This window comes from Schistocerca gregaria, chromosome 2, assembly GCF_023897955.1.
Source record: "Schistocerca gregaria isolate iqSchGreg1 chromosome 2, iqSchGreg1.2, whole genome shotgun sequence".
Classification (NCBI taxonomy): Eukaryota; Metazoa; Arthropoda; class Insecta; order Orthoptera; family Acrididae; genus Schistocerca; species Schistocerca gregaria.
Genome location: NC_064921.1, coordinates 1,019,617,187 through 1,019,883,003, shown reverse-complemented (window position 1 = coordinate 1,019,883,003; position 265,817 = coordinate 1,019,617,187). Strand labels below are relative to the sequence as shown.

General features: G+C 43.2%; 1 protein-coding gene across 1 annotated transcript; it reads right to left on the bottom strand.

Moving 5' to 3' along the window:
• Positions 1-24,549: 24,549 nt before the first annotated feature.
• LOC126335513 (protein yellow-like) lies at positions 24,550-141,193 on the bottom strand. The gene is made up of 5 exons (XM_049998868.1): positions 141,104-141,193; positions 59,348-59,631; positions 40,753-41,166; positions 36,700-37,067; positions 24,550-27,266 (listed from the first exon to the last, which is right to left on the bottom strand). The coding sequence occupies exons 2-5, from the start codon at positions 59,621-59,623 to the stop codon at positions 27,050-27,052; spliced, it is 1,275 nt and encodes a 424-aa protein (XP_049854825.1). The 5' UTR covers positions 59,624-59,631; positions 141,104-141,193; the 3' UTR covers positions 24,550-27,049.
• Positions 141,194-265,817: the final 124,624 nt, after the last annotated feature.

Here is a 265,817-nt window from a genome sequence, read left to right as displayed (position 1 = left end):
GTTCACCGCAGTCCACATGTCTCTAAGAGAGACAGAGGCACCTGAGGTGAGTTGTCCACTGACAAGGTTTCGTAAGAGTGCATTTGCCTTGAAGGCCTACGGTTGCACGCGTAAATTCAAACAGGAGGGCATAATTTCCATCAATTTTTGTAACTGTTTGCATATAAAGGTTGAGAAATCTCAATCCCACCTCTCTTTTGCCTTGATGTCACAAAGAAATTGCAAGCGTTGCCGTACAGATATGCTACCATGTCGACACGGATGACGGGCTGTATGTCTACCTTCCTGCTGGCCCGCGATGCTGTTAACTGACTCATAACGCCGGAAACTAGCAATGCGGACGTAAGTCGATATGTGAAAGTTTCTTGTTATTACCCACTCTACCAGCCTTCTCATTATTTACGTTCATTTTAGAAACAGCCTGTATAAGAATTTCTTATTGTACGAGTTCTTTGTTTAGCGAAACACAATTTCCATTTTTTGGCTCTATTTATGTTAGTTGCTTTGTCCTGAGCACTCGAATGGTTTATTTCTCCAAAGTATTTAAATTCGGTGATTTTATTTATTTTTACGTAGCATGATTCACACGTTTTGGTGCAGCTCTAACAGTGATAATGTATAAGGTTGTTTCAAACGAAATTTGTAATCCAGCATTTCTTCTGCTACCTCTTGGAGAATATTTATCTCCTGTGTTGTAACTTGTAGGTTCTCTGCTAATACTGCTAAATCACCAGCAAAAGCTAAGCACTCATTTCAAGGTTCTCTCTCTTTCATACAAGTTTTATTTTATTTATTATTTCTTCTTCTGTTCTTTTTCACGTCTCGTAATATTTTCTCCAAAAGTTATTTGAATAAGAAGGAGTATTAATACCGAAAATATTCATAATCCTAAACGAGCCTACCCCCTCCCTCCCGAGGCTCGAGCTCTGCCTCGGGCATGGGTGTGTATGTTGTCCTTAGCATACGTTAGTTTAAGTAATGTCTAAGTCTAGCGACCGACGACCTGAGCAGTTTGTCTCTTAGGAATTCACACACGTTTGAACAAGCCTACCCGTGTTAGCGTTAATGATCTCCGTTTTCGTCTTCATTGATCCTACCCCACTTGAACATTACGTGTACTTCGTAATTTACATTGATAGCTGAAAGCTCTTCACGCAGAAAATAGAACTAAAGAAATTTATTTGTTTCTTGGATTGAGCGCTGTATCACACCTAGCGGCATAGAGCTATTCACAGAAACAAATTACTCAGGCCGACGCCTACTTTTTATTCACCCTTTCAACGCCCGTGAGAGAGCTGGGGCATAGTTGTAGGACTATGTCTCTTACAGAGCCATTTATGATGTATTTCGAACTTGCTCTTTAGTTATAAACTTCCAAATTATAGTGTAAAGAAAGGACCCTTAGTACAGAGAACTTTTTGAGAGGGAAGCCCTATTATATTATCTAACACAGAGGTGTAACAAGTAGCAGATGATACTGAATTAACTTTATCCGCTTCAGGTTTTAACCTACACGGAAATCTTCAAGTACAGAAAGTTGATATTCATGTATGTCTGTCAGTGATATACTACAGTCACAGGCTGTTTACAATCAGTAAGCGTCCATATACGCAGCACTAATGTTACTGATTGTGCTGCACAAATCCAGTAGTATTGTATATGTGGGCAGTACAGTTAGTAATATTATTGTTAAATACGTGGAAGTTATTTATAACTTAAACCAGCAAGTAGCAATAATATACTACTGATAAATGAATATGATTTTTGCATGCAAGGATGGCCAAGTAGACGGAAACCAGCAATGAATAAAACTGTTCAATTAAAGAGCTGCACACGTTAGAAAGTCATTCTAGAAACAATCGGGGCTAGTGCACCTAACACACCTTTCTTCGAAGTGGTGACTGGAATAGCAGTTGAAGGTAAAACTGTGAGACGATGTAAAATTTCTGTGTTCTGAAGGAGAGCCAGTTGGTTTCTAAAATTTACTTTTTTAATTTTTCATTCATTAGTTTATTTTAACACTCTCTCTTCGGGGAACATCTCATTTTAAGGGGCGAGCATATGTAGATCTATGCGCAAGTTAATTGCCAATATTATACAAATCAAAACCAGTCAAAATTTGATACGTGATAATCTTTTCAAACAACGTGGACAGTTGACTATAAGAGCAGTGGTTACCTTTCTAAATTCCTACAATTGTAGGTTATAATGACTAGAAGAGACTTAATCGCTAGGCACAAATTACAACATTTTACTGAAAACTGGTCTTGAAGCATTGATCGACGAAAGAATCTCAGGCTCAGGCTTAGATTATGTATCAAGGAGACCGTCGATGACGTAGAATACAGAAATTATGCTTAAAATTATAGCCGTCAAGAGACACAAACGCTGATGACGACCGAAACAGTAACTTGTATCATACATGCTTTAAGTAGATAGATAGTTACAGGATCTACATACTTTAGATATTCCTCTATGTAAGTGTGAGCCATCGAGGAATTCCTGACACATTCCCAGACAAAAAGAGTCACAGATGGCATATGTTGCTGAAGATCAGTCGCATAGTTATCCTTCTCTTTATGCAGATGTCTGAAACCAAAAGATGCAACATGATGGATTAAGGCACACTCATTCATTCATTCATTCATTCATTCATCCATTTATTTATTGAAGCTATCAGTTAACATAACCTGTTCTCTAGCTGTCTGCAACAGGTCTTATAAATACTTGTTACAAGGTATTGTGCACGGTGTTCGAAACTCAATGTCAAAACAGTAACCGGCCGCTGTGGGGGAACGGTTCTAGGCGCTTCAGTCCGAAACCGCGCTGCTGCTACGGTCGCAGGTTCGAATCCTGCCTCGGGCATGGATGTAAGCGATGTCCTTAGGTTAGTTAGGTTTAAGTAGTCCTAAGTCTAGGGGCTGATGACATCAGATATTAAGTCGCATAGTGCTTAGAGCCATTTGAACCATTTTTGTCAAAACAGTAAACATGAAAACTAAATTGGATGCCGTATGAGCTATGAGCACCTGTTCATATTCGATACTGCAAAACGTATCTCTTCTACTGCAACCTCTTTGGTTTCCATATTTTGAGAGGAGATGGATCAAATCAAGAAAAAATGTCCAGTAAACATACGCTCTCAGATTCACATCTCGAAAGCCATGGGCTCTTATTCAATATAAGAGGTGTGTTTCACAGTTTCTAAGGCCAACAAATGCTAATAGGTCTTAACGTCTCCTATTTTTACTGGATATATTTTCCTTCTTTTGATCGATGCTACCTCCTCCAAAAATACGAAAAAAAGAGCTTGCAGTACAAGACATTCGTTTCACAGTATCGAAGATGAAGAGGTGCTCACAGTTCATAAGGTAGGCATTTTAGAACCCATATTTATCAGACTTTCTTTCTTCTCGTTATATGACGAATCCACTCCTGAAGTTTTGTTGAGACGATACGTGCAATTAAATATGGTATCCTGCTTACTACCTGGGATCCTTGCCGGTGTCGGTAAAACTCGAGTTGCAGCACACTTTGCACTGCTTGTTAATAGCTGCAGTTGCCCAGACAAAGCCCTATGTTTTTGTGGGGCCCGGTAGACCTCGAGTGACTGTGTTTCACGTGGGTTGCCAGATTTTGAGTTAATTGTCCCATAGTATGAACGAAAAATATGAAATACAAGGGATAAGATTAAATTGAATAGCAAAAGAAGAATAACACTTATCCTTATGTAAAAAGTAAAGCACTGAAATACCAGGTGTGAAAGAATATCTGAAAATACTAACAATTTCTTTTATTTATTATTTTTTTAACTACTCTACTCTTAGAAAACCAAACTGGTCATTTATTATGGAACTTTCGTTGTCTGAAGGCTACCTACAAGACAAGCCACATGTAGAAAAACATTAAAATAATTATATCACTGATAATAATAATAATAATGGCTATTCTTCTTCGCGTGCCTCCACCACCTTATTCCATTTTAATCCATCTCGTCTTTCTGTCTCATTGTCAACAGTCTCTCCCTCAGGTTCCTTCATTAACAGTTCTCAGCAAATCTGAAATTCTGAATAAAATTTCAGCAAAGATTACCCTGTGGTAGCAGAAAATGAATTAATTTCATTTCAACACACATTCACTTACAAGTTCCGTGTTGTGAGACGTCACAACCTTAGATACTTTAAGAAATAATTTCTGTATGCCTGAAACATGCCGAAATATTAATGAAATAAAAATGTGCTGATCACTCAAAGAAGCCCAAAACTTCGAAGCTACGAGGTGAAGGCTGTTCTCTGCCGCTCTCATATTTTCTACGTTATATTTAGAATTACAGGAAAGAAGAAATTGTTTAGTCCAGTGATATAATACGGATACGCGGTTTCCGCACTTCTAAATAGAAAGTGAATGTGTTTCATAGTGTACACACGAAGAGAGGTGTTTGCTGTTTAACGTACATCGACATCGAGGTCATTAGACACGGAGCACAAGCTCTGATTAGGGAAAGTTGGCGAAGGATAGCGGCCATGCCCTTCCGAAGGAAGCATCCCGGCCTTTGCCATAAGCGATTTAGGGAAATCACGGGAAACCTATATCAGGTTGGCCGGACGCGGGTTTGAACTGCCGTACTGCCGTATGCGAGTGCAGCGTGTTAATCACTGCACTTTCCCGCTCTGTACGAGGATGTCGACGCAACAGGACGTAATTAAAAGTCCCCAGGCCTTAGAAAGACGTCTGGATAATTTAATTTTCCAGCCATGCCGTATCCGCATTGGTTTTGTAATATATTACTAGCTGCTGGTTTAGAAGAATCAACAGATTCAAAGAGGTATATGTAATGTAAGTAACACATACCCAGTCTACCGTCGTATCGTTCTCTCTTTGGTAGAATGGAGTATGATAAATCATATTTGACTGTTTACATATCATACCATCTTCCTTCTCACTCAAAGAAAAAGATTGCAGATTGGTACACTTGTTGCGATTAGCAACAATGACTCATTTATTAGAGCAGGAAGAAAATGAGTACGTTATGTCAATGAAATTTTACTTTTCTGCGTAAGTACAAATTAAGGAGTCACATCGAGAGTCAACTTGAGGTGCAGGATAGTTTTATTTACGCTTGTTAAAGTGGTCGTCGTGTGTATGTTTAGCATAAATGGATAAATTATTATTTTGAACTGTCATATAATTTTCTGCATTGGAGAGATTAAGGCCAATCGAAATTTCTCCTAAGTGATGGTAGTTTCTAATGCAGTTTGGAAATGTGATGCTGAATGCAAACGTAGCCATGTACCTCTTGAATCTCTTGAAGAGAGTTGACGCAATAGTCTTCGCAAAGCTGCAACCACAGACGACAACCGATTAATGATTTACAAAGTAACTAATGTTGCGGAAGCAACAAAAGAAACGCAACAGTGTATTTTTAATGAAGAATTCCCTATGAGAAAGATTTGAGCGAAATGCTTACACAGCCTGTTAAATGTTGACTTAGATTAAAGATAAAATAATTCCTCTTATATTTCCCACACTTTTAAAATGTATCCAACTGATTACGTCCGTATTTATGGGCGAGACATCACTTTACAACCAAATTGATACGGCAGTCTAAGCAGTGGGTGGAAGCAGGTAGGCTTTACCCTAAAGACAAACGGTAATTGTCATTATTTTCTAAATTATTACTTTGAAAATTGTAAGAAAATAACTGACAAATATTACAAAAGACTTCTGAACCAACTGAACAAAAAGGATGAGATCACGACATGAATATTGAACTGAAGAAAGTTAATGAAGGGTGAAAAGTAAAGGAAGAAACAAACATAAACTGTCGCCAGAACAATGTTCCTGGTCACAAAGATGCTTAGGAAAGAGAAATATAAGGCTTAAATTTTGAATATAAATCATCAGTAATGGCAACCCCAATGGCACTTTCTTGCCTTTGCGGTCGGAAACTGCCCTTAAAAGTGGAAGAATAAGCAATGGTCAACGGCGTGAGGGTGCAGAAGGCAGTGGAAAGCACTACATTGAAGAGACATAATGTGTTCCACAGGACATATGGCTCGTAATTGAAAAAAAGCAAAAATGTCATGATGATCTGTCCGTTGGCAAAAGATGTCGGACTACTCCTCCATTCGGATCTCCAGGAGGGGACCGCAAAGGGAGAGGTGATTATGAGAAAAACATTGAATATCCAACGAAAGGATAACACTTTAAGAGTCAGAGCACGATACGTCAGAAGTTTAAACATAGTACGGAACCTAGATAATTTGAGAAGGGAAATGCCGAGACTCAATATACACTCCTGGAAATTGAAATAAGAACACCGTGAATTCATTGTCCCAGGAAGGGGAAACTTTATTGACACATTCCTGGGGTCAGATACATCACATGATCACACTGACAGAACCACAGGCACATAGACACAGGCAACAGAGCATGCACAATGTCGGTACTAGTACAGTGTATATCCACCTTTCGCAGCAATGCAGGCTGCTATTCTCCCATGGAGACGATCGTAGAGATGCTGGATGTAGTCCTGTGGAACCGCTTGCTATGCCATTTCCACCTGGCGCCTCAGTTGGAAAAGCGTTCGTGCTGGACGTGCAGACCGCGTGAGACGACGCTTCATCCAGTCCCAAACATGCTCAATGGGGGACAGATCCGGAGATCTTGCTGGCCAGGGTAGTTGACTTACACCTTCTAGAGCACATTGGGTGGCACGGGATACATACGGACGTGCATTGTCCTGTTGGAACAGCAAGATCCCTCGCCGGTCTAGGAATGGTAGAACGATGGGTTCGATGACGGTTTGGATGTACCGTGCACTATTCAGTGTCCTCTCGACGATCACCAGAGGTGTACGGCCAGTGTAGGAGATCTCTCCCCACACCATGATGCCGGGTGTTGACCCTGTGTGCCTCGGTCGTATGCAGTCGTGATTGTGGCGCTCACCTGCATGGCGCCAAACACGCATACGACCATCATTGGCACCAAGGCAGAAGCGACTCTCATCGCTGAAGACGACACGTCTCCATTCGTCCCTCCATTCACGCCTGTCGCGACACCACTGGAGGCGGGCTGCACGATGTTGGGGCGTGAGCGGAAGACGGCCTAACGGTGTGCGGGACCGTAGCCCAGCTTCATGGAGACGGTTTCGAATGGTCCTCGCCGATACCCCAGGAGCAACAGTGTCCCTAATTTGCTGGGAAGTGGCGGTGCGGTCCACTACGGCACTGCGTAGGATCCTACGGTCTTGGCGTGCATCCGTGCGTTGCTGCGGTCCGGTGCCAAGTCGACGGGCACGTGCACCTTCCGCCGACCACTGGCGACAACATCGATGTACTGTGGAGACCTCACGCCCCACGTGTTGAGCAATTCGGCGGTACGTCCACGCGGCCTCCCGCATGCCCACTATACGCCCTCCTTCAAAGTCCGTCAACTGCACATACGGTTCACGTCCACGCTGTCGCGGCATGCTACCATTGTTAAAGGCTGCGATGGAGCTCCGTATGCCACGGCAAACTGGCTGACACTGACGGCGGCGGTGCACAAATGCTGCGCAGCTAGCGCCATTCGACGGCCAACACCGCGGTTCCTGTTGTGTCCGCTGTGCCGTGCGTGTGATCATTGCTTGTACAGCCCTCTCGCAGTGTCCGGAGCAAGTATGGTGGGTCTGACACACCGGTGTCAATGTGTTCTTTTTTCCATTTCCAGGAGTGTAGATGTAACTGAAAGTCACTGAAGTGAAATGGAAGGAGACAAGTATTTTTGCCGAGACAGCAGCAGCAGAAAATGGTATAACTGGATTACGATTCGCTTTGAATAAGAAGGTAGGGAAGAGAGTGAGTTACTGTGAACGGTTCAGTGATAGAGCTGTTCTCGTCAGAATAAATAGCGAAGCAACATCGACAACAATGGCATACATACCGACGTTGCTAGCAGGGGATGAAAGAGAAAGTATAAGAAGAGGCCGAGCACTTAGTTTCAATACGTAAAGTGGGCTGAAAATCTAATAGCCGTGGGGGGACTGGAGTTTACTCATAGGATAAGGACTCAAAGAAAGGGTTACGGGAGAATATGGGATTGGTCTCACGAATCAGAGACACAAAATACTAATTGAGTTCTGCTTTAAATATCAGTTAGTAACAGTGAATTCTCTGTTCAAATATCATAAGAGGAGCAGGTGTACTTGCAAAAGGCCGGGAGATACGGGAAATTCCAGGTCGATTCCAGCTTGGCCAGTCAGATATTTCGAAATCAGATATTGGATTGTAAGGTTCAAATGGTTCAAATGGTTCTGAGCACTATGGGCCCGTAACATCTGTGGTCATCAGTCCCCTAGAACTTAGAACTACTTAAACCTAACTAAACTAAGGACATCACACACATCCATGCCCGAGGCAGGATTCGAACCTGCGACCGTAGCGATTGTAAGGCATACCGAGCAGCAGATATAGACTCAGATCACATTTCAGTAATAATGAAGAGCCGGCTGAAGGTGAAGGAAAGGGATGAGGACATACAGAGGAAAGGAGAGATACGCTTGAAGTTTTCTGAGGCTATAGATACTGCTATAATAAATATATAATTAGGCAGTTCAGTTGAAGAGGAATGGACATCTCTTAAAAGGTAAAGCACAGAATTTGGAGAGAAAAACGTAAGTACAACAAGGTTAACTGCAAAGAAACCACGAGTAATAGCTGGAAGTAAAAAACGTCCTGGGAATACAGAAATACAAGTCACTTAAAAATGAAAATTGGAAGCACGGGGAAGCTAAGGCGAAATGGGAAAGATGAAGAAATAAAAAAAGGTGGTCGAAGAGACTGACTCAGAATATAGAAAAGTCGAAACAATCTTGGGTGAAATTAGAAGCAAGAGCGGCAACATTATGAATGCAATAGGATTCCCACTCTTAAATGCAGAAGACAGAGCGGATAGGTGAAGAGAATATACACTGAACTCCTCTGTGAGGGGGGGGGGGGGGGGGGGGGGAATTGTCTGATAACAGAGGATTTAGTATTAGAGTAATAAATTAAAATATCTCTAAATGACGTAAGATAAAATAGGGCAGAAGGGGTTGGTAAGGATTACTAATGTCTGAAAGGTGGCTACACTGAGTCACAGCGCCAGAGATTGCGCCAGAGTTTTATTCCGCCGCTTCCACTGGCAGTTGCAGCTGTGAAGTTGCTGAGGGCAGTAGTAGTTCTGAGGTACCCGTAGTTAGAGTACTAATTGTGACCATGTCGTGTGCAGTTCTTCTGCTGGGCAAGACACCAGATGTTGTTGGATTGGGGATGTTGTAATGATCAGAGTGTATTTTTCGTCACTATATATGAAGGTAAAGAAAATTTTTTGATCGTGAAAAATTTTGAACTGGTTCCGGACTGCTTTCCCGACTTGTTAAATTGTTTTCTGCTTCATTATTCATCATACTGTTCTCCTGTATTGGCGAGTTCGCCATGTTAACAATTTCGTCATTCTCACTATCCATCATTTTTGCCTTTTTCATCGATCGCGTAATCATTTACAAAACATACCAAACTCGTCACAATACGAAAATTACACAGAATATAACACTATCACCAACAATACCATTCACACGAAATGCTTCCCGACAAACGCGCCTAACGAACAATTAAAATCTTCATAGTTGCACAAAATTGTGAACCCGTATACAAGACATCAAAAATTAAATTCTGCAAAAATACCATTAGAAGAAAGACAAGACAAATACAAATTTTCAATACCAAATATACACTTGCAATAATGACTACAGTTACTAAACTACAAATTAACACAACAATACTACTGTTTGCTATTTTTACTATCGAAAGAATTCCAAGGGACGATCCGAAGCAGCGGTCGCCACGTGCATGGGGGTTTAATTAAATAGAATGCAAATAATTTTAATTTTTGTCGCTGTTTGTCCGGTGAGGCAGTCTCGTAACCGGTTGGCCCTGACTAGTGTTAGTACGCAATCTGACTGCATAGAATAACAACAAAGAATGAAAGGAAATTTGCGTTAACACAATTAATTAATTATGTCCCCAGCAACTATAAGAGCTACGAAACAACAAAGCACAAATGTAACTGTTCTGTGTGTGGAAGTGTGATTCAACGTAGACATCTGGCACGGTTTTTCCTCAATAAGACAAGATATTTTAAACGCCATTTACAATGAAGTAATTAAGAAAAATACTATAACTGCATATAGATACCAGAATTACAGTCTAATACAAGAACACGAGCCAGATGCTTTGTTGACTGAACCTGTGACCAAGAGGCATAAGACATTTGAAATAAAAAAAATTTCTTTACCTTCAAATATATTTACGAAAAATACACTCTGATCATTACAACATCCCCAATCCAACAACATCTGGTGTCTTGCCCAACAGAACAACTGCACACGACATGGTCACAACTAGTACTCTAACTACGGCTACCTCAGAACTACTACTGCCCTCAGCAACTTCACAGCTCCAACTGCCAGTGGAAGCGGCGGAATAAAACTCTTTGGCGCAATCTCTGGCGCTGTGACTCAGTGTAGCCACCTTTCAAGTCATTGAAGAAAGAGGCAACGAAAGGATTAATCACTTGGCTGTGTAGAGTGTATGAGTCTGGCGATACACCATCACACTTTCGGAAAAATATCATCTACGTAATTCCCAAGATTGCAAAAGCCGTCAAGTGCGAGAATAATCCCAGAATCAGTTTAATAGCGCATGCAACCAAGTTGCTGACGAGAGTAATATACAAAGTAATGAAAAAGAAAATTGAAGATTTGTTAGATAACGATCAGTTTGGCTTTAGGAAAGGTAAAGCAACCAAAGAGGCAGGTCTGATGTTGGGCTGGTAAAGGAAGCAAGACTGAAGAAAAGTTAACACACGTTCATAGGATCTCCCGACTTGGAAAAATCCTTCGACAGCGTAAAATGATGCAAGATATTGGGAATTCTCAGAAAAATAGGAATAAGTCACAGGGACAGAGGGGTAATATACCATGTCTACAAGACGCAAGCGGGAATAATAAGACTAGACGACGAAGAACCTAGAGTTCGTATAAAAAAGGGTGTCGGACTGGGATGTCGTCTTTCGCCGCTACAGTTCAATCTGTACATCAAAGTATCAATGATGTAAATGAAAGAAAGGTTCAAGGTTGGTTTTAAAATTAAGAGTGAAAGGATAAGATTCGCTAACGACAGCGCTATACGCAGTGAAAGCGAAGAAGAATTACAGGCACTGTTGAATGTAATGAACGGCCTAATGAATATGGAATATGCTCTGAAAGCTAATCGAGGAAAGAAGAAAGTAATGAGAAGTAGCAGAAATGAGAACAGCGAGAAACTTAATATCAAAATTGGTGATCACGGAGCAGACGAAGTTAAAGGGTTCATCTATTTAGGCACCAAAACAACCCATAATGGACGGAGCAGGCAGGCCATAAATCGGAGAGCAGCACTGGCTAAAAGGGCCTTTCTGGCCAAGAGGAGTCTACTAATATCAAACATAGCCTTAACTTGAGGAAGACATTTATAATAATATACGTCTGCAGAACAGTGTTGTGTGGTAGTGAAACATTGTGGGAAACCGGAACAGTAGAGAATCCAAGTATTTGAAATATGTTGCTACAGAAGAATGTTGAAAACATGGGGGCCTATACGGTAAAGAATGAGGAGTTTGTCCGCAGAATCGGCAAGAAAGTAACGTATGGAAAACATTGACAAGACGAAGGGACAGGATGATAGGACATCTGTTAAGACATCATGGCACTAGAGGGAGCTGTAGAGGGTAAGAACTGTACCGAAAGACAGCGATACGAATAGATCCAGCAATTAATTGAGGATGTAGGCTGTAGTTGCTGCTCTCAGATAAAGAGGTTGGCGCAGGAGAGGAATTCGTGGTGGGCTACATCAAACAAGTCCTAAGACCCATGACTAAAAAGCATCGGAAACACAATTCGTAGATGATCTAAACAATTCATTAGATGAACTTTGGCCTATTCATGCATGAAAAGAAATTTCTGCTAGTAAAACGTTTAGAGTGCAGTGAGGATGTTATTGGAGCCATAGATGTGTTGTTAAGACCCGTACTTACAGACGGGATGTACTTATTATAAAAGATAATATCTGAAAGGAAACCAGTGATAGAGTGACGTAACATGTAGAACATAAATCGCCTCTTCATTATTACCAGCAGTAGGAGCAGTATTGAACATAATTTGTTTCTTCCTGAGGAAAACATGGGAAACAAGGAGCGGAATGTTTTCTCTAACAGCTACGCTTTCCTACAAACGCATATATGGGAGGGTGCATGGCCAGTACCCCCGTTTTCATGTAGGGTGGCAGATTCACAAGCGTTGGCAACAACGTGCTACACGTTTCTCAAAGTGTCTCTAGCTGTGATAGATTCACAAGTAAACACCGGTTTTGGCATCTAATTCCTGAGTACTTGCAAGTGTGGTCATAGCGCAAAATATAGTCTGTCTGATAAAAGAAATCAACCACGCAGAAAGGGAGGAAAAAACGTAATGAAACTGGGTCGAGAGACAATGTGATGTTGTTTCAATGATTGCAAAATCGAGTCAAGTTTACGAAGAACTTGACAGTGCGAGCCCTCATATGAGTTTGTTATTACACTCCATTTGGTTTGGATGGATGCACTCTACGGTTGGGGAAGGTGTCATCAAGCAGCAGGATACCCTAGGCAAGCTGGTTCACAACTGTTGGAACTCGTCCTTGATATCGCGGGTACTGACACGGAGGCGTGCTGTTCCACAATATGTTCTGTTGGAGACTGTCCTTGCCAGCTACGAAAGTACCTCAGCATCTCGCAGACAGTTCATAGGGTCACGTACCATGGGTACAAGAGCATTGTCCTGCTGATACCATGATACTTCCGCATGAGAGGTAACATGTGAGGACGCAGGATGTCCCTTAGCGTACCGTTAGGCCGTCAGAGTTCCCTCAATCACTATCAGCCATGATCCTTAGTCATACATGTTGTGGGTAGTCCTAGCGCCTACAGTATCAGCAACCACCAATACATCCAAGGTAGGAGGTCGCATAACTCGTAGGCGCCAGCCTTCCTACTGATAGACGCAACTCGGGTGTGATGCGCCCAGCCATTTGAGCACAGCGTCAAGAAGGAGGCAGTCGACCTTTAGTAACGACCGAACGTGTCGTCCGAGCAATCGTCAGAGAAGGACTGAGAGCCATGGATTCATGATTATCATCAATCTGACGTGCAGCTGATGCTCAGTTGTAAGGTGTCAGGCAAATCCAACACCCTACATGAAAACCCTGACATGATAAGCAAATCCAGTAATATGTCACATAGCTCCGAATAAATCGTGACAATAAATTAACCAAAGTAATACGTGTAACGAGTGAGCAAATGGAATACCACAGACTAACACAAGAATGCCTAAATGCATGTCAACCCTTCCCACCGTGAGACAGACGCACTTCCGATGGGAGAAACGAGAACAGAAGCCGAGAGCAGAACCGTATTAAGCTAGAAGGTCCTACTATAAGGGACGGACTGGACACCCACGTCGCCAGCTAACCACTAGGACAACGGCAGCTGCAAGTTTTAGCGTGTGACTTTTTCGCGTCTCTGTTACGTTAGGACCACCCCCCCAGCCCATGTTAAAAGATAGAGCCCTCCACAAGAATAGTATAGATCTTACGATAACGCTAAAAGGACCACACCAGCGTCTCTGTTACGTTGCAAACTTTAAAAACATTGCCCCACCACGAAAAGTATAACGTTTCTCATTGGATAGACAGAATTTTTGTAGGTGGAGCTTAAGATCAACATTGAGACCCTGATTGGTCGGATGAAAACACAGCCAGATAGTTTTTTTTTTAAACCAACTTCGGTAAATGGTAGTAAGGATAAGTTAGGAGAAGAGTCAGTTCCGAGACGGCGAGTTGGATGGCTGCTGCGACGGCCGCTGCCCCCTGACGAACACCAAAAAGGTAATGAACGCACGCGATGCCGCATAACAGCGCATAAAGCTTTACTCAGAACTGCAGAAGTCTCATCTGTTTTACCCTCTTTTTGTGTAATACTAGTGTCGATCGTCAATTAAAGCACATGGTGTTCACATTTGCTACTTGAAGTAAAAATCCGAAACGCGATGAATTTTCTGTTATATAGTTATTGAGAAGCCACATCAGCCACTGTAATTTACAAGTTAGATAAGTAATTAAAGATAATTGAGGGTCACTGTAGACCATTTTGATAGTTTTCTCTTTTGTGAAACTTATTTTTACCTAGATTATAGATGTGATATGGCATAGGTCATCCTTAGATCCATTGTAGAACTTGGAAACCCATTCAGGGAATATTCGTTCATATTTTTGTTGAACGCAGTTGGTTTTTACCATCCTATATTAAAACATTTCCTTTTATCAATCATCATCATCATCATCATTTAATACTGATTATGCCTTTCAGCGTTCAGTCTGGAGCATAGCACCCTTATAAAATTCCCCCATGATCCCCTATTCAGTGCTAACATTGGTGCCTCCTCTGATGTTAAACCTATTACTTCAAAATCATTCTTAACCCAATCCAGGTACCTTCTCCTTGGTCTGCCCCGACTCCTCCTACCCTCTACTGCTGAACCCATGAGTCTCTTGGCTAACCTTGCTTCTCCCATGCTTGTAACATGACCCCACCATCTAAGCCTGTTCATCCTGACTGCTACATCTATAGAGTTCATTCCCAGTTTTTCTTTGATTTCCTCATTGTGGACACCCTCCTGCCATTGTTCCCATCTACTAGTACCTGCAATCATCCTAGCTACTTTCATATCCATAACCTCAACCTTGTTGATAAGGTAACCTGAATACACCCAGCTTTCGCTCCCATACAACAAAGTTGGTCGAAAGACTGAACGGTGCACAGATAACTTAGTCTTGGTATTGACTTCCTTCTTGCAGAAGAGAGTAGATCGTAGCTGAGCGCTCACTGCATTAGCTTTGCTACACCTCGCTTCCAGTTCTTTCACTATGTTGCCATCCTGTGAGAATATGTATCCTAAGTACTTGAAACTCTCCACCTGTTCTAACTTTGTTCCTCCTATTTGCCACTCAATCCGTTTATATTTCTTTCCCACTGACATTACTTTCGTTTTGGAGATGCTAATCTTCATACCATAGTCCTTACATTTCTAATCTAGCTCTGAAATATTACTTTGCAAACTTTCAATCGAATCTGCCATCACAACTAAGTCATCCGCATATGCAAGACTGCTTATTTTGTGTTCACATATCTTGATCTCACCCAGCCAGTTAAATAATATGAACAACAGTGGAGACAGGTTGCAGCCTTGTCTTACTCCTGAAACTACTCTGAACCATGAACTCAATTTACAGTCAACTCTAACTGTTGCCTGACTATCCATGTAAAGACCTTTAATTGCTTGCAAAAGTTTGCCTCCTGTTCCATAATCTCGTAGAACAGACAATAACTTTCTCCTAGGAACCCGGTAATATGCCTTTTCTAGATCTATAAAGCATTGATACAGTTCCCTGTTCCACTCATAACACTTCTCCGTTATTTGCAGTAAGCTAAAGATCTGGTCCTGACAACCTCTCAGAGGCCTAAACCCACACTGATTTTCATCCAATTGGTCCTCAACTAATACTCGGACTTTCCTTTCAACAATACCTGAGAAGATTTTACCCACAATGCTGATTAAAGAGATACCTCTGTAGTTGTTACAATCTTTTCTGTTTCCATGTTTAAAGATTGGTGTGATTACTGCTTTTGTCCAGTCTGATGGAATCTGTCCCGACTCCCAGGCCATTTCAATTATCCTGTGTAGCCATTTAAGACCCGACATTCCACTGTATTTGATGAGTTCCGACTTAATTTCATCCACCCCAGCTGCTTTATTGCACTGCAATCTATTGACCATTTTCTCCACTTCCTCAAATGTGATTTTATTTCCATCCTCATTCCTATCCCATTCTACCTCGAAATCTGAAACATTGCTGATCGTATTTTCACCTACATTGAGCAACTCTTCAAAATATTCCCTCCATCTGCCCAAGGCATCCACAGGATTCACCAGCAGTTTTCCTGACCTGTCCAAAATACTTGTCATTTCCTTCTTACCTCCCTTTCGAAGACTGCTAATTACACTCGAGAATGGTTTTCCAGCAGTTTGACCCACAGTTTCCAACCTGTTTCCAAACTCTTCCCAAGATTTCTTCTTGGATGCTGCAATTATCTGTTTGGCTTTGTTTCTTTCTTCAACATAACTTTCTCTGTCTACCTGAGTTCTAGTATGAGCCATTTTTGATACGCCTTCTTTTTCCTTTTACAGGCTGCCTTGACTGTGTCATTCCACCAAGCTGTTTGCTTCATCCTACTTTTACACACTACTGTTCCAAGACATTCTTTAGCCACTTCTAGTACTGTGTCCCTGTACCTTGTCCATTCCTTTTCCAATGACTGTAATTGACTACATTCAACTAACTGGTACCTTTCTGAGATCGCTGTTATGTACTTGAGCCTGATTTCCTTATCCAGAAGTTTCTCGACTCTTATCCTCCTACATATGGACCTGACCACCTGCACTTTCGGCCTCCCAATCCCAATTTCACTGCAGATTAAATAATGATCAATGTCATCAAAGAATCCCCTGAATACACGTGTGTCCCTCACATCCTTCCTGAATTCCTGATCTGTTATTATATAGTCAATGACAGATCTGGTTCCCCTGCCTTCCCAAGTATACCGGTGAATGTTCTTATGTTTAAAAAAGGAATTTGTGATTATTAAGCCCATACTGGCACAGAAATCCAAGAGTTATTTCCCGTTCCTGTTGGCCTCCATATCCTCTCCAAATTTACCCATAACCTTTTCATACCCTTCTGTTCGATTTCCAATCCTGGCATTAAAATCACCCATGAGCAGAACACTGTCCTTGTCCTTTACTCTAACAACTACATCACTGAGTGCCTCATAAAAACTATCCATCTTATCTGATCTGTCCCTTCACAATGCGAATATACTGACACAATCCTAATTTTCTTGTTAGACACTGTCAAATCTGTCCACATCAGTCGTTCGTTTACATACCTTACTGCAACTACGCTGGGTTCCATTTCTTTCCTGATGTAAATCCCTACACCCCATTGTGCTATTCCTACTTTGACTCCTGACAGGTAGACCTTGTATTCTCCCACTTCCTCTTCTTTCTCACCCATTACCCGAATGTCACTAACAGCTAAAACGTCCAGCACCATCTTACTTGCAGCCTCTGCCAGCTCTACCTTTTTCCCAGGGTAGCCCCCATTGATATTAATAGCTCCCCACCCCATTACCATTTGTTTGCCAAGTCGTATCTTAGGAGTCCCTGGTTTGCCAGTTAGAGGTGGGACTCCGTCACCTCCAAAGGTCCGAGGCATTTTGATCTGATTGTTGCCAGCATCATATTTAAAGTTTTGGGGAAGCAGGTTGCTAGCCTTACTTGCCCCTAGTCCCGTTGGGTTTTACTCCTAACGGTTGAGGGACTAACCGGTGGATTTGGTAGTCTTTGCCGTATGAGCACGAAGGTGACCACGACTGAGAATATGTCCGAGATGCCCAGCCTTATTCCAAAGTAACTGGTATCCCGACTGTCGGGACCACTTACTTGGCCACTCATACGTTGCCCGTGATTCATGAACTAGGACATGACTACAGTAACCCACACCATGAACCACTTTTATCAATAGTGCAATTTATAAACAATGCTTTGTGAGTATAATAAAATGTACAATGGTAAACGTAACTGCTTTTTCGATGTTATTTTACCAGCTAACTAAAAATAGGAAAGCCTTGAACCCCTTCCACTAAATTTAGTTAGTATTAAGATTCTTTTACAGGGAGTGCAGTGGAGCTGACGCTGAAATCATTAAGTATTTGGTTATATCATCGCTAGTCTCACTGAACTCTTCTGAATTCTACATGTCATGTGTGGTCTGGCGTCTTCTTACCAGCAAGAGGTCCCGGGTTCAAACTAGTCAATTCCCTAAAAAAACACGCTCAGAGCGTCGTTGTGCGAAAGTGGTAGGGAGACACGATATAGAACAAACAGACACCACCCAGAATGTTAGAGAGTAACCACAAAGATCATTAATAGGCGGCTCACGGAGAGGGATCTGAACTCTTTGCGCCGACTGCGACTGACCTCTGTTGATCAGCAAGCCCGTTTGCAGTGATGTCATACACATTCGGCCTGGAATCTTACTCACTGGAGTAGAATTTTCATCAGTGCTGAGTCTCGCTTCGAACTTACGAGCGAAGACGCCCTGGATAGCTGGGAGATACCAACCTACCTACCACCCGCCGTGCCGTCGGACAACCGGGTGTCATGGTCTGGACTGCCATTTCTTTTCATAGCAGGAGCCCTTTGGTTGTCATCCGCTGAACCCTAATAGCACAACGGTACATCGAGGATATTCCGCTCCCCGTTTTGTTGCCCTTCATAGCAAGCCATCCTGGGATTACATTTCAGCGACAGTTTTTAATGTTTCGTGCTGGCGAAAATCTACCTTGGCTAGTAAGGTCGTTGGATCTCTTGCCAATTGACAACATTTGAGGCAGATCGTAAACTTCTAACACTCCAGTGGGGTGGAATTGGGACTATATGCTTCATTAGGACATCGATTAACTTTATCAATCAATGACAATCCGAATAACTGCTTGCATAAGGACCTGAGGTGGATCAACCAACGCTTTACTGATTTGCTCTCTTTGTAAAGTTCTTTCTCTTGAACAAATTATCTAGTTTTTTTCTGAAATTGTAATGATTTGCTTGTCTGTACATGTAGATCTACCTTTTTCCGTCCCATTCGCATCATTCCTTCATCATGCGTTGGGATCTTTTTTTCCGGATATAATCTATTTAGTCAGCTCCTGATACATGACACGCTACAAATTATAGTGGATACGACTCATTTTAGTAAAGAAAAGAGGTATTCAATCGCACACACACGCACACTCACCCACCCACCCACCGAACCACACACACACCCACCCACACACACACACACACACACACACACACACACACACACACACACACACACACACACATGACTTGCATTCCAAGTATTTCCATACAATTCAAGAAATGGATGTACGTATGTTTCACATCTCTTCCAAAACCATAGAACCGAATTCGACCATACTTGGTGAATATATCACTTAATGTCTGGGAAACATCACTGTGGATAGTAACCATCTACCTGTCAAAGGGGTAAGGCAGTGAATGAAAAACCAGTGTAGCAGACAACGCTCGATGGCCATAGTCACCCAGTACTTGAGAATGAGAGCTCTTAATGACTTGGAATAAATTTTACACATTATTTCAAATCCTTCGGAAACTTTTTCTTGCTGACAATATCCACAGAACGGTGGAGGGAAAAAAGTTTAAGCTTACTACATTTTCGCTGTTGACGCCGCAAAACTGCCGCATGAATCAAGGCATTTTAATTTATTATTTTCTCACTACTAAATGAATTCACGACACATTTTGCAGAAAGTACTCACATACACCACTGAACGCACCAGCAAAATGGTATGACTAGGCGCCACACAGTTCATGAGACGCGCCGTCGTAAACATTGAGAGATGTGACAAACTGCCGTCATCATGCAGCTTGTTTCAATTGATGACTTACTCGCTACTAACTCTAATATCAACACGTTTGGGACACGGACTCGGTATATGCTGCTGAATGTACCTACAATAATATATTACTGTATGCCACCTAGTCACAAGCTATGACATCACAAACACTGAAATGTGTGAAAACTACTGCATAATGCATTATTCTTTAAGTTATTACGTTTTTACTATTATCTCTACACACTACGCATTTCGCAGACGGTTGCCACATATACCACTGGATGTACTTCCAAAATTATATCATTGTCTGACATACAGGTCAGAAGACACATTGTCATAAGCTGAGCTGCTGGAAAGCTAAACGCAGGCGAAATTCGCTAGGGATACAAGTGAAAAATGTGAACAAATATGTTTTAAATATGTTAAATATATGTAAAATATATTTGAGATGCGCATATACAGGCAATTAACATGTAAAAAATTCATCCTGAACCCGTGGAACTACTTCAACCAAATTTGGTATACATATTAGCTACAATCTGAAAAGAAATACTTTGGGGTAAGGACCACTAGCCACCTATTGGCGTCAGAATGATAAGTGGGTGAGGGGAGGAGGGAATGGACAGAGAGAGGGCATAGATGAGATCGACATAGATAGGTCATATGAGGGTTTGAACAGGGAGGGGGCAATGAAGGTGGACATAAGGGAGAGAAGGAGAGAGAAAAGAGAAACGAGGAGGAGGAAAAGCACAAAGAAAGTATAGAGGAGGAAATGGGCAAAGAGAGGGGAGAATAGGTGATAGACAGAGAAAGGAAAGAGAAGCAGGTGAGCAGCGAGATGGGGAGGAAGGAAGCTTGATAGTATATGCGAACCCAGGTAATTGCAACATGCGGACTTTGTTCCCATTCAAGCGTGCGGGACACTAATAGACGGTTGAAGGGAATTGGCACTCCGTTCCTTATGTTACGCATAGATCTGTGGAGTTTTCTGAGAAGCAGTCAGCCTGCTACAGAGCTCCAAATAGCGTGGAATACCGTGTAACAACTCAACCATACAGTACTGGTACCTAAATATGAGGACACTAATTAAGACACCGGTTATCCACGACTTCGTAACTGCATGGCAGAACGAACTCACAAGGACCGCATTTTGAAGAGGGTGAAAGCGTTTCAGCTGGTCAAAATCGGCTGGTGGGACTGATTTACACCTTTTCCATTCTCAAGGAGAGATAATGGCACCAGTTTCCTGGTCACCAGACCTTGCACCAATGTTCTGGGTTAAATTCCAAACCTCGCACAGATTACCACATACTGGGGAAACGCGACACTCTTGAAAGTGATTTGCTGGTCGGATGAGAACCTCAAACATGACGTCCCTCTTCATGCTGTTAGTAGATTTCTTGGGACCTCGGTTTGACGTCTCTATTCTCTCTCTCATCGTCAACAACATAAACTCGAATTACACTAAGGACGAACTCATCCCGAGCGACTGCTACGGTAGCAGGTTCGAATCCTGCCTCGGGCATGGATGTGTGTGATGTCCTTAGGTTAGTTAGGTTTAATTAGTTCTAAGCGCCTGATGGCCTCAGAAGTTAAGTCGCATAGTGCTCAGAGCCATTTGAACCATTTTGAACGAACTCATCACTCAGCTAAACAGTCACGTTTCACGAAGGACAGTTGCCTAGTGGCTAGAATAAAAAGAAAGGTCATTGCATTTGAGTTGGTTGAAGCCTTCGCAGAGATCACAGCCAACAACGCCGTGCGGTATTTATGTTTGTAAATATCATTATAAGAGGATGGTTCACATGCAAACTATCAACATTTATTCGTATATACGAGACGTAATACTAAAATTACAGATACAGAATTTTTTAATATTGTCTTTATCTTATAATACAACCACTTCATTGCTTCGGAGCTCCACAGGTACCTCGTGAAAATAGTCCTTTTGGTTGTAACCGCAGACACTCTTGCGCTGTGGTTTCCACTTCTTCATCATCTCTGAAACACTTGGCTCCCAACGCTGCCTTGAGTCGTCCGAACAGTGAATGCGGTGTTATGTGAGTAAAGTAGGAGTTCAAGACACTCAAATTCTATATCCTGTATTGTTGCTACGGTGGGACGGTTGCAGCAAAACATCTGCAGGCAGAAGCCCTCGTCGTTTTCTCTGATTGTAGGGAGAATGTGATTTAGTAGCAGATTTGTAAATGAGTTATGGTCACTCATAATCCCTTTTCCATGTAATCCTTCAGAATAACCAATTTTGCACCCTAAAAGAAAGTAGGTATGAGTTTTCCTACCGACAGATAAAAGCGAATTTCGTTTTCTTTTTTTGTTCAAAGAGTTATGGCTCCATACTTGCTCGATCTTTTTGTTCTATTCAGATATCCATTACCTTCGACCTGAAAGCGACACAGATTTTCCTCACAGGCATCCAATCGTCTATACCTCAAATCTATGGTCAGCTAGCCTGACAAACATCATGCGGACGATTTATTGAATCGAAGCATTTCACGGACAATACTGTGTGCTGAAGTAACTCTAATATCGAATAACGTCGGTATTTCGTTTAAAATTCTACTCCTGTTTTTCTCTTTCACTGCAGCAACGTTTTCGTTCGTCACCAGGCAGTGTGCATGACACATGCACGGAGCGTCTTCCACAGAAGGTACACCTCTTTTAATTGAGATGACAAAACACACGCACAGGTGGTAGCAGTATCGCATACGCAAGGTATAAAAGGGAAGTGTTTTGCCGGGTCAGTTGTCAAGAATGCAATGTCAAGAATGCGCCGTGCAAGCTGAAGATGGCTCCATAATGGTGTTGGCTGTCTTCGCATGGAATGGACTACGTCCTTTGGTCACCGATCATTGACTGGAAAGGATTATGTTCGGCTGCTTGGAGACCATCTGCAGCCATCTATAGACTTCATGTTTCCAAACAGCGATGGAATTTTGGTGAACGATAACGCGCCTCGCCAGCGGGCCACAGTTGTTCGTGATTGGTTCGAAGAACATTCTAGACAGTTGGAGCGAAGGCTTTGGCCACCCATGTCGCCGGACGTGAACCCATCCAATATTTATGCAACTTAATCGAGAGGTGTTTGCGCGCACAAATTCCTGTACTGGTAACATTTTCGCAGTTATGGATGGTTATAGCGTCAGCATTGCTCGATATTTCTGCAGGGGACTTCCAAAGACTAGAGTCCATGCCACGTCGAGTTGCTGTTCTAATCCGAGCAAATGAGGTCCAAAAAAACACGATATCAGGAGGTGTTCAAATGGCTCTGAGCACTACAGGACTTAATTTCTATGGTCATCAGTCCCTTAGAACTTAGAACTACTTAAACCTAACGAACCTAAGGACATCACACAACACCCAGCCATCACGAGGCAGAGAAAATCCCTGACCCCGCCGGGAATCTAACCCGGGAACCCGGGCGTGGGAAGCGAAAACGCTACCGCACGACCACGAGATGCGGACCTCAGGAGGTGTCCCATGGCTTTCGTCACGTCAGTGTAAATTATTCGCACCATTCGGGCACCTACTCCAGGAACACACACGAATCACTGTACTGTACTTTAATCCTACGGTGAATTTTCACAGGTTTAACAGCTTCACTACCCCAAAAAGTGATCACAAATCTGGGCTGAAACGCGGTGCAGGTCGACTGTACACAAAAATAGCTGCCTTTTGCGTGATGCAACAACAGCACTCGAACTGTTTGTCGTTTGTCGGAACCACTGCTTAAATAGGTAAGTCACGTCAGTGTAAATTTGACGTATTGCAGACGTCAACCATTTTCTCAAAGGATCATCGTCAGGTGACTAGGTGACTAAATATTTAATAAAATGCCACTGTTGGTGTTTGCAACACTTCCTTCCCGAAGTATACACTGACTGCCAGGCATGTTATTCAGTAAGACTTGATTTGTTGCCTCTCCTATTTGGCTATATGATGACACTTTCACCAGCATAATCTTTCAAGCTTCCACAAGACTGACCTTTTAATGCAAAATTTCTGCAAATACAGTCTGTTTGAAGGAGAACGTAAACTGAACTGTCTGATATGTGGATAATGCGGTCACACTGTTCTAGAAGAAAATATTTACTGGTTTAAGAACACAAACCGGTGTAAGTGACATGTGAACAGCACTCCAATGGAAGCAGGGCGTGGCCAACAGTTCATCCTTGCAAACCGTCGAGCACCTGAGCATTAAAATAGCAGCACTGGTGAGCTCCCCATTTTTCAACATTGAGACATCTACCCAAGAGCGTGAATTCTGGTTCGAAGTGTGTGCGTAGTCTTCTCAGTCGACTTTTAATCGAATGTGACTCCTTGCTGCAGATTTGGTATCAAGTGTGAATCTTTATTTTAATACTGAGTTTAGATAACACTGAATGACTGATGTGATAAAACAGCGAAAAATATTTAGTGCAGTTTTCGATATCTTCCTCAGCTCTTTGAGGTTTATGTACGTTTATTTCAAGAATAATTTCATGATAGTTACTTTGTAAAAGTATAACTCGTAAGATTTTCGCTTGATTTGCGTCTAGAAATTTATACTTTAGACTTGAAATGACAAAGGCACTAATTCTGGTACTAACTTTTAACAATCACAATTCGTCACTGCGTGTATAATTCGCATATTTTTGTATTTATTCTTATGTATTGTAATTGAGGGCTAACACAGTTTTGACTAGAGACACGAGTTTCGTGATATTAATTACAATTTCTATTAAAGAAAGTAAATTTATTAAAATTTTTATTTTACAGTTTATTGTTTGAAATATAACTGGATTTTGCGTTAATTTATCACGACTTTTCATTACGAATAAAGCCACAAAACTGTAAAGTTATATCGTTATGGAAGACAAAGGAACAAAGGAACATTGCGTTTACAGTTTAACAACGATACTTCGAAAATAAAATTTATTTTAAAAACAATTTCGTGTAACCGCAGAAACAAGAACATGAGAGTGCAAAAAGTTACAAAAAGATGGTAATTATAAAATTCTGTTGAGTATGTACAAAAATAAATAACAAACATATTAACAACATCATAAAGTCCTTTTCGTGGACGGTGGTCTGTTTTTATGTAAACTCAGGAGAGATTTTCCATTTGTGTATTAGTTATTACTCTAGTACGTATCTAACGTACTACTGTACATTCCAAGTTAAATGTGTTGGCGCATGGCAGCAAAACAGGTCACTGACGTAAGTTTATTTAAAATATAATAGTTTTTCACTTTTAACAACAACCCTTTACGAATGTACATTCTATTCTTTTGACGTGTGCTAAAGTCTATATGGTAAGCCTACCATAAAAATACACGGATCTCTTTGGCACAGGAAATAAAAGTGGAATATGAAAAGATCGAACGAAGTCTTTAATATGCTTTTCTGCCACTTACGAAAGATGGTGCCAACATTACGGGTTGAATCGTCGCTAGTATCATGACTGTTAATGATGATTAATTCACAAGTTACACTCAGAATCGGTCAGCAGTGTTCTGAAAAAAATTGACGGTATAAAAATGGATTGGTGTCACTGCAGAAATGACCAGTGAAATGCAGTAGACATCGAGGAACAAATGCTACATGCTGTTAATGAGACTTTTCAATTATTATTTTTATTTCGCGTTCTTGAATATAATTTTCTATAGATGACTAAGTATAGGAAATACTAACATTTTAGACACTGCAATGAAGTGTCAAGTAATTAATATCTAAATTTGAACTTCTGGAAGAAAGAGATGCCGTGAGAAATTCGTTGGTTTAGCTTAAACAGACAGTTGCATGTTTCATTTAATGTGAGTACAGGGATTATTAACTGTTTATACAAGTAAGAAGCACTTGTTGATTTGTGCATATAAAAAAAAATTCGAACAAATATGGTCTGATTCCGTTAACCATTACGGCTAGTTTTAGAACGCTAATTCAAGCGATTTTACTATCAAATCCGTAGCTACAGAATCCGATTTTGCTGTACAAGATTGTATACTGTACATAAACGTTATTATACATTAGCAAACCGTAGACGGTCAGGTAAAGGTATATGATAGGTATTGTCGTTTAAACTTGATATTGACTTGTGTGTCTTCAGTGTCTGAGAAGGGAGGGAAGAAAAAAGTAACAAACTGTGGCCATAGCTTGAATTACGTAAAAGTTTGTCTAGAAATAGAATCTGCAATACAGATTTCTTTTAGCCGAAATATCTAATAATTTCACAATAATTCTGAATGTGAACCTCAGCTACTGTTCCTATGGTGTGAGAAAACTTATTGGTCTGTGTGTATTATTCAGTAAGATTTAAGTTTAATGTGATAAAAAATATTGTGTACATAAGCTTTTCGGACCAGTTATCACCTATGTGAAAATGCAATGAATCCAAGTAATGTCAGGAAGCAGCTCAGAGATTAATACAACATCAGTTTAATAAGGGACTTTCCTTTTGCTGGTCGACAGACAACTGAAAAGTGCATTTGTAGCTGACTGACGCTCGTGGGAACATGATTATACGAGGGCTGTCCAGAAAGTAAGTTACGATTGATCGCGAAATGAAAATCACAGTGAAATTCAGAAATGTTTCATTTGTAACAGTTAGCTACACCTTTCAGCTACTTCTCTACGTAGTCGCCGTTCTGACTCAGACATTCGTCGTAGCGTTGTACCAACTTTACAATACCGTCATCATAGAAGGCAGCCGCCAGTGATTTCCGCCAATTCTCTACGCTGGCCTAAAGCTCGTGGTCTGTGCCAAAATGTTGTCTTCGTAGCCAGCGGTTCTTTTGAGCAGAGATGAAGCTGAGTGGGAGACAATTACGGGCTGTATTGTGGGTAACCAAACATTTCTAATTGAACACGATGCAGGAACACCTTCATTGCCCCTGCAGAATGAGGCTGAAAATTGTCTTGAAGAAGAAACCGCACGGCAGTTATGTAATGTTGGTTGCATAGCTTCAGGGGAAAATTCTCACCAGGCCCTCGTACTTGGCGGGAGACACTATTTTCTATAACATCTTTACGCGCTCACTGAGAGCTCAGGATTGAAAAGAGCGACATAATTCTACCTACAGTCATACTAGGGACACTGCCCAACACATCTTTGCAAAGCTTTATCGGATTTTCGTAGTCGTTTCTATTTCGCGACCGATCGTAACTTACTTTCTGGACAGCCCTCGTATGGTAGTTTTGCTGCAGTACAGATATTACGTTACAGCTGAATTGAGTAAATGAGTAAATAAGAACAAAGGTAATTTTCCAGTTTGTTCGTGATACTTCTCAGACTAATTTTGCGGGAGGAGAGATGAAAAGGCAAAAGTTTTGGAAAGTAGTAACGAGACGAGGCTGGATTGGAGAACGACGCAACGGTCCGGGCAACAGGTGACCTCTGCGAGGTCCGGTGGCGCGCGCTCTAGAAGCCGTCGAAGACGAGGGTGTTGTTGAGCAGTCCGGGGCCGAAGTAGGGCCCGACGGCGGGCGCGAGGCGTATCCGGAGGATGCGCATGTTGATCTCGTGCGGGTTGTAGGTGCGCCGGAAGAACTTCTGGAAGCGCGAAGACAGCATCCACACGCTGTAGTCGTCGCGCGGTGCCAGGATCAGCTCCGACGAGAACTGGATCAGGTCAGGGCTGCAACAGCGAGACCAGTGCGCCCTCAGCACTCCACCCGTGTGCACCACTGTATACAAAGAGGTCTACACAAAGTTGCCTCCAAAAAAAGTAAACATACCAGGCACGAAACTAGTCACGGCCAGAGCGTGGAAAACAGACCCGGCCTTTGGTAATCGCTTCGTTTCTACAGGAAAAGACTCCATACATAGCCGAAGCTAGTTTTAGATAATTACACTACTGGCCATTAAAATTGCTACTCCAAGAACAAATGAAGATGATAAACGGGTATTCACTAGACAGAGATATTATACAAGAGTTGACATGTGATTTCATTTTCACGCAATTTGGGTGCAAAGATCCTGAGAAATCAGTACCCAGAACAACCACCTCTGGCCGTAAAAACAGCCATGATACACCTGGGCATTGAGTCAAACAGAGCTTGGATGGCGTGTACGGGTACAGCTGCCGATGCAGCTTCAACACGATAGCACAGTTCACCAAGAATAGTGACTGGCGTATTGTGACGAGCCAGTTGCTCGGCCAGACGTTTTCAGTTGGTGAGAGATCTGGAGAATGGGCTGGCCAGGGGAGCAACCAAACAATTTCTGTATCCAGAAAGGCCCTGACAGGACCTGCAACACGCGGTCGTGCATTATCCCTGTTGAAATGTACGGTTTCGCAGTGATCGAATGAAGGGCACAGCCACAGGTCGTAACATATCTGAAATGTAACGTCCACTGTTCAAAGTGTCGTCAATGCGAAGAAGAGGTGACCGAGACGTGTAACCAATGGCACCCTATACCATCACGCCGGGTGATACACCAGTATGGCGATGACGAATACACGCTTCCAATGTGCGCTCGCCACGATGTCGTCGAACACATCATGATGCTGTAAACAGAACCTGGATTCATCCGTAAAACTGACGTTTTGCCATTCGTACACCCAGGTTCGTCGCTGAGTACGCCATTGCAGCCGCTCCTGTCTGTGATGTAGCGTCAAGGGTAACCGCAGCCATGGTCTCCCAGCTGATAGTCCATGCTGCTGCAAACGTCGTCGAACTGTTCGTGCAGATGATTGTTGTCTTGGAATCGTCCCCATCTGCTGACTCAGAGATCGAGACGTGGCTGCACGATCCGTTACAGCCATGCGGATAAGATGCTTGTCATCTCGACTGCTAGTGATACGAGGCCGTTGGGACCCAGCACGGCGTTCCGTATTACCCTCCTGAAACCTCCAATTCCATATTCTGCTAACAGTCATTGAATCTCGACCGACGCGAGCAGCAGTGTCGCGATACGATAAACCGCAATCGCGATAAGCTACAATCCGACCTTTATCAAAGTCGGAAACCTGATGGTACGCATTTCTCCTCCTTACACGAGGCATCACAACAACGTTTCACCAGGCAACGTCGGTCAACTGCTGTTTATCTATGAGAAATCGGTTGGAAACTTTCCTTATGCCAGCAAGTTGTGTCGCCACCGGCGCCAACCTTGTGTGAACGCTCTGAAAATTTGCATATCACTGCATGTTCTTCCTGTCGGTTAAATTTCGCGTCTGCAGCACGTCATCCTCGTGGTGTAGCAATTTTAATGGCCAGTAGTGTCTATCTTGTAGAGCTAACATATTTCAAGAATGTTGATTCCTATGTTACACCGTTGTTATTCACCTTCAGTATTATTGAGTGTACGAAGAGGGGATCTCACATTGATTCTACATTTCTAGATTTCCGGATGGCTTTTGATACCGAAAAGATGTAATGCAATCTAATTAATGAGAAGTGTAAGGTGATCCACAGGAGTACTAAAGGAATCCGCTACTTTTCGGTTGCGGGATAGATCACCACAAATCTAAAGACTTTTATTTCAACTAGAGACATATGGATTGCAGTTTCGATTAACTTCATTTGCAACAGTCACACGTTGTGCGGAAAGCGATTCAAAGAGTGCGTTTTATCGGGAGGACACCTACAAGATGCAACAGATGTACTGAAGAGGCTGCCAACATTACGCTCGTTCGTCATCTACTGGAGTACTGCAGTGCGATGTGGCATCCTCGTCTGATAGTATTAACGCAGGATATCGAAAAAGTTCAAAGAAGGGCAGCTCGTTTCGTACTAGCGTGAAATAGGGGGGGGAGAGTGTCACGGATATGAGACGCAAGTTGTATTGGTAATCATTAAAACAAACGCGTATTTTATTAAAAGATTCTTCCGTTGGTTCTTGGTAGAACAACATTATAATAAATGAGAAGCACCTGTTTGCTTTTCTTCTACAATATTACTTTTATTGTTAACCGGTTTTCTGCTTACAAAGCCATCTTCAGACATTTACTGAGTATTATCACCAAAGAAGTTAAATGTTAGCAGACAACATTGGAAGAGAAGTAACACATCTAGACTGAAGTAGAAACATACAGTAACTAACATCTTTGCAATGAAAAAGTAAAAAACTGAACAGTACATAAATAACAATGGAGTAGACAGGGAAACCCTTAGCACAAAATAGGAATAGCATGCCTACGTAACAGTTTCTATTAATTAACAAAAGTATTCTTATTTTGTGCTAAAGGTTTTCCTGTCTACTCCATTGTTATTTATGTTGTGTTCAGTTTTTACTTTTTCATTGCAAAGATGTTACTTACTGTATGTTGCTACTTCAGTCTAGATGTATTACTTCTGTTCCAATGTTGTCTCCTAACATTTAACTTCTTTGGTGATGGGGGCCGCGGTGGTCTCGTGGTTCTAGGCGCGCAGTCCGGAACCGTGCGACTGCTACGGTCGCAGGTTCGAATCCTGCCTCGGGCATGGATGTGTGTGATGTCCTTAGGTTAGTTAGGTTTAAGTAGTTCTAAGTTCTAGGGGACTGATGACCACAGCAGTTGAGTCCCATAGTGCTCAGAGCCATTTGAACCATCTTTGGTGATAACACTCAGTAAATGTCTGAAGATGGCCTTGTAAGCCGAAAACAACTTAACAATAAAGGTAATATTGTAGAATAAAAGCAAACTGATGCTTTTCATTTATTAAACGCGTATTTGGTTGCGGTTAGATCTATCACACAATTTCAGTCACAAACTGTCTGAATGCGAAAATATTATGTTGGCTCCTCTGTCAGGCACTTAATAGTCAATTGCGAAGTATTGGTGTAGATGTACGTAGTGCCAGACATTTTCAATGGAGTTAAAGTCGTGTAATTCAGAGGAACAGTCCTTGTGCGATACCGTGTCTGAATGTTCATCAAACCAGGAACGTATGAGTTCAGCCTCCTGAAAGGCTCGGGCTAGTATCCTGCAACATACACCACTGACATTCTAACTCACCATACTTTTAGTTCATTAATATCAACAGGCATAGTTACATGCAAGTGTAAGTTTGAGCAAAAAACACATTTTGTAAGTGTTTTACAATCCGTAGATATGCTAATGGTACGAGCCCCTGACTACCAATTCATTCTGTGAAAACTGCACATCAGTGGCGCTTTCCATTTCCGCTATATTTGCGGTGCAAGTTTTAGGCGATTGTATGCCGCGTATTTATAATAAAATGGTTAGAGAACTGCAGTGCGCGCTGTGTGAGTCGCAGGATGCTGTGACATCGCAGCGACGTTCTTTAAGTAGTGCTCTCGAGGAGTATGCTGCCAAAAATAGTTACACTTTCTGTCACGAGGTGAAAATATGGCACTGCAAGCAGTCAGAACGTAAAATGTTTCCTCTTTTGACGCTCGGCAATGTGTGTTATTTCCTTTGTGAAGTGACTGTTGGTGTAAAGAGTTAAGAGGGTTAAAGTGTTTCGTAGAAAACACAACGGTTGCTGAGAAGAAAGACCGTACACTGCTGGTAAAGTTTTTTTATCAGGACGGCAGTGATATTAGCTCTGCATTGCAGGAATATCGATAACACAAACAGTTGGGAAGAGCGGCCATATCAGTAAAATGGGCTAAAGAATGTGATCAAGATATCTGAAGAAAGTGCTGAAATAGGTTGTGCGAAAAGGGGGGGGGGGGGGCGGTGCATTCCCAAGGAAGTTGTTGGTGATGTTGTAGCTATAGCAGATCGCGAAGCACTTGCCTCAAATCCTGAAGCCAATGCTCTAGCTGGGTCACGGAAATCGATATTGCAAAAGATTATGTGGCGCATTTTACACTGATATCTGTACAAGATTCAGAATTTGCACCAAATGAAGTCCCAAGATGGGCTTCAGAGCCGTGACTTTGCCGTTCATTATCTGTTACTCATAGAAAAGGATGCCATGTGGCCGGAGAATATTCTTTGCATGGACGAGGCACATTTTACTGTGCACACTGTAGTGAATGCACAGAACTGCCGCATACGGGGATCTTCTATGCAGCATATTGTGCAGGAACAACCACTGCACTCAGCTTATTTGTCCGTGTGGTGTGGTTTCACTCCTTCATTCTCGGTACGTTTTCCTTCTAGGCGATGACACCTCAGGAACGTCTTAGTTGTACACTGATATCTGCATGTTACAAGGACAGCCTAGTGTAACGTGTGATTCAAGCTTTGCAAGACCGCAGCCACTATTATGTAGGAGATGGAACGAAACGACATGTCGCTTGCCAGATGAAATATTTGCTTTCGGATACCTTTGTTAACGATCTCATCATCACTAGGCAATTTAAAGGCGTGTGGCCATCCAGATCGACCGAACTAAATCCATGTGACTTCTGGTTGTGGGGATATCTGAAGGATAGCGTACGTCGACGTATGGCTCTGATTGCACTGGCTGTATTGCGGGCAAGTGTCGACCATGCAATGCTACAGATGCAGCACGTTGCCGAGTACGGAGACCCGTACAGACCATATGTTGTAACTTATGACCGTGTCAGCTAATAAACCTGCCAGAACCGCTCTTATCACATGTTTGATCGTTTTTCCTCTCGTCCTGCGCCCACTTCACACTCTTACTTCTTACAGCACCATATTTTCACCTGGTGGCAGAAATTGGAAGTACTATTTTGTCAGCATAAACCGCAAGCGCAGAAATGAAGTAACATACATACGGTGTTTCACCGTACTGCGATGTATACAGTCCGTACAGAACCACGAATACCCCTAGCTGCATACAGGCGTTGATATAGAGGGTGTTTCAAAAATGACCGGTATATTTGAAACGGCAATACAAACTAAACGAGCAGCGATAGAAATACACCGTTTGTTGCAATATGTTTGGGACAACAGTATATTTTCAGGCAGACAAACTTTCGAAATTACAGTAGTTACAATTGTCAACAACAGATGGCGCTGCGGTCTGGGAAACTCATAGTACGATATTTTCCACATATCCACCATGCGTAGCACTAATATGGCGTAGTCTCTGAATGAAATTACCCGAAACCTTTGACAACGTGTCTGGCGGAATGGCTTCACATGCAGATGAGATGTACTGCTTCAGCTGTTCAATTGTTTCTGGATTCTGGCGGTACACCTGGTCTTTCAAGTGTCCCCACAGAAAGAAGTCACAGGGGTTCATGTCTGGCGAATAGGGAGGCCAATCCACGCCGCCTCCTCTATGTTTCGGATAGCCCAAAGCAATCACACGAGCATCGAAATATTCATTCAGGAAATTAAAGACGTCGGCCGTGCGATGTGGCCGGGCACCATCTTGCATAAACCACGAGGTGTTCGCAGTGTCGTCTAAGGCAGTTAGTACCGCCACAAATTCATGAAGAATGTCCAGATAGCGTGATGCAGTAATCGTTTCGGATCTGAAAAGTGGTCCAATGATTCCTTTGGAAGAGATGGCGGCCCAGGCCAGTACTTTTTGAGGATTCAGGGACGATGGGACTGCAACATGGGGCTTTTCGGTTCCCCATATGCGCCAGTTCTGTTTATTGACGAAGCCGTCCAGGTAAAAATAAGCTTCGCCAGTAAACCAAATGCTGTCCACATGCATATCGCTGTCATCAATCCTGTGCACTATATCGTTAGCGAATGTCTCTCATGCAGCAATGGTAGCGGCGCTGAGGGTTTGCCGCATTTGAATTTTGTATGGATAGAGGTGTAAACTCTGGCGCATGAGACGATACGTGGACGTACGCGTCATTTGGACCGCAGCTGCAACACGGCGAACGGAAACCCGAGGCCGCTGTTGGATCACCTGCTGCACTAGCTGCGCGTTGCCCTCTGTGGTTGCCGTACGCGGTCGCCCTACCTTTCCAGCACGTTCATCCGTCACGTTCCCAGTCCGTTGAAATTTTTCAAACAGATCCTTTATTGTGTCGCTTTTCGGTGCTTTGGTTACATTAAACCTCCGTTGAAAACTTCGTCTTGTTGCAACAACACTGTGTTCTAGGCGGTGTAATTCCAACACCAGAAAAATCCTCTGTTCTAAGAAATAAACCATGTTGTCCACAGCACACTTGCACGTTGTGAACAGCACACGCTTACGGCAGAAAGACGACGTACAGAATGGCGCACCCACAGACTGCGTTGTCTTCTATATCTTTCACATCACTCGCAGCGCCATCTGTTGTTGAAAATTGTAACTACTGTAATTTCGAAAGTTTGTCCGCCTTAAAATGTACTGTTGTCCCAAGCATATTGCAACAAACGGTGTATTTCTATCGCTGCTCGTTTAGTTTTTATTGCCGTTTCAAATATACCGGTTATTTTTGAAACACCCTGTACGTCAACGGGGAAAGATGAAAATATGTGGACCGACGGACACGAACCCGGGATCTCCTGCTTGGACATGTCCTAAGGAACAGATACCATCTTCATAGTTAAGGTTCACCGGCCATTTGACCATCTTCTTCTGTGCGGATGCACGAACAGTGCTCCAACCCTTACGGGAATCGGCAAAAAGTTTAATCGGCAGGGGCACTATGAATATAGAGCGGGACAATAAGTTGGGAATGTGGGTCTCCACGGGAGGCGGGCGTGCCAGACGTACGTCCCTGCAGTCGCACTATCCTCTGTGTCCTTTGTGGCTCAGATGGGTAAAGCGTCTGCCATGTTAGCAGGAGATCCCGGGCTCGAGTCCCGGTCGGAGCACGTAATTTCAGCTGTCCCCGTTGACGTATATCAACGCCTGTATGGAGATAGGGGTATTAATTTCACGGTAAGTTTAATTATAATCACCCTGCACTTCTCTCATGCATGTCATGCCCACAACGCAATTAGGTGGCACTTAGTTTAGTAGTAAGCAGTGGTCATAACATGTATTTATCTCATTGCGCCTCCCCCCCCCCCCCCCACCTCCCCAATCTGTCATGCTATTGATCATGTTTTAGTTTAACCATTTTGAGGCGCTAGTGGTGATCTGTAATAACAGTTCATGGAAGATAAACTTCTTAGGTAATATAATAACCTTAATCTCAATAATAGGTTTCGGTAATCAATTTTCTTATCTTGAGATCTCGAGAGTCAGGTTTTGTATATTTCTCGAAACATCCGCACGTGAACTGTTCCTCGTAAACTGGCATATATGTAGCAAGTTATAAGACTCGTGCATCGGCATGTCAGAATTGTTGTTGTTGGTGTGGTCTTTAGTCCAGAGACTGGTTTGATGCACCTCCCCATGTTACTCTATCCTGTGCAAGCTTCTTCATCTCCGAGTAACTACTGCAACTTACATCCTCCTGAATCTGCTTACTGTATTCGGCTCTTGGCCTACGATTTTTACCCTCCACGCTTCCCACCATCACTAAATTGGTGATCCATTGATGCGTCAGAATATGCCCTACCAACGGATCTCTTCTTCTAGTGAAGTTGTGCCACAAATTACTGTTCTCCCCGATTCTATTCAGTAGCTCCTCACTAGTTACGTGAACTACCCATCTAATCTTCAGCATTCTTCTGTAGCACCACAGTTCGAAAGCTTCTATTCTCTTCTTGTCTAAACTATTTATCGTCCATGTTTCACATCCATACATGGCTACACTCCATACAAATACTTTCAGAAACGACTTCCTGACACTTAAATCTATACTCGATGTTAACAAATTTTTCGTCTTCAGAAACGCTTTCCTTGCCATTGCCAGTCTATATTCCTCTCTTCTTCGACCATCATCAGTTATTTTGCTCTCAAAATAGCAAAGCTCATCTCATTTCCTAATCTAATTCCCTTTGCATAACCTGATTTAATTAGACTACATTCCATTATCTTCGTTTTGCTTTTGTTGATGTTCTTCTTATATCTGCATTTCAAGACACTGCCCATTCTGTTAAACTGGTATTCCAAGTCCTTTACTGTCTCTGACAGAGTTACAATGTGTTGTGTACATAGTTCCACGTAGTCAGTGCGTTCAGAACTTTCCCACTAGAGCGCGCCCCGCGAAGCACAACAGCGCAGGTGCAGACGTCGTCCGTCTCCGCACTATGAGATGGCGCTGCCATAGAGACAGACCAATTCTGCTTCTGCCTATCCATGTATTAATATGTAACGCAGCCAAAGAGATTGCTGCTAACGTAGAACATTTTCTCCTCCAGGATAACACTCGCGCAGTGATACATGAACGCGAGAGATATTATAACGAGTGTACAGACCTCTGATTAGTCAGTCTGCATTTGTCTGAACCAGTCTGTACCAGTCTGCATTAGTGTGTACAAGTCTGTACGAGTTCTACATTTGTCTGTACCAGTCTATAGTCAAGTTTCAGTCTGAGCCCAATAAGATTACCATATTTCCGTACATAGCCATAGCGTGCAAGTGGCATTTCTAGACACTTTTGTCAGATATCTGAGATAAATGTGAGAATAAGATTAACGTACCAATACCCAAAGGAACTTCAGATTGTCAATTGTAAATAGCATCCAGGACCAAGTTAAGTAATTTTTATGCTTGTTATTATTTTAAGAAATGTGTGTGAAAATTTATCAAGTTCTGTTCAAAATTGGTCACCGTCAATCTGCTAATCTAAGCGTGCAAGTGGCATTTGTATCGTGTGACCCAACGGCAGAAGATAAACACGCCACGATAAGACCACGAGACATCTTGCTGACACTCACCTACTTCGTTAGAGCGACGAGTCAAATAATCTGATGGTGTGTGTACTGAAGGTCTTACAGTACGCACACCACTCAATGTCATCGGCAAATTTCAAAGTTGTTATTTCTTCTTCATGGATTTTAATCCCTAGTGAATTAAAACAACTATACGTACAGTTATTCAACTCTTACATCAAGCTTATGCCAGTTGTGAATGGCATAAGACAGGTGTTTGTTCTGATTAGCTGTGTAAATATTTGTTTTAATTCTGACATGCCGATGCATCAGCCTTCAGATTGTTATGTACCTGCGAATTTACGAGGAAGAGTGCTAGACATCTATTTTAAGAGATACGCAATAACTTGAAGTCGATATCTGAGGATGGTGGCACTGATTACCGAAACCGAGAAAAAAGGTTATTAATATCGATCTTGCCACAGCCGTATACGTTCTGTAATCGGTGGTAGGTGTTGGACGCGAGAGGGGAGGCGGTGCTGACCTGTAGGCGACGACGGTGGCGGTGTCGGTGGCGGGCTGCCAGGAGGCGACGGCGGCCTCTGTGACGGGGCTGATCCAGACGGCGCCGTCGCGCTGGTCCACGTGCAGCACGGCCGACTGCGACGACTTGTGGCCCACGACGGACACGGGCAGCTCCTCCAGCTCGCGCAGCGGGCCGCCGCGCAGAGCCGACGTCGGCACCGAGAAGAGCCGCGTCTCGGCCATGGGCTGGAAGTAGAGGAGGCGCGAGCCCGAGGCGGGCTGCCCGTGGCCGGCCAGGGGGTGCAGCTGCGGCTGCGGCTGCGGCTGCGGCGGGGACAGAGCCAGGCCCAGCACGCCGTCCATCAGCGTGAACGACTCGCCAGCCACCTGCCGCACAAACGCCGGCTCTCAGCTCCCAACTACAGTTGCGCTCTACCAAAACTACCGTACTTTTGGTGAAGTATATAAATGACGCAGCAAATAACAGGATTACCGGTGGCATTGGTGGCTTTGGTAGGGAAAGAGACATAAATGAATGCGTGGAAGGGAAACTGGGAGCCGACGATTCCCTTTGGGATCTGTCTGTTTTGCAAATAACACTAGTCAGCAATGAAAATTTTTCGGGCTCTAAAATTGTTAATTCTCACGCATTTTCATCTGCTGAATCAAAAAAATCACCATAAAAGTGACATATTAGCTCTTGCTTTGAAGCCAAAGTGACGTTTCACTTTTCCAGTTAACATTTTCAGTTTTGGTGGGAAATTTTGTTTTCAGAGTTGGCACACCTGGCCGATAACAAAACACAAATGTTCTTAATCTCTCTTTAAGTCATGAAAATAGACACTGTTGCTATGACGGCGAGTTTCATATAGTTTTTGCTCTAATTACAGTAGAACTTCTGGTTAGAGAGTGCTTTTGCAGTGTAGAATTCGTAAAAATGGTGTAAATAAGATGAATAATTTTTCTAACATTTGCGGTGAAATAACATTTTCCTCACACAAGCCGGCCGCGGTGGTCTCGCGGTTCTAGGCGCGCAGTCCGGAACCATGCGACTGCTACGGTCGCAGGTTCGAATCCTGCCTCGGGCATGGATGTGTGTGATGTCCGTAGGTTAGTTAGGTTTAAGTAGTTCTAAGTTCTAGGGGACTGATGACCACAGCAGTTGAGTCCCATAGTGATCAGAGCCATTTGAACCATTTGAACCTCACACAAACACAGTCAGAAGACTGTTGTGAAAACTGCCTACCAACATTATTGCGGTATGAAAGGAGGGAACTAGGATAAATCTTGGGTTCCACGTATATGTTGTAAAGCGTATTTTTTTGCACTACGAGAATGGCTGAAAAATAATAAACGATCTATGGCTTTTGCTGTGTCTGTCGTTGGGCAGGAGACTACAGACCATACAAATGACTGCTATTTCTGCTTGACTAGATATATAAGGGCAGGAATGCCTATGAAGAAAAGAAGAATAGGTCAGTACCCAAATCTTGGACCTGCTAATCGACCCCTTCCACATTCCTTCAGTTTACCACTTTCTATCCCACCAGAAAATTTTGTCTTTGAATTAGAAAATGAAAGGGTGAAACAAGAAGAAGAACCAAACAAGCCTTCCACATCCTGCGACCCTGATTTTGAGGGGCAAGATGATAAACAGCACAGACTGAGTCAAGCGGATTTGTGTGATCTGATTAAAAACCTTGAAGTGTCGAAGTAGAAGGCAGAAATTCTTGGGTCTCGACAACAGCAATGGAATCTTCTCCAATGAGATGTCACTACCTGACAGTACAGAAAAAGTCTCCCTTATTGGAGAAGAAAAACAATTTTGCAGTGACATTAATTGCTTGATGAAATCTCTGAGTTTTAACGATGATCCAACTGAATGGAGGCTACTCATAGACTCCTCCAAGCCTAGTCTGAAATCTGTGTTGTTTCACAATGGCATCCGTATTCCTTCTATTCCTGTTGGTCATACACTTCATATGAAGGAGACATATGCAATTATGAGAGCCATCTTGGCCTCAATGAAATACCATGAACGCAAACGTAAAATCCGTGGTGATCTAAGTGTCATTGGCATACTCTTAAGAATGCAATGTTGAAGATGCCCTTCTTTCAGCCCTGCGTATCACGCTGGGTTTTGTGAAAAATATTGTCAAACGTATGAACTAAGAAAGACGAGCGTTTAAGTATATAAGAGAGAAATTACCAAAATTAAGTGGTGCAAAAGTTAAGGAAGGTATTTTTATCGGGCCATAAATTCGAGAACTCGTCCAATGAACTGTGGATGAAGCCCGACTAAAATGGAATCACATGCATTCAGCGAAAATAATAGTGCAGTGAGAATGGCCAGCTTCTAGCCGAAATCTAGATCTGCACAATAAACTGTAAAAAGGACAACTGATCGCTGCAATCTATAATTTACAAGTCAATATAACAGTCGCTGATTGCAACAGCTTTCTGAATGGAAGGTAACCTGAAAAAGTAAATTAGTTACTTCAGGGAAAATTTTTGTCCGAATTTTCATAGCGAAATGAAGAGTGAGAAAACGATAAGTGTCGTATCAAATTGTTCAGTATTAATGCTATGTTATCCATGTTGCATCTTGTTAACTCCGTGGCTGTTACTGATCGTTAGTGAATGACGCCACAAATATTTTTAAATGTTTAATTTTAGTGCCATAACCGTTTTCGAACTACCATGCCCATCTTCAGGTGGCCAACATTTTTCGTTACATAGGTGCTGTGATCAACAGCATGTCGTCTGCTACGTACTGCACAACAATATTCGGGTATTTAGTGCCACTTTATCAGTTGTTTGATTAATAAAAATAGGGCAAAGTGCCCTTTTCATTGTGTGCCATTTTATTTGTAACATATGGATGTTCCCCGCCACTTTTTATTACAATTTGACGCAACATCACTATGTGACTTCCAGTGTTGTGAAAAGCACGTACATCTAATAATTTTACAGGATACGAAGATGGCAGAGCAGGTGTGTCGAAACCGGTAATAGTAATACCAACAATTACTAGCGACCGTGGCAAACTTGATTTATTTATTTATTTATTGTTCCGCAGAACCAAATTAAGGAGAAGTCTCCATGGTCATGGAACGAGTCAATACATGAAATTATAACACGATATTAGAAATAGATAAAATGAAGTATAAAAAAAACATATTCAGGTGACAAGCCGTAAGTTTAAATAAAGAAAATCAACAATGTAACACTGGAATTTGCTTAATTTTTTTAGCTCTTCCAGCAGCTCCTCGACAGAATAGAAGGAGTGAGCGATGAGGTAACCCTTCAGTTTAGACTTAAACGAGTTTGGGCTACTGCTAAGATTTTTGAGTTGTTGTGGTAGCTCATTGAAAATGGATGCAGCAGAATACTGCACTCCCTTCTGCACAAGAGTCAAGGAAGTGCATTCCACATGCTGATTTGATTTCTGCCTGAGTGAAAGCTGCTAACTCTTGGGAATAGGCTAATATTGCTATCAACAAACGACATTAAAAAAATATATACTGTGCGGGCAATGTCAGTATTCCCAGACTATTGAATAGGGGTCGACAAGAGGTTCTCGAACGTACACCACATATAGCCCGAACAGCCAGTTTTTGAACCAAAAATACCCTTTTTGAATCAGAAGAATTACCCCAAAAAATAATACCATTCGACATAAGCGTATGAAATTATGCGAAGTAGACTACTTTTCGTGTTGAAGTGTCACTTATTTCCGATACTGTTCTAATGGTAAAAAAAGCAGCATTTATTTTCTGAACAAGATCCTGGACATGGGCTTTCCACAACAGCTTACTATCTGTCCGAACGGCTAGGAACTTGAACTGTTCCGTCTCGCTTATAATATGCCCATTCTGTCTGATTCTTCAAGAGTAACATTCAGTCGCCCCCAACGATTGACACAGTGTCAAACACATACTCCAAGACTTTGCCTCATTCTTGTCATTATGAAGTGAGTGTGCAAGTGGTCTGGTTATTGGAATGAGAGTAGGTGAAGGAGGGAGGGGAGGGCGCACGGAGCACAGGTGTTGTGGGCGGGCGGGTGACACACCTGGAAGGCGCTGCGGTCAGGGTGCGGCCACATGTAGGACTGGCTGACCCTCCAGGCGGAATCGCGTCCCGCGTCGTAGACGACGAGCCCGGGCGCGGCGCTGTCGCTCATGTAGACGAAGACGTCGTCGCACGAGCGCGAGCCCTCGTCGTCGATGACGAGGTTGGTGAGCAGCGAGCTGGGGCGCAGCACGTCCTGCGGGAAGGTGACGGAGCGCACGGGCGCGTCGGTGCGCAGGTCGAACACGACGAGCTTGGGCGGGCAGGCGCGCGTGAAGGTGCCCAGCGAGTCCATGAGGCCGCTGTCCAGCACCCACAGCCGGTCGCAGCGGTCGGCGCGCGCCCGGTACACCGACACCAGCGTCGAGCAGTTGGGCCGCGACGCCGTCGAGTGCCACGCCCAGCTGGGGTACGCCTGCAACCCACCACACCCACACTCGCGACACTTCGCGTCAGCACACCACCACGTACCGAGGTTGTGCAGGGAAACAGGACAGCAGTTCCCATATTTTTCCTGAAGTAGAAGCCGTTTTACAAATAAAACGGTTTACTGTGTCAACATTTATTTATTCCTTTACTACACGTTTCTATGGCTCAAACCATAATCTTCAGGTGGAGATTTGGTACTTATAAGGTGAAAAAAAAAATTCGTAACAGTAAACAGTAATGAATTACCTCGAAGGAAACGATCAATTTACACACAGTCAACACGGATCCAGCAAACATAGTTCTTGTGGAACACAACTAGATCTTTAATCGCACGAACTGTTGAGTGCTATTGATAAGGGATTTCAAATTGATTCTGTATTTCTGGATTTCCGGAAGGCTTTTGACACTGTACCACACAAGCGGCTTGTACTGAAATTTCGTGCTTACGGAATGTCGTCTCAGTTATGTGACTTTTTACGGCGTAAAGTTAGCGCTGCCATTCCAGTCGGGAATCTCCAGAGAAGAGACGGCTGTGAGAACAGGTCAGCCAATCGCACGCTGACCGACCTCCCTCCATGAAAAGATAATTAACTCAAGACCCTAAGCTGTCGACAGGCGTCGATATACATCAACGGGGACAGTTGAAAATGTGTGCCCCGACCGGGACTCGAACCCGGGATCTCCTGCTTACATGGCAGACTCTCTATCCGTCCGAGCCACGGAGGGCACAGAGGATAGCGCGGCTGCAGGGATTTATCCCTTGCACGCTCCTTGTGGCACCCACATTCCCAACTTAATGTCCACACACTACATTCGTGGTGTCCCTGCCCGTTGTCTGTTGTTGTGGTCTTCAGTCCTGAGACTGGTTTGTTGCAGCTCTCCATGCTACTCTATCCTGTGCAAGCTGCTTCGTCTCCCAGTACCTAGTGCAACCTACATCCTTCTGAATCTGCTTAGTGTATTCATCTCTTGGTCTCCCTCTACGATTTATACCCTCCACGCTGCCCTCCAATGCTAAATTTGTGATCCCTTGATGCCTCAGAACATGTCCTACCAACCGATCCCTTCTTCTACTGAAGTAGTGCCACAAACGTCTCTTCTCCCCAATCCTAATCAATACCTCCTCATTAGTTATGTGATATACCCATCTAATCTTCGGCATTCTTCTGTAGCACCACATTTCAAAAGCTCCTATTCTCTTGTCTAAACTATTTATCGTCCACGTTTCACTTCCATGCATGGCTACACTCCATACAAATATATTCAGAAACGACTTCCTGACACTTATATCTATACTCGATCTTAACAAATTTCACTTCTTCAGAAACGTTTTCCTTGCCATTGCCAGTCTACATTTTATATTTCTCTACTTCGACCATCATCATTTATTTTGCTCCCCAAATAGCAAAACTCCTTTACTACTTTAACCGTCTCATTACCTAATCTAATTCCCTCAGCATCGCCAGACTTAATTCGACTACATTCCATGAACCTCGTTTTGCTTTTGTTGATGTTCATCTTATATCCTCTTTTCAAGACACTGTCCATTCCGTTCAACTGCTCTTCCAAGTCCTTTGCTGTCTCTCACAGAATTACAATGTCATCGGCTTGCTCAATATACAGATTGAATGAAATTGGGGAAAGGCTACAACCTTGTCTCACTCCCTGCCCAACCACTGTTTCCCTTTCATGCCCCTCGACTCTTATAACTGCCATCTGGTTTCTGTACAAATTGTAAATAGCCTTTCGCTCCCTGTATTTTACCCTTGCCACCTTTAGAATTTGAAAGAGAGTATTCCAGTCAACATTGTCAAAAGCTTTCTCTAAGTCTACAAATGCTAGAAACTTAGGTTTGCCTTTCCTTAATCTTTCTTCTAAGATAAGTCGTAAAGTCAGTATTGCCTCATGTTTTCCAATATTTCTACGAAATCCAAACTGATCTTCCCCGAGGTCGGCTTCTACCAGTTTTTCCATTCGTCTGTAAAGCATTCGCGTTATATTTTGCAGCTGTGACTTATTAAACTGATAGTTCGGTAATTTTCACATCTGCCAACACCTGCTTTCTTTGGGATTGGAATTATTATATTCTTCTTGAAGTCTGAGGGTATTTCGCCTGTCTCATACATCTTGCTGAGCAGATGGTTGAGTTTTCTCAGGACTGGCTTTTCCAAGGCCGTCAGTAGTCCAATGGAATGTTGTCTACTCCCGGGACCTTGTTTCGACTCAGGTCTTTCAGTGCTCTGTCAAACTCTTCACGCAGTATCTTATCTCCCACTTCATCTTCATCTACATTCTCTTCCATTTCCATAATATTGTCCTCAAGTACATCGCCCTTGTGTAGATCCTCTATATACTCATTCCACCTTTCTGCTTTCCCTTCTTTGCTTAGAACTGGGTTTCCATCTGAGCTCTTGATATTCATACAAGTGGTTCTCTTTTCTCCAAAGGTCTCTTTAATTTTCCTGTAGGCAGTATCTATCTTACCCCTAGTGAGATAAGCCTCTACATCCTTACATTTGTCCTCTAGCCATCCCTGCTTAGCCGTTTTGCAGTTCCTGTCAATGTCATTTTTGAGACGTTTGTATTCCTTTTTGCCGGCTTCATTTACTGCATTTTTGTCTTTTCTCCTTTCATCAATTAAATTCAATGTTTCTTCTGTTACCCAAGGAGTTCTACTAGCACTCGTCTTCTTACCTACTTGATCCTCTGCTGCCTTCACTACTTCATCCCTCAGAGCTACCCATTCTTCTTCTACTGTACTTCTTCTCCGATCCGTAGAACGCCCGTTTTCTTTCTCCTGATAACGACATCCTCTTGAATAGTCCCCGCCCGGAGATCCGAATGGGGGACTATTTTACCTCCGGAATATTTTACCCAAGATGTCGCCATCATCATTTAACCATACAGTAAAGCTGCATGCCCTGCATTACGGGTTTAGTTTCCCCTTGCTTTCAGCCGTTCGCAGTACCAGCACAGCAAGACCGTTTTGATTATTGTTTCAGGGCCAGATCAGTCAATCATCCAGACTGTTGCCCCTGCAACTACTGAAAAGGATGCTGCCCCTCTTTAGGAACCACACGTTTGTCAGGCCTATCAACAGATAGCCCTCCGTTGTGGTTGCACCCACGGTACGGCCATCAGTATCGTTGAGGCACTCATTACTCGCGGCAGACAACCTTACCGTGTCCCGTAAGAGTTCGGGCAATGCGTGTGCATCCAGCACAAGAGTAGAAGGTTAATGGCCGGTTAGCCTTAGCTATTCGAAGATTGTATTCATTAAAATAAAGGCCTTTTTCGTTGCGGGGGAATCAACAACTTTCTCTTCCGAATGCGTAAATATGTTGTTGACACTGACCTACGTAGGGTGAAACGATCAGCATAATAAAATAAGGGAAATCACTGCTCGCATGGAAAGATAGAGGTCTTTGTTTCTACGCACGCTATACGAGATTGGAATAATAGAGAATTGTGAAGGTGTTTCGATGAACCCTCTGCCAGACACGTAAGTATTATTTGCAGAGTATTCTTGCAGATATAGGTGTAGATGTACGTACAAGGCAAGTAGAATCGAGAAAACGCTCCATATTGCTGCTTATTGCAAGTGCTCCTTACTGTGCATTTGCTTACACTGTCTCAGCAAAGACGTTGTCAAGTCTGTGGTAGATTTGCTTACTTTGAGTACTAAGATAATTCTAAAGTGCAATTGCTCCAGTTTAGATATTTGTTACTATTCGTCAAAATGGCATTACTATATTTATTAAATGGATGTACGTATGTAATTAACATATAAGAAAAATTTTGTTACCACAACAATGTATTCAAAATCTGGGACCTGCACGGTTAAACTGCTAGTTCTTTACCTATTTATTCTTTAAATTTAAAATAGATTCACAATTAGCAAGAAGTCTAAATTCAGTAACAACTCACAAAACTACACTAATTTATGTGTCCATCTGTCTGATTGAAGGCTCGTGCGATTCGGCCGTCCACTTATGTAGTAGAATGAAATAGCTGCAGCCGTCCTTTCAATGTTATTTATTATATAGATACCTGTTTCCGTGACTCACTACACAATCTTCATGCGGTAACTGACGCTGAGGGGGTGGACTCAAAGCGTACACACAGTCCCGTCGCACTAGTCATGGCCTGCACCCAGTGATGGTTGCAGACACAACACTGCTATTACTGTAGTCTAAGAAAGCCATCTCATAGACGTCGGCCACTGCTGGTGTCGTGTATACGATTGGAAACTACCCCTCAGAGTCAGTTAAGGCCTGAAGATGGTTCAGTGAGGCACCGAATCTGGTTGCTATATACTAAATAACATTCATTTTGTTACATAAATTAATTTTGCTTCTACCATTCATGACTTTTATTTTTTTTTGCAGACGTCCATATTCTGTTACATCCCAGCCATATGTTTTTTTTTTCAATAAAAGAAAAATGAACGCATGGCCATTTGATAAAAACAATAATTGAATTTTGATGTGCAAAAGGGAATAGCTAAATTCCACTAATTGTACCTTACTGTTATCTTTGTATTCAAGGAGCGCAAACATATTTCTGAATCTGTAACATCTTTCAAGTAACAGTGCAAACAAACGCACAGTGAAGGCCAAATGCATAAGTAATAGTACGGAGCATTTCTTCGACTATACTTAGCTGATAGGTACACTGTACTCCTTTACATTCATATTAACAGTGCGTTTTCTGAAAAACCAACTGTACTACCACCAAAAGACGCAACATAACCTGCCTTTGGTCTGCTGCTGTGGAAACGCGTCTATGGTTTCCACTAACCCCATCAAAGTAACTATGCAATTCTCCACCTGAAATCGACGGTGTGAACCATCAAAACGCGTAGTTAAGAATTAATAGGTGACTGACGTAGTGAATTCTTTTATTTACTTTATCAGCAGTCGCACCCCACATGATACCATCCCTTATGGACGAAAGATTCAGAAGTCGTTTTGTACCGTGACCTATGATCTCTTGTATTTTACGTTTTGCGCACGTATATCCTTGATTAATTTACTGAATCAAACCGTTTTTCTTGTAAGACTGTTTTTATCCGAGGGGTTAATTTTTTATACTTGAGATCAGTTTCGACTTGTTTGTTCTATAAAGTGACCAAAACAGTCACAAAATCAAAGGACCTGGCGTACCTGTTGCGGCAATATGAGGACCTCCCTCTAAGAAGGCTGTATATCACTATGTAATAATTTTCAGGAAGTTCCTCTAGAACTATTATGTATGATCAAGGGGTACAGTATTTATTATACAACAGTGACTTGTATTTAGCATATTTTACAAAATTTAGAAAGTTATCTTTATTTTTATGTACCTTTTCGTGAAAGGACATTGCGTGTGGTGTAAAAGTACATTGTGGAATACTATCGTATACAAACAAAAAAATAATGTTCTCCTACAGTGGCAAAAGTTATGTGAAATATTAACAGATTACATTATCTGATATACCTAATTAATATTTCGCATTTATTTAAACTTACCGAAGAAAGACTGATTCTACAGAGGATACGAAACAGTAACTAAGAAAAAGTCAAACAGAGGAAAAATAAGCTGAATTGTTCACTCAGACGGCAAGTTCACAGAAAATTTCCTGTATTCTATATCAAATTATCTATACATTCCACAAGAAACTCATTTTCTATGCCGAATGAGGAATAAACTCATTATACAACAAAGACATTTAGGACTGACAGAAGACATCAAAAAAGTTGAAAGAATTTTGTATTCTTGCGAAATAGTGGACAGAGTTTGACGAATGCGATACTGATCTTTAGTAACAATAATTAAAACTAAGGCGTTTTAGATTGCAACGTTATCCTCCGACTGCGAAAATATTTCGTTCGAAGCCATGTGCGTACGGAGAAATGATCATTGTAATAAAATAAGAGAAATTAGAGCTCGTGCGGAAAGATTTAAGTGTTCGTTTTTGCCGCACGCTGTTAGAGAGCGGAAACGGCTGAGAAATAATGTGAAAGTGGTTCGATAAACCCTCTACTAGGTAGTTAACTGTTAATTGCAGAGTAGTCATGTAGATGTAGATATGGAAAACCTCATAACAGGAATACGGATGTTAACTTAGAGCTTACTTTCTCTTTTGTCTTTAGCAGACAGTGACGTACCCAAAGGTGAATGACATTATGACTAAAAGGTAGATACACTGAATGTGGGTCATCTGCATTGATATTTAACCATGTAATTAGTAATTTTGAAGTTTGAGTCACACGTCACAATACTTTCAGGAATACTGACAGCAACAAAGTCAGTCTGGCTCATTTGCATTATAATGATAGATGTGCTTAAGAAAGCAAATATTAAGGACTTCGATTCATAGGTAATCATGTCGTCCATTGCTCTTCTTTTTTCCGGTTAATGCAAGATTACCGTACCAGGGCAGAAATCTATGTCCCGAAACAATTAATGTTTGCTATACTATTGTAACATGTTTTGTCAAAGCAAGAAGTTGTGCAAAAGTGTCATTGTCGTATTGTTGTTTTGCCCAAACCAAAGGCCAGACCAAATATAATATTCTGGTGTACAAATTTTACGTTATAATGATATACAAGGCTCTTGCACGTACCACATTTATTGTAGTTTTTTCAGGCACGTTGTTACCAGATGCGGAACTTGCATCGTTCCTCGTAGTTTTCTTGACTTCTGCTTCCAATCTGATCGATAGATTTTCCTTTCTCTGCATTTACTTAACGATACAGTATCCTATCTTTTTCACTGCTACACAACGGTCTTCCAGGATGGTCAACTTTAGAACTGCAAATAGCTCAACTTTTAAACATAAAAAAGACATCCATTGTTATGGTAGCATGTCCAAGGTGATGCACTAATTTATTGCATCGAAAACTCCATATTGCGAGAACTGTGGTAAGCAACATTCTTTGAGGGAGGCTTTCAAATGTAATAGTAAATGTTGTATGGCAGCTGACTGGGATATCCTACGGGGTGGGTTCTGCCACCTTGTCCGAAAAGTGTTCACCCTTCGCGCAGGTTATCCTTTTTCCTTGTGGACATGTGGAAGTTCGGTGGTATGTGAGTGTTGTGGAGTGTGTGAAGTGTGTATTGTATAGTGTTGTGTTTGTGCTGGATGGATGGTGATGAGAGAAGGGACAGGGTGAACCCGGTTCTGGCATATTGCCTACTCCTTTCGAATAATATCGAAGGCGCCACTGGGCTTAATGTCCCCATCTGACGGACGGCTCAAAATCAACAGCGCTACATGCCCTCACTCCAGGACTCAATGCGGAGAGGTCTGGAATTTAACCCAGGACATTGGCGCAGAGATTGGTGATGGTGATCAGCAGCTTTACGCCAGCACGTCTCCTCCTCTTACTAGGTAAATACTAGCTGCGAAAATGTCATCCACCTTGAGGATGCGAACCTGCTTACCAATGAGTACAATGCCACAGCTGAGACGTACGTTAGCGGTCACCACTACGGAAGTGTTTAGTTTATTGATGTTTTAACTTTAGTTTCGACTGCAATATCAAAGCACTTTTCCGCTGTCAGAGAATATTTTTTATTTACTTAAACTGATACACTGAAGATCTTATTTTGAAAGCCACTGAAATCAAGAAGATTGATTTTTTTTGTGTTTTTATGCTACTTTATTTACTGTACTGTACATTCATGCACTTAAACAGAAGAGTGTTATTCGCCAATCTGTCTCATCTCTTCAGTTATAGAGGATCTGAAAACTTTTTTTTTATATTCAAGGCGTCTTATGGTGCTGTTGTATTTCTTTTTACTGTACCTTATATTCGCGTGGCCACTACATGAAACCAAAGAATGGATCTGACTCACCGTAGCTGCTCCCACGTAAGTACATAGCATACTGGTTTCGTACTATTTATTTCTCTGTAAACGAAAAATTATTAGTTTTGAATGTGAGTTGTTGGTTAGGAGAGATTTCTGACATCTACAGAATGAGGAAGAAAATATCAAGGTTCGTAAGTGTGCCAGTGATGGTTCTCAAAGGGAACAGCTTGTTGTGTGGATACTATAACGGACGTTATCAGCTTTCTTTCCTTACTTCTACGACTAAAATCATTTTCATATGATGTTTCTGTCAATATTGAGTAAAATGTTTATTGAATGAATTTTATGTAAAATTAAACGTAAATAATTCCTTGTCTCCAAAACATCTTCAAGCAACATAACGTGCTTTTCTTCTTAACATTTACGAAGGTTACGTTATAATTATGTAGAGCAAAAACTGGCCATGTGCTTTCTAAACATCACAACACTGTAAGTTCCAACTGTATATTATTTCTGGGCTTCAGCACTTCACTAGATTTAAGACTCATTTTAGATAAACTCCTCAATTCTGTTTTCTCATTATGCCGTCTTGGTGTCTGTAGCGTGTCAGTTTCTGAGTCGTTCTGTGAAATTTAGGTAAAATTGTGCGAATTTATAGTGAATATTCTCTCCCACCCTTTATGATCGCTAGAACAAAAGTCAATGTTTTGGATAAGAGTCCGAGTGCAGTTATACAATTTTAATTTGCCAGAAAGTTTCAGGTGGTGAGTATATTGAATGTGAGAGTTACTGTAGGCTCCCACGAGCAACTTTATTGAAAGTACCAAAAACATGCACAGAAAACGTAGGGAATTAGGTAATGTCTCCTTGTCTCACTTTTTAATGTAAATATAGTTTAGTGAATAATTTATGAAAATCCTGGAGACCACGAAAGTATGACTCATGGCCATGACTTAAATGATCCACTGCATTATATCACGATGTTGCTAATTTAGTATGATAATGAGATGAATTTTCGTCAAAATCGAGACAAAAAAAGGTAACGCCAGAATATTCTACATGATCATGAAAGAGATACAAAGCATTCCCTTTGTATCTTTCTTATTACGATTTCTCTTGTGAATGACATATATCGTACAGCATTACTTCACAAAACCTAATGTAGTGTCATTCGCGGCCTCGTATATTAATTTGCAAACTGTTTTGCCGCTACTTAAACTGAGGTTTCGAAAGTGGAAACTAGTAATCTGTGACTTGTTATGTCGACCTTGTTCAGGAATGAAATTGCAGCGCACGAGAGCAAAATTGTATACAATCTGAACAACGTAATTACATTCCGAGAGCCAAGAACTCGATCTTTTATGGCTTTGATATCCTATTCCGTGGAAATAATACACTGCCTACATATTCATGGAGAGTCAAACGCTGGAATAAATTACTAAATCGATTTACGGTATTCTGCAGGTAGCTTAAAAGCAGAATGATTTGATTCTTATCGGACGCATGGAAAAGTAAAACTTTTTAATTTAGTTTTTAAAGCTTATATCTGTGAGCGTAATGGTGATACTTCGTGGTTTTTAACTGACTGAAGTCAAAATTTATCCTCGCGTCACTAAAACTGAGTAAAACACATTGAATAATGACAAAGTCCTGCTTTTTGAGACACATAAAGTATTATTTTTGTTCTCTGCTTAGATACGTGTATGACACACTTGCCTTCATGTCCAGACCCGGAAAACTGGCGTAATAGAAGAGACACCGCAGCCATATTCGGGTATTAACGATTTCAAACCCTTTATTCAGCTGTCCCCAACTAAGCTTTTCGAGTTGTGCCTAAATCGTTTAAGGTTAATATCGAGAAAGTTCGTTAGAAGAGATGTCCTTCCGCAAATGGCTCTGAGCACTATGGGACTTAACATCTATGGTCATCAGTCCCCTAGAACTTAGAACCAATTAAACCTAACTAACCTAAGGACGTCACACAACACCCAGTCATCACGAGGCAGAGAAAATCCCTGACTCCGTCGCCCAGGAACCCGGGCGTCGGAAGCGAGAACGCTACCGCACGACCACGAGCTGCGCACCTGTCCTTCCTCATCCCATCTCAAACAAATTTCTGCGTCCTCCTCCCTGAGATGTTAGAGAGAAGATTTTAGCCTGTGGCAGAGAGATTCTGCCGCGCAGAGTGACCGCACGGTTTGCGGCGCCATGTCACGGATTCTGCGGCCTCTCCCGCCGGAGGTTCGAGTCCTCGCTCGGGCTGGGTGTGTGTGTGTGTGTTGTTCTTAGCATAAATTATTTTAAGTAGTGTTTCAGTTTAGGGACCGATGACCCAATTTGGTCCCTTGGGAATTAAAAACATATTAAAATTTGAGAGTGACTGTCTCAGCTTATATTTCCCCCGATAATCTGTTAATGATAACCAGTCTCTGTTTTACTATTTAAAAAAACCATTTAAACACTGCTTTAAAACCTGCTAATTGGTAATGTAGTTATTTCTAATACCTTTTTATATACTCTATTCTTCGTTATGTATATGACATTCTCACATTTAGGTCAAGACTCAGTGCGTTTATCTGTGCTCCTTTCTCCACTAACCCTAGCTCTAATCATTGTAGTACAGTGTACCTTAAGTAAGGAATTACACACCATTCCGTTTTCATTCATACTGAATCATATATCAATATTTAAGAACGACAATAGTAAGAATATCAAATCTGACCTCAGAGGTAGTTTGTGAATGTAAGTGAAGATTATAACTTAAGTGTATTTTCCGATATAAACAAACACATAGAAGGAAGGACTAAGTGCAACTAATCGTAAATTAAACTTGAATATACAAGTCGGGAAACGAGCTAGCTAACACAATTTTTATATTGCACGGGACAGCTACATCGTTCGAAGTGCACTCTACAGAAATGTGGCATAGGTGAAAGTATAAATACATTACGTCAATTGAAGATGGATGAAAAACTTAACACATATTAGCATAAATAAAGTTTTACATAAAGTAGCTTGTTGCTGTGTTTCTTCAAGTATCGGATGTATTTAGTTGTAGACTTTTGTTTTGTTTGGAATTTCCTGAGAAAGAAAGGAATCAGATGGTGTGTAAGGCGTTGTCGGTGTCGATGTCGTAACAAAAATCACTCGGATTCGGAATGGAGAAGTGAGTTAGTTGTCTGTACGCCTTTCAAAGGGAAGATCTGAGAACTTGCATTAGGTGACTAAAGGAAATATTGGAAAACATAAATCTGAATTACTCGTGGTGAATTCAACTACACTCAGGTGTATCGCTCGGTTTGAAATGTATTGTATTTAGAATGTGTTTGAAATATGAAGAAATGTGAGTACAAGTGACCGTAAGTTTGTGCAATTCTGTGGGTGTGTTTCTTAGTAGTAAGATATTAAGTACACTACTGGCCATTAAAATTGCTACACCACAAAGATGACGTGCTACAGACGCGAGATATAACCGAGAGGAAGAAGATGCTGTGATATGCAGCCGGCCGGAGTGGCCGTGCGGTTCTAGACGCTACAGTCTGGAGCCGAGAGACCGCTACGGTCGCAGGTTCGAATCCTGCTTCGGGCATGGATGTGTGTGATGTCCTTCGGTTAGTTAGGTTTAATTAGTTCTAAGTTCTGGGCCACTGAGGACCTGAGAAGTTAAGTCGCATAGTGCTCAGAGCCATTTGAACCAAATATTTACTTTTTGTACTGAAATAATGAGTGGCCAGATGTCTCGTCCAACGTTGTACTTCCGACCAGCCGCTAGCGCTCATGCCTCATTAGTGCAGAAGGAATGAGTGTAAACAGTTAAAATAGGTACCTATACGAGCGTCACTAGAGCGTGCTGGGCAGGAATTTGACGAGAAGACCACCGACCTTTACAGGCATGTCTTGGTCTTCACTTATTTTCTGTTTTGTAGAGAATACAACGAACAAACGGAACTAGTCGCAATGGGCACCCCTCTCTGGCATATTGTCGCGAATTTGTCTATGGAGTACTTCGAGGAGGAGGCCAGGTGTCGTCCAAACGGAAACCCTCGTGTTTTTTCCGTTATGTGGTCGACACGCTCGTCATGTGGCCCCATGGAACGAACAAACTCCTTGACTTCCTTGGACATTTGAACTCTATACTTCCCAACATCAGATTCATTACAGAGATCGACGTCATGGTCGAGAGAGGAACTGATGGCATCCTTGAGCACGGTGGACCGGGATAAAACGCACACTGACCTGTAATTGCCCGTATAGAACTTCCACCACCCTCCGCAGAGGAATGGGGTACTAAAAACACTTGTATACAGGGTGAGTCACCTAATGTCAACGCTGGACATATTTCGTAAACCACGTCAAATCCACAGACTGTAGCGCCTAGAACCGCTCAGCCACCCCGGCCGGCAGTAAATAATTCAGAATATTTTAGGAGACGGTAGTACAGTCTTAAAACATTTCCTACTTGTATCCACTTTCCATTGGTTACATAGATACATGTTGTTGTGGACATGTTTTCATTTCACCTGTTGGTACTTCAGATGCTATGGCTTTATTTAACGAGTGTCATTTTTTATTTGAAGGTCAAGCTGTGAAGCTGTGCTTGAATGTACATACTGGAAGTCTTCAACTGTGATTGTTAACTGTCGACAAATTCTAAAGTAGCGATTAAGGATGCCCCACGTATTTATAGCTGTGGAGTATGCCGATATAGTGTTTCTATCAGAGTCTTGTGATGGGGACGCTGATGCTGCTTGCAGAGAATGCCATAAATGATTTTCTAACGGCACAGTGAGAGTTTCAAGACTATTTACTCGTGTTTTCACTGAACTGCGTGTGACTGGCGCAATGCGCAGTGGCCATATCTGTTCTGTAGACGCAAATGAAGAGGGAAGTGGAAGTCATCATTCAGTTGCTAGAAAGTAGTCCTCTGGCAAACTTGCGCAGGATTTATACATGCTTCGGTGTTGCATATTTAAGAACGTTGCGGACACTACGTATGCACGACCGCTATCGTTATGTTTACTGTAAATCTCCGAGAAGGAGGCAAAGGTAGACATTAAATGAAGCAGCCGCTTTCTCTCGTGACGGTATTAATAACATTTGTAACTCCCATCGGCTGTAAACTCAACCTACGAAATGATCGTTTGGATTTTGAATAGTGCTGCCCTCATAAAAGAATGCCAGAACGACTTCAGAGGAGTTGCACGTGGACGTTGTCTTGAGAATTTGAAAGTACATTGTGAGCCGTAGCGTGGTCGACCTTGCTCCAGCTCTGAACGGGGTTCGATATCTCGCGTTAAATCGCAGCTCGGATATCAGAGAAACTCTAGTGCAGCTACTCTTAAAACGGCGCGGACGTTGGCGCTGGAGAGAAGGCAGGCAGTCGAAGGAAGAAGACAGGGACAGACAAAGTGTGTGTGTGTGTGTGTGTGTGTGTGTGTGTGTGTGTGTGTGTGTGTGTGTATGTGGGTGGGTGGATGGGTGGGTGTGGGTGTATTTGAGAGAAAGAGAGAGAGAGAGAGAGAGAGAGCGACCGCAGAGTGACTGCTTGCTTCCTCGCGTAGATATAAAGTTGAGCCATGGTCCAACTTGCTGTGTGCTGCAGAGCCGCTGTAGGTGGTGTCGTGTGTGGATCGGCCGTTGTATGTGCCAGTCGGCTCCTGGCAAGCTGATTAGATTTCGTAGTCTTGCAACGTCTGAAAGTGGCGACTAAAAGGCACGTTCAGTAAAGCAGTTGCTCTCTGCTTCCCATTAAAGGCGTCGTTCTGGAGATAGCTCACACGACCTATCGGTCGCTGTGTGTGCAACACGCTCAGCGTTACGTGGGTCTTACAGTATGGCTAACTTACACTGAAAAGCCAAAGAAACTGGTGCACCTGCATAATATCGTGTAGGGCCCCAGCGAGAGCACGCAGAAGTGTCACAACACGACGTGGTATGGACTCGACTAATGTCTGAAGTAGTGCCCGAGGGCACTGGCACCATGAGTCCTGCAGGAGTGTCCATAAATTCGTAAGAGTACGAGGGGGTGGAGGTCTCTTCTGAACAGCACGTTGCAAGGCATCCCAGATATACTCAATAATGTTCATGTCTGGGAAGTTTGGTGGCCAACGGAAGTGTTTAAGCTCAGAAGAGTGTTGATGGAGCCACTCTGTACCAATCCTGGACGTGTGAGGTGTCGCATTGTCCTCCTGAAATTTCCCAAGTCCGTCGGAATGGAGAATGGACATGGATGGGTGTAGGCGGTCATACAGAATGCTTGCGTACGTGTCACGTGTCAAGAGTTGTACCCAGACCTACCAGGGGCCCCGTATCTCTTCAGCTGCACACTCCACACCCCTTTTACAGAGCCTCCACCAGCTTGGTTGGTTGGTTGGGTGTGGGATTGAAGGGACCAGACTGCTAAGGTCATCGGTCCCTTGTTCCACGATAAAATCGCACGAAATAAAAACTGTCAGTCGTTAAAAACGGAGAACTGAGACAAGGGACGACACAATACAAGAAAGACAGACAAAGACCAGACAAACGGAACTAAAATCACACCGAGTGTGAAGGTGGTTGGCCGACCATGAAAATAAGGAAAAGCCAACCACCAAACGACATTAAAACCCACAGTTTAAAACCACAGGCCAAAGGCCCAAGTCAATACAGGAAATAAAAGGACAGACACTCAAATCATACGATAAAAACCCCCTTCCCGAATAAAACTCAACACGAGGTCCGCCATAGCAACGTCATCACATAAAAGGGCAGGGAGGGTATCAGGCAGCGCAAACGTCTGCCTGAGTCCTGTTAAAAGCGGGCAGTCCACCAAAATGTGGACCACCGTCAGAGCTGCCCCGCAGCGACATAGCGGTGGGTCCTCCCGGCGCAACAAATGGCCGTGCGTCAGCCACGTGTGGCCAACGCGCAGCCGGCAGAGGACGACAGAGTCCTTCCGAGAGGCCCGCATGGGGGAGCGCCACACACCGGTCGCCTCCTTCACCGCCCGAAGTTTGTTGGGCGTGGGCAGGGTGCGCCACTCGTCACCCCAGGCACCAAGCACTTTCTGGCGCAAAAGCGACAGGAGATCACACTCCATAAGGCCGAGTCCACCAGCTTGAACAGCCCCCTGTTGACATGCAGCGACCAAGGATTAGTGAGGTTTCCTTCATACCTGTACACGTCCATCCGCATGATACAACTTAAAATGAGACTCGTTCGACCACGCAACGAGTTTCCAGTCATCAACATTCCAGTGTCAGTGTTGACGGACCCAGGCGTGGCGTAAAGTTTTGTGTAGTGCAGCATCTTTTTCCGGTCGCAGTGATGTTGGAGATCTGATGTTTTACCAGATTCTTGATATCGACGGTACTCTCGTAAAATGATCGCATTGGAAAAACGCCCACTTCATCGCCATCTCGGAGATGCTGTGTCCTATTGTTCGTGCGCCGGCATCACGTCCAAACTCACTTACATCTTGATAACCTGTATTATAGCAGCAGTAACCGAGCTAACAACTGCGCTGTACATTTGTTGTCTTATATAGGTGTTGCAGACCACAGCGCCGTATTCTGCCTGTGTACATAATTCTGTATTTAAATACGGATGCGTATACCGGTTTCTTTGGTACATGAAAATTGTGTTCCAGCATTAGCGATGAAGTATACAGCGTAAGTTTTACATGTGGTAAGTACTTACGCTGCTCTAAACACGTACTGAAGGCAACCAGTGCTAAGTTCGGCATACTGGTCAGCAGACGTCGATTTAGTTCCAGTGCCCGCATAGTAATAATCCATAAATTTAAAGAGTGTAGCGCATTCAGGAAGTGACGAGCTGTTTATTGATATTTAAATTTGTCATTTAAGTCTTCCTAGCTTCTTTTCTTGTTAAGTAATATTTGGGTAATTTAAATTCCTTGCATCTGGTAATTATGTGCTGTGTTTGTTTCGGCCTACCCTTCAGTTTACAGGAGGAGGCCAATTGTCCGCCTTCCAGGCGGGATACAAATGTAACAAAACTGATTTGACACCTTGTGGAAATGACGTTTGACTTCACAAGGCTAGAGTGAATGTACGCTGGAGGTCCTAACCGATAATTGCGTAATCTCTTTAAAGGCTGATCATCGAATTGCTGAATTCGGAGTGAAACACGATAAGACGAACGTCAAAATGGTCAAAGATCGCGCTGCGTTAAAAAAAAAAAAAAAACAAAAGCTGCCTTATAATTGACTCAGCGTCTAAAAACGTAACTCGTTATCAAACGTCGTCCTAAATTCCAGTTTCCATTAAAAGAAGAGTGTATTTAGCATACACAACGCCCCCGTCAGGTGATCTACATGAACTATGATTTTTTCCACCTGATGGAGACCTCATACCTGTTGACTGCGCTCTTCTTTTATGGGGATTGCATTTTGGGAGCACGTTTAATAACGATTCAACTTTTTACACCCTGAGAGTAATATAAAACAGCCTCGGGTTTTTTTAACGCAGAATCAGTTTTGACGCTTTTGACGTCCACCTTAAGGGGTACGATCCCGAATTTAGCCGTTATATGATCGACCTATTAAGAGGTAAAACAATATTCGGTTTGCAACTTCAACGTTGGGACACCGTACATTTTGTCTAGCGTTACGATGCGAAAAGTTATTTTTACATGAATGTGGATTATAATGGCATGTAAATGGTTATGTCGTCCAATAAAAGATTGCCTTTACAGCTAATGGGCAAGGGGTACTTGGTATAGGACAGTGGCTGTCAGCAGGTGACTGCACGCAGTCAAAAAAAAAAAAAAAAAAAAAAAAAGAGCAATGGTCTGAGTATTTTCCTAGTTAGCGAGAGACATTGGTTCGCATTACGATCCATTTTCAACTTTCCATTGACCTATATCTCTAGCGTCGATCAGTTGTAGAATTTTGTAACACGTATTATGTTCGAGTGTAATGTCTTTTCTGGAGACTAGAAATCTACTCTGTAGGAATCAGCATGGGTTTCGAAAAAGACGGTCGTGTGAAACCCAGCTCGCGCTATTCGTCCACGAGACTCAGAGAGCCTTAGACACGGGTTCACAGGTAGATGCCGTGTTTCTTGACTTCCGCAAGGCGTTTGACACAGTTCCCCACAGTCGTTTAATGAACAAAGTAAGAGCATACCGACTATCAGATCAATTGTGTGATTGGATTGAGGAGTTCCTAGATAACAGAACGCAGCATGTCATTCTCAATGGAGAGAAGTCTTCCGAAGTAAGAGTGATTTCAGGTGTGCCGCAGGGGAGTGTCATAGGACTGTTGCTATTCACAGTATACATAAATGACCTGGTGGATGACATCGGAAGTTCACTGAGGCTTTTTGCAGATGATGCTGTGGTGTATCGAGAGGTTGCAACAATGGAAAATTGTACTGAAATGCAGGAGGATCTGCAGCGAATTGACGCATGGTGCACGGAATGGCAATTGAATCTCAATGTAGACTAGTGTAATGTTCTGCGAATACATAGAAAGATAGGTCCCTTATCATTTAGCTACAAAATAGCAGGTCAGCAACTGGAAGCAGTCAATTCCATAAATTATCTGGGAGTACTCATTAGGAGTGATTTAAAATGGAATGATCATATAAAGTTGATCGTCGGTAAAGCAGATGCCAGACTGAGATTCATTGGAAGAATCCTAAGGAAATGCAATCCGACAACAAAGGAAGTAGGTTAAAGTACGCTTGTTCACCCAATGCTTGAATACTGCTCAGCAGTGTGGGATCCGCACCAGGTAGGGTTGATAGAAGAGATAGAGAAGATCCAACGGAGAGCAGCGCGCTTCGTTACAGGATCATTTAGTAATTGCGAAAGCGTTACGGAGATGATAGATAAACTCCAGTGGAAGACTCTGCAGGAGAGACGCTCAGTAGCTCGGTACGGGCTTTTGTTAAAGTTCCTAGAACATACCTTCACCGAAGAGTCAAGCAGTATATTGCTCCCTCCTACGTATATCTCGCGAAGAGACCATGAGGATAAAATCAGAGAGATTAGAGCCCACACAGAAGCATATCGACAATCCTTCTTTCCACGTACAATACGAGACTGGAATAGAAGCGAGAACCGATAGAGGTACTCAGGGTACCCTCCGCCACTAACCGTTATGTGGCTTGCGGAGTATGGATGTAGATATAGATGTAGATGTAGACTTCAGTCAACGCCCGTTGGCAGCCAGTGTCTGTAATTTCTTTGTGTCTTGAAATTTTAAAAAGTATTTTTAAGGTGATTTTGGAGAATTTTTGCAAATGTATCAGTAGTAAAAATGTATGATGCGAGTTTTGGTTGCCCACCCCCAAAGCAGCAGCGTTGTGGCAGCGCGCGGCTGCGGCTCAGGCCGGCGGCGCAGGGCGTGCTCATGGCGTACTCACGTCGAGGGGTGGCGCGGCGGGCCCGTGGGCGGGGTGCGTCACCTTGGGCAGGACCGCCAGCGTTGCGGCGACGCCGTTGCGCAGGCGCGGGATGGCGACGAAGACGCGGTTCCAGCCCACCTCGAGCCCGGTGAAGACGTTGTTCTCCGGCACGTAGGCGTCGCGCGGGAAGCCGTGCGGCAGCCGGAACGGCAGGAAGTTCCACTCGTACAGCTGCTCCAGGTCGGCGGCGTGCGTGGCCGCCAGCACGCCGAGCAACAGGCACGCCCACCTCATCGTGTCTCCTGCGCAGCCACCACCGGCAAACACTGACGCGCCACTTCCAAACAGGGCGACTAATCTACAAACAAACACCGCACACTCAGACTTAATGCTCATACACTGACACGACAAACGTCATGCGGTATCGTGTCGGAACTCCTGCCTAGCGTAGTGCCGCAAACCGACGTGGAATAAACTCAAAAAGTCCTCGGAAGTCTATATAAGAATATACAGCCTACAGTTGCAGGTTAACTTTGTCGTTTACCTACGTTTCAACGTTAGTAATAACGTCTTCTTCAGAACCTGCAACAAGTTAATATTATAATGCGCTAGTAAATTATACTAGTTATGGTCATCCTATAGGAAGCAACGTATAGTACTTACATAAATTATTATTTAAATGTTTGCCTAAAACAGGCCATGTCCTAAGACAACTTCATAAAACCTGATGCATAACCATAAGGTTTTGTCACTTCTATTAAACCAACTGTAGAAATTCACTTTAAGCCCGTTGTATGGGCCTCGTCGTGTGACTAGAGACTTCGGACCGCGAGGGCTTCGCGGTCTGCCTCACAGAGGGCGGCGCGCATGCGCGAGACGTAGAGAGTCAAACTCTTATAACGCACGCGTCAGATAACCTTTTTGCTATGAATTAATTTTTTATATTTTACAATTGTAAGTTAGTTACAGTATCCAGCATGACTACGTTTTACATTCCACTACAGAGCTTACTAAACTGAGCAACAAATCTCGTATGAACATCTGTAGGAAAGGATCTATTATTACAGAAACTGTGAGGTCACATGCATTATGAACTATTGTAAACCTCATATAGGTTAGAAGCCTTAGAAATATGCCCTCTTTTTTAGATACAGTTGATCGTTCAGTAAATTGCCTCTATCTGTAATTAGGTGTGCATAAATTTGTAGTTCCTCAAGCGTGTCGAGTCTATATCCCTTAACTTCATGTTGTAGTAGCTCTGTGTCACGTAAAGGTTTAGGTGTATGAGCCATTTGCACCAAATGTTCCGCAAATTATCCTTGGAAGTTTCCTGTTGAAATATTGAGCCGTGCTGACGCTTTAGCTGTCCACACTTGCGGAAGTTTTATCGGTGCAGGGTGTTGTGCACGAACTGATCTCTCGGTTATCTCTTCTGAGTTTAAACAGTTTCGCTGGCTGCCAAAGTCCCCAGACATGAGCGATACTTAGTAGGGGAAGGCGGGGCAAGATGGGGAAGTCAACTTTAAACCCTTACAGAAGGGACAAAAACAAACAAATTCAAATAGGTTTGATTGTCATTTGTTTATTTAACCATACAATTACAATAGCATGCAAAGAAACCTGCAAACTTCTTGCATTTAGTTAGAAGTCTCTCGATTTGAAACATAAACTACCAATTCCTCAACTTGTCCCATATGCGGGGTAAGATGGGGAACTAGCATGAATTCATCTCTAAAGCTTAAGGAAGGACTGAAATAACGAAATATTGTGACGATAACGTTTCGAAACATGGTTCTGCGAATTGTAGAATCAAGTATTACGTTTTATTTAGGCCTCTTACATCCACATAGTACACAAGTGTGGACAGCCTCTGTCCCTGCACAACTATCGTGGGCACCCCGACGCTGAAACACATATTTCTGTGGCACTTTGAACTGTCCAGCTGCCCTGAAAGAACCCATATGACCTTCCATAACAGCATCTACAGCGCCTTCCATTGACTCCAATGACCAATCTTGCCTAGACGTTTGTCGCCGATACTTGCGAACCATCTGAAATAAAACACGTGGGACGTACTATTGAGTCAGATCATTCCTGGTAATCTATATTATACAGTAAATACAATATTACCACTAGTCAGTCGTTAAAGCATGGCAAGGATACTCTCGTGGCACGTTTTGTGTGTTTTTATTCACCATATAGCCTAAGGCATACTTTGTAATTAATTAGGAAAATGTTTGAATAACGAATACCATTCTATTTACAATTGTATTCAACGTATAATGTACGTGTTCAAAACCCGCAGCGAGGTAAAAGCAGGAGATGATAAGAACGTAGTGGTTGGACAAATAGTATGGACAAGACGGGGAAGCTCCCCATCTTGCCTCACCCCGTCTTACCCCCTACCATTCTGTCAGGTTATATTACGCCTACATGAACACTATGCATTGAACATTGACTACTGACACAGCAGTTTACTGTTAATAAGACGTACTCTTCAGTGCTATATATACTGTCTGGACAAATGTTCACGAAACACTTGTTTTACGACCTCGAAAGGTGTAAAACATTGCAGATCAGTATAATAATTGTACGTACCTTGAAAAGCTCACAGAAACCGCCCCGAAACTAAGATTCAGCAATGTCACCACACTGGGACCTGTGTATTGATGATGTTGACGTAGCTATCCACAGATGGCAATACTCTAACTGTAGCTTATAGCCCTCCCCCGTCTTACCCCACCTCCCCACCTTGCCCCGCCTTCCCCTATATCTGGGATGCATCGCAACGTGAAGTTCAGACGAGAATTCCACCCCCAGTACTCCTACGGATGTATGGAGCGCCCTGCAGGATTCAAGGTATCGGTTCCCTCCAGCACAACTTCAGACATCAGTCGAGTCCATGCCACCGTGGTGTTGCGGTACTTCTGCGTGCCCGCGGGGGCTTTACACGATATTAGGCAGGTGCATCAGTTTCTTTGGCTCTTCAGTGTAGTTGGCAGGACGTCAATGTATCTGGCCAGGTACGGAGACTCAAATCGAACAGATGAGTCTTCAGTGTACAACTTGGGCGAGGCATCAAACTGCTCCACTTCAACGTTATTTGCCCATGGCAGAGATTGCTTTTACAGTTTTCTGGTCTTTTCTGGAACCCTAGATAGCTCCTAGTCGTGAATGCTTTCAAGAGATTTCCGTTTGTAGTGAACTGAATATCAGCAAGTCAGTTTCCGCCCTTCCTACTACATTCTGCATTGAAAGGTTTCCTAAAGTGACCGTTTCCGGCAACGAGCCACACTTAACCTCTCAGCAGTTTCGACAGTTTCGCAGTGACAGCGGTGTTCCGGCCGGCCAGGGTGGCCGAGCGGTTCTAGGCGCTACAGTCTGGAACCGCGCGACCGCTTCGGTCGCAGGTTCGAATCTTGCCTCGGGCATGGGTTTGTGTGGTGTCCTTACGTTATTTAGGTTTAAGTAGTTCTACGTTCTAGGGCACTGATCACCTCAGAAGTTAAGTCCCATAGTGCTCAGAGCCATTTGATTCATTTTTTTCCGTTATTCAATGTCTGTGCTCATTAGTCATGTCAGACCTATTGGCGGAAATCATAATAACCCCTACTCATCCCTCCAGACTCTTACGAATATTATCAGGCGTTAACAGTGCTTAGGCGTGCTATTTATCTTTCATAAACGTTCGATGCGATACATTTCGGGCGATCCGGGTGGCTAAGCCATTCGCACGAAGTGTCCAGTAAGTTCCTCAAACCAGTCACGAGCACTTGCGGCCCGGTGTCATGGCGCATTGTCATCCATAAAAGTTCCATCGTTGTCCGCGTACATGTAGTCTATGAATGGCTGAAAATGATCTCCAAATAACCGAACATAACCATTTACACCAGAGGACCCAATTCATTCAACGTAACAGACAGGTTAAACTATGCCATTGTCAGGCCTCTTTACAAAAAAGGGGAAAACCCGAGGTCAATAATTATCGGCTATTGTCCTTGCTTACAGAATTTTCAAAAATCTTCGGGAAAGAGTGGTTAGCCATCTCAACAGTAATGGGATACTTAGTAAATCACAGTTCGGATTTCAAAAATGCTGTTCTAGTGAGACAGCAATGTACAATTTCACTGTCCACAAAATAGAGTCTTTAAATAGTAAAATGTCACCAATAGGAATTTTCTTGTACAAAGCATTTGATTGTGTGAACCATGACATTACATTACAGAAACTACAATTCTATGGTATAAATGGAATAGCATATCAGCGGTTTAAGTCATACCGACAGAACAGGAAGCAAAAAGTTTCCTTATATGGGTCAAGTGATTTAAATACGTTTGCCCCTTCATCTAACTGGGGTGAAATTACATGAACTGTTCCACAGGGTTCAATCATGGGTCCCTTTCTGTTCTTGATATATGTGAACGACCTCCCTTCCTACCTGAAAGAGGAAGCTGAACTGACACTGTTTGCTGATGATACACGCATCATTATTAATCAGGTAAAAGAAACTCCAATTGAAAATGATTCAAATAAAGTCTTTGGAAAAGTCATTAATTGGTTTTCTGCTAATGGGCTTGCTCTACACTTTGAAAAAACACAGTATATCCAATTTTCTGCTGCAAAAAGTACATTCCATTCAATAAATATAACACATCAACAGAAGTCATTAGACAGGGTAGAGCATACCAAGTTTTTAGGTGTACACATAGATGAGAATCTTAATTGGAAAATTCATATTTGCGATCTTCTGCAGAGACTAGTTTCAGAAAGTTTTGCAATCAGAATAATTGCCGAATTTGAGGATACAGAAATTAGAAAGCTAACATACTTTGCATACTTTCACTCTCTGATGTCATACGGAATAATATTTTGGAGTATCTCAACATTTAGACGAAAAGTATCCACTGCTCAAAAGAAAGTGGTTAAGATAATGTGTGGTTCATAGTCGCACATCTTGTAGGCATCTTTTTAAAAGATTGGGAATTCTTACAACAGCCGCACAGTACATTTACTCACTAATGAAATTTGTTCTCAACAACATGGACCAGTTTAAAAACAACAGTGACATTCATGATTATAATACAAATAAAAGAAAGACTTTCACTAATATTTACGCAAACTATCTTTAGCACAGAAAAGGGTAAAATATGCTGCTATAAAAATTGTTGACAAATTACCAAATGAAATAAAATGTCTTACAGACAGCAATAATAGCTTCAAAAATTATTTGAAATCATATCTCCTTGACAATTCCTTCTATGCCATAGATGAATTCTTGAATAGGAACAAATGTATATATGTATATATAACGGCTACTGTACCATGCGACTGATCAATGGAACATGAAATAATAATAAAAAAAGATATACACCCCCATATATTTTTCCAAATACAAAACTTAATGTCGTCCCACAGTCAAACACGTTCTCTGCCTCAAGCAAACAACTTACTTTGTTGTTTCCTAGCAGTCATTGACCTCACGCGGTTAGTAACTACAGCGATTCTAATGGCAGCCTCTGTCACCAGATACTACAGCTTCCGTGTTGGCAAGCTGAGACCAGTTCCATTCGACGTTTTCCCTTCTGGCAGGTGTCTGGACGCTCTAGCCTAGATCTCTAGTCCTACGGACTGCTGGGCGGCTTGGCGTGTTACCAGGGAACACAACACACGTTACAACAACCGGCAGCGAAAGTTGTTTCACTGGGCAGCTAAGCTGTCACCCACACTGTACGGAAAAGCCTTTTACATGCGCCCGCGTACCGTTCACTTTTCTGTGCGACCCACTCACCAGCGAACATATTTCACTAAGCAGTTTCACGTTAACACAGATCACGTCACATTTTAGGATTGCCAGACTTATTCTTTCAAATGCGGCGCTAAAGAAGAATGCTGAACGTTAGATTGGTAGAACACTGAAAGACCTAAGTCGAAACAAGGCTCCGGGAGTAGACGACATTCCGACAGAGCTGCTGATTGCCTCAGGAGAGCCATTGATGTCAAAACTTTTCCACTTGGTGCGCAACATGTATGAGAGAGGGGAAACACCCTCAAATAATTCCAAAGAAATTAGTTACTGACAGATGTCAATATTACCGAACTATCAGTCTGATAAGTCATGGTTCGACTATGATAAAACGAACTCTGTAAGGAAGAATGGAAAAACTGGTAGAAACCGCTATAGGGAAAATCAGTTTGGGCTACGTAGAAATGTAGTAACACATGAAACAACACTGACCCTACGACTTAGAAGATACGTCTCTCTTTGAAATTCTGAAGATAGGACGGGTAAAATGTGCAGGGAGCAAAAGGCTATTCACAACTTGTACAATAACTAGACGACAGTTACAAGAGTCGATGGTATGAAATTGAAGCAGTCGTTGGGAAGGGAGTGAGACAGGGTTGTATCCTATCGCCAGTGTTTATAGTTTAGACAAGAAGGGAAAACAAGGTTTTGAAAATGTGATGCTACAGAAGAATGCTGATGATTAGGTCAGTATATCACGCAGCTAATGAAGAAGTAGTGAATAGAATTGGGGAGTAGATAAATTTATGGTACAATATGACTAGAAGAAAGGAACGGTTGATAGGGCACTTCGAGCCAGCAAGGGATCACCAGTTTAGTATTTGAGGGGAGTGTGGAGGATAAAATTCGTAGAGGGGGATCGAGAGATGAATACACTAAGCTGATTCAGAAGGATGTAAGTTGCAGTAGCTATTCGTAGGCCAAGAAGCTTGCACAGGATGTTGTAGTGTAGAGAGCTGGAACAAACCAGTCTTCGGACTGAAGACCACAAGAACAACAGATCCTTACATCCTAGATGCTGAAGCCCCACTCCAGAAAACATGGTACTGTGGCTGCCGAGCTGACCGTCCTGCCGGAAGGGGTTTTACATTTGTAACGAAGTGGTTTGTGTCTGTTCCTTCATGTCTCTGGAACGCCTCCTAATATCTACATCTACATACATAATCCGCAATCCACCATACGAACCACAACCAGCATCTTCTCTCCCTGTTCCACTCTCAAACAGAACGAGGGAAAAATGACTGCCTATATGCCTCTGTACGAGCCATAATCTCTCTTATCTTTGTGGTCTTTCCGCGAAATGTAAGTTGGTGGCAGTAAAATTGTACTGCAGTAAGCCTCAAATGCTGGTTCTCTAAATTTCCTCAGTAGCGATTCACGAAAGAACGCCTCCTTTCCTCTAGAGACTCCCACCCGAGTTCCTGAAGCTGTTCCGTAACACTCGCGTCATAATCAAACCTACCAGTAACAAATCTAGCAGCCCGCCTCTGAATTGCTTCTAGGTCCCCCCCCCCCCCCCCCCCCCACCCCCCGACCTGATAGGGATCCCAAACGCTCGAGCAGTACTCAAGAATAGGTCGTATTAGTGTTTTATAAGCGGTCTCCTTTACAGATGAACTACATCATCCCAAAATTTGTACCAATGAACCGAAGACGACTATCCGCCTTCCCCACAACTGCCATTACATGCTTGTCGCACTTCATATGGCTCTGAAACGTTACGCCCAAATATTTAATCGACGTGAATGTGTCAAGCGCTACACTACTAATGGAGTGTTCAAACATTACAGGATTCTTTTTCCTATTCATCTGCATTAATTTCCATTTATCTACATTTAGAGTTAGCTGCCATTCTTTACAGCAATCACAATTCCTTTCCAAGACATCTTGTATCCTCCTACAGTCACTCAACGACGACACCTTCCCGTACACCACAGCATCATCAGCAAACAGCAGCACACTGCTATCCACCCTATCCAAAAGGTCATTTATGTAGGTAGAAAACAACATATGTGTCCATACACCAAATATCATAAGGGGATTTGTCTACCCGACGGGAGGTCCTAGCCACACGACATTTCATTTCATTATGCTGTGCTTGCTAAACATATTTATGGCAGCGTTGGATTGTTTATTGATAACAGTCTTATTTACTTTTTTACCTCATGAAGTTGTTCAGTCTTTTTTCATACATAGAAATAAAAACATTGGAATGCCAAGTATAGCCTGGTTATAAATGTTTTGACATTTCAGATTGAGTTAATATAATAATGCCATAATGTGTGCTCGACGTTCTCTGGATTATAAATAAATAAATCGCTGGAATATCCTAACATAAGGCGGAATTAAATAAGATTACTTTCGCAATAGTGATGCGTGAGTGAGAATTTCTGCGTAATAGTCATCAACATGGAAAAAAATGTACATCGATGACAATGCACAAGGAAATTGAATAAATATGTTTCTGGAACTCAGTAGTCCATTTCCGGCGATATGCGTTCAATGCTCACGTATAATCGTATTTACAACCGGTAAGTACAAGATCTGAATACAGGATAATAGTAAATACACCTTGGATGAGTAGCTAGAGCCAACTGCAGAGCAAAATTCATACAAAAGTAGGTAAAGCGCTTTTTCAGCGATTAAAGCTGTTCTGCTGAAACGACTATTAGCGAACGTTGCCTTTCATTCCTGCTTTCAATCGCCTTATCCCATAATAGCTTCTGCCATTATCCCTGACACAAAGGAGCTCAGCTGATCGCCAAAGTACGTTGTACGATAGTACACCAGCTCTACAATCTCCTTGTTAAGAAAGGTTTTTACGGGCTCCGAAGCGAAGAAAGTTCACACGTAATTAGTGGCTGTGAGGTTGAGAAGGACAGCTAAGTTTCGCCAAGCAAAAGGACTTTCCCGCTCTCAACAATGGTGCCTTAGTAACACTATGCTTGATATTACCCTTGCATGAAAAATAATTTTATAGTAGTGTGGTTCATTCAAGGTTAACGTCCTGTACACAGGGAATTCGTGTAATATAACTCATTCACATCACCAGCGTGGCTGCACTGATACCTTGGATCAAGTCCTCTCAAATTTGTGTCCAGCATCTGAATTACTGAACACCCTCTCTGAACCTTCCCGCTTTCACGTTCTTATTATAGGCATCGTTTTTCGTCATACATGGCAACAAAGACTCTACTGAATTTCCTGGGAAGGGCAGGCAATGACAGATCTGTTCCTTCTGTATCGGAATTTCTTTTATACTAACGCATAATAGCTTAGTAGTAAGTACATAATATTACAAGAGACAAGTAGAATATTTCCAGATACGAGTGAAACGTGCCCAGGAGCATAACAGAACAAGAATAATAATGACGCTAAGTAGGAGAAGTGGCAAAACCATCTCTCCTACTGAAAATTTGGCTGCTTGCACAGTGTGGGGAATTGCGATGCGAAACCTAGAACTGAACAGTTCGTCAGATGCAGGCTGTGGTATGGCAGATGTTATAATTTTCCGCTGATCATCAGAAATGGTTTAAATGGCTGTGAGCACTATGGGACTTAAAATCTGAGGTCATCAGTCCCCTAGACTTAGAACTACTTAAACCTAACTAACCTAACGACATCACACACATCCATGCCCGAGGCAGGATTCGAACCTGCGACCGTAGCGGTCGATCGGTTCCAGACTGAAGCGCCTAGAACTGCTCGCCCATAGCGGCCGGCCGCTGATCCTCAGAAGTGTGTCCTAGTGTTGTGTCACAATCAGGAGTCTAATGACAAGGATGCGACTGACGGTGGAATAGCGCGATACAGTTCTTACCACCAGGCCTGGGTTGGATACAAAATGTCTCTGTAGTGACTGTTGGGGACAGTGGTAGGGTGGTTGGCATGGTTGTGGTGATTCATTGGTAGGATGAGGACGTTAAAAATAAGCTTGTGTTTTTGTCGCTAACCGGGTAAGCTATGGGCCAACGTAGAGTTCGCTGGATATTCCTTTCTTTCACTTCGTCTCAAGTTTATGTTTAGCAAGAGAAATACACATTTCAAGGCACCAACATATCACATGCATCCTTACATTTCGAAAAGGTGATTACCTTTCATAATGTGTAGACAAAAAACATTAACAAACTATTCCCACAAAAATCTTGTCAAGAACAGTATACTCAACGCACAGAGAAGGAAAACCTGTGAAGTAGTCCACGGTACCTGCAGAGAGGCAGCCCCTTGAGACTCCTCCGAGACCAGGTGCCTGCCTGCAGAAGCCTGGGAGTAATTCGCAGGTTTTCTCTCTAAACGCACATTTTTAAAACACTCAATAATTGTAGGTGGGTGCCACAGAGGTATCTGCTGAACTGGGTTGCCGTAGAGGGAGACCAAGAGATGAATAAAGCAGATTCAGAAGGATGTAGGTTGCAGTAGGTACTGGGAGATTAAGAAACTTGCACAGGATAGAGTAGCGTGGAGAGCTGCATCAAACCAGTCTCAGGACTGAAGACCACAAGAACAACAACAACAGAGGAACGTTTTTAAGCCTAATTTCAATCTTATGCGTTGGAGCCGGCCAGGGTGGCCGAGCAGTTCTAGGAGCTACAGTCTGGAACCGCGCGACCGCTACGGTTGCAGGTTCGAATCCTGCCTCTGTCATAGATGTGTGTGATGTCCTTAGGTTAGTTAGGTTTAAGTAGGTCTCAGTTCTAGGGAACTGATGACCTCAGATGTTAAGTCCCATAGTGGCCAGAGCCATCTGAACCATTTTTTATACGTTGGAATGAAAGACAAGTACGTATTTTCGCAAATGTAATCCTTTAATTCTGTTGCGCTGTGTGGTTTTAGAGTTAAGAGTAACGCTGGAAAATATATAATGAAAACGTGAAAAAGTGAAGCACTGTTTTTTACGCGTGAATATTTTGAAATAATGATGAATGAAGTATATTGTCCTAAGATAAAGATGTGCCTTGCAGGGTTGTTGACAGTTAGCTTTATCATCTAGCTATACGTCAAAAATGTTGTAGAACGCAAAGTAAGCAATCCATGTAAGTGGTGGTGTGGACTGCTCGTGCGCCTCGCGGACCAGGATCTTGACGGGCGCCGCCTTCACGTCAGTCTCTGCTTGTGATCTACTCGCCAAGGACTCAACTTCCGTGAGAATAAATCCCACTGCTTTGTGTGTAGCGCCCGCACGTGTATCTCGATACTCCACGGCCTTGTCGGGACTGCCCCACGCGATGAGTATATCGTACTGTAGAGATAATCTTAGCCACGCATAAGCGTTCTGTTACTGAATACGCGCGACAGCAAAAATGTCATGTTTTAGGAGATTTAATTAAAGCTTATTTGAGCAGTTAGTGCGTCTTTGTTGAAGCAACGGAACTTCATATGGGTCAAATGGATCTGAACACTATGGGACTTAACTTCTGAGGTCATCAGTCCCCTAGAACTTAGAGCTACTTAAACCTAACCAACCTAAGGACAGCACACACATCCATGCCCCAGGCAGGATTCGAACCTGCGACCGTAGCAGTCGGGCGGTTCCAGACTGAAGCGCCTAGAGCCGCTCGACCTAAGCGTCCGGCGAGACGAAACTACAATGTCTATTTCCACATCTACATACGACTATGTCTTTCCTTCCAATGGTCGCTGAAAAACTGGACTTAGACAGAAGTATGCACAGCATTAACATGGTCCACGTACTATCAAGGAATGCATCATTGTTTCTGAATGGGTTCTGATACTCGAAAGCGGTCACAAATTAAATAAAAAGAACTGAATTTCGCAACATTAAAAAAGTGTTGTACGTACTTATATATATCATTTTCTGGTATGACCGAAATTGGAGATTGATAGAAATTCAATACAGCACCAGTATAAGGAGGAAAGGTGCTTTTGATTGTTTATTAGAACCTGTGAGCATGGAGAATTTAGATATATATGATGTATGTAATGGTATATATGTAATGTCAAATTAAAACGTATACATCTGGTGAAAGTCTGCCTGTTAGAACAGCAAGTGAAGAATAAAACACAATTAGAAGCATATAAAATTAGTAATCTTTAATGAATATACGCCTATGAATGGTGAAGGCCATTTGGATAACCTGCCAAAGCAACACAAGAGGCTCTTCTTACCCGCGTCCGGCCATTCTGATTTAGGTTTTCTATGATTTCCCTAAATCGCTTTCGGCAAATGCCCGGATGGTTCCTTTGAAAGGGTACGGCTGACCTCCTTCCCCACCCTTCCTTAATCCGATGGGAGCGATAATATCGCTGTTTGGTCCCCTCTCCCAAAATCAACCAACCTACACAAGAGTTATCAGTGTACGCCTACAAAACACTTCATTGGCCGGAATATATGCAAACACATTCTAAGGATAATAAATGGGATTAAGTGCACAGTAAATGATCGCACATGTTGTCCAAAAATGACTTAACAGGAATGAAGATTAACGGTCGTGACTGATCTGTTAATGTGATGTCTCGTAGCTGTATATAGGTCTAAGTAACCTTTTACTCATTAGAGAGTAGTTAAACATGGCATTGATAGGTTTTGGACTACTTTAATGAGCAAGTGTTCGCCTCCTAGCATTCATTACATGTCAGGTTTACTTGCAAAAACAGGTAAGAGTGGACGCTTATGTCTTTTGGCCGGCCGCTGTGGCCGAATGGTTCTAGGTCGCAGGTTCGAATACTGTGTGGGGCATAGATGTTTGTGATGTCCTTAGGTTAGTTAGATTTAGGTAGTTCTAAGTTCTACGGGACTGATTACGATGTTAAATCCCATAGTGCTCAAAGCCATTTGAACCATTTCTTTCATGGAAGAACTACAGCTTGGGGGCCAGATGGCACGTCACACTGCATATGTGCGCAGATATAAAATATCACCTAATCGTCGAATTTTGCCGTTTGGTCTAGACAGTAAAGTCACTTAATTTGGCTTTTGCAATAATGGTGCTAGAAAACGTGCCATTGGTATTGGCAGTGAGAGCGGTGTGACTGTGTTGTCGTTGGCCGATGGCTTTGCTGATATTAGCACTGCATGACTAAACACGTACTTTCAATCGGCATTCCTCGAGCTTACTACGCTCACTTTCCGTTCTCTGACCATAATAGTGGGAAAGTCCGCATACACCGTGATCACAGCCGTGAGACTGCTGATAAAAATTAATCCAGAGTCACGAAAATGTGGCACGACATGCGAAACGCAGGGAGCCGTGACGTACGCTTTACTCGTTTGTAGTGGTTACATGCCATGACCGTTCCATAAACACAGCCGGATTTGGAACAGGCGTTATATATTCGTAGAGGCAGCTTAGAAATAGTATATTAACAATATCTACAGTGGCGTCATAAACACAATTTCGCTTCTGACCAGAGAATAAGTAATTCATTTCAGGTAACTCACATCCGAAACGGGATGTACCAAACACATAACCACAATGGTGTGCAATCGATGATTGAAGATAAACGAGTCTAAAGATCAGAGAACTACGACTTACTGAAAAAATATCTGGTAAAACACAATTATACAATTACGACGAGCAAAAAAACCTGGTAAAAGACAATTATGACGAGCACATTCACGAGAGTCTAAATGAGGTATTATTTAATATAAAAGCAAAATAGTTGCTAGAAACCATTTGCACACTGATGCGCGGAAGAAACTGGTATAGGCGTGCTTATTCAATCATAGAGTTAAGTAAACGGGTCGAACACGGCACTGCGGTCGGCAACGACTACATAAGACGCCAAATGTCTGGCGCAGTTGTTAGATCGGTTATTCCAGCTGCAATGGCATGTTATCAAGATGTGAGCGAGTCTGAACGCGATGCTATAGTCGGCGCACGATTCATGGGACACAGCATCTCTGAGGTAGCGATAAAGTGGGGGTTCTTCCGTACGACCATTTCACGAATATACCGTGAATATCAGGCATCCACTGAAACATAAGATTGTGGTGTCACCGCCAGACACTACACTTGCTAGATGGTAGCCTTTTAAATCGGCCGCGGTCCGGTAGTATACGTCGGACCCGCGTGTCGCCACTATCAGTGATTGCAGACCGAGCGCCGCCACACGGCAGGTCTAGAGAGACTTCCTAGCACTCGCCCCAGCTGTACTGTGGACTTTGCTAGCGATGGTTCACTGACTTCTCCGCTCTCATTTGCCGAGACGATAGTTAGCATAGCCTTCAGCTACGTTATTTGCTACGACCTAGCAAGGCGCCATTATCAGTTATTATAGATATTGTGAATCATGTAACGGCAAGAGCGACGTTCGTCATTAATGGATTAAAGTTAAGTATTCCACCAGCTACGTCCGTTTTTCTCAATTCTAATTCCCTTGTCATGTTCCAGACCTCACGCCAGCCTGCGTGAGCTAAAACGCCTGCATTTCGGCCTCCTGTAGTAAAACGGTGTTGGCTCTCCTGCCAACCACAACAAAGATCTCCGACATCGCTGAGACCGCAAAGAGATCCTGCAAGAACGGGACCGATGACGACTGAAGAGAATGGTTCAACGCGACAGAAGTGCAACGCTTCCGCAAATTGCTAAAGATTTCAGTGCTGCGCCGTCAACAAGTGTCAGAGTGCGAAACATTCAACGAAACATCATCGATATGGGCTTTCGAAGCCAAGGGCCCACTCGTGTACCTTTGATGACTGCATGACACAAAGGTTTACGTCTCGCCTGGACCCGTCAACACCGACATTAGACTGTAGATGACTGGAAACATGTTGCCTGATCGAGCGGATGGACGGGTAGAGATACGGAGACAACCTCATGAACCCATGGACCCTGCTTGTGAGCAGGGGACCGTTCAAGCTGTTGGGGGCTCTGTAATGGTGTAGGGCGTGTGCGGTTGGACTAATATGGGATCCCTGATAGGTCTAGATGCGACTCTGACAGGTGACACGTACGTAAGCATCCTGTCTATAACGTGCATCGTGTCCTTTATGCACTCCGACGAACTTGGGCAATTCCAGCAGGACAATGGGACACCACACATGTTCAAAATTGCTATAGAGTGGCTTCAGGAACACTCTTCAGAGTTTAAACACATCTACTGGCCACCAAACTCCACAGACATAAACTTTATTGAGCATATATGGGATGCCTTGCAAGGTGCTGTTCAGAAGAGATCTCCAGCCCCTCGTACTCTTATGGTTTTATAGAGAGGCCTGCAGGATTCATGGCGTCAGTTCCATCCAGCAGTATTTCAGACATTAGTGCAGTCCATTCGGCGTCGTGTTGCGGAACTTCTGCGTGCTCGCGGTGTCCGTAGACGATATTAGGCAGGTACACAGGATTCTTTTGCTCTTCAGTGTATTAACACATGGAGTACTTAAATTCGTATTTCCCAAAAAAGATGGTCCTATACTGTAGTAACTTCTTCCGTTACTTGTTTTTCGTTTTTTTCCCTTATGGGACGTAACTCCTAAGGTCATCAGTCCCTAAGCTTACGCACTACTTAACCTAAATTATCCTAAGTACAAACACACACACCCATGCCCGAGGCAGGACTCGAACCTCCGCCGGGATCAGCCGCACAGTGTATGATGTTACTTGTTACCGAAGTGCCAATGACGAGTGTGGATGAAGTAATTAAAACATTGTGGAAAGCAACAATGTGCACGGTTGACAGGGGCAATACGTGGATGTGCTACATCATTTTCGGTGTTACTAGTACAAAAATCCACAGCGATCATTTTTCCAAAACGTTGCCATGAACTGTTCCATTCGTTGTGTATTACCTCTTGAGTGAAGCAACAAACCTGCAATTCGACACCAAACAAATAAAGCACATACAACATTTGGACTTTAATTTTAGTAAATGTGAGGATTATTTTTTCAATATCCGATAGGTTGTAAAATGAGAACCATAGCGAAAATTTAAAACGTTTAAATTACGACATGTAACAACCCCTTCCAGCTACTTCTCGCCGCTCCGACTTAGTCATTTATCGTAGCCTGGTACCAACTTTCAAATACCCTCGTCACAGGAGGCAGCTGTGGTTTTCATCGTTCTCTGCGTTGGTGTGCCATAATGCTGTCCTCATAAAGCGGTTCGCGTGAGGGAGCGAAGTCCGAGTTGTATAGTGGACGATCGAACACGTGCCCTCCACGCTGCAGCAGCGTCTTTGTTGAAAATACAATCTGCATGCGAACATTGTCATGAAGATGAACAATATCTGATGACAATATACCTCTTCGCTTATTATGAATTTCCCTTCATAGGCGGTTTTACTGTATCGCCTGAGCGGTTCTGGGCGCTACAGTCTGGAGCAGGGCGACCGCTACGGTCGCAGGTTCGAATCCTGCCTCGGGCATAGATGTGTGTGATGTCCTTAGGTTAGTTAGGTTTTAGTAGTTCTAAGTTATAGGGGACTGATGACCCCAGGAGTTAAGTCCCATAGTGCTCAGAGCCATTTGAACCATTTTTGAATCGCCTGATCTATTCAGTGAACAAGACCATCGGTTGACACTCGCAAATCAGGCATAATCCCTCAGCGTGAAATGGAAATGTTGTGTGGCTAGGACCTCCCATCTGGTAGACCGTTAGCCTGGTGCAAGTCTTTCCAGCTGACGCCACTTCGGCGACTTGCGTGTCGATGGGGATGAAATGGTGATGATAAGGGCACGCAACACTCAGTCCCTGAGCGGAGAAAATCTCTGACGCACCCGGGAATCGAACCCGGGCCACTGGGTACGACATTCCGTCCCGCTGACCACTCAGCTATCAGGGGCGAGCCTCAGCATGAAGATATGGAATGACAGCACGTAGGTTGTTTTCCAAAAATGAACAGTATAGAGACAGACGTGATGACACTTTCTGCAGGACCTGACCATCATTTTGCAGGACAATGCTCAAGCACGTACAGTGTTACTGACCTGTTTGACTGATGGGGCTGCTAAGTGCTATACCACGTACTACACTCCCCTGACTTAAGCCCACGAGAGTTCAACTCGATTTCTAAACTCACGGAAACACTTCACGGCATTCGCTTCAGCACTGCTAAAAATTCGTCGGGCAATAGACCGCGCCGCTTGAACTGTCAACACAACTGGCACAGCTAAGAGTATCCTACGACTTCCACACCTCTGGCAACGGGTTATACGCAATGCTAGTGACTACTTTGAAGGTCAGTAAAACTTTGAAACACCTATCTATTTTGTACGAGCTGTAAATAAATAGTTGCCACTATTAATGTTCCAACCCTCGTATTATTTCGAGCATACTGTGTGTCACGAGGGCGAACGTACTCGTCTTGAGTCAGCTGCCTGCCGTTTGACAATTGAAGCACGAACTATCATGACTATGAATCAAATTGGTTTGGCCAGACCAACGAACAGGTGCAGCTCACACTGAAAGCTGTCGGGATTTCAGGGCTCCGGTAGGGAAGTTCCCCACGTTCTGATCACCAGAATGCTAGACCGCGTAGTTTGCAAATTTTCGTGGACGTGTCAGAACATCAACAGCTGCTGCAGGCGTCGCAACTCGCCGACAGCTCGGCGTTCTCTGCTGCCGCCTCAATCAAGGTAAATGCGTAAAATACTGCTGCACTGGCGTAAGGTTGTTAAATGATATTCACAGCTCCCTGTTCACAGGTGAACCATAGTTTGTGGTATACTTGGCCGTAGTTGATTCCATTTGAATAGAGTTGGGTCTCACAGTGGATTCCTGTAACCAAAGTCAGATTGCGTTGTAAAATGGATAACTTCATGCGAGAATTTGTATAGCTTCTACTCCACTGTATGCGTTGCCAATCAAACACCATCCCTTCTCTTACTTTTGTTTGATATTTTTTGCCTAAGATTCATCAGCCCATTGTAGTTAAAAATGAATCAATAAAACTTGCATTATTTTTTAAACTTAAATACGGCATTTTTTTCATTCACATTCCCTCAACTACTGAATGTTTTTATTTTATTGTGTGGTACATGGGTAGATCAGCAATTTAAGGTTCAATCTTATTAAATTAATTAATTTGATTATTAATTTGAATTCTGGATGTGTCCGCAGGCAAAGGCAACAAAAATTTCACGGGTTAATTCTTTAATTTTATATACAAAAATTAACGGTGAAGCTCACGACTTGAACGTTATTGAGAAGAAAATACTTTTCTTTATGTAAGGATGATAACATTTAGCATAACTCAGACATATATTTACGATTAATGCAAGCGGCGACTTGCAAGTTCATATATATGACCATAGTTACGGGCCGTCGAAAGTTATGAATACTAATATCGCAATTTGATAAAGGATATTTGGAGAGCTATTGGCGAAGGAGTCTGAACTGTGCGTAATTTTGATGTCAGCTTTATCACTTTTGTTTCCGTGTGCTGGTGAACAAAAGGAGAGTGTAAATAAAAATTGTATTCTTATTTCAAACTTAATGAAATACTTTGATCCTTCTCTCAAAACATTGTGTACTTCTGGAACCAAGAGGTTGATTCCTTGTGTGGTGTGAAAACGGTAGCGCCGCACTCCACACTTGCTGACATTCGTCCATTTTGTGGCAATAGCGTGGCTCCTAGTAGTGACTTCTAGCCCGGAAATATATTGCTGTAAACACTGGCGAGTAAGTAGCGCCCAGTAATGTTGTGGTGTAGTGGCTGAAATTCGTGTGGCTGCCGGACAGCATTGTCGAGTTATATTGTCGGCAATACGAAATATTATCACCACTTTACAAAACGCCATAGCAAATTTCTTGTCCCTTCCTTGTCTAATCTCACCTAGCGTTTCGTCTGTTATGACCTTGTTGTCGATGGAACGTTGAACCCTAGTCTTCATTTTCGTTCCTTACTCGTTTACGGTCGCACACTCACCACTTTGCTATCTACGGAGTAAGCAAGATTCCCAGTGTTTTTAGTTCCAGTTGAATTTTATGTAAATTTATGTAGTGGTTCAGAAATGGCTCTAAGCACAATGGGACTTAACATCTGAGGTCATCAGTCCCCTAGACGTACAACTACTTAAACCTAATTAACCTAAGGACATTACACACATCCATAGCCGAGTCAGGATTCGAACCTGCGACAGTAGCAGCAGCGCGGTTCCGAACTGAAGCGCCTAGAACCGGCTATGTTGTGGTATTACGTCGATTGAATCTGGAATCCTATGCTTTTTTTTTTTTTTTTTAAAGATAGGCATTTCCAAGGCTGTCTATGTTGGCAGAGTTTAATTGCAAGCAAGTATTCGCCCAGTATCCTCAAAAATGAAACCGCTTTCATCTACACGAACGTCTTCGTGCGATGGCTTCGAATAGCTTCCCGCACAGGGCTTCTGCATTCTTCATGAGCGACAATTATGGTGGTTGTAAACTTGAGCATCACGGCTTGTCTGCTATTATCCTTCTATAGTTGGGTTAATTGGCGGTTGCAAGGACTGTCGTATCATGACATTAAATCGGAACACAGTACCTCGACTCAAAGCACGAACAACATTGCCTTTGTAGTTTAGCAGCAAGTCACTTTGTGCACGTATCGGCAACTGGATCTCGGACACGTCGCCCAAGGTCAGCGTAAGACAGTATTCGGTGTCGGCGTGACGCGGGGCACAGCGCAGAAACACCCGAGTCGCCGCTAATCCGCCATTGACGGACGCAGCCACTCGTGCTGCCTTTGTTCTCGGTCATTCTACGCTCCCACAGTTACGCTGTAATGTTACTAAACTTGCCCATATTGTAAGCTACTGGGAACAACCATCTCAATGTAGTGCAGAAAAGGAGGATTATGTTCCTGCGAAACGTAGAAGCTCCACATCTTTGAACTAATACTGGTTTCCCGAGTAAGGCTTGCCACTTTGTGCCCTAATAACATTTTAATGAATCGACTTAGGAGTCTGGATATGTTTTCACTGTTTACGTACACTATAAAAGCTCAAACAAATGTTCAAATGTGTTTAAAATCTCATTGGACTTAACTGCTAAGGTCATCAGTCCCTAAGCTTACACCCTACTTAACCTAAATTATCCTAAGGACAAACACACACACCCATGCCCGAGGCAGGACTCGAACCACCGCCTGGACAAGCCGCACAGTCCATGACTGCAGCGCCTCAGACCGCTCGGCTAATCCTGCGCGGCAAAAGATTAGTTTGCTGCGCTAGTTGGTTACCCATGCAGAATTGTGACTGGAAATCGGCCAATGCGAAATCAGTGTGATATTTGTGGAAGGAAATGCGCAGTCTGTCATACGATCTGTTAAATATCAGCTGAATATTCGCTTTTGTGCATATTTAGAAAGGCATTTGATAAAGCAGGACCAATGAAACTTTTGGAAAACACACAATTTGGTAAGTTTAGTGAACTCTATATAAGCTGGAAGAGTAAATCTGTCGGTACAACACTTACCAAATCAGATTTAAAAAAATGGTTCAAATGGCTCTGAGCACTATGGGACTTAACAGCTGTGGTCATCAGTCCCCTAGAAAGTAGAACTACTTAAACCTAACTAACCTACGGACATCACACACATCCATGCCCAAGGCAGGATTCGAAACTGCGACCGTAGCAGGCGCACAGTTCCAGACTGCGCGCCTAGAACCACGAGACCACCGCGGCCGGCAGCAAATCAGATAATATTGAGTGTTTGCGGCAGTTTGCATTCGAGACTAAAATACATCTGTCAAACGTAATAGTTTTCAGCCTGGTATTACGAAATAAACTGCCGAAAATGTTGCTTGCAAGAAACAAGTTGAGATTGTACGCAAACATTCAAGTACGTCACCAAATCAGACAAATCGATCGTCCGAAATAAAATACAGGGTGGTCCGTTGATAGTGACCGGGCCAGATATCTCACGAAATCAAACGAAAAAACTACAAAGAACGAAACTTGTCTAGCTTGAAGGGGGAAACCAGATGGCGCTATGGTTGGCCCGCTAGATGGCGCTGCCATAGGTCAAACGGATATCAACTGAATTTTTTTTTTTAAAAATAGGAGCCCCGATTCTTTATTACTTATTCGTGTAGTACGTAAAGAAATATGAATGTTTTAGTTGGACCACTTTTTTCGCTTTGTGATAGATGGTGCTGTAATAGTCAGAAACGTATATGTACGTAGTATCACGTAACGTTCCTCCAGTGCGGACGGTATTTGCTTCTTGATACATTACCCGTGTTAAAACGGACCGTTTACCAATTGCTGAAAAGGTCGATATCGTGTTGATGTATGGCTGTTGTGATCAAAATGCCGAACGGGCGTGTGCTATGTATGCTGCTCAGTATCCTGGACGACATCATCCAACTGTCCGGACCGTTCGCTGCATAGTTACGTTAATTAAGGAAACAGGAAGTGTTATGCCACAAGTGAAACGTCAACCACGACCAACAACAAATGATGATGTCCAAGTAGGTGTTTTAGCTGCTGTAGCAGCTAATCCGCACATCAGTACATCAGCAACAACTTTGTAGTTTTTTCGTTTGACACTTATTTCGTGAGATATTTGGCCCGGTCACGATCAATGGACCACCCTTTATATAGGCTAGAAGAGTAAATCAGTCAGTACAACACGTAACAAAGCAGATAATATCGAGTGTATTCAGCAGTTTGCATTCGTGACTAAATTACATCTGTCAAACGCCATAGTTTGCAGCCTGGTATTAGGAAATGAACTGCCGAAAATGTTGCGAGAAAGAAGTTGAGATTATACGCAAAAACATTCAACTACGTCACGAAATCAAAGAAATCGATCGACCCAAACGAAACATAATGTATGGGAGATGGATGGCGACGAAGTCTTCGTAATAAGTACGATTTTCACTGGTGATAAACATTTTTCACGTCGCTGAATGCATAATTCGGTAAAACTGCCGCAACTGAGGTTTGGATCACCAAAGAAAGTAGGTGAAGTTTTCACATGATTTGCCAACAGCGCCTGTGTACCGTGTACTATTCACAAATATTATACGTACCTTATTCTTCACAGGAAAAGAGGGTTAATACTTGATGCAATGAATATACTGCTAGGTTGCAGGCGCATCAGATCAGTTACGCTTGGAAGACCGAAATGAATTCAGCGGACAGTTTCGGTAACGATGTGTTGCTAGAATTAAAAGTGCAGCTACCTCAATGCTTTTCTGAAAGCTAGAGAGACTGTTAATATTTGTAAATTTTAAATTGAAGACGCTTACACGACAGGGTAGTGGGATCTGTTTAACAAATACTAAACAGTTTTTATGTAAAGTAATTTATTGTGACATTGACAGATGTTCTTTAGAAACTCTGTCATACAATCACCTTCTTGCCGTCTCCTAAAATATATACATAATAAGTAAAGCACTTCAGGTTATAAAATAGGCCAACAGGTGGCACAATAAGCTTGTATTTGTTAGAAAATTCGAACTTTTAACATTATAACAATATGATGGATATCGCTCTTATTGTGTCTTACGAGGTTTGGAAAGGCACGTTCGGAGAAAAACTACTTGGCTCACTCGTATTTTTTTCTATTAAGAAGGAATCGGCGCCACCAAACAGCCACCCATCACATCTACACATAACATTCAGCATGTTATCACACAGTGTTTAATTAATTATTTACCTTAGTTGTACAAGAATGGGAAAGAAATCTGCGATGTCCTTTTCGAAGAAACTTTGTCAACATTCAGTTTGAGTGATTTAGGAAAAGGATGAAAACCTAACTATTGATGTTGACACGGATATTTCGAACGCTATCTCACATTTGATAAAAATTAGTAGAGTTATAAATGAAGTCTCCTACAGAATTAAACTAATTCTTCCTCGCAACAAAGATGTGGATGATGGCCTTCCATGTAATGTAGTTTTTAATATATGGTTGTCTAAACATTTGATAAGCAAGCGTTTTTGTCAGATACACTCCTCTCGGTTTGGCACTTCTTTCCGTAGACTACATTTCTTTTAACCCTGGTACATAGTAATCTGTATGTCTACCTCTATCTAGTTTCCTTAGAACTGGACTAGTGGCGTACTTGAAACTGAAAAGGCTGGTGATGAGGCGAGCTGGAAAAACGGTTAATCAAGATCAATCAAGTAAGTCGTGCCCATTTTGTCCCTTTCGTTTACTTTATCAAAAGATTATCGTTATACACAATTTGCGAAAAAAAAATCATTTGAAAGTAAAAATACGCTCCTGGAAATTGAAATAAGAACACCGTGAATTCATTGTCCCAGGAACGGGAAACTTTATTGACACATTCCTGGGGTTAGATACATCACATGATCACACTGACAGAACCACAGGCACATAGACACAGGCAACAGAGCATGCACAATGTCGGCACTAGTACAGTGTATATCCACCTTTCGCAGCAATGCAGGCTGCAATTCTCCCATGGAGACGATCGTAGAGATGCTGGATGTAGTCCTGTGGAACGGCTTGCCATGCCATTTCCACCTGGCGCCTCAGTTGGACCAGCGTTCGTACTGGACGTGCAGACCGCGTGAGACGACGCTTCATCCAGTCCCAAACATGCTCAATGGGCGACAGATCCGGAGATCTTGCTGGCCAGGGTAGTTGACTTACACCTTCTAGAGCACGTTGGGTGGCACGGGATACATGCGGACGTGCATTGTCCTGTTGGAACAGCAAGTTCCCTTGCCGGTCTAGGAATGGTAGAACGATGGGTTCGATGACGGTTTGGATGTACCGTGCACTATTCAGTGTCTCCTCGACGATCACCAGAGGTGTACGGCCAGTGTAGGACATCGCTCCCCACACCATGATGCCGGGTGTTGACCCTGTGTGCCTCGGTCGTATGCAGTCCTGATTGTGGCGCTCACCTGCACGGCGCCAAACACACATACGACCATCATTGGCACCAAGGCAGAAGCGACTCTCATCGCTGAAGACGACACGTCTCCATTCGCCCCTCCATTCACGCCTGTCGCGACACCACTGGAGGCGGGCTGCACGATGTTGGGGCGTGAGCGGAAAACGGCCTAACGGTGTGCGGGACCGTAGCCCAGCTTCATGGAGACGGCTGCGAATGGTCCTCGCCGATACCCCAGGAGCAACAGTGTCCCTAATTTGCTGGGAAGTGGCGGTGCGGTCCTCTACGGCACTGCGTAGGATCCTACGATCTTGGCGTGCATCTGTGCGTCGCTGCGGTCCGGTCCCAGGTCGACGGGCACATGCACCTTCCGCTTCCGCCGACCACTGGCGACAACATCGATGTACTGTGGAGACCTCACGCCCCACGTGTTGAGCAATTCGGCGGTACGTCCACCCGGCCTCCCGCATGCCCACTATACGCCCTCGCTCAAAGTCCGTCAACTGCACATACGGTTCACGTCCACGCTGTCGCGGCATGCTACCAGTGTTAAAGACTGCGATGGAGCTCCGTATGCCACGGCAAACTGGCTGACACTGACGGCGGCGGTGCACAAATGCTGCGCAGCTAGCGCCATTCGACGGCCAACACCGCGGTTCCTGGTGTGTCCGCTGTGCCGTGCGTGTGATCATTGCTTGTACAGCCCTCTCGCAGTGTCCGGAGCAAGTATGGTGGGTCTGACACACCGATGTCAATGTGTACTTTTTTCCATTTCCAGGAGTGTAGTTTGCACATTTTCTTCGTTTCTCTGCCTTTTTTTTATTAGAAATGACCCATACAGTCTACCCAGACAAGGAGATGTATAAAAAATCTTATAGATTTGATGTTGTCAAACATATTTTGTTTTATAACCGTCATATAGGCGGGTACCCTTTTAGTTCCGAGAGGGATTCGTTCAAATTTTTCAAATGGCTTTAAGCACTATGGGACTTAACATCTGAGGTCATCAGTCCCCTAGAACTTAGAACTACTTAACTAACATAAGGACATCACATACATCCACGCCCGAGGCAGGTTTCGAACCTACGACAGTAGCTTCAGCGCGGTTCCGGACTGAAGCGCCTAGAACCGATCGCCCATAGCGGCCGATTTGGGATTCGTATACATGAAATTTATTGTCTAAGATTACTTGTTTATCGGGGAAGTTTTCTGCGCAATTTGGTGAGAAGAATGTATGGTAGGGACCAGATCCGGCACACTGTTTTAGTCCACCAGGAAAAATCTGTGATGTCCATTTTTTAGGTGAGGTACTGGGCACTTTCGGCCGCCACAAGTGTAACAAGCTGTTCATAAACTGTCTTGCCACCTTTCCCCTTACCCTGCATGGAGAACACAGACAAATCGATTAGTGTGCTACGATTCGTCTGCTTTCTTGCCCTTCTCTCTAGTACTCTGTGTTTAAGTTGCAGCTTGGATCACTAGTTACTGTCCTCCACATTTTTTCACATACTTTCGTTATCTTCCACAGGAAATCTGTGCATGCAAGATGATTCTCTGAAAGACCCTACAAAGCCAAACTGAAATTATAAATTCTTTTCTAGAACTGAATAATGGCTACCGGCTGATATTTCTCAGCTGTACATCTGAACAGTCACGAAGCTAGCAAAGCGTATTGATTGACATGTTGAGCGACAGCTGGCTGGCCATGCCAATATGCTGTTTTAGATTCGGTCCGGTTGTTTCAACGTCAGCAGGCATCTGAGAGGTATAGCTTCTGAAAGCTGGACTGGAAAAGAGAATGAATTCTTTGCTGTGCCACGAGGCCAGATAGGGCCACTGCTGCTCTTCTCAGACATTTATGATGTAACGAATTATGCTGCTATTACATACTTTCGTGTATAAGTTACCAAAGAGAGCTGTACGTTTACTTCTTGATAAAATAACGTCCTTGTGCAATGAATGGGAACGAAATGTAAATACCAAAAATATTGAGATATGCATTTCGTGCAAAACAAATCGGCATTTGAGTACACGATTAATGTCATGTCCGGGCTCATCTGCATCGTAGAAATGCATAAGGTAAATGAGAAGTTGAGCTACCTGTACATTAAAAACTATACAGACTATACTGGAATCTTAGTCAGACTCAAGGGATCAACATGAGGACGGACTAATAGGAGAGAAAAGCAGATAAGGAGAAGGGTGGCACGAGTACTTACAGACTGATTTGACTCACGCTGGGCTGCAACGTAAATACTGTAAAATCATAAATGGGAGCAGCATGAAGGAACGCGTCTCAGGAAAGACCAAATACATGTTTTTTAGGAACGAATATTCGTTATATAGACCTATATTCGTAAAATATATTTGGACATGTCCAAAAGAACAGATACCATCTTGGTATACAGGGTGTTACAAAAAGGTACGGCCAAACTGTCAGGAAACATTCCTCACACACAAAGAAAGAAAATATGTTATGTGGACATATGTCCGGAAACACTTACTTTCCATATTAGAGCTCATTTTATAACATCTCTTCAAATCACATTAATCGTGGAATGGAAACACGCAGAAACAGAACGTACCAGCGTGACTTCAAACCCTTTGTTACAGGTAATGTTCAAAATGTCCTCAGTTAGCGAGGATGCATGCATCCACCTTCCGTCGCATGGAATTGGCTCTGAGCACTATGGGACTCAACCGCTGTGGTCATCAGTCCCCTAGAACTTAGAACTACTTAAACCTAACTAACCTAAGGACATCACACACATCCACGCCCGAGGCAGGATTCGAACCTGCGACCGTAGCGGTCGCGCGGTTCCGCACTGTAGCGCCTAGAACCGCTGAGCCACTCCGGCCGGCCGCATGGAATTCCTGATGCGCTGATGCAGCCCTGGAGAATGGCGTATTGTATCACAGCCGTCCACAATACGAGCACGAGAAGTCTCTACATTTAGTACCTGGGTTGTGTAGACAAGAGCTTTCAAATGCCCCATAAATGAAAGTCAAGGGGGTTGAGGTCAGGAGAGCATGGAGCACATGGAATTGGTCCGTCTCTACGAATCCATCGGTCACCGAATCTATTTTTGAGAAGCGTACGAACACTTCGACTGAAATGTGCAGGAGCTCCATCGTGCATGAACCACACGTTGTGTCGTACTTGTAAAGGAACATGTTCTAGCAGCACAGGTAGAGTATCCCGAATGAAATCATGATAACGTGCTCCATTGAGCGTAGGTGAAAGAACATGGGGCCCAATCAAGACATCACCAACATTGCCTGCCCAAACGTTCACAGAAAATCTGTGTTGATGACGTGATTGCACAATTGCGTGCGGATTTTTGTCAGCCGACACATGTTAATTGTGAAAATTTACAATTTGATCACGTTGGAATGAAGCCTCATCCGTAAATAGAATGTTTGCACCTAAATGAGGATTGACACATTGCTGGATGAACCATTCGCAGAAGTGTACCCGTGGAGGCCAATGAGCTGCTGACAGTGATTACACACGCTGTACATGGTACGGAAACAACTGGTTCTCCCGATGCACTCTCCATACAGTGAGGTGGTCAATGTTAATTTGTACAGCAGCAACTTCTCTGACGCTGATATTAGGGTTATCGTCAACTACACGAAGAACTGCCTCGTCCATTGCAGGTGTCCTCGTTGTTCTAGGTCTTCCCCAGTCGCGAGTCATAGGCTGGAATGTTCCGTGCTCCCTAAGACGCCGATCAATTGCTATGAACGTCTTCCTGTCGGGACACCTTCGTTCTGGAAATCTGTCTCGATACAAACGCACCGCGCCACGGCTATTGCCCCGTGCTAATCCATACATGAAATGGGCATCTGCCAACTCCGCATTTGTAGACATTGCACTGACTGCAAAACCACGTTCGTGATGAACACTAACCTGTTGATGCTACGTACTGATGTGCTTGATGTTAGTACTGTAGAGCAATGAGTCGCATGTCAACACAAGCACCGAAGTCAACATTACCTTCCTTCAATTGGGCCAACTGGCGGTGAATCGAGGAAGTACAGTACATACTGACAAAACTAAAATGAGCCTAACATGGAAATTAAGCGTTTCCGGACACATGTCCACATAACATCTTTTCTTTATTTGTGTGTGAGGAATGTTTCCTGAAAGTTTGGCCGTACCTTTTTGTAACACCCTGAATATATAGCCTAGGTAAGGCTCACCGGCCATTTGGCCATCTTCTTCTGTGCAGATGCACGAACAGTGCCTGAACTCTTACGGGAACGGGAAAAAAGCCGCGAGTAATGAGTATAATGGGCAGGGGCGCTATGAATATAGTGCAGGACAATAAGTCGGGAATGTGGGTGTCACGGGGAGCGTGCAAGGGATAAATCATTGCAGTCGCGCTATCCTCTGTGTTCTCGATGGCTCGGATGGAGCCGGCACGGGTAGCTCAACGTGTTAGGTCAGAGGGCTGCTGGCCCTCTGTAATAAAAAAGCTGGGTAAAGGAATCAATGATCAACTTGAACGGATGTCTTGTGACGTTCCCCCAGACCAAACGCAACGAACAATACCGAACAAAATGGAAAGAGGGGGAAAAAAATAAAGTTGGATAGAGCGTCTGCCATGTAAGCAGGAGATCCCGGGTTCAAGTCCCGGTTAGGGGACACGTTTTCAACTCCCCCGTTGACTTATATCAACGTCTGTATTTAGCTAGGTGTATTCATTTCATTGGAATATTCGCTAGTCGCTACACATTTTTTCTATACAGAAGATGGTGATAAAACTGCACTTACCTTTGGCACATTTCGTCTTTGTATTTTAGACACAAAGGTCTCTCCCTTATATACTTCACAGTAATTTTTCAAGATCTGTTACAGAGTATGGGCAGCCTGCTTCATCATCTCGACCGTGTTGTTGTTGTTGTCTTCAGTCCTGAGACTGGTTTGATGCAGCTCTCCATGCTACTCTATCCTGTGCAAGCTGCTTCATCTCCCAGTACCTACTGCAACCTACATCCTTCTGAATCTGCTTAGTGTACTCATCTCTCGGTCTCCCTCTACGATTTTTACCCTCCACGCTGCCCTCCAATGCTAAATTTGTGATCCCTTGATGCCTCAAAACATGTCCTACCAACCGATCCCTTCTTCTAGTCAAGTTGTGCCACAAACTTCTCTTTTCCCCAATCCTATTCAATACCTCCTCATTAGTTACGTGATCTATCCACCTTATCTTCAGTATTCTTCTGTAGCACCACATTTCGAAAGCTTCTATTCTCTTCTTGTCCAAACTAGTTATCGTCCATGTTTCACTTCCATACATGGCTACACTCCAAACAAATACTTTCAGAAACGACTTCCTGATACATAAATCTATATTCGATTTTAACAAATTTCTCTTCTTCAGAAACGCCTTCCTTGCCATTGCCAGTCTACATTTTACATCCTCTCTACTTCGACCATCATCAGTTATTTTACTTCCTAAATAGCAAAACTCCTTTACTACTTTAAGTGTCTCATTTCCTAATCTAATTCCCTCAGCATCACCCGATTTAATTTGACTACATTCCATTATCCTCGTTTTGCTTTTGTTAATGTTCATCTTATACCCTCCTTTCAAGACACTGTCCATTCCGTTCAACTGCTCTTCCAAGTCCTTTGCCGTCTCTGACAGAATTACAATGTCATCGGCGAACCTCAAAGTTTTTACTTCGTCTCCATGAATTTTAATACCTACTCCAAATTTTTCTTTTGTTTCCTTTACTGCTTGCTCAATATACTGATTGAATAACATCGGAGAGAGGCTACAACCCTGTCTAACTCCTTTCCCAACCACTGCTTCCCTTTCATGCCCCTCGACTCTTATTACTGCCATCTGGTTTCTGTACAAATTATAAATAGCCTTTCGCTCCCTGTATTTTACCCCTGCCACCTTTAGAATTTGAAAAAGAGTATTCCAGTCAACATTGTCAAAAGCTTTCTCTAAGTCTACAAATGCTAGAAACGTAGGTTTGCCTTTTCTTAATCTTTCTTCTAAGATAAGTCGTAAGGTCAGTATTGCCTCACGTGTTCCAACATTTCGACGGAATCCAAACTGATCCTCCCCGAGGTCTGCATCTACCAGTTTTTCCATTCGTCTGTAAAGAATTCGCGTTAGTATTTTGCAGCCGTGGCTTATTAAACTGATAGTTCGGTAATTTTCACATCTGTCAGCACCTGCTTTCTTTGGGATTGGAATTATTATATTCTTCTTGAAGTCTGAGGGTACTTCGCCTGTCTCATACATCTTGGTCACCAGCTGGTAGAGTTTTGTCATGACTGGCTCTCCCAAGGCCGTCAGTAGTTCTAATGGAATGTTGTCTACTCCGGGGGCCTTGTTTCGACTCAGGTCTTTCAGTGCTCTGTCAAACTCTTCACGCAGTATCGTATCTCCCATTTCGTCTTCATCTACATCCTCTTCTATTTCCATAATATTGTCCTCAAGTACATCGCCCTTGTATAAACCTTCTATATACTCCTTCCACCTTTCTGCCTTCCCTTCTTTGCTTAGAACTGGGCTGCCATCTGAGCTCTTGATATTCATACATGTGGTTCTCTTCTCTCCAAAGGTCTCTTTAATTTTCCTGTAGGCAGTATCTATCTTACCCCTAGTGAGATAAGCTTCTACATCCTTACATTTGTCCTCTAGCCATCCCTGTTTAGCCATTTTGCACTTCCTGTCGATCTCATTTTTGAGACGTTTGTATTCCTTTTTGCCTGCTTCATTTACTGCATTTTTATATTTTCTCCTTTCATCAATTAAATTCAATATTTCTTCTGTTACCCAAGGATTTCTAGCAGCCCTCGTCTTTGTACCTACTTTATCCTCTGCTGCCTTCACTACTACATCCCTCAGAGCTACCCATTCTTCTTCTACTGTATTTCTTTCCCCTATTCCTGTCAATTGTTCCCTTATGCTCTCTCTGAAACTCTGTACAACCTCTGGTTCTTTCAGTTTATCCAGGTCCCATCTCCTTAATTTCCCACATTTTTGCAGTTTCTTCAGTTTTAATCTACAGGTCATAACCAATAGATTGTGGTCAGAGTCCACATCTGCCCCTGGAAATGTCTTACAACTTAAAACCTGGTTCCTAAATCTCTGTCTTACCATTATATAATCTATCTGATACCTTTTAGTATCTCCAGGGTTCTTCCACGTATACAACCTTCTTTCATGATTCTTAAACCAAGTGTTAGCTATGATTAAGTTGTGCTCTGTGCAAAATTCTACTAGGCGGCTTCCTCTTTCATTTCTTAGCCCCAATCCATATTCACCTACTATGTTTCCCTCTCTCCCTTTTCCTACACTCGAATTCCAGTCACCCATTACTATTAAATTTTCGTCTCCCTTCACTATCTGAATAATTTCTTTTATTTCATCGTACATTTCTTCAATTTCTTCATCATCTGCAGAGCTAGTTGGCATATAAACTTGTACTACTGTAGTAGGTGTGGGCTTTGTATCTATCTTGGCCACAATAATGCATTCACTATGCTGTTTGTAGTAGCTTACCCGCATTCCTATTTTCCTATTCATTATTAAACCTACTCCTGCATTACCCCTATTTGATTTTGTGTTTATAACCCTGTAGTCACCTGACCAGAAGTCTTGTTCCTCCTGCCACCTAACTTCACTAATTCCCACTATATCTAACTTTAACCTATCCATTTCCCTTTTTAAATTTTCTAACCTACCTGCCCGATTAAGGGATCTGACATTCCACGCTCCGATCCGTAGAACGCCAGTTTTCTTTCTCCTGATAACGACATCCTCCTGAGTAGTCCCCGCCCGGAGATCCGAATGGGAGACTATTTTACCTCCGGAATATTTTACCCAAGAGGATGCCATTTGCGTGTGTAAGACAATCGTCGCTGCGCTCTCTGCCCCGTGCTTAGATGTGTGCCATTCCTTTCTTCTGCAAAGGCGGACCGTGGAGCGGTAAATAAACGCTGACAGAAAGCTAAAAATGGCGGAAGCGCAAGAGCCAGTTACGGAGAATGACAAGGGGACGAGACAGATAAGCCGTAATTGCGAGGCAGCCGGTGTAAGTGCCGCGGCAGGCGGCGGTTCACGCTGTGACCGGCGGTGAGCAGGCGGCCGGTGTCGGCTCGCCTCTGGCACCGGTGAAAGGCCCCCCGGCCTTCACCTGGCTCCGCGCGGACACCACTACCATTAGCTCGTTACGACACCTGGCCAGCGCCGCGGCGTTATCTGGGTGGCGCCCAATTCCTTCCATCGACATTTCAGCCTCATTTGTCTTTCACACTTATTGTCCTGTCCGCTATGTCCTCCTACAGTAGACAAGAAATTAATAGCTCTGCAGTCAACAACAGCTCTACAACAGGAGCACAGTCCTTTGTCGGGAGGGATGCGGAGAGGAGGAGGGGGGGTGGGTGCTTGGCTGCCTCATTATGAAGCACTAAAATAACTATACAGATGAAACTTCCTGGAAGATTAAAACTGTGTGCCGGACCGAGACTCGAACTCGGCACCTTTGACTTTCGCGGGCAAGTGCTCTACCAACTGAGCTACCCAAACACGACTCACGCCCCGTCCTCACAGCTTTACTTCTGCCAGTACCTCGTCTCCTACCTTCCAAACTTTACAGAAGCTCTCCTGCGAACATTGCAGAACTAGCACTCCTGAAAGAAAGAATATTGCGGAGACATGGCTTAGCCACAGCCTGGGGGATGTTTCTAGAATGAAGTTTGGAAGGCAGGAGACGAGGTACTGGCAGAAGTAAAGCTGTGAGGACGGGGCGTGAGTCGTGCTCGGGTAGCTCAGTTGGCAGAGCACTTGCCCGCGAAGGGCAAAGGTCCCGAGTTCGAGTCTCGGTCCGGCACACAGTTTTAATCTGCCAGGAGCTTTCATATCAGCGCACACTCCGCTGCAGAGTGAAAATTTCATTCTAGAAACTATACACATGGTGTTCCGAACATCGTTGTAGCCGTTCTCTTCATTGCGGCTAAACTGCTGGGTTCTATAGGAGGAAGAGGAGTAGGAGATTAGTGTTGAACGTCCCAGCGACAACGAGGTCATTAGAGACGGAGCACAAGCTTGGATTAGAGAACGACGGGAAAGGAAATCGGCTGTGCCCTTTGAGAGGAACCATCCCGGCATTTGCCTGAAGCGATTTGGGGAAATCACGGAAAATCTGGATGGCCGGACGCCGGTTTGAACCGTCCTCCTCCCGAATCCGAGCCTGCTGGGTTCTGGGGATGGTCTTCCTCCTATATAAGGTGAACATTAATAAAACTGACAAACAGCACGGAAGGATTCCTGACTGGAGAAACTCGAGGAAATGGAGGAAAAAAGATCCTATGAACTTGTGAAATCGTTGCCACAGTCGATGGCACTGACGAATGAAAGTTCCTCGACCACTTGCCGTGTGTTCCTTGTGTGTTTCAGGCCATGTAATTGATGCAGCGTGCTGTAAGCTGGAGAATGGTCGGGTATTCATGGCGAGATCATGCAGATACGAAGTTTGTGTACGGCCGAGCAGATGGAAATGGGTGAGAGGTAGCACAGCTAGACCAAAACAAGTACTCTCATAGACACCGACCACATCACGCAAAATTTCAAGTCCTTTTTTGGCGTTTGCGTGAGCGTGGGTCCATTCAGACAGATTCATGTCGTGTAGGGAGGCGGCGGACTGTCCGCGCAACAGATTTGGAGGACCGAGGTCTACAGCATATTCTACATCTACATCTACATATTCCACAATCCACCATACGGTGCGTTTCGGAGGGTACCTCGTATCACAACTAGCATCTTCTCTCCCTGTTCTACGCCCAAACAGAACGAGGGAAAAATGACTGCCTATATGCCTCTGTACGAGCCCTAATCTCTCTTATCTTCTCTTTGTGGTCTTTCCACGAAATATAAGTTGGCTGCAGTAAAATTGTACTGCAGTCAGCCTCAAATGCTGGTTCTCTAAATTCCCTCAGTAGCGATTCACGAAAAGACCGCCTGCTTTCCACTAGAGACTCCCACCCGAGTGCCTGAAGCATTTCCGTAACACTCTCGTGATGCTCAAACCTACCAGTAACAAATCTAGCAGCCCGCTTCTGAATTGCTTCTATGTCCTCCCTCAATCTGACCTGATAGGGATCCCAAAAACTCGAGCAGTACTCAAGAATACGTCTTATTAGTGTTTTATAAGCGGTCTCTTCCTAAAATTGCACCAATGAACCGAAGACGACTATCAGCCTTCCCCACAACTGCCATTACATGCTTGTCCCACTTCATATTGAAACGTCGCCTTTGAAAAATTATACACAACTGTGTTTAAACTGACACACAAAATTTTTTATTAGCGCAACGCAATCTGACTTTCAGTAATCTCTACAAGAGAATGGCCCTCACTAACATTAACCTATACGCTTCATAAATCACTTACCTCACAAAAATCTTCGTTACTCGAACTACTGCAATACAGCGAGCGCCACTACTGCCAGCTAAATAAAAGATTCAAACTACGGAAGGTGCTAACTACTGATAGGGATAGTTAGCAACTGAAAGATTTTAATACAGAACAAACAATGTGTTTACATTAATAGTCATAATATATTTGGCAGTTCATGACATCCAGTCTTACCAGTTTCAAAACTCCGCCATTTCTCTCCCCACATCCACCACTGTTGGCGGCTCACCTCCAACTGCACAACGCTACCCGCTGTTAGCATCCAGCTGCCGCTGCCCAACACTACAATGGCAGACAACAATGCAAACCAGCCACAGACTGCACAGGGCACAGCCAGTGATTTTTCATACAGAGCGCTACGTGGTGTTGGCGTTACCAATAAAAATACTTAAACAGCCTACTTACAATATCGCTCTGCAATGTTAGGCCCAAATATTTAATCTACGTGACTGTGTCAAGCGCTACACTACTAATGGAGTAGTGGGACGAACCTTAGTACAACCTCCAGGCAAGTGGCCCACCAACATGGAGCAAGCCAAACTACGATTGTGTGTCTCCTACATGACAACCGCTACTATCCGTATCACCCGAAACGAGTCCTAGGATTATCAAGAGCCGATTTTCCTCTACGAGAAGGATTTCGTCGATGGTTTTTGCACCAGAAGGTCACAAATGTGGGATCTGTCATCAGTCCTCTTCACCGACGAAGCAACCATCATCGATCTGCATAATAGTCATCTATGGAGTACAGACAATCCTCGGGGAATGGGTTGAGGCTTGTCAGCGGCATCGGCTGAGCATCAGTACGTGGGCTGCGATTTTTGGCGACCACGTGGTACGACCGGTTACTGTTCCACGACACCTCGACGTAGAGACGTACGTGAACTTCCTGCGGAATACTCTGCTTGAGAAAGTGGTTCTGCCAACACGACAGTTACGTGGTTTCTGCATCAGGGAGCATCACCCCACTTCCGCATTACAGTTTGCCGACATCTCAACAACATCTTCCCGGGACGTTGGACAGGAAGCAGAGGCCCTGTAGCACGGGCTGCAAGGTCACCGGACTTAAAAACCTCTGGATGTTTATCACTGCGGGCACCTGAAAAGCGCTGCGTATGCTGAACCAGTTCCCGGTGTGCAGACCCTTGAACAGCGTGTTCACGACGTATGTGACGCTATTCGGAGAAAGGCGGCAACGTGCCAAAGAGTGTGGCAATCCATCATGTGACGTGTGAAAGCCTACATTGCATCCCATTGAGATCACTATCTGTTGTGATGTGGGTACACTGCAGCTCTGTACTGTGTCCCGGACGCAAGTTCGTAGGACCATTTCTCCTTCGTTTCCAGTCACGAGTCCATCCCTGCAATTTGTCGGTTTTATTAGCGTTTGTCCTGTATAATGTACTATTTTGGTCATCAGGTTGAAACCTGCCACTACATTCTAACTTATAACCTGTGAGCGTATAGTAAAAGCGTTAATGACCTGAAAATATTCCCCTTTGCATGCAAGTTAACACATGAATAACAACGCAATCCGACTACTTTTAGCAAAATTGGAGGAACTATACCAATTTTTATACCGCAACGGAGCAATAAAGGCCCCTTTGATATAAATCAAATCAATACAAATTGCCAGCAAGATCTTCTGTTCTAGTTCACTCTGTCAGTGTAGGTGTTAACTTCTTTGTAACAGAGATAAGTGCAGCGCAGATGTTAGTTCCACGCGGTGCATTCTAATGCCTAGCGACTGCAAAATAAGGTACTCGAAAGCAAACCGGTCGCAAGTTCGAATCCTGCCTCGGTCATGGATGTGCGTGATGTCCTTAGGTTAGTTAGGTTTAAGTAGTTCTAGGGGACTGATGACTTCAAATGTTAAGTCCCATAGAGCTCAAAGCCATCTGAACCATTTGAACTCTAAAGTAAAGCCTCGAAGAGTTCTCCGTTGCAGCACCGCTCTCGAGGATCACTGCGTACTGCACTTACCTTAGCTGAAAATAACAGGAGAAATACGTTACAAGTATATTGTACGTAAACATCTTTCCTTCATGAAGAAAGCTAAAATGAGCACATGTGCAAGTAATCTATAAAGTTTGAAGGACTGAAAAATAATTTCGCGTGGAAAAATTTGACGAGAGATTCCAATTAAACTCAATTATTATTCAGAGAACATACTCAAAAATCCATTGTTAACACAAGTGTCAACTTATGGACCACGTGGCTGTACCGAAAGACATATTTAAAAAAGACAGAAAAATAATCACATATCCACGATAAGCCTGAAGTGTTATTTAAAGAGTGAGAAAGTAATGTGTAAAGCAAACGACGTGCTCCGTTGACTCAATATGAAATAGAAATCGATCCTCGGGTATTACAACAAAAATGTGAATCGAACAAAGCACTATTATCGCGCACGCGAACACGCTATTGCGATTTACGTCCCGTAAATGAAGGTAAAAAATGTCGCAACCTAAAATCACGCCAGTTCAGCGCGAGCAAGCAACATTCTCACCAATAATACCAAATGGCGTAGCTTCAGAAAGCCCATCTAAAAGTCACAAGACAAATGTGCACACTTTACAAGTCGACAGCGGGTAGAACGATGTTCACAGTGTCATGCAGAAATTCAAAGTAGCGAAGGGAGTCGTATGGATGTCCGGGCGCCGACAACGCTCAGACGAACTCAGAGCCACGGCGCAAAGCAATATGATTGGCCAGCTGGACTCCACTTTCAAAATAATGACTAAAGACATGTCCTACGCTACCAAAGATAAGGTTACTCTAGCAGACGCAAAACATTGAGTCTAGAGTATTCGGGTCATAGAAGGGTTTGCAACTCCCGTGCCCATACTTAGCAACAAAGTTGTTTTTTAACAGACAGTTTTCAAGGTGACAACCGACGACACATTCTTGTATGTCAATAGATAGTCACGATGCCTGTGTAAGGGTGGCTGTCCGGTAGGCCATTGCCAGTGCTACTCTAGAAGGTGACAGGCGGGCGAAATGACTTTTCCTGGAGCGAGACATCGATGCCGCACTCCGGTTCTCTTGTTGCCGCTTGTTCAAGTTCATGAACCAGAGCCTAGTGGAGCTGGTGGCGGGCGAACACAAACGGCCAATTGGACTAGAATCGCTGGGAGCCAAGCCGCCGGCAAAATCCTCCCTGCACATACTGTTGGGCCGTTTAATTAGTGCTATAACTTTCCTTGTTTGCCATTGCTGTATCAATTGCCGCATACTTTGGTTAAGAACAATGACCGTTGGTATATCATCCATATATCCATACTGGAGGAACATCCATATATCCATACTGAATTAACAGTTTCAACCTAATACCTAACTCACACAGAGTACTATGTGACTCCTGAGTCATAACTCCAAAAACTGTTTCTTCTCACTATTTCCCCCTCTATCCTGCCTTATCTAGTGTCAGATTAACTAGTGACAGATTAATTAGTTCTAGATACTTCAGCAGATATCCAATCACGCCATTCATTTTGTTTCTGGTAATCCACAGATGTCTACCTCTTCGGCATACACGCTATATAAAGGGTGGTCAGAAACAGTGTAAAGCCTATACGGGTGTTGCAGGGTTGTGCTGGCAAATAACTGTTAAGAAGAAAATGGGATTCGTTGCGCCGTTTCCGAGTAATTAGCACTGAAGAGACAATCAGGCTTTTGCTCGCCAAATTCAAACGGTCCGACGGATACATTTACTGTCAGTTATTCTCATAGGTAGATGATAGCGCACGAAACTGGTTAGCCTTCAGCTCAGGTTAGATTCTTACTACGGTCATATGTCCAGTTTTTCTATTGCTCTCGTGTTTGGTTTTAGTAACCAAAAAAAGTACATGTCTGGCGACACCATCTCTATAGGGCTCTGAATTAGCGCGCGCAACGACCTTATGAGCTAACGTCAGTTCAAATGGCTCTAAGCACTATGGGAGTCAACTTCTGAAGTCATCAGTTCCTAGATCTTACAACTACTTAAACCTAACTAACTTAAGGACATCACGCACATCCATGCCCGAGGCAGGATTCGAGCCTGCGAACGTAGCGACAGTTCCTGTTGTATTAGAAGTTGTTAATCAAATCAGTGCTCTATGTGTCACATATTGCTAAACTATATTGTACCAGCCCGTATGACCTTTTCGTACAGCTTAACGCGCAGCATGATAGCTTGCGAAATGGGGAGGTGAGACATACTTTAGATTTGTTGGTAGTTTCTCCATATCCGGATGGTACTTTGGATACCACAAGTGTTCTTCAATTAATGAAACTCCGCTCCAGTTGATTTTTAGAACTTACGTTCACACGACTGGTTTTGGCCTTTATATTAGGCCATTATACGGAAGTTACTCTGCAGAGAAGCAACGTCAAATGATCTTGGATCTAATACTATTAGTGACAACCATTGGTCCGGTGCACCGGACAGCTGAATATGCTTTGAGACAGTTCCTCAAAATCAGTTAGGCAAATGAAGGGGTGGTCCCCAGTCTACACCTGAGAAAATACAGTACACAAACAGTTACAATAACATAACGCACAGAGCAAAGTTTACGTGATTCACTGGCAAGTGGGTTATACAATTTCCTTTCCTTCCGTTGCTTAATGGCAGCGGTGGGGGAAGGGCTGCCGGCCAGTGTGTTATAATAAATAACACTGCCTCGAATCCGGTCTCTGCGGCATCGTCGGGGAGGAGAAGGACAGACCGTAACAGGCTACTTTCGGTGCTGCTGCTCGCAGTGAGTAAGCAACCTGCTCCCTTCCTTTGTGCCGGCAGCGGGTGGTGGGGCCGCCTCTGGCCCTGTAATTTTGGCCTCAGCCGCGCTGGGAAACAGGGCACCGCTCTTTATGTAGCAGTCAGACTTGAGTGCTGGCCAGTTTTCGTGCAAGAGAGCCGTCGTATGAAATTACAGCTAATGCTACTCCACTGGTCTCAATATTTAAACAGAGGTTATGAAACAATTGCCAGCGGCCTTGTCGCGGTGGTAACACCGGTACCCGTAAGATCAGCAAATTTAGACGCTGTCGGGCTTGGCTAGAACTTGGGTGGGTGACAAGTGCTGTTGGGAAGTGTACTCAGCCCTTGAGAGGCCGTTGAGGAGATACTTGACTGGGAAGTAGCGGCTCAGGTCACGGAAGCTGACAATGGGCGGGAGATGTGGTGTCGAATATATTGCTTCCCCCCTACTTATACCTCCCGAGGAGATCACGAATGCAAAATTAGAGGGATTAGAGCGCGCACGGAGGCTTTTCGGCATTCGTTCTTCCCGCGAACCATATGCGACTGGAACAGGAAAGGGAGGTAATGACAGTGGCACGCAAGGTGCCCTCCGCCACACACCGCTGGGTGGCTTGCGGAGTATAAATGTATATGTAGATGTAGATGTAGATGTAGAGCGGCGTGCTGACCACATGCCTCTCCATGCACGCATCCAGTAACGCCTGTCGGCTAAGGGTGACACGGCGACCGCTCAGCTCCGTTGATCCTGTTCAGACGGAGTTTATAAAGAAATTACTAACTCCCTTTCGGGTAGGTAATTTATAACAGTTTCATTGCAACTGACTCTGGCGTTTTTCTCGTTTCTGCCACTACTTTTAAACCGCCTTAACATTAGCTCCACGTATAACTACCCGATCGACACAAAGCTCTCCGTAATCGGTAATCCAATCCCGTGGGTGAAGACTATACAATATTTGGGAGTAACATACGATGAAGCCCGAAAGTACGTCTGTACGAGGCCACGGTTCACGGGCAATCCTCTATGGCAGCTTCCTATTGGGGCCTCGCCCGTGACAAGATACTGACTGTCCGACATAGAGTTCAACGTGAAACCTCCCCTTAGAAAACTTTATGAGTGATTGTGCTGGTAAACCCCTTACGTTATTTCGTTTTCAAACAGCTGAGTAAAACTGAACGTACTCAGATATTTCTCTCTTTACTTATTCTGATCATCACTAAACTGACACACAATATTTTTAGCGCAACGCAACCTGACTTTCAATAATCCCTACAAAAGAATGGCCCTGACTAACAATAACCTATACCTTTCATGAATCACTTACCTCACAAAAATCTTCGCTACTCGAACTACTGCAATACAGCGAGCGCCAATACTGCCAGCTAAATAAAAGATTCTAACTACTGAAGTCACTAACTACTGATAGGCATAGTTAGCAAATGAAAGATTTTGATAGAGAACAAACAATGTATTTATCTTAATAGTGTTCAAAAGTCTTAATATATATATCAGTTCATAACATCCACTCTTACAAATTTACTGTCTCTGATGGACACATGTCCAGATCAACCGCTCTCAAAACTCTGTCGTCTCTCTCCCAGTATCCATCACTGCTGGAGGCTCACCTCCAACTGCGCAACGCTACGCGCTGTCCACATCCAATTGCCCAACACTACAATAGCGAATATTTCAACAATGCCAACCATCCACAGACTGCACACAGCACAGCCAGTGATTTTCATACAGAGCGCTACGTGGCGTTATCAATATAAAAACCTAAACAGCCTACTCACAAACGATTGTCTGTCGACGCACCCACGCACAAAAAATTCTTAAACAACAGAACACTGGCACTTTAGATGACCTTACCAGAGAACGGTCACGGAAATTACGTGACAAAATACACAACATAAATTACATCGTAAGACAGTTCAGAGATGTAGGTAAAACATTCCCCCAAGCGACAAAGCGCCCGTTAATCGGAATACAAAGCACTCAAGGCCACACCGAGAAAAAGTTATATAAGCAGCTGACAACAACTTACCGCTGTTCTCAGCTCAAAAGCATTAACACTCACACACATTTAGACTATACGTTTTATGGAAGTAGTAGAACTATATAAGAGATACGAGTGGACAAAATATTGGGAATACATGTTGAGAGTAGAAACTACAATGCGTTACGTTTTTGGCTTTTAGAACGAATTAAAAAAATAACAACTACCAAGAAAGTGCACCTTGGAAGAGTATTGTATAACGCTAGTTCACATTAACCAAGTAAATGTTTAAACTGAGAGAAAGTCACTCAGCCTTTGAGGACACAATTACGTACCAAAGCAGCAAACTATGCGCTTTCGGAATCCTATCTCTTTACATAAAGTTCATTATAAAATTTAGTATGTAGTTGTAGAACGCCGGTTGTAAGAACAATAAAATTTTAATGGTGTGTCCAGCAATGGGCTGTGCGCGTGTGATCGACTCATTGCTCACAGCCGCCCACTGTGGCCGAGCGGTTCTAGGCGCTTCAGTCCGGAACCGCGCTGCTGCTACGGTTGCAGATTCGAATCCTGCCTCCGGCATGGATGTGTGTCATGTCATAGGTTAGTTAGGTTTAAGTAGTTCTAAGTCTAGAGGACTAATGACCTCAGATGTTAAATTGTCACAGTAACAATGCAGATCCCTTACAATTTTCATTGTTCTCGATAAGTTACCAGTTGAGTCACCCGTACACAATGCCAACGACAAAGCACACAGTAACTCAAACTCAGCACAATAAGAGGTATCGCAGTTTGATATACGCAATCACTATCCGCGCAGTTCGTGTCATTCAACAGTCTCTTCAAAGCCATGGGACTACGCTTCCGAATTGTAGAGACTCTAGCCGAGTCAACCGTAAACTTCGTACAGCCGTCTCTCTCTCCGTCCTTACTAAAATGGCCTATGTTTGCTCAGCACATGTTATCGAATAGGCTCTTTTGGTAGTTTCTTTGTAAATATTTTGCTTAATTCCCACATAGTAGCTAACGTTATTTATTGTTACAAAGTTGTATGAGATAGCTCTATTCAGTACACTTGAATGCAGAATATGATAAAAGGCAAAACAGAGAACACTGTGGCCTGTATACTACACACTGTACGGTGGCAGATAATGTTTATAAAACAGTTGTACGAGCAGAACTACAATACTGCTAGTGTCAACGAAACCGGCAGCTGAAGGGAAATGGACTGTATCAACGAAGAGCCGCGTTGAATGATGACAAGCTTGTTCGACACCCCGCGCAGTGCAGTTGTAATCCTGAATAATGTCAGGTACTAGACGCTTGAAGAAAGGCACCTAACGCCTCGTGAAAATACAGCAAGAGTAACAGCAGCTAGAAAATAGACACTCTAACCCACGTCTGGTTCCTGGCGCCAAAGGAATGAGACTGGAATAACGTATTGGAACAGCGTATTCGACAGCTTTTTCCGTCAGTAGGTGAAACTAGAATCTTTCATCTTCCCATTATATAGTTTTGCTATGTATTTTGTTCATAGAAGGTTTTCCTTTGTAAGAGGCTCGGTTACGTAAGGCTACCAGCACGGTTAAGAAATGCCACAGTGAAAACTGACAATGTGTTAGCCTGGCTGAATGCAGATCTTACGTGCCGTGCATGAGAAACATTGTCGCTACGTTATCTCAAGACGGCGAGAAGTGGGCCACTGGCTAATGAGAATCAGCCGCACACACGAAACTGAGGAAGAAGTGCCGTAATAGCGCCAGGATCTAGGCAGACCGGTCTGGTTTCGCGAAACAGCGGAGAGCCGTGTGCCTGTTGCTGACTTTTTTTTCTGTGCATCATTACCGATCCTGTTACGCACTCAATAACGGCGAACGAAGTATAGGACTACCGTTGTAATTGGGAACACTTCTTAACTTATAGAACTCAGGAAGTCACAAATAATTCTTAATGTGAAAACACACTATTGGCCATTAAAATAGCTACACCACGAAGACGACGCGAAATTTAACCAACAGGAAGAAGATGCTGTGATATGCTAATGATTCTCTTTTCAGAGCATTCACACAAGGTTGGCGCCGGTGGCGACACCTGCAAAGTGCAGACATGAGGAAAGTTTACAACCGATTTCTCATACACAAACAGCAGTTGACCGGCGTTGCCTGGTGAAACGTTGCTATGATGCCTCGTGTAAGGAGGAGAAATGCGTACCATCACGTTTCCGATTTTGATAAAGGTCGGATTGTAGCCTATCGCGATTGCGGTTTATCGTATCGCGACATTGCTGCTCGCGTTTGTCGAGAGCCAATGACTGTTAGCAAAATATGGAATCGGTGGGTTCAGGAGGGTAATACGGAACGCCGTGCTGGATCAGAAAGGCCTCGTAACACTAGCAGACGAGGTGACAGGCATCTTATCCGCACGGCTATAACGGATCGTGCAGCCACGTCTCGATCCCTGAGTCAACAGATGGGGACGTTTGCAAGACAACAACCATCTGCACGACCCGTGGCTCTACTCTTCATCCTATCCCTGCGAAACCCTACATTTCAGCAGGATAAAACACGACCCCATGTTGTAGGTCCTGTACGGGTCTTTCTGGATACAGAAAATGTTCGACTGCTGCCATGGCCAGCACATTCTCCAGATCTCTCACCAACTGAAAACGTCTGGTCAATGGTGGCCGAGCAAACTGGCTCGTCACAATATGTCAGTCACTACTCTTGATGAACTGTGGTATCGCGTTGAAGCTGCATGGGCAGCTGTACATGTACACGCCATCCAAGCTCTGTAGGACTCAATGCCCAGGCGTATCAAGGCCGTTATTGCGGCCAGAGGTGGTTGTTCTGGGTACTGACTTCTCAGTGCACCCAGTTGCGTGAAAATGTAATCACATGTCATTTCTAGTATAATACATTTGTCCAATGAATACGCGTTTATCATCTGCATTTCTTCTTGGTGTAGCAATTTTAATGGTCAGTAGTGTAGCTTCGTGCGGATCAAAAGGGTGTGTCGTAGCGTTTTGATGACATGATGCTGAACAACTATATTGCTGTTGTGTACAGAGATGTCGCAACTCCAAAAACTGATGGCAAACTACCGTGAAAACTACAAAGGAACAACGCTTGGTGCAGTGTCTGACTAACAGACGTAAGTTATTGCTGACAGGAGGATCCGTTATTATTCAGTCAGACGATTGATAGTTAATCACCGTAAACAGTCAAGACCTTTAAATAAATAAGATCATGAGTACGGAACAATCTAACTTCGAAGAGAGAGCAAATGCTATGACGTAAGATCAGGGGAATTCGATCTTATGTGAAATGAAGTCATTAGTCGTTCTTCCCGCGCAACGTGCTCGAACGGAACAGGAAGCAGCGAACTGTGGTAGCCGTGTTATTCGCTAGCCACTGTTACACGGGCTGAGGAGTGCAGACGTATACGTATGGGAACTACTCCCATCTGAAGGGCATAATTTGCCATCAGCGTGAAAGATGCATCTTTGCGAGTTCTAAGCATTAAACTTGCTATTGTAAAATGGAAAATCGGCGAGATGCCGTGTAGCCGTGTATGGAAGTGAAACATGGGCGACAAATAGTTTAGACAATAAGGGAATAGAGGCTTTCGAAATGAGATGTAACATAAGAATGCTGAAGATTAGATGGATAGGTCATGTAACTAATGAGGAGGTACTGAACGGAACTGGGGAGAAGAGGAATTTGTGGCACAATTTGACTAGAAGAAGGGCTCGGTTGGTTGGGCATGTTCTGAGCCATCAAGATATCACCAATTTATAACTGGAGGGCAGCAGTAGTAGAGGGAGACGAAGAGATGAATACACTAAGCAGTTTCAGAAGGATGTAGGTTGCGTTAAGACTGGAAGATGAAGAAGCTTGCACAGGATAGAGTAGCATGGAGAGCTGCATCAAACCAGTCTCTGGACTGAAGACCACAACAACAACAACAACAACAACAACAACAACTCCTCAGATGGCTCTGAGCACCTTGAGACTTAACTTCTGAGGTCATCAGTCCCCTAGAACTTAGAACTAATTAAACCTAACTAACCTAAGGACATCACACACATCCATGCCCGAGGCAGGATTCGAACCTGCCACCGTAGCGGTCGCTCGGTTCCAGACTGTAGCGCCTAGAACCGCAACTCCTCACGTATCCATTTTAGAACCCATGTTTACTGGACATCCTTTTCCTTTTTTTTTAGTGCATACTACCACCTCTGAAAGTTGCGTATGCTACAGTTTTAGCAACAACAATATCAGTGCAAGTATTCCGCCGTCAGAGGTAAGAGAACAGTTTTTGCATATTACATTCGACCCGTTAATTTTTGGTACTAGGACCCTCATCCCGAACTGATTATTTTATATTTCTTAATAATCCTACAAACTTTGTAGGATTATGAAGAAAGATAATATATATATTGACTCCGTGATGACGTGAACTTTGTAGGATTGTGAAGAAAAATAAGATGATCAGTTCGAGATAAGGGTCCTAGAATCAAAAATTTACGAGTCGAATGTAATATGCAAAAACTGTTCTCTTACCTCTGATGGCGGAATACTTGCACTGATACTGTTGTTGCTAAGACTGTAGCATACGCAACTTTCAGAGGTGGTAGTACGCACAAAAAAAAAAAAAAAGAAAAAGGATGTCCAGTAAACATGGGTTCTAAAATGGATACGTGAGGAGTGTGTGCCGGCCGCGGTGGTCTCGCGGTTCTAGGTGCGCAGTCGGGAACAGTGCGACTGCTACGGTCGCAGGTTCGAATCCTGCCTCGGGTATGGATGTGTGTGATGATAGTAGGTTAGTTAGGTTTAAGTAGTTCTAAGTTCCGGGGGACTGATGACCACAGCAGTTGAGTCCCATAGTGCTCAGAGCCATTTGAACATTTTTGTGTGTGTGTGTGTGTGCTGGGGGCGCCTATAACTTAGGGACACTTTGTAGCGTTGTTGGATAACGTTCCCGCACGTGGCCTCCAACGTGAAACTTGAACTACTAATATTTTTGAATGTGCAGTGTCTGTTCCTTCGAAAGAACAGACGTCACGCAGATCCAGCAGCTGCGAAACATTGTAGGTAAATTGATGGGCGATCAATGCTATCAGCTGCAGCGGGACATTTTATGGAATCAGCGGCGACGAGCGAAAATGTGTGCCGGACCGGGATTGGAACCCGGGATCTCCTGCTTTACTAGGCACGCCATCCGGGACCAGTGTTACCGAAACTGCACAGATTATCCCGGTACGAATCACGACGGATCCACTCTACCATCGAGCGCCACCTATCTGCGTGATCTCTGTTCAAATGGTTCAAATGGCTCTGAGCACTATGGGACTCAACTGCTGTGGTCATCAGTCCCCTGGAACTTAGAACTACTTAAACCTTACTAACCTAAGGACATCACACACATCCATCCCGAGGCAGGATTCCAACCTGCGACCGTAGCGGTGGCGCGATTCCAGACTGTAGCGCCTAGAGCCGCTCGGCTACAGAGGCCGGCGTGATATCTGTTCTTTCGAAGGATCAGACACTGCGCATTCAAATAACTGAGAGGCGTGACTGGGCAACTGATTGACTTTCTTCAGTGAGAATGCACAGATACGTCCAAGCTGCTGTGGGAATCTGTAACAAGGAGACGGCACGAGCGTGGGGTCGGGGATTTGTCCGAAATTTTGTGTGGTGAAAGAGGACCCCTAACACCTCACATGGTTAAAATATTAGCACGCACTACCCGGTAAATACCGAGAAAAATCGATCCAATGTTTCTTATGTGCCTCATGAGTAAAAAATGTTAATTCATTGCCGAGCGGCCGTCTGACCTAAAGTCTGCTACTGCTAAAAACTCATTTTTTGAATGCTGTAATTTATGACTGCAATTATCTGTCACCTTATTTATGTCATTTCATTGTAGCCATTTTTGTTACTGTTTTTGGTAAATAAAAAAAACATGGTTAGCGGTCGGACCCATACGCCAGAGGTATCGGGTTCGATTCCTCGTCCGGTTTTTTTTTCTTCTGTTGTTTGCAAAATTGCAGCGCATTGTTACAGGAGAATCGTGAAATTAATTCCCGGGAAGACTGTATAAAAATTCATTTTATAATTCAACATCAGTTATTGTCACCAATATTCCGAGACATGATTCAACATGTCCGGTTTGCCACAAAATTATCATAAAATCAAAAGATTTTCGTAAATGTTAATGGGGCCTATTTTTGTACAGATTTATTACAAACGCCCTGTGATCGTAAAAAATCCGCTTTTATATGTTGCGCAAAATGTCGCAAAAATTATTGCTTTTTTTTGTACGATAGTTACCACTGCGGTTCTTGTTTATAAGTAATATATGTATAAAAATTGAATGTTTCCAAATCGAATTTGTTATTCTGATTAAAAAGCCAATGATTCTCCTTATATACGTTACAATGACATCTGGCAAACCTACCGCCATTCATTGTGTTGTTGGACAAAAAGAAAATAATTTTTATTCAGTAATGTAACTAATTTGTTAAAGATAATGTAGATTTGGGAAACTCTCTGAATAATTGGTGGTATAACAAAATAAGATGAAACAGAAGAAAAGAAAGTGTCTGAGAAGGAATAGAACCCGAGATCTCTGGCGTAAAAGTCCGAGCACGAAGCATCTAGGACAGAGGCCGGTTCATCAATGGACTAACATTTTATACTCATTACGCACCTAAGAAACTTTCGATCGATTTTTCCCGGGATTTTCCGGGTAGTGCGTCCTAATACTTTAACCACGTGAGGTGTTGGGGGTCCTCTTTCAACACACAAAATTTCGGACAAATCCCCGACGCCACGCTCGTGCCGTCTCCTTGTAAGTAGCGAACAGGAGAGTGATGGACAGGGACTGAGGATGTATGGCGCTCGATGTGAGTGTGGGTCGGCGGTGAGGCAAACCGGAATAGTCCGTGCTGTTGCGATAACGCTGTGTGTCCCGGATGGCGCAGTGGTTACCGCATCTGCGTAGTAAAGCAGCAGATCCCGGGGTGTAATTCGGGTCCGGCACACATTTTCGCTCGTCGCAGGTGATTCCGCAAAAATGTCCCGCTTGCAGCTGATAGCAGTGATTCCCCTTCAATTTGCATATTGATTACTAAGTCTACATCTACATCCATACTCCGCAAGCCACCTAACGGTGTGTGGCGGAGGGTACCTTGAGTTCCTCTATCGGTTCTACCTTCTGTTCCAGTCTCGTATTGTTCGTGGAAAGAAGGATTGTCGGTATGCCTCTGTGTGGGCTCTAATCTCTCTGATTTTATCCTCATGGTCTCTTCACGAGATATACATAGGAGGGAGCAATATACTGCTTGACTCTTCGGTGAAGGTATGTTCTCGAACCTTCAACAAAAGCCAGTACCGAGCAACTGGGCGTCTCTCCTGCAAAGTCTCCCACTGGAGTTTATCTATCATCTCCGTGACACTATCGTGATTACTAAATGATTCTGTAACGAAGCGCGTTGCTCTCCGTTGGATCTTCTTTATCTCTTCTATCAACCCTATCTGGTACGGATCCCACACTGCTGAGCAGTATTCAAGTAGCTGGCGAACTAGCGTACTGCAACCTACTTCCTTTGTTTTCAAATTGCATTTCCTTAGCATTCTTCCAATGAATCTCAGTCTGGCATCTACTTTACCCACGATCAACTTTATATGATCATTCCTTTTTAAATCACTCCTAATGCCTACTCCCAGGTAATTTATGGAATTAACTGCTTCCAGTTGCTGACCTGCTATATTGTAGCTATATTGTATATGATAAGGGATCCACCTTTCTGTGTATTCGCAGCACATTACACTTGTCTACATTGAGATTAAATTGCCATTCCCTGCACCATGCGTCAATTCGCTGCAGATCTTCCTGCATTTCAGTACAATTTTCCATTGTTACAACCTCTCGACATACTACAGCATCATCAGCAAAAAGCCTCAGTGAACTTCAGATGTCATCCACAAGGTCATTTTTGTATATTGCGAACAGCAACGGTCCTACGACACTCCCCTGCGGCACACCTGAAATCACTCTTACTTCGGAAGACTTCTCTCCATTGAGAATGACATGCTGCGTTCTGTTATCTAGGAACTCTTCAATCCAATCACACAATTGGTCTGATAGTCCATATGCTCTTACTTTGTTCGTTAAACGCATGTGGGGAACTGTATCGAACGCCTTGCGGAAGTCAAGAAACTCGGCATCTATCTGTGAACCCGTGTCTATGGCCCTCTGCGTCTCGTGGACGAATAGCGCGAGCTGGGTTTCACACGACCGTCTTTTTAGGAACCCATGCTGATTCCTAAAGAGTAGATTTCTAGTCTCCAGAAAAGTCATTATACTCGAACGTAATACGTGTTCCAAAATTCTACAACTGATGGGCGTTAGAGATTTAGGTCTATAGTTCTGCGCATCTGTTCGACGTCCCTTCTTGAAAACAGCCTCTAGGAGTGCGGAAGATGAACTGAGAAACACCCTGTACGGCCTGCGTGGGTGGAGCGCGCGGCGTTACCTCGGCCACCTCGTGGGCGTCTCCTGAGGTCCGCGCTTGGGTTCCACGGTTGGCCTGCGCCAGGCGGTGCTAAAGGTCGCTCCGGAGCCCGCGGCGTCGTTGGCCAACCGCAGGCGTGGCTCGGCCTAAGCGGTGCGCAGCCGCGGTTCCGCTGGACTGGTGCCACAACACTGACGTCACAAAAACACGCCGTGTTTCGTGCGTCTGATACATATTTCTACATCTACTCCACTGCTCCGCAATTTACAATTAAGTCCCCGGGACGGCCGCAGTGGCCGAGCGGTTCTAGGCGCTACAGTCTGGAAACGCATGGATGTGTGTGATGTCCTTGGGTTAGTTAGATTTAAGTAGTTCTCAGTCGTAGGGGACTGATGACCTCAGAAGTTAAGTCCCATAGTGCTCAGAGCCATTAAGTCCCTGGCAGAGCATTCATCGAACCACTTTCAAGATATTTCTCTATCGTTCCACTCTCGAACGGCGCAGATTACAAGAACTCAAATCTTTCTGGGCGAGATCTGATTCCTCTTATCATATTGATCGCTTCTCCGTATGTAGGTCGGCGCCAGCAGAATATTTTCGCAATCGGTGGAGAAAGTCGGTCACTGAAATTTCACGAGAAGTTCTTACCACACCGAAATAGGCCTTTAATGATTGTCACCCGAATTCAGGTGTCATGTCCGTAGCACTCTCTCTCTTATTTCGCAATAATGTAATAAAAGCGGCCCATTCTGTGAACTTTTTCTGTGTCTTCCGTCAGTCCCATCTCAAAATGGTTCGAATGGCTCTGAGCACTATGGGACTCAACTGCTGTGGTCATTAGTCCCCTAGAACTTAGAACTACTTAAACGTAACTAACCTAAGGACATTACACACATCCATGCCCGAGGCAGGATTCGAACCTGCGACCGTAGGAGTCGCACGGTTCCGGACTGCGCGCCTAGAACCGCGAGACCACCGCGTCCGGCAGTGCCATCTCATGTGGATCCCGCATCGCATAGCAATACTCCAGAAGAGGTCGGACAACCGCGGTGTAAGCCCTCGCCTTAGCAGACCTGTTGCACTTTCTAAGTGTTCTACCAATAAATCGGAGTTTTTAGTTTGCTCTTCGCACAACGTTATCTACGTGATCGTTCCAATTTAAGCTATTCGAAATTGTAATCTCCAAGTATATAGTTGAATTTTCAGCCTTCAGATTTGCGCGATTAATCGACAACCGAAATTTAGTGGATTTCATTTGGTACCCATGTGGATGACTTTACATCTTTCTTTACTTATACTCAATTGCCACTTTCCGCATCCTACACACATCTTGTCTAAATCATTTTGCAACTGTTGTTGATCATCTGATGACTTAACAGGATGGTAAGTGAAAGTATCATCTGCTAACAGTTTAAGAGGACTGCTCATATTGTCTCCTAAGTCGCTTATGTAGATCTGGAACAGCAGAGCCCCTGTAATACTCAAGATATTTCCTTTTACTCGATGACTTTCCATCAATCGCTATCAACTGTGACCTGCCTGACAACAGATCACGAATCCAGTTGCACAACTGAGGCGGTACTACATAAGGACGCAATAGCATTAGGAGCCGCTTTGCGAGAACGGTGTCAAAAACGTATTGGAAACCTAAAAGTATGAACCTAGTTTGACATTCACTTTCCACAGCACTCATTACTTTACGAGAACATGTGTTTCAAAAGAACGATGTTTTCTGAATCCGTGCCAGCTATTCGTTAATAAATCATTTTCTTCGAGGTGATTCATAATGTTCCGAAAAACATACTGCAAATAGACTTTGGTGATATGGGTCCGTAATTCAGCGGATTATTTCTACTTCCTTTCTTGTGTACTGGTGTGACCTGTGCAACGTATCAGTCTTCAGGTACGGATCTTTGCACGGGCGAGCAGCTGTACATGATTGCTAATTATAGAGCTGTTGTATCCACATACTCTGAAAGTAACATGACTGGTATGGAATATGCATCGCAGACCTTGCCTTTGTTGGGTCATTCAAACTGCTTCGCTACACCGGGGATATCTACTTCGAAGTTATTCATGTTGGCAGCTGTTCTAGATTCAAATTCTGGAATGTTTACTTTGTCTTCTGTGGTGAAAGAGTGTGGGAAAACTGTGTTTACTAACTCTGCTGTAGTGGCACTGTCATACTGCCAACAGTGACATCATCATTGTTACCGTGCGGTGGAGGTATTGCTTGCGTCTTGCCGCAAGTGTACTTCACATATGGCCAGAATCATTTGGGTTTTCTGCCAGATTTCGAGAGTTTTATAAAATGATTTTTGAACAACGTTTGTAATTTTGTGTACATTATTATTAAACTGGGTCATGTCGATACGGAAATGCGGAAGTTTCTCATTTTCATCAAAGAGTATTTTACGAGACGCGGTGGAAACGGCGTATGTAGGCAAATGAATTAAACTCCAGGTAACTCCAAGACTCTGCCCTAAAATCGCCTTCGGCTAGCTCTGCCCTAACATCGCCTTCGGGTACCCAGACTGCTCCCGTAAAGAATGAAGTTAATGGAGCATTGACGTAAACATCAACACAGTCCTCTCAGCAATCTCTAGACAATCAGTAAGACTGTTCACATCAGATGAGCGTAAAACTCTAGTAAGCCAAACCTGGTGAATATGATTGAGAACTGAATAAAAACTCTGGTCATGTGTGGTTCTAACGGCCGGCCAGAGTGGCCGAGCGGTTCTAGGCGCTGCAGTCTGGAACCGCGCGACCGCTACGGTCGCAGGTTTGAATCCTGCCTCGGGCATGGATGTGTGTGATGTCCTTAGGATAGTTAGGATTAAGTAGTTCTAAGTTCTAGGGGACTGATGGCCTCAGATGTTAAGTCCCATAGTGCTCAGAGCTATTTGAACCTATTTTTTGGTTCTAACTCCTCGATCTTGTTAACCTCAGCCATTGTCATCTAGGCTAGGACCGTGCACTTTTCCTACTGTAACAGAGAGATGTGTCGTTAATGAATACCCGCCAAAGAAAGACTGTATTTCTAAGTATATACAAGTTTTGCTTTGCAGTAGAACGGCTTGCTCACTGTAACTACCATATAGAGTAAAAATCATTATAATTTGAATGGAGTGCCACTGAAGTAATAGTAAAGTGATTTGAATGCCGTGATGCTGTCAAACTGAAAAGCATATTTTTAAAACATTTCATATTATGGTTGATTTTGTGAAAGACTTTTCTGTTGCTTTCTTATTGTTTCACACTTTAGCATTGTAACTACAGAGAATTCTGTTTATATTCATTTAGTGTTGAGAGCTATAATTATTTGTTACAGTGAAATTCTATAAATTTTATCTGTCATGTTGATGAGCTTTGCTTGTGCAGGTAAGTGTTATCTTTGCTTCTGCAGGTAAGCGTTATTGGGAGATTACGTACTTTTGACTCTAATAGACAGAGCTCACAATTTAGCCACTTCCGCAACGATTATTAGTACCTTTGTTAAAATTATTACTTTTAATTCCTTCAGTAATTTTAAACCGAACGAAATATTTGTATATGTTGTTTATTAAAGTGATTCTGTTGTTTACGCGTGCGAACTACTTTGTCAGCACCCATTCGTTCACATAATTTATGTAACAGTTATTATCCTGATAATTGGCTGGTCAGTGAACTGAATTTGTCCAGTCGAACTGGCGACGAATTTAGAATTAACTTAAATAACTCAAAATTTCGTAGTATTTTTTGTTGTCTTTGTTGTGTGTGATTTACATTATTTCATAACGATCACTCAAAGTTTACGTAAGGAGAAGGTGTGGTAAGTTATTTCTAAAAGTAAGTTTCTCCGTTAATTAGTTATTTCGGAAACTGATGTCTTAATTTTCTGAACCAATTAGGCTGACGCGTTCACGATTATTTGCATAGCCGATTAGGGAGTGGGAGGGTTACAACTTCCAAGAAGTTTCTTGCTTAACCTGCCTGAGTAAAGGGCAAGCTTTCATCTACACCTACCTTTATACTTGACTACTACACGGAATGCAGCGAAAGTCAAGGATTGCCGCAAAGATGCAGTCAGATGTATTTTCCAGACGATACAAGAAAGAAGTGGTAAGCAGTTTCACTGTCAGAGGCAAGAGTCTATCCAAAGGCGAAGCCATGAATAAAAACAAGAGATTATTACTGTAGTTATTCCAGATAGTAAGCACAACAAACCTAGGAAGTTCTAGGCGCTGTAGTCTGGAACCCCGCGACCGCTGCGGCCGCAGGTTCGAATCCTACGTCGGGCATCGATGTGAGTGATGTCCTTAGGTTAGTTAGGTTTAAGTAGTTCTAAGTTCTAGGGGACTGATGACCCCAGAAGTTAAGTCCCTTAGTGCTCAGAGCCATTTGAACCTTAACGAGCAGACTGGTACGGTGCGTGCCATACGACTTCATACAAGTAATTAAACTGCCTGTCCGACTCTGACAGGTTGTATTTCATCGAAATGTTTGCCGCGACACGCCTAAGTAGCCAGGGCAATAATCCCGTGAGGTTGCCCATTACCGCAATTTATGCCAGTCCAGCCGATATTGTCTCCCGACAGTAATACAGAAGATACCCACAAGCCTCCGCATGCATTGTGGCAGATACGTAGGTGGTACCTCGGCCAGCTGCATTTCCTTTCTACGCCTGGATGTACATTTATAACAGTTGTTGAACATTTTGCTCAAGACCTGATACTGACAGTGTAGGGCAGCATCTTGGTCCACGTGTGAGTCGATATTATCGTTAATTGTTAACCTACATAATTTAGTATGTCATAAGTCTCCATCAGACTAGCTATAGCAAGGATGCGAGGAGTTGACCGCCAGTCGCTGAATAATGATCGCTAAAAGTCGGCACTATTCCCAACACTTGATATCGATTGTTATCTGTTTCAGATTGTTGCCAACCTCAGCGATCTAACAGTTCTAACACTGTAATTGTGTAGTGAAGCGTTGCTTGTTGTACTTTGTTGGCGAATGACTTGGATTAATTACAGTACTGTTACTTATGCTTAAATGCACTATTGAATATGAGACGCCATCTCAGAAGTTTGACAAATGATTATTTCTACTGCCTGCGATGTATTCCACCAGCCCTTACGAGCAATTAATATAATGTTCCCTGCTACGAATAAGTAGCGCACTTAAAGATGTCCGTCTCTGTGATGTGCATTCACGAATACATGTTATTTCCGTCTGAAGTACCATAGCAGCTCATCGATAAGAGTCGCGCCCGCCCTTGAATTGCCAGTACTGGAAGACAGTTAATAAAACAGTCTCTATCTCACATCCTCTAACGCTGCACTGCCCGCACCGCCTAAACATCTGCCCCTGAGGTAAGCGGCCAACTGAACTTAGTCCACGGAGGAATCCAACGAAGTCAATTAAAATTAAGCACATCTTGAAATATCAGTGTCTCTGTAAGTATTATTGTTAGTAACTGAGCAGTAAGACTGCAGTCTTAAAAAGCTCTTAACGTTAGTTGACGTCTCTGGACTCGGATGTTAGTTGATACATGCATATTACACTCACGTTCAGAAAGAAAACATAACACCTTCAACGACTAGAGATACGACGTTCATAATCACAGGACGTGTACAATGGGTGTTCAAAAAGTTTTGCACAGTCGTCTCTAACTTCTTTATTCTTTGCAGGAGGAGAATGAAATTTTTATGAACATTCTTGGAACATTTAGCTGTAAGAAGTTGGTGAACAAAAGTCTTTTCTTTTATTTACAGGTGAGCCATAATGGAGCGTGAAGTAGGTGTCAAGATGCGAGAGGCTCCTGAAGCCTATTTATCAGCTATTTTGACTGGAAATGGCGAATTTCGTTTTTGAAACGGGTCACTAGCGGACATGAAAGCGAAACGCTATCGGCATCCGACAACAGATAATGATACTTGGTTAGGTGAGCAGTGATTGGTCTGTGACGTCCTTTTGAAAGCATCCCCTAAAATCGCCAGTGTGCGTTGCGGAGAGGGAGTCGCGGTTAGCAGATGAAGGCGTAAGCTTCGAGTCTACGCTAAGAGCCACGTAGAGCCTAATTAGCGCTGTGCACACAGTGGCGGCGCTGGCGGTGCTGCTCCGTCATTTGTTCCGCCGGCGCCTGCGCGGCGCGTGCCACCAGCTGGGCGGGGCAGTCCACGCGTGACGTCACAGCCCAGCGCCTGCGGCAGGTCCGTTCGGGAAAGTGACGCGGCCGGACTCCACCGGTAGCCCACGCCGGCCGCTGCTCGCCCGGTTTCCCCTGCAGGGCCGTCTTCTTCGCTTACGCAGTGTGGCCAGCTGTTCAAGTGCTACTTTCTTCCTATCCTCAGTGCTACTTTCTTTCTTTGTATAGCCCGAGCATGGTACATCGCTCAGCGCTTGACATTTTTTAAAGGTACTGCAGTTTCATTTACATTGCCGTAAGCAAATTGACTTCAGTGAGGTGACGCGTAATTTTAATAAGTAATGTAGGATAACTGTTTCGCTGCAGCTATGTTTTACAAGTTTACATTCACTGTGACCACCGTCTATATTCGACGTCAGCCCACCGACGGGAGGTGGCAGCACTAGCAGGGTATATAAAACATATCGGGGGGATGCGGAAAACACACTCCCTTCAGCTACACTTTAAAAGATAGCCAGTTTCACGATTACCTCCATGAGCATTTGGTTGCGTAACATCACATTCCATCAGTTCTCGTCACCCAACAAAATATGATTCTATATGCAAGGACGTGGGGGCTTATTTCACTAGGGGTAAGATAGATACAGCCTACAGGAAAATTAAAGAGACCTTTGGAGTAAAGAGAACCACTTGTATGAATATCAAGAGCTCAGATGGAAAGGTGGAAGGAGTGTATTGAGGGTCTATACAAGGGCGATGTACATGAGAACAATATTATGGAAATGGAAGAGGATGTAGATGAATATGAAATGGGAGATATGATACTGCGTGAAGAGTTTGACAGAGCACTGAAATACCTGAGTCGAAACAAGGCCCCGGGAGTAGACAACATTCCATTAGAACTACTAACAGGCTTGGGAGAGCCAGTCCTGACAAAACTCTACCACCTGGTGAGCAAGATGTATGAGACAGGCGAAATACCCCCAGACTTCAAGAAGAACATAATAATTCCATTCCCAAAGAAATCAGGTGTTGACAGATGTGAAAATTAGCGAACAATCAGTTTAATAAGCCACAGCTGCAAAATACTAACGCGAATGGAAAACCTAGTAGAAGCCGACTTCGGGGAACATCAGTTTGGATTCCGTAGAAATATTGGAACACGTGAAGCAATACTGACCCTTCGACTTCTCTTAGAAACTAGATTAAGGAAAGGCAAACCACCATTCCAACATTTGTAGACTTAGAGAAAGCTTTTGACAATCTTGAGTGGAATACTCTCTTTCAAATTCTGAAGGTGGCAGGGGTAAAATACAGAGAGCGAAAGGCTATTTTCGATTTGAACAGAAACCAGATGGCAGTTGTAAGAGTCAAGGGACATCAAAGGGAAGACAGGATTGTAGCCTATCCCCGATGTTATTCAATCTGTATATTGAGCAAGCAGTAAAGGAAACAAATGAGAAGTTCGGAGTAGGCATTAAAATCCATGGGGAAGAAATAAAAACTTTGAGGTACACCGATGACATCGTAATTCTGTTAGAGACAGCAAAGGTCTTGGAAGAGCAGTTGAACGGAATGGATAGTGTCTTCAAAGGAGGATATAAGATGAACATCAACAAAAGCAAAACGAGGATAATGGAATGTAGTCGAATTAAGTCGGGTGATGTTGAGGGAATTAGATTAGGAAATGAGACACTTAAAGTAGTAAAGGAGTTGGGGAGCAAAATAACTGATGATGGTCGACGTAGGAAGGATATAAAATGTAGACTGGCAATGGCAAGGAAAGCGTTTCTGAAGAAGAGAAATTTGTTAACATCGAGTATAGATTTAAGTGTAAGGAAGACGTTTCTGAAAGTATTTGTATGGAGTGTAGCCATGTATGGAAGTGAAACATGGACGATAAATAGTCTGGACAAGAAGAGAATAGAAGCTTTCGAAATGTGGTGCTACAGAAGAATGCTAAAGATTAGATGGATAGATCAAATAACGAATGAGGAGGTGTTGGATAAGATTCTGGAGAAGTTTGTGGCACAACTTGACCAGAAGAAGGGATCGGTTGGTAGGACATGTTCTGAGGCATCAAGGGATCACCAATTTAGTATTGGAGGGCAGCGTGGAGGGTAAAAATCGTAGAGGGAGACCAAGAGACGAATACACTAAACAGATTCAGTCACTGAAGTCGGCATGGCTCCACATCCCTGTTGATACCTTAAACACCATCACTGACTCTCTTCCTGCACGTCTCGCAGAAGTCCACGCTACTAAAGGTGATTATTCAGGCTTTTGACAGGTGGTGACAGTATTGTGATTGGACGGTATACAATCAAAATGAGATTTTCACTCTGCAGCGGAGTGTGCGCTGATACGAAACTTCCTGACAGATTAAATGCGTGTGCCGGACCGAGACTCGAACTCGGGACCTTTACCTTTCGCGGGCATGTGCTCTACCAACTGAGCTACCCAAGCACGACTCACGCCCCGTCCTCACGGCTTTACGTCTGCCAGTACCTCGTCTCCTACCTTCCAAACTTTACAGAACCTCTCCAGCGAACCTGCCAGGAGGTTTGGAAAGTAGGAGACGAGTTGCTGGCAGAAGTAAAGTTGTGAGGACGGGCTGAAAAGTATTATTATCCGAATTGTTTCTGTAGATAGAGTTGACAGTGAAAGGAAACAAGGAAGGTCGATTTGAGTGTAGCGTTCTATGGGTAAGGGATGTAGAAGAAATTATACTGAAATTTTGTCTGAAGAGGTTTGCGGAATCCAGGGAGAACCTAATTTTGTATAAGTGCCCCTAGAATTGAAGCTTGATCGCCCTAACATGAGTTTGTCGCCTTAATCAATGCGCAACTTCAGTTGGTGCCTTCGGGAAAAAAGGAAGTTTAGTATCTAACGTCTTATCCACAACGAGACCGTTACAGATGGAACACAGGCTCGAATTGTTTCAAGGAAGGGGAAGTAAGACTACTGGCCTTTTCAAAGGAAACATACCGATAGTTGCTTGTAGGCATTTAGGGAAAACCAAAATTTGGCAAGCTGAATGCTGATTTGAACCATTATCCTCCAGAATGCAAGTACAGTGTGCTGAACACAGTGGAACCACCACGCTCGCTCCTTCAAAAGCAGTTCAGTGGATATATGTAACCATTAGTTCCTCTGATCAAGAAGAGCCACCATAATCTGTAAGCAACTAAATATGGCTTCAGTCCGGAACCGCGCGACTGCTAAGGTCGCAGGTTCGAATCCTGCCTCGGGCGTGGATGTATGTGATGTCCTTAGGTTAGGCACTTTGGCCGAGCGGTTCTAGGTGCTACAGCCTGGAACTGCGCGACCGCTACTGTCGCAGATTCGAATCCTGCCTCGGGCATGGATGTGTATGATGTCCTTAGGTTAGTTAGGTTTAAGTAGTTTTAAGTTCTAGGGGACTGATGACATCAGAAGTTAAGTCCCATAGTGACCAAATCCATTTGAACAATTTTTTATACGTTGAACTAAATATGAAGGACGGCTGGGAACCATTCTTTTATTCATTCCCAGTACTATGCAGTTACAGGCATCAGCAATAGTCCTGTATTGGAAGAGTAATGGAGAAAGTGGACAAGGATTGAGGAGTAAGACAGCAGTGGCATTGATAGCTGGAAAAAAATTACCTGTGTTACTTATTTAATTTAAGCAGATTTAACGTAAGATACCAACAACGTGAGGAAATTGAAGATAGATATGTAGATACAGAGAGAGACAGAGAAAGAGAGAGAGAGAGAGAGAGAGAGAGAGAGAGAGAGAGAGAGAGAGAGAGAAATGTGGTGTCACCGCCAGACACCACACTTGCTAGGTGGTAGCCTTTAAATCGGCCGCGGTCCGATAGTATTCGTCGGACCCGCGTGTCGCCACAATCAGTGATTGTAGACCGAGCGCCGCCACACGGCAGGTCTAGAGAGACTTCCTAGCACTCGCCCCAGTTGTGCAACCGACTTTGCACGCGATGGTTCACTGACTAAATACGCTCTCATTTGCCGAGACGATAGTTAGCATAGCCTTCAGCTACGTTATTTGCTACGACCTAGCAAGGCGCCATTATTAGTTACTATTGATATTATGAATCATGTACCGTCAAGAGCGACGTTCGTCATTATTGGATTAAAGTTAATTATTCCACTAGCTACGTCCGTTTTTCTAAATTCTAATTTCCTTGTCCTGTTCCAGACCTCACGCCAGCCTGAGTGAGCCAAATTGCGTGCCTTTCGGCCTCCTGTAGTAACACGGTGTTGGCTCTCCTGCCAACCACAACAAGAAAGATGGTGGTGGTGGTGGTAAGTTCCTATGGGACCGAACTGCTGAGATCATCGGTCCTTACGCTTACACACTACTTAATGTAACTTAAACTAACATACGCTAAGGACAACACACACACCCATGCCAAGGAGGGGGGGGGGGGCCTCTAATCTCCCACGGGGGCAGCCGCGCGAACCGTCGCAAGGCGCCCGAGACCGCGCGACTATCCCATGCGGCAGAGAGACCTGGGATGGGAAGAAGGAAAGAAGGAGGGAGAAGTAATTCATAAGAGCGGTACTGTTATTTTCAATAGGTCAATTTATTTGTTTCATAACACCTACCGAGCGAGGTGGCGCAGTGGTTAGCACACTGGACTCGCATGCGGGAGGACGATGGTTCAATCGGGTCTCCAGCCATCCTGATTTAGGATTTCCGTGATTTCCCTAAATCGTTTCAGGCAAATGCCAGGATGGTTCCTTTGAGAGGGCACGGCCGATTTCCTTCCATATCTTTCCCTAACCCGAGCTTGCGCCCCGTCTCTAATGACCTCGTTGTCGACGGGACGTTAAACACTAACCACCACCACCACCACAATTACACCTAATACGATGTAAATTTTCTCATTATAAAACTCTCCAATGGAAAATTCTGAGCGTCAAGGAAGATGAGATATTGTGATGTTGTAGTAAAAGCATTGTTGCGCTATAGTTAGATAGCTGCAAATGCTGTATAAATATCGTTTGCCTACTGTCTGAGATAATCGGGGCATACATCACACTATGAGTGCACTAACAGTCTGCAGTAGAGAAAGGCGTTCTTGTTCTAAAATCGCTCGCTTCCGCGTATTTAGAAAGGAAAGTGCGCTAAGTGGCGGCTGAATTATTCGGGCTGGACGGCGTAACGTGTTCCCGATGCAAATTGCACACTGACCGCTATGTCCGCACCGCGCCGGTTGTAAAGAGAGAGGCGCAGTTTTAATCAACGTCCTGCAAAAGGGGTGCAGCCGTTTCAAACACGCGTTCTGGATGTTTATGACGTCTACTCGTTAGTGCTATTGTGAGAGCAAACGACTATATGTACCAGCCTATGGAGTTAGCAGACGCCCGTTTCAATTAACGTTCCACAAAACTGGCCATTCCCTCAATATTTCTGGCGGCATATCACGCTGCTAGAGCACTTTACCGTGCCAGCATTTATCTTGCCACGCACCGGTCACCACGAGTTTAGGTTAGTGTACCCTTGTTCAAAAGAAGCAATGGGGCTAGAGGGAATGGTAACCACAGGTAAGTTTTTCGTTAAGGATAGAAGCTGATATAATGAATTAAAATTTGTGTCAACGCCTGGACTCGAGAAACCGGACCAGGTCTTTTGTTTATTTAGGCAGATGTGTTACCCACTTCACCACTCTATCACTGCGGCTGACATAGGTGCACGGACTATCATAGTCAATGCTCTCCCTAACCCACACCAGTCCACACGTCAGCACGTATTGTTTTTCCCCTTCTCAAACCTTCAGTATTGCCGAGGCTCTCCGATTTTGGGCTATCCTGCGGCTTCGCACGTAATGGAGAAATCCTGCCTGTGTCTCAGATCTATTGATCTTATGGAATTACATTTTCCTGGAGACATATTGAGTCTTAATCCTTTCTTCGATAAGAATAGAAGCTGAAATAATGAATCAAAATTTGTGTTAAAGTCTCGACTTGGACCCGGGTCTCTCACTTATTTAGCCAGCTGTGTTAGTCACAGTGCCACAGTGGTGTAGCGGATAAACACAACTGCCTAGGAAGCAGGACACCAGTGCTGAAGTCCACACCTTGATAAGCATTTAAAATCGGTGCTTCAGCTTCTATCCTTATCGAAAATAAATCTGAGGCGCAAGTATGTCTCCAAGAAAATGTAATCCCATCATATCAACAAACGAAAGTTTTTTGTCAGACAGCAACGAAACTAGTTTATATCGTTTATTCTTCATTTCGCAAATGTTTACGGATACCATTCATTATATCTTTGCAGACAGTATCAAATTACGGATTGTGAACTCGTTTTTCTAGCAAATTAAGGTGTACATTCTGCGATGTACTCCGTCATTTCATTTTTTATCATTTCATTTTTTACTCCTGTCTGGATTTGTCACTCCCTTTATTTCTTTACCCATTTGGAACTTAATTTTCGCAGATGCTCGAACGTTTGTAAATTGTTCATATTGACACTTAAAGAAATTTTACTGGAGTGAATATTTCGGCCACATATAGGGTATTTTTGAAAACAAAAACTATCTCAATTACATATGTTACACTATACGTCTCATTGTGTCGCACCTAGTTACAAACATACTTACCTCAGTTTCAAAATTTTGTTGTTCACCAAAGTTAGTGAAAATTATAATGACGGAACAGCCCGATGAATCAAAGTGGAAGTTAAAGAATGAGTACAAGAACTAAGGTCTCCAAATGTTTTTATCAGGACTGGAAGCAAATTGAAACACACCATTTAGCTCTAAATACGCCAAAACTCGTAGTGATATATAAGGAGCATCCAAAACGACATGGGCTGAAAACTGCTGAAGGGATCGTAGTGCCATTGCTTACGGAAGAAGGTGTGGTCCCCTATAAGGGCACCTGGGCTCCAGACTCCCCACTATAGGGTCGCGGACACACCAACATGGTGACGGGCCAAGCGTGAACACGCGTCGACTGTCCTTGAAAACAGAGCAACAGACGCCTCAGGAAAACAGCAAAGGGGTGTAGTGCGTTCGATTCCAGCGGTAGGACTGCGGGGAATGGGAATTCGTCAAAGAGTGGAACCAATGCATGGAGAGCACTGCACGTCCGTCGCAATTCCGGCTTTCGATCCGCCCTCTTGAGCATACACTGCCAATGGAACTCAACTGTCTTCATTTATGAGGCCATCCACCTGCTGGACAATGATATCGATAATGCGGTGTGGCATCGCTGATCGAGCGTCATTTGCCTAGGACACCTCTCCTTTTCTGAGTCGTCTGTGCCACGCCTTGACCCTGCGATGAACATACAATGCTCTTCGCAGACTTATTCCATTTCATTATTTTCATCATGGCAGCGACAACAGCAACCGTTACGAAATTCATTGGAAGAATCCTAAGGAAATGCAGTCCGAAAACAAAGCAAGTAGGTAACAGTACACTCGTTCGTCCACTGCTTGAATACTGCTCACCGGTGTGGTATCCGTACCAGATAGGGTTGATAGAAGAGATAGAGAAGATCCAACGGAGAGCAGCGCGCTTCGTTACAGGATCATTTAGTAATCGCAGAAGCCTTACGGAGATGATAAACTCCAGTGGAAGACTCTGCAAGAGACTCGCTCATTAGCTCGGTACGGGCTTTTGTTGAAGTTTCGAGAACATACCTTCACCGAGGAGTCAAGCAGTATATTGCTCCTTCCTACGAATATCTCGCGAAGAGACCGTGAGGATAAAATCAGAGAGATTAGAGCCCACACAGAATCATACCGACAATCCTTCTTTCCATTAACATTACGAGACTGGAATAGAAGGGAGAACCGATAGAGGTACTCAGGGTACCCGCCGCCACACACCGTCAGGTGGCTTGCGGAGTATGGATGCAGATGTAGATGTAGGTTTAAGTAGTTCTAAGTTCTAGGGTACTGATGACGTCTGCAGTTAAGTCGCATAGTGCTCAGAGGCATTTGAACCATTTGAACTGTTGGAAAAAGAAACCTGAGACACAACCCAGCAGTACTGAAGGTAAGCTTAAGGGCGAAGAGCAAAGTGGACATTACTCGTGTCAACAGAAAATATCGTGAGCGGAATGGAACTGAACAAGTTTGTTTTCAAGCAAAACGCACATTTTATGCCATAGACATTTGTAGAGCTGTAAGGATATTTTCAGTACTATGCAGATATAAAGATAAATCGAGGTGAAAAAACAAACGGAGTCCAATTACTGCGTAACAAGTACCAAAATACTCGGAAAAATCAATAAACAGCTTCTGAAATAAATCGAGTTGAAAAATCAAACGAAGTTTAATTAGTGTGTAACAAGCTACCACCTAGAGATAATTCATTCAAGTATATCGTCAGACATGCGAATGAAGCAATTCTGAAATCCGTGGCACGTCAATTTCAAACTGGCTCGTATATTACGCTGCACTGGACACAAAAGTAATTGAAAAATCCAGATTAAGTGTAACTTAAGTCGGAACCATCATGTAGGTAATGTTGTCGGTAAAGCAAGCTAAAGACTACGATTTATCGACAGAACACTGAGGAAACGCAACGGGTGTACTAAAGAGATTGCCCACCCTACCCTGGTAGGTCACTTTTGCAGTGTTGCTGTGCGATGTGGGATCCGCATAAGACAGTATCGACGGAGGACATTGGAAAAGTTAAAAGAATAACAGCTCATTTTTTTTCTATCGCGACGTAGGGGACAGAGTGTCACAGATATGAAAAGTGAATTCTGGTGGCAGTCACTAAAACAAAGGAGTTTGTCGTTGCGGCAGGATTTCCTCGTGAAATTTGAATCAACAACTTTCTCTTCACAGCGTGAAAATATTTTTTTGGCATCCACGTACGTATGAAGGAATGTCCATTGCAATAAAATAAAATAAAATAAATCCAAACTCGCAGAGAAATATTTAAGTGTTCGTTTATCCAGCGCGCTGTCCGAGAGCCGAACGGTAAGGAAATAGCTTGAAGGGGATTCGATGAACCCTCTGCCAAGCACTTAATTATAAATTGCAGAGTAACCATGTAGATGCTAACGCCCATCCTTGAAATAGCTCTTAAATAAGTCTATCCGTACGTCGGTTTTCTAAATATGACAACGTCTCCAGTCCTAGTTTGTTCGCTGGCCGGAGTGGCCGTGCGGTTATTGGCGCTACACTCTGGAACCGAGTGACCGCTACGGTCGCAGGTTCAAATCCTGCCTCGGGCATAGATGTGTGTGATGTCCTTAGGTTAGTTAGGTTCAATTAATTCTAAGTTCTAGGCGACTAATGACCTCAGAAGTCGCATAGTGCTCACAGCCATTTAGTTTGTTCAGTACAGCCATTGAGAAATATCCATGGATATCAGCAACAGCGCCTGGCGCCACACATTGCGCCACAACCATCTGTGAGCAGCTGATTTCGGATTGTGTGAAATGTGTCAGTGTTAAGACGCAACGGTAACAGCTGCGATTCTTCCTGAAATCTCTACGTTCCACCAGAGTAAGTGAACTCTGCCGTACAATGTAAAATTAGATTCTCCTTTAGCTTGTGGAACATGGTGTCAACCGATTTTAGTGGAGAAAATGGGAATTCACCGTCTTCGTTCTCAATATCAGGATAGGTATTACTTTAGATAGTTGAAACAACGCAGCAACTCTTTACGAGAAACTGGATGCATCGGTGCATTGCGCGGAGAACACCGAGCTCCGTAAACGGCAGCGGCGAGGCTGACAGCTGATGGCTGTGTTCGGTGAAAGCCGGTGCGTTAAGTTCCCTGGGTAAGCAGTCGCCTCTAATTGATGGGCGCGCTGTCGTAGTGAGGGGCTGAGAGCCATAATAGGAGATCAGCGAACGCCCTACATCCCCAGACAAGACAAGCGATTGGCTGTCGTTCGAAAGGGAGAAGGGGAAAGAAAATCTCATATTTCCTTCGAACTGCTGAGTCTGGTAACTGTGGATTCTGATCCATTCTTTTTTCTTGAACCGTTTATCTACTCGTACATAAACGCGAGATGCCCTGACGCGTCTCATGCGCCATGTGTTGCAATACACAATACTGGCCATTAAAATCGTTAAACCAAGGAGAAATGCAGATGATTAACGGGCATTCATTGGACAAATATGTTATACTAGAACCGACATGTGATTACATTTTCACGTAATTTGGGTTCATAGATCCGGAGAAATCAGTACCCAGAACAACCACCTCTGGCCGTAATAACGGCATTGATACGCCTGGGCATTGAGTCAAACAGAGCTTGGATGACCTGTACAGGTACAGCTGCCCATGAAGCTTCAACACGATAGCACAGTTCATCAACAGTAGTGACTGGCGTATTGTGACAAGCCAGTTGCTCGGCCAACATTGACCAGAGGTTTTCAGTTGTGAGAGATCTGGAGAATGTGCGGATCAGGGCAGCATTGGAATATTTCCTGTAGCCAGAAAGGCCTGTACAGGACCTGTAACATGCAGTCGTGCATTATCCTGCTGAAATGTAGGGTTTCGCAGGGATCGAATGAAGGGTAGAGCCTCGAGTCGTAACACATCTGAACGTCCATTGTTCATAGTGCCGTCAATGCGAACAAGAGGTGAGCGAGACGTGTAACCAATGGCACCCCACACCATCAAGCCGGGTGATACGCCAGTATTGCAATGACAAATACACGCTTCCAATGTGCGTTCACCCCGATGTTGCCAAACACGGATGTGACCATCATGATGCTGTAAACAGAACCTGGATTCATCCGAAAAAATGACGTTTTGCCATTCGTGCACCCAGGTTCGTCGTTGAGTACACCATCTCAGGCGCACCTGTCTGTGATGCAGCGTCAAGGGTAACCGCAGCCGTGGTCTCCGAGATGATAGTCCATGCTGCTGCAAACGTCGTCGAACTGTTCATGCAGATGGTTGCCTTGCAAACGTCCCCATCTGTTGACTCAGGGTTCGAGACGTGGCTGCACGATCCGTTACAGCCATGCGGATAAGATTCCTGTCATGTCGACTGCTAGTGAAACGAGGCCGTTGAGATCCAGCACGGCGTTCCGTACCCCTCCTGAACCCACCGATTCCATTTTCTGCTAACAGTCACTGGATCTCGACCAACGCGAGCAGCAATGTCGCGATACGATCTGACCTTTATCAAAGTCGGAAATGTGATGGTACGCATTTCTCCTCCTTACACGAGGCATCACAACAACGTTTCACCAGGCAACGCCGGTGAACTGCTGTTTGTGTATGAGAAATCGGTTGGAAACTTTCTTGATGTCAGCACGTTGTAGGTGTCGCCACCGGCGCCAACCTTGTGTGAATGCTCTGAAAAGCTAATCATTTGCATTTCACAGCATCTTCTCCTTGTCCGTTAAATTTCGCATCTGTAGCCCTTCATCTTTTTGGTGTAGCAATTTTAATGGCCAGTAGTGTACTTATTTTCGATTCTTAATTTAATTATCCCACGTGAATATACAACATACAGAGAATACATCTCTATCGAGAGGATCCATAGTGACTTCCATGGCACTGAATCCGAATATATTAAAATTCTGCTTTGTGACTGCAGCACTCAGTTACAAGAAATTACAAAAGCCCATCAAATTATGAAATAATAAATGGCGGCGTCAGTTAATAAATAACCAGGCACAAATATTCTCCCAAAAATTTTCTCGTCAGTCGACTCCGGTTGACAAAGGTCCTGAGACAGCTCCTGTCGATCTGACACGTTGGAAACCGGTAAGGGGAGTAGTATTTACACAATATTTACTAGAGTTTTCACTGCTTATAAGCATGTTTCGTCTGTTAGTGGACATCTCACTTGTTAGGAAAAGGCAGCAAGTCGATAGTGTTAAATTTTCGGAACTACATATGGATTACAACCAGAATTGATAAACCCACATCCTAGAATTAGTGCAGCGCTTTCAGTTCGGCTACATTTCTATGCCCTCGATTACTGCTATATATCACTTAAAGTTGAATAAACTAGTTTATACTGCCATATTTCTGTTTGCTAATTCCTTATTTCTTAGGGGAAACTAAAGATATCAGGATAGTACTTTTCAGAATACTGCAGCGTGTTAAAGTGTCTGCTATTAGTTCTAGATCATCCGGAGTTGGTCAGCTAGTTACACATTCCATAAACCATTTGAACCATTTTCTGTCGAAATAATGTGAAACGAGGCCATTTGCGTGATATATGTACGTGAGTATTTTTAACATCAAAGGTTATATTAATTTTCAGTGGTACTCGTGCGACTAAACTTAAACATATTTTTCACAGGCTACCACTTCGTAAATAATTCGTCCACGGATTACAAAGAGTTCTCCAGAAGAAATGATTTTACGTTAGATTTCAAAATTATTTTGCAATCTATCAGACGTTTTAGGTTGTAGGGCAAACGATAAAAGACTTTTGTTCATGTATATTGAATTCCTTTGTTAGGCAATGACAACTTAAATAATGTGTAATAAAGGTAATATTTTTCTTGTATGTTGTAGATACAGACACCACTATTCTTCTCAGATTGTGATTATATATGACCAGTTTCATTTGCAACCGACATTTCGACCGTATTACGACGGATATTGCTCTGAGGAAGGCCGTTATAATACGGTTAATACAGTCGAAACGTCGGTGTTACAGATTATAATTAAAGTATTTTATACAATGACAACACCAAGAAGAGTTTTACTTATTACGACACCAACCGGGGAAGCCTCCTTAGTTTAAGTAATAACTTAAGTTTAGAGGTATAAAGAGGGTTTATCGAAACTCTACATGCTTACAAGGCATCCTTCAAAAATGGTTCAAATGGCTCTGAGCACTATGTGACTTAACATCTGAGGTCATTAGTCGCCTAGAACTCAGAACTACTTAAACCTAACTAACCTAAGGACATCACACACATCCATGCCCGAGGCAGGATTCGAACCTGCGGCCGTAGTGGTCTCTCGGCTCCAGACTGTAGCGCCAAGAACCGCACGGCCAATACGGCCGGCCAAGACATCCTTCCAGAATGCCCGAATTCGGCGGTTTTTCATTACTTACTGATGGTATTTCACCGCTTTCCATTCATTTCATTCCGTCATGTGGGTAGTACGTTAAAGTATCGTTATGTTGCAGCAAATATCACAAAAATTGTGAATTAGTAATGAGGAATTTTGTGCATATTAGCTCAGTATACATTCACTTGTCATGGGATAGGTGCCTAATATCACGTGGAGAGTCCTCTGGGGTGGAAGTGAGTCTACAAATCACTGGTACCCATCTGGAAGCAGCTGAAATCAAGACCGGCTGTTGTGTCTATAGGTCCATGCTCCATGGTACGAAGCCTACGTTCCTTGATATCTCATATATGCTCGATGGTGATCAAATCTAGGGTCCGCTGTGGCCATCTGAGTCTTTTTAAGTCCCCTGCAGGTTCCTGGAACCATTTTCGGTCAACGTGGGAGAGATGTGGCGGCGCGTTATCACCTTGAAACACCGCAGAATCACCAGGCTGTTGGAAGGCCAAAAGTGGGTGGACGTGATCCCCGAGCAGCTCATCATACCGCGGACCGCCCAAAGCCCCTTCCACAACCACTTGGGGGATCCATTCCACTGCAGGAAACTGCACTTCAGAGCACAACAGAGACACCATCGCCTTGGAACACACCCTCTTGCAGTTGAAATCACGATTCGTCAGACCATATCATGTTACGCGATTACCCCAGTGTTCCTCCCTTGTGAATAAGAACAAATGCAGCCGTTGTGCCCAATGACTTTGGGTTAACATTGGTACCCGTGTGCGGTGCCGGCTCTAATGCCACATGGAACCTATGTTCCTACGGACTGTCCGCTGAAGTACGTGTCTAGCACTTCCTTTGTTGAATACAAACGTAGTTTGTTGCACTGTTGCCCTTCTGTCACTATTGACGACCTGTCTCATGTGTAGCAAGTCATTGTCATCGGAGGCGGCTGGACGGCCGATAGTTGGTCTGTTGTGGAGTGTAACGCCTTCATTCAGCCATTCACGATACACCCTAAACGCGGTCGAGCGTCTGAAGCCGAATTCCCTCACCACCGTCGAAATCAAAATTCCCATCCGTCGAGCCCTGAGCTCCATAACTCATTCGAAAGGCGTCAGCTCACGATAACGTTGCATGTTACACAAATAAGTTGCGGAACCACTTCTCAGAACGTCTCCTATACGGCGGCCGCTAGCACAGGGAAAGTGTGGTGCACATACAACATAGCTGCGCCATCTGTGTCTCGCTATGACATTTGGTAAGTCAGTGAATATTGAACGTCAAGTGCAGAAACTCTGGAGATTAGGTGGCGATGTAATAGTAATAAATAAACAAATGAGTGTGAGCAGCTAAGCTGCCAAAGGCTATTTTGGGCACGTTCGATGCAATTTGTCAGCTTCGACGGAGTAATGAGGTAAATCGGTCTCTCTCACAATCGGGTCGAAGGTTTTAGAACTGGAAAAGAGCTTAGAAAGTGGGAAAGGGGGAAAAAACGTACGTGAGGTATCAGATCCAGAGCGAAACAAAAAGTAATAATAAATGCACGAGAAGGAAAGCAAAACCTTTCCTCGCGTGCTGTAGCGTATAAAACAAGCTAACGTGGAGTTTCTAGTCCGCTGCGGGGACAAGTTTTCTTATTACCAGCACACAGTGTGGCCACGGGACCCCGCCCAGCGGCTTTCCATGCCGCCATCTGAAGGATATACTCAGTGACGTCATCGACACGCTGAGTTTACTTGCAAGATAGCTACTTGCTCTTCTATACTTCTCTTGTTATAGCAAGTTTGGGTGGAGCCTCCCGTGTATCTAAATTTCTCTAGATTTTTCACTATGATATCTAAGAGAAAAGCACATATAAGATGGAAATAATTGATTTTTAATGCAGCTACGGTCTCGATACTTTAAGGGCGACGTTTGACGTGAACCATAGCGGCTTTCTTCAGACAGAATCCTTTAATCACAACCCAACACGTTTCGATTAATCAGGCCTATATGTGTATCTACGTCTACACTCCGCGAGGCAGATTGAACGTAGTGCATTAGCATCAGCACCCCACTCACTATTTCACTCGCAGACGGTGCGTCAGAAGAAAAATTATCCGTGATCCTCTTTATAAAACTCAACATCTCTAATTTTACTGTCGTCGTCATTATGCAAGATCTATTTTCGAAGAAACAGTAACATTTTTGCTCTTATTTTAAATACTCGGAATTTTGTGAGCATGGTGTCCGTAATGCTCATATTCTTCTTTTGGAACTCCTCGTACTGCGCTCCGTTGGGAATTTCTATAACACTTTCATTGTACTTAAGGAAATTCATGAAGAATCTAGCATCTGTTCCGTGAGACTTTACTGTCTCTTGACAAGTTTCAAGTAGATCGTATTCCAGACCGACGCACGATACACATGTACTGGCCTCATAACGACATATTCCACGCGTGAATTACACATTCTTAGGACGCTACCAATAAATCTAAGCTGGCCTTCCCCTTGGCTCGGTTTAAGCAGTTATTCCACCTAATATCGCTCCAATCACATACCCAATACAAGTAGCTCAGATCTTTTGTCGATTTTTCTATTTATTTTCAGACATTCAGCGTCGTATGAGCGCCAACTGTGACGATCAAGTTTTAGAAGTCAGTACCGCTCTTTAAAACGTTTTTGGTCAATGTGGAGGTTGCCGATGGAAACGTAATGGCGGCATTTTATCAGTCTTTGAGCGTTTAGAATTAAATCCCAACCTCCCGGGCACTATCTCATGTAGCCAGGTCGTGTGGTCGCACTGGATGATCATGACTGGGAGAATAAAGGCAGAGGCCATCCTTGGTCTTACGCCCCTGGAAGTAAGCCCCGGTTTGTATCCTTTCCCTTACTTCATTTTCATAGCTATCCGTAGCAAATTCATTACTAATCTGCACATCACAAATCGTGATCATACACATAACACAGACACACATTCGACAAGTACTTCTCTCAGCTTTCCATTGGGTTCCAGCAACTTTAACGACGAACAATTATTACAGTTCCCACTTTAAATCTACTGACTAGACATGCGAAAGTCCCTCTGACGTTATGGTACGGGAACATGGGTGCGGTGTGATAATTAATCGCTCGTGGCTAACAGAATGCATAATGCATCGTACTGGCGCTCTCTTTAACTTCCGGAAAGCAACAAAAAATGTGTGTGACTTCCTAAGGGACCAAGCTGCTAAGGTCATCGGTCCGTAGACTTACAAACTACTTAAACTAATCTATTATAAGAACAACACAGACACATCCATGTCCGAAGGAGTACTCGAACCTCCGGCGGGCGGGGCCGCGCAATCCGTGACATGGCGATTCAAACCGCGTGACCACTCCGCGCGGCGAAAGCAACAAAAAGCGAAATATGAACACCTCAATCGCTGATACTAGTTTCAGAGACTTTCTACAAAGAGTGTTTAGAACGTTTCACCCGAAGTATTTCAACAGTGCCGGGTTCATTATTTTTAGCGAGACTTCACCTTATTGTGTAGATAGTTGAAAAACAGTTAACCATGACAGAAATCCCTGCTCCTAATACATACATGTAGGACGTTAAGCTTCATCCATTTATGAATAAATACAAATGTCATACAATTCTACGCCATAAAATACCTGGAAGGTAGCCGGCCGCGGTGGTCTCGCGGTTCTAGGCGCGCAGTCCGGAGCCGTGCGATTGCTACGGTCGCAGGTTCGAATCCTGCCTCGGGCATGGATGTGTGTGATGTCCTTAGGTTAGTTAGGTTTAAGTAGTTCTAAGTTCTAGGGGACTAATGACCACAGCAGTTGAGTCCCATAGTGCTCAGAGCCATTTTGAACCTCGAAGGTATCGGGTTATAGCCCAAGACATTAATGTGCAATGTGGCACTCAGGAATTGGATGGAACCACATCACTTTCCATTACTAAATGAATTCCGGTAGTCGTCTTAGTACTGCTATTCGATCTAACTATTTACGAAAGCTTAGAGCTTATTGTTGTCAGTAGCTGAATCGTTAGTGGCCTAACACTAAACCATGGCAAAGCAAACGCCACCGTCCCTAAATTTCTCTAGATTGAGTTACGGAAAGTACGGAAAACAAGTACGGAACGAAGACTATTCGGTCTTAATTCACCAAATTTTACAGCCGTTAAAAATGCAATAGCGCTGGTTGGTATTTTCTGAAAGCTATTTAAGGCATTTTATTGTGTGAATCACAGCATTCTCCTAGGTAAATTTATGATTTGTGGAATTGACGGTACGACGAACCAGTGGATAATGTCACATCCACCCAATACAATGCAGAAATCTATTCCTGGTAATTTAATCGTTATAGTTCGGGGACGCAATTCTGACGGCAGAAATGATATATGGGGTTCCACAAAACTCAATCTTATGTCCTCTACTGTTCCTCAAATATGTAAACGATCTTCGGTCTAATACACAACAAGGAGAATTAGTTGTTGTAAATGACACTAGCATTCTAATCACTCCAAGCACACATAAAGAGAAAGAAGAATTGGTAAACAAAGTTCTTCAAAGTATCATTGACTGGTTTGTCTGCGAATGGTCCAACTGTCTGTTTTAAAAAGACACAACATATTCGGTTCTGTACATGTAGCGGTACTACACCAATGACAAGTGTTAACACACGGTGAGGAAATAATAAATAAGATGGAAACTTCAAAATTCTGTGGTGTCCATACTGATAAAAATGTAAACTAGAAAAAACACATTTGAAACTCCTAAAACAACTTAGTTCAGCCACATTTGCGCTTATTAGCATGCGTGTGGTGCTCAGCCATGATCACCTTGTAGACACCTGTTTAAGGAATTGGGCATTATGATTATTGCTTCACAGTTTATTTATTTTCTCGTGAAGTTTGTCGTAAATAATCCACTACAGTTCAAAAAGAACAATGAGGGACATAATAACAATACCAGGAAGAAATGGTTCAAATGGCTCTGAGCACTATGGGACTTAACATCTGAGGTCATCAGTCCCCTAGAACTTAGAACTACTTAAACCTAATTAACCTAAGGACATCACACACATCCATGCCCGAGGCAGGATTCGAACCTGCGACCGGAGCATTCGCGCGGTTCCAGACTGAAGCGCCTAGAACCGCTCGGCCAACACCGCTGGCTACCAGGAAGAAAGATGACATTTATTGCACCATCGTATGAATTCATTTATCAAAAAACGGATGCACAACACTGCAACTAAAATTTTTAATCAGTTACCGAGTGATATTAAATGTCTGACGGATGGCACAGTAAGATTTGAAAACAAACTGAAAAAGTTATTCCTTGACAACTCCTTCTGTTCCGTAAAAGAGTTTCTGTTATTGCACTGTGCAAACTAGTGGGTGGGCATTATTAACTCTCACCTGTAGATTAAAAAATATAAATAAAACATAAAAACATTTTATAATTTTGCAGCATGTAGCTAAATTAACAAATTAATTTTCGATGAGAATGTAGACGATTTATCGTGCAAAATAATCCACCATGAAATTAACTAACAAACTAAAATGTGCCCAGTTTCTTAGCTACTGCCCGACGTCAGCCTGTAGCCCAGATTTGGGTCGAGTTCCTTATTTTACGAACTAAGCGAACTCGGTCACGGAACGCTCATCTCTGAGTGATTCGAAGCAGAACATCTCACTAACTTTCATTACCGGTTTATTGCCGGCTTTCGTCGATGAGTCACTTGTATTTCCTCGTTTCTGTGCCATTATTGTTCGAAAGCTTCCTGAGAAGATTACTGTGACCTCTTTCATGCGAAACAGAAATAGCTACTAATGGTATACACAAGCTAACGGCGTGTCTTCTAACTGCTGACTTAATTTGGCAAATGAACGGCGCATCCACCTTATACGTTAGGGCCATTGACGCGCCAGTAAAAGACGAACCAATTTGCTTCCGGTACGTTAGCTTCCCAAACACTGGCAACGTCCGCTATCAACGAGTGTAAATCTGCAACAAAAGCAATTTATGGGAACGATATTGATTTGCAAGGTATGACCTGCTCCTTACTCACTTGCTAATTATGATAAAAGCAGGTTTTTCCCTGTGTCTCCTTTCCATGGGCGGCAACAACCGGGATGTAGCGTGCAGTTCCGGTTAGCACGGCGCAAGGTCGGTGGCTTTTCACAAAGCGACCGCCGTCTGGGAAGTATTTCAGTGCCTTTGCGGTACTCGGTGACCGCAGAATTCCGAGAGCCTGTGGAACGACCGATGCCTATAGTTCGATAGAGTGGACCCAGTGTCTTGTTACATCAGTTTTAAGATAGAGTTTTTATTACTTGGAAAGTGACATGTACCAGCTACAAAATCCTCGTGACAAATGGCATCGTAGCTCATATTCCCTTCACAGGGTTAGGACACTGGGCTCACATTCGGGAGAACGATGATTAAAATCCGTTTCCAGCCATCCAGACTTAGGTCTATCGTCATTATCCTAAATCACTTAAAGCAAATGCCGGAATGGCTCCTTTGATAATTCACAGGCGTTTTGCTTCTTCATCCTCCTCTGCTCTGGACTTGTGCCTCTTCTCTCATAAACTCGTTGTCGACGAAACGTTAAACACTAATCTTACTTCCTTTTTTAACTCGAGAAAAAATTTATTTTACGAAAAGGTATTGACATTCAGCCGAAACTGGTTCTTCAAGAGGAGGTTATTATAGTGCTAGAATTTCACTGGAGCGTGAAACCTTAGTGAGGATAGTTTTTAGTATCCACGTCTCGATGTAGAACCATGTGCGCGTTGATAACTAGGTTTCTGCTTCCAGAAAGGCTAATGGAAGCTCTACAACCGGAAAAAGTCTGAAAGTTAACATAAACATTCTCTCAGTGGAATGCTGTGTCGTATTGGGTTCAAATGGCTCTGTGCACTATGGGACTTAACATCTATGGTCATCAGTCCCCTAGAACTTAGAACTACTTAAACTTAACTAACCTAAGGACATCACACAACACCCAGTCATCACGAGGAAGAGAAAATCCCTGACCCCGCCGGGAATCGAACCCGGGAACCCGGGCGCGGGAAGCGAGAACGCTACCGCACGACCACAAGCTGTGGACTCGTATTGTTAAACAACTATGAGCGAATGAAGCCGACGTTTTGACCAGGGATGAGGCCATGTCTGCTGAATAGGTTCTTCACAGTATTTCTTGAACCTTTAGACTAAAATTGATCCAGATGGTAAATGAGCCTAAACTGGACTCTGAGATAAGAAATTAATGTTCAAGAATGGACATTTAGATTTTTGTTTACATAAAACACTTACATCTTACAGTAACAACTTAAGCTCAAAGCAGCTGTTCAAAGTGACGGTAACCAGTTTCAGTGTATACGTAACAACATAATCCGTTGACACAGTTGAACACCAGCTGCAAAATCATTTGGCCCTATAGCTCCTTTTTTGCCTTCCTTTCTATTTACTCTACTTAATTCATCTCTAAACAAGGGGACCGATGACCGTCGCAGTCTGGTCCCTTTAATTCCCCAAACCAACCAACGAATCTAAACAAGATAGTATTAAATAGTTTGGATGTGTTCCTTGTGGTACGGCTGTGACTCTTGCTCTACCAAAACTCAAAACACTTTATTCTTTGAAGCGTGCATTTCACGACCATGATGATAAGCTCTATACTGATGAATCATCTACCTCGATATTTGAAACCCTCTTCTCGAATTCAGCTGTGCGAACAAATCTTTGTTGTGAACCTTAGCAGCTCTCTGTGATTTCAGAGACTCAGTTTCTTGTCAGATTTTTGTGTACAGTGATAAATTTCCCCTAATGGACTGATTCCTGTTGCCAAATTACTCCTTATCCACTCGTTTGGCTTCCCTGGAACTATAATGTGTTACAGCTCAATTAAACGCGTGTCTGCAGCTTCCCGTAACAGCACTTCCGACCGCCAGCTATGAACTATTAACGGTGGTTAGCTACACAATGGACACGTCACAGACCGAGCGAGGTGGCGCAGTGGTTAGCACACTGGATTCGCATTCGGGAGGACGAAGGTTCAATCCCGTCTCCGGCCATCCTGATTTAGCTTTTCCGTGATTTCCCTAAATCGCTTCAGGCAAATGCCGGGATGGTTCCTTTGTAAGGGCACGGCCAGTTTCCTTCCCTCACCCGAGCTTGCGCTCCGTCTCTAATGACCTCGTTGTCGACGGGACGTTAAACAATAGTATCCTCCTCCTCCTCCGACACGTCACAGACAGTTGTGCGTGGTTTAGGAATGTGGCGCCATCAAAGTCGATCCGGCAGGTATTTTTGTTTCTGAATCAAAAGTAGCTTGCAAACAAGGGCCTCCCACACATCGCTCCCGCAGCAGTCATATTACCCGATGTACTCATTTCCGACCATATCTGAGTACTTAGGTTTGGATTTTCTGCAGTCTGTATGATTTTGACTGTAAAGATCTGACACATCTTGTGTCTGCTACTTGATCTGTGCGGAACCCTTTCCCAGTGTGTTCTAAACCCCATGCAAGCACATAATAGGTGCCGAAATTAAATTTATTCGAGTAGAAAAGTATGCCCCAAGACGAATCATGAACAGACATGTATAGAGGCGTGTTCCGCATTCTCATGTCCAGTGGAGACGAGCCATAGCTGTTTAGTGTCAGAGTGGTAACTTCTGCAATGGGAATCCAGTAACTAATTCGGAAACAATGTTCAGCATCAAGGTTCAGGTGACATACAGTACTCTTCGTCCAAATACGTTCCGCTTTCTGTTCAGCCGCTGCTGCTGGTATTTGGCCAAGTTAGCAGACTAGCAAGTTAATTATGATAATAATATTATAATAAATCCCAGTCACTGTTTCCCCCAGCAGACGTGGAAGAGTGGAACCTTTTTTTTTTTTTTTTTTTTTTTTACATCCCAGTTAATGTTGCATGGAATCAGACACTGCCCACCCCTCTTCCCCTCCTGCCATGCAGTGAAGATAGGCTTACGTAGTAGGCCTCTACAGGGTGGTCAGAAACAGTCTGAAAAGCTCGTAATGGTGTTGATGGTAAGTTGTGCTGAGAAGTAATGGTTATGAAAGAAATTCGATACGTTGCGCCGTACATTCATATTCAAATGGTGACCTAACCAGCGCTCTCGAAACTTGTAAGAGGAATTTAACGATATCGTATTTTTCTGTGGGCTTCATCGTCTGTAGCAGGTACGTTTTTCTGTATTTACATACTGCAATGTGATCTGACGGAAAACAGGCTTCTTTTCCGCTCAGGCGAGCTGGATTTGCGATTAGTTAAGCCAGAGGTTATCTTATTTTATTCTGGATTGAAGACTTCCAAAATCTACTTAAAGCACGTGTCACTGAAAATGTGTCATTTTTTTAATGGGGCGGTTCCCTGAAGTCGGAGTGATTGCGCTAGTGGCCTCAAAATCACAAAAGGAAGAGAGACTATGTAGATCGATAATTTGAAGCTCTAATCGTTTCTGTGCAGTACTGTTAGCCACATATGACAAAAATTTCACGCTTCTCTGATGATTTATTCGAATTCAGTACAAATTTTCAAAAGCATCATTCGACTTTATGAAGAATGCTAAGTCAGAGTTGAATTTAAGTACAATTGGGGGCTCTTTCCTTCCTTCTAATATTTCGCATTTTAAAAAATTTTTCTTTTTGCTTTCAGAGAAACACACAAATCCAAAAAGAAACATGCCACTAATGGAATCAGGCGCAAAATAAGACACTCGTAAATAATTCGTTCCTTAAACGCAATTATATGGGGGTGTTTTTTTGTTGTTCCTTCGGTAACTTACACTCATTGTCCTTCAGGTGTATCATTGCTAGTAGCATGCTAGCAGTTAATATTTCTCAGGTTAACTTGTTACGGATGATCAGTTGATAAATTACAGCAACCAAGTGGCACAGCATCGTCTATTGATCACGAAGAAACTTTTGAGCATACGATTAATTGCCAGTAGTGCGCGGTACTTTGTTCGGTCCCCCATAAATAATGTCGCCATGCACCAGAGCCAGGTGGAACAATGACGGAAATTGTAACACTCATTGCAGTCTCAGGATGGACACGAAGCAAAAAATGAATGGAGTGACATGGAAGTTGGTTCGAATGGCTCTGAGCACTATGGGACTTAACATCTGAGGTCATCAGTCCCCTAGAACTTAGAACTACTTAAACCTAACTGACCTAAGGACATCACACACATCCATGCCCGAGGCAGGATTCGAACCTGCGACCGTAGCGGTCGCGCGGTTCCAGACTGTAGCGCCACTAGCGCCATCCCGGCCGGCAGTGACATTAAAGATTGTCTCTTCGACAGTATTTATAACTCGAATCAGACGACGCGCAAAGGATGAATGGCTAACACAGCAAATGGATGGCGTACGTGGCGCTTTAAAAACCGGCTCGCCTATTTGTATCGTACGCAGTCTTGACAATATCTCACTCGCCGTCTCGTTATGAAATACGGGGTTAAAGAGGTAGATCGCTAGCTTTGTCGGAGTAACATGGCGAATAGATGTGGAAAGATACAGAATACCTGTGTAATGATGTTAATTTTGGGCCCACCCTTCATAATAAGTGTCCACCGCGATGACGCTTGCGCCACCTCACATGGCCCACTGGGTAAACAGTACGTATAAATCGCATTTGTTTAGTATACGTGAACGCTAGTCAAGAAGCGAGAGTCGTACAAAGTTCTGAATGCTTAGTGTTCAGTTTATATGCTCCGTATACAAACCAAATTCGGCCTGGACGATCAACTATTCACTGCTCGTGTAGCGCATTTTTGCAGAAATGAATAACGATTGTTGTACCGAACGTGATTTGTATACTTAGGAAACTTAGTTCTAAAAACTTTCAGTCTATTCCTGAATTATTTCGATCATTATCGGCACAATGTGTCATATTAGAGTCCTCAAGAAAGCTATGTAAACACAAAAATATGCACACATGTTTGATTTGAAAACCCTCAGCACTTTTTCAGAACAAAGGTTTTAGGATCACGTTTAAAAACAGTAAAGTTGAAAGAGTCAGCATGCATTATGAAGAAATGCAGAAATGAATAACGATTGTTGTACCGAACGTGATTTGTATACTTAGGAAACTTAGTTCTAAAAACTTTCAGTCTCTTCCTGAATTATTTCGATCATTATCGGCACAATGTGTGATATTAGAGTCCTCAAGAAAGCTATGTAAACACAAAAATATGCACACATGTTTGATTTGAAAACCCTCAGCACTTTTTCGGAACAAAGGTTTTAGGACCACGTTTAAAAACAGTAAAGTTGAAAGAGTCAGCATGCATTATAATCTATCATATTTCTCGTCATCTTATTTATCGATTATTCTACGAGGTTTCTCGTCTACGCTGCTGTTCCCAGTTGAAGATGATTACGAACAAAAATAAAACTGAAATGTACCCATTAGGCGGTTGATATATCGAATAGCGTGTGTATTTGATGGGCGACCGTCCAAATATGCCGTGCGCTGTTGACATTCTGGCTGCACTGAGCCCTTGTGAGGTCAGCAGGGGAGCTGCCTGACTGAGAAGCAGCGCCTCCGGTCACGTAAGCTGACAACGGCCAGGAGAGGGCACGCTGACCTCCACAGCCGTATCGCCTGAGGATGACACGAGGTCGGTCTGCATCGTTGGGCGTTCCTAGGTTCAAATTCTTATTTGTGGGACATAACTGTTCTGGAACATGTTCATGGTAAATTAAGTCCGCCACATTTGTAAAATACTTTACCGACCGAAGTCTTCCACGACGGAAATCGAGGTGTGTAGCGACTTCTGTCGTGTAAGACTTTGGTCATTGCTGTATTCTACAACTGTGGCCGATTTGTTTACCATGAATATCTTCCGAGGTTTGTTCGGACGGAGTTTAGTTACAGCGGGTGTATTTACGCCTGCGTGCGTATCTTTAATGATGAGTAATGCTCGACACTGCCGCCGCTATAAAAAAAGAATTATTTCACAGCTACAGGTGGTACAAATCATATCTAATAATATGCAACTTTTACACGATTTTTTCAAGGTTTCTCCCATCTTTTGGCTTCTCAGTTTCAGTTACAATTTATCGCCTGCACGGGCATGTATATAATGAGTGTATGACTGCAGGCTGCAGACACATGTCTGACGACTCATGGAAGTTTGGGTGTGGCCTTGACAGCCTAACGACGAATCGACCGATCGCAGTAAGCGGGAAATCCGGGTTGCAGTCCCCGTCCGGCACAAATGTTCATTGTCTTTCCATTATACAGCTGATGGCTGCCCATACTGGTAACTGCGAATACATTTCATGTAGAGAAAGAAGAAGGGACGATGATGATGTTTGGTTTGTGGGGCGCTCAACTGCGCACCCATCAGCGTCCGTACAAAGTGCCAATGTGTATACAGTCCAATTTATTTCACAATCCAATCCAGCCTCAGTCACGAATGGTGATGATGATGATAAGAACAACACAAACAACGAGTCACCGGGCAGATAAAATCCCCAACCCGGCCGAGAATCGAACCCGGGACACCGTGATCCAGAGGCAGCAACGCTAGCCACTGGACTTCGAACTGCGGACGGAGAAACGACGATGAAAGTACACCTGCAAGTCTCTTCGGGTTTCCTGACGGATCCTAAAATCAAGTTGACTCAATATTTCGGCGATCCAACTGGTCGCCATCTTCAGGAAAATGCTTCTTCCCGCGGGACTCGTCAGCAGAAGAAGCATCTCCCTGACGATGGTGACCAGTTGGATCGCCGAGCTATCGGGTCAAGTTGATTTTAGGATCCGCCAGCAAACCCGAAGAGACTTTCAAGACTTATTACGCCGGGAAAGCCTACGTAATCACATAAGGTACACGTGTTAACACATCAGGGTACTAGACGGAGCTGTATAGAGTAAAAACTGTAGAGGAACAGAGAGACTGGGAAACATCCAGCAAATAATTGCTGACGTAGTCTGCATGTGCTACGCCGAGGTGAAATGGTTGGTACAGGAGAGAAATTCATAGCGATCGGCCCACATGGAACCAGTCAAAAGACTGGTGACTCAAGAAAGTTGGAAAAAGATAGTAGCGGTAAAAAGTACTTTCTGCCACGCACTCCATAGTGGCTCGCAGGACGCTTATGTAGATGAAGCTCCGAAACAGTAGTAACAGTATTTTATCGAGTCATTTAAACATGCTTAGGGCGGATGGAAGTGCGTTTTGAAAGAGCCAGGATAAGGTGAGGAGTCATACGTGAATAACTTCATTTACGAGACTGTAATAGGATGGTGTTGTGATATAAAGGGGGACGCAGCATTAACCTAGGATACATGAACTAGTGGGAACAGGAAACGTCAATATGAAGTGCAGGTATAACAGCACTGTTACTTCAGACGTCTCGTTACTGCCGCGTAGTTCCAGTAGCGGCGCCTACCTGCTGCAGTGTGGTGCCGGGTGTGTCGGCGGTAAGCGGGCGCTGCGCGGCTGTGATGTGTCGGCGTCGGCGTCGGAGCCGCGACTGGGCGCTGGGGAGGCCCGCCCGCCGCTTCTAAGCCGGCGCTGCCGCACTTTCACCGCCGCGCCGCCCAGCTGCGTCCCAAGGTGGAGGTCACGCACCGGGGACGCCCGGCGCCGGACACAGTCCGGGCACCAAGCTCACGCTGCCGCCCCTGTCGCCAAACCTGGCGACGGTGGTCTCAACGCGCGCCTGACACCGAGAAACCTATCAGTACCGTAACACCTATCGTAGATTCCGTCTGTTTAGGGGTAACCTACAGTTTGCAGGACTTAACTGGAGAGTATAGGAACTGATGTGGACTTTTGATAGCGTTCGAAGTGTGGGGGGGCTTGGGAAATGCCATATTGGATTCAGCAGTCGATACTTTTCGCGTCATAGCTTGCGTGTTATGAAAGTGGACTGTTTTGAGAGGCGCATTAAATGTGTTTGAAAACGCGTCGTTCTTGGTTATAATTAACCGTCATTTAATGACACAACGGCGGTTAAAATCTTCACGAACGTATTAAAGACAAAGCTTCCGGTCCAGATTGTATACCAGTCAGGTTCCTCTCAGAGTATGCTGATAAAATAGCTCCATATTTAGCAATCTCATACGACCAGTCGCTCACAGAAAAATACGTACCTAAAGACCGGAAAATTGCTCAAGTTTCACCAATACACAAAAAGGGAAGTAGGAGTAAACCGCTGAATTACAGGCCTATATCACTTACGTCGATTTGCAGTAGGGTTTTGGAACATATACTGTATTCCAACATTATGAAGTACCTCGAAGAAAACGATTTGACACATAGTCAGCACGGTTTCAGAAAATATCGTTCCTGCGAAACACAACTAGCTCTTCACGCTCATGAAGTAATAAGTGCTATCGACAGGGGATGTTAAATTGATTCCACATTTTTAGATTTCCAGAAGGCTTTCGACACCGTTCCTCACAAGTGTCTTCTAACCAAACTGCGTCCTACGGAGTATCGCCTCAGTTGTGTGACTGGATTCGTGATTTCCTGTCAGAAAGGTCACAGTTCGTAGTCGTGTGACTAAGGCTTCCCGTCGGGTAGACCCTTCGCCGGGTGCAAGTCTTTCGATTTGACGCCACTTCGGCGACTTGCGAGTCGATGGGGTTGAAATGATGGTGATTACGACAATACAATACCCGGACCCTGAGCGGAGAAAATCTCCAACCCAGACGGTAATCGAACCCGGGCCCTTGGGATTGATATTCTGTCGCGCTCACCACTTTTTTTAAATAGAACTAAAAAAAAGTGCCACCGGCACTTTTCATCCTATAACAAAAAAATCTGATCCACTTCAGGTGTTGGCTCCTGACTAAACCTACCCCAGAGAGCTGCCTCTATACCAGGGGAAATATGGGAAATCAAGGTTATGGCTATCCTTATAAACATAACAAAATGTTCCTTTTACTGAATTTTATTTTTATTTTTATTGTTGTTATGTTTTTTTGTTTAGTTTTGTTGTGTAATTGATCAGAGGCCTTCTGCGCCCCGCTGGTAATATGTTGAGTCACGTCTTCTAGAAATTGATGTGTTCTGTTCATTTGTTCAGAAATGGTTCAAATGGCTCTGAGCACTATGGGACTCAACTGCTGTGGTCATCAGTCCCCTAGAACTTAGAACTACTTAAACCTAACTAACCTAAGGACATCACACACATCCATGCCCGAGGCAGGATTCGAACCCGCGACCGTAGCAGTCGCACGGTTCCGGACTGCGCGCCTAGAACCGCGAGACCACCGCGGCCGGCTGTTCAGAAATGTTCATTGGTTCAAACAGGAAACCTTCTTCTCTCTTGGCTTAACACATTCCAGTTTCAAGGCGGCTCGTGGAAAGCACACCCAAGGAACTGTATTTCGGGTGACGGACAACGACATAATGACGGTCATTGAGATATGTCCAAAAATCGAGTACAGCGTCTACAGTTTGTCCAAATAGGTAGCGAATGACATGTCCGCGAATCCAATTCACTACATTGGTCTTTGTCCTAGGAAAATATTCAAGTTCCGGAAATAATAATGAAAGGGGAGTAATCCGATCCGGAATGTACCGCGTTAGAAAAGCGACAATACGACGAATCAAGTGCCAAACCTCCGCCGCCGGTCAACAAAGAAACCGATGTTCATCATTGTCAGGCACTCCACACGTGGAACAGAGAGGTTATTGGGCGAGGTGGATACGATGAAGGCGAAATTGGTTGATTTGCTTACCATTGACAGTTAGGTACCAGACAGATTGAACATTCGTGTCAAGGTAACGGGCGAAAACCGCGCGCCATACAGGACGCCAGTCAACCTGGGGGAACTTTTGTTCAATTGGGTTAGGTGGACGACCTAATTGGAGGACATTGTATACTGCCTTTGTCTTGAGTAGAAGCTGTCTTGGTAAGGTGAGGCGTAGATAACTGAGTTCAAGAAAGAAGTATCGTGTATAATGGAACTGGGCCGGAACATCCGAGATCATCACTGGGGCTGTGAGACCGGCGAATATGCCGACAGGAGGATATCAGTGAGGCTCGTTGGACAACGTGTCCATACCGTCATCTGGGAGCTGACAAACAGGGCGCGAGCTCTATCCGGCACGTGAAACAGACCTATCCCACCTTGTTCACGGGGAAGAGTAAGGGTTGCATAGTTAACTCTGAACAACAGCCCAGAGCTGACGAAAGATGCCATCGCCGCCAACATGCGACGTGCCATAGTAAGCGGGAAAGGTAGAACTTGTGCTACATGGGGAACTCGGGATGCGATATATATATTGACATATCGAGTTCGTTGGAGAATATCTAGGGATCGAAGGCAATGGCCCATAAGACCTGCTCTGATCAATAAAAGGAGGCGTCGGCAGTTGATGGCGAATGAACGCCGGAGATCATATGAATAATCTATTGCCAAACAGCGAATGGTATCATCAGTGGTGAGAGGTGTAACACACTCCACAGGGAGTCCCGTGCCAATGAACATAACTTGTGACTTACGTACGTTTAAAGAACTACCCGACGCATCACCGTAAGTCGCTACCCACGTCAAAACAGATCGAACCTCGTCGGCATTACGTAAACAGATGACTACATCGTCAGCATAGGCCGTGCAACAGAATCGGTATCGATCTATGGACAACCCTACCAAACGTTGTCTGAGTCCACATAGCAAGGATTCCAAGGAAAAGGCGTACAAAATCGCTGATAGAGGGCAACCTTGACGTACGGATCGACCTATTTTTATCGGACGAGTGAGTCTGCCATTGTGCATAATCCTGGAAGAGGCACCCCGCAGAAGGCGCATCACTACCGTGATAACGGCGACTTGGAAACCCATATGGCGGAGAACGGCCGTAAGGAACGAATGGTCAACCCTATCAAAAGCTTGACTAAAGTCCAAAGACGCAAGTGCCCCAGAGAGGCGGTGTGCCTGGGTAACGGCGATCATATCCGTGTATCGGCATAAAGCCGTGCGGATATGGTTATCCCCTCCCAAAGATGCTTGGTCTGGCGACACAACATATCAGGCAATGTTTTTAAGTCCTGCCGCCAAAAGGCGAGTGAAGATTTTCTTATTACTGTTAAGGAGGGTGAGGGGCCGATAATCACTGATATTGTTGCCACCAATCGGTTTATGTACAGGAATAATAATTCTTTCCATGAAAGCGTCCGGCACAGGTACTTCCGGAGACATCAGTTCCCGACATATGGAGGTGATGGTGGACTCTAACAAATCACGGAAGGTGCGATAAAATTCGAGGGGAAGACCGTCGGGTCCTGGGGAGCGATTGATGGCTCCTGCCCGGAACGCATCGCGGACTTCATCATCAGTCACCTCTGACACCAAGTCAATTGCCGCATCTCCTGGGATACCACCGAAGTTGAGCTGTGAGACTTCCTCGATCAACCGTGGGGAATGTGGAATTGCGGCGTACAGCTGCTGGTAGTGGGCGGAAGCACATTCCCTATTGCAGATTGGGTTACGTAGCGACGCCCTTCTTGGTCTGTTAGGACGTGAATAAATTTTCGGCGTCGATGTTGGCGTTCTTGGATGATATGGTACATAGATGGATGTTCATGAGGCATGCGATCAGCAGGACGAGATCGTACTATCGCTCCTTCCAAATGCCTTCGCATGAGATTGGAGATTTGGGCCTTAGCATGGTTCATCCTTGTATGACGCTCAGGGAAGGCTGGCATCGTGGAGCATTCTCGTAGGATCCTGTAGTAAAAGTCCATAGTGCTCTTCCTCCAGGCGACAACATCTTTGCCATACCGGATCCAAGTTTTTCGAAGAGCAGGTTTTGCACACTGGATCGATCAGGATATGGTAGACGGATACGTGGGACGGCGTCTATTACATGTGATCCAATTGTCTTCTATTAGAAGTCGACAGTCAGGTGAGTTAAGAAGTGCCGTGTTCAGTTTCCATAAACCACGTCCGTGCCATACTGCCTGTCTTGTGAGAACAACGTCACAGAAATAAGCCTCATGATCTGAGAAAGCAACAGGCCAGATTTCAGCCTGTCGAGTGTGTTGAATTAGGGATCGCGAGATGTAGATGAGATCCAGTCGGCTAGAGGAGTGCGCAGTGTAGTACGTAAAGCCCAAAAGATCATCGTGAACATGTCTCCACGTGTCGACAAATTGTAGCCGCGTCACAACTGTTTCCAGAGCTGCGCATGGTGAGTGACGCGGCAATTGATCCTGATGTCGCTGGGTGCAGTTGAAGTCTCCACCCATGACCCAGTCATCGTGTGGTCCCATAAAAAGGTGTGTAACTTCATCTGCGAAGAAGGCATTGCGTTCACGACGGTAGCTGGAGCCCGACGGCGCATAAATGTTGACGATGCGTACACCAAAGAGAGTAAGGGCTATACCTCTGCCGTTGGGGAGGTACAGGACATCTTCGGCAGGAAGACCTTCTCGTATGATGATGGCAACACCACTACCGGTGTCTGAAGCGGGAGAAAGATGCGCCGTGAAGCCATGTGGTGGTGAAAAATCGGCGACATTTACTTCCTGAAAAAGCGCAATATCAATGTCCGCATCATAAATCATATCGCGGAGCAGCGTTAGTTTGTGGGGCGCACGAATGGTCGCGAGGTTAATCGTTGCGACACGATAATGCTTGTGTTGGAGTCCCACAGGCACAGGTGCGGCTGCTTCTTCAGGAGCGAGAGGTCGTCGATCTTGCCGGTCCGCCGAAGAGGTTGCTATTGTGGAGAGTTTGCGGGCGCGGGCGCGACCGATGGGGGCGCCTCATCATCAGCACCGTCCCCCCCCCCCCCCCCCCCAGTCCCTTCGATCACCACGTCGTCTGCCCAGGAGACTGATACTGCGGTAGGGTACCGGCTGTGTACATCATCCATGTGGAGAGGAGACGTAGTTTTCGGCTCAGCGGATAGATTCTCTTCAACGTCGACCTGTGAGGGCGACGGCGCCAATAAGGAGGGGTGATCGTTGCCAGTGGTCGCCTGTGGCGGGTCGTTCGCATCAGACTTTTGGTCATCATAGAGCAGTTTGTCGTCCATATTCGGTTCTGCATCCCCGGTATCCATCCGTAGAATGGATTCATGAGGGGGTGTGCGGATACGTTTCTTTCTCTTTCGTATCGACCCTTGTTTTCGAACAGGTCGTTCCGAGTCTGATTGCGGGTGGCTTTTGTCTGATTCCGGACCAGTCTGAAGGAAAGCAGAAGTAGGTACCACTCCCGGATCAACGTCCATCTCAGCAGCATTTTCAGTCACAGTGCTGCGATGATGCGGCAGGACAGGATCTGGCGTCTGTGGCACCTCAGAAGGAATCTCAGTAGCGGTTGCATCTACCTGATCAGACGACGTCAACGGAGCAGGAAGACCCTGTGTAGATGTGCTACCTTCCTGGGCAGCCTTGGCATATGTGACAGGGATCTGAGTGATCACCGCTGGGGACGCTTCCTCGCCGACCGGCGTCTGGATCAGACGGCGTCGCATGCAGGCAGATCTGACGTGACCTTCTTGTCCACAACCCGCACATGTTCGGGGTTGGCCGTCGTACATGACAATGGCTCGCACCCCGTCAATTGTCAGGTATGATGGTATATGTTTTTTCAGTTCAATTTTGACCTGACGCACACCATTAAGAACATGGTAGGTCGTGAAGGTTTGCCATTTTTCCTCTACGTAACCGATGACGTTACCGTATGGTTGTAACCCAGAGACAACTACGTACTTCGGCACTTCAAAAGGTAGTTCAAACACCCTAATCGTGCGTTGACCGTACTCTGCGAGTTCAAGTGTTACAGCTCCGACGTGACCATCAGAGTATTTGAACTTAAACACCTCGGTGTTTGTCATTTTAATATGAACGACACTACTCGTGATCGAAAAATGGATTCCGAGAACGTGGGTAGGATCTAAACAAACTTCTTCACGTAGGAACGTTTCAACTTCTTGTGCACGAGGTCGCGCATGTTCAGCTGGGAAGGAAACTTTAAGGGTCGCACGGCGGTAAGCGCTCGACATGTTCACGGTAGGCCGGCCGCTGTGGCCGTGCGGTTCTAGGCGCGCAGTCCGGAACCGTGCGACTGCTACGGTCGCAGGTTCGAATCCTGCCTCGGGCATGGATGTGTGTGATGTCCTTAGGTTAGTTAGGTTTAAGTAGTTCCAAGTTCTAGGGGACTGATGACCACAGCAGTTGAGTCTGATAGGGCTCAGAGCCATTTGAACCATTTTTTTTTTATGTTCACGGTAGACGGGCACAAGCCTTAAAGCTACGACGAGGAAGTAAACAACGCCTGCAGCGGAGTTCTGGCCGGCGCGCGGGGCCGTCCGCACGCTGCCACGGCTCAGAGCCGACTGCCACCTGAGCTACGTCTACATCTACATGACTACTCTGCAATTCACATTTTAGTGCTTGGCAGAGGGTTCATCGAACCACAATCATACTATCTCTCTACTATTCCACTCCCGAACAGCGAGCGGGAAAAACGAACACCTAAACCTTTCTGTCCGAGCTCTGATTTCTCTTATTTTATTTTGATGATCATTCCTACCTATGTAGGTTGGGCTCAACAAAATATTTTCGCATTCGGAAGAGAAAGTTGGTGACTGAAATTTCGTAAAAAGGTCTCGCCGCGACGAAAAACGTCTATGCTTTAATGACTTCCATCCCAACTCGTGTATCATATCTGCCACACTCTCTCCCCTATAACGCGATAATACAAAACGAGCTGCCCTTTTTTGCACCCTTTCGATGTCCTCCGTCAATCCCACCTGGTAAGGATCCCACACCGCGCAGCAATATTCTAACAGAGGACGAACGAGTGTAGTGTAAGCTGTCTCTTTAGTGGACTTGTTGCATCTTCTAAGTGTCCTGCCAATGAAACGCAACCTTTGGCTCGCCTTCCCGACAATATTATCTATGTGGTCCTTCCAACTGAAGTTGTTCGTAATTTTAACACCCAGGTACTTAGTTGAATTGACAGCCTTGAGAATTGTACTATTTATCGAGTAATCGAATTCCAACGGATTTCTTTTGGAACTCATGTGGATCATCTCACACTTTTCCTTATTTAGCGTCAACTGCCACGGCTACTGCCACGCTACTGGGAGCGGACACAGTTCGCAGTAATAGACGTGAAGTCTTCGAGTAAAACAGAACTAATATAGGAGGCAATCTGAGTAGCCGTCTTGGATTGTTTGCAGATGATGCTGTCATTTACCGTCTTGTCAAGTCATCAGGTGATCAAAACGACTTGCAAAATGATTTAGATAAGATATCTGTATGGTGCGAAAAGTGGCAATTGACCCTGAATAAAGAAAAGTGCGAAGTTATTCACATGAGTACGAAAAGAAATCAGCTAAATTTTGATTGCGCGATAAGTCACACAAATCTGAGGGCTGTCAATTCAACTAAATACTTAGGGATTACAATTACAAATAACCTCAATTGGAACGATCACATAGACAATATTGTGGGTAGAGCAAACCAAAGACTGCGATTCATTGTCAGAGCACTTAGAAGGTGCAACATGTCTACCAAAGAGACTGCTTACACTACGCTTGTCCCCCCTATTCTGGAGTACTGCTGTGCGGTGTGGGATCCGCATCAGGTCGGACTGACGGATGACATCGAAAAAGTGCAAAGAATGACAGCTCTTTTTCTATTATCGCGAAATAGAAGAGATAGTCTCACAGACATGATACGTGAATTGGAAAGGCAATCATTAAAACAAAGGTGCTTTTCGTTCGCAGACATGATACGTGAATTTGAGAGGCATTCATTAAAACAAAGGCGTTTTTCGTTGCGACGGGATCTTCTCATCAAATTTCAATCACCAGTTTTCTCCTCCGATTGCGAAAACATTCTATTGGCACCCACCTACATATGGAGAAATGATCATCACGATAAAATAAGAGAAATCAGGGCTCGCACGGAAAAAATTAAGTGCTTGTTTTTCCCGCGTGCCGTTCGAGAGTGGAACGGTAGAGAGACAGCATGAAGGTCGTTCATTGCACCCTCTGCCAGACACTTTATTGTGAATAGCAGCGTAATCATGTAGATGTAGATGTAGAAGTCATAGCACAAAGGCTGAAGTTTCGAAGTGTTCACCAGCTGGCTCAGTTCCTGCTGTGTCTGATCTTTTTTTTCGCCTTCGTTGTTTCTAAAAAGTTCTGTGACTTACTTACAGGTACGCATCCGACAGAATGCTTACCAATGTGTTCCAAAACGCCGCGCATAAAAACGGTGTGTCATGTCCTTAGTGTTTTCGATCGACTTTGGTCTAGGAACCATTTGTCTACCCATCAGAGGGATCGCCTTAACTTCATTATCCTACATGCGGGTTCAAAGTTCAGCGTCGGTAAATGAAAAAAATCGGTTGGTTCCTTCTGACTTTCAGGTGTTCGAAACTGGCCTTGATAGGACTTATGAAAGTACTATTACGTCATGGACGATTCCTCGGAGAACTGCACAAAGAGGACTTTTTTTACTAAATTTTCGCTGTCACCAGTGCATCAAAACACAGTCCAGGATTCCAGAGACGAATATGCACAGAAACTGCCTGAAATTTTTTCGATGTGTGTCTAAGATGCCGGTCCAAAACGAACTTGAAAATTTTCTTCGTATCCTCATCCGTTCCAGAAATGGTTCAAAAGGCTCTGAGCCCTATGAGACTTAACATCTGAGGTCATCAGTCCCCTTGAACTTATAAATACTTTAAACCTAACTAACCTAAGGACATCACTCACGTCCATGCCCGAGGCAGGATTCGAACCTGCGACCGTATCAGTCGCGCAGTTCCGGACTGAAGCGCCTAGAACCGCTCGGCCACGGCGGCTGGCTCGTCCGATCCCAAGGTACATGTGCTCACAGCAATTCTACTCGCGCACGTAAAATCTCGTGTGAGGCAGAATCTGAATAATAAATAAGTACAGCATATTGCTCCAATTGTAACAGTATATTCTTTAGGCATTTATCTACAAGAGTCATCTCACCGTTTTCAAAAATCATTATCTTTCATCAATAAACACACCAAAACTTGCTGTTTGGTTTCCGGAATGAGATTTTCACTCTGCAGCGGAGTGTCCCCTGATATGAAACTTCAATGCAGATTAAAACTTTGTGCCGGACTGAGACTCAAACTCGGGACCTTTGCCTTTTGGATTTCAAAAGTCAGCAGTAGGTTCCAAGACGGCCAAGAGCAGGAAATGGCTGTAACTTGACTATGTATTCGCATAATACCGATCTCGAACAGCCTTCAAAATTTTCTTCATTTCTTTAATCGTTTTCGAGATACAGAGGTTGAACGTTACATACTTGAACACGTGGAATACGCAAGTAAAATCCAGTGTCAGGCGAAAGCATAGTTATAAAGTAATGTACCACGGAGAAATATGCTTGTCTCCGTAATCATATAGCAACCCCTTGTTGTATTACTGGAACACATGGAAAACTTTTTTGCACTTAAACTCCGGTCTGAGGTGTAACATCAGTATTGGGTAGTTGCAGTTTCACATAAGTAAACTATCTAAATTGTACCGACCAAAACTTTTTTTTGTATGAGTTACGTGCCCTGGTGTAACAGGGAAAAGAAGGGAACCAGCGGAAAAATGCTCCATCATAGGACATAAAATGCTAATATCTTCCTATTTATTTACAAGATTCTGAAATATGGTTACCAACTGCCTCATTGTACCTTCCTCTGAACCTTTAAGAAATTTTCCCAGAATTTGCCATATAATTTAATGGCAGCGTGTTCTGTAATATTCGATGTTACGTTCATATAAGAGTACCCTGCCTCTATGTGTCTCTTTTTTTCTCTCTCTCCCTATCGGGAGTTAGTTGTCACTATCAATAATTTACAAATTAGGCATGAAACACGCAAATGCGAATAAATATTCAAAACTCGTTCATATCTGGTAAAACAAACTGCCACTCAGAATAAAGTCGTGGAAAAGGCTAAACACTTACAAAAGAATTAAAACATAACTTTGCAAAGTGTAAAAGAAAATTTAGATTTTAGTTCTTTTCGGACACTCCTTTTGCAAACAAGAACATCTAGAATTAAAGTAACTCTTTAACTACCAACATGACGTTATTAGTCATTTTATTACAACAAATTCTACCAATACCGACGCGTTTTCGAGGGATCCGCCGTGTTCTAATGCTGTGAAATAGCATTTAGGCTATTTGCATGACATATGATAAATGAGATGCAGCTTTCAAAAAATGGTTCAAATGGCTCTGAGCACTATGGGACTTAACTGCTGTGGTCATCAGTCCCCTAGAACTTAGAACTACTTAAACCTAACTAACGTAAGGACATCACACACATCTATGCCCGAGGCAGGATTCGAACTTACGGTCGCGCGGTTCCAGACTGTAGCGCCTAGAACCACACGGCCGATACAGGTTTAATTTGTCAGCTAAAATGGCTATTCATCTCTTCTAATTACAGACCAACTCCTGAAACTACTTTTCGGAGTGTGTAAAAATTAAGTTACTTTGTTGATACAAGTTAATGAACATTGTTGAATATATACATTATTGGATTCAAAGATGGCCGGCTTCAGCTTGTTGTTTTTTTGCTTGTAAATCAACAAGTCCACTCACTTTCGGGGTTGCTGAGGACATATTAGCAAAAAGCGTACCATTTTTTCAATAGGTTTCAGAATTAGTTCTTGCAAACTCTTTTATCTCTCCCTTATCCACTGTGTAGCTCACGTAAATGAAGAACGTTACATATTTATAGACGATGCAACTTCGAGGTTGACGTACGCAGCAGGAAATAAGATGCGTAACCTGAAAATGAGACTTTACTGACGTGAAACCGGCAGTTGCTAATAAAGCACCTTCATACAGCTAGGTGGTTTTTGGAAACACCACATCATTCTTGATTTTTAATTTGTGTAATTTTATGGTAATTTGAATTATAATTGAGTGTTCAGTGTTGTTGATGTTATTCATAGCGTCTATGAGCTGTGGTTGCCCTCCCCATAAAGTTGTTTGTATCAGAAATGATTGCACACAAATTATACCAGACCATCTTTTAAGTTGTGTACATGGACTGCAAGCAAGAATTAACAAGTGAAACAGAACGGAAGATCGACATTTTTAGCATTTGCAGTGCATTACAATAATGGTGAGAGGCAAGGGGACTGGACGAAATCAAGCTCGCTGATGTTGAGAGGCGAAGGGACCCACTGAAATTAAGCACCCCGACGCTGAGAGGTCAGAGACTCACAGAAATTAAGTATCCTTATGACAAAGGGAAACAAATACGTCCACAGCTTTCTCGTGGATCACGCTACAAGCAATTTATTAACCAGTCATTTCAGTGCCTAACAGTAAAAGCTTATTATAGAATCAAAATTGCATAACTAAATTAAATTTTTAACAAAAATATCAACTTTCCAGAACAAATAAGTTTACATTTTATCACAAATGTAATGTAGAACCAAATAAGTCGTTTCTTTGACTTTTGTCGGTTACAACGAATGGAAAAATGTTTCGGGTACACCCTAGGTAGTTTTTTGGCGTAGTAGCCGATCTAAAATGCAAAATGAAGGTTCCTATTTGGAAACAAAAAGTGGGCCTAACTATGGTGATGTGGGGGGGGGGGGGGGAGAGGCGGGGGGAGGGGGGGGGGTGTTGGAAGTGGTCAGTCTTAGTACAGACAGACGACCACTTAAAAAATAAATATTAGCTTTTCAACTGGATCTACTTTTTCGTAAGATGAACATTTTGAGAGATATTGAGTTGTTCTAACTGAAAATAAACGCACAGCAGAAAACTTTATGCGTCTAAGAATGAAACATATCATGCTCCGAGTGAGCAAATGCACAGTGCTTGCGAATTATGTTGTCGTATTAAAACGGGTGGCATGTGTTGTAATGCCAGACAACGAAGAATCAGAAAAATAATTCTTCTGAGGGAGTAGATCATCTGTCGTCCGGGAAACCCTCGTCTCGATAGAGTAGATTGTTTGAGAGTAGTACTTCCACAGCTTCCTTGACGACTGAATCTCAATGAGGTGAGGATATGGCCAGCACCTTGATTTTGCGGTTGTACAAAGTTCAGCCACTGTTGGACTGTGGGAAGCAGGTATTCGGTACGCCGTTCTTGTATAGTATCTATTGTTTTTCGTATGTATCTTTTAGCGAACTGAAATCGAATTTCATGTACGATTGAAACCCAATGAGGTGAGTGAATGGCCAGTATCTTGATTTTCCGGTCGTACAAAATTCAGCCCATGCAGCTTCGTTGCGCTGTAGGAAGCGGGTATTCGTTACACCGTTCTTGTACAGTGTGTATAGTTTTTCCTATGTACTTTTCAGGAAACTATCGAATTTCTACATCTACATCTACATTCATACTCCGCAAGCCACATGACGGTAAGTGGCGGAGGGTACCTTGAGTACCTCTATCGGTTCTTCCTTCTATTCCAGTCTCGTATTGTTCGTGAAAGAAGTAGTGTCGGTATGCCTCTGTGTGGGCTCTAATTTCTCTGATTTTATCCTCATGGTTTCTTCGCGAGATACACGTAGGAGGCAGCAATATACTCCTTGACTCTTCGGTGAAGGTATGTTCTCGAAACTTCAATAAAAGCCCCTACCGACCTACTGAACGTCTCTCCTGCAGAATCTTCCACTAGATTTTATCTACCAACTCCGTAACGCTTTCGCGATTACTAAATGATTCTGTAACGAAGCGCGCTACTCTCTGTTGGATCTTCTCTATCTCTTCTATCAACCCTATCTGGTACGGATCCCACACTGCTGAGCAGTATTCAAGTAGCGGGCGAACTAGCGTACTGCAACCTACTTCCTTTGTTTTCGGATTGCATTTCCTTAAGATACTTCCAATGAATCTCAGTCTGGCATGTGCTTTACCGACCATCAACTTTATATGATCATTCCATTTTAAATCACTCCTAATGCGTACTCCCATAAAATGTATGGCATTAACTGCTTCCAATTGCTGACCTGCTATATTGCAGCTAAATGATAAGGGATCTTTCTTTCCATGTATTCGCAGCACATTACACTTGTCTACATTGAAATTCAATTGCCATTCCTGCACCATGCGTCAATTCGCTGCAGATCCTCCTGCATTTCAGTACAATTTTCCATTTTTACAACCTCTCGATATACCATAGCATCATCCGCAAAAAGCCTCAGTGAACTTCCGATGTCATCTACAAGGTCATTTATGTATATTGTGAATAGCAACGGTCCTACGACACTCCCCTGCGGCACACCTGAAGTCACTCTTACTTCGGAAGACTTCTCTCCATTGAGAATGACATGCTGCGTTCTCTTATCTAGGAACTGTTCAATTCAATCACACAATTGGTCTGATAGTCCATATGCTCTTACTTTGTTCATTAAACGACTGTGGGGAACTGTATCGAACGCCTTACGGAAGTCAAGAAACACGGCATCTACCTGGGAACCCGTGTCTATGGCCCTCTGAGTCTCGTGGACGAATAGCGAGAGCTGGGATTCACACGACCGTCTTTTTAGAAACCCATGCTGATTCCTACAGAGTAGATTTCTAGTCTCCAGAAAAGTCATTATTCTCGAACATAATACGAGTTCCAAAATTCTACAACTGATCGACGTTAAAGATATAGGTCTATAGGTCTGCATATCTGTTCGACGTCCCTTCTTGAAAACGGCGATGACCTGTGCCCCCATCCAATCCGTTATGCTCTTCTAGAGACCTACGGTACACCGCTGCAAGAAGGGGGGCAGAAATACTCCCTTCCATAAAATCAGATAAGCTCTGAAAAATTCCTGAAGAGCTGGGATGTTGATGAATGGGCGGAATGTAACACCTACGTTACGGTTTGGTAGAATGACCGTAGACGGTACATCTCTTTTATTTTGCGCTTTCATTATATGGTCTGACGTTTTCGCTTGAAAAGCTCTCTCAATTTGGTGTTTCGTGTACCTATTGCTACCGAATAACTCTTCCAATCAGCTCACTTAATACCTTAGGCTGTCAGCGTCGGTAGCTGCATGGTCCCTGTGAATTAAAGTATTAAGTGCGCTCGTAACGTGCGAAGAACAGCGGCAGCTGGACGCCTAAACTTTAAAATCAGTATGTGTAAGGTTACGGTGTAAGAAATTGCCCTATGAACCCCTTTCCTAATACAGTCAGTAATCGTAGACAGCAAATGATTTCCTTTTCCAAGGTCTTCTTCTTCTTCTTCTTCTCTACTCCATCAATATTGCATTCTTGCCAGTTCCGGTTCACACTTATCACCAGTGTCCAATGTTGTGCTTTATCTTTTCCTCCCATCGGCATGTTATCCAACGCTGCCCTGTAACGCTGTGCTCTCCGTCCAACCACTACAGCACAACCTGAGGAGATGGATGAAATCACGAGGGAGGAGGTAGGCACTGCATTTATTCCATACACAGGCGCACTCTCGGGGAAAATGGCCCGCATTTTGAAGAAACACCGGGTTGGAACTGTGTTTTGTCCTCCAAATAAAACTCTTGTTCTGGTGGGGAGCGCCAAAGTTGACCTCGGTTTGAGGAAGGCCGGTGTGTACCAGATTCCGTGTCAATGTGGCAAGTCGTATATTGGTCAGACGATGCGTACCGTCGAATATCGATGCCGTGAACACCAGAGGCACACTCGACTGAAGTATCCTAGGAAGTCGGCGGTCGCTCAACATTGTTCGTCGGAAAATCACGCACGAGGATTCTGGTACAGACGTCGAGATACTGGAATAGCGTTGTTAGAGAGGCCATCGAAATTCGCACCAATGACGATCTCATAAACCGTGACTGTGGCTGTAATCTTAGCAAGGCTTGGGAATCAGCGATTGGGTTAATCAAGAGTAAATCGAGCAAAAGTATAGTTGTGACGACCACGGCGACAGAGCCATCACACCGACGTCATCTCAGACGCCGTCGCAATCTGTTCCACCGCGCGACCGTGGCGCGGGGCGCGGACGGCGGAGGGAGTGCGCCGCCGGCGGAGGGTATTTAAATTGGCGGCCGCCGCGGCAGTGGGGGTAGACGCCGCCACCCAGACGTCCACCGACTCGCCTCCTGCAACAATGCAGGCGGCTTCGCGCATGGAAGTCGACGTCGGGACGCCTGCGCTGTCTACTCCCTCGGAGACAGACGTGGAAGAACAAGCACAATCCGAGGAAGAGATGCCTACCGCTTCCTCGCTGGCTGAAGAAGAGGAAACCGAGGAAGAGATGCCGACCACTTCTTCGCAAGCTGAAGATGAGGAAACCGTCGAAGAACTGCCCCTTCCGCTTCCGGACGAGCGGAGCGTGCAGCCCTTCCTGAAAAAGATCGTGGCGTCGCTGAAGGACGGGACGTACCCTCATGGGGACAACCCGTACCGGTTCACACCGGCGCACGCGAAACCATCACTGCCTCACCAACCGTGCGACCTTCGCCACACGCGTGGCATGTTGCGTGAGGTGGTAACGAGGCAGGAGCTAATACTGCTCAACAGCCGCCCCATCTTCACCCCTTCCGACTGGGAACACATCTGCCAGGTCACAGAGAAGTGGGTGAAGGAGGAGTGGCGCTCCGGCAGGCGTCAGCCTGCCCCAGAGGACATGCCAGCGATCAACTACTTCGCTAGTTTAAACTCATCGGGGTAGCCAGAGGCCCATTCGAACGAGAGGCCACCCATACGACAACATAGAGGATAAAGGAGGAATAGCAGCACTGCTTCTTAGACTCCATCATCTCCGGACAGAGGATGTCCGTGATTTAAGACGAGACGAGACGAGACGAGACGAAAGAACCCAGTTCCCTCTGAGCAGCCATAGCGTACGGATCTCCGTGCCGGCACGTTCACAGGAGCTCAGTCCGTCAGTGCCGATGAACAGTAACCAGTATGGGAGGATGAAACAGGCACCTATTGCGGAGGCCCATACGCAGCAACGTTAGCTGAACGGTCATTGAAGAGACACTGTTGCGGCTCCTTGGTTCACCTGGGCGGTCAGTTGCTCAACAGTTGCACGTCTACTCGCCCGTACACATCTGATGATGGCGACAAGTATGATCGCCGAAATATTGTGCCCGTTCGACACTGTAGACTGGCAGTACGCCCGTGGATATTTTGATTTTCAAATACGCGGGGAGAAACTCAAGAATCACAATAAATATGTGATTAAAAGCAATTGCAGGTTGTCTGCTAGGCGACTTGAATGTAGTGAATGTAATACATTGTCTACGCACCTTAACGTGACCATCGCCTATGTTAGATGTCGAAATGCAACAATAACAGCTCACAGACGCCAGTTGGGGACACTATGCAGGGCTATGCAAGGTATATAAAATTTGGGAGGCAGGCGGGAGTCCGTTGGCGATCGTGCCAAGGATGGAAGCATTTCTGAAACATCTAAATCTGTAAACTGTTCGCATACCGCCGTGCTAAAAGTATACCGTGCATGGCAAAACCGGCGCCGAGGCAACTGTGGTACACCATGGGCCATGGATGACAAGAGTGAACGACGGCTGTGGAGATGTGTACGGGCGAGTAGACGTGCAACTGTTGAGCAACTGACCGCCCAGGTGAACCAAGGAGCCGCAACAGTGTCTCTTCAATGACCGTTCAGCTAACGTTGCTGCGTATGGGCCTCCGCAATAGGTGCCTGTTTCATCCTCCCATACTGGTTACTGTTCATCGGCAACGAAGGCTGGAGTTTTCACGCCCATACCGCAACTGGACGTCCACTGAGTCGTCTTTTAAAATGAATCACGTTTTTTGCCCCATCGGACAGATGGATTTTGCCGTGCATGGCGAGAAACGCCTGAAAGCGAATACCCTGCAAAAATCGTCAGAAGTGTCTAGCTGGAGGACGGAGCGTTATGGTCTGGGGAATATTTTCGTGCCATTCACTGGGGGGTCTAATCATACTGGAGGACAATCCCTAACCGAAGTATGCATCTACCCTTGAGGACAATGTGCATTCTTACATGCAGATTGTTTTTCGTCGGCACGATGGCGTCTGCCAGTAGGACAATCCAACGTGTGACACAACTCACAGTGCACGTGCGTGATTTGAGGAGCATCAGGATGAGTTGAACGTACTATCCTGGTCACCAAACTATCCGGATTTAACTCCAATCGTGAATCGGCCGGACATCCTATATCGTACGATGGATCCTCACCCGGGAAACTTCGAGCCGACATGGCTCCATATAAAATCTCTGTACCTCCCAGAACCTCACTGACTATTTCTGCACGTCTCGCAGCGGTCCGTGCTCCATAAACTGGTTATCCAGGCTTTTGATGATCATTTCATGTTAAGATTTCAAAGTAGTGCAAATATGGCAACTTGTTTGGAATATACAGAAATGTAAGCTTGTGCTCTTTACAGAACGCTGAAAAATAGTAACGTATGACGACGACATCAGTGGCATTGGATACGAAATGGAATAATCACATAGTCTCAATAGTAGGTACGCCAAGTGGCGGACTGCCGTTTGTTGGCAGGATAATAAAGAAATCCAATCACTTTGCAAAGCAAACTGCTTACGAATCTCTTGTGTGGGAGCCATGACAATTAGGTCAAGTGGGGTTACCCGACGTACACAAAGAAGGACAACACAAATGGTTACATGTTGGTTTCACTCACGGGAGAGCGTCACCGAAATGCTGGAAAAAGTGAATTAGCAGACGTTTCAAGACAGGCGGTAGTTAACCCTTTAATGTCTTCAGTGAAATATCTACACGTATTCTCCGCCCCCCCAACCCTCGTAATACTCCCGCAAGAAAACAAAGTCAACAAGCACAGAGGTACGTGACTTCAACGAGAATGTATCCGAAAGCGTGATACCATGGTAAATGCCTTCTACCGACTGCAGTCCACATCACTGTCTTTTTCCGATTATTTATGCAGATACACACTTTAGCACTGCAAACTATGTGACTGCATTTAGATAAACTTCATACTACGTTCATCTTGACACAGACACACATGTCTTAAACAACATAGTATGTAGCAGCGTTATGTAAAAGTATGTCATTGTTTTAAGAAATTATACTTTATAGTACTATATATGCTTTTATTTATGAACGTGCCATACGCATTTGACTTTGATAACACTTAGCACTGAGTATGTTGTAGAGATCTAATGTCAGCATAAAAAAGTATACATCTTTTAGAAACAAAAGTTATCCTTCTTACTAGTTTTGACTATTTCATGTCTGTAATTAAGATAACATAACACATTACTGTAGAACATGTTTAAAGTGTGTCACTGGCGTTACAGATACGATCTTCCTCTAGTATTTCCCCTTACGTACAGAGACCTTTTTAAAGGCTAAAAGTCCAGGCGGAACATGCTGGCGATTCTGAAATACTGTAGAACTGTAAGAACAAGTAAAAAGAAAATGAAGTTATTTGCATCGCTGCTTAATGTATGTATAAAGGAGTAAATGATTTGTAACGTTACCTACGCAGAACTCCCTAGCACTGAGTTAACGGAATACCAGCGCAATCACTGTCTTCCGCAGAAATTAATGGGCAAGGAAGCACGATGCCGTAAGAAAAGAAAGTCATTGCCCCGACACACGTATTCGTATTTCATTTTCTTTGAAGTTGAAACGTCCCCTTTGAACAATTATACATGACTGTGCTTAAACTGACTCACAATATTTTTAGCGCAACGCAATCTGACTTTCAAAAATCCGTACAAAAACTACTGAAGGCACTAACTACTGATAGGCATAGTTAGCAAATGAAAGATTTTGATACAGAACAAACAATGTATTTACCTTAATAGTGTTCAAAAGTCATACTATAAATAGCAGTTCATGACATCCAGTCTTACAAATTTCAAAACTCCGCCATTTCTTTCCCCACATCCACCACTGCTGGCGGTTCACCTCCAACTGCCCAACGCTACTCGCTGCTAACATCCAGGTGCCCAACACTACAATGGCAAACAACAATGCAAACTAGCCACAGACTGCGCACAGCACAGCCAGTGATTCGTTACCAATAACAAAACCTAAACAGCCTACTTAAAAAGTGAGTTGCAAATTAAAATGGTTAAAGTGTGTCCTTCAGACTCTGGGACGGTGACTATTTGTTCGCAGAGATCATGACGAGTCCCAGCAGATTCTAATATGTCGTCGGTCCCTTGTTTCTACAATACTCTTTCCTGTCATAGAAACGAAACAGAGTTTGTGGATGTGTTTACTACGGCCACTTACCCAATACTTCTGCAGATGATGGCAGGCGATGTATAAGGATGTGCTGAAAAGTTATGCCTGAGAATTTTTTACGTGAAAGCTCTTTAAGCTTTTCAAATAAAACAAACGTTCTTAGCATTCTACGTCTTTATTCTTCATGTCTACAAATTTATTTCATTCATAGTCACCCTCGCTATGAACACATCTCTCCCAATGAGAAAGCAAATTGTTGAATCCTTCACTGTAGAACGTTTGGATTTGATGACAAAGCTACAACTCTCCTCTGCGTGGACCGCCAAATCACTATCAGAGTGAAGTTTCCGAAGGTTTTCTTTAACTTTTGGTGACAGATGAACATCGGGAGGGTCAAGGTGTCGGGCCAGAATTTTGGCTTAGGCCCAACTCATCCCAATCAGCATAGCAGACCAATGGGATCGCAGTTTGTCTGTGGACAGCCAAGAACTGGAAACCTTCTCCAAAGCTGATGCACCCAGGAGCGAAGGACTAACAATCAGCGTAGAATGTGGTACTGTATGGACACAAGCAACCCAGTGCGGCGATTGGTGACTTTCCCTGTGCGAGAGGATGGCGATTCCAGTGGACACATAGTCACGGGCTTTCACATTACAAGAGGAAAACTATCATGACGCTTTAGTGACTGGCAGCAACGACAACATCGTGTGCAGTTAAGAGTGCAAGGTGTGCATTCTCTATGAAAAATTGTCGTTAATATTGCACACGGAAAGTCTGTGTGTTCAGCGCGGCGTGTTGAGGTTACTCTGTGCGCACATTAGGCATGCGGTGTTTTCTCTAAGCAAAAGCTGCAGTGGTCTTATTAATTTTAGTCTGTGAGCGTGACTGATTTTGTATCTGTAATTGTACAGAAATTTACGTTGTTGTTATTACACCACTATCGTGGTTGATTTATATGTGCTATCTACGGATAACTGCAATTGTGACAGTTGCGCAGGGGGCACCAGTTGACAGTACCACTGCTTTGGTGAGTCGCTGGTGATGGGAGTGCTCTTAGATCTAGATTCAGTTGAGCACTAATGTCAGTAGGTCCTAATTAAGTCAAAGATTTGTCTACTTATTTTATTTCCAATGGCCGTTTTGGTGTGTGTGGTCAATGATCATATATTGTGCACTACTGTTGATGTCGGTTCATTTTCGTTACTAGGATGAAGTGTAATTTAAATATTGTCGTATTGTCCTGTATTCTTATCCTTCGATTTCATGTCCTGCCTCCAAGAACTGATATTGGACCTCAGATAAAGTTTAGTTCTATTACTTACTGTCAAGGAGAATCTGATGTGTTTAATAAATTCCAGAATGAAATATTACTTATAAAACTGAGCTACCACCTGCACAACCCTCCAATTCGCGCCCCACTCTATCCAACTCCTACCTACATCATGGTCTCTCTGTATATCCGAGGTTGAATAAGAATATGACTATTGCCAACACAGTCTCGTGGTCGAAGAAACCAAGTCCAGTTTCAGCCGATGGTAGTATTATTGGACCATTACTGTTATTTAAAAACATACGTGTTCTGCTGAATACCGCCAGACGATCGTGGAGGATTCGTGGAGATGGTGTAGTAGGGAAGTCGTATTGGCAGAAATTGTAGCGAAGGCCTACAGAGAATCGAGACTTACTGAGGGGATTCGCAGTTGACTATCAGCATAAGAAATCTAAAAAAATGGCAGAAGGATGGAATGGGAAGGGATGGACCAATTTCCTAATTTCATCGTTCGTCGCACGTAAATCCACTAGATCTTAATTTGTGAGAGCGGTGGAAAACTCTTGTGTATCCAATTTCGGCGCAAGAGGAAAAGTGTCTCTGCGCAAATGTCATAACAAGCTACAAAACCACATGCAGTACCCCAGGGATAAAGGGATTCGCTATAATGACGGTATCATGCACGTATGAATCTTAGCGGAGGGCATTTTGAAACTTGAATATAAGAAATCCCGCGTGGGATTAACCGAGCGGTCTGAGGCGCTGCAGTCATGGACTGTGCGGCTGGTCCGGGCGGAGGTTCGAGTTCTCACTCGGGCATGGGTGTGTGTGTTTGTTCTTAGAATAATTTAGCAGTTAAGTCCCATAAGATTTCACACACACATATATAAGAAATAATTTCATGTGATATGCTGGTACATTCTGTTCCTATGAGATTCCCGTTAGTAACGTACTCTCAAGAGTTGTAGAAAGTAGAGCATTTCTGAATGCATGCTTACTTCTATGTTTGAGCAATGTGTTCCGAATATTTCGCAGTATCTGTTTCAAATGTAGACCAATTAATCCTCAGTTGACAGAAATACAGTGAAGCCCCAAAGAACCTGGTATACACATGAGAATATAGCGATATGTAAACAGGCAGAATACGGCCCTGCGGTTACTAACGCCTATGTAACTGGTGCAGTTGTTAGGTCGGTTACTGTTTCTACAGTAGCAGGTTATCAAGATTTAATTGAGTTTGAACGAGGTGTTATCGTCAGCGCACGAGAGATGAGACACAGCATCTCCGAGGTAGCGATGAAATGGAGATTTTCCCATACGACTACTTCACGAGTGTACCGTGAATATCATAAATCTGGAAAAACATCAAGTCTCCGACATCGCTGCCGGCGGAAAAAGATTCTGCAAGAACGGGACCAACGACGACTGAACAGAGTAGTTCAAGGTGAAACACGTGCAACCCTTCCGCAAATTGCACCGGATGTTAGTGCTGGGCCATCAAAAAGTGTCAACGTGTGAACTTGTCAACCAATCATCATCGATGTGGGCTTTCAGAGCCGAAGGTCCATTCATGTACCCTTGAAGACTGCACAACACAAAGCTTTATGCCTCACGTAGGCCAGTCAACACCGACATTGGACTGTTGATGACTGGAAACGTGTTGCCTGTTCAGATGAGGTTTCAGATTGTACGGAGGGGATGGATGTGTACGGGTATGGAGACAACCTCATGAATGCAAGGACCCTGCATGTCAGCAGGGGGCTGTCGAAGCTAATGGAAGCCCTGTAATGGTGTGGGGCGTGGGCATTTGGAGTGATATGCGACACCTGATACGTCTAGATACGACTTTGACAGGTGACACGTACATACGAATCCTGTCTGATCACCTACATCCATTCATGTCCATCGTGCATTCCGACGGACTTGGGCAATCCGACACCCCACACGTCCAGAATTGCTACAGAATGTCACCAGGGACACTCATCTGAGTTTAAACACTTCCGGTGCCCACCAGATTCTCCATACATGAACATTATTGAGCTTATCTGAGATGCCTTACAACGTGCTCTTCCGAAGAGATCTCCACCTCCTCGTACTCTTATGGCTTTATGGACAGCTCTGCAGGATTCATGGTGTTATTTGCCGCCAGAAATACTTCAGACATTAGTCGAGTCCACGCCACGTGTTGTGTAAGTAGGCTGTTTAGGTTTTTTATATTGGTAACGCCGCATAGCGCTCTGTATGAAAAATCACTGGCTGTGCTGTGTGCAGTCAGTGGCTGGTTGGCATTGTTCTAATACTCGCCATTGTAGCGTTGGGCAGCTGGATGCTAACAGCGCGTAGCGTTGCGCAGTTGGAGGTGAGCCGCCAGCAGTGGTGGACGTAGGGAGAGAGATGGCGGAGTTTTGAAATTTGTAAGAATGGATATCATAATGACTATTAAGGTAAATACATTGTTTGTTCTCTATTAAAATCTTTCATTTGCAAACTGTGCCTGTCAGTAGTTAGTGACTTCCGTAGTTTGAATCTTTTATTTAGCTGGCAGTAGTGGCTCTCGCTGTATTGCAGTAGTTCCAGTAACGAAGATTTTTGGTGAGGTAAGTGATTTGTGAAAGGTATAGGTTAATGTTAGTCAGGGCCATTCATTTGTAGGGATTTTTGAAAGTCAGATTGCGTTGCACTGAAAAATATTGTGTGTCAGTTTAAGCACAGTCATTTATGATTTTTGTAAGGGGACGTTTCACTTGTTGCGGCACTCCTGCGTGCTTACGGGTCTCCTAACGGTATTAGGCCGGTGTACCAGTTTCTTTGGCTCTTCAATGTATCATTTTAATGCTTTTGATGCTGCGTCTGTGTGAAACTGAAAAAAATTCAATTTATGTTTCGCATACGCATTTGCCGCAATTTATATGAATCATTTTCAATGAGAATGAATATGTACAAGTTTTCACTACATGCAGCCCTTTAAACATACAGGCTATATTCTATCACTGCAACCTTAGTTAAAAAGTATCTAGCGTCCAAATGAAATTAGTTTTTTTTTTAATTTTGCGAAGAATCTTTGGTTACTAATCTGTGCAATCGTACACCGCGTATTATATTCTAAGAGATAATATATGCGTACACAACATCAAAGGTGAATGATCAAAAGCAAACATCGAACACCAGCCTATCCTCACACTGGTACGGTGGCACACGTACAGCAACTACTGACGAAATCGAGGCTTTGCAACAAGGCACAGGTCTTGTCACGCTCTGGGAAACATCTGATCAAGACAGTGGGTAGCAGTGCGTTTCGAGTACTGCCGCCTGGGAACAGGAAATAGCTACACTGACCTAAACTGGCAACGTGTTGCAATTCCTTCTGCAGTATCGGCTCAGCAAAGACGTTGGTACATGATACTACGTGGAACTACGAATAAAGAGGTTTCCTGACCGACGGGCGTGTAGACTGGCCAACGAAGACAAAGACTGAGATGAAATAGTTCATCAGAGTGTGGTATTAATGGCTTCCTCTTTGAAGCAAGATATTATTTATTACAAACTACTGTCAGAGATCCTCATCTTCATCAGTAGTTTTTCAGTTCTGAAAATATAGGGTAATACAGTGACGTCATCGTATTTTCCATTCTGACACATTTCCCTACATTTCGTTCACGAATATCGAAAACAATTGTGCAGTTTTTTTTAATATCTAATGTGAGGACTTTTGTCAGTGTGATCTGTTTTCCTCAGTTAGCCTGAAAGTAACATTTCTATGATATGACAACAATGGGAGGCAACTTAACTAAACTTTAGTTTACTGAATGTCACACGACAAGATTGGTTATTGTATAATGAAACACGTCACGTAACAATTTGGTGATATTGAGAATAGAACAATAAATAGTATTCAAATGTGGGAGTTTATAATCGCTAGCAAACTTAATCGAGAATGTATTTCAATGGTTTTTTTCTTTTTTGAATTTACTATCTTTCCAGAAATGTTGGAACACGTGAGGCAATACTGACCTTACGACTTATCTTAGAAGAAAGATTAAGAAAAGGCAAACCTACGTTTCTAGCATTTGTAGACTTAGAGAAAGCTTTTGACAATGTTGACTGGAATACTCTTTTTCAAATTCTAAAGGTGGCAGGGGTAAAATACAGGGAGCGAAAGGCTATTTATAATTTGTACAGAAACCAGATGGCAGTAATAAGAGTCGAGGGGCATGAAAGGGAAGCAGTGGTTGGGAAAGGAGTGAGACAGGGTTGTAGCCTCTCCCCGATGTTATTCAATCTGTATATTGAGCAATCAGTAAAGGAAACAAAAGAAAAATTTGGAGTAGGTATTAAAATTCATGGAGACGAAGTAAAAACTTTGAGGTTCGCCGATGACATTGTAATTCTGTCAGAGACGGCAAAGGACTTGGAAGAGCAGTTGAACGGAATGGACAGTATCTTGAAAGGAGGATATAAGATGAACATTAACAAAAGCATAACGAGGATAATGGAATGTAGTCAAATTAAATCGGGTGATGCTGAGGGAATTAGATTAGGAAATGAGACACTTAAAGTAGTAAAGGAGTTTTGCTATTTAGGAAGTAAAATAACTGATGATGGTCGAAGTAGAGAGGATATAAAATGTAGACTGGCAATGGCAAGGAAAGCGTTTGTGAAGAAGAGAAATTTGTTAACATCGAATATAGATTTATGTATCAGGAAGTCGTTTCTGAAAGTATTTGTTTGGAGTGTAGCCATGTATGGAAGTGAAACATGGACGATAACTAGTTTGGACAAGAAGAGAATAGAAGCTTTCGAAATGTGGTGCTACAGAAGAATACTGAAGATAAGGTGGATAGATCACGTAACTAATGAGGAGGTATTGAATAGGATTGGGGAGAAGAGAAGTTTGTGGCACAACTTGACTAGAAGAAGGGATCGGTTGGTAGGACATGTTTTGAGGCATCAAGGGATCACAAATTTAGCATTGGAGGGCAGCGTGGAGGGTAAAAATCGTAGAGGGAGACCGAGAGATCAGTACACTAAGCAGATTCAGAAGGATGTAGGTTGCAGTAGGTACTGGGAGATGAAGCAGCTTGCACAGGATAGAGTAGCATGGAGAGCTGCATCAAACCAGTCTCAGGACTGAAGACAACAACAACAACATCTTTCCAGAATTAAAAAGATTTCTATGGCGAACCCTCGCCGAAAGAAGTGCAAGAAATGAAGTATTCTGCATCAAGGTGGACCCAGGAACCATAGGTTTTTCTGTGGACACGGACGTTGACCAAGTGTACCATAACAGGTCACCCTAAATACACAATGTTCCTAGCATTTTTGCGTTTATGATACAAAAGTCTAAAATTTACAAAAATGTATTCGAGATCTGTTAGAATTCTGCTATATTAAATGGCCCAAAAAGACGAGGAGCTTAAAATGTTTAGGTATAACAAGCTCAATTTTACAGCTATTGAATACGCGGGACTAAGTACGATAAATCAGGCGTTTGTAAGACTTTCGATTAAAAATTAATTATGGTAGTTAAAAACGTGTGTCTTGATATTTGACAACAGACAAATGACATGAAATTAATTTGACTGATGGCCAAGACTTTCTGCAATCATGAACAAAACCACCAGACGAAAGAACATCATTAAAGGAAATAGCCGTTATCTCCAAAAGCAAGCTTTCTTCTTGAGATGAAGCTGCAATAACTAATTATTACGTGAAAATATAAGATCAGAAACCACGAGGCGAGAAAGAAACTTAATTTGAAGAGAAATAACGGGACAGTGTACAAACACGGCACTCGTTAGCTAACGTGCACTGGCTTCCAGTGCAGACAGGTTTACCTGGATTATTTTGCACGATAAATCGTAATGACATGGAACGAGTCACTTTACATTCAAATAGAAAATTGATTTGTACTTGTGGTTACATGCTGAACATCTGTAAGCTTTTTTTCATTATTTTAAAGAAAAAAGATTTTCAGATATGACTTGTAATTCCTACCTACTACGTTCTACACGTTAAAATAATAGAAATTTTCTACAGAATAGGAGATGACGAGGAAATATTTTCTCAGTTCGTTTTCGAATTTTTCTTTACTGTCAGACATTTTATGTTACTTAGTAAGTGATCAAAAATTTTTGTTGCTCCGTGGGTGCACCTCCTTTTATGCTAAAGACAGCCTTAAAGTGAGTAATGAATGTCATTTTTCCTTCTGGTATAGAAATTACTTACCTCATTGTTCCCTTTTTGCTGTGGTGGATTTACAACAAATTTATTGTGGGAATAAGTACACAAATACACTGTGAAGCAGTAGTCAGAAAACCAAACTTCTTAAACAGATGTCTACAGTAAGATCGCGAGTGAGCAACGCAAATTATTCTCATAGCACGTTTTTGGGCGACGGAGACTTCCTTTCTTAAAGGCGAGTTACCCTATAACATTATTCCATACGACATTGAATGAAAATATGCAAAATATGTCAACCTACTGATTTGTCTCTCTCAAAGATTTGCAATAATTCTAAGTGCAAACTTGCCAAAAGTAAGTTGTTTTAGAAGTTCCGAACTGTGATTTTTTTCAATCTAAATTCTCATCAATATGGACAACTAATAATTTTGAAGTTTCCACGTTATTTAGTACTTCCTCACCATGTGAAATACTAATCATTGGTGTAGTACCCTTAGATGTGCAGAACTGAATATGTTGTATCTTTGCAAAACTGACAGTGAGACCATTCACAAAAAAACAGTCAATGATACTTTTAAGAACTTTGTTTACCATTCCTTCTATTTCTCTATATGTGCTTCCACTGATTACAATACTAGTGTCAACTGCAAAAATAAATATTTCTGCTTGTTGTATATTAGATGCAAGATCGTTTATGTATAAGACGAACAACAGTGGACCTAATATTGAGCCTTGGGGAGGCCCATATGCGATTTCTCCCCAGCCAGAATTATGTTCCCTGAATATATTGGTTGAATTACTATATACAATCGTCTGCATTCTTTTTGTTAGGTATGACTTTATCCTTTGGTTGATTATATCCAACAAAACTTTTGTTTATCTAGGAGACTACTGAGATTCACACAATCAAAGACCTTAGATAGGTCACAGAAATACCAACCAATACTATTTCTTTATTTAATGTTTGTAAAATCTGTTGAATGAGCATGCAACTGGCATTCTCCATAGGATTGTGATTTGCTGAGGGTAAGATACCATTTTAGGATACATCATCTTCTCAAAAATTTTTGAAAACGATGTCAGCAGTGGCACAGGTCTGTAGTTACTGACTTCTGCCTTATCACATTTGTTTAAAAAAAATGGCTCTGAGAACTATGGGACTTAACTTCTGAGGTCATCAGTCCCCTAGAACTTAGCACTACTTAAACCTAACTAACCTAAGGACATAACACACAACAATGCCCGATGCAGGATTCGAACCTGCGACCGTAGCGGTCGCGCAGTTCCAGATTGTAGAGCCTAGAACCGCTCGACCACCAGGACCGGCACATTTGTTTAAGAGGGGTTTAAAAATGACACATTTCAGTATCTCTGGAAAATGCTATGAGTTACTGATTTCAGATAAGAGTGAGTTTTTATGTGGGAACAAATCTTTAGTACGCTATTGGAAACACCATCAAAGCCGATGAGCTTTTATTTTTGAGAGAATGTATAATTTTCTTAATTTCGGAAGGAGAAGTTGTGATTCATTCGTGTTTTTATGGGAGTTACCTTTTCAACATAAAGTTGTGTTTTTTCTACTGAAGTGTTGGTCGCTATGCTTCCTATTAATACTAAATTTATTTGCTACCTGTGGCTCACCATTTATAGCCCCCCCCCCCCTTTCAGTTCATCAGTGATAAATCGTGTTCTGTGGCTGGTTGTCCTGACTTTCGTTTCAGTACATTCCATACAGCCTGAAGTCTATTGTCGGAATTACAGATTTCTGACATTATGTGCGTCTTCCTTTATTTTTTAATAAACTTTCTTAGTAATTATTAGTACTTTGGGTAATGTGCATCCACTGCAGGGTTCTTACTTGTTCTTGTAAAAAGGTGCATTTCACATTTCCTTTGACAAGATACTGTAATCCCTTGTAGTGAGCCATGGTTTTTTACATGGCTGTTTATTATCTTTTCTGATTAACTTACGAGGGAAAGCTGTATTCAAATAATGATATTTCATCCCAGATCATCTCTTGTGAACCGTTCTTAAAAACGTTTTTCCTGGCATTATTAATTATTCTAACTGATTTCCAGTAAAGAGTATCCATACTGTAAGGCACTACGTTATTTATTCTAACTAAATGTGCATCATGATGAGAGAGAGCATTTATTTCTGGGTAAACAGTTATTTTCTTGCTTTGACCTTCACCAAAGAAAACGTTGTCATTAACGGCCCTATTGTCTTCATCCACCTGTGTTGGAAAGTTAACTACGATATCAAATTGTAGGATCCAATAATGTTTCCAGATAATTTTTCCTCCGAGAATCACAAAACGCACATTGAAGTCACCAAAGATTGTTTCATGGTTGCTGCTCATAAAGAGTACAAAATTTCTCAGTGGTGGTCAGTACACATTTACAATTAAAAGTGAACTAAATTTCAGTATTAATTCACAAGCACCCACTTCTGTGTGTTGGTCACTACAAGATCTACATGTCACAATATTTTTTGAACTAGCGTTCTATCTTAATATATGTAACGCCTACCACTTTTCTCATGTTGTTAGTTCTGCATGATTAATCTGATAGAGTGTAGTCTTTTATTTATAACCTTCGTAGCCCTGTAGTTATGTGGTACTTAGATTGGTACAAACTATCTTTTCAGAACTCATTAAATTTTCCACGAGACAAGATGCTCTCCTGTCTTATTACTCTATTGTCTAATTTTTGCTGAAATAAGCTAAACTTTCTTTTCTGTGCATACTTAAGCATTTTGTGGATTTCTTCTGTTATTTTGACTTCCATCGAAACAAGGTGCCTGAATTCCGATTCCAACCTCAGAAGGGGTATATCTCTGACACCAGTAACCACAGGGATCTTGCTTTGTGTGAAGGCGGCCTCCCAATTGTAGCAACAGGAACTGAGTTCATATGAGATTTCTCATTGCAGTCAGCAGCAGACTGCTCAACTCGGTGCTGACAAGGTCACACCAATGTCAACCAAGAGTTGGTCATGGCGCCGCAGGACAGCCACAAAACTCACTTTCGTGTGTGTAGCTACAACTCCTATTTCATACAGGTGACTCCCAATACTATAATTGCCCTCCTCATTCAGGTTCTTCCCTGCTCTATCTACTACAACAACCTGATCCTCATTGCCGAAACTTTTGCATAAATTTCCAGTGTCCTGTGTCACCTGGCCAAGGCTCTCTTTAAGATATCGTGCTTCTTGTTCCGTCTGATGGTAAATGAGTAGCATTAATGGAACTTATTTACAGCAACTACTTCAGCATATTGATTGCTTACTTGGAGGATGCCGTATTGCTAATAGATCAAGGCATGACTCCACAGCAATATAATACGTAGAATGTGAATCATTATTCGACATCTCGAACTCAGGTACATATTTTCTTTCATTCATTTATTCGGTTGTTCACAGGTGTCAGTGTGCAATCCCTCCCTAACACTGACCAAACACTTCATATTTTACTGTGGGAAGCGCTGTATAAAATTTAGAGAATAGTTGAAGACCACGAACGACGTAACGTAGCAGAAGAATATTACAAATACTGTCTCTTGTGTGTAGCCTTCATCCTGTCCAGCATGGGGTCCCCTTTTTCAGGATTTTACAAAGGTGCGGGAGGCCAGTCGTATGTGCTTTCTGTCTTTTAATCGTGTGAACTTTGCATTGCGTGGTATTGCATTTGCCTCTTTGTGTATCTTGGTCCCTCTGAGGCATAATTTGCCGGCCGTTGTGACGGAGTGGTTCTAGGCGCTTCAATCTGGAACCGAGCAGCCGCTACGGTCGCAGGTTCAAATCCTGCCTCCGGCACGGATGTGTGTGATGTCCTTAGGTTAGTTAGATTTAAGTAGTTCTAAGTTCTAGGGGACTGATGACCTCAGATGTTAAGTCCCATAATGCTCAGAGCTATTTGAACCATTTTCTGAGGCTTAATCTAGGGGCCAGCCCATCATTTATCTAATGAGAAACCTCCTGAAAAACCAGAGGCTGGCCGGTGGGCCAGCTCACTGTCGTTAATCAACTCCGCGCATTGGATCCGGGTCAGACTCACTCCCTTGTCTCTCGCAAGCTGTTACGTTGGGCCTTACGCTGTACGAACGGGTCAGTCGTATTACTAGAGCTATATTACTCATTACAAATATGACACAGACAGAAACATACTGTTTGAAGGAAAGAACAACAGAAAAAGAAATGGAAATCTGGAAAAGAAGAACGAACTTATTTGCCTCTAAGACTTTGGATGGTGGTAATTTATAAAGCATCAGTCAGAAATAAGGGAGAGCTACTATTAATTTAGGAGATCGTATATTAGCTCATTTTGGAAACTGGGAGAAATGTGTTATTTATCTGATGTTATTCAAAAGTGGTGTACTTTTACACGTAAGGCTTTCTGACAACACTTGTGATACGAGAGGCGCCTGCCAGTAATCAAGACTGTGGAGAAAGCATTTCTAGATTGTGTTGTTGATGTTATATTTGAGCACTCGTATTATGGCGTTTTATTTCTAAGCTTCTACTATTCCTGTCTTCGGACATTTAGCTTAAAATGGTCATGTGATGATAACCTACGTTGACTTATGCAGGGTGATTTTTTTCTACTGTGTACAAACTCCAGGAATTGGTCGATGGTAGGATACGGAACAAAAATTGTCTATTGAACTTAAGGCCGGAAATGCATGGTGTCACATATGGCATATGTGTGTGTTCTTATAACATGACTGTGGTGTGTTGTTCCACGTCGTCACATATATTTCCACTAAATTAAAAACTTGCTTGCCACTCGTGTAAAGCAAAAAGTTTCATTTCGTTTTTCGGTTTACACATAAATTTTATGTCACCAGATTCCACTCAATTTTACTTCCCTGTACACATGTTCCTTTACGACGCATAATGCATTTTTAACGTTTTTTGTGTAACTTTTTATGTAAAGTTCCTTTCATTTTTCATTTTAAATGTAAATCACTAGTTCGAGCTGTGAACGGCCGGCCCAGTGGTCCCACCTTGTTCTTCCCGTCAACAGATGGCATTACTTTCGCCACTCTGGCTGACCAGTTGCCTTCCTCCTTCGCGTACGCTACTTCATGCTCTGCGGCTGCTGGCAGCACACCGCATCTTGTAGTCGTCCACCGCGGCGCTCGGGATCGCAGCACCAAGTGAAAGTGTCCTGGTATTCTTTGCATGTTTCTTTAGCCAGGCAGTCGTCTATAGTACTATCTGGTGCCACTTTGGCACTGAATCGCGTTTTACAGCATCCAGCCCGACCGGCGGTTTTTAAATTTTTTATGGAATTCATCGTTTATGTGTATTGTTGAAATAAAGCACTCCGTCTTCAGGCCACGAGTGGCCTACCCGGGCCATCCGACCGCCGTGTCATCCTCAGGGGAGGATGAGGATAGGAGGAGCGTGGCGTCATCACACCGCTCTCCCGGTCGTTGTGATGGTATTCTTGACCGAAGCCGCTACTATTCGGTCGAGAAGCTCCTCAGTTGGCATCACGAGGCTGAGTGCACCCCGAAAAATGGCAACAGCACATGGCGGCCTGGATGGTCACCGATCCAAGTGCCGATCACGCCCGACAGCGCTTAACTTCGGTGATCGCACGGGAACCGGTGTACCCACTGCTGCAAGGCCGTTGCCTTATGTGTATTGTTGCGTGTAAAACTTATCATCTCCCGTCTCCTGCTGTTTCCAGTACAACACCTGAAGATGGGCGTATAAGAGCCCGAAACCGGTCGTGTTGAAACGTCGCTGATAAACCCGTTACGTTATTAGATTTTCGATCAGATGAGCAAAACTGAACGTACTCAGACATTTCTCACTGTACTTATTCTGATCATCACTAAACTGACACACAATATTTTTAGCGCAACGCAATCTGACTTTCAATAATGCTTACAAAAGAAAGGCCCTGACTAACATTAACCTATACCTTTCACGAATCACTTACCTCACAAAAATCTTCGTTACTCAAACTACTGCAATACAGCGTGCGCCGATATTGCCAGCTGAATAAAAGATTCTAACTACTGAAGGCACTGACTACTGATAGGGATAGTTAGCAAATGAAAGATTTTGATAGAGAACAAACAACGTATTAACTTTAACAGTGTTCAAAAGTCATATACATATATACACTCCTGGAAATTGAAATAAGAACACCGTGAATTCATTGTCCCAGGAAGAGGAAACTTTATTGACACATTCCTGGGGTCAGATACATCACATGATCACACTGACAGAACCACAGGCACATAGACACAGGCAACAGAGCATGCACAATGTCGGCACTAGTACAGTGTATATCCACCTTTCGCAGCAATGCAGGCTGCTATTTTCCCATGGAGACGATCGTATAGATGCTGGATGTAGTCCTGTGGAACGGCTTGCCATGCCATTTCCGCCTGGCGCCTCAGTTGGACCAGCGTTCGTGCTGGACGTGCAGACCGCGTGAGACGACGCTTCATCCAGTCCCAAACATGCTCAATGGGGGACAGATCCGGAGATCTAGTTGGCCAGGGTAGTTGACTTACACCTTCTAGAGCACGTTGGGTGGCACGGGATACATGCGGACGTGCATTGTCCTGTTGGAACAGCAAGTTCCCTTGCCGGTCTAGGAATGGTAGAACGATGGGTTCGATGACGGTTTGGATGTACCGTGCACTATTCAGTGTCCCCTCGACGATCACCAGATGTGTACGGCCAGTGTAGGAGATCGCTCCCCACACCATGATGCCGGGTGTTGGCCCTGTGTGCCTCGGTCGTATGCAGTCCTGATTGTGGCGCTCACCTGCACGGCGCCAAACACGCATACGACCATCATTGGCACCAAGGCAGAAGCGACTCTCATCGCTGAAGACGACACGTCTCCATTCGTCCCTCCATTCACGCCTGTCGCGATACCACTGGAGGCGGGCTGCACGATGTTGGGGCGTGAGCGGAAGACGGCCTAACGGTGTGCGGGACCGTAGCCCAGCTTCATGGAGACGGTTGCGAATGTTCCTCGCCGATACCCCAGGATCAACAGTGTCCCTAATTTGCTGGGAAGTGGCGGTGCGGTCCCCTACGGCACTGCGTAGGATCCTACGGTCTTGGCGTGCATCCGTGCGTCACTGCGGTCCGGTCCCAGATCTACGGGCACATGCACCTTCCGCCGACCACTGGCGACAACATCGATGTACTGTGGAGACCTCACGCCCCACGTGTTGAGCAATTCGGCGGTACGTCCACCCGGCCTCCCACATGTCCACTATATGCCCTCGCTCAAAGTCGGTCAACTGCACATACGGTTCGGTTCACGTCCACGCTGTCGCGGCATGCTACCAGTGTTAAGGACTGCGATGGAGCTCCGTATGCCACGGCAAACTGGCTGACACTGACGGCGGCGGTGCACAAATGCTTCGCAGCTAGCGCCATTCCACGGCCAACACCGCGGTTCCTGGTGTGTCCGCTGTGCCGTGCGTGTGATCATTGCTTGTACAGCCCTCTCGCAGTGTCCGGAGCAAGTATGGTGGGTCTGACACACCGGTGTCAATGTGTTCTTTTTTCCATTTCCAGGAGTATATATATAAAAGTTGATGACATCCAGTCTTACAAATTTACTGTCTCATGGACACACGTCCAGATCATCCTGTCTCAAAACTCCGCCATCTCTCTCCCCACATCGACCACTGCTGGCGGCTCACCTCCAATTGCGCAACGCTACGCGCTATTAACAGCCAACCTAACCAACACTACAATAACAATGTTCCAACAATGCAAATCAGCCACAGACTGCACAAAGCACAGTCAGCGATTTCCGTACAGAGCGCTACGTGGCGTTACCAACATAACAACCTAAAAGGCTTACTTACAGTGATCTCAATAAGAGAACCTTACAAGTGTAGCGGTATTTTCAACCTCTGGTAATCATATTTTGTTATAGAGACTGCCGTCTAATACGCCCTGTACCAAGCAGCCACAGTTACAGTATCTGTTGAAAATGGTTTCCACCTGCCGCAACACATGCGTGTACGAGCCGTAGCATGTTCTGTCTCACACGTTCACAATGGCCAGGCTGCATCCGAATAGCGTCAAAGGCATCATGGATACGCTGCTCCCAGTGTCTCTACGTCTGGAACGGTCTCTGCACACAGGAGACCTTTGAGATGGCCCCGTGACCAGAAATCACATGTCTTAACATCTGGTGAACTGTAACTGGACCTCTCGTCCGGCCCATCGATCAGGGAAGACGCGACTGAGACGCGTCCGGAAGATGACGGCGGAGTGGCCTGGAGTATCGTCGTGTAGCAGCCACAAAACCCTTCGTATAATCAATGGCACTTCTTCCATCGTGGGAAGCAAAGTCACTCGAAAATTCTCTGTCACCATACCATGGGGGTTCCGCATACCACACCACACATGACACATCTCGGAATCGTGGTTGCCTGCTGAAGAAACCAGTGAGAAAACTGCTCCCGATGTGGAACGTCTGTCGCTATTTAGCGCTGTACACTCTGCGAGTCATAAGACTAGTAACAATTGTCATGTAGAATGTTCCACGCGGTCGTCTAGCTTTCCCTGTACTGGCGGGCCAACTGCCAGGTACTGACACGGCGGTCGCCTTCCACAGTGTTAATCACTTTTTCCTTCAAGTCTGTTGTCCGAACATTTCGGATACGTCCTTCATCATTTCCTAGGTCAGACAAACAGCGAAATGCTGTCGCAAACATTGAATGCTGTGGCTGTTGCCACTGTGGCCGAGCGGTTCTAGGCGCTTCAGTCAGGAACCGCGCTGCTGCTACGGATGTGAGTAATGGCCTTAGGTTAGTTATGTTTAAGTAGTTCTAAGTCTATGGGACTGATGAGCTCAGATGTTAACTCCCATAGTGCTTTAATTCATTTGAACCATTTTTGTGGCTGATGTTGGCGGGGTTAGGTCTCCTGCTGCCCGCCGCCCGTTGCCATTTGCCATTTAGGAAGTAAGCGCTACGTCGGAAAGCTCTCGATTCGAATATGGAATCATTGTGTACAACGCTGTATCACATCCACAACAAGATGAGTCAGCAAGAGATGTGAATCGGACACAACATTACCAATTACTATGGCAGTACCGAGCAAGGTAGCGCAGTGGTTAGACACTGGACTCGCATTCGGGAGTACGACAGTTCAATCAAGCGTCCGGCCATCCTGATTTAGGTTTTCCGTGATTTCCCTAAATCACTCCAGGCAAATGCCGGGATCGTTCCTCTGAAAGGGCACGGCCGACTTCCTTCCCCATCCTTTCCTAATCCGATGAGACCGATGACCACGCTGTCTGGTCTCCTTCCCCAAGCAACCAACTAACCTACCATGGCAGGAGAGGGCGCTAGGGCATTTCGTATGGGAAACAGTACCACCCTATAGGAGGAAACCATGCATACTGTAACTGGGCTGCATAGTGCAATGCGTATCAGACCGCAGTCTCTGTAACAAAGTATGATTGAATAAATGGTCTCCAGCACGGAAATCATGCATTATCGAAGTCCATTGGGCTCTTTTTATTCCATATCCTCTCATCGATCAATCCGTAGAGTTTGTACACAGTGGAAAAAATCACCCTGTGTTCAAAGTAAGCAGGGAATAAAAGAATAACCCTTAAAAAACTAGAAAAATAGCTTTACGGCGAAATAAAAAATAAATATAACGAGAATAGGCGGTCTGTTCGTAAGTGCAAATCTATGAACTCAGAATAAGCTGATGAGTGACATTCAATACTCTGTTGCTCCACTGTGCATAATGTAACAACCGTATAACTATCTTGAGATGTTGCGCTCAAGGTGGTCAGACGTCCCTGTCCCACAACTCATCAGCGACCCTTCTCAGGTTAACTACGTGTGAGGAGGGTTCCTGCGTTGATTCATTGCGAGGTTCAGCTGGTCCCTTAGCATGTTCATAAGGATTCATGCCACCGTATATTTCCGGCCATTCCATTCAGTTTATTGCTCCCTCCTGGAGGAAGGTGTCCAGAAGGTGGTTGCAACGTGTCAATGCATTATCGTCTTGAAAGACAAACTAACGCCGAAATATTGGCAGTAGCGCTGGACATTGAGTTTGAGGATCCTGTCCCGATGTTGTACAGGGCTAAGATGTACCTCGACGGCGATGAGAGACCCCCGACTTCTGTACACTATTCCGGCTCAAAACATGAGTAACCCTTCCCTGATGAAACAGTGGGAGTATATGTCCAAGACGTGCAAAGTTAACCCCCGCCTCCACACTCTTCTGCGACGACCATCAGACCTCTGGCGAAACTTGCAGCCGTTGATGAAGAAAACAAAATACCATTAACCCCGTTCCATTTCATGTGTTGAGCTGACCACCTTCTTGATGCACCACGGTTCTGAAGGTGGGGAGAGGGGGCAAGGGTTGTTCCGTTCATCCTAACTTACGCCTTGAGGCCAAACTGATGGTGTAGAGACACTTCTGTGCTGCCTGGGTCGACACAGCCCACCCAGTTTCCTCCAAAAGGCAATTCTGAAGTCCTGCATATTGATGGTTCAGCTAAACCACGTAATTTGTAGGTAGTGACCATTGCGAAGGAGATTTTCAGTTTTTGTGTCTCATGATAGCTGCTGAATGCTTCATTGGTGTCGCTATGATGTAAATAAACTTAGCGGTTTTAGGATGAAATTACGCCGAATACAACTGTTGCCCTTTAAATTGCACTGAACTTCGTCCGGACACGCCTTGGAATGCCCAACGGTACGTGCGTCAGCCTCAACTCACAATCGCCACTGGATGCAGACATGGAGGGGCCTGTGATCAGCACACCGCTCTCCCGGCCGTATGTCACTTTTACGAGACCGGAGCCGCTACTTCTCAATGAAGTAGCTCCTCAGGTTTCCTCACATGTGCTGAGTGCACCCCGCTTGCCAACAGCGCTCGGCAGACAGGATAGTCACCCATGCAAGTGCTATCCCAGCCCGACAGCGCTTAACTTCGGTGATATGACGGGAATCGGTGTTAGCACAGCGGCAAGGCCGTTAATTGTATTAACCCTGTCAGAGGCAAACTTAATATTTTGTCGGTGTCAGGGTCTAGAAATTTGGAATCTGAGGAGCCTTGCTACTTATTCTATCAATGAAGTCAGTGTTACACGTTTGGCACTAAACTGTGGGCGAACACGAATTACATTCAACTTAGAGACCAACTTTTCTATCCCCACCTTTGCGAGATGGCCGTCAATTAGGAGTCTGAACAAGAAACGTTAGCGCAACGCTCACAAGATGATAAAATCAACTGCAGTAAAACTAAATCTGCTAACCCTTAAATAATTTTTAGATAGAACCTCACACTCTAAAATTGAAAAACTATAAATGCGACTGCCGTTGCCATGCGGCACTACCATCGTTGCTACAGAAGGGAAATTATCACCTTTTCACAGTAAGTTTTGCTCAACTGAATATTTTGAACTGATTAATAAACTGGGAGTTAGCAAGCAAAAGGAATTTCATTAACAAGTATTAAATTTAGCATTTGTGATTAGTTTTAGAGCCTCGTGATGGCTGGGTGTTATGTGCTGTCCTTAGGGTAGTTAGGTTTCAGTAGTTCTACGTTCTAGGGGACTGATCACCATAGATGTTAAGTCCCATAGTGCTCAGAGCCATTTGAACCACTTCTGATTAGTTTTAGAGTCTGAGGGTGAATGTATTTGGTGAGTATTCACGTGACGCAAGCAGCGCTTGTTTGGAACAGACTGCTCGTCGGGAACAGTTCTGTGGTACAGTCATGATGACAAAGTGAAGTAGTGTCTTTAACTCTGATTTTATTTTTACGCAACTGGCTGAACAGAAATTAAAAGCATGAACTGACGCGATAAGTGCCACTGCCGAGTAGCTAACTACCGAAGTTTACATTATCCCATACGCAGCATGAATCTGAACCACTGAATCGTGACATTTTTATTTTCATTTCACAGATATCAAGTACTAGCTAGCGTTATAGCTCTGAGACACACTTCATTTGTTCACTATGTCCCCCACTAAAACAAACTGCTAAACTAATTGCGCTTGAAGCGAGACATTAACTTCCACATTTTTCCACTCAATGCACTAGCGCTAGCTTTCACATTCCTGTTTCACTCTATTATTTCTCGGCATTGGGTGCCGACATATTTCTTTTGATTTCATTGATGTTGTATAGTACATATGAGCTGCAAGCATGGGAGTGTAGGTTTGGAGGACTGGAAGGTGCTGGTGGTTTTACAGGAGAAATGGCAATACATGGTTTATTAATGGAAAGAAAATCTGAGCATCAAACAAGACTGTAAGAGCGATTTCATCCTACCCGATCACAACAGTTTAGTAATTAAATGTACTTTATCACATTCTGACATACGAAAAATAACCTTTGATCTTACAGCAAGTAGCAAAATACATAGATGAAATCTGTTACACTCATTATTTAAAAACGAATAACAAAACTGAGGCATACACAAGAGGCGTATCAGAAAAGGAATGAGACAGACAACACTGAGAGCGATCTAGCAACACTGTGTTGTTCTCCTTGTGTGGACCGGTGTGCTCACACCTCCCAGATGCTCAGTCCGAGTTTCAGCTCCGTACGGCCACCACGCGATTTTTGAGAGCGTCATCACTGAAGTTGTGTACTTGTTGTGTGTGCTATGAAAATAGCGCAACTTTGAGAAAACGTTTTGCCAACAAGTTTTGTGTTAAACTCCGCGAGCGTGGCACTCGAAACGTTGAAACAGGCATATGGGAAATATTTCTTATGGTGAGCACAAGTTTCTCATTGGGACAAATCATTTATAGAAGGCCGAGAAAGGGTTGAAGATGAACCTTGCTCAGTACAGCTTCTAAGATCGTCGACATCGCGTGCGTGCTCATGTAAGATTGTTCGTCCAGAACAATCAGTAAACCAAGTGTTTTACGACGATGTCCTTTAAAGGCTCAGGAAAATGGCGAATCGAATGAGACCTGACATTACAGACAAGTGGATGCTGCATCGCAACAACGCACTACGTCACACGGCGACTTCCAACGAATTTTTTACCTCAGAAGGATTCCTTTTGTTCCAAAGTCCCCCTGTTCACCAGACATAAGTTCCCGAAATTGAAAGATGTGTTAAAGGGACGTCATTTTGGGACTCTGGAGAATATTCGAAAGAAAGTGACCGACATGTTAAAGGTATTGGAATTCTGCTATCAAGACTGACACGACTTCGCCAGTGTGTAGCTGCCTAAGGGAACTGCTTTAAAGGAGAAAATATTGTCGTTTGAAAGAAATATATTTTTCTCAGACGCCTTGTACACCACTAACAAACACTGATTCACCAAAGTGATAGAACTGAGTGCGTACGACCAGCATTAGAACAAAGCATGTTATGACAATTATTTAAATTTATAAAAACAGCAGCTGCACATCTAGTGGTATCTTTTCGTTGTGAACCGTGAAAGACATTTACACTGCAAATTCTTGAAAGTAAATGATAACGCAAAAACTCTGCATAAATAACACACAACTATTATATTGACGCACATTGAACTGTTTACATAATGTTGACGCATCTGGTGCAGTAAACTTTACAGAATGGAATGCTGGTATCCTACAATCAATAACATATATCGAACCATCTGACAGATTCGGGAGGACGACCGTTCAATCCCGCGTCCAGCCATCCTGATTTAGGTTTTCCGTGATTTCCCTAAATCGCTCCAGGCAAATGCCGGGATGGTTCCTTTCAAAGAGCACGGCCGACTTCCTTCCCCGGCCTTCCCTAATCCGATGAGACCGATGACCTTGCTGTCTGGTCTCCATCCCCAAAATAACCAACCAACCGACCAACCATCTGACAGACAACCTCAGAACTACCAGCCCAATTAAAATTTAAAGGTATTGGAACGGTAGAAGGCTTCATAATTTAATATCTCAATAAAATATGACATTTCTTTGCATCACTTAAAACACATGCTTACAGACGTAGGTTCCGGTCGGGGTGTCCGAGCGGTTCTAGGCGCTACAGTCTGGAACCATGCAACCGCTACGGTCGCAGGTTCGAATCCTGCCTCGGGCATGGGTGTGTGTGATGTCCTTAGGTTAGTTAGGTTTAAGTAGTTCTAAGTTCTAGGGGACTGATGACCTCAGAAGTCCCACAGTGCTCAGAGCCATTTTTTGAACAGACATAGGTAAACAACCGACAAGCCATACTTACCACTAATATCTAGAAACATGGGCGAACGAAAATGAAGCTTAACAGCGTAAAATGGGCCCTCACTTTTACCAAAAACGAAAGTTCTCGTCCAAACAGGCCCTGACTTTTACCGAAAACGAAAGCTCTCGTCTACACAATTTAACAAGAACACTGGCCCATGCATGGATGGAACACTAAGTCAAGAATCGACAGAAACATGAGAAAGTACGCCAGAAAAAGACAGCGCCGTACGAACCATAATGACTGGCCAAACAGTCACACATCTGATCGACACCTTGCAGTCTCAGATGAGCACCACGTTAGTGTGATCCCCCCACTTTCACGTTGTCGCTATGTGGGACGTGATAGGCGTAGCATGTACCCGGGTGCCTGACTCCACACACAGCAGAGAGAAAATGGGAAGCAGACAGCTTAAACTTCTTGCAATACAGCGCCCATCCGGGTGTCGTATTCGGCACGCAGTGTAGAGGCAATGCCAGGCTGACAGCCTGCACCCGATGCCGGCTACTTCGCGACACCCACGCAGGTGTCGCCCTCCACACACAGCACCGAGAGCTGGCAGGAAAATGAACACCCGGCACTCAAATATACGCGCTCAGCTGAGGCCTGCGCTCGTAGCTCAGCCGTCGCGACCGCAGCCCCGGTACACAGGCACGGAGCGTACACCAGCTGACCACACTAGACTCCCGCTTGGGCCGACAGCTAACAAGTGCGGCAGGTCTCAGTGGCACCGATTATCGGAGACGTACCGGCACAGCTCAGTAACAACGTTACAGAAAATGCAGGGAACACAAATTATACATAGCCTTACAACTATAGGAAAATACTAAACAAATGGAAGATATTCCAATTAACCCGTCAGTACACGCAGGTGGTCTGTTAGACCGAGGAGAATATTTTCACATTAATGCAATGTCTGACAGTTGTTTCCAAGAAGCTATCTTCTCAGTACCTTTAAGTGAGTGTAATAGGAGATGTTTGGTATGGTGTATCTGGTATTTCAACAATAGCACTTCCGGTTAGCTCCAGCCGCGTGCTCTGGTGTCAGTTTATTGTTTGCTCCGCTAAGGTTATTCACGCGTGCGCATATTTGCAGTATCTGCTTAGTTTAGTGGTAGAACAGATTTTTTTTTTCGTGCTTTGTACCTTATTTTAGTGTGTTGCAAGTGTTGTAACTGCATCATGGCTTATTGTTACGAGGCACAGGAGGAGAGAATTAGGAACTCTAGTGAAGAAGTAATGGCTGAAAGTGACGCTGGTGATCCTGAAGATGGAGAAATCGACTTTGAAGAAATCCGGGACCCAGAGTGGAAAAGCGATTCCGGCACCGAACAAAAAACGTCGAGTGATGAATCAGAAGACAGTGATTGTGGCGCTGACAGTGACGTGTTCGTCGGTAAAGACTGAACAGTATGGAACTCACTTGCTCCGCCAAAGAACTCCCGCACACGTTGTCATAACATCATAACTCATTTACCAGGTGTGAGAGGTGCTCCGAAAAGTGCTAGAAATCCTCTACAGTGCTGGGAACTGTTTTTCGATGAGAACATTACACACATACTAGTTGACTGCACTAATAGGTACATTCAAAGTATCCAGGGAAACTTTTCAAGGAAAGAGATATACAACAAACTAATAAAACACAAATAAAGGCCTTATTGGGATTATAGTACTACGATGGTGTAATGAGTGGCCATCGACTAAGTCTACAAGATTTGTGGCGAACAGATGGCACAAGAGTTGAAATATTTCACCTCGCAATGGGCATAAATAGATTTCGTTTTCTCCTTCGATGACTCGGATTCGACGATAAATAAACGATAATGGAAAGGGAAAAAACAGATCACATGGAGGCGGTAAGATAGGTGTTCAGTCTAATTGTTGAAAATAGTCACAAGGCTTATACAGTTTCTGAATACGTGACAGCTGCTGAAAAACTAGAAGCATTCCGTGGAAGATGCAGATTCCGACAGTACATGCCAAATAAGCCAAAAAAGTATGGAGTACAGATTTTTGCAGCAGTGGATGCCAGAATGTTTTACACATTCAACATGGAGGTGTATGTTGGGCAACAGCCTGAAGGCCCTTACAGACAAGACAACAGACCATTTGAACTTGTTCAGAGACTTTGCCAACCTATCCTGAATACAGGCCGCATCATAACTTGCGACAATTATTTTACAAGTTACGAGCTTGCAAACACATGGGTTACAAAGAAGACGACCATCGTTGGTACCCTGAGGAAGAACAAGAGACAAGTCCCAAGGGAATTTACTAACTCTAAAAACCGACAAGAAAATTCTGCGTTTCAGAAAAATTGTACGTTAGTCTCTTATGGTGGTGGTGGTGGTTAGTGTTTAACGTCCCGTCGACAACGAGGTCATTAGAGACGGAGCGCAAGCTCGGGTTAGGGAAGGATTGGGAAGGAAATCGGCCGTGCCTTTTCAAAGGAACCATCCCGGCATTTGCCTGAAACGATTTGGGGACATCACGGAAAACCTAAATCAGGATGGCCGGAGACGGAATTGAACCGTCGTCCTACCGAATGCGAGTCCAGTGTGCTAACCACTGCGCCACCTCGCTCGGTAGTCTCTTATTTGCCGAAACGAAATAGAGTGGTATTACTACTGCCAACGATGCACCACAATGGAAATATTGACGAAAATACAGGGAATGATGAAAAACCAGAAATTATTACTTTCTATAACCTTACTAAGGGTGGAGTTGACGTTGTAGACGGAATGAGTGCAACATATAATGTAGCTAGAAACACCAGAAGATGGCCAATAGTTGTTTTTTTATAGCATCAGGAACACAGCTGCAATAAATGTTGCTATTATTTTCAACTCAAATCAGAAAGAACAACTGAGAAGAAGAGAGTTTTTGAGGCAGCTTTCTGTTTCGCACCTGCATGATCATCTTCAGCTAAGAGTAATGTCAAAAATAATGCCAAGGAAGATAACTGAGAGATGGGAGAGCTTTGCAGTGTGAAAATTTCTGAAGTGAAATCAGCTGCGACTTCACGAGGACGGTTTGTGGACTGCAGAAGCAAAAACAGAAAAAAAGATATATTTGTAAGAACTGCAAGAAATGCATTTGCCTTGAACATTCTGTTACTGTGTGCCAAGACTGTATCGACAAAATATCTGATTGAACGCTTGCATTATTTTGATAACAGTTAAGTTTTATGTATCTCCATTTGCCTAAATATTTTTGACCGAAATATTAAATTTATCTCTTAAATATATTTACTAAACTGATTTTTAATGATATTACTTTAATAACGCTTCCCTCCATAATATACATTTAAATGCCAATTCAGAAAGATAGAAACTACAAGGGTCTGTGAGACCAGTTCCGTGTACTGCCGTCCTGTTTCCAGCTCTGCCGAGTATTACTAACTACAGCGTTCATATGCATTGCACACGCCTTTTATGCATCTTAACATGAATTGTCTATTCGTTCCCAATTAGATTTCATAGCTTCCTAACCCCTAAATTTTCGCACGCATATCTTAAACTGCGCAAGGTCTTTCAGGAGGAGTGGTAAATATTTTAGGAGGTGGTAGTATAAACTAATTCGAACAACACATCCCGTATAACATGTGTGTACTAGCGTAGTATTTGTCGATATTAAGAGTACACCTGTTAGAATACTTAGAGGAAGTGTCAAGGAAAGGCGAATGAATAAGGGATAAGTTGATTTTCATAAAATCCACATACGACTTCAAAGCGCTTCCCGATTCTCTTGACACGACCATGTGTGGTTTGTCTGACGTCGACGTAGTGTACTTTTATGAGGTCAGCACTTTTGTAGCTCGAACTATTCGTCTCTTTTATTTTTTTAAAATTATTATTCAAATGTAAAATTCGCCTTTCCCGAAGTGGTAAGGTCCAGGAACCGTGAGGGTGGACCGGCCGCGGTGGTCTCGTGGTTCTAGGCGCGCAGTCCGGAACCGTGCGACTGCTACGGTCGCAGGTTCGAATCCTGCCTCGGGCATGGATGTGTGTGATGTCCTTAGGTTAGTTAGGTTTAAGTAGTTCTAAGTTCTAGGGGACTAATGACCACAGCAGTTGAGTTCCATAGTGCTCAGAGCCATTTAAACCATTTTTTGAACCTTGATGGTTGTTAAGAAACGTGACTTGCTCCTGATCCATGTGTTGGATACTGCATCAGTCTCACACAGTTTAGTAAAAACACGAGTAAACACTCTAGATGGTTCCGGTAGCTACGAAATGCTTCCAGCCGCTCTTTGATGCGATTTGTTGTAGTTTTCGAGCCACTGCATACTCATCAGCAGTTGGAGGTGTTACAGGAACATTATTTTCTGGACCACGTGCACCATGTGCAACTACATGATGTGGTCGTGTTGATCTCATTGCATTTTGGTTTCCATAACGAATTCATACCGATAACTTACATTTCAGCCAGATTACACTCTCATCAAACGCGTGCGCTCTCTCACTGTTTTAAATGCACTCTATTTCTACATCTACATATACATCTATACTCCACAAGCCACCTGACGGTGTTTGGCGGAGGGTACCTTAAGCACCTCTATCCGTTCTCCCTTCTATTCCAGTCTCGTACTGTTCGTGGAAAGAAAGATTTTCGATATGCCTCTGTGTGGGCTCTAATCTCTCTGATTTTATCTTCATGGTCTCTTCGCGAGATATACATAGCAGGGACCAATATACTGCTTGACTCCTCGGTGAAGGTATGTTATCGATACTTCAACAAAAGCCCGTACCGAGCTACTGAGCGTCTCTCTTGCAGAGCCTTCCACTGGAGTTTATCAATCATATCCGTAACGCATTCGCAATTAATAAATGATCCTGTAACGAAGCGCGCTGCTCTCCGTTCTATCTTCTCTATCTCTTCTATCAACCCTATCTGGTACGGATTCCATACCGGTGAGTAGTATTCAAGCAGTGGGCGAACAAGGGTACTGTAACCTACTTCCTTTATTTTCGGACTGCATTTTCTTAGGATTCTTCCAATGAATCTCAGTCTGGCATGTGCTTTACCGACCATCAACTTTATAAGATCATTCCATTTTAAACCACTGCTAATGCGTACTCCCAGGTAATTTATGGAATTAACTGCTTCCAGTTGCTGACAAGCTATTTTGTAGCTAAACGATAAGGCTTTACCGACGATTAATTTTGTATGGTCATTCCATTTTAGATCACTCCTAATGCCTACTACCCAGATAATTTATGGAATTAACTGCTTCCAGTTGCTAGCCTGGATCTTTCTTTCTATGTATTCGCAGCACACTACACTCGTTTATATTGAGATTCAATTGCCACTCCCTGCATCATGCGTCGATTCGTTGCAGATCCTCCTACATTTCAGTACAATTTTCCATTGTTACAACCTCTCGACGTACTACAGCATCATCCGCAAAAGCCTGAGTGAACTTCCGATGTTGTCCACAAGGTCATTTATATATATTGTGAATGGCAACGGTCCTAAGACACTCCCCTGCGGCACAACTGAAATCGCTCTTACTTCGGAAGACTTCTCTCCATTGAGAATTACATGCTGCGTTCTCTTATCTAGGAACTTTGACAAAGGAAACTAATGCAGTACATCTTATTGCACTATATAAATAAGTCGACTGGTGCCTTCCTGACACCACGGCTGTTAAGCCGACCGGAGTGGACGAGTGGTTCTAGGCGCTACAGTCTGGAACCGCGCGACCGGTACGGTCGCAGGTTCGAATCCTGCCTCGGGCATGGATGTGTGTGCTGTCCTTAGGTTAGTTAGGTTTAAGAAGTTCTAAGTTCTAGAGGACTGATGACCTCAGAAGTTAAGTCCCATAGTGCTCAGAGCCTTTGAACTATTTTGAACCACTGCTGTTAAAACTATTTGACCGCCGAAGTGTTACCTAAACGTATTGCTAAGCAATCAGAGTTCTTTATAGCTACTAGTCAGATCACAAAACTTTCTCCTAACTGACCAAAGGCCAATAAAAAACTTGTGGTATAATGCATTTATACACGCGATTAACCATGAGGGAACAATGAGACAGAAAGACAAACAACGAAGTGGTCGGATTAAGAAGGGTATAAGACACGAAGTCCACCGCCCTACCGTTCAATCTACGTATCGAAGAAGCAATGACGGAAGCAAAATCGTCATACGTTTCGCTAGTGGGATTGTTATCCTTGCGCCTGCGCGCTTACGTTCGTCCATTACCTGCACCTACCTGTGGACTCATTGCTGCAGACCACTGGCAGCGAAGCCTAGCAGATACCCACCGTACGTACAGGTTGCATACGACGTAACTACTCTAAGATCCCGGAAAAGGTCTTAATTTGGAATGAAAGGTGGAAATACTGCCAAAGCTTCGGTATATTCTGCACCTTACGGTATACACGTTCACTGCCAAGCACGTTCTAACCTTAACTCAGTCACTGCTGAGCTGAAGCTAATAGACTTGCACTCAGGAATCATTGTACAAGAATTGGGACACTGAAGTAATATGGAATGATCAGTCGCATTTAAAAGTCGCTAAGGTTATAAGTTCTGTGATGATGAACACCGCAAAAGGCATTTTAGTTGACGAGGAATGAAGTTCCGTATCTCTATAACGGCTAATCAATGAAGTTGGACTGACAAACATAGGCACAAGGAATGTAACAGAGATGAAAATGTCAGTAACGGAAGTAGCTTCGATTCACCATCGGAAGAAGGAAGGACAGAAGATCAGATAATGAGCGGAATACAGTTATACAAATCACTTAGCAATGAAATAAATAGGAAGAAAAGGGAAGCCAAAGAAAAGTGACTGCAGATGGAATGACAAGAAATCGAAAAATAATGCTCATGTGAAACACTGATTCAGCGTATAATGAAGCTGAAACAACCTTCGCAAAATTAAAAGCCAAAGAAGTGTTCAAACAAATTTTTTGATTGTAGCCGCGTCGTTTAATATGCCCCATGATACTGCACCTGGGCCAGTCACCTACAGGTGAGATGACCGGTATCTGCCCAGTTGAAGTACCATGGGGTGTATTAAACGACGTTAGGCTGTAAGCCCGAAATTTATTTCAACATCCACTTCGTCTGGAAAATTTTAAAATTCACAAAATAAGTATTTCAGCATTAAGAGTTCAAAGGAAATTCCACTACTGAATGCAGAGGAGAGAGCTGATAAGCGGAAAGAGTCGAAAAGACATAGGAGATACAGTAATAGTGTTTAACACAGCTCTGGATGATTTGGGAACAAAGAAGGCACAGAAGATAGATAATATTTCTTCGGAATTTCTAAAATGAAGGAAGTGTCAAACAAAAGAATATTCACGATGATGCATAGAATCTATGAGATTGGAGATATACGATCAGATGTCCGCAAAAATAATATCCATAAATAGGCGCTACAGTCTGGAACCGAGCGACCGCTACGGTCGCAGGCTCGAATCCTGCCTCGGGCATGGATGTGTGTGATGTCCTTAGGTTAGTCAAGTTTAATTAGTTCTAAGTTCTAGGCGACTGATGACCTCAGAAGTTAAGTCGCATAGTGCTTAGAGCCATTTGAACCAATATCCTTAAAATCCTGAAAACAGCAAGACCATATAAATGCGAGAATAGTCTCAGAATCAGCTTCACAGCTTATGCACGCAAGTAGCTAACGACAATAATATACGGAAGATGGAAGAAAAACTTGAGGATTTGTTAGATGACTATCAGTTTGGCTTTAGGAAAGGTAAAGGCACTAGAGAGGCGGTCTTGCCATCGAGCGTAATGACATAAGAACAATCAAGACACGTTCGTAGGATTCGGCGGCCTAAAAAACCGCGTTTGAAAGTGTAAAATGGTGCAAGATGTTGGGAATCCTGAGAGAAATACGAATGAACTTTAGGGAAATGTAGGTAGCATACGATGTGTAAGATAACCGGGAGGGGAAAATAAGAACAGAAGTCCACGTACGAATACTCGAGCCCAAAAGCGCATTCGATAGGGACGTGCAGTCCTTCAACTCCGCTGTTGAACCCACACATCGAAGAAGAAATGAAGGAAATAAAAGAAAGTTTCAAGAGTTGGATTAAAATTCAGCGTGAAAGAATATCAACGATAAGATTCGCTAATGGCCTGGCATCTCTCAGTTACAGTGAGACAGAATTACAAGACCTGTTGAATGGAACGAATAGCCTAATCAGTACACTCTATAGCTTGAGAGTAAACCGAAGTAAGACAAAAGAAATGAGGAGTAGGAAAAATGGCGTTAGGGAATAAGTTTAATGTTAAAACTGATGCATACGATATAGGCAATGGTAAGGAGTTACACACCTTGGAAGCAAAATAAAACTTAATGGAGAAAACAAAGGTGATATATGAAGCAGAATAGCAGGAGGGAAGAGGGCATTTCTGACCAAAACTAGGCTACTGGAACGAGAAGTCGGTTTAATCTCAGGAAGAAATTTTTGTGAATGTACTGTAAGTAGGTTGTTTAAATTTTTTTATTGGTAACGCCACGTAGCGCTCTGTATGAAGATCACTGGCTGTGCTGTGTGCACTCTGTGGCTGGTTGGCATTGTTGGAATACTCGCCATTGTAGTGCTGGGTAGCGGCAGCTCGATGTGAACAGCGCGTAGCGTTGCGCAGTTGGAGGTGAGCCGCCAGCAGTGGTGGACGTGGGGAGAGAGATGGCGGAGTTTTGAAATTTGTAAGAATTGGTGTCATGAACTGCTATATATATTATGACTAGTGAGGTAAATACATTGTTTGTTCTCTATTAAAATCTTTCATTTGCTAACTATGCCTATCAGTAGTTAGTGCCTTCAGTAGTTTGAATCTTTTATTTAGCTGGCAGTAGTGGCGCTCGCTGTATTGCAGTAGCTTGAGTAACGAAGATTTTTGTGAGTTAAGTGATTTGTGAAACGTATAGGTTAATGCTAGTCAGGGCCATTCTTTCGTAGGGATTTTTGGAAGTCAGATTGCGTTGCGCTTAAAAATATTGTGTTTCAGTTTAAGCACAGTCTTGTAATAATTTTTCTAAGGGGACGTTTCATATAGACCAGTCTTATATAATTGTTCTAAGGGGACGTTTCATATGGCGACCCTGCCACGCAAATTCTTGACCTGTGAAATTTTTTATATGAGACTGCCACTGTAGCGGAAACTGGTGTCGTAAATATTTCGGTAAGAAACTTAAGTGACCACCTGCACATACTGCGTCGTGGGCGCCCAGCTGGGCGACAGCCACCAGGAAACAAGCCATTAGTGTGTGCCTTTCAGAGGCACAAGAAAAAAAAAGGGAGGCCATTATCCTCGCTATTGACATTCCTTTGCAGAAAGCGTCGCAAAAACGACACGCTCATTACTTGGAAAAGATACTTATTTACTTCTGCACACCTGATAATGACAAGCGTCTTTCTACGAGAATTGAGAGAATTTCTACTAACTTATGAAATGCCACATCGCTATTGAATGATATTTTTATGCTTTTTACATAAATGCTTATTTCATTTGATATCTGTTTTCCAGCTGTGTTGCAGCATTGGTTTTATAAATTAAAATTAAATGCATTTGCTAATGTGAACACTTTCTGTCAACAGATCTATTAAATAATCATTTTATGATCCACGTTCTTCGAAAAAGGAGCACTTGGAAAGGAAAGAACAATAAGAAGGGATTAATAACAGTTACTGCATACTTAATTTTCTTTTCAACTACTTGGTAATATCTTTTGTAGAATTAGTTTTGTGGTGCACCACTTTAATGACATAGATATTAATATGTGAATAGACATTTCCCTTTTCTGCATTGTTGTCTTTACTGTAATATTTTTCTGCTTGAGCTTTGTCATGTTTAGTTATAAGCTATTGCATTTGCTGCTGCTGTGTGCCAGGCGTAATGTTACTGAATTTGACTTTGTACTACTCTGTTAAGCCAGTTTTACTAGGGATTCGTTTTTCTTGTTTGCTACACAGCGCCTTATATTAGTTGTAATATTGCAATTGCTTTACCAATTTCCATTGTTTGGGACATTGCTGTTTGTATTAATTTGTTTTATGCTGCTGCTTTGCCTCGTCCCTTAGTTTAGCATCTGAGCTCAGTAGATTTAAGTTAGCTTAAGAGGGGGTAGCCTATATAAGAGAATGATTTGCGATGGATTGGAAGAAATGCATTGAGAAGTTATACGAAAAAAGTACAGAAATCAGGTATAGATAGGACATTTGGAAATAATGACGAACGAAGGGAGATCTCCGAGAAGTAAAGAAAGTTTTGTTTGCAAAATACTGCAGTAAAACAAACCCTGTCCTTTCCTTGTGTTATCCCACTATGTGTTTGTGTACCCTTGTGTATTTATGTTCTTCCTATCTTTATATGTTCATCTGATAAGACTTATGTTGTAGAATTTTCTAATATTCAGCTACATTCACTATGATGAGGAATACTGTTATCCTCAAATATAATTTGCATTAATAACATGTTATTTACTTTGTAAAGATGTTTACACATTATTTATTCTGTTTTGTTCTAATGCTCATGTGTGAAGTCGATGTTTCAAAAGTTATTCTGATCTTTTATGTATGTACTTATAATTTTTGTAACACTGATGTATTTGCTATTTCGATTCTTTTGTAAAGCCTGTACTACTGCAAATGTTATCTGTATTGTTATGTTCTTTAAAGATGTATTTTGTACCTTTGTTATTGCATTCTTATGTTATAAAATTGTAATTGACACCAGTTCATCAAATTAAGTAACTTGTAAATTACATTTCACTGCACATGTTTCTGTTGGTCATAGAATATGGACAATATGTGAGAAGTAGGGACTGATAGTGTTTGCACGTGTGTTAATAACTCAGTAAGGGACTGGATAACAGCATTGCTGGTTCTAAGGACATTTCAAAAACAATTTTTCTGAGTGCACAAGCGGTGGTTATGGACTTGCTATATTATCCGCAAGACTCTTCAATGGTGATTGTGGGCCTGCACAGTCAAACAGATGGCTGCTGGCCATCTCTACAAGGACTACAGTGGGTCTACACCTTTGATGACCCAGCAATACCATTATTTCTACAAGGACTTCAGTGGGTCTGCATCTCTGGTGGCCCACCAATACCGTAATCCCTACCAGGACTACAAGGGGTCTACTCTGTGATGACCTACCTACCAATATTCTTGAAAACTTCGACTGACTCTGCTGTGGGTTTGCTCTGTTGTGGCCCATTACCTGTCTGCATGTCAAGAGTCAGCACTGTCTTTCCGTTGGAAGGACAACACTACTTCTTCAAGACTGCATGGAAATCTACTACTTCTGTGTGCATTTTCTTTTACTACTCAGACTTTGAGAAAAACACTGCAATTTTACTTTGATGAATGATTAGGACTGTCTTTATGGACTGTGAGAAAATTTTAGCTTTTGACCAACATTGTATCGATAAGTGTGCGCATTTCATTTCTTTGTTATTGTAAAGATGAAAAAAATTTTCAAATCTGTATTGGCCCCTGCCCAAAACAATTTGTAAATTTTTTTGTGGGGAGCATGGGGGCTATGTAAGTAGGCTGTTTAAGTTTTTTTATTGGTAACGCCACGTAGCGCTCTGTATGAAGATCACTGGCTGTGCTGTGTGCAGTCTGTGGCTGGTTGGCATTGTTGTAATACTCGCCATTGTAGTGCTGGGTAGCGGCAGCTCGATGTGAACAGCGCGTAGCGTTGCGCAGTTGGAGGTGAGCCGCCAGCAGTGGTGGACGTGGGGAGAGAGATGGCGGAGTTTTGAAATTTGTAAGAATTGGTGTCATGAACTGCTATATATATTATGACTAGTGAGGTAAATACATTGTTTGTTCTCTATTAAAATCTTTCATTTGCTAACTATGCCTATCAGTAGTTAGTGCCTTCAGTAGTTTGAATCTTTTATTTAGCTGGCAGTAGTGGCGCTCGCTGTATTGCAGTAGCTTGAGTAACGAAGATTTTTGTGAGGTAAGTGATTTGTGAAACGTATAGGTTAATGCTAGTCAGGGCCATTCTTTCGTAGGGATTTTTGGAAGTCAGATTGCGTTGCGCTTAAAATATTGTGTTTCAGTTTAAGCACATTCTTGTAATAATTTTGCTAAGGGGACGTTTCATATAGACCAGTCTTATATAATTGTTCTAAGGGGACGTTTCAGTACGTTTGAAGCACAACATTATACTGTAGTGAGTCACGGGCTTTGGGAGAACAGGAAACGAAGAGAATCGACGCGTATGAGATGCTGTCCTATAGAAGAATGCTGAAAATTAGAAAGGCTGATAAAGGAATTATGAGTTTATCCGCAGAATCGACGAGGAAAGGGACATTAGAAGTAACAGATAGGAAGATGGAACAGGATAATAGGGCATTTGTTGACATATAAGGAATAACTTCCTTTGGACTAGAGAGAATTGTAGGGGGTAAAATCTGTAGGGGAAGACAGTTGTAGGAATACATCCAGTACATGTGGCGCAAGTGCTACACTGAGACAAAGAGGTTTGAACCGCACAGGAATTCCTGGCAGGCTGGATCAAACTTTTCAGAAAGCAGATGATTCAGACAGAAGAAAGGATTAAATCTTATTAAAGGTATACCACGGGCATCATAAAACCTATCAGTCAAAGCGGGTGTGGTGTAATACTGTCGATCGATGTCAGCGTCATATTGTCGACCTATGCGCTTGAAAATGTTCACACACATTACAAAATGCTCGTTTGTAAGCGACGTGTTAGTCGAAATTTATGGACAGGGCAATGATGTAAGTTTTACAGCCAGATTCAGTGAATAACTTACTTTAGATAATGAGCAGGGTGGTTATAATTAAACTTACGGTACTTGAAAGAGGCCCTATAAAGAAAAAGTGCTCTAGGACAGCGAAAATTTGTGGAAAGATTTGTAAGGAGACATTGAAGAGAAATAACGAATGAACCATTGATGAAACAGATATTAATTTACACATGAGAGTGTAACATCTGTTAATCGGATACCATTAACGCGTTCCACGTCACAAACTTTGCTGAATGTGCCGACCATTTGCATTCACTGCATCCTGCAACGGCACTGGAGACTCTTCTACTGCTGCTAGATGCAGCACAGATGAGATGTTCAGTTGTAGCGATGCAGCTCGTGCTCTGCTTGAAGGTAGCACATTTGGTCGCGCATTCTCAGGCAAGGCAACAGTAATGTCTTCAAAAATTTGTGCCATTGGCCGTCAGCCTCTTCCAAAGGAAATTCCCAAATTAACTATAGTTAACTCAAACTCCCGATTTATGTTCTTCAGGACCGGTGCGGAAGGAGGACGTCTCCATATTCCTTTACACGGTCGGTACTCGCGAAAAGCAACAGCACTACTCCTGTTGTTTTGATAAAACAGCTCTGCGAGTAAAGCCCAGCTCACATTGTCCGACGATTATTGACTGTTCGCAACTTTAATGCACAGTGACGGCTCTGTTGAAACCCTGCGTCGTTACACGAGCATCGGCGCCTAGCGGTAAGTCATGACACGAACACTGCTAACAAAGCAAATTCTGAATACCATTCCTTTAAAGTTTCATACCCATATGATGAACAGTTTGCCGTCTACACTGCCTCAAGGAGCGGAAGTTGAATTATAATCACCCTGTAGGTCTTAGCGGTATCACCACTAGGAGTCCAGTACATTGTGTAATGACACAATGGCCGTTACCTCTCCCCTGTTCGATTCACTCAGACTGCTGTACTATCGCCCATATCGAGAGCTGCTCTGTCTTTCTATAACATTTGAAAGATCTGCACTATTTGAGCTTAGCGCAACGCTAATACACTACTGGCCATTAAAATTGCTACACCAAGAAGAAATGCAGATCATAAACGGGTATTCATTGGACAAATATATTATACTAGAACTGCCATGTGATTACATTTTCACGTAATTTGGGTGCATACATCCTGAGAAATCAGTACCCAGAACAACCACCTCTGGCCGTTCAAATGGTTCAAATGGCTCTGAGCACTATGGGGCGTAACATCTTTGGTCATCAGTCCCCTAGAACTTAGAACTACTTAAACCTAACTAACCTAAGGACATCACACAACACCCAGCCATCACGAGGCAGAGAAAATCCCTGACCCCGCCGGGAATCGAACCCAGGAACCCGGGCGTGGGAAGTGAGAACGCTACCGCACGACCACGAGATGCGGGCCCTCTGGCCGTAATAACGGCCTTGATATGCCTGGGCATTGAGTCAAACAGAGCTTGGATGGCGTGTACAGGTAAAGCTGCCCATGCAGCTTCAACGCGATACCACAGTTCATCAAGAGTAGTGACTGGTGTATTCTCACGAGCCAGTTGCTCGGCCACTATTGGCAAGACGTTTTCAATTGGTGAGAAATCTGGAGAATGTACTGGCCAGCGCAGCAGTCAAACATTTTCTGTATCCAGAAAGGTGACGTCATAAGCGCGTGACTGCGTGTGAGATCGCTCTCCAAGTTTTTATATATTTTTAGGTTTCAGATATATATTTTAACGGTTTTTGTGATAACATTTACTATATAAGTGACTTATTAGTGTTTTCTTCATTCACTTCTGCCTTTTTTGTGTTGTGACCAGATATTTGTGAGTGTTTCGTATCGAGCAACTTAACCTCTTAACCGTGTTTACATTCCGCGCTGACCAGTTGCAGCTGTAGCGGCGCATCGAAAGCTAAGTACTAATTAATTGTTTGTGTATAATAGTTTATTTAGGAACTTTAGTAGTCTTCATCCGGTGTTCTTAGTGTTTTCCGGTGAAATAACTTCAGAAGAAATTTTTGCGAACTGCTTTCAATTTCGTTACTGTGTCATTAGACGTTTGATTTTCTTTCTGTGTTAGTATTTTGTTATATTCTCATTTGTTGTTGATTAATACTGTCAATAATAGTAGTTACTTCCCTTGTAGAGCAAGTTTGTGATTATTGTAGTCAGTTTTTAGCATCTTCTTGTTGTAGTAGCGGAACTTAGATAAGGTTGTTTTCTTGTTTCAATAACTGTAAAATTTTACCATGAGTGAGAAGCGTGGGCTTTGCCGTAGGTTCGTGAGTAGTGGATTGCGGTGTGAGACTTGTTCGAAGTATTTCACTGGGGGAATGCAGTGGGGAAGCCAGTGGGCATTCTGGTGAGATCCTCTCCTGGAACTGCAGGTTATGTAGCAAGAGTAAGTTAAAAGAGGAGCAGGAGCGTAAGATCTGTGCCCTTCAGGTGCAGTTGAAAAACGCACAGGACGAGCTAGATAGGATGAGGAGGGAGAAGGGGGTTGGGGAATGGGAGCTGGCTGTTGGCAAGAGATCTGCTAGGAGAAGGAGATTTTCAGATAGTTTTACTATTGGTGTTTGTAATAGATATGACCAACTGTCAGAGTCTAGTGGAGAGGAATCTCTAGTAGCTGTAGATGTACGAAGTATGCAGCAGACCTCAGCAGTTACGGTGGCTAGGACAGTTGCAAAGTCTAAGAGAAAGAAGAAGGTTCTGCTGTTAGGTAGTTCTCATGGTAGAGGTGTAGGCCAGCAGTTGCAGGACGTTTTGGGGAGTGAGTACCAGGTCACCAGCATTGTGAAGCCTAATGCAGAATTGGCTCAGGTGACATAGGGGGGTTATGTAGGGATTTTACTAAAGAGGATCAGGTAGTGATTGTGGGTGGGGCTGGTAATAGTATTGATAGGGATGGGGAGTATGATATAGATGGTGACCTGGAAAAGACTGGCAACACGAATGTGCATTTCGTGGAACTGTTTCAGCGTCACGATTGGCCTCATCTTAATACAGCCGTCAGGCGTAATAACATGAGACTTGGGGGTGTGCTGATGACAGAAGGCATAAGTCACATTTCAGTGGTGTCGGTGGAGTCTATCAGCAGGACGGGTTTCATTAGGCATGGCCTGCACCTCAACAGGTATGCAAAGGGGTGGTTGGCAAAGCTTATAGGTGACAGCACAGGTGGGGGTGGTGGGATCACTCATGGGAAAATTCCGGTAGTTGTGGGTGTTAGAGCTGTACGTTTTTTAGATTGAAGTCAGCTGATGGGTATTCCTGCTTAAGGGAAGTCTCTCTAACAAAGAAACCACTTTCGACACAGCTTAGGTATCCGATTAATGAGGGAATTAGTATATTTCATCAAAATATACAGGGTGTTAGAGATAAAGTCAGTGAACTGCTTATAGATGTTGACTCTGAAACTATTGGTATATCTGAACACTTCTTAAATAAGGAGATAATTCAGAGTCTTCCTTTACCAGGATACAGGTTGGCTGGCAGCTTTTCTAGGAGCTCTTTGCGGTGTGGGGGAGTAGCCATGTATGTGAAAAACGGTATCCCATTTGAGTCAACTGATGTTTCAAAGTACTGCACTGAAAACGTGTTTGGATGTTGTGCAGGTGTGGTTAAATTTAGTGGTGCTAAACTTCTTACTGTTGTTATTTATAGATCCCCAGACTCCGATTTCACAACATTTTTGCTAAAGCTAGAGGATGTTCTTGGTTCACTTTATAGGAAATACAAAAAGTTAGTTATATATGGTGACTTCAATATTAATTGTATAAGTGATTGTGCAAGGAAGAGGATGCTGGTAGACCTCCTTAATTCATATAATCTTATGCAAACCGTATTCTTTCCAACGAGAGTGCAAGGGAACAGTAGAACAACCATAGACAACATTTTTGTTCATTCCTCATTACTAGAAGGGCATTCTGTTAGCAAAAAGGTGAATGGCCTTTCAGATCATGATGCACAAATTTTAACTCTAAAAGATTTTTGTGCTGCATCACGTGTTAAATATAGTCATCAGCTGTTTAGGAAAGCAGATTCAGTTGCTGTAGAGACATTTGTAAACCTCATCAAGGAACAAGAGTGGCAAGATGTTTATAGTGCTGATACAGTAGACGATAAATATAATGCTTTTCTCAAGACTTTTCTCATGCTTTTTGAAAGTTGCTTTCCGTTAGAACGTTCAAAACAGTGTACTAGCACAAACAGGCAGCCTGGGTGGCTGACTAGAGGGATAAGAATATCTTGTAGAACAAAGTGGCAATTATATCAAAACGTTAGAAACAGTCATAATCTAAATGCAGCAGCTCATTACAAACAGTATTGTAAGGTGCTTAAAAAAGTTATTAGGAAGGTATGCAGATAGAATAGCTAAGTCTCAGGATAAAATTAAAACCATATGGTCAGTCGTAAAGGAAGTGCCTGGTCTGCAGAGACAGGTAGAGGATATAGAATCAGTGCGTAATGGGAATGTCCGTGTTACTGATAAGTCGCATATATGTACAGTATTTAATAATCACTTTCTGAATATAGCAGATAACTAAATAGAAACCTAGTCCCACCAGAGAATCATATAGCGGTCGTAGAAAAAAGTGTTCCGAGACTGTTACCTGAAATTCTCCTCCATGATACTGACAAGAGGGAGATCGAGTTAATAATTAAATCACTGAAGACCAATAACTCTCATGGATATGACGGGGTATCTAGCAGAATACTGAAGTATTGTTCCATGTATGTTAGCCCAGTACTTAGCCATATCTGTAACTTTTCCTTGAGGAGTGGTCGGTTTCCTGACCGATTAAAGTACTCGGTAGTGAAGCCACTTTATAAAAAGAGAGACAGGGATAAAATTGACAAATATAGACCTATTTCTATGCCATCGGTGTTTGCTAGAGTTATCGAGAAGGTTGTATATACAAGGTTACTGGCGCATTTAAATTCGCATAGTTTGCTGTAAAATGTACAGTATGGTTATAGAAGTGGCTTAACAACTGAAAATGCTATATTCTCTTTTCTCTGTGAGGTTTTGGACGGATTAAATAAAAGGTTGCGAACGCTAGGTGTTTTCTTTGATTTAACGAAGGCTTTTAACTGTGTTGACCACAAAATAAACTGCTGAAGTGGGACCATTATGGAGTAAGGGGAGTAGCTTACAATTGGTTCGCCTCTTACTTTAAGAACAGAAAGCAGAAGGTAATTCTCTGCAATATTGAGAGTGGTAGTGATGTTCAGTCCCAATGGGGCACTGTTAAGTGGGGCGTTCCCCAAGGGCCGGTGCTGGGGCCACTGCTGTTTCTTATGTATGTAAATGATATGCCTTCCAGTATTAAAGGCGATTCAAAAATATTTCTGTTTGCTGATGACACCAGCTTCGTAGTGAAGGATCTTGTGTGTAATATTGAAACAGTATCAAATAATGTAGTTCATGAAATAAGTTCGTGGCTTGTGGAAAATAATTTGATGCTGAATCACAGTAAGACTCAGTTTTTACAGTTTCCAACTCAAAATTCAACAAGAACCGGTATTTTGATCAGACAGAATGGGCATATTATAAGCGAGACGGAACAGTTCAAGTTCCTAGGCGTTCGGATAGATAGTAAGCTGTTGTGGAAAGCCCATGTTCGGGAACTTGTTCAGAAACCAAATGCCGCTTTATTTAATATTAGAACAGTATTTGAAGTAAGTGACATTTCAACACGAAAAGTAGTTTACTTCGCATATTTTCAGACACTTGTGTCATATGGTATTATTTTTTGGGGTAATTCTTCTGACTCAAAAAGGGTATTTTTGGCTCAAAAACGGGCTGTTCGAGCTATGTGTAGTGTAAGTTCGAAAACCTCTTGTCGACCCCTATTCAATAGTCTGGGAATTTTGACATTGCCCTCACAGTATATATTTTCTTTAATGTCGTTTGTTAGCAATATTAGCTTATTTTCAAGAGTTAGCAGCTTTCACTCAGTTAATACTAGGCAGAAATCAAATCTGCATGTGGAATGCACTTCCTTGACTCGTGTGCAGAAAGGAGTGCAGTATTCTGCTGCATCTATTTCCAACAAGCTACCACAATAACTCAAAAATCTTAGCAGTAGCCCAAACACTTTTTAAGTTTCAACTAAAGAGTTTCCTCATGGCTCACTCCTTGTATTCTGTCGAAGAGCTCCTGGAAGAGCCAAAAAATTAAGCAAATTCCAGTGTTACATTCTTGATTTTCTTTATTTAAACTAACGACTTGTCGCCTGAATATATTTCTTACATTTCCTTTTATCTGTTTGTACAATCGTGTTATAATTTCATGTATTGACTCTTTCCATGACCATGGCGACTTCTCCATAATGTGGTCCCACGAAACAATAAAAAAAAAGTCCGTACAGGACCTGCAACATGCCGTAGTGCATTATACTGCTGAAATGTAGGGCTTCACAGGGATGGAATAAAGGGTAGAGCCACGGGGCGTAACACATCTGAAATGTAACGTTCACTGTTCAAAGTGTCGTCAGTGAGAACAAGAGGTGACCGAGACGTGTAACCAATGGCACCCCATACCATCAAGCCAGTATGGCGATGACGAATACACGCTTCCAGTGTGCGTTCATCGCGATGTCGCCAAACACAGATGCGACCATCATGATGCTGTAAACAGAACCTGGATGCATCCGAAAAAATAACGTTTTTCCATTCGTGCACCCAGGTTCGTCGTCGACTACACCACTTCAGGCCCTCCTGTCTGTGATGCAGCGTCAAGCGTAACAGCTGCCATGGTGTCCGAGTTGATAGTACATGCTGCTGCAAACGTCGTCGAACTGTTCGTGAAGATGGTTGTTGTCATGCATACGATCCCAACTGGTGACTCAGTGATCGAGACGTGGTTGCACGTTCCGTTACAGCCATGGGGATAAGATGCCTGTCATCTCGACTGCTAGTGATACGAGGCCGTTGGGATCCAGCACGGCGGTCCGTATTACCCTCCTAAACCCACCGATTCCGTATTCTGCTAACAGCCATTGGATCTCGATCTGTCGGTTAAATTTCGCGTCTTCTTCGTGGTGTAGCAATTTTAATGGCGAGTAGTGTACTCGTGACCAGTTACAGTTATCCATTGTGCAGATCATCTCTCAACAGCCTTCATTAGTCGTCAGTGCTGCACTTTGCCACGCTTCCTAGTTCAGTTTTAATTCGGCAAATTTTTCTAGATGTCGCTACTTTGAATGTGATAGTGCGCTGTTTGGAGGGTTGGCTGTGCGGCGGCCTCTTTCTTCGGTTGGTATGCATCCGCCTTCCGTCTGGCGGTCACGCGTGCGGCTGGCTCTGGCTGCCGCTACGGGGATCTCGCGAGTGAGGTCACCGTCCCTCCCATGCAGAGGCGCGGACGCCCTTGGGACGCCGCCGGCAAGGCCAACCCACGTCTGGCGAGTCTGGTAGCGTTCGGCGACGGCCTCCCAGCACGGGGGCTTCCACCCACCACTGTCTGCCCTCTCTCACTGCCGTACCTCATTCTTTGCTTTAGCGTTCCTCTCATTCGAGAACAACGAGAAGAACACATGGTTTCTCTAACTGAACAGGCAGCGGACGTGACACTGCCTACCTTGAGTAGAATTCTTTGGTGTCATGGGCAGGGCTGCAAAATGGTTCAAGTCATACCTCGCCAACAGGAAACAAAGGGGTCAGTGCAAGGGGCTAATGAATTAAGTCATCAATCATCGTCGGAGTGGGAAGAAATTACATGTGGTGTCCCACAAGGATCCATCTTAGCGCCGTTGCTTTTTCTTGTGTACATTAATGATCTCTCATCAGTTACACTGACCGAAGCAGAGTTCGGTTTGTTTGCAGATGATACAAGTATTGCAATAAATAATATGTCGAGTGTAGTTCTAGAAAGATCTGCTAATGATATTTTCATGGATATTAATAAATGGTTTAAAGCCAGCTCAATGACATTAAACTTCGAAAAGACTCACTATATGCAATTTAGAACCTGTAAGAGATTTCCACCCAGCATATGCATAAACTATGAAGAAGAGCAGATGGAAGAGGTTGACAGTCTTAAATTCCTGGGATTAAAACTTGATAATGAATTCAGTTGGGAGGAGCACATTACAGAACTGCAAAAACGCCTTAACAAATCAGTACTTGTAATTCGAGTGTTGGCAGACGTAGGCGAAAAAAAAATTAAAAAGCTTGCATACTTTGCCTACTTTCATTCCATAATGTCATATGGTATAATATTTTGGGGTAACTCTTCAAGTCAAACAAAAGTTTTCAGAGTCGAAAAGCGTGTAAAACGTATTATTTGTGGAGTAAATTCACGGACGTCCTATAGAAACCTCTTCAAAGAACTGGGTATACTAGCTACTGCCTCTCAGTATATTTACTCCTTAATGAAATTTGTCCTAAATAATATATCTCTTTTTCCAACAAACAGCTCAGTTCATACATACAATACCTGGAACAAAAATTATCTGCACAAGGACTTAAAAGCACTTACTTTAGTTCAAAAAGTGTCCACTACTCAGGAACACTCATCTTCAATAATTTCCCAGAAAACATAAAAAATTTTGTTACAAATAATGATCAGTTTAAAAGGATCGTGAAAGACTTACTAGTGGCCAACTCCTTCTACTCCATTGACGAATTTTTTAATAGAAACAAATGATGTATGTATTCATACTATTAGTATTGATATTTCAGCTTTTTCAAAAAAAAAAGTGACATGTTCCACATCCATGAAGATCTCCTCAACACGGATCTATGGAACGAAAAATTAATCTAATCTAATCGAATCTAGTATTCTGTTAGGGGTGGCATGCTGAGTGCATCAACTCATCAACGAGGAATAATATGGCCAACGTAGTCTTAAACATTCTACATCTACATCCGCACTCCGCAAGCCACCTGACGGTGTGTGGTGCAGGCTACCTTGAGTACCTCTATCGGTTCTCCCTTCTATTCCAGTCTCGTATTGTTCGTGGAAAGATTGTCGGTATGCAGCTGTGTGGCCTCTAATCTCTCTGATTTCATCCTCATGGTCTCTTCGCGAGATATACGTAGGAGGGAGCAATACACTGCTTGACTCCTCGGTGATGTTCTCGAAACTTCAACAAAACCCCGTACCGAGCTACTGAGCGTCTCTCCTGCAAAGTCTTCCACTGGAGTTTATCTATCATCTCTGTAACGCTTTCGAGATTACTAAATGATCCTGTAACGAAGCGCGCTGCTCTCCGTTGGATCTTCTCTTCCATCACCCCTATCTGGTACGCATCACACATCGGAGCAGTATTCAAGCAGTGGGCGAACAAGTGTACTGTAACCTACTTCCTATGTTTTCGGATGGCATTTCCTTAGGATTCTTCCAATGAATCTCAGTCGGGCCACTGCTTTACCGACGATCAACTTTATATGATCATTCCATTTTAAATCACTCGTAATACCTACTCCCAGATACTTTATGGAATTAACTGCTTCCAGTTGCTGGCCTGCTATATTGTAGCTAAATAATAAAGCATCTTTCTTTCTATGTATTCGCAGCACATTACACTCGTTTATATTGAGATTCAATTGGCATTCCCTGCATCATGCGACGATTCGTTGCAGATCCACCTACATTTCAGTACAATTATCCAATGTTACAACCTCTCGATATACTACATCATCATCCGCAAAAAGTCTCAGTGAACTTCCGATGTTATCCACAAGGTCATTTATATATATTGTGGATGGCAACGGTCCTTTGGCACACCTGAAATCACTCTTACTTCGAAAGACTTCTCTCCATTGACAATGACACGCTGCGTTTTGTTATCTAGGAACTGTGACAAAGGAAGCTACTGCATTACAGCTTATTGCACTGCATAAATAAGGCGACTTGCGCCTTCCTGATAACCACTGCTGTTAAAACTATTTGACCACCGAAATGTTACCTAAACGTATTGCTAAGCAATCAGACTTCTTTATAGCTACTAGTCAGGTCACAACACTTTCTCCTAACTGACCAAAGGCCAATAAAAAACTTGTGGTATAATACATTTATATACGCGATTAACCAAGAAGGAACAATAAGACTGAAAGCCAAACATCGAAGTCGTCGCATTAAGAAGGGTGTAAGACAGGAAGAAGTTCATCGCCCTACCGTTCAATCTACGTATAGAAGAAGCAATGACAGAAACAAAATCGTCATAAGTTTCGCTAGTGGCATTTTTATCCTTGCGCCTGCGCGCTTATCTTCGTCCAGACCTGCACCTACTTGTGAACTCTTTGCACCAGATCGCCGGTAGGGAAGCCGAGCAGAAACATACCGTTCTGCAACTCGCACCAGGCTACATACAACGTCACTATTGCAAGAATCGGGAAAAGGTCTTAATTTTGAGTGAAAGGTGGAAATATTGGCAAAGCTTCGATATAATCTGAACCTTACGGTGTACACGTTCACTGCCAAGCACGTTCTTATCAGTCATGCACGAACCCTTCCATTCATGTTACCAGGTTTATGTTAACGTGTTTCCCGAAATCTGAACAGCTAGTAAGCACGGGTTGTTCTTGAATGAAAATGCTCGCCATACTTCAAGTTTATCGGTGTGTAATCCACTCAAGGTTTTGGCCACCGATGTGCTCAATATGCCACGCGGAATTACAGTCTTTTCTCATACACAAAATAACTTAAAAAATCCGTCCTTTCAAAGAAAACACGCTGCAATAAACATGCCTTCACTTAAATCACTTTTGAGGCTTGCAGCGCAACTAAAACCGGCAAATTATAACTTCCTTCGGAGCTCACACTACACACGACCGTACCGTTGAAAGGCTATCTCCAGCAGAAAAGGCTCGCGAAGAATACTCCCTTCTGAGTAGTCAGTTTTCTTTAAGGCCAATAGAAGATCATTATTCTTCCGCGTTAGTCCGCGCTTTTCATGACTAACCAATCAACAAATAATACACTTTCAACTGTACTTTTTCCCGAAAAAAGTTTTTAACATTCTGATATTTTGTTTATATTTTACGTTATTAACTATTTTCATTTACACTCGAATTAGCTGTTCATTTATCGTAAACTTACTTAACACATTATGATAGCAAATTTCCCGTCGTCTGCATTCACGCTGTCTTTACAACTTCCTCACACTAGTTCATACAGAGTTCATCAGTAGAATAATCATCCACATATTTACTTTAGACCACATTCAAGCATCATTCATACTACTAAAAGCATGTACAAAAACACTATACACACATAAACAAAACAAAAAAGGCTTCAAGAAATAAAAAGAAAAATTCCCAAAAACATCCTCTTGACCTGTTTCTTGAATGTCTCTGTGCACTACTGGACTCCAGTGGTCAAAATTCTTAACTACGTCATATTTCTTTCTGTTTAGTTCTGTGCGTCACTGTCCTCTAGCAGAGGGAAATTAGAGCTATGTACTTGACTAAACGCAGGCCAATTCCGTATCGTTCACAGCGATTGATGCAGTAGGTTAGCCTCGATAGTGACGTCATTTTTGATTCTTTATCCGAAGTTCCTGTTCAGTTAAGCTTCTGAGACCTACTACCGATCGGTTTTGGATTTCGGTATGGCCCTCTCCTTCGGTTCAGTGCGGTTTATTTACACCTAGTATTTGTTATTTTAAACATATTGAGCGTTTTTAGCTCTTGATTTAGTGATTGTGTTTCTGAAGAATCACAATTACGCGCCAGGTGGAAAGTGAGTTCATAATATCCCATTTTCCTTTGTTAGAAAATGGTTTCTACTGTTGCTAGCGTGAATGATTACAACATAAAAAAAAAACAGTTTCGGTCAATATTCTCACAAAATATCTGTTATTTTTAAGTAATTAAGAGTTTAAAATATCATTAAATTTCAAAAGGTCAGCTCTGTATGTATATCACATGAGTGATAGGTAAAATTACTAGTGACTTCGCGAACTTTTTTCCACAAATGGTTATCCTTTTTAACTATCAAAACTCGTTTAAAAATTTTAAGTAACAATGCAAAGGCATTTTGTGAAGCCTGATATAGGGAACCTTCCAAAATTTCACGCATTTACTGTTTATACCCGCAACATTCGGCAACGAAGTCAGCCTGTGTCTCTCTTGCTTTGAATTATGTGGAATAAAACGATGCAGACAAGCAAGTTGCAGTGGCACAGGTCGTAGGTTCGCATACTGCTGTGTATCAACGTATTTTTTCTCCTCTTCGTGTTTGTAACACATTACGAGATTTCATTAATCGTCAAAGTTAAGCGTTTTTTCTGATATGTTCGATGTTACTTAGACTTAAGAGCGCTTTCTCAGTAACGAGTATCGTCGATTTAGTGACTTCCATTCGTTTAAGAAATGAAAGATGAAATTGCTGTGCGTGAAACAACTGACAGTGCCATTTATACTTTTTCTTGTCACAAATAATTCACCATTTTGTTCCGAATACGTAGCGACTTCCGAGTATGTGGTCAGAAAGGAATCTCAGAGCACAACTTAAATTACTGCGAATGAAACTAGCAGAAATTGTCATTATACTTTAACTTGTCACAACTATTTATCTGCGATCGAATCCTTAACAGCAGTAGACAGAGATGAAAGATTCCCACCACAGTATTTTTAGACTATACCACCACATATGAAACATTTTGATTCATCACATCCATTTTATAAACTACAACGAACTTCTATAGCTGAACCCGCCACACGCTCTCGAAAAGATTTTTTTTATTCAAATTTTGTTTTTATGAGCCAAATCGTTGAAATATCATATAGTGAAGTAGGTTACTTTATCATTTGGATCTCTTGGAGCGAGGCACTACCACATTCTATGTATGTTCTTATTCTTCGACACTCTCTTAAACAGTTTTTCAGATTCATGGAGATGTGTTCCGTCTATGCAAATAACTGAAGGCAGTTTCTTTATTGCCATACGCGCTTTGCTTCTTTTATTTGTGAAGATCCTTTCTTGCCATAGGCGTTTCGCTTCTCTTATTTGTGAAGCATCTCCACAAATAAAAGAAGCGAAACGCGCATGGCTATAAACAAACTGCCTTCAAATTAGTTGCACAGACGGAATGTACCAACCTTAATCAGCAAGATCGTCGGATCTCTCCCCCAACTGGGGAAGTCTGGAGCAGTATGGGCAGAAGCCTCCAACCACCTAGGAATTTTGGACGGTGTAACGCGCCAACTGGACAGAATTTGGCACGGTATCACTCAGGAAGACGTCCAACGACTGTTTCAATCAATACCAAGCCACATAACTGCTTGCGTAAGGGGAAGAGGTGGACCAACACTTTATTAAATTGTTCAATTCGTGAAGCTCCTTTTGTTGAATAAATTATCCAGTTTTTCTGAAATTGCAATCATTTGTTTGTCCGTACATGTACATCACATCTACTGTTTCCCGTCCCATTAGGATAATTCTTTCGTGGCGTACTTTCCCCCTATGTGGTGTACACGGACTTTAAGGCGTACGCAGAACCAAATTTAGACTCAGGTCATAATTCGTTAATTTTTCAGAATGGACTGAAGTTTAAGACAATCATATGTAAGAATCAGGGCGGAAGGAAATGGGAGACTGCAGTACCAAGAAATGATAAGATCCGTTTAGAGTTCGCTAATGATGAGGATAATGCGGTACGGAAAATAAGATTAAGCAGCAAACAGAATATTCAAAATAATCTTAGATGAAATTAAAAGCACAGGTGGTGACATTAAGAGTACAGTACTTGACAAACTGCTTACTGGCTTCTGTCTCGGGTTCTTCGGCCGACGTTCATGTAGTGATTTTACTCGTGATGGCGAAACGTCAGTAAAATCAACAGATGAACGTCGGCCGAAGAACCCGAGACAGAAGCCAATAGGCAGTTTTTCAACAAGTGGCCACGAAATCTTTAACAGTTTTTATTAGTGCAGTACTTGTCTGATGATAGACAAGAAGAAAGTGGAATCGATGGGGAAGACATAACGGATCCAGTATAAGAGTCCGAATTTATAATAGCACTGGGAGACTTATAAGAAAATTTTGGAAATTTGTGGGAAGGTCTTATGGGACCAAACTGCTGAGGTCATCGGTCCCTAAGCATACTGCTGTGATACACAGCAATAAGAGACGAGGAACAATAGGCACAATTAAACGCCCTGACAAACACTATTCCAAAAACAACACATGAAGAGTACATGCGGACACGACGTTACAGACATGCCCATGTGCAGCGTAACAACAATCTCCAGAGGATGGACAGAGATACCCACAGTGACAGCGAAAATAGTGGCAATGAGGAGGAACAGGAGGGGGAAGCTGAGATGTGGCAGGAAATAAGCAAAGTGCTGGCGATCTAGCCAAGAAAACAACAAATGCTGTACATGGATGCGCACCTAATGTAGGTAATACATAGGATTAGTAACAAATAGGGTAAGCAACATTACTTCTCTATTAATAACCATTTGTGTGTGTGTGTGTGACTGGCGGTGAATGGCTCGAACAAACCATTCCGAGGTATTCACCGTCAGTCACATTCGGTGATGCTACTAACAAATCTCTCCTCTATCCTATCTTCTATTTATATTCTTCTTAAAAAACAACAACATTTTATTTATATATCAACCTGAAATTATTGTTATTTTGGGAAGTATCATTCTTTGTAAATGTTGTAGATAAAACAAAAGAAAAGAGAACTGTAAAAAGATTAATTACGAATATTGTAAGATGTACGACCTGTTTTAAACATCAGGTAACAGGTCTATAATTTGGCAATAAATAAATATCAATGATAAGATTCAGTGATGACACTGATATCCTCAGTGAAAGTGAAGAAGGATTATAGGATCTGTTAAAAGAGACGAGCAGGCTAATGAGTACAGAACATGGACAGAGTAAGCCGGTAAAGAACAAAATTAATGAGAATTAACAGAAATGAGGGAATCGAGAAACTTAGAATTAAAACTGGTGATCACAAAATACCCAAACTTAACGAACTTGGCTACCTTGGCAGCAAAATAACCGATGATGGAAGAAGCGAGGAGGGCATAAAAAGCATTCTAGCACAGACTTGTCCAAGAGAATCTACGCGCACCACATGCGGGCCTGAATTTGAGGTAGGAATTTTTCAGACCATAATTTCGGAGCACACCATTATGTGGTAGTGAATCATGGGCAATGGGAACACCAGAGCATAAGAGAATAGAAGCTTTCGAAATGTGGTGCTACAGAAAAATGCTGAATATCAAGTGAAATGAAACGATAAGGAGTGAGGACATTCTCCGCAGAATTGGTGAAGGAAGAAAGATATGGTAAACACAAACAAGAAAAGGTTGAGGGTGAGAGGACAAGAATTAAGGTGTCTGGAAACAGCTTCCATGGTACTAGAGCGAACTAAGAGGGAAAAACTGTGGGAGGAGCCACAACTTGTAATACATCCAGCAAATAATCGAGGACATAGGGTGGAAGTGCTACTCTGAAATGAAGAAGTTGGCGCAAGATTGGAATTCACGGTCGGCCGCATCAAACTCGTCATAAAACCCCGATGACTGGGGAGCCATGAGGTTGACGGTGCTGGTCGGTCCCGGCAGAAGTTTGGCCGTAATCTGAGAGCGGGCGTATGTGTGTGAGGTCGCCCGCATTCACAGCAGATATTGTGGGCTGGCTGAGCTGATACGAGTTGAAGCTCTGGAACCTGTGGCACATGGATTATGGTTGTAGGGTGTCAGTGTTCCTTGAACATCAAGCACGTGGAGTTGTGCTATTTCCACGATGCGTATATAGCTAACTGTGATAAGCAGCATTATATATTTAACAGTGTCTTTAATGTGGTGCTTGATAAATCTGGTATTATCTAACAACTGCCTGTGTTAATAACTGATGATGTGAAGTAGCTGCGCACAGTGTATTATGATTGCTTTATACGATACTGATTTTTTACTGACTGTATGTCAGTCAGTTAAATGGGGTTTTCATATGGTTAATGATGCTGTTACACTGGTCTTGTGCACCACGCGTAGCTTATGTTATTGAGAGAATAAAACATGCTTATTTTCCGTTTCTGATTATAAATTGTTTGAGGTTAGTTTCTGTGGTATTTTCTTGTGCTTTCTTTGTCCGTATGTGGACAGAAGCTCATGTACCAAGGTGTATGCTTTGACAATTTTCAAAAGGCTACACCCCAGCTCCTTGAAAAGGGAACCTAAGTCATATCTGAATCTGTATGACGCTATTTATTCACATTTTCAATGAAAGTATGAATATTGCGCTGATAATCCTAACTCAGTCAATCGATTCCACCCTCTAATCCTAAGGACCCGGCTGCACGTACCAAAATATAAACTTTGCCTCTAATAAAAGTTCAAAAAGAATTGTATCATGTTACAGGCAGATAGAAAATGATAAGAACTGCTTTAGCGCCGATCACAAAATGCAACTCTGGCGAAAGGTAACACAATTTTAAGGTAATGGCAAGAGATCACGAATAAGCTTTAGAATCTTTCGATAGGAAAAAATTTAATTGCATTTAAAGCATCATGATGCACACAACGTCTGTTCGTAAAACTCGTGGTTCAATGTACGTGAAATACTAGAACAAAAGAAAACCTCTATGTATTAGGAAGTTTTGATAGAAGCTCACTCAACTGGAATGTGATTAATTCAAAAGTCCTACTATTCAAACGGATTAATGTAAACCTGATTCTGTAACGTAGGTGGAATGTTACCCATCTCACACAGCCACGGACTTATCGTCTCAACACAGAAGGTGTTCACTAATATTCTGTAAATACCGTAACTACCACCTCCGCTAGCAATGCACTATGAGCCAGAAAAAAAGGCACACATTTACAGCAAGACGTCTGTCAATGTACGAGGCAATCTGGCTGAAATTTTACATAAGTTATACTTAGCTACACCACGCTTCGTGTCTTCAGATCATACGTTCTCCACTAAACCATGCATCGCGCTCGCCCCTAAGACGTTCGCCGAAAGCGGGACCTCGAAGAGTTTTCTCATGGTATTCTGGTAAAGCAGGCATGCGCTTAAAGATAGATCGATTGGTACATAATACAACTTTTCAGTGAGTCTGCGACGTAAGGACACTCGAGTCAATGTAAGTTAAGTTGTAAATGTGACAGACACCTTTCCACATATGTTGCGTAAGTATTCGTGGTTAACTCGACTCGTCTGGAGTTCTCACAATATCTGCCTATGGAATTACATCGCAAGCGGAAATATTTGGCAAGAGTATTGATTGGAGTAATTTTGATGTAATTTTATTTGGAATTCTTTTTGATTTTTTGAATGCTTGTAGGCAAGGGAGAGGTTTCTAGCATGCTGTGACAATATGTTGTTCCTACTTTATGGATCATGCCGAGGTCTTTTGCTATCTTTTGGTAGGGTACCATCAAGGAGGATAGTAGGGCCTCATTTACGAAACTGTCCGATTATTACCTTCCGATGTGATACGAGAATCAGCAGTGAATTCAGTGGTCAGTAAGCAGTATACTAGGCGCACGTGGATGTGACCGATGCGACCACTGAATGCCAGAACATCGGTCCAATAATAAGCGGTTTGTACACAGCTTAAAAGTGCTGTTTGGAGCACCTTGTGTACGAAATACCTGAATATTCGTTTCAGTAGTGCCACATTTTTTTCCATATAGATTTGTGTGAATAGCTGAGACAACGAAGAAAAGTTTCTGTTTGCGGAAAATAAGTCTAGTATACAATAATTTGAACAATATGAAACCATGGGACATAAACGACCTTGTCATTTTCGCTATTGAAACGTCTGCTCCACAATAAATATGGACCCAAATTTGCTTTCCTTAGATGTAAGAGCGCGAGTCAGAGCTTGGTACTGTCGCTACCGCTTCGATCTCTGCGGAAGTACCACGGCAGGAAAATTTATAGGCTCACTCGGCGTTAAGTGGATGCCAGTTGTCCGAGCGCACCGACAGCTGGGGGTCGTATACTCCAGTAGTTAAACTATAGTTCAATTCTTTTATCTTGGGGGCTCGCGAATGCTCGCCCAGACGCGGGAGATTGCTGCGTTGCCAGTTGCACACGACGCACGCGCCAAGAGAAGCAGCGCCATAGTATAGCATAGTTCGCAAATTTACGTTTAGGGGGGAGAGTGCAGTTCATGAAGTAAAGCCACCACGGCCGCATTCACCCTTTCGCTGCTACAAAGACGTGCTCCCTGCATTCCGCGCTGTACGCGATTTTGTCACTGCACTGCTCGCCTGTGCAGGCACATGGTGTTCCCACTGCTTTGACACACTTATCATTCGATTCCACAAAAACCATTTGGCCCAAAAATTAGATTTTTACACATCATCTTGACTGATACCTTCCCTCCTATAAATGACTTAATTTTGTTTCGATGTTCAACGCAGTTATTATGCAGCATTAAATGTAATAAACCATTGCACGAAATTTAGAAGAGTTTGCAGAGGTAAAAGTCCATAGCGTATACTTTCCGTATGGTCGATTTTAGTTGCCACAATGTTGAGAATGAAATGTGGACAAGATACCTAAATTTCATATAAAATTTGCTGTATAACAATATCTCATTTAATTTAAGTACCACATAGGTGTCGTATGTAATATTGAGAAATATTCCGTGTTTCGCGACTGTAGTAAAAGTTTTACTTACACCGGACGCGTTTGGCTTTATTTTAAAGCACTTCAATCAATGAAACACAATGGTACTTATGTTCTCTTTCTTGTTTTTGTTCCACAGTCGCAGTTTTACCAATGGTATTGAAATACATTCCTCTTCTGCAACTGTAATAAGAGACTTATTTAGACCAACGCGTTTCTCTCTTTTGAAGCACCTTCAGTGGACAGTATTTTGTCTCCTCCATTGCCAAGTCACCTTTCGTAGTTTTGCGCTGCGGTAACACAATATTCAACGTTTGTGTTGGCTGATCAGTGTTTTAGCAAATAAGTGTTGTTTGTGTGTGCCACAAACAAAAATTATATTTGACATAGCTCAGAGCACTTCACTGATAGACGGTATATTCAAGTCCTAATGTTTTTGTACATCCATAGTTTTATTTAATGTATTTTTTTCTACTTCCTTTTGATTGATTGAAGGTATCAGTCAAGTAGACGCGTAAAAATCAAATTTTTGGGCTAAATAGTTTTTGTGAAATCGAATGATAAGTGTGTCAAAGCAGTGGGAGCACCATGTGTCTGCAAAGGCGAGCAGTGCAGTGATGACAAAATCGCGCACAGCGCGGAATGCGGGGAGCACGTGTCTTCAGCAGTGAAAGGGTTAATGAAGAGACAAAGCACTAGAAATGTCAAAAAATTTCATTCAAACAAATATAATTCGTGAAGTAAGGCACTTCGATATTGTTTTTAAGTAATGAAGATAATAAGTACCACCCAAGGCTTGAACTCATTACCTTTCACATAGAGGGCAAACACCTTAACCCTTACGCTAACGCAACTCGTGTTGCTACAGAACGACATGAGGACTCTGACACGCCACGCAAAATTCTGACAAACATTGTTGGTATGACTATGAATTACTCACGCTTCGTCGAAGTACAATAAGAAATAAACAATTACCGCTGTTCTTTATTGCGAAAAAGCTGTTCGTGAGATTGATACAAACACCTTTCCTTGCTATCGCCTGAATTAGGGGTCTTATTGCTTGTTTGGTTTAATTAATTAATAGAATATGGAGGAATTGGTATAAAGAATGCTTTTTTCCAAACTTTCTATAAAAGAAAGTCTGCTATCAAAACACTGCTTTTGTTCAATTACTTTATTTATGACTGAACGTTTCTAAAACTGAAGACACTCGCCCATGCTCTGCACTGCAGTCGAGATCTGGCAACGTCGTTCTCTGTTCATTGGCTGACTATGTTTTGCGACGTCAGATGCGCAGAACGAACCTAAACTCGGCCGCCAACATAAATGACGCGCACTTTAGTCATAAGGCTCTCAATACGATACGGCAGGAGAGAGAACGCAAGCTAACAAAACTGTTTGTCGACCAGAGTTTAGTGCCAACATTTGTTCCCCAGAACTGATTTCTTCCACATTGTGAACACCCTGAAAGCCATGCGAACTGAACTAATATCATGCGAAAAGTCAGATGTATAGTGCTGGCACTTAAAACTGCAACAACATGAAAACAGCATGCACCAAAGTGTGGTGTGCGTACTGTAAGACCTTTGGTACACACACCATCAGATTATTTGACTCTAATGAAGTAGGCGAGTGTCAGCAAAATGTCTCGTGGTCTTATCGGGGCGTGTTTATCTTTTGCCGTTAGGTCAGACGATAGAAATGCCACTTGCACGCTTAGAGTGGCAGATTGACGGTGACCAACTTTAAACAGAACTTGATTAATTTTCACACACATTTATTAAAATAATAACAAGCATAAAAATAACTTAACTTGGTTTTTGATGCTATTTACAATTGACAATCTGAAGTTCCTTTGGTCTTGGTACGTTAATCTTATTCTCACATATCTCTGATACTTGACAAAGTGTCTATACACTTCTCTTCATGGCTATGTACAGGAATATGATAATCGTATTAGGCGCAGACTGAAACTTGACTGTAGACTAATGCAGACAAGCGCAGACTAATGCAGACTGACTAATCGGAGGTCTGTACACTCGTTATAATACCTCACGCGTTCATGTATCAATGCACGAGTGTGATCCGTGAGGAGAAAAGGTTCTACGTTAGCAGCAATCTCATTGGCTGTGTGTCATATTAAAACGCGGTTAGGTGGAAGCAGAATTTGGTCCGTCTCTAAGGCAGCGCCATCTCGTAGTGCGGAAACGGATGAGCACTATGCCTGCACCGTTGTGCTTAGCGGGGCGCGCTCTAGAAGGAAATTGTGTATGTGCTGACTACTCGGAACTATGTACGCAACAAAAAGTTTACATTAAAATATGTATCACAAGCTTGGAAATAAACACATTAAGCAATTTAGTGCAACTGCATAAAGTACACTGGTGAGCAAAATTTAAGGGCGGAATAACTTTCTCATGATGTATCATTGCCAAGTAACATGCTCGATGAAACTTGGACCATACATAGAAATAACTGAATTCAGGGGTATGTAAGACATTCTCTCTCCTTTCCCCACATCCTCCCTTCCTCCACCCCTCTTCCTCCGAGCTTCCTCTCCCCCACTCTCCCTTCCTCCCTTCCTTCCTCCCCCCCTATCTCCCTGCCCTTGGCATCTCTGCTCTCCCCCCTCCCTCTCCCACCCTCCTCATCCTCTCTTTTCAGGTCCCCGGACTCATACACGCTCAGAGGACATTCGCACGCAGGAGATCATCGCCATCAGTGTCTCGTGTGTGTGCCTTTGTGTTTGTGTTTAGTGTTCTTTCGCCGTCACGCCACCACCGTTCACCTGTGCCGTCGCAGTCGTCTGTGTTTTGTGCGCCTTGTCAACAGTTTTTAATGCTTTTTCTTGTCCAGCGTGAACGGCATCGTGTATATTGTTTTCCATACCTACAGGTTTTTTACCCGCCATTTGTATTGTATCATCTGTATCTCCATTATGTTTTAAATTGTATCACTCGCAGCTGAAGAGCAGCTTTGTACAAGGTGTTCAAAATAACAATAAAGAAAAAAATATGTATAACATTATTTATTAGCGGTCAGACTAATTACTAAGCTGAAGGATAATTCTAAACATCAGAAGAAGCTAAGGAGGCAACTGGCTGCACAACAGAAGTCAGTGTCTGACTACACGGGGTGAGAACTAACAGAAGCAGTGAACACTAGGAGCATGTTAAGTACAAATTTGAGTGTAGCACTGTAAGTGACAAAAAACAGACAACTTAGGCTGCCCACGAGCGACACGGAGTCGGCGCTCCAAAGATCTGACTGAGAATTCCCTTGAATACAAAAACATGAATTTTTAAAGAATCATGGTGGCGCACTATTTCTTCCTTCCTATGGTCGACTCAACACTCTGCCAGCACTTAACAAGCTTCCATTAGTGCGAGGAGTCACTGTGCATGTCCATGTGTAACCCCCCCCCCTCCTCCTCCTCACTTATCGACCTTAATGACAGTGAAAAATTAAACTGCGTGCACCTAATGGAAATTTGCGAAAAGCAATCGTCACCGAAGTTAATCTGATTTGTCGGTAAAGAGGGAGGAAAGGGTTACATCTAAATGAAAGGAAAATGCAAATAAAATTGGTGGAAATTAATTTTAAGAAAAGGGTACAATTAATAAAGATGGTAAATGTGCAATTGTTATGTTAACAATTAATTGGCGTTAATTAGATATTTGAGATTTGGGGAAAATTACGGTCGCCAGTCCTATGGACAACTACTATAATAACTGAAAATTAAAGATTAGTCCACATATAATTAGCACTAAAAACGTGGCAACTGAAGGTTGACACATGCTGTGTGAAAACTGAATGTTTGTCAGGAGTAATAAATTTCGCTACACTCTGACTTAATTTAGCAAAAGAATTAACAAAACCGGAAAATTGAAAGTTAATTTAGTGACTTTGTTTCCGAAGCACTAAGAAATTCAATCAAATAAGGTTAGTCTTGGGCTGCATCAACAATTATTTCAAAAGCTATTTCAATCTACGCAATTTAGAAATAAGAGATTTAACTTTGAACTTGAATTAAATGATTCTGAACAATCAACAATAGTAAAATTTAGTATGTGCCAAGCTGAGCTGCAGTCACAGGTAAGCTAAAATATGGCAACAAAACTCGCACTCTTAATTTGTGCTTGTGTACTCTAAATATTGTAGCCAGCTATGAATACTTTAACTGAATTTTGAAATTAAAGCAGTGAAATACTTTAATGCTGGCGTTTCAATTTCAAATACACTCAGGTTCATTCCCAAAAAGGAAGGGACCCTGCTTGGTAATGCAATTCGGACAAAGAGCAACAAAGGTTCGTGCTAAGATGCTGTAATTTTGTGAGGCAAATGGGACAATTTTAAAAAGCTGAGGTCTGCCATACAGTTCTAAAACTTTACGTGCTTCTTGTGTTCCTTGTTGGTTGATTGAAGGTCTGAAGGTCGAGGAGGTGGCGACAGTCACCCGTTGTCGGCCGTCACAGTTGCTGAAGCTGGATGTTGGCGCGCCTGCTTCTCGACACCGCCACCAGACGAAACGGGCTCTTCATGTTCAAAAGCTATTGCTTCCCGTCCGTGACACCGTGTCAGAAACTATCATAGCAAGTCGAGCGCAATTACATGCTGCCAAACCTCGAAAGCGCGGCAACTCGCGGGAGCGTCTCTCAACACACCTGCTCCACCGCCCTACTCCAGCCAGACTCTGCTCTGCCCGCGCTCCACGCGGCAGAGTTAACACTACCAAAGATCCGAAACACTTTGGTTCTCCACACGACCTATCGATGTAATCGTTAGATAGCATAGTTTTCCCTAGGCAAGACCCAGCGTAAAAATACAAATAATATTTACAAAACAAACCAATTCTTTGTCGACATAAATGCATAAATACATATATACAAATAGTAAAACAATTACAATATATGAAGACACAGAACTGTCATATCTTCAGGTAACAAAATAAGGAAAAATTTTATAGTACAATAGATGGAAATAGGAGGTGTCACACAGGGTACCTCTAGACAACTATATTTAGATTTCTCCCCTTTTCGTACTCAGTGGGTAGAGATGCTTCTGGACTTTGCATTAATAAACTCCAAATTTGGTAGCAATCGCGTTCAGCTGAAAGCTAACGTCACTGCCACTCCCATTACGGTCAGCAACAGCAGTATTTTACGTTACTTGGCCCCGCCCTCAGTCATTTTGTGAGTGGGGGTTGCTGTAGTAGTACTCTGACCAGTGTAATCTCGCTAAAGGTGTAGTTCTCAGGAGCAAGTATCAAGCTTGCTGCCTCTGCTAAGACGTGCCTTTTCGTGGACATCTTCTACGGCGCTCTTTATAACAGCGTCTAGGAGGTGCATGGAGTAACCAGTTAATCGTCTGATGTGAAACTTCTCCCCCCAGGGCAGGTGCACAGTGTCTGCAATTTGCAGGCCTCTAGCGTTACTATTTAGCTCCTGTAACCTAAACGCAAACAGAAGAACCTGCAAAAAGGTGGGAATTTAAAGAGATGGTACCTAGATAAACAGAAACAATCAGAGGTTCTACCAAGTTTCAGGGAGAGCATAAGGGAACAATTGACAGGAATGGGGAAAAGAAATACAGTAGAACAAGAAAGGGTAGCTCTGAGGGCTAGTAGAAATCCTTGGGCAACAGAAAAAATATTGAATTTAATTGATGAAAGGAGAAATAATAAAAAAACAGTAAATGAAGCAGGCAAAAAGTAATATAAACGTCTCAAAAACAAGATCGACAGGAAGAGCAAAATGGCTAAGCAGAGATGGCAAGAGGACAAATGTAAGAATGTAGAGGCTTACCTCACTAGGGGTAAGATAGATACTGCCTACAGGAAAATTAAAGAGACCTTTGGAGAAAAGAGAGCCAGTTGTATGAATATCAAGAGCTCAGGTGGAAACCCAGTGCTAAGCAAAGAAGGGAAAGCAGAAAGGAGGAAGAGGTATAGAGAGGGTCTATACAAGGGCGATGTACTTAAGCACAATATTATGGAAATGGAAGAGGATGTAGATGAAGATGAAATGGGAGATACGATACTGCGTGAAGAGTTTGACAGATCACTGAAAGACCTGAGTCGAAACAAGGCTCCGGGAGTAGACAACATTACATTAAAACTACTGACGGCCTTGGGAGAGCCAGTCCTGACAAAACTCTACCATCTGGTGAGCAAGATGTATGAGAAAGGCGAAATACCATCAGACTTCAAGAAGAATATAGTAATTCCAATCCCAAAGAAAGCAGGTGTTGACAGATAAGAAAAATACCGAACTATCAGTCTAATACGTCACAACTGCAAAATACTAACGCGTATTCTTTACAGAGGAATGGAAAAACTGGTAGAAGCCGACCTCAGCGAAGATCAGTTTGGATTCCGCAGAAATGTCGGAACACGTGAGGCAATACTGACCCTACAACTTACCTTAGAAAATAGATTAAGGAAAGGCAAACCTACATTTCTAGCATTTGTAGACTTAGAGAAAGCTTTTGACAATGTTGAGTAGAGTACTCTCTTTAAAATTCTAATGGTGGCAGGGGTAAAGTATACGGAGTGAAAGGCTATTTACAATTTGTCCATAAACCAGATGGAAGTTATAAGAGTCGAGGGGCATGAAAGCAAAGCAGCGGTTGAGAAGGAGTGAAACAGAGTTGTAGCCTCTCCCCAATGTTATTCAATCTGTATGTTGAGCAAGCAATAAAGGAAACAAAAGAAAAGTTCGGAGCAGGTATTAAAGTCCATGGAGAAGAAATAAAAATTTTGAGGTTCGCCGACGACATTTTAATTCTGTCAGAGACAGCAAAGGACTTGGAAGAGCAGTCGAACGGAATGGACAGTGTCTTGAGAGGAGGAGGTAAGAAGAACATCAACAAAAGCAAAACGAGGATAATGGAATGTAGTCGAATTAAGTTGAGTGATGCTGTGGGGATTATATTAGGAAATGAGACACTTAAAGTAGTAAAGGAGTTTTGCTGTTTGGGGAGCAAAATTACTGACGATGGTCGAAGTAGAGAGGATATATAATGTATACTGACAATGGCAAGAAAAGCGTTTCTGAAGAAGAGAAATTTGTTAACATCGAGTATAGATTTAAGTGTCAGGAAGTCGTTTCTGAAAGTATTTGTATAGAGTGTAGCCATGTATGGAAGTGAAACATGGACGATAAATAGTTTGGACAAGAAGAGAATAGAAGCTTAAGAAATGTGGTGATATAGAAGAATGCTGAAGATTAGATTGGTAGATCACACAACTAATGAGGTGGTATTGAACAGAATTGGCTAGAAGAGGAGTTTGTGGCACAACTTGACAAGAAGAAGGGACCGGTTAGTAGGACACGTTCTGAGGCAGAAAGGGATCACAAATTTAGCATTGGAGGGCAGCGTGGAAGGTAAAAATCGTAGAGGGAGACCAAGAGATGAATACACTAAGGAGATTGAAAATGATGTAGGTTGCAGCAGGTACTGAGAGATTAAGAAGCTTGCACAGGATAGAGTAGCATGGAGAGCTGCATCAAACCAGTCTTAGGACTGAAGACAACAACACCAACAACATTAACGCTAAATCCTACGACTTTTGCATGCTTTCTGCACTGTTTCTCTCGGTTCCTATCTTGTAGTGCCCTTGATAGCTCCCAACAACCTTTCACGTAACAACGTACAAGTAATGACATCACCAATATATGACAATCTCTCATGTGCGCGTATATGGTTCAAATGGCTCTCAGCAATATGAGACTTAACTTTTGAGGTCATCAGTTCCCTAGAACTTAGGACTACTTAAACCTAACTAACCTAAGGACATAACACACATCCGTGCCCGAGGAAGGATTTGAACCTGCGACCGTAGCGGTCGCGCGGTTCCAGACTATAGCGCCTAGAACCGCTCGGCCAAACCCGCCGGCGTGCACGTATAAGAAGGAATCAGTTACAGATGTCCAGCCGCATGATTTTTCCAATTATTCAGTTTACACGTCTTACAACTGACTCTGTGGACTTAACTGTCAATTTAACTGCTGAAGGTGTGCACCATTTCGTCGATGAAACTATAACAGCAGTTTTCGAACTAAATCGGGAATTGTCAGTTCGCGTAAGTATAGCTTCTGGTCCTGACAACGTCGTTTACGCCGTGCTGTGTGAAGTACTAAATTGGTGATCCCTTGATGCCCCTGAAGGTGTCCTACCAACCGACTCGTTCTTGTAGTCAAGTTGTGCCACAAACTCCTCTTCTCTCCAATTCTATTCAGTACCTCCTCATTAGTTATGTGATCTACTCATCTAATCTTCAGCATTCTTCTGTAGCACCACATTTAGAAAGCTTATATTCACTTCTTGTTTAAACTATTTACCGTCCACATTTCACTTCTATAAGCGGCTACACTCCATACAAATACTTTCAGAAACGGCTTCCTGACACTTAAATCTATACTCGCAGTTAAAAAATTTCTCTTCTTCAGAAAAGCTTTCCTTGCCATTGGCAGTCTACAGTTTATATCCTCTATACTTCGACTATCATCAGTTATTTTGCTCTCCCAAATAGCAAAACTCCTTTACTAATTTAAGTGTCTTACATCCTAATCTAATTCCCTCAGAATCACCCGACTTGGTTCGACTAGCTTCCATTATCCTCGTTTTGCTTTTGTTGATGTTCATCTTATACCATCCTCTCAAGACACTGTCAATTCCGTTCAACTGCTCTTCCAAGCCCCTTGCTGTCTCTGACAGAATTACAATGTCATCGGTGAACCTCAAAGTTTGTATATCTTCTCCACGGATTTTAGTACCTACTCCGAACTTTTCTTTTGTTTCCTTTATTGCTTGCTCAACACACAGATTGAATAACATCGGGGAAAGGCTACAACCCTGTCTCACTCCCTTCCCAACCACTGCTTCCCTTTCGTGTCCCTTGACTCTTATAACTGCCATCTGGTTTATGTACAAATTGTAAATAGCCTTACACTCCCTGTATTTTATCCCTGACACCTTCAGAATTTGAAAGAGAGTATTCCAGTCAACATTGTCAAAAGCTTTCTCTAAGTCTACAAATGCTAGAAACGTAGGTTTGCTTTTCCTTAATCTTTCTTCTAAGATAAGTCGTAGGGTCAGTATTGCGTCACGTGTTCCAACATTTCTACGGAATCCAAACTGATCTTTCCCGAGGTCGGCTTCTACCAGTTTTTCCATTCGTCTGTAAAGAATTCACGTTAGTATTTTGCAGCTGTGACTTATTAAACTGATAGTACGGTAATTTTCATATCTGTCAACACCTGCTTTCTTTGGGATTGGAATTATTATATTCTTCTTGAAGTCTGAGGGTATTTCGCCTGTTCATACATCTTGCTCACCAGACGGTAGAGTTTTTCAGGACTGGCATTCCCAAGGCTGTCAATAGTTCTAATGGAATTTTGTCTACTCCCGGGGCCTTGTTTCGACTTAGGTCTTTCAGTGCTCTATAAAACTCTTCACGCAGTACCATATCTCCCATTTCATCTTCATCTACATCCTCTTCCCTTTCTATAACATTGCCCTCAAGTACATCGCCCTTGTATAGTCCCTCTGTGTACTCCTTCCACCTTTCTGCTTTCCCTTCTTTGCTTAGAAATGGGTTTCCATCTGAGCTCTAGATATTCATACAAGTGGTTCTATTTTCTCCAAAGGTCTCTTTAATTTTCCTGCAGACAGTATCTATCTTACCCCTAGTGAAATAAGCCTCTACATCCTTACATTTATCCCCTAGCCATCCCTGCTTAGCCATTTTGCACTTCCTGTCGATCTCATTTTTGAGACGTTTGTATTACTTTTTGCCTTCTTCATTTCCTGCATTTTTATAATTTCTTCTTTCAACAATTAAATTCCATATTTCTTCTGTTACCCAAGGGTTTCTACTAGCCCTCGTCTTTTTACCTATTTGATCCTCTGTTGCCTTCACTATTTCATCCATCAAAGCTACCCAATCTTCTTCTACATTATGTCTTTCCCCAATTCCTGTCAATTGTTCCCTTATGCCCTCCATGAAACTCTGTACAACCTCTGGTTATTTCAGTTCATCCAGGTCCCATCTCCTCAAATTCCCACCTTTTTGCAGTTTCTTCAGTTTTAATCTATAGTTCATAACCAATAGATTGTGATCAGAGTCCACATCTACCCCTGGAAATGTCTTACAATTTAAAACCTGGTTCCTAAATCTCTGTCTTACCATTATATAATCTATCTGATACCATTCAGTATCTCCAGGGTTCTTCCATGTATGCAACCTTCTTTCATGATTTTTGGTTAAAGGACAACAATTCGAGGAAGTGGTCAGAAAGATTAAGTTATGTCCAATTAATGAAAAATTGAACTTACCTTACAAAGCGTTTTTCGTAATCGAACCTAGAGTAGGACTTTCCAGTTCCTCGTTGCTTCAAGAAATCAGAATAATGTTGCTTACCTCAGTGTCTAAGAAATCGGACGCAACGCGGTTTGTGCATCAGTACATACTCTCCACTATTTTAATGTTCCTCACTGAAAGCATTCGCTGTGCGCCAAACTCATCATCACTGTACAAGTAAAACATTGTGGCATCTGACTCGGAATTGAATCGTAAACTGAACATCCAGAACAACGTGAGCCAGACGGAAGTTATACTTTACGATATCACCACAATGCCCTCAGTACTCGAAAGGCCGGTCATAAATTCTTGCTGTTACAAAAATTAGAAACTAATACGAAATATTATTTCATTGTCTATTGCCGAGCTTATTTCTAAACATAACGCTGTAGTCGTATGGGCGTATGGCAGAACAGCGGAATAAAAACTACTGTTAATCGACCTTCACTGTCCCTGAAGCGGAAAGGAACTAAGAGTAACAGGTTTACCGATTTTCACGCGGACCTCAAGCGTGAAAAAACCGAGCAAATATGGTGCACATTTGCATAATTGCAGGTGTGGTCAGCAGTACCTTCGATTATATAAACTTTGTGATGGAGGCCCGCTGTGTGGTGGTACCGGGACAAATAGCAGATAGTGTCGCGAGCGGATTTTCACTTCAGGCTAAAGAGAAGCGATGTGCTGCTAGAGGTGTGTTTTTGATCTAACGATTCTGACATTATAGTAGCCCTAGTATTGTGATTTTAATTCTTTATTGTTTTTTACAAAACCTGTAATTTGAAATCGAATATGTATCTCAGATATAAATTATTCGAAAGTTAATGGTTCAAATGATGCACCTTGTAAGGGCCATAAAATGAACAATGTATCAGAAATGTAAGCTTCCACTCATATGTATAGTGATGTTCAGTAGTCGAAGTACGTATTGAAAAATCTACAGCATGTAATGTAAACGTCACTCTTGGTTTGTTGTGGTTACTGTACAATTTGTTGCTACAAAGCCCAAAAAGCTAGCATTCTGCAAGCACATCAGTTTTTAGTCCAAAAGCCAAGTATCTAGAGTAACACAAAACTAGCCGAAACGTATCCCAGATTAAACGTCTGATATCAAGTAGCACGACTTTCTAAATTCGTCTATCCGTAATCCAACTTGCTTTATTGATTTACGACACGTTGGTAACAATAGATACAAGTGAGCAGGCAAGCACATTGTTCCTAGATTTTCGAGAGGCGGTCGACTCTCTAACAAGATACGATTGTACGGAGTACCTTCGCCCTTCGCAGTTATGTGACTGGCTCGATATTTGACTAATGGAACACAGTATAGGCCTTATCACTTTAGATGCGACACCAGGCGTCGAATAGACACACTGCGTAGCCGGCAGGGATGGCCGAGCGGTTCTAGGCGCTAGTCTGGAACCGCGCGACTGCTACGGTCGCAGGTTCGAATCCTGCCTCGGGCATAGATGTGTGTGATGTCCTTAGGTTGGTTAGGTTTAAGTAGTTCTAAGTTCTAGGGGACTGATGACCTCAGAAGTTAAGTCCCATAGGCTCAGAGCCATTTGAACCAGACACGCTGCGGGTATCGTAAAAGGTCAGTACAGCGTATACGAAAGTGTAACACAAATGCTCGTGGAATACTTGAATGAAAGACGACGCAGTTCTTGTGAAAACATGTTACGTAAGTTTAGAGAACCTGTATTCTAAGAAGACGGTGAGAGTGCTGTATTTCCACCAGCGTACCAGCGTACATCCGTGTAGGCATCATAAGAGTAAGAGGAATTATGTAGCGTATAGAGTGTATAGCAATCCCTCCTTTTCTGAGTATGTGGATGCAATAGGAAAGAAAATCGATAATGTTGGTACGGTGTACTCTGCACCATGACCTTTACAGTGGCTTAAGAATTATATATACGGATGCAGACTAATAAAAGCTGGGAATATTTTGTTCGGATGATTCAAGTGTAATGCAGTGTGGGCAAAATAAAAGATGCCCATAAAATATTTATGTTTATTTTTGCTACATCTAGAAACTGTTTAATCTGCATGTGGACCAGTTCACAGAAGATGAATGAATGTATGGATATTTTCACCAAGACTTAGCAGCAGTACCCACTGCCCTGACGACCTTATCACGAGTGCATGAAGTGTTCGAAAGAGGACACTCAGCAGAGGCAGTGCGATCTATTGACCAACTCGAGCACCTCATCTATCGCCTTGTGATTTCTATCTGTGGGGCAAATTGAAGGGTCACATGTACTCAGATAATTCTATAGTACAACACCGAAAACGCTTTTGCTGCTATCCGTCAGGCAGAGTTGCTTCGTGTTTCTCGCAGTCTGGTAAATCGAGCTCAACACTGCATCGAACTCAATGATGGCCATTGCGAGCATATTTTGTAATGATCAATAAAAGGCTCAATCTCGTGTCAGTCTTGTTGCAAATACTTTCCGGAAAAGTTTATTTTGCTCACTGTGCACAGTTTACAACAGAGATCAAAATGGAGGAGTCCTCTCCAGACAGTACACGTACATGTCTGGTGAAAAGTGACCCTGCTAGACGACACAGAAACCACAATCAAAAATTTTTAGAAGGCTTTTATTTCATCGCCATTACCCGTTTCGGACAATAGTTTATCTTCAAATGACAACTGTTTATCTTCATTTGACTACACTTGCAGTTATTACACCGTCAGTAGAGCCCACGTGTGTGGGCATACTTGATCCAATTTCTTTGTTTCCAAATTGCATGCACTGGTACAGTCGTTGTTTGTAACATTCGTAACTTATCAATTCAGCACACATTATGGCAGTAATTGCCAAATCTTCTCATGTACTGTAGGAGCATTTAGCATGTTGTTGAGGCCATTGGTTAAGTCAGGCACAACTGCAGCCATCTGGAGATGGGTATAGTTGCCAGAAACCAGTAATGACGATAAAATAAAAGCCTTACTAAAGTATTTGTGGCTGTGTGAAGATCCCAGACCTGGTGTAGTTGCTATCAGGTCCTGCGAAGTGGGAACCTCCCTGAGGGCATTCCTGTTCTGATAGTGACCAGCGCATTAGCTTTCATTTGGCATAAATAACTCTACACTTCGCTTAATCACGGTTCACTCTATTACAGTAACTACAAGAACTGAACGGCAGGTATTGGGGGTTACAACACTACTCAATTAAGAATCGCATTCAGATATATTTTAGCCTCCAATTACAAACACAAAGAACCTACTTGACAAATGAAATTGCAATGAATAGTTGTTCATTATGGTCACAGAGGAAATATGGCAGTCATTAATTAGCTAATCATAAAATACAAATCACAAGAAATAAAAAAAGGCACAAGATAATGAGGTGATCAACAGAGATATCGTCAATGATACAACGGCAGTATAACAACTAGCGCTACCTGAGCGGTGGCATGAATGACGTCGTGACTGAGTGCCAACCATTCTTTCGCGCTGTCATGGGTATTCTAGCGAAACGAGATATCACGAACAGCGAGCTATAAGAAGCTTGAAATGATTGCTCCTTGAAAAATGGTGCCTACCCTTAAGCTTCTCAGGCTTCAACGCTAATGTAAAGTTCGACAGCCACAGTGCCTAAAGTATACAGACATCTCCATGTGGCCCATTGGCTGCCTGTGCGCACTGCAGAAGCATGTGTTGTTGGGAGACCAGGTACAGTGAGAGCGACTCCTCTTCTTGGGCCGTATTTGAAAACTCTATACCCGATAGAAACATTCTAAGTGGGTTTTGGTAGCAACGTCTTAGAGGATCACTCTGGGAGGAGGAATGATTGGTTACAGGGCTCTGGCCAATTTTACTGCGAACTTTACCTAGGAGGTGCACCTTTGAACACGAAGATATGCATTCTTCCCACAAATACTTAATTTTGATTGAAATTTGCAAATTAATAATGCCGTTTGGTATTAACTAGCAGAATACAGGGAAAACCATCACTATACTATTAATGTATTACTATCATCTCCAATTCACTTTCGAAACACACATGCAATAAGTATTCAGATTTTCCTTAATTTTACCTTAAGAGGCTTGGCTTAGTTAATTCTATTTGATTGTTGTGGTTGTTGTGGTCTTCAGTCCAGAGACATGTTTGATGCAGCTCTCCATGCTACTCTGTCCTGTGCAAGCTTCTTCATCTCCCAGTACCTACTGCAACCTACATCCTTCTGCACTCCAATACCAAATTTGTGATCCCTTGTTGCCTCAGAACATGTGCTTCCAACCGATCCCTTCTTCTAGTCAAGTTGTGCCACAAATTTCTCTTCTCTCAAATTCTATTCAATGCTTCCTCATTAGTTATGTGATCTACCCATCTAATCTTCAGCATTCTTCTGTAGCACCACATTTCGAAATCTTCTATTCTCTTCTTGGCTAAACTATTTATCGTCCACGTTTCACTTCCATACATGACTATACTCCATACAAATACTTTCAGATATGACTTCCTAACACTTAAATCTATACTCGCAGTTAAAAAATTTCTCTTCTTCAGAAACGCTTTCCTTACCATTGCCAGTCTACATTTTAAGTCCTCTCTACTTCGACCATCATCAGTTATTTTTCTCTGATTATGAAATATAATATTGATATCAGACTAAGAGTGCAGCGTTACAGCTGGTGCAGTCTCTCAAGAATTTTGAACAACAGCCGTGGAGTTCAACCAAATCCATCATGGATAAAGTAATGCTACAGAGAAACTAATTTCCACAGTTGGCGAAACTTTCTCTATTGCCTCCATGTGGAATCAGAATTCACTGGTCATCCCTTACTGTGCTGCGGTAACAGAAAAGCAACATTTTATGCCTGCGTCCAGGAAGTCCTCGTGCAAGTAACGGTGGTCGGTACACTATCAAACCACAAGCACTAACTCAGAGAAACACTCATTTTAAAAGATCGATTGCTTGTTTCCATTTTGGAAGCAAAGACACAATTAATTCCAAGGACAATGTTGTTTAAGATACGACATTCCCTTAGAATGCATAATTTTATTTTGTTCTACGCTACCGATCGGTTCCTGAATTGGCCTTGGTGTCAAGTATACATTAATTATAAAATCAGAACATAAAATGCTCGTCAAAAGCAGAAGTTAACCACTTATTACTTTATTTTTATCCATAGCGGAATGAGGACTTCGTTCACCTAACGCCAGAAGATACCGCACGTCCGAGATAATTTCAGCAGTACACCTTATTTTCTGCCACTTGCCCTGGTGTCTATTAGAATTATGCCTCCTCCCCTCCTGAGGCTTTTTAGGTGATCCGGCCAGTGTGGCCGAGCGGTTCTAGGCGGTTCAGTCTGGAACTGCGCGACCGCTACGGTCGCATGTTCGAATCCTGCCTCGGGCATGGATGTGTGTGCTGTCCTTAGGTTAGTTAGGTTTAAGTAGTTCTAGGGGACTGATGACCTCTGATGCTCAGTTCCATAGTGCTCAGAGCCATTCGAACCATTTTGAGGATAACAATTATACAGTGCACCGTTCGGCAATACAAGTTTAAAAAATGTTATTCGAGGTGATTAGCCATTGCGGAAATGATATTGTCCTTCTTAGCATAAGAGCGAGAGAAATAGAGAAAAAAAAAGGTCCTCGAAGGAGGAGCGTCTTTAGCCACTAATCATTAATCAGTAGTTTTATCAAACCACCGGCCAGACTCGACAGCGGACTACATGGCTTCGATGCCACAACCTCCAGTCCTCTGCATTATATTACAACAGGACAGCTTCTGTACTGTGAGTTCAACACGTAGCAGTTAACACAGCATCCGCTAGCCAAGTCTAGCTACTTCTGAGACAAGGGCATTCCACACAAGAAAAGAGTCCAGGGCTATGGAAACATGTGAAGTCTTTACGCGACGCGGAAAGACGGCCAAGTTGCAGCCAAAGAGACGTGGCGGGCCCGGGAGACGGTTGAGGCGAGGTAAACAGGCGAGGCTGTCAGGTGTTAGCGAGGGACGCCCTCTGAGCCACCTGCTGGGAACCCAACCGAACACAGGAGGCATACACAGCTCAAGGTGAGCAGTAGATAAGACACAGCGACTGCCATAGCATGAAACATCAGTCACTGCCACCGACCAAATCGCCGAAATGGTGGTCACTCGTAAAATCGTCCGCAGCTCATGGTCTAGGGTGTAGCGTTGCTGCCTCTGGATCACGAGGTCCCGGCTTCGATTTGCGGTCGGGTTGGGGATTTTCTCTGCCCGGGGACTGGTTGTTTGTGTTGTCCTCATCATTTCGTCATCATTTGTGAGAGTGACTAGATTGGATTGTGGAAAGAAAATGGACTGTGTAAAAATTGGGACTTCGTACGGGAGCTGATGACCGCGCAGTTGAGCACCCCACAAACCAAACACCATCGTCACTCATAAAATCGGATATACTGTCATTAATCCTGAGGACGCATCAGCGGTTTTTTGTAACATACAAAGACACTTTCAGATGCAAAGTTTTATGCCGAATCAGACGAAATAGGAAACTACCAGTACCACACAACGGGGATAGTTAATTTAGTTAATATAAGAGCAGTAAATTACCGAGAATTAATAACACCTCAAATAATACTTGTAAAATGTCCCGAGATACTCCGTTCGATCCGGTTGAGCGGGCACTATTTAATGAGACTAAATCATTTCACTACACGTAATTATTTTATGTCAACCCCTAGCCATAGTTAATTCCCATCAATAAAGTGTGATCAACGTTAATTACACATTTCCCAGATACGTAAATACATCAGCCTAGGTTAGTTTCACAGTATAGTCGTGGCACAGCGCTTTTCGTGTTTCTTTTCAATCACCTAAAACTTGCACCGCAAATATTGTAGAAAAGGAAAGTGTTACTGATGTGCGCTTTTCACAGAATACATTGGTAGCCAGGGGCTGATATTGTTAGCCAATCAACAGATTGTAATAACACTTAGAAAGTGTACTTTTTGTGCAAATATACACTTTTTTAAACGAAACAATGCCTATTGATATTAACAGAATAAAAGTAGAATAAACTACAAGGTCAGTGGTGTTTGTTGCAGGATTCTAGTGCGAATCGTTTACGAGAGATGCTATTCTGAAAAGTTCCCATTCCGACACTTGTACAATATCTATGGTAGCAAGCACTAAAGAACAACACAAATACATACGCTAGTTATGTGCATTCTGACCAGTAACGAGATAATTGGCCATCACAGGTTGTGTTAAAAAACCATAGGCAGCGGCAACACACGCTTCCAATCTGGTATGGAACGAGTGCTGCACTTCAGGGGAGATGTCCGAGCATCCTGCAGTAGTAAGTCGTTGCCAATTATTGGGTGTAGTTGGTATATCCTTGTAGACAGCGTCTTTCAGCTTTCCCGAAAGAAAAATACTTTACAGGTGTCAATTTCGAGGAATGGAATGGTTAAGATACAGTTCCTCTGCGTTCAATCCAACCATGTGGAAACAAATAGTGAAGACATGCCGTAGTGCTTAGTGCAGTATGAGCTGGACAGCTACCATGTTGGTCCTATAGGTCCCTCCTAGTTTACAGAAGAACGTCTTTTAGCATCCGTGGAAGATGGTCTGTTAGGTGACTGCGATAGTTGCGCGCAATCAGTGTGCCGTCAGTAAAAAAACGGGCCTATGAGCTGATGGTTCACTACCCAACTCGACGCGTTTACGCTCCATGGACGCTGACGTTCCACCATATGAAGGCAACAGGGATTGCCAACAGACTATTAGAGCATGTTTACCTGGCCGTGATTGTAAATGTTGCTCCATCACTGAACAACATACATGATATATCTGGAATATCCTGTCTAAAAGCTAAAAAAGCTAAAAACTATTCTCGTAATCGTCCCCTTGCAGCCAAGACGTGATAGCGATGGGAGCTATGTCGAGGGAGAATGCGTACGACACTTGCCTGACTCATGTCGCTCTCTCGTACGATTGCACGGAAGCTAGCGCTCTGATGAACTGCATCAGCAGCAAAAACATTATATTCATCTCTTCTGTCGTCAGTTGTTTCCTTCTGTTATTTTATCTAGGTTTTGTACTGCCCTTTTCCTGTAATTGGTTGAGGAGGTTGATAAATACCTGCCAAGATGGTTGGTGTCTACTGGGATATTTTGCCGCATACACCGTACAAGAGCGAACAGCATTCTTCCTCCACTCTTCCCACACCACGAGCATGTCGGCTTTACTTGATTATTAAATTTCGTCATCCAACAATGACCTACTGCTTGGACCGTCGCTATCTAGCTGACTAGCAAGTCGCCATGCACTCAAGGAACGCACAAGCACACGATAAGCAAGCTTAACAACGTCGTACCTAGCAAGTACACAGGTTGAATGGCACAAAGAAGTGTTGGTGTGGGAACTTTTCAAAATAAGACATCTCGCATAAGATTCGCACTATAATCCTGCAACGGACACCACTGACGTTCTAATTTACTTTTACTCTTTTCATGTCTACAGGCATTGCTCCTTTCACAAAGGTGTATGTTTGCACAAAAATGACGCTTTCTAACAATTATAAAGATCTGTTGATTGGCGAACAATATGGTTCCCTGACTGCCAATCCATTCTGTGAAGACGCACATACGGTGATAAATGGCACTTTTGTTAGCACACCGGACTCGTTTTCAGTAGAACAACGGGTTAAACCTGCGTTCGGCCATCCAGATTTAGATTTTCCATGCTTTCCCCAAACCGCTCCTGGCAAATGCCCGGATGCTTTATTTGAAAGGGCACGGCCGATTTCCTGTCCAATAATGGACTTAATCCCAGCTTGTGTTCCGTCGCTAATGACCTCGCTGTCAACGGGACGTTAAACCCAATCTTGTTTCCTTCTAAAACCGTACATCGATAGCACTTCCCATTTCCGCAGGATTTGGGTGCAACTTTAAATGGTTCACAATGTAAACGGCTGTGTCATGGCCACTCACAGTCAGGGTATCGTATTTTCATAAGCAAATGTGGTGTCACCGCCAGACGCCACACTTCCTAGGTGGTAGCCTTTAAATCGGCCGCGGTCCGGTAGTATACGCCGGACCCGCGTGTCGCCACTATCAGTGCTTGCAGACCGACCGCTGCCACACGGCAGGTCTAGAGAGACTTCCTAGCACTCGCCCCAGTTGTACAGCCGACTTTGCTAGCGATGGTTCGCTGACAAATTACGCTCTCATTTGCCGAGACGAGAGTTAGCATAGCCTTCAGCTACGTTATTAGCTACGACCTATCAGTTTCTATTGATATCGTAAATCAGGTACCGTCAAGACCGACGTTCATCATTAATGGATTAAAGTTAAGTATTCCACCAGCTGCGTCAGTTTTTCTAAATTCTGATTTCCTTGTCCTGTTCCAGACCTCACGCCAACCTGCGTGAGCTAAAACGCGTGCATTTCGGCCTCCTCTAGTAACACGGTGTTGGCTCTCCTGCCAACCACAACAGCAAATTATTAACAATGCGACATATACTAAGTGATAAGATACCAGCATGAAGAGCGGACAGTTGTCGTGAATGTCGTAATGGTTGGAAATATCTAAATTACAAAACTGTTTGAAAAGGTCTTTTTTTTTCTCTACTGACTGGTTTGATGCGGCCCGCCACGAATTCCTTTCCTGTGCTAACCTCTTCATCTCAGAGTAGCACTTGCAACCTACGTCCTCAATTATTTGCTTGACGTATCCAATCTCTGTCTTCCTCTACAGTTTTTGGCCTCTACAGTTCCCTCTAGTACGATGGAAGTCATTCCCTCATGTCTTAGCAGATGTCTTATCATCCTGTCCCTCCTCCTTATCAGTGTTTTCCACATATTCCTTTCCTCTCCGATTCTGCGTAGAACCTCCTCATTCCTTACCTTATCAGTCCACCTAATTTTCAACATTCGTCTATAGCACCACATTTCAAATGCTTCGATTCTCTTCTGTTCCAGTTTTCCCACACTCCATGTTTCAGTACCATACAATGCTGTACTCCAGACGTACATCCTCAGAAATTTCTTCCTCAAATTAAGGCCGGTATTTGATATTAGTAGACTTCTCTTGTCCAGAAATGCCTTTTTTGCCATAGCGAGTCTGCTTTTGATGTCCTCCTTGCTCCGTCCGTCATTGGTTATTTTACTGCCTAGGTGGCAGAATTCCTTAACTTCATTGACTTCGTGACCATCAATCCTGATGTTAAATTTCTCGCTGTTCTCATTTCTACTACTTCTCATTCCCTTCGTCTTTCTCCGATTTACTCTCAAACCATACTGTGCACTCATTATTCTGTTCATTCCGTTCAACAGATCATTTAATTCTTTTTCACTTTCACTCAGGATAGCAATGTCATCAGCGAATCGTATCATTGATATCCTTTCAGCTTGTATTTTAATTCCACTCTTGAACCTTTCTTTTATTTCCATCATTGCTTCCTCGATGTACAGATTGAAGAGTAGGGGCGATAGGCTACAGCCTTGTCTTACATCCTTCTTAATACGAGCATTTCGTTCTTGATCGTCCACTCTTATTATTCCCTCTTGGTTGTTGTACATACTGTATATGACCCGTCTCTCCCTATAGCTTACCCCTACTTTTTTCAGTATCTCGAACAGCTTGCACCATTTTATATTGTCGAACGCTTTTTCCAGGTCGACATATCCTATGAACGTGTCTTGATTTGTCTTTAGCCTTGCTTCCATTATTAGCCGTAACGTCAGAATTGCCTCTGTCATGCCTTTACTTTTCCTAAAGCCAAAGTGATCGTCACCTAGCGCATTATCAATTTTCTTTTCCATTCTTCTGTATATTATTCTTGTAAGCAGCTTCGATGCATGAGCTGTTAAGCTGATTGTGCGACAATTCTCGCACTTGTCAGCTCTTGCCGTCTTCGGAATTGTGTGGATGATGCTTTTCCGAAAGTCAGATGGTATGTGCCAGACTCATATATTCTACACACCAACGTGAATAGTAGTTTTGTTGCCACTCAAAAGCTATGTAACTAAATTATGTCAAACTTGATGTCGACGGCTGTCAGTTTAGTCAGGAACGCGTCAATGCTTTTACTTTCTCTGTTGGTGCTAGATTTTCAGAATTATTTCAGTTTACGTGTTTTGCGTTCGGCATCGCTCATTTACACTACGTGAGACCAGAGAGAGCAACCATGAGCCCCCCTTGCCCCGGCAGTGCGGTGGTGTCCTTGTTCCAACAGTGCTGGGAGCTGCTTAGTTCGCCGCTTACGTATAACTAGTTCGTGTGGGAACCGAGGCAGTATACGGACGCACCTCGGTGACAGAAGAAATCGATAAGAAGATTGAATCAAATGCGTTTCCTAGAATCCCTAAATCTTAGAATCTTTAGAAACCAAATAATACGTCAGGTAAATTAAAAATTATATGGTATCAGTTAAATTCAACACACATACACACTTATCTGTGGAAAACCTAACGTCAATAATAGCAACCCAGTTGTCCAAGCTCCTAATTATAAGTTGCGGCTGATCAGTTATGTTGTACGGCTGGAACGTGAATGAGGTCGTCCACAGGCAAGTAATACTGAACTGAACTCCTAACCTTGCTTGGTATGAGTGTGCTCAGGCGTCCGGAAGTCACACTGGAGGGAGTAATAGAAGCAAGACTGGGTTTAACGTCCCGTCGACATCGGAGTCATTAGAGATGGAGCACACAGATTCTTTAAAGGATGGGAAAGGAAATCGGCCACGCCCTTTCAAAGGAGTCTTCCCGGCATTTACCTGCAGCGATTTACGAAAATCACGGAAAACCTAAATCAGGATGGCCGGACGCAGGTTTGAACCGTCGTCCTCCCGAATGGGAATCCAGCGTGCAAACCACTGCGCCACCTCACTAGGTTTTGGTGGAAGTGATGTAGATACAAGTATCATATGCCTTTTAATCCTCGAAAAAGTTGCCTATTACATGCTGTGTGCATATCGTATAGCCGCCTTCAGCAGGGTCAGGTTGTCAATGGGTGATCGACTTGTGCTGTGTCCAATTCAGAGCGGTTAAGCAGCCTCCATGTCTGCAGCATTCAGACCAGTCGAAGGTTTACAATTAGTTGCATTATCTTATCTACACAGCTGGTTTCAGTAAAAGCGAGGACACGTTTGGCCCCTCTCTCGTTTCAGCAGAGGGACGAAAGCTGTCTCCCTCCACGAGATGGCTAACACATTGTCTACCAGGGTCTAAGACGCCGACACGGAGCTCAGCGTGTTAGGGGGTTGGATGCCCGCTGTAGTAAAAAAATTGATTGAAATCCTCAACAAACAACTAGAACAGCTGTGATACGACATCCGCCCCGACCAACGGCAGAGAAAAAAAAAAAGATAGCATTTTTGAATACTGATCGAATCGTCGTAGGTCCCAGATTCGAACGCTAGCCACTGCTCAAATTTTGGAAAAACTTTTTTAAATTTTTATCCATATTTTGAATCTAAATTATGGCTGTTTTCAAAACATTGGAGGTATGAATCAAACAACGTCTTCAGTCACAGCTTTTTCGTGCTTTATTAACCACACGATGCATTTCGGACACTGTGGGTCCATTGTCAGGTTACTTTGTTTTAATAAATGTTTTGTTTCTTCCCGTGAATGAGGTGAAATGCGTATTCCTGTCAAGTAAAGGTTTAACGTTAGGTTATGAATTCTCTTACAAAATTCATAAAGTAACATTAAACCTTTTCGTGACAGGAATATGCATTTCACCTCATTCAGGAGAACAAATAAAACATGTATTAAAACAAAGTACACCTGTGGATGGATCCACAGGATTCGAAATGCATCGTGTAGTTAATAAAGCAGGAAAAAGTATTGACTGAAGGCGTTGATTAATTCATACCTCCAATGCTTGGAAAAAGTCATTAGCAATTGCGGCCGAAGATTTCCGGCATAAGAAGTTACCTTCGTTCCACCAACGGCCTGTCAACGAGTGGACAGAGGTTCACGGCACTCTCTTGCCCTTGGGGTAGGCAACTGTCCTAGAAGGTGGAAGAATCAGCAATGATGAACGGCATGACGATACAGAAGACAATTTAAACCACTGCATTAAAGATGCATTATGTGTCTCCACAAGACATGTGGCCTGTAATTGAGAAAGTGTCACTATGATCTCTCCATTGGCAAAAGATTCCTGACTACTTCCCCGTACGGATCTCCAGAAGGGGATTGCCAAAAGGAAAGTGACCATGGGAAAAGATGGAGTAAAAACTAAAGGGTAACGTAGTATAAGTCTGGTTGTGGAATGTCAGAAGTTTACACCCGGTAGGGAAGCTAGAAAATCTGAAACAGGAAATGATAAGTCTCAATCTAGATGTAGTGGAGGTCAGAGAAGAGAAGTGGAAAGAAGACAATGATTTCTGGTTGGATGAGTATGGGGAAATATTAACAGCAGCAGAAACTGTCGTATCGTGCCTACTCTCAAATATGGGGTGCCTAGGAAACCTGCTTCTCGGATCGCTAGACAAAAATTCGAGCAAATCGTGTTAATGAAGTTTATTACGAAATGAAATGTCTATAATACTTTGTGAAATACAGATGTGTCGCAGGCAAAGGGCGACAGACAAAATAAGAAACCTCTTCAGTACACACAATGCTACATAGCAGAAGCGAAATGACTAGTCTTGATGCTATTCTTGAACTCGCTGCTATACGAGTAGAGTTCGCAGAACTGGGCCGTGACTAGGCGGCGCGACGCTTGTGTCCCCTTCGTGTAGAGAGCGCTACCATAGCATTGTCGTCCTAGAGAGGGGTCAGTCCACGTGCAGTTAATTGTCTGACGTCGTCTCACGGCCGTCTCTGCTCTATCGTTCACACCTGGCGTGCCGGCACTTAACTTTATGCTGGAACAGAAAATGTATACCGGGGGTAAGACACATTATGAATAGGAAGTTATGCCAGAGAGTCTGTTACTGTGAACATTTGAGAGATAATGTTGTTCTCATCAAAGCAGACAGCAAACCAACACCGACAATAATAGTTCAGGTATACATGCCGACGGCGCAAGGGGAATATGAAGAGAAGGAGAAAGTTTATGTTAAGCGAGATGGAAATCTAATAGTTATGGGGTATTGGAAGCCGGTTGTATCGGAAGGAGCAGAAGAAAAGGTTGAAGTAGAATATGGCCTTGGTAGTAGGAATGGGAAAGGAGAAAGTCTAAGTTGTACAATTCAGCGACTAGCAACCTGCTGTGCAAGACATTAATGACACTCGCTCCTATTAATGTCAACAGCTACGCACATGTAGCCGCACATTTCATACACGTACTAATGCTTCGGCAGTGCAGTGAACTGTACTCTTATTTAATACAGACCTGAAAGCACCTTACTACTTCAGTTTAAGTAGTAACAAACATGACTACGTCCTTCACTCTAATGCAGCTCGTTGTTACTTGAAAGGAATTACCTGAACTTGATTTTAAATACTGTCGGTCACAACATGTAAAATTATATTACTAGTAAGTGGTAGTATTCAACCAATTTAATCGCACTTGACGCAATGCAGCAACCAGTTTCGAAAGACAACACTCTCAAATTGTTAATATGTAACACTTACGGTTAAAACTCAGTCATATGTGCTGTGTGTTAACAACCTGATGATTAAACAGCAACATAACCTTCAGAAAATGTATAATATTTAACAAAAGTTATTATCAGTAACACAACTGTTATCAATAATCTGAAAGCACGGTAGCAATAGATGCATTAATGATTGTAGTCAAATAATGTAGTCGAGTACTGAATTCAACAGCGCTGAAGTAACAAGTAATGCGAACATGGACAGCTTGTTTCTACTTGCAGAACTCCGGCATTTCGTCGAATCGAGCGGCTCATGCTGGATACTACATAATAGCTATGCTAGCACATACATGGGCATCCAGTGCTGTTGTCCTCTAGCTTCCCCTTTCAGAGGACAGAACTTTCGTTAAATCAAAGTTTCTTTCTTGTCCAAACCATCTCATCATAAAGACTGAATTCGTCAGTGGTGCATGAGTGCTAAAATTTTGTGCTTATCGCTGAGTGCCACACATACTGACTCTACAGTAACGGCCTAGTATGTATTACTCTCCATCGTTCAAATCAGGGTCTGGTTGCCTGCAGTGTTGAGAGGTCAGTTGTATGAACTGTACAATCACCAAATGTGGTGGTTTGGGTCACCGTTGTCTACAACATGACATCTCAAATGTTGCGTTCTGTGGGCAGCTGGAATACAAATTACATGGACGTTTTATAGGCTCAGATATCTCGTATTCAATACTTCAATGGTTGGCCACGGGTGGTGTGGCTACCAGAGATTTCTCGTCTTGCACACTCACCTGAAATATCGTCAGTCTGGCACGTCTGAGGTGTGGGTACTGGGCTGTTCGTTTTTCAGTATCCGACAATGGCCTCTCGGGTACCCCGTGGTTTCGCATACAAACCTTAAGGATGTATGTTTTCCAGGAACTTACTCAGGCCCTCTTTCATATCAAGTCACGACGTTTAGAAGCGTTGATTGCGCCACTCGATTCCCAGGGATCCTTAGCGCTCTTCAGTCTTAATTATTTAAACTAAAGTTTACTTCAGTTTTGTTTACCCTCTTTCATCCTACAGTTCCACAGACAGTAGTGTTTATGAGAAAAATAGTTGTAGCTACCAAAAACATTTGCCACTGATAAATTTTTATTTCACCTAGTAGCGTAATATAAATTGATAGAATGACAACAATAAATCATATGCGTAATTCATATCATTGCTTCCCTCCTTTAACCATGGTCTTACCGAAGTGGGGTGGCTTGCGTGTCTCAACGATACAGAGAGCCCCACTTAGCGAAGACAGACACCCACAAGTGTAAATGGCAATTGTTTATAGAGATGGTGAAGAGACTGAAAGCATGAATGATAAGATAAAAGAAATTATTCATATAGTTCAAACAGACGAAACTGTACTTGTGAAGAGTGATTGAAATTTTGTAGTAGGTGAATAAAGGGATGGAAAAATACAGAATAACATGGACTGGGATAACGGAATACAAGAGAAATCCACTTGGTAAAATTTTGCACAGAACATATCATCGCTAGTGCTTGGTTTACGAAGAATGAAAGAAGGTTGTATACGTGGAAGAGACATTCGGACACCGCAATGGAATTTTGTAAACCAGATTTTCAACTGCAAGACTTATCGGAAGCAGATGTGGGCTCTGCCGATTATTTACTGGCTATGAACTGGAGAGTAAAACTGAGGAAATTACATAACAGGAGGATATGAAAGAGATGAGGCCTGGATAAACAGAAGCATGACAAAATATGAAAATACAAACATTCAGAAAATGAAACAGTCCACAGTGAATACAGAGGTCTGAAAATGAGACAGGCAGAAAATGCAATATGGCTACGCAGGAATGGCTTCAATACAAATGCAAGACGCACTTGTAAGTAGAGGAAACAGCCACCTACACGAAAATAAAGAAACTTTTGGAGAAAAGAGAAACAACAGTGAATTCGAGAGCTCAGATGGGAAGGCGTTACCAAGCAAAGAAGGGGAGGCTGAAAGATGGAAGGGATATAGAGAGAGGTCTATTGTGAGAAACAAACTTGAGGCCAATAATGTAGGAGAATAAGAGTGGAGTAGGTGAATATGAGGCAGGAGATACGATACTGCGAGAAGTATTTGACAGAACACTGACAGATCTATGTGGAAACCAGGCTCTCGGAGTACACATTTCTACGGAATTGTATCGTTGGGCTTCCGACCGTGTCAAATTTATTCCACCTGTTGTGCAAGATATATGACTGGAGAACAGTCTCAGACGTCAGGAATTTTTTATGCGAAAACTCTTAAAGCTTTTTCAGTTACAATAAAGTTATTAATATTCTACACTTTTATTCTTCTTGCGCTCGCAACAACCTGATAGGCTAATTTCAATAATAATTAACTCGGCAACAGCGTTCCGTACCGAATTTTTTTTCTTAAGATTTATTTCTCAGCACAAACTACCCTACAACATACTTACAAGGTCTTCAGACTATTTCTAACAACATATGTAACAAATTCCGAACTGTTCCTTTTAGGTAGTGTTCAAAACATCGGCCACCAAGCTTACGGCAGAGCGCAGAGCGATTCGATGTTCTCTTATACGATTATCGTATTCTTTCAGAGGCCGCGACAGTGGTAACGTATCGACAGAAGTCTCGTAAACTTGGGTCTTCACAGACCCCCAGGAGATGTAGTCCATTGGTGGTATGTTTGGTGACCGAGCTGGTCGCGGCACAGCCACGACGAATCCTCTGCTATCTGCAATGAGCCATCGGTGATCACTGGACCCCCAGTACTAGAATACTCAGAATATAACCCTGAACAACCTCCGAAAATTCCCAATACTGTAATACACAGAATATAACACTGCACAACCTCCGAAACTTTATTGATAGAGTTCGGATTCTCGTTATATACGAATTTTGACACCTGAGTAGGAGCTGTATTACAGTTCCTGTATTCATGCGCTGCCAAGGGCCTTGCCGCAATGGTAACAACTGTTCCTATCAGATCACCGCAGTTAATTAAGCGCTGTCGGGGTTGGCTAGCACTTGGTTGGGTCACCGTCCAGGTCCGCTGAGTCCTGTTGGCAAGCGGGTTGCCCTCAGCCCCTGCGAGGCCAATTGAGGAGCTACTTGACTGAGAAGCACCGACCCCGGTCACAGAAACTGACAACGGCTACGAGAGCGGTGTGCTGACCACGTGCCCTTCCGTATCCGCATCCGGTGACGCCTATGGGCTGAGGATGACACGGCGTCTGGTCGGTACCGTTCGGCCTTCAAGGACTGTCCAGACGGTATTTTTTTATTTTCATTTTCATGCACTACTTGTTTCTCAAATCGTTGCCCATAGCCAAGACCATTCTCAGATATTATGTTAATCCAGTTCATAAATCTCATTATACTGTCAAAAAGAACACTACGCCTTCATAAACACGACTAGCCACAGCAGCTACCCGACGTATTCTTTGCCGTTGCGATCCTATGCTACACAGTGGAAGCTAGCTTTCTTGCTTTCAGCAGACGTAGCCGTATTTCTGTTGTATATCATGTATGCCATCCCCGCTATTTCAATATGCGAGATACTTCCAGTACAGTTGTTTTCTTGTTGGACTGCGGTTGGCCAGAAATCCAGGGCTATAAACCTGTCAGCTCGTTCCACAAGTTTATGCTGCTCAAACTAGTCGGCGGTGTGATGCCAGCAATCGTAGTAGCTCCTACCGTTCGCACCGGATATGAAACTGCTTTGCAGCTGCGATTTAGTAATAATGATGTTAAGACTTTCTGATATACAAAGTAAACAGATACATAAAATATTTATAAAACACTGCGAATTCGTACCAAATTGATGTACACTCGTACACTTTGCTTTATTTCCAGGAACTCACACCATCGTCCAGAAGCTTCACTTTTTTTTAAGGAGAATAATAAGAGATCGTGGCAAGGATTCCCCATCCAATTAAACCGTTTCGCTAGCCGTCGACTGGTCTGTGTGATAGAAACGTGAAGTGACTTTCTTCACATTTCCCTGCAGGCATTTCCCCTTGGCTTCACTGCACATTTTGTTTATTTCGTTCTTAAGAGATTTGTATTTCTGTATGCCTGAATTTCCCTGAATATTTTAATGCTTCCTTCTTTCGTCGATTAACTGAAGTATTTCTTCTGTTACCCATAGTTTTTTCCACTTACCTTCCTTGCACCTATGTTTTCTTACCAGCTACTGCGACTGTCCTTTTTAGAGATGTCAATTCCCCCCATTTAACTGCCTATCGAGCTGTTCCTTATCGCAGTATCTATAGCCTCAGAGAACTTCAAGCGTACATCTTCGTTTCTTAGTACTTCCGTAACCCATTTCTTTGTACTATGATTCTCCTTGCTTGACCTCTTAAACTTCAGCCTACTCTTCATAGCCACTAAATTGTAGTCGGGAGTCTGTACCTGATTTCGGAATCTATGACTCACCATGTTGTACTTGGAATCTTCCAGCACATACATGTACATTGATTTTCTTCAAATCACATTTAAGTGCCTGCTGCGGGTTCATCGAACCACCTTCACAATAATTCTTTATCTGCCGGCGTTTTCCAAGTATACCTCCTCCTCTTGTGATTCTTGAACTGAGTGTTAGTTGAAACTTCCTGGAAGATTAAAACTGTGTGCCCGACCGAGACTCGAATTCGGGACATTTGCCTTTCGCGGGCAAGTGCTCTACCATTTGAGCTACCGAAGCACGACTCACGCCCGGTCCTCACAGCTTTACTTCTACCAGTATCTCGTCTCCTACCTTCCAGACTTTACAGAAGGTCTACTGCGAACCGTGCAGAACTAGCATGCCGGTGTGTACAGAAGTCAGGACCACCACCTATGAAGGTCTCGCTGTATGGTGGTACAACATGCAATGTATGGTTTTCATGAGCGAAAAAAAGTGCGGAAGTCATGTTTATGTTGATCTCTATTCCAATTTTCTGCACAGGCTACGGAACTCTTGGAACCGAGGTGATGCAAAACTGTTTTTGATGTGCGTATTTCTTTCAGACACGCTATACCAGTTCCCATTCCCTGGTTTTCGTACGTTTGGGTTCATTGCAAGGCGAATGGCGGAACTGCATACCCTACCCCTAATTTTCCCAACTGAGATTCCCTCTGCTGAAATTCCAAGAAAAAATGTTCAAATGTGTGTGAAATCGTATGGGACTTAACTGCTAAGGCCATCAGTCCCTAAGCTTACACACTACTTAACCTACAAACATACACACCCATGCCCGAGGGAGGACTCGAACGTCCGCCGGGACCAGCGCACAGTCAATGATTGCAGCGCCCTAGACCGCTCGGCTGCTGAAATTCCAGCTCACGTGGTACCTGGCCGAAAAGTCCCTGGGTATAAAGTGGACCATTTGTCGAACAACCTGCTCTACCTTTGTTGCTCAAGAGCGCCGTCCGAGTACCTTGGTACACTGACTCAAACGTCTCCAACTGCTCCTTACAGAATAATAATGTCATAATGTTTTTTTTGGCTTGTTACGTCTGTGAAAATACTATTATGGCTGTGAAGTAGCCCCTAATATACAATAACCGGAACGTAACTACAAGGCAGAAAATCCTTTAGGGGCAAAAGTACTGCGACGTGGTTGCCTTCAGTGTAGGAGGAGCTCATCATGTGTGCCGCTCTTCCATGGCATTCAGCGAACCCATATACGAGGTGTGACTTCTGAATGGCAGAATGTCGACGGGATCCGGCTGCATACCCGGAAATTATTAGAACATATAAGAGGTGCTTATCGGCGAACTCTGCTTCAGTAACACTGTCCATAGTACTGCTGTGTGTTACTGTTAACGCACAACTGACACTGCTGGAATACAAAACGCAAGACGCAGCTGAGAATTAGTGAATGCAAACTTGAACCCAACGAGTTAAAAACGACATTACTCTTATGAAGAGGAGGTACCGTGATCTAACGTAACAATATACATGGCGCACACTGGCGACATCTGCGTCATTACTTCCTCCTTTCCTACAGCCATATTGCAGTTTTTCAGATCATAATTTGTGAATACGCCGCATAAATAGAGCGCGGGACATCCATTATAGGCTGTGATCAGATAGTGCATGAGACACTTCAGTTAAAATTTACGAGATCTGATGTCATGGTGGACATATAAAACTATTCACTGACATTTCGTTCCCATAAGCAGGAGAGGTCTTCAAAGATGAATCAGCAAGACATCTCCCGTAGATGGCAACGAAACCTCATGGATAGTTGTATATATCGATCACTGCCTCCGATCTTCAAAGTTTTAACTGAAGTAAACACCAGCCGTGAAAGCCTGTGCTGTATTTGAATTTTTGGAGGGTTCTTAAAATCCATAGGACTGCCAAGTTACAGCTCACCCATAAAGGTGAGCGAGAGAAGTGCAGGAAAGAAAAGAATATCAAGAAATATAAGTCAGTTTCAGGTACGTTACTTAGTTAGTTACATGTGCCATAGATCATTTGAGCGATTCTTTTATCGAAATGATGTGGAGCCAGTCAGCTTACGGACTATGTATACATGGTTAGTGATAACATTATCGGTGTATTGGTAGTCATGCAACTACATTTAAAAATAATTTTTTTCTGGGTGACACTTTATAGCAGAAATTCGTCAGTGGAATACAAGCAGTTGTCTAGGAGAAATAATTGTAAATTAGATTTAAAATTTGCTTCGCTGCATGTCAGACGTTTTATATTTTTGGGAAAATTATCAAAAAAAACTTTATTGCTCCTTATTGCACTCCTCTCTGAGCCGCTGACAGGTTTGCGATGGGTAATAAAGGTCACTTTTCCCCTCTAGTGCTGTAGATATATTACATCATTATCGCTATCGCTTGAGCCTTGTCCCTCGGATACGCAGGGTCGGCCATGGTTAATCGTATTTGGCGTGTTAAGTTGAAGGGGTAGCCGGATGCCCTTCCTGCCGCCGTAACCCCCCCCCCCCCCCCCCCCAGGACGGAATTAGTGTATCTCAACTGTCTGCATCTAGTGGAATCCATGAAATAGTGAGAATGTGTTCAGATGTCTGCGAGCTGTGTAACTGAGGCGGAACGTGGGGACCAGCCCGGTATTCACCAAGGGGTATGTGGAAAACCGCCTAAAAACCACATCTAGGCTGGCCGTCACACCGGCTGTCGTCGGTAATCCGCCGGGCGGATTCGATCCGGGGGCCGGCGCGCCTACCAGAGTCCAGGAAGCAGCTCGAAGTGCAGCCTACGTGATGTCCGTGGCTGAACACCACACAGTGTTTTTGTGCAGTCCTCAGGCATCGACTCCACATGGACCAGCGCAACGCCGCGAAACCGCATCAAATAGGCGCTGACCCGCGCGCCAATGGGAGAAGCGGGCTGCGCCACACCTCCAGGAACACAGAGTGCAGCTCCCCCTGTCAATGCTGATTTAACCAGCCGCCCATCGGCGGTTGACCCGAGTTCGGTCGCAGTTTTCGAGAGCTTCAGTACTACTAGAAAGACGTTACTCTGAATACATCTACATGACTACTCTGCAATTCACATTTAAGTGCTTGGCAGAGGGTTCATCGAACCACAATCATACTATCTCTCTACTATTCCACTCCCGAACAGCGAGCGGGAAAAACGAACACCTAAACCTTTCTGTTCGAGCTCTGATTTCTCTTATTTTATTTTGATGATCATTCCTACCTATGTAGGTTGGGCTCAACAAAATATTTTCGCATTCGGAAGAGAAAGTTGGTGACTGAAATTTCGTAAAAAGGTCTCGCCGCGACGAAAACGTCTATGCTTTAATGACTTCCATCCCAACTCGTGTATCATATCTGCCACACTCTGTCCCCTATAACGTGATAATACAAAAAGAGCTGCCCTTTTTTGCACCCTTTCGATGTCCTCCGTCAATCCCACCTGGTAAGGATCCCACACCGCACAGGAATATTCTAACAGAGGACGAACGAATACGTTTCGCGAGTAGTAATAGAGAGTAAAGTACTTGTATGTATGAGGCACATGAAGCATAGGAACCAAGTTAAGTTCCTTTTCTGTTTAGAAATAAAGTGATCATTTAATCTTAAAGTTTCATGTAGAGATCATTTTGCATTCCTGCCACTGGCCGTCGCAGCTTTTCTCAAAAAAATGGTTCAAATGGCTCTGAGCACTATGGGACTTAACTTCTGAGGTCATCAGTCCCCTAGAACTTAGAAATACTTAAACCTAACTAACCTAACGACATCACACACATCCATGCCCGAGGCAGGGCTCAAACCTGCGACCGTAGTGGTCGTGCGGTTCCAGACTGTAGCGTCTAGAACCACTCGGCCACCCCGGCCGGCTCAGTTTTTCTCCTTCCTTGTTTGTGTCTGTGCTTATTCCCACACTAGTAGCCGACACAACAATTTTACTCCCCACTTTTGAGCAACCAATTCTTTCTCTCCAAGAAATTAATCCGCACAACATTATTTAGTAGAAATACAGGGTGTTAGAAATAGGTACGGCCAAACTTTCAGGAAACATTCCTCAAACATAAATAAAGGAAAGATGTTATGTGGATATGTATCGGGAAACGCTTAATTTCCATGTTAGAGCTCCTTTTAGTTTCGTCCACCTACGCTCAATGGAGCGCGTTATCATGATTTCATACGGGATACTCTACCTGTGCTGCTAGAAAATGTGCCTTTACAAGTACGGCACAACATGTGGTTCATGCACGATGGAGCTCCTGCACAGTTCAGTCGCTTCTCAACAACAGATTCGGTGACCGATGGATTGGTAGAGGCGGACCAATTCCATGGCCTCCACGCTCTCCTGACCTCAACCCTCTTGACTTTCATTTATGGGGGCATTTGAAAGCTCTTGTCTTCGCAACCCCGGTACAAAATGTAGAGACTCTTCGTGCTCGTCTTGTGGACGGCTGTGATACAATACGCCATTCTCCAGGGCTGCATCAGCGCATCAGGGATTCCATGCGACGGAGGGTGGATGCATGTATCCTCGCTAACGGAGGACATTTTGAACATTTCCTGTAACCAAGTGTTTGAAGTCACGCTGGTACGATCTGTTGCTGTGTGTTTCCATTCCGTGATTAATGTGATTTGAAGAGAAGTAATAAAATGAGCTCAAACATGGAAAGTAAGCGTTTCCGGACACATTTCCACATAAGATATTTTCTTTCTTTGTGAGTGAGGAATGTTTCTTGAATGTTTGGCGGTACCTTTTTGTAACACCCTGTATGTAGAATGTGTCAGCTGGCGGATACGTTTGTTTCCAAGATTAGCAACTATACGAAGAGAAAAAGTACCTGAACTTAACTGTTTGGCAAGCTCAGTATTATGCTTCTTAAGGTCCAAGTTCTCATCAGTATGTAAGCCCAAACATTGCAACCTTCTCACTGAATCCTGCTCATGTCCTACATCAATTTTTGGTATGACGCTATTTGTTTTACAGAAGTGAATGTAGTCTGCTTCTTTAAAATTAACGGAGGGTCATTTTTCATAGAAAAAATTAATAATTCTTTGGAAAATATCATTTACTAGCCTTTCTGTAGCTTTCCAGATAATTGAATTTATTCATCGTCTGCAAAAGGTACTAGTTATGCTCGCTGAATGTAGCGTTGATGGTCATTCAAAGATATAAGGAATATGAGTGGACACAGACTGAAGTGTGTGGGACACCGTTTGTGATTTTACCCAGGTCACTAAAAGTTTTTACTGTTTAAACGTTCTCTGATTTATTCAACACAACCTTTTTCACTCTCTTTGTCAAGTGTGAATCAACGAACTTCTGTGTAAAGCTATCAGTTCCATAGAAACTTGAGTTTTTCTAAGAGTGTGTCATGATGTACACAGCCGAAAACATTGGAGACATTAAAAAAAATACCAAAAGACGCTTGTGCTATCTGATGAGTGATTGTGCAAATAGTATTCTCAGTCGAGCAACGTTTCTGGAATTCAACTGTGATATGCTAAGTAAATTAAACTAGTGGCTATTAAAATTGGTAGAACAAGAAGAAATGCAGATGATAAACGAGTATTCATTCCACAAATATATTATTCTAGAATTGATATGTGATTACATTTTCACGCAAATTGGGTGCATAGATCCTGAGAAATCAGTACCCAGAACAACCACCTCTGTCCGTAATAACGGCCTTGATACGCCTGGGATGGGGTGTACAGGTACAGCTGCCCATGCAGCTTCAACACGATACCACAGTTCATCAACAGTAGTGACTGGCGTATTGTGACGAGCCAGTTGCTCGGTCGCCATTGACCAGACGTTTTCTATTTGTGAGAGATCTGGAGAATGTGCTGGTCAGGGCAGCAGTCGAACATTTTCTGTATCCAGAAAGGCCCGTACAGGGCCTGCAACATGTGGTCGTGCATTATCCTGCTGAAATGTAGGGTTTGACAAGGATCGAGTGAAGGGTAGATCCAAGGGTCGTAACACATCTGAAATGTAACGTCCACTCTACAAAGTGCCGTCAATACGAACAAGAGGTGACAGAGACGTGTAACCAGTGGAACCCCATACCATCACGCCGGGTGATACGCCAGTATGGCGATGACGAATACACGCTTCCAATGTGCGTTCACCGCGATGTCGCGAAACACGGATGCGACCATCATGACGCTGTAAAGAGAACCTGGATTCATCCGAAAAAATGACGTATTGCCACTCGTGCATCCAGGTTCGTCGTCGAGTACAGCATCGCAGGCGCTCCTGTCTTTGATGCAGCGCCAAGGGTAACCGCTGCCACGGTCTCCGAGCTGATAGTCCATGCTGGTGCAAACGTCGTCGAGCTGTTCGTGCAGATGGTTGTAGTCTTGCGAACGTCCCCAATTGTTGACTCAGAGAGGATAGAGGCGGGGCTGCAGGCCCCATTACAGCAATACGGATAAGATGCCTATCATCCCGACTGCTAGTGATACGAGGCCGTTGGGATCCAGCACGGCGCTCCGTATTACACTCCTGAACCCACCGATTCCATATTCTGCCAACAGTCATTGGATGTCGACCAACGCGAGCAGCAATGTCACGATACGATAAACCGCAACCGCGATAGGCTACAATCGGACCTTTATTAAAGTCGGAAAGGTGATCGTAAGCATTTGTACTCCTTAGACGAGGCATCACAACAACGTTTCACCAGGCAACGCCGGTCAACTGCTGTTTGTGTATGAGAACTCACTTGGAAACCTTCCTCATGTCAGCACGTTGTTGGTGTCGCCACCGGCACCAATCTTCCGTGAACGCTCTGAAAAGCTAATCATTTGCATATCACAGCATCTTGTTCCTGTCGGTTAAATTTCGCGTCTGTAGCACGTCATCTTCGTGGTGTAGCGATTTTAATGGCCAGTAGCGTATTTTTACAGCGTGCAACAACTGACGGTAACTGTTGAAGTCTGCCTCGCTTCCTTTCTCGTGATGTGAGGTAGCCACAGTCACCAGTACTCGACCTGTGCTGAAGCGTCGACAGGGGCTGCCCACGCGAAAGTAGGCCAGCCAGCACCTGCCGTTCCTGCCACCAGCTGATGGCCGCCGATGACTGCAGGCAGCGGGCGCAGGCGCGGCCGCAGCGAACTCACTCTCGGGTAACGGGCGGCTCTTTAAGCAGGTAACGCTGCTGACTCACTCTTCCTACTCGCCGAGAAACCTGCGCTCGTGGGCCAACCAACTGGAGACGAAGATGGGGGCGGATGAACTAATCTCTCGTCTTGAAACACGCGAGTTAAATGGCGCTATCAATTTAGTCACAGTATGGTTCCTTTGGATCGCGAGTTAGCATTTGAAAATTTATTCCCAAAGATTTCTGTAATCTGTGTCGACAGGTGGTGCTCATCGTCGAGTTATCTCTCTGTTTAGATTAGATTAGATTTACTTTCATTCCAATTGATCCGTCGTGAGGAGGTCCTCCAGGATGTGGAATATGTCAGAAAAACAACAATACATGACAAATATTTACAACTAAAACAAATAAGATAATCTACCATTCCACAGGCCCCAAGTGGAATGATCGTCAGTTTTAATGAACACTATATCAAAGTCATTTTACAAATACTAATGCACTGAATTTAAAATTAAAAAGTTTTTTATTTGTTTATAGGGTAATAAACATGTAATACAACTACTATAATACTTATTTACAATGAACACATTACTGCACTAAAATGGTGCAGAAGCTAGATTGTGCTTACACACACACACACACACACACACACACACACACACACATACTTACAATGAACACAATACCGCACTGGAATTGTGCAGAAGTTATATATATATATATATATATATATATATATATATCAGTTGGTTTTACTGAGGAATTCATCAATGGAGTAGAAGGAGTTGGCCACCACTAAATCCTTTAGGCTTCTCTTAAGGTGAATTTCTTTGGTTTTTAAGCTTTTTATGGCTGGTAGCAAGTTATTAAAAGTGTGTGTTCCTGAATAATGCACACCTTTTTGTACACGATTAAGTGATTTTAAATCCTAGTGAAGATTATTCTTATTTCCAGTATTGATTCCATGAACTGAGCTGTTGGTTTGAAAAAATGATATATATTTTAATGACAAATTTCATTAAGGAATAAATATATTGGGAAGCAGTAGTTAGTATCCCTAGTTCCCTAAACAGGCTTCTGCAAGGTGTTCTTGAGTTCACACCACGTATAACTCTTACTGCACGTTTTTTTGTCCGGAAAACTTTAGCTTGGCTTGATGAATTACCCCAAAAAATAATCCAATATGACATTATGGAATGAAAGTAAGCATAGTATGCCAGCTTTTTCATTTTTATATCCCCTACATCTGACAAAATTCGCATTGCAAACAGAGATTTGTTAAGAAGCTTCAGCAGTTATGTGATGTGCTCCTCCCAGTTGAATTTATTATCTAGCTGTAATCCCAAGAATTTAACACTGCCCACTTCTTCTATCTTCTTGTCATCGTATGTTGGACATATACTCGTGGGACACCCCTTACAAGTTATGAACTGCATGTAGTGTGTTTTTTCAAAGTTTACTGACAAAGAATTGGCTAGAAACCAGTGATAATTGTCCACGAATATTTTATTAGCTGATCTTTCTGAGAATACGCTTGTTTTGCTATTTATTATAATGTTTGTATCATCGGCAAACAAAACGAACTTGGCATCTGGTAATGTTACTGATAAAAGGTCATTGATATATATACAAGAAAAAGTAAGGGCCCCAAGATGGAACCTTGTGGGTCGCTACATGTAATTAGTTCCCAGTTGGATAATGCCTGATGGCTTGATACAAGTCTCTTTCCAATAACATCCTTTGTTTCCTGCCAGAGATATAAGATTTGAACCATTTTGCAGCATTTCCTGTTACGCTATAGTATTCTAATTTACTTAAAAGGATCAGTGAGGCAGTGCTGTGGTAGCGCGCTTCAACTCTGGCGAGTTGACAGCAGTAGGTGGTTAAGCGAGGCGGTGCAGCAGGGAGCCAGGCGGTGCAGCAGAGAATCACACATTCGTTCTAGACGTCGAGGCCTTCAGTTGGAAGAAGCTTGAAGACGGCGGCTGCAGTTGGAGATTTTCGGGCACAGTTTCAGTAATATGACATTCGAATTCGCGCATTTACTACAGTGCTATCGTTCCGCGTGCTGAACCGGTGGTGAACTACCTACGAAATATGATATTACTACCTGTACATGCCTATTCCACAAGCCACGATATGGAGCGTGGCGGAGGGTCCTTTTCCAGTAATAGTCATCTGCTTTCATGTTTCAGTTGCAAACAGAACAAGGGAAAAATAGCTGCCTACATGCCTCCGTACGAGCCCCAATTACTCTTACGTTCGTTGTCTTTACTTGAAATGTGCGTTGGTGTCAGTAGAATCGTTCTGCAGTCAAATGGTTCAAATGTCTCTGAGCACTATGGGACTTAACTTCTGAGGTCATCAGTCGCCTAGAACTTAGAACTAATTAAACCTAAATAACCTAAGGACAGCACACACATTCAGGATTCGAACCTGCGACCGTAGCGGTCGCTCGGTTCCAGACTGCAGCGCCTAGATCCACATGGCCACTTCGGCCGGCGTTCTGCAGTCATCTTGAAATGCTGGTTCTCCACGTTTTGTCAATAGTGTTCCTCGAAAACAACGTAACTTCCTCCGAAGGTTTCCCATATGAGTGTGATGATGATGTTTGGGTCGTGGGCACTCAACTGCATGATTATCAGCGTCCGTACATAGTCCCAATTCTTACTCAGTCCAATTTTTTACACCCTCCAATCTAACCACTGTCATGAATCATGATGACGGAATGAAGAGGACAACACAAACACCCAGTCTCTGGGCAGAGAAAATCCCAAACCCGGCCAGGAATCGACCTCGGGACACTGTGATCAAGAGGCAGCAACGCTAGCCACTTTTTTTAATCTCATTTTGCTCGTTATTATCGGTTCTATTTGTTCGGGGCGGACGACCCATGACGCTTGTTGAAGTTCATCGTTGATCCATTAACTGCAATTCACACTTAAGTGTCTGCCAGAGGGTTCATAGAACCATTTCCATACTACTCCTCTACCATTCCACTCTCGAATGGCGCGTGGGAAAAATGCACCTAAATCTTTCCGTTCGAGCTCTGATTTCTTTTATTTTATTATGATCATCATTTCTCCCTACGTAGGTGGGTATCAACAAAATATTTTCGCGTTTGGAAAAGAAAGCTGGTGACTGAAATTTCGTAAATAGATCTCGCAGCAAAGGAAACCGCCTTTGTTTCAGTGACTGCTACCCCAACTCGCGTATCATATCAATGACACTCTCACCCCTACTGCGCGATAACACGAAACAGGCTGCCCTTCTTTGCACTTTTTCGATGTCCTCCGTCAATCCTACCTGGTACGAATCCCATACCGCGCAGCAATATTCCAGCAGAGGACGGACAAGTGTAATGTAGGCTGTCTCTTTAATGGGTTTGTCGCATCTTCTAAGTGTTCTGCCAACAAACCCTCTGACCGAATACGCTGAGCTACCGTGCCGGCGCCACAAGACCACGAGCTGCGGACCCCACATGACTTCTCGTTGCATCCCCGTAATATGTGCACACTGATCGAACCCAACGGTAGAAAATCTATCAGCTGACCTCTGAACTGCTTCGATGTCTTCCTGCAACACGACCTGCTGGGGACCCCAAACACTCGAGCAGTAACCTAGAATGAGTCGCACTATGGTTCTATACGCGTTTCCGTTGCAGATGAACCACATTTTCCTAAAACTCTCCCAATAGACCGAACTCGGTCATTCACCTTCTCTACTACACTCTCCACGTGCTCGTTCCAGCTCGTATCGCTTTGCAACGTTACACCTAAATACGAGTATTCAATAGACCTGACTATGGCAAGCAGCTTGCTACTAATACTGTAATCTAACATGACCGGATTGTTTTTCCTAATTTCCTACTTATCTACATTAACTTTCATTTTTCTTCATTTAGAAACAACTACCATTCATCATACAATCTAGGAATTTTGTTTCAAGTTGTGTTGTAGCCTCCTACAGTTTTCTCATGCACTTTTGGCCACTGTGTAGAAATCTTGTCTCTCCGTAGTTGCTAGAAATTGGATTCATGTTCCATGGTTCCAGTAAAATGCCACGATTGTTCCTTTCAAAGGGCACAACCGATTTCCTTCTTCATCCTTGACTCAGTCAGAGCTTGTGACCCCTCTCTAATAACCTCAGTGTCGTCGGGATGTTAAACACATTCTTCCTTCCTCCCATGTTTCAACTGTATTGTGAGTCCCACTTGGCTTATATTTACAGTTTCGTTATCTGTCGTGGAGTCATTGTTCAACATTTCACTGTCTCATGAAATAGTACTGAGAAGGTTGCGCACCAGTAGGCAAATGTATGATATACACTCCTGGAAATTGAAAAAAGAACACATTGACACCGGTGTGTCAGACCCACTATACTTGCTCCGGACACTGCGAGAGGGCTGTACAAGCAATGATCACACGCACGGCACAGCGGACACACCAGGAACCGCGGTGTTGGCCGTCGAATGGCGCTAGCTGCGCAGCATTTGTGCACCGCTGCCGTCAGTGTGAGCCAGTTTGCCGTGGCATACGGAGCTCCATCGCAGTCTTTAACACTGGTAGCATGCCGCGACAGCGTGGACGTGAACCGTATGTGCAGCTGACGGACTTTGAGCGAGAGCGTATAGTGGGCATACGGGAGGCCGGGTGGACGTACCGCCGAATTGCTCAACACGTGGGGCGTGAGGTCTCCACAGTACATCGATGTTGTCGCCAGTGGTCGGCGGAAGGTGCACGTGCCCGTCGACCTGGGACCGGACCGCAGCGACGCACGGATGCACGCCAAGACCGTAGGATCCTACGCAGTGCCGTAGGGGACCGCACCGCCACTTCCCAGCAAATTAGGGTATCGGCGAGGACCATTCGCAACCGTCTCCATGAAGCTGGGCTACGGTCCCGCACACCGTTAGGTCGTCTTCCGCTCACGCCCCAACATCGTGCAGCCCGCCTCCAGTGGTGTCGCGACAGGCGTGAATGGAGGGACGAATGGAGACGTGTCGTCTTCAGCGATGAGAGTCGCTTCTGCCTTGGTGCCAATGATGGTCGTATGCGTGTTTGGCGCCGTGCAGGTGAGCGCCACAATCAGGACTGCATACGACCGAGGCACACAGGGCCAACACCCGGCATCATGGTGTGGGGAGCGATCTCCTACACTGGCCGTACACCTCTGGTGATCGTCGAGGGGACACTGAATAGTGCACGGTACATCCAAACCGTCATCGAACCCATCGTTCTACCATTCCTAGACCGGCAAGGGAACTTGTTGTTCCAACAGGACAATGCACGTCCGCATGTATCCCGTGCCACCCAACGTGCTCTAGAAGGTGTAAGTCAACTATCCTGGCCAGCAAGATCTCCGGATCTGTCCCCCATTGAGCATGTTTGGGACTGGATGAAGCGTCGTCTCACGCGGTCTGCACGTCCAGCACTAACGCTGGTCCAACTGAGGCGCCAGGTGGAAATGGCATGGCAAGCCGTTCCACAGGACTACATCCAGCACCTCTACGATCGTCTCCATGGGAGAATAGCAGCCTGCATTGTTGCGAAAGGTGGATATACACTGTACTAGTGCCGACATTGTGCATGCTCTGTTGCCTGTGTCTATGTGCCTGTGGTTCTGTCAGTGTGATCATGTGATGTATCTGACCCCAGGAATGTGTCAATAAAGTTTCCCCTTCCTGGGACAATGAATTCACGGTGTTCTTATTTCAATTTCCAGGAGTGTATTTACCACAATATGTTTCGGAGCTACGTTATCCCATTATCAAGTGCTCAACAGCATAGAAGTTTTAAGCACTTGCTAATAGGATAATTTAGTCCCGTTACAACTATATTGCGCGTTTGACAACAGGTGCGTGACATTCTAAGCATTGGAACTTCCTGGCAGATTGAAACTGTGTGTCAGACCGAAACTCGAACTCGGGACCTTCGCCTTTCGCGGGCAACTGCTCTACCAACTGAGCTACCCAAGCACGACTCACGCCCCGTCCTCACAGATTTACTTCTGCCAGTACCTCTTCTCCTACCTTCCAAATTATACAGAAGCTCTCCTGAGAAACTTGCATTACTAGTACTCCTGAAAGGAAGGATATTGCGGAGACATGGCTTAGCCACAGCCTGGGGGATGTTTCCAGAGTGTGATTTTCACTCTGCAGCGGAGTGTGTGGTGATACGAAACTTCCTGTCAGATTAAAACTGTGTGCAAGACCGTGACTCGAACTGGGGACCTTTGCCTTTCGCGGGCATGGCTAAGCCATGTCTCCGCAATATCCTTTCTTTCAGGAGTGCTGCAAGATTCGTAGGACAGCTTCTATAAAGTTTGGAAGGTAGGAAAAGAGATACTAGCAGAAGTGAAGCTATGAGGACGGGGCATGAGTCGTGCTTGGGTAGCCCAGTTGGTAGAGCACTCATTCTGGATTCTCAGTATTGTTTCATTAATTAGAAATCAATACAATCAGGGCGGTATTGCTGTTACTTAGTTTTAATGTCCTTAATTGTTTTTTTTTTTAACTTTCATGCGTTACCTTGATGCACGGGGCATGAGTCGTGCTTGGGTAGCCCAGTTGGTAGAGCACTCATTCTGGATTCTCAGTATTGTTTCATTAATTAGAAATCAATACAATCAGGGCGGTATTGCTGTTACTTAGTTTTAATGTCCTTAATTGTTTTTTTTTAACTTTCATGCGTTACCTTGATGCACATTTTGTGTGACGCCATCCTAAACACAACATCCCCCTTTGTCACACACAACTCTCCCATATTATTAGTAATAAATATGCCCTCTTTTTGCATTCTTAATTTTCATGCTGTGAAAGGTTTAGTCGCTGGTGCCAGAATGGAAATTTGTTGCTGCAGATTTTATGGTCTGTAGATTTGTGTATTCACGCGATAATCTGTGCAGAACTTGATAGTGGAACTTTCAGCTCTTTGGAATAGTTGATGCAGATTTTGTCACTGAACTACATTCAGTTGCTTTGATGAGGTATTTTCAGTGCTACATCACTTACAGATTAAGATACTGTGATTACTTTAAAGGGGAACCATCCCACTGACTGTATTTGGCTACAAGCTGCCCACGTCAACACTCTGTAAGATTTTTAATATTGATTTTCATAGTGTTTGACGTTCAGTCATACAAGCTATGCCTGATAATTATCTGCTGCGTGGTTCATTGTAAGTGTGGTCTACTTTTTGCTTACTTTAGAACTCAGATAGCGATACAAAATTGATTATTAAATCATAAACATTCATATAAAATACTTCAGTAAATCACGGCTTATTCTAACTACGTAAGTCAGTAGACTAGTTTTTAAACACACTAGTGACCTTACAGTCACGAGCTTTCGTCTTAGCTAGGACAAAGACGCACACTGACGTTCAAAAGTCGAGGATAATGAAGAAATGAAATCATCTTTTATGGGCAAGCAGTAGGAGGTATTACAGAACAAGATAAAACTCTATCTGAAGATGTTAAGCACAGAATAGCACACAAATAATGTAGTTAGAAAATTTCCCAAATAAGAGAAAGTGATGCTAGAAACTTTTTTCACAAGAACAATAAAATTAATGGCGGATATGAGTGACTTTGGCGTAGCACGTTCTCTGTGAGGTGGTTCAAGAACTTCACTGGCATTCGGTGAGAGAGAGTTCTGCACTCACAGGTCTGGACCATGACTGGGCTCTCAGAAATGCCCTACGGGAAAAATCTGGAAACCTCTAAGCTCACTGCACGCAGTAAATGGCTTCACGGACGACACACTAATCTGCTAGTGCAGCTCGATGTGGCCTGGTATTATCGACCCTAAACAGCATCTGAACTGTCATGCAGTCATGCATCTGATTTTTCCTTCTAATGGAAATGTGAAGCGTCTACATGCGTCCAGTCTGTCTCCTTACATCAATACCTTTTCACCACTCAGTTCTTTCCACGACATTCGTGTGTTTGTAATGGCTACTGTCCTAGCTGCAGAATAATGTGGTTAGAGGATTATCTGCAAATCTAAAAGCAATTTATCTTTGAAAATCGAGTTCTTGTATTCAATCATGACCCAATCTCAATATTGCTGCATCCTATCTTCAGCGAGACACACCATGCTGTGCGATAGACTTATATTTTTCTGAAAATTACAGTCTGATAGCTTCACTTTTTGGAAACGCTGCCTTCCAAGAAATTGAAGTTCCCAGTAGGTATGTGACGTTATTTCAGTGATTACAGCTCCGAGTTAGATTCACAAATAACTTGCCAGTATAAGCTCACTAACCACTTTGATGACGCTGCACCTCCCTTTGGTCTGGTTGCATGCACCGACCTGGTTTTATATACTCTCCTGAAGTACGCTTATAACGGACCCACACTTCAGTTTAGTTACGGTTTTTAAATGACACGTGCACCTAATGTTACCTGTCGTTTGGGAAAGGCATCTATTCCGCAGAATAATGAAAATCCGGATAAATGCAAATACCGTACTCCGAATCGCGATTCCTTTTGCGCGATAACGGTCGAAAGAAATTTTGACAAAAAAGGAAAAAATAAGAAATAGTTAGTGAAATTATGTGTAAATAAACTGAAGCTGTTATAATTTTAGATTGCAAATTACTTACGAACAATCACCAGCTCAATGTGCGAGCAAAAATTACTGTTTGACTATTGATTGTTTATAAACTGTAATTACGAACTAATGATTGAATTGTAATCAGGTGAGAACGGAACCAAAAACATTGACTCTAGCTCAGATGTGAAAACACAGTTAATACCACGAGTCAAAGTTAATCGGCAAAATAATTTGTACTGAACACGTGCACGTAAAAGTTAATTGTTTGCAAAACAGTTCGCGTACTAAATAGCTTTGCGTTACTCACTGTAATGTTAACTGAATCCAATTTTAGAAATGCAAATGTACATAAAGACACCTTTCTTACTATAGCAAGTTATTTCTGGAAATTTCATAATATTTCGTTTAGCGAAGAATAAATAAGTTGTTCGTCAACAGTGTTTGGCAACAGACTCTTCTTTACAAGTTGGGGACCACAGTATCCTTCTCGAATATTAATTCCTCATGATGACAATGTACTGTTTCTATTTACAACTACATAATATTCCTGGTCATATATTAAAAATCTGGCAGTTCCAGCGAACCGCATCTGAACTTGACTACTTATCGTCAGCAACGCTCACCGCCCCTACTTTTGCCCGATTCCGCGCCTACAAGGCCAGAGACAGTACTCCTCACTTTAGCCGTGTTCTGTGACTCCATGCAGTAGCAAACGTCGCTGACCTAGGCCAGCGTTTTACATCATAACTGCAGTATTCTTTTTTTAAATAGTTCGTTTGAATTAATTAATTGACAGGTAATTATAAGACTACATTAATAAAAGGTGTATACAACAGAAATTACACCACAGTGACATTATGGTTACAGAATGTACTATGTAGATAAATTATTAGGCGCTTTGTTATTGTGTTTCAAGCTAGCGTACAACTGTTTTAACTGCGCCTTGATATCGTGGATAGTGGCACTGCAACGGAACTGACGTCCGAGCTGGTCGCACACGTGATCTATCGGGGACACATCTGATGACCTTGACTTCAAGCCAACCGTTCATATAGATACGTGTTTATCATCATGAATACATCCACTCCAGCTGTACTTGACAAGTTCTTTCTTTGCATAAAATCGTACAACTAACCCGGTTTTCTGAATGTAAATCTCCTCTCGAGACACTACAAAAAAGGGGAAACAAAGAAAAAAAATTAACTTACGTGAAAGGGTCAGTATAAGCGTGAATATCAGCTCAAGCCTTGACTGAGTACAAGTAAATTGAACCAGTCAAGCAAAAAATCCTACAAATTTATGAAGCAGCATGCGGATTCCCGTGTGGGTGAGGCACGAAAAGTTCTTTGAGTCAATCAGCAACACACTGGATAAGCTCGACGTAAGGGAAACTATGGCTCTGTCAGCAAGTTAACACTTATTGCCAGCTGCACGTAGCCTGCAAACCAACTGCGAACGGCTTGACATGCAGTGCAGGCTTAATAAATCGAAATGGAGGCATAAATGACGTAGAATGCCTATTTGCGAACGCCAAAATTAGCTCATCATATAAATGCCTGGCCCGTAGCATGTTGTGGACGTACACCAAGACTCGTCAAAAGCCATGCACACCTAAATGAGACACCTAAGTATACACACCAGCCGAAAAAATGCTCGTTTGGGAGCACAAAAAATGCCAATATCTTCCTCTTCATTTACAAGACTGTGACTGAAAAATGGGTTATCAGCTGCCTTCCTCAGCAGCTTTAAATAGTTCCCCAAAATTTTGGGATGCAAACATACTCGGGCTTTAAACTTCTTGGGAGAGCAAAACAATGTGCCAGACCGAGACTCGAACTCGGTACCTTTGCCTTTCGCAGGCAAGTGCTCTACCATCTGAGCTACTCAAACACGACTCACGACCTATCCTCCTCAAAGCTTCATTTCTGCCAGTACCTCATCTCTTATCATCCAATCTTCACAAAAGCTCTTCTGCGAACCTTGCAGAACTAACACGCCTGAAAGGAAGGATATTGCGCAGACATGGTTTAGCCACAGCCTGGAGGATGTTTCCACAATGAGATCCTCACTCTGCATCGGAGTGTGCGCTGACATGAAAGTCTCGGTGCGCAACACAGTTTTAACGTCCCAGCAAGCTTCGCAGACTCCTAAATCAGTTGTATGTTAGGTTTAGCTTGGATTCTTGTATATTTGTCTCATTCTCACTTAAATTTTGTATTTGTTACTGACTGTGCTTTGGGCTGCCTGCCTGCCAGCAGGTACAAGCGTCATGTTATGTCGCTCTCATTCCGAGTGTTTTCATGAATGCACTCATCTAACTACAAAGATGTATCGTTGAACATAGATGTATATACTAAATTTAGACACTGATAACAAGAAAAATAGTTCGCATAACATTGTACATTTTGAAACTACACACGAACACAGTTAGCTTGCAACATATGGGATACACCAAGTAACATGTGAAAATTAAATGCGATAGAACATCAGGGCTCCACGGAACACGGCGAGGCTTTCACGTCACGCCAACGCTTAATCTTTCTGTACTCCATCGCATCCTTTATTATTTATATTCGTAAAAAACAGTTATTATTGAAAGGTCTCTGTTGTATTCCTTTCATGTTAATTTTTTAAAACCGTTGTCATTTACGGCATACATTCCACTTCTAAATTTACTGTGGTGTTTCTGACTATCTGGGAGGAGACTGAGCAATGGAACGTGTTACTTTTACACATAATCAAGAACGATCTGTCACACTACTAAACTTTAAAACACAGTTTATATGTAATTCATTTCACACAGTCTTATACATAACCTACATCCGCTTTCTTTTATATACTGTATATGATAAGATACTGTCGTCCCCTTCCCTTCTGTGTGAAAGGATGAATGAGCAAATGCATTTCTAGTGATATGCTTGATGGTAGCAGACAAGCCTGTCTGCTAGAATACAGTAGGACCAACTTCGGAACAGGTAGATACGCTTTCTAAAAGCAAAGAGGTTCCTATTCTTAGTATGGTGCTGTCCGTTCCTTGTCATGTTGGTATAGGAAGCTGCCTCTCTGGTCACTTCCGTTTTGTATCTGGAAGCACCCTCCGTAGGGGCCCATGGCAGTTGGACCGCGGCGAGCGTCTGAAGTGGTAAGATCTCCCGCTAAGCGTGTCTCTGCTAAGTCCGTAGGACAATGGATTTCTTAAGTTCAGCCTAACTGAAAATTTAATCACCTTTATTTCAGGGTTAGATCTAAAAGATCTAATGTTATCTTAAATTGCAAGGCAGTGTAATTCGGGTGTGAAGTTCAGAATATCTTCCAATAGTTGCTTTGTCACTACTTTGTGAGTAAAGTGGAACCACGTGTGAATGATCCGTAACTCTAACTAAGATCATCAATCTTAAATGCGAATGTGCGTGAGATTATAACGTCTCGTCTTGACAATATTTTTCAATATAGCAACTTTTCTTAATGTTCAACCCACGTGGGGTGTACTTTGTGAGACCTGTATCACGTGCTTATACAATTGTTTGACCCATCAGGTTAATAGTAAGACTATAGTAACCAGTTCGAGGTTTTTCTTTTGTAATTTCTGTTTCAATGTAATTTATTTTAATTATCAAAGTTATTGTGGAGTGACACTCTTGGTGTACACCAAGTTTACCACGTGAAGCATGTAGTGTAATCATCAAAGTAGCCCTCAGCTATTATTTTCTCGAAGATTTCACAGAGAGCTAGTATGAATTTAGTATACCAGTGTGTAGTAATTTCATGACGGACAGGATTGCGCTACGAACGTAACTTCTTTGGGTGAAAATTGAATCGGTTGGTTGTGGTTAATTTCCTCTTGCATATGTTTCGACGTTCTTCGTGTGTTATTTTATGAATGCAGTGTGTATGCAGTCTCCCAATCTTGGCTCCATATTTGATGTGTTCCGTCAGATTACAAACTCACATTTTCACAATCCTAAATAAGCACCAGTTTAGTTATGAATCAAGTTGGATATGCTGAAATTTTAACGGAACAATGATCAATGTTAAAATAAATGTCCAAATATAAACTGACTTATTTCTTTTTATTTAAATTGTCTTTGTATATATATATATATATATATATATATATATATATATATATATATATATATATATATATGACCGGTTATCGTAAGATGACTACTAAAAGATTATAATTAATGTTAGTCTGATTGGGAATTCGGTTAGCTAGACTGGCTACCTGGTGAAAGAGTTGCTCAGTAGTGCAAGGTTAACTTCCCCAGATAGCTCACAGCTTTTAACCCGCTTTTATTGTCTTGAATATCAGCAACGCTTTCAGAACAAAGTAAAGCAACAACATTACATTATAATTTCATATTTCCCAATTCGTTTATATTTTTGTTACTGTAAAGTATAAATGCTGGAGAAGAGAATATGAGTGAGAAAAAGGTCAGCCTTCACGTACTGGGGACGGGCTATCGTGTGCTTGGCAGTTTAGGACGAGAATGACTTATTAGTAACGTCAGTCTTCGGTATCAAAGACAGTGGATAAGGGACATAAACCCCAGGCAAAAAGAACTTACGCAATCGGACATAAAAATATAGCACCAGTTAAGAATAAGCCCCAACCAATGATGCGGGACGACACAAAATGTTTCAGGGGGTTCATAAGTTGAATGTTGGGCTCCATAAGCTTCCCTTTCTGTGTAACGACCGCGGAATATAAAATTTTGAAGAATGTAGCAACTAGTGGCGGAAACATAATTTATTTATCTTGTTGCAAATCTACTTCGATAGATATCAGTCATAATCGACGCGTTTTTCTAACCGATGCATGCCGTAAGTAGCAGTACTGTCATCTGCCAAGGACAGTTGCTACAGTCTTCAAAATTTTAAGTTATTAAGTTGAGGTTCGCCGATGACATTGTAATTCTGTCAGAGACGGCAAAGGACTTGGAAGAGCAGTTGAACGGAATGGACAGTGTCTTGAAAGGAGGATATAAGATGAACATCAACAAAAGCAAAACGAGGATAATGGAATGTAGTCAAATTAAATCGGGTGATGCTGAGGGAATTAGATTAGGAAATGAGACACTTAAAGTAGTAAAGGAGTTTTGCTATTTAGGAAGTAAAGTAACTGATGATGGTCGGAGTAGAGAGGGTATAAAATGTAGACTTGCAATGGCAAGGAAAGCGTTTCTGAAGAAGAGAAATTTGTTAACATCGAATATAGATTTATGTATCAGGAAGTCGTTTCTGAAAGTATTTGTTTTGAGTGTAGCCATGTATGGAAGTGAAACATGGACGATAACTAGTTCGGACAAGAAGAGAATATAAGCTTTCGAAATGTGGTGCTACAGAAGAATTCTGAAGATTAGATAGGTAGATCACATAACTAATGAGGAAGTATTGAATAGGATTGGGGAGAAGAGAAGTTTGTGGCACAACTTGTCCAGAAGAAGGGATCGTTTGGTAGGACATGTTATGAGGCATCAAGGGATCACCAATTTAGTATTGGAGGGCAGCGTGGAGGGTAAAAATCGTAGAGGGAGACCAAGAGATGACTACACTAAGCAGATTCAGAGGGATGTAGGTTGCAGTAGGTAGCGGGAGATGAAGCAGCTTGCACAGGATAGAGTAGCATGGAAAGCTGCATCAAACCAGTCTCAGGACTGAAGACCACAACAACAACAACAACAAGTTGTTCTCGGATGGCAAGCACAGATGTGAAGGGGCTACAGTGTGCTTGTTGCACAACAGAGCGATCCTCCAATGTGCTGGTCAGACGTGGTCCACCAGAACCTTGATGACGAGTATGACCGCAATAACGTTCATATGTAGTCGAATATCAGGACAATGTCGTATCCAAATGCCCCACAGATATGGATATCTGACAATTCGACCAGCCCGCCAAATGGAGACCCACAATGACGCCACATTCAAACTCTGTCAGATGCTGATAACACTCTCACATACGAGTTTGCGGTATGTACTTCTCCATTCACCAATCAAAATCCGACGCTCTTCATGGCCCTTATTTACGGAAGAGCGGAAACATTATGACTACCTGGTTAACAGCTTGTTTGTCTGTGTTTGGAATTAAACACATCACTGATTCTGCATATCAGGGATCCGACAGTTTATTGATAGGTTTATGGAGGTATGTGGCATCAGATGTCTTCTAACAGGTCAACAACGGGCCGTTGATTTCCGTACGCAGTAAGAGATGGTCAAATCGCTCTGAGCTCTATGGGACTTAACATATCAGGTCATCAGTCTCCTAGAACATAGAACTATTTAAACCTAACTAACCTAAGGACATAACACACACTCATGCCCGAGGCAGGATTCGAACCTGCGGCCGTAGCAGTCGTGCGGTTCCGGACTGAGCGCCTAGAACCGCTAGATCACCGCGGCCGGCGCAGTAATAGAGCTCATTAGCCACTCAGATGGGTTCCGTAGGGTTTACATCAGTCGTATTTGGTTGCTGAGACACCACAATGCTCCTGAAACCACTATTATGACGGTTCTGGTTTAGAGGCAATGACAGTTATACTGCTGAAAGACGAAACTACCTTCGGGAAAGACATCAAGCATGAAAAGATGCAGGTGGCTCGCAGCTGTCAGGTTGTCCTTGATTACTACCAAAGGTCCCATGCAAGCTTAGGAGAAGTCTCCCATAGCATAAGACTGCTCCCACTGACGTGCATCCATGGCACACTGTACGCTTTGAGCAGCTGTTCACCTTGATGACAGCATCTGTATCTGTGGAGACCACCATCGACCTAGTGTAGCAAAAATGTGATTCACCCAAAGAGCCAACATGTTTCCACTGCACAACGGTCGAATCCCATTGGTCCTAACCCCACTGAAATCATAACTGACGACGTATTAGGAGGTCTGCTGCAGAGCTCCATGTTCAACACTGTACAACTAACAGTTGTGCATGGACCAGCATTTTGCTCTTATGGCAGAGTTGCCACAGATCACCATTAAGTGCAGGCAATCCTCCGAACTCCATGTTATGTGAAGAGTCGTGGACGTCCAACCTTTTAGTGCTGAGCGGTAGTTTCACTTT

What these genes read in the sequence shown, in the direction of transcription:
- LOC126335513 (XM_049998868.1), bottom strand. Translation starts at nt 59,623, where the DNA reads ATGAGGTGGGCGTGCCTGTTGCTCGGCGTGCTGGCGGCCACGCACGCC. An exon ending in CTGACCGCAGCGCCTTCCAG is followed by an intron (nt 37,068 to 40,752) that starts GTGTGTCACCCG and finishes TTTGTGCGGCAG; the next exon opens with GTGGCTGGCGAGTCGTTCAC. An exon ending in GCCACCGTCGTCGCCTACAG is followed by an intron (nt 27,267 to 36,699) that starts GTCAGCACCGCC and finishes TCGCTGTTGCAG; the next exon opens with CCCTGACCTGATCCAGTTCT.